At 44.7% G+C, this 288,358-nt stretch overlaps 1 protein-coding gene and 5 long non-coding RNA genes across 12 annotated transcripts; 4 read left to right on the plus strand and 2 right to left on the minus strand.

Annotated features, from left to right (window-relative positions):
- Nucleotides 1-2,193: 2,193 nt before the first annotated feature.
- Nucleotides 2,194-167,691, plus strand: MEIS1 (Meis homeobox 1). 7 transcript variants are annotated; one of them, XM_038551464.1, is made up of 13 exons: nucleotides 2,195-3,133; nucleotides 5,030-5,256; nucleotides 7,137-7,278; nucleotides 7,917-7,967; nucleotides 8,848-8,898; nucleotides 10,349-10,495; nucleotides 32,442-32,553; nucleotides 76,176-76,321; nucleotides 113,521-113,597; nucleotides 132,914-132,972; nucleotides 134,203-134,292; nucleotides 134,616-134,711; nucleotides 167,537-167,691. In XM_038551464.1, the coding sequence occupies exons 1-12, from the start codon at nucleotides 3,122-3,124 to the stop codon at nucleotides 134,672-134,674; spliced, it is 1,173 nt and encodes a 390-aa protein (XP_038407392.1). In that variant the 5' UTR covers nucleotides 2,195-3,121; the 3' UTR covers nucleotides 134,675-134,711; nucleotides 167,537-167,691. The 7 variants fall into 7 exon arrangements, with proteins under 7 accessions (XP_038407387.1, XP_038407392.1, XP_038407391.1 ...); XM_038551463.1 differs by lacking the exon at nucleotides 167,537-167,691 and adding an exon at nucleotides 141,013-141,058; XM_038551462.1 differs by lacking the exon at nucleotides 167,537-167,691 and adding an exon at nucleotides 135,245-136,323.
- On the minus strand, nucleotides 76,116-81,758 carry LOC111097795. The gene is made up of 4 exons (XR_005366188.1): nucleotides 80,387-81,758; nucleotides 77,831-78,063; nucleotides 77,465-77,615; nucleotides 76,116-76,860 (listed from the first exon to the last, which is right to left on the minus strand). It is a non-coding gene; the product is annotated as an uncharacterized LOC111097795 (long non-coding RNA).
- LOC111097796 lies at nucleotides 80,765-85,726 on the plus strand. The gene is made up of 3 exons (XR_005366189.1): nucleotides 80,765-81,019; nucleotides 84,411-84,701; nucleotides 85,548-85,726. It is a non-coding gene; the product is annotated as an uncharacterized LOC111097796 (long non-coding RNA).
- A 42,822-nt stretch (nucleotides 167,692-210,513) lies between the features above and the next one.
- LOC119876740 lies at nucleotides 210,514-221,227 on the plus strand. Its single transcript, XR_005366192.1, has 3 exons — nucleotides 210,514-210,727; nucleotides 212,336-212,413; nucleotides 221,021-221,227. It is a non-coding gene; the product is annotated as an uncharacterized LOC119876740 (long non-coding RNA).
- Nucleotides 221,228-222,429: 1,202 nt separating this feature from the next.
- Nucleotides 222,430-234,364, plus strand: LOC119876739. The gene is made up of 5 exons (XR_005366190.1): nucleotides 222,430-222,655; nucleotides 223,832-224,143; nucleotides 225,960-226,234; nucleotides 227,155-227,209; nucleotides 233,330-234,364. It is a non-coding gene; the product is annotated as an uncharacterized LOC119876739 (long non-coding RNA).
- LOC111097797 lies at nucleotides 231,771-238,435 on the minus strand. Its single transcript, XR_005366191.1, has 3 exons — nucleotides 238,328-238,435; nucleotides 235,774-235,971; nucleotides 231,771-232,986 (listed from the first exon to the last, which is right to left on the minus strand). It is a non-coding gene; the product is annotated as an uncharacterized LOC111097797 (long non-coding RNA).
- Between the last annotated feature and the right edge of the window lie 49,923 nt (nucleotides 238,436-288,358).

Here is a 288,358-nt window from a genome sequence, read left to right on the forward strand (position 1 = left end):
CTTGAGCCCTACCTCTCGGACGGATGCGATCTGCCCTTTAGTTTGCACGTTAAGGAGTTAGCCTCCGCACCTTTGGGAGCTCCTGATCTTTTCCAAACAACCCCTGCGGAGGACAGGAGCACCCCTCACCTCTCTCAAAACTCTTCCTCCCAGCTACCCGCCCCCCTCCTTTTAGGATGAGGGCTCTCGGTCCGCGGCCGGGCGGAGTGGGATGGGGGTGGGGGCGACGGGAGCGAGGGGCCGGCTGCTTTGGGGTGGGGTGGTGGGGGGGGGGGGGGTGGGGGGGGAGTCAGCCTTTTGGCCACCACCAGGGCGGGAATCGGGACCGGCAGTTTTGCATTCCCGGCAGATCGAAGCTCCCTGCTGATCGATTATTTGATAATTGATTTTCCCCGCAGCCAATGCGCGGCCGCCCTGGCGGGGGCGCCTCCTGATTGGCCGGGCCCTCCTCCGCGGCTGCCTACCGAGATTTGGGTGAGCTCATTTTCCAGTCGACCGCAGGGGGAGTTTTCTGCGAGGCTTCAGCTGGAGGCAGGGAAAAAAAAAAAAAAAAAAAAAAAGATCCTGCTGGGAGCAGAGCTAGCTGCGAGCCTGGCTGGAGGATGTGAGGTTTCCAGCCCCGCGGGTCGGGCCGCTGCGGCCGAGCCCTCGCGGCGTCTCGGAGCCCGGCGGGCAGACGAGCAAAAACGAAAATAACACCAGTAAATGTGATAATAAAGGGCAAGCCAAGAGGGGGAGTCGTCGGGAAGCCAGAGGGCAGGCGTTTAAGGGGAGAAAGTTGAAAAATCAGGGGGCCGGTCGGAGCCTCCGAGGCGTGGGTAGGGACAGGTTTTTGTCTGCAATCTCAGCTCCCGAAGTGAATTTCTCTCTCTCGGTCCTTTTTTTTTTTTTTTTTTTTTTTGTCTGTCGTTGGCACCGAGAGTTTTCCCGGAGCCGGGACGGTGCAGGGAGGCGGAGGGGTGTAGGGGTGCGGGGAGGGGAGCGCAGGGCGTCGCGGCGCACAGGGCCCGGGGCGCGGGGTCCCTCCAGGCCCGAGAAGACAAAGGCGACGCGGCCGAACCCGACCCCGCCGCGCCCCGGGCGCACGGCGGCCTCGCCCGCAGCGGGTCGGGGAGCCCCGTCCCGGGGTGGGGGTGCGGGCGGGGGGGTCCCCGGCCCGGGGCCGCACCCGCCAGGTCGGGGGGCTGCCCCGAGCCCCGCGGCGGGCTTCGCTCTCCGGCGAGACGCCCAATAGCTCGGTGTTTGTAAACAGGCGCTGGGGGCACCGTCCCCGCGCTCGGCTCATTGTTTCCCTCCCTTCCTCTCCCACTTCGCGCAGGACGCCGGGGGCCCGGGGGGCCGGAGGCCGGGGAGCGGGAGGAGGAGGAGGAGGAGGAGGAGGAGGTCCAGACCCCAAAGTGAGAAAACGCAAGCATTTCCTTTCCCGGGGGCCTGGGGTGGGGTGGGGGGGTGCACCCCTGACAGCGGCAGCTCTAGGCTGGGATCCGCAGGAAGCCCCAGCCTCCCCCCTCCGCCCCGCGATCTCGGGACTCCTGCTCTCATCCTTCCCTCCCTCCCTCTCTGTTTCCCCGTTTGCCTCCTTCTACGTGGGGTGGTCAGTTCCGAGAACGCACCCTTGCGTTGAGCTCACACATTCCCCCCCCCCCACCACCACCTCCAAAAACAAAAACAACAACAAACAAAAACAAAAAACAAAAAGCAACACCCCACCAGCAGCGGACCCCCAGTAATTTGCAGGAAAGTCATGAAGTCCGCGCGCCGAGAGCTCTGTTGCAAAAAAACTCCCGCGGCTGCCCACCCCCCCCCCCTGCGCGCTCCACCCCCCCCCCTGCGCGGATCCCCAATTTATTTCGAGAGAGTGGGGTGGGGGGTAGTGGAGGAGAGTCCCGAGTAGGGGTGGAGGGGAGAGAGGAGGGAGGGAGGGAGAGAGGGAGGGGGAGATTGCAAGGAACGTGGGGAATAAAGCCCGCGCCCCGGGGGCGGGGGGGGGCGGCCCTGCCCGCGCGTGTGCGCGTGTGCGCGTGTGCGCGTGTGCCCGGGGCGCGTGGGGGTTCGCGCCCGGGGCGCGCGGCTGCAGGGAGCGCCCGTGCGCCTGGGCGGCGCGGCCGGAGCCCGCCCGGCGCTCCCACCCCTGCCGAGCCGCCGACTTGCTGCAGCCCAATGCATTGTGTAAGACGCGACCTGTTATGGCCACCACTACTTCCGGGTTCTAGCATTCGGGTCGGAATCCACCTCTCCGCCTGTGCAACACACACTTTACACACGCACGGGGACTGCAAGCGGGCAGCATCGATCGTGGCTCCTTTAAGACAAACTCAGACAGACAATTTTTTTTTTTTTTTAACCCTCCTCCTCTAATCTCCCTCCAGTGCAGCAGTTGCAAAGAGGGAGAGAGAGAGAGGGGAAAGAGAAAGAGCGAGCGAGAGAAGAGAGAAACTGATTAGGAATTAGGACCGATCCGAGGGAAGCGAGCGCTAGGGCTTTGTGCATTTGAATATTCACATTTGAGGTGTTCCGACCAGAAGAAGACAGAGCGGATGATCATTCATTCACCACGTTGACAACCTCGCCTGTGATTGACAGCCGGAGTGGCAGAAAGCCATGAGATTTGGTAGTTGGGTCTAAGGGGCGCTCTCTTTTTTTTTTTTTTTTTTAAACTGATTTTTTTTGGGGGGGGGGTGGAAGAGAAGATCTGCCTTTTTTTTTTTTCTTTTTTTTTTCTTCTTTTTTTTTTTTTTTTTTTTTTTTTTTGCCCCCGCTGCTGCTGCTGCTGCTGCTGCTGCTGCTGCTGTCTTGGAAACGGAGCGCTTTTATGCACAGTGACTCGGGCGCTTTGCTTCAGGTCCCGTAGACCGAAGATCGGGGACCAAGTAGCTCTCACGTTGCTGGAGACGTGAAGGGATTTTTTTTTTTCCGTCGTGCTTTTTTAAAAAAAAAAAAAAAAAAAGATTTTTTTTTTTTGTCCTCTCTCTCTCTCTTTTTTGTTTTTTGTTTTTTGTTTTTGTTTTTTGTTTTTTGTTTTTTGTTTTTTTCCGGGGGAGTTTGCTTATTTGTTTCTTTTCACACTGGCCTTAAAGAGGATATATTAGAAGTTGAAGTAGGAAGGGAGCCAGGGAGGCCGATGGCGCAAAGGGTACGTATTAAACAACAATTGTGGAACTCAAATGTGAGATTAAATTGAAACGTGGCTGAAAGACACTGCTAAAAAGTTTCTTTTTATTCTCTCTCTCTCTCTCTCTCTCTCTCTGTCTTTTTGAATGAGGCTCCTAAAGCCGTGGCCTAAAGCGAGAGAATTTATTCAGTGCGTTTGTAGACTTATGTATGTTACATGTAATTAATTCAAGTAATCAAGTTTTCTATAGATTCCTAACCAGCAGCTATATAAATAGAAATGCAAGCTCGGGCAGTCATTCTGTTTAAAAAGCAAAAACAAAACGCACTAGATACCTAGTGCTGTAACGTGAATGTTCAGGGAGCAGAAGTTTAAGGCTATTTTTAAAGTAAATTAAGCAGCTAGAAACTTCTGATTTGTTATTGATTGTGCTCATCTCTTAATATGACTAGAAGCATTTAGCTTTTTTAAGCAAATGACTTTGCCATAGTACGATGGCTTTTGGGGTCGGAAAACATTCATCTCTGAAAAATGATTTTAATGTGCATGGATTTTTATAGAAGGTAATACTTTGAAAGTTTTTGTTACAAAAGCCCTGCACTAATTGGATACTAAGCACAGAGCTACTCACTTTAAAAATGCAATACTAATTTCCCCAATATTCCTATTTGAATGGAAATGTAGTGAGAGTAAAGTGAGACAATGACAACCCAACCGAGGTAGTCTCTTAAAAGAAAGGGGGGTCTACAAAAAGCCTTCCCTGCATAATTTGTGTCCTGGCCCTCAAAGCCCTGTTTGCAAAAGAAAGTTACTAGGCTGACACATTTTTCTTTACTGCTTTGGTTCAGGCAAATGTCAGCGTTCTTCCAAACTATTTTCACACCTCTGGCTTTAAGGAGATGAAAGTGGCAATTCCTCTTTTCTTTGAAAATCATTTCACTCTCGGCGCCTCCAAATCTTGGGAAAAGAACTTGCCCGGAATTGGAGCAATGAGAAGATTCTAAGTAGCTGAATTTTGCACACAAAAATAATGACAGTCAATATGAAAGTAGTTTTTCCGGGGGGGGGGAAAGAAGATGGGGGTTGTGTGTGCGTTTGCTTTTGAATTTACTTTACACCTGATGAGTTACATTTGCCTCATTGACTTCTAGTCTGGGGGAAAAGTTCATAGGAGTAGAGAAAAATAGGACAACTAACTGTTCCAGCTATATAGATTTTCTTTCACATTGAGGGGGAATTGCCCAATTCTAAATTCAGCTCTAATGAACGTGAAAGAGCTACCTTTCTCTGAGTTTCACTTATAAAGGGGGCCAGTTAGTTTTGTATAATTTAGCAGAGTTTGTCTTGGAAAGCAAAGGAAATGCAGTGTCTTGCAGGACTGCCTAACCCCACGCTGGCAGAGAAATAAAATGAGAAGCCTGTCTGAATTCATGTGCTTAGCTTAGCTGTTCCCATCGTAACTTTTTTTTTTTTTTTTTAAATTCCCCCTGATGGGAAGGGGCTGTGAAACTAGGCGGGTTTGCTGCACTGTCCTGGCACGTTTTATTATTGTGATTTTGAATTTCCTCCTCTAGAGACATGCACGTTTTACCTTCCGCCCTCCGGGAGAATGCCTCCCTTTCTTTCCTTCTTTCTTCCTTCCTTCCTTGCCAGAGGATCCTGAATTTCTGAACTGGTTGATAGGGACACAAGTTAGGGCAAGACCGTTCATCCCGGCCGAGTCTCAGAGGGAATCCTAGAATTTTTACTTTAGAAATCATTTTTCCAGACAAGAAATCTCAACTTTAGAGATGCAAGGCCACTGAATTCCGGGTTGAAGGATCCAGCTGGACTGACATTATATAAGCTCGGTGCCCTGCCGTCTCCCCAGTTGCCCGCCTGGCCTTCAAACCTTGTTTTCTCCTGTTTGTCATGCAGTACGACGATCTGCCCCATTACGGGGGCATGGATGGAGTGGGCATCCCCTCCACGATGTATGGGGACCCGCATGCGGCCAGGTCCATGCAGCCGGTCCACCACCTGAACCACGGGCCTCCTCTGCACTCGCATCAGTACCCGCACACAGCTCACACCAACGCCATGGCCCCCAGCATGGGTTCCTCCGTCAATGACGCTTTAAAGAGAGATAAAGATGCCATTTATGGGTAGGTACACCGGGCATCAGGTTAAGTAGTAGAGACGCGATGTTTCCTCTCTCTCTCTCTCTCTCTCTCTCTCTCTCTCTCTCTCCCCCTGTGCCTTTGGTAGGAGGGAAGCCGGGGCTCCGTGGGCTGGAGGCACACCATTTGGTAACTTTTCATTTGCATTGCATGGAGAATTTGGGGAGGCGGCCTGCCACCCGGGATGTCCCCCATCTCCACACACGCTCGGCGCCCGCCCAGCCCCCGGCGGAGCCCAGGCCGGGCCGGCCGAGGGGTCGCCCCTGCAGGAGAAGTTGCCAGAGGTCCCTCGTCCCCTCTCAGACCCGGGCTCTGCAGCTCAGCGGGCTGGCGCCCTCGCTTGCTCGACTTCGCTGGGAGAGCGTTGGGGATTTCTAAATGTAGGCGCCTTTGTGTTGGAACGAAACTTTTAGTTTAAGGGAAAATCTTTTAAGCCACTGATTGTTCTGACTTGCTAAGTTTACTCAGCAACCGTATGCTGGCTCTGCCGCCGCACAATAAAATCAGGGGAGGACAGTTGCAGGTCAGGCAAGGGGGAACAGGCTTTGCATTTAGGGAGTTTGACCACCGCGGGCGAGGAGAGAGCTCGCTCTGAATCGTTTGAGACGTGAAGAAACTTCTGGCCGGGTTTTTAGCACTTTGTGTTCAAAGGCGAAACCTGCAGGATTTGGGAGTAGGTGCGGGGCTATCCGGGGCCAGTGTTGTTTTCAGACTGTGCTTCCCCCCGTGCTCTCCCAGGCCAGTCGGTTAGACCCAGGGCTGGTAAAATCCGCGGAAAGTCGCTTGTGCCTGCCGTGTGCTCGTGAATTTGGGGACCTCGTTTTACTTTGCAGCCACTTTTATTTCTATTTATTTCTTCTTCTGAAAAAAAAAAAAAAATCAGGCAACACTGACCCTCCCCGGCCGAAAAACCTTCCTGCTTTATCTCCCGGTCGGTCCCTTCCTTGTGCGATGGGCTTGTTTAAATCCCAGCGTTCTCTCCGCAGCAGCAGCAGCAGCAGCAGCGTTGACTGCAAATGGTTTAGGCTCCGGGACAGAACATTTGGGGACGCTTTGAAAAGGACCCCAAACCGTTAAATTCCCGGCTGGGCTGTGAGAGCTAATAAAAGACTTGAGACACCTCCTTGAGCATTAGAAGCAGCATTTTTTTTTCTTTTCTTTCTTTCTTTCTTCTTCTTTTTTTTTTTAATGGGTTGAGATAAGCGACATCTAGGCCCCTCGCAAGGCTAGCTGCTTTGCCATCCCGCAGACAGGAATGAAAGGCTTTACCGTGGGGACATTCGGAGGAACTTTGTTTGGGGCGGAGGGGGGTGGTCGTGGGGGCCCCTGGCCCAGGGAGGGGAGCGTGCAGGGAGCTGAGGAGGAGCCCTCCTGGCCTCCCGGGGCCCAGGGGTCTGATCGGTCAGTGCAGCCCCCTGACAGTGGCTGCTGGCGCCCTCGAGGTCCTCTCCCCAAGTCAGCTGAGCGCCCGCCACCGAGCTGCCCGAGCCCGGGCTGGGCCAGGCCCCTCGGAGCCAGGCGCCCTGCTGCCCCCCAGGGCCCGGCCGGTCCGGGTGGGAAACTTCCCTCAAAATGGCTGCTGGAGCCGCTGGGGTTTTATCCTCAGCAAATGTTACCAATTTCTCCGGCCAGAGCTGCTGCACCGCCCCTCGGATACTGTCCGTGGCTCAGGGCCTGCGACTGGGGCGCCCCAGGAGGAAGGGGAGGTGAGCAGCCACCTGCGGGCGCTGGGGCAGGCCGAGCGCAGGGGACAGGGCGGGGGGGTCCCCGGCCTCCTGCCCCTCCGGCCGCCGCCCTGGGGCGCCCGTCTCCCCCACCCGGGGACTAACCATTGTGTTGTTTGCGACTGTTGTCTTCTCTTGCAGACACCCCCTCTTCCCTCTCTTAGCACTGATTTTCGAGAAATGTGAATTAGCTACTTGTACCCCCCGCGAGCCGGGGGTGGCGGGCGGGGACGTCTGCTCGTCCGAGTCGTTCAATGAAGACATAGCCGTGTTCGCCAAACAGGTCAGCAAGACGCTCGCTCAGGAAGTAGGGAGCCAAGGGACCCGGGGGCAACTCCCTCCCTCCCCTCCCTCCACCCCCCCAACCCCTGCTGCACCTCTTCCAAAGTGGCCAGCACGCAGGCCACCCCAAGCACCCCCACCCCAAGCCCTGCCCTGGGGCATCCCCCCAGGTGGGAGCGCACGGCCCGGTCCAGGCCTCCCCCGCCACACCAGCCTCCCCAGCTCAGCTGCCCACCCTCTTGCAGGAAGCTCGCCCCCCTCCCCAAAATTAAATCACGGACCCCGCGCCCCCAGGGTGGAGATGGGGGTGGAGGGCGCAGCCAGGGGCCTGGGCGAGCAGGGCAGCGGCCTCCGGAGCCGAGCTGCTGGGAGAGGCGACCCGGGGCTCTGGGCTCGGTTTGGGCCTCTTTGATTCACGCTGGCCGCCTGTGGACTCGGTGTCACCCGGTCCCCGTCCTCCCTCCCCGGAGGTGACATCTTGCCCCCCTCCACCCCCACCCCTGCGCCGCCCGACAGTGTAATGAGGCAAGAAACTAGGAAGGCGACCAGATTTCAAATGTTCTTTCTTTTACCCCCCCCCACCCTGCCCTCCCCTGCCCTCTCCTCCCCTCTCCTCTACTCCTTCTCCCTTGCATTTAGATTCGCGCAGAAAAACCTCTATTTTCTTCTAATCCAGAACTGGATAACTTGGTAAGAGCGGACCCCTCAGTCCCCAGCTCCCCCATCCCTGCTCCCCCCTCCCCCAAGCACCCCAGCTTTGCTGCAAGAGCACCCCCCCCTCCACCCAGGTCTCTAGACGGGTCTTCCCGTAGCTGTGAGGTGGCTGCACACGTTTCGGGCCTGGACAAGTGGCCCCGGGACAGGATCCCCGGGAAATAAATAAATTCATCCCGAGAGGGGCCGGGCGAGCCGGCGCTGGGGGGAAACGCGAGCTTTTGTTTTTTATGACAGCCGGGCAGCGCGGCTCTAATCAGCGCGGGGATTTATCTCCGGGCCTGTCAGCGTGTGTGCTTAAACTTTGCGGACTTCCCAGCCCTCAGAGTCGTGCCCCAAGGGCGGCCACCGGCCAAGAGCCCCCCAAAACCACCCGTGCACCCTAAAGGTGTGCAGAACCGCAGCAGAAAGTTTGCAGCCGCGTGAAAAGCCACACTTAGGGGCGGGGAGGGCAGGGGGGCAGTATTTGGAATATTTTCCGTGCACTGCTTACCTGGAAACCCCCAGGCCAGGGATGTGGTCCTTTCAGGTGGGGTGGGGGGCAGTGGGGCTGAGAAGGGGGGAAGAGCCATGGGGGAGGAGAGTGTTTATGATCCCCACTTAGATGCTCTGTTGTTGTTTTAGCTATTTTTTTCTCCTAAAGAAATATAAACCTCTAGATGGTACCCAGTCGCTGCTATTAAGTTTTAGTGTTATTGCCATAAATCAAAATAACTCTATTTAACTGGTGTGTGTGTGTGTGCGTGTGTGTGTGTGTGTGTGTGTGTGTGCAGTGTAGGCTGGAGATGCTAGAGCTGTGACAGCCAATTTTCTGCAAACTAGGAATAGGGTGCTCATTCTTTTTGTATCTTTGCAGATGATTCAAGCCATACAAGTATTAAGGTTTCATCTGTTGGAATTAGAGAAGGTAATTCCTCTAGCCTCTTTTCCTGTGGCTTTCTCCTCACCCCCCAAACTTGAGGGGGGTGGGGTAGGGTGGGGTGGGGGGGGCAGGGTTCTGAATGGCTGAAGTTCAGGCTTCTGAGACATTTGCATAAATGTCTTTCTTTCTGGTAATTAGTGTCAAGGCCAATCTTAGCGTCCATTTCTCTTTGCAGTTTAATTACAATTTCAGCCACTAAAACCGGCATCTCAAATGCCCTAGCCTTGCATTCATTCTTAATACTTTGCTGGCTTTGTATAAATAGTTACAATTCTAGGCATCTCTCTTGATGTTTAGAATGCTGTTGTGAGTCTGCTTCACAGGTTATACCTTTGTGATCTCTTCTCTTCCTCTTCCCCCTTTTCTTTGCTACCTCTGGGTGGGTGGGTGGGTGGGTGGGGGAGTTTTGTTTAGTTTTAGTGAGTTTCTGGAAGACAGTCTGAGAGCAGCGGCAGGTCAGACACAGAGGAGAGGCGGAGGGAGGAGGAGTGGGCAGGGAGTCTGGAGGAGGTGGTGGGGGAGGCACATTAAACCTTTTGCAGAGACAAAGCAGAGTTGATAGTTGTGTCAATTTCTCGAATCTGTGAATCCTGCACACACCCCACCTTCACACTCAAGAAAGGGTGTGGGCTAACATGATTTTGCTAGCTGTTCTATAAATCTCAGCAATAAAAACTTAATGCATTGTAATTCAAACTAACATTAAATTGCAAGCACACTGGGGTTTCTTGTGAGTTTTTGCATGTCAGGGATGCCCTAGGCCTGTAAGAGACCGCTCCACTTACACCTAAATATTTTGAAGCATTCTTTTTTCCTTTTATTTTTTTTTAATACAGTTTGATCCTTTTTTTTTTTCTTTTGTGGCTGTAGGTGTTTTTCATATCATGAGTACCGGCAAGTTGATTTTCTCCTATTTTTTTTAAAACTATCCTAAAATATGCTTCTTGTGTGTAGAATCCCTAATTACAAATATTATAGGGACCTGGGCTGTCAGACAGATATTCTGTGCCACCACAGTACTGGGAAAACGTGAATTATAGGCATACATCTATATTCACATTTTCCCTTAGACTCATTGGAAAAGAACTTATGATAAAGTAAGTGGATGAAATTAAATAGTTTACCTTAAATGTCACCCACGCGGGTCACCTCTCTAATGGCCACAGCCCTGGGAGCAGATGAATTTAACACGGGTGTTGAATATGTTGTAGCCTGTGAATCATCTTGTCACTGTCAATTTTCTGGGATATCTCTATTTTGCAAGAAAAGAAAGTTATTCCTAATTCTGGATGCGTCTGGGGGTCTCTGGAGGACAATTGCTCTGTGTTTCCCTATTTGGAAGTTTGGATCTCACAAGGGGGGTGGTTTGCACTTGTCAATGTCATTTATGCACTCCTGATTATATTTCCATTTTTTTATTTCTGTCATAATGTAGGTACACGAATTATGTGACAATTTCTGCCACCGGTATATTAGCTGTTTGAAAGGGAAAATGCCTATCGATTTGGTGATAGACGATAGAGAAGGAGGATCAAAATCAGACAGTGAAGATATAACAAGATCAGCAAATCTAACCGACCAGGTATGCGCTTTTCAATTTCAACGTCCCTAGGAAAAAAAAAAAAATCTGTATGCATATTGCTTGCTGGGTCACTACCACCTCCTTTTATTATTTGCATATGATTAAGTCCCTTTTAGATACATTTCCATCGAAATGAAAATTTTTGAATAATGTGGCTATTATTGCTTCATTAAGGCTGGCTCTGGGATTCGACCTGGAGAGATGAGCTTGTAAAAGCTTTGCCTGCAAACTTGACCTGTTTCTTGTCGCTTTTAATTTTTGTCTTTATTTTATTTACCCTCTATAATAATGGGAGTGTTAACTGCCAGTGACCGCCTCTGATTGTAGGGCTTTGTTCTGGAGCATTTTTTCCCCCTTCTATTTCGAAGAAAAGAAAAGTGTAGGGTCTGCTTATTTCTTATTTTATTAGGAATAAACCCAAGATAGGTGGTCTAAGAGAGACAGCGAGGGTTTGAAATCTAGCAAATGCTGGCTATTTTCTCCCTGTCTATACGGTTCATTAGCCTGTCTTGTCAGTTTTCCTCGGCCGAACGCTTCTAGACCTCACTGAACATTGCTTTGTGCAGTGCTCGCTGCAAGCTCGCCCATTTTATTGTACTTAATAGAAAAAATAAGACCAGGCCGAGGTTATAAAAACAGACAAATATGGACGTTTCTCCTCCTCCTTGCCACTCATCCTCCAGCTGGTACGTGCACTGGGCCCTCTGGGTTGGCAGCTTTTGGAAGTGTCAGCGTCAGGGGCACCCCGGCGACTCCCTTGGTGTGGCGGTGGGGGACCTCGCGCCGCCTTGGCTCTCAACTGCCTTTGCTCGCTTCGCCCCCTCCTCTCTGGTCCTCCCTCCAGGCCCTTCTTCCGCTGCGTTGCTAAGTGGGGACGACTTTTATTTGGAGTTGCTGGGGGGATTTCTCTCCCTCTCTCACCCTGACACCGCTGTTTGCTCCCAGTCTCTCTCTCTCCCTCCCTCCCTCCCTCCCTTTCTCTCTCTCTCTCTCTCTCTCTCTCTCTCTCTCTCTCTCTCCCTTTCTGTCTCTCTCTCTCTCTCTCCCTCCCCTGTCGCTGCGTCTCTGGATTGGCCCAGAGAAGTTGCAAAAATGCAATGAAAGTGAAAACCTGAGGAGCGGGTGAGATGAACCGGGCTCAGGACAGCTCTCCGCAGCGAATTGCTGCAAGGCGAATAGAGACTTGGGTTGCGGGTCTCTCTGGCCTCTCCCTACACTAGCGAAGGCCTAGGGTTGTTTCTCTTTCTGACTCGGCACGTGAGTTCCGTCTTGGGGGGAGAGATCAGCCTGCCTTTGTTAAGCCAGAAGACAGCCAGGCCGGCAGAGTTTTCCTTTGCAAGCCCTGCCCTGATCACTGTTGGCTGGCGGCTGTCTTGTGGAGGGCTCGCAGGAGGGCCCGGCTCCTGGGTCTTGGTGTCATCCTAAAGTTTTCTTGTCTCAACATCACCCTCTTAAAATAAATTCCCAGCTTGGATTTCTCTCGGTAATCCCGCGACAGAGGCCGAATCCTTCCTTTCCCCCAGAGCGGTGGGAGGCAGGCAGAGCTGAGCTTTAAAAACACCAGCGCGCTGGTTCTTTGCTATGATTTGGCAAGTTGCAAACTTTCGGCAGTGTAGACGGGTGCACGGGCCGGGCGGTCGGCGCAGCCCCTGTGCGGCCCGGCTGAGGTGGGAAAGCTGCGGGCGGCCCGGCCCGGCCCGGCCCCGGCCCCGCGGGCTGCCGGCCTCCCTCCCGCCCGGCTCACCCGCCAGCCCTCGCCCCGGAGCTGTTCAATGCAGATTCCGCCGAGGAACCCTCGGGTAGCTGCTGTTGAATAAAAATTGTAATCCAACAAGCCTAACTAGAAAATGGGATTCTAAGAGCTCCGGAGTGCTGGGTACATAAAGCTATTTGAGCAAATTACAAGAATCGCTTAGGGGCACGAATGAAATCAACACTTTAATTGCCTCCAAAATGAAGATTTATACCCCATTTTCTCAACGAATCATTATTTTATTAAAGTCAAAGATAAAGGACCAAAGCTATGGGTTTTATTTGGGGAGGGGGGCGGGCGACACACACACATACACACAAAACTGATATCACGCCCGTTGAGTTTTCCCTCTGCTCCTGCGGGGAAACTTTGGTCGCTCGGCCACCTTATTCTGAGCTGGGCAGGCTGGTAGGCAGCTGCGTGGATGGAAATTCGCATCCGGCCCTCCTCCGCCCCCAACAAGGGAGAGGTGCCCGGCCCGCCCCCACGGCCAGCTGGTGGGCTTCGCAGCTCCGGCCGAGCTCGTGGCGCTGTAGGCCCAGGCTCGTGGGCGCCTCGCGTGACCCCTGCAGCCCCGCTGGGGCTCGGTCGGGAGGGCCCCAACCCCAAGGTCGTCCTTCCCGATGGCGCGATTCCTGGGAGCCAGGAGCCCGCGGACCTGGCCTCTCTCTGTACCTGGGAGCGCAGAGCGCAGAGTGCGGGGAACCCAGCCCCACACCCAGAGAGGGGTCCCCTGCTCTGGGAGAGGCGTGGGGGAGCACAGAGAGGCCGGGCAACCAGGGCCTCCCGCTGGGCACCAGTTTGCAGGTCCCTGGGGGGGCGCTGGACCCCCCCCCCCCCAAAGCTCGGCCTGGCCACCTGTCTGCGAATGCGGCCCGGCCAGCTTGCACCCCTGCAGAGGGTGCGCTCCGGGACTGGATGCTTCAGGTGTGGTGCGAGCGCTGGTCCTCGTTAGCTCATTAACCCCGCTGTCTCTAGGGCCTGCTGGCGGCACGGTGTATTTTATTTTACTTTTATCCTGGGAGGGCGCGAAGGCTGCCACCGGCGCTGGGACCTAGGATCCACGACTTTGATACCCGCCGGTTTCCCGGAGGGCTAAGTCGGCGGATACCCATGTGGCCTTGTAGTGATGCTTGCTTTTCTTTTTTTTTTTCTTTTTCTTTTTTTTTTAATTTTTATCAGATTAAGACACCAGTAGAAGGCGTAATCTCGTTTATCCCCCTACCTCGGTGTCCCCCTCCACTCCCAGACCCCGAGGAGCCAGGCCTGAGTCCCCTCCCGGGCGCCCTCTCCCGACCGCCTGGCTCCCAGCTCAGCCCGCACGCTTGTGATGCCCCGGACAGCGGGGGACAGCGAGGGCCTGGGGTGGGGGGGACCCGGGCCTGGGCTGGGGCTGGGGCTGGGTGCACCCCGGGAGCCGAGCGGAGAGGAGCAGGGGTGCCAGGCGTCGAGGCAAGGGTTGGGCTGACTGTCAGTGCGGGAGGGAAGCGGGGACGCCTGTTGGGGGGGCTCAGGATGGTACTGGGGGCATCAGGAGGGGTTAGGAGGCCAAGGACCTGGCCGCCCAGGCGTTAGACTTTAGGACGCGCTCCCAGGAGGAGCGGGGAATGGAGTCTTCCTCCCCAGGGCCCTATGCTGCTCGCCACTCCTTGAATCTAAGCATTTTCCACCCCAAGAACCAGGTCCGGAGAGTGGGGAGACAGGGGTGAAGAGTCTTGGGGCCCCTAGGCTGCCAAGGAGGTGGGCACGCCTGCTGGGGGGAGCGCACGGACTAGCTGGGCCTGTGCTCGGGCTTCCCACAAGCAGCGGAGGCAAAAGAAATGGTCCCCTTGGATTACAATTTTTATTCAACAGCAGCTCTCCGGGGGGTCCTCAGCTGAATCTGCATTTAACAGCTCTTGGGCGAGGGCTGACGGGCTGCACAGGGCGCCCTGTTGCATGTTAATCCAGATTTGTGCCTGACATCTGGGGAGAGTAATGTGGCTCAAGGAGATGGAACCAGAAAGCCACGCACGCCAGGCAGGTTAAATGCCAAGTGCTGCTAAACTCCCAGGGGAGGAGGATCGGCCTCCGGGGCTGCGCGGCCCAGGCTGGAGAGCGCCAGGCCCGGGGCCTCGGGGATCCGGGGCAGCCTTGGGCCAGTGAGCTTCGGTTCCCAAGTGGGCTACGAAAACCCTGGTGGCGATTGTTTTATCTTAGATGTTGTTTCTAAAGCATCTTTTGAGTTAAAAATTCTGAAAACTGAACTTGGACTTGACTGAAAACGCCCCCTCCCTGCAAAGTGGGGTAGGGATGCATGCAAGGGAGATTTAAGCTTTCTCTTTTGGGGAGGTGTCATGGTAAGGAACGGGGATGAGAGAGAGGGCAAGGGACAGCCTAGCGTCCTTGATGAATTGAATCTGCTGCTTCAGAAAAAAAATAGATGAGGCCATTGGATATTTACTAATACTAGAAATGCAGGCAATTTGTTTTCATCCAATAAGAAAACTGGCCACAAACAGCAAGAGACAGGAAGAGGGTCCCTTTGTCAGGTAGTTTGTTTCTAAATGCTTACACATGGACACATCTTATTTAAATTGTAAATACTTCACAGGGTCCCAATTAATGCCTTTGTCTTGGAAACTCTCAGTCCACCTCCTGACATCGATGGGGGTCTTAGATTCATCTGACTTTACTTTTTGATTGTTGTAATGGGTCATGTGTTGTACTCTTAATTCCTTTTCTTTTTTTTTTTTTTAAATATGTGAAGGGAAATTATGGCAAGATTCTCTTTAATGATTAAATAATAAGGTGTTGACTGCTTGTCACTACATTGGCTAATTGGGACGTTCATTCTAGGCCCTTATGGCTTAGTATCCTTGGAATTAAAACTTAGTTGTTTACCAGGTGTGTTTTTATTGTTGCTTTCTGATTGGCTTTGGAAATTTTTAATTCCAGGATAGTTAACATACAGTGTTATATTAGTTTCAGGTGTATGATACAGTGGTTCAACGGTTCCGTACATTACTCAGTGTGCATCAAGGTAAATGTGCGCTTAATCTGATTGGCTTTTAGCGTGTTATCTGTGTGTGAATTTCAGAGTAGGGATGTATTTATTCCTAATAGGGGCACTTAAAGAACATGTTAGGAAAAGCAAGAGAGGGGTATATGCAGATGGGGCGTGATCAATTACGTTGTTAAATGTCTGTAAATCTAAATGCTAATAGTAGAAAAGTTATTCCCTTTTGGTGGCGCGTCTCTGTCTGTCTGTCTGTCTGTCTCTCAAGTGGAAGTCACTAGTGCAAGTTCCATGGTTAATGGGAAGGGATGATGCTAATGCTGCTTTGTAGAAGTAAAGCCGTAACAGTAACTATTGTTCAGTGATTTAACTAGCTCTGCAGCAATAGGTCACTCAAATAGCAATCTCTCTCCCACCAGAATGACTCCATTGCTCATGATTTGGAAATATATGGAGTGGTTGTGTGCACTGTTGCTATCGGTCCTAACTTAGAGACTTTTATTAGGAAACATGGAGAAGCTTACATAGTAGAGGAAGAAGAGTAGGAGAAGGAAGAAAAAATGGATTAACATATGGGCACTGCTTTCCAAAAAGTAACAGATATCATGCTGTAATTGCCCAACTTTGAAAATAAACACATTTTAAATCATTATATTTTCAAACCCTTGCATGTTTAAATGTTAAAATGTTTGTCATGGTCCGAAAGATTTAAAACACAGCTGTTGCTGGGTGAGGGAAGGAAAATTATGCGGAAAAAAAAAAAAAACAACCCTCCGTATTCTTAAAAACAAAGACTATTTGTGGCCCCACAGTAGAAACAGGCTTATTAAGGTCAAGCAGATGGGCTAAAATATTGCCACGAGACCTACTGCAGTAAAACTAGCTTACCTTCCCTCGCAGGTAGACGGGGAGAAACTGTGAAGAACGCATAACAAGTTTTATTAAGACACTTGTCATAAATGAAAATATTGTCAACAAGACTTCAAATGAAGTATTTTTGTATTGGCGATGTTATGCCTTCCATTGCAATAACAATATTTTCTTATGAAACGTAAATATGTCAAACAAATGTGAAATGCTTAAGTTTTAATAAATGATCATTTAATCATCAAACGCAACCCAAGTATGTATACAGAAACTTTTAAAGGAAAGTCGGCGTGCTGCCAAATTCCTATAGAGACTAGCAGGGAAATGATCAAAAAATGAACAGAAAATAAGACTTCCTGTAAGAAGGTCTATAATTCAACATTATTTGACTCCACTGTCAGGGAAATAGTTGAAGGATAGTAAACTGATACCATTCTCATTCATTTTTGTTACACAGTCTTAAATGTTTGCAGTTGTAGCATTTTACATGGCCTTTTTCAGATTATGATATCTGTCATATTTGTATCAAAGTATTACTTGCATTTATATTATAATCGAAACAATTTTTTTGGTCATTTCTCCTGAGTGCAAAAATTTAATTCGGTATTTAAAAATTACATCAAGACTAGAAAGTATTCTTTTACAGATAAAGAAATAAAAATAAAATACACGTGACTCTGTATTTGATAGTTGTACAGATGTCAGACTCACAGGTTTTCAAAATCCCAAGTAAAACAACACTGCTGTAAATCACGTAGGGCTTGGTGTTCTTACTCAGCAGGACCCATCAGGATATAATAAAGTTAGAGTCTGGAACACAAAATACAGTCTTCCAAATTTGAATTTTAATACTAATTCCAAAATTAGACTTTTGGAATCCAGTAAGAATTTGAATATTTTGTTATCCTTAATATTTGTGAATAAACCTTGCATGTGTAAAATCAGTTTGGGAAAATTCAAGCAGATAAGTGTGTGTGTACGTAGTGTAAAAATATCCTTCATTGAAAATGCCATGATTTCAGGGGTATAGGAATTTGCCACAGCTTTTTCGAGTCTTAAACAACCTCTTCAGGAAGTATACCTATGTTGGGCAAATTGCTGTATTTCCCACACTTGCAAATTTGACATTTTAATAAATGGTGCAAAGAATGCCGTGTGAAATAAGCAAGAATATAGTCATTTAAAAATTTGTCACTAGAATCCAATTTCAATCAATTTAATGCATTCATGTGTGCAGAATTAAAGCAATTGGCAACACTTTACTAGACTCTCTCTGAACACTCCCCCCCACCCAAAATAGCATTTCTTAATCTAAGAAATATATTCTTATTAAGGGAGAACACAAGAGTGCAAATCTTCTGAGCTTGTTTTATATTCCTGGACTTCTTGGTTAAGAATTCCTAAAATTGTCTACAGCATACATTAAAAGTTTATTCTCTGATGGAAAAAAGCTTAATTCTACATTTATTGAATTATATACCTATTGTTCCTTGGCATCATGAGTATATACAGTTAAATGCAAGTTATAGCCTGAACTAAGTGATTAACTCTCTTCAAGATATGAAATAATCCTGCTATGACTTTTCCATGGCATATGCACCACTGTGTATGCCATAAACCAATGGAGGATAAATAAATTGTGAAAATAAATTCTATATTATTTATAATCCTCAAAAACACATTTCTATAATTGATTCTCCCGTTGGTACTTTTCGTGACTCTATTTACAAGCAACAGGATTTATAATCATGAGATAAAGAACCTTTATCTCATGTGGGAAACGTCACGGTTCTTTAAAAAACCTAAATGAAATCATAGTTTACCTCAGAAAGGAAGGGCTGTTACTATTAATAAGTCTACTAAGTAGTACTCTGAAAATCGCCATGACTTTTTATGAGTTTACCAAGCTTAAGCAACAGTTTTAGTCTCGCTACTTTTTTTTTTTTTCGTTTTGACACGATACAGAGTCCTACATTTTACAATGGATTTCAACATACGTTATTTTGACTCATTTAGAAGATTGTGGTAGGTAGGTAATTAACATTTTGAGCGATGTTAGAATGATTCCCGGACAACACATGACTTGGGATTAATCGTCACTGATGAATTCTCATTTCTCTAGCTTTTTCCCTTATACTTTACCAACACCACGTGGTTGCCTGTTTATTATTAGTTTTTAAAAATCTTGGTTGGTGGATATTATTTAGCAAAGGAGGGCTCTGGTTCTTTCTTCCTAATCACTTGTTTCCCACTGTTTGGTAAGATCGCCTAGGCCTGAGATTTGAACTTGAACTAGCTTGCTGGGTCTCATTTCCCTATTTGAGCACCTTGTGGGCTATTACCCACACGTGGGTTTATTTTCCTGCAAAGATGAAAAATGTTACTCACTTTAGAACAGGAACGAGTAGAGAACCAAAGTCATCAAATACTCCCAGCCTGTGCTTTACAATTAGGAGAAAAACTGAAAACTGTTGTTCTTGTTTGCCTTCCCTAGGGCTCTGAATACTTGATATAAAGATTCATATCAGCCCTTTTGTGTTCTTCCTCTTAAGGCCTAAATGTTTATTTTCAGTGACTGTATTCTTAACGGATAGTCCATATTTGTTCCCAGACCTCCACGATTTGCATTTTATTCTGCATTTGCATTCACATTATGTCCCATAGAAACTCTTTCAAGTGAAGTGAGTTTATGACTATTATGAAACTGTGGAAAATGAAGTTTATAATGAAATCGACACAGTCATCAAAAGGGACAATGAAGGGAGCAATTTGATGCAAACCCAGAGTTTTCTTATGCCATCCCAACTTGTGAAAGGCTTATCTCTCTTTCTTAAAAAAATATTAGAAGCTGAATGAATAAGAATTTCTCCGACAATAAAACTCCTCCTAATGTCTCCATAACTATTTGGATGTGTTCTCGAACATTAACTTAATTTGATAGACAAGCTATAATTAACTGTGACCTATAGTGTTTTCTGTTATTCAGAGACTATTCCTTAGCGATTTGAAAACTTAATTTCCAACTAAATGGTGTACAATGTCTGACGTTCTAAAGGCCTACTTATACCATTTACAAGAAGTGGAAATAGTTCGTGTGTCTCTGGGGCTTCAAAGGGAGACTCTTTGAGGGTGGGGACTCACAATTTTTACAATGTAAAATCCTAGCAAACTAGTGCAGGTGGGCTTTGGGGGTGGGGAGATTTTTTTTTTTTTTTTTTTTTTTTTTAAGCAGCCTTCCTTTCTATTCATTGCAATGTTACAAGTTATTTACAGGGAAGAAAAAAACAAAAAACAAAAAACAAAACAAAACTACTGTGTTTCATGAGACAAAAACTCATACATGACATTTTAAGTCTAGTTATTTTATTGACCATGAAAACCAGTCGTGTAGGGAGAGAATTAAAAATTGCGGCAAATAGGTAGGATGCCGCGATCAGGATAGAAACGTTAGTGGTAAAATTAAATTGGGTATTTTGGGCTTAGTTGAAACATTGACTTGAAATTTCCCGCCAGATCTGAAATTGTTTTAAAACCCCTGCTTCAGAATATGTTAGTGTAAGAACTTTGTGATAATTCCCCCACTGAACATTACTTTCATTTGAAATTGCTCATTCATAAGAGACTCAGTCTCATGAGTAGCCACCCTGCCCTTCACTCTTGAACAGTTCAGATAAGCATATTATTTATTTACAGTCTATCGTATCCATTATTTATGGGAAATATGCTATAAGTGTACAGAGCATATGGAATTTATCTTTGAGAGATATAGGTGGTATCTCCACCCAAAGTGGCATAACCCTAAGTAGATAATAGGGTTGCTTGCCCTCGGTGTGCAGAGAAGGATCATCTCTTAGAGCATCATTACGTGTTTGCATGTCATAATTCCAGATGCAAATGCATTTTTCCATTTTCATTTTAATTGTCAGAGTTTCCTTGGCTCTAGCTTCTGCTGAAGAGAATCAGGAGTTTTACATTCTGAATTGGTCTTGGTGATAAATTCATATGTTTGAGGACAAAAAAAAAAGATACTGAGCAGCAGATACATTAACCCCTTCATTTCTTTCAGTGTGCTTCTTTGTCCCTTGACGTGTTTACAATTTTTTTGAAGAATTTTGTCCATGAAATTTTAACACTACTTGTGGACTTGGTGGCTTGGCCTATTGTTTCGCCACATTTGGGGATTTTGTAAGCTGTGTGCAATAACAGAATCAACAAGAAAAATCTCAGACTCATTGTGTCCTGCACTTCCTTGCGGAGAATAATAGAGACATCTAGACTGCGCTTGTTCTATGCATATCAAGTGTATTGTTGGTGTTCAAGTATTTTTTATTCTGATAATTATTCAAAGCCAGTAACAATCTGCATTTGAGCGAGTATAAACATTTTTATTCTGGAATTTGGAATTTGCAGCAACTCAATTTTATTTTCCAAATTACCCTGCCATTTCAATTAGGTGCATTGTTCTTCACTCTTCTGTTTCGACATTCTGAAGGTTTGCTTGCCACCCTAATAGTGAGTTGTTTGAGTGTTTAATATTTATTGAGGGCATGTAAAGAACGTGCCAATAGAAAAAGAGGAGAATAAAACATTAAGAAATCAATTATGAGGCTTTTCTTCACTTGTAGTATACTTCTAATACTCTACATACTCGATAACTGCTAAAATAGTATGAACAACCTCAGAATAATAGCCTTGGATATGGCTGAAGAATGGCATTCTGATGAACTGGAATCCCTTAAAAAGTGAACCAACAGCAAAACGTGGGCTCCTGCTTCTTGAATCCACAACCACCTTGGTTGATCTCTCAGTTAAGAGACTCGAAAGAGAGAGAACTTGGCCATTCTAAGAATCAGAATTGTAAATGAAATATCAAAATGCCTTGAGAAAGGCCTTTCTGGGGATTTTACCAAAGATAAATACTGCAGGAAGGGGAGAGAGAGAGAGCGAGAGCTCAAGGATTCAAAAATCCTTGAAGAATGACAGATACTTTGAAAACACAATTTGGTTGAAAATATAAAAAGCTGGAAGTGCTTCTGAAAAAAAAAAAAGAAAACACAGGGAAATCAGAGAATACCCTCTAGCTAATAGTGGAGATCAGCGGTAAATATAAATTTCCGTGATTCTTTTGTTCAACGTATAACGCTATGAGGTAGTAGGAAGAAAACAAGAGTACACCTTGGCTGAGTGTTTGTTTTTTGTTTTTTTTTTTCCTTCTCACATCAAAACTGTGGATTCTCTGATTTGAGAGTTTAGAAGTAGAAGAGATTTCCGGAACACTTGAGAAAGAGCAATTAAGCGTGCTGATTGTAACTTTTAGCCACACCGCGTTCCCAGGCAGGGAGTGTTTCAATAAAATATATGTAACTTAGAGCCAGCTCTCTGGTGTTTGAATCTAGGCTTAGCTGGGAGGATAAGGCCCTGCTGCTGCTGCTCCTTGAGCCTCAGTGGCATCGTCTGTAACTCGGGGATGGAGAACCCATCCTATGGAGTGACTGTGACAGCTAATGTGAATGAATGTAGAGCATTCCAAATGGGAAACCTTAGGGACGCCTGAGGGGCTCAGCAGTTGAGCATCTGCCTTTGGCTCAGGTTGTGACCCCGGGGTCCCGGGATCGAGTTCCCGCATCAGGCTCCCTGCATGGAGCCTGCTTCTCCCTCTGCCTGTCTCTCTCTCTCTCTCTCTGTGTGTGTGTGTGTGTTTCTCATGGATAAATAAATAAAGTCTTAAAAAATAAAATAAAATAAAATAGGAAACCTTAAATAAAAGGCGCATTAAATGATACCATATTCCCTGGTACTCTGCGCAACCTTCAACAACATGAGTTTGACTTGGGGAGGGGAGATGGGGCGGCTGCTAAGGAGGTGTTATTGTAGAGACCGTCTTACAATCGTGCAGATTCAGGGAAATGTCTTTTTAATTCTTATTAGGAGGGGGTCACGATTATTCTCATCTCCTCCATGTAGGAGGAGAGCGGACACTCGGTTGTGTGGCTGAGATAGCCCAGGGAGCCACCACACATTCTCTTTCAGATTCAACCTCCAGTGACAGTGTTTGTGCGGATCCTCTGCTAAGTACTTTTCTCCATTTCTGAGTGCAAATGCTTGGTGGCTAGGGGCCAGTTGCTTGCAAGGTCTTAACTCGTGCTCAGGATACAATGTTTTGTGCATTAACAGGGGCTGTTCTTTTTGCCTAGAAAATTTGCGGTTTGAGGTTGTTTTATATAAGACACATTTGCGTTTATTTTATCCTAATTTGTTTGCGGAATGAGGAGCACTGAACACAAAGTTACAGATGTATGGTAGAAACATCGGGAAGCCGGCCGGCCGTCTTACAAAAAGGGGGTTTTATAACCTCAGGTATATTGGCATATAATTTACAGATTCTTCTGCCATTTCTCAGTAGAAACGATAGAAAAGAATCTGAATTTCAGCAGAAAGCTCTCAGAGAATAAATAAGGAGTATGGTTGGAAATATTTACATACAAATATTTGGAAATACGGTGGTGCCAGTTGGATGAGAGTGTTTGTTTGTTTAAACATTTTAATTCTGAATTACAGCTCACAGGTATTTCGGGAGTAGAAGTATATACAGTCATTAAAGTCATTTAATATAAGGGTTTACTTTTATTAATTGTATGCCAGCGGAACACAATGGCAGAGGGAAAGGAGAGATTATTGAAACATAAATAAGTATTCTTTTTTTTTTTTTTTTTTTTTACTAAGATTCCTAGTGTAATAAAGCTTTATTGTCTCTTCCGTTCATGGGATTTTTCTCCACAACAAACTGCTTAGTAGAATTTGAACATTCAGTGCAGCCGACTAATTTCTAAATGACTCCTCTGCTCTCCAGCCACGAGGTTTCGGTAAGGCTGCTTGTGATCCCTTGGTAGTAGTTTCCCTCTGGTGGTCATTAGTCTCTCCCTGTGCACTTGTTGGGAGTGTACCCGCCCCACGTAAGAATCTTCCAAGATCACGGTGGGGTCCCCACGAGACGGTGCGGGCCTTGGTTCTTGACGCAGAAAAGCTGGGCAACAGGTCTCAGTGCTGGGTGGATTTCGCGAGGAAAGCTTTGGAATCCTTGGGGGGCATTGTACGCCCATAGGCCCTCTCCCTCGGCCTTGTCGGTTGGTTGTTCGTGGCGTGGATGAATTAATTCCACTCTGCAGGTTGGTAACGAGCGACCTGAGAGTGTCGGAGTTGAGCCCTAAAAGATGGCAGGCTGCAAAATAAGATCCTAAGGGGCACGAGGAAGGTGGCCCATCGCGCCGGGTCCGGCCTCCTAAGGCCGCTGCCCTCACACCTGCCGCGGCCACCAGGCCCGGAGCCCGGGGAGGGGGCAGCTGGGCACCGACGCCCCCTGGCAGGACAGCAGACAAAGCGTTCAAGGGCTGGTACACTTTAAAGATGCCTCTGACTGCCAGACTGCTTTAGATCTCATTACAGCATAATTAGGGACATTAAAGTTAGTTCCTTTCCACGTCCTTTGGCCTTCTTTCCTCATGGGCACGAGGATGAGGAAGTGGGTGCAGGTTGCCGTGTGCAGGGCAGTAGTGAGTGTGCACTTGTGCATCTCCCCACGTCTGACCCTGAGGCTTCGGGGATTCCTGGAGCTCATGCAATCACCTGATACAAAACTTTTCATTTAAAGGTGAAATTACTCCTCGGAGAGTTTTCACCAAAGGCAAAAAAGCACAAAAATTCTTCTCCTCCTCTCTCCATGCCTCATTACACAGAAATAGAGGATTCAGTGTTTGAAAAATTATCATTTTTGTCGGTTTTATTTGTGGTACGTGAGAAGTGGGAAATCTGGGACCCAGTTTAACAGACGCTGTCTTTTGTACCATATACCTAGACACCCAGGTGTATATGCACGTGTCTGTGTATTTCGGGCAATGCATCACAGTTGCTAAGTTTTAGGGTTTTAGAAATCGACCTTATTTGATGCCGAATCAGACACCCTTCTGCTATGAGGGAAGACGCCGGCTGGCCCCAGCGTGGTGAGCACCATAACTAAGGGATAATTGGGTAATCGCCGAGATGCGTTCCTAGATTAAAAGTTCACAATGGAAATACGGTAGGGCTGGGAGGGGCAGTGTGGTGTCTTGGTGAGAGCCGCGGATTCTGAGTGGGGATGCTGGATTTCCATTGTTTCACCCCTAATTTGCCATCTGCCCTGAGTCACCAAAATCAGCCATCGGGCCTCCGTTAAGTGGGTTAGCAATAAGCACCTCTTATCGCGGCGTTCAACAGGGGCTCAAGCAGAACCTGGCAGGCCTGCAGCTTGGCAGAGGAGAAGGCAAGGCGTGGCGGGCGGGGAGAGGGAAGGAAATGCGAAGGAGGAGGAGAGTCCAGGGAGAAAGTCGGAAGAAGTGTGCGAGGGAGATAACCTCGTGAGGAGTGGGCCACCCTGGGGGACACCTCAGGCCACCGCCAGGCTTCACCCGGCACAGCACCCGCCTCCCCGACTTTATCATCTTTCAGCAGGCTGGAGCGTGGACTTAGGAGAGGCTTCGCTTCCAGAACCACTCTCAAGCACATCTTCACGCGGCCCCTGAATCCACGGCCTGTGTGCACACTCAAGTATTAATCTGTGAGCTTCTGGTATTTAAACATATCTAAAAGCTTAAAGGGTAAGAGGACAGTTTCACTGTGTTAAAACACGCTGCCCAAACTTGTCATGCTTAAATGAATTTGCTTAATGATTTCCAGGGATTTTTTTTTTTTTTTAGAAATATGTGTAAAGAATTTTATACTTTTATTCCGAATGACCTGAATTGAAAGTTGGATAGACGCAGCCTCAGAGGAGTAGGTCTTGAGAAGGAACAGGTTTTACCCAGGGCTCTAGCAAGGCGTAGGTGCTTCTTGGTGGTTGAATGAGCCCAGTGCTTATCCTGTAGGCTGGGGTTGTCAGGCAGATGCAAGTGGGGGCCACCACGATTTTTAAATAGGGCTTTTAGCCTGTCAGACTCTGAGCAACTCATAAATAAAGCGATCCCAGGACTGCCAACTTCTCAGCTCCAGGGACACGCTGGTAAACCTGTATCCCCTTCTGCAGCAGTCCCCGAACCCCTTCCCTCCTCCTCTCTCCGTGTATGGATCCCTCTGGTTCCTTTTTCTCCCAGATGGCATCGTTGAGTGGGGGACATATAAGGCCTGGTTTCTGCTGAAGTTCTGCACCTCTCAGGGTCCTGAGAGACACTGCTGAGAGAGACAGACGTGCGGAGTCGAGGGGAGGGGGCGCATCCTGCATGGCCACCAGGGAGCCCCCCCTGCCGTGGCTCCCGGACAGGCACAGGCCTGTGAGTGCAGGTGCCAGCGTGGACCGTGCAGGCGTGGGAACGTGAGCCGTGCGGGTGCGCAGGAGCGCGGGGCACACGGGTGCACTCCGCCCATGGACTGGCGACTCCCCTGGTCTGGAGGGACTGGCATTGTTCACTTTGGGAGCCAAGCCAGCTCTTGCAGGCCACTAGAGATCATTTTCTAAAGAGACCCTGGTGGTTTGGAAAAAAAAAAGGTGAATGCACTTCCCAGAGAGAAAGCACCTGCAGATAGGTGCAGACCAACTTCACCTTTGGAGCCCCGTGATTTACTTCATCAGTTTCTGCATAGCTGCTAGCTGACCTCTTCAGAGTCGAGATCACCGGGCTCTCATTTATCTATACCTTTTTGACTGGGACTGGTAGGGTAGAAATTTTGAAGAACGAAACCCCACTATTTTTGGTCCGGGGGAAAAAAATGATTCTGATATCATACTGATGTGATAAACGACCAACTGAGAAGATATGTCAAAGTACTTTGTATACTGTAGAGTGATTTATAAATATTAGGCATCAAATTAAACTTGATGGGGTGGGGAGGAGCAAACCACCTGTAAAATCATGTTATTTGAAGGTGAAAATAAGATCAGTGTGCATTCCCTGAGCACACAGCAGCTGGGAGATAGCCCAAGGCATACTCAGGTGAGCTGTTCTTTCCAGGGGGTCTATAAACTGAATACACCTGTATGTAGATATTTCAGGTTTGACCAGGTCAACCTATGTCATTGCATTAAAAGCGTTAGTAGCTGTCATTTATTGAGTGCTTGCTGCATGCCTGGAAATATACATGTTGTGCCTACAGAGGGTCATTATTATTATTTTTTTAAATTGAGATGTGATTGATAAAGGAGCCTTTTTTGGTCCCCATTTATGGATTAGGATATCAAGAGTTAGGGAGGATGTGACTTGCCTAAAGCCGTGTAAGTGGTGCAACCAGATTTCAGCTGGGATATGGCTACCTTCAAATTTCCTTTCTTTTTTGACTGTGTTATACTGCAACTGAGTATGTGTGTGTGTGTATATATATATATATATATGATTTTATAGATATATAAATGTGAATATATGTATAAATATCAATTGTATATGAACATATACTTATATATAAATATATATGATATATATAAATATATATGTGTATGTATATATATGTACACACACACACACACACACACATATATATATAAAAGATTTTAGTTCATTGAGAGAAAGAGCGGAAGGGAGGGGCAGAGGGAGAGGGAGAGAGAGAATCCCAAGCAGACTCCACACCAAGCAGGGAGCCCAACTCAGAGATTGATCCCACAACCCTGGAATCATGACCTGAGCCAAAATTGAGTTGAACACTTAACCAACTGAGCCACCCAGGCACCCCTAACCCCAAGTATATTTGTATATATGTATATACATATATATACACACATATATATACATACACACATCACTATATATATGTATATATACGTATGTGTGTGTGTGAATGCAGGTGTATGAAATGTTTTTAAATTGTGCAAATCATTTTTCAGATTTTTTTTGTGATATTTAATATAGGAGATCACAGTATCACATGACAATTTAACACAAGTCATTCATTTGTTCATTCAGAAATATATCTGCATTTAATGTGTTATAGACACTTTCCTGGGACGGAGGGTGTAAGGATGAATGAGATAAAGTTCAGGACTTCAAAACATTCATAGTGTAGAATTCTACAGGACACCACAAAACAAGATGGGGGTGAAATGATAGAAGTGCGCATGAGGTGCTGTTCGTGCTCAGGGGAGAGGAACCGCACTCATCCTGGGGGAAGTGTGTGTGTGTATCAGGGAAGGCTTTCTGAAGGAGGTGTTAGCTGAGCTGAAACTTAATTAGCAAGTATGGAGTAATTAGGGGCTGGGGCCAGGCGGAGTGATGGTGGTGGTGGGGGGGGGGGCGAGGATGATTGGCCTGGAGGGACAAGCAGAACGTATCTGCCAGAAACCACGTCCTGGAGTACAAGGAGCAGTTGAGGAACGGTCCTCAGGAGGTGGACCATGAGGGCTCGCTATATGAGGGCCAAGGGCCCCAGACTGTAGTATTCTGTAGGCAGTAGGGAGCCGTTCATTCATTTAACAAACATTTCCTGAGTGCCAGCCACGTGCCGGGCACTGAGCTTGATAGGCAAGATGCAATGACAAGCAACAATGACCAGTTCCTGTCCTCATTTCTAGTGGAATTGAACTGAGAAGTGATTTGACTGAACTCTTTAGAGCTGGGAAGGACTGAACAAGACCAGCAATCAAAAAGGTGAAAAATGAGATATTTGTGAACTATCTGGGGGTAAAAGTGAATGAGACTTGATGACTGATTGAATGTGGCAGCGGGGAAGTAGATAGGTGTCATGGATGATCCTCAGGCTTATGCCATGGATGGATGGTGTTATGCCAGCTAGGATCAATAACAAAGAAGAACGGGTAGGATGTTGGTCAAGAGATGAAGAATTTAGCTTTGGACTTGTTGAGTGAGATGAACATATTCGCATGGAGGTGGTTTAGCAGGTGGTTGGGCATGCAAGTCTAAAGACCAAAGAAGAGATCCAGAGACACAAATTTAGAGGCATGTGGGTGAGAACTCAAATCACAGTAGTGAAAGGAATTGTCTAAAGAAAACATGAAAGGTGATATGAGGACCAGAAGTTATGCCTCAAATTAAGGCCTAGATAGAAAAAGAATGGGAAAGCTCTAGGGAGGAAAAGTTACCAATGGATAGCTTTATTCGTGGGGAAGGATAGTTTGGGAAGTTGCAGTTCATCTGTTGGAATATTGGTGGAATGGTAAATGATGAGCGGTTCAGCTTAGCTCCCTAAGCCATGACCGAGTGCTTAGCGTGCACCATACATTGTGCCGAGCCAGGAAAGAACAAGACAGAGAAGATCCAGGTATTATCCCTGCCCTGGAGGAGCCTGTGGTCAAGGAGGTCACTGCCTCTATTTGACTACCAGATACCAGTATAATTGCCTTATAAATAAAAAATACCACTCAATGAATCTTAGCATAGCATCATTTGAAAAACTCCTTATTTTCAAGCATTCTTAAGAAATGATAGAAGGCATGAGAGTGTTCAGCCATGGAAGAGAGAAAACATGGGGGAGAATCATTGACTTGCTCCACATATTTATTTATTTTAAAGATTTTTTTTTTTTTTAATTCACGGGAGACATAGAGAAGCAGAGACACAGGCAGAGGGAGAAGCAGGCTCTCTCTCCGCAGGGAGCCTGATGTGGGACTTGATTCCACGACCCCAGGATCACGACCTGAGCCGAAGGCAGATGCTCAACCACTGAGCCACCCAGGCGTCCCCCACATATTTAAAATGGCTATCTTTGGGGGCTCCTCAACTAGACAAAGTGTGAATGGAAATTAGATGGAAATGAAACTGGTTTGTATGCTATATGTTTATATATTGACCAGGAACTTTCTGATGACGCGAAGCCTCTAACTGGCCACCTCCATTTATTCAAAAGAAATAAGATGTGGAGGACCACTGGCTCTCGATGTCAGGTGGAAGTGTTGGCCCCACGATCATGAAGGTCGCCCTAGCCCTAGCTCTTCCACCTGGCCCTGTGAGTGTCTGCTACAGCAGTGATCCTCAGACTTTTAAAGAATCACGTGCCCCTTTGACAATCTGATGAAAAGTCGTGGACACTCTCCCCGGGGGAGAAGAATGCAAGTGTGTCCATAAACACAATTATTGCTAAGACAAGACCCTCCCTCCCCACAACCCCCCACCCCCACCTCAACACACACTGAAGTCTTTAGGAGTCTCCGGACTTTGGGTTAGGACCTCTTGTCCTAATGGATCTCCAGTAGATGAGAACATAGGCGTCACTTTCTCTCAAATTATGTACGTTGAAGAAAAAAGCCTCTCGGGGCCCTAATTTAGAACCGTGACTACGGTTTGCCATACATCTAATGCAATGCATCATTGATTTTATTCTGTCAACCTTACTTTACAAGTGGCCCCAAGCAACTCACAACTTCACAGATATATGTACATAATCGTATGCACATATTTTATTTTAAAAATAATGATGACGCTGTTTGGTGTAACCACTGAGAGTCACAGAGATCTACGTTACTGTAGCTGAGATTCTCGAGTAGATGGATTTTGGGGGAGCTCTTTCTGATTAGGGCTGCCTTACATATTTATGCCAGAAGGGTTCACGAGCTATTTCTGAGACTTAGACTTTAATCATGCTTAATGAACTGAACTAAACATAATTCTTGTTCTGTTTTGGTAACCTTGTGGATTTCTCCTGATGCTCAGTTTTGTATGACTCTACCGTTCTTGAAATGCTAATACCCGAAATGCTAATTCAAGAGAGGACCACAAAAGTTAGCTCTCATGCCTGAGGAGGGCATTCAGGAACCACAGGCCCCTCTGGACTGAGCGAGGCCGCGAGACGAGTGAGATTAGGTGGGAAAATACTGGCTCCCACCTTCGGTGAACACACAAATTTAAACATATAGGTTGCACAAAATTTGGATAAACTGAGGTGGAATCCAACATTTCTTGCATGAATGCCTGTATAATGTGGCGATAGCTGTGAGAAAAGAGGAGCCCGGCATCTAAGACCCAACACAATGAAAATGCAATGAATCGGAATGCCTCACAGATCATAGCGGAATCAGAATTTCCAGCAAGGAAAATCTTTTCATGGTGAATTAAGTGGTGGATGAAGAAAAATGGTGATGAAAAAAGGTAGGCACAGATCACAAACACTGGGCTCAAGGCTCACTGCTGAAGATTTAAGAACCTTAGCTAAAGCTATGCAGAATAGAATGTGGAAAATTGAATTTACTAAACAATTAAGCATTGAATTAATCTACATCCTGCACAGTAGAAAAGTGGGGGAGGGAGCAGAGCGGAGCTGAATAAATCAGTGGAGCTCATTAAAAGATAGTGAATATATCAGGTCTGTTGTAGCATAAAGGAGGACAGTTTCCTGTATAACACGGAATGATTCTTGGGTTCTAAGTCACCTTTCTGGAGTCCCCAGTCTTAATCAGATTAACCAACATGCCTCTGATGAGGTTCTTCTGTCGCCCTGTATTTTAGCTTGTTATCGGTAGCTTTTCTATTAATTACGAGTCAGATCGCCAGTCAACACTGGTAGTGAGGGACCACATAAATAAAATGAGAGAGCCCAGGAGATGTCACTCGCAGGATCTCATGCATCGTGAAACTCCCGCGGGTTCCTGCAGCCTCCCACATGCCTTGCCGGTCTTTTGTTCAATTACAGTTAATGCAATACTTTGCCATTTTCTCCTTCTAATTATATTTTCAAGTGGGATTTGTAGCACAGAGAAAAACATCCTTTTACATGTCGAGGCACCGGGGTTTTGTGCCTGGCATTGTCTGTCCCCTGGGTGCTGTACCATTCTTTCTGCAGAGCTCTGAATAAACAAGTCCCCCTTTTAGAGCTGCAGTTGGACAAACTGAAAATTTATGCGTTAACTGTTTGCATTCTGAGCAGGTGTTCCAGATTACGTCCCCCAGCGTTCTCCTGACAGGCCGCCGAATGTGTGTCTGTCTGTCGGAAAGCCCTTGTCTCCCAGCTCTCGGGTCTTTCAGGCGCAGCCTCCGTGGGTCCATCAGCACCGTTTCTGAGACCGTGCGTGGAACGGTTGAGTCCAACCTGTGACTGGTGGATCTTTCTGCAACTTTATTTGATTTGGGGGCCGGGGATCGGTGGGGGGGGCACGTTAATCTTCTGGCCCAGTTGGGTGGCAGGCAAGCATCCTTTTCGGGGACAGGGAGTCTTCCCTGGATCCCTCGACAGCAGGCCTCTTCGGTGGGATCTTCCCTCTTCTCTCCCCCTGGGTGTCAGGAACATTCTATCTCAGCCTCTCTTATCTTCTCTGGGACGTGAAGACACCTCTCAAGGCATAAGCAAAGCTCACTTTGATTTTGCGCGGCACATTTAAAACGACGCGGGCCGGGGGGGTGGGGGGTGGCCCGTAAACTTTCCTAGGACAACAGTCCCGAACCGTGACGCCCTAGGCTGAAACGACGCAGACGTATTTTACAGGCAAGCTCACCCTGCCTTTGCCCCCTGATAATCTTGAAGACAAATCCCGCTTCCCAGCCAAGAACCAGCTTTCTCTTCTGCATCGTTCCTACTGTGCAGGATGACCAGTGACTCATCAGGCTGTTTCTGAAAGCTAGCACTAAAAGCTAATTAAAATCTTTTCTGGTGATAAAGGGAGATTTGGGAGAAGTGTTGCCATGATTGTTTTCCCCAAGAATTTAATTTACTGCCAATTTTTTCCTATCTGAATGTTACTTTCAAATGCACCCAGTGATAAGAAGCAACATCTGTTTTCCGTTCAATAGTACAAGGAGGCTCGGCATGGGGCTGAGTGTACACAGTCCATGTGAATCTATTGTTATTCTCATTCCTTTTTTGTCCCCGTGCCCGGTCCATTTGCCATGTACCATCCGGCAAACAGCTGACACATACTAGCTATTATGGACCTCGGCCTAATTGTGAGGTCTTCAAAGCTTTGCCATGTTTGTCTTCCAGGATGAATCAGAGGCCTCTAGAAACCACAGTGCGATAGACCACTGCTCTCCGTTTGCATTTTCAGAGTAGTAGCAGACTGTCGTGCCAGAGGGTTGGTTGGTGTTAAAAATACAGTCAGAATCCAGTGGCAGCAGCCCCCGCCCCCGTCCCCGGCCCCGGCCCCGGCCCCGGCCCCCTTCTCTGCCTGGAATGTTTCTGTTTTCCTTGGTAAGAAAGCGATTGCTTACGGAGTAACTACTCGTCGATGCTATTTTAGCCCAGAAGCAGAAATCGGCCCGTGTTACAGGTGCCAGCGTAGCTCCGAGCTGGCACCGTTCGTGAAGGGGGACGGGGGAGACGGCCCGGCCGTCCCTGGCAGCCTCCCGGGGCTTTGTCACTGCCTGACGGGATCCCACCGGACCACTGTTAACCGACCACTCCGTTTGGATTTCTGATTTGTGCCCCCGCAGCCCTCTTGGAACAGAGATCACGATGACACGGCATCCACTCGTTCCGGAGGAACCCCGGGCCCTTCCAGCGGTGGCCACACATCACACAGTGGAGATAACAGCAGTGAGCAAGGTAGGAGAGGAGTTCTCACTCTCTTTTGCTACTCGTTTCATTTTTAAGGGTTGAAAAGTCCGAAATGTCCAGTTAGCTACCATTTGTACACGTTTTCCTAGAACACCGACCCCTCCCAGTACGGGAATCAGCTTATCTTATTTTGTTCTCTGGGCCCTTTCTTCTTCTCTGCCATTCCAGCTGCCCAACTGCCTGTCACCCGGCCACCTCCCTAAAAACAGGGTGGGTGAGTTGGCTGAGGACAAGACTAGGGTAGATGGGAAGTTCAAACGTGCGGAAATAGTCTGCCACCAATGGCCTGCGATACAAATAAAGAGTATTGTTATTACTCGCCCTTAGAGCCTCTCAAGAGATGGTGAAGAAACCTCTTCCAAGATTCCAAGTCAATGGCGTCTTCAGACGCTTCGAAGGCAGTGGGCCTTTTAGGGGCACACATCGGGCTCCCCGTCCATTGGGTTGAAGCCATTTTTCCGGGTTTACTTACCCGAATCTCTTAAGCATTCGACTTTACTGCAAAGTCAGACTCTAGGCAATTAGAACAAAACGAGAAGAAGCCAGATCAGTGTAGCCCATCTCGTTCCTTGAATGCACACGCCTGTGCGTGTAGTTGAGTGTCCGTGGGTGTGCATGCCTGACCGTGACTAGTAAGAAATAAAGTTTTAACGTAAAGTTAATCTTCTGCAAAAAAAAAAAAAAAAAAAAAAAGGTGAATGAGTATTCAGATGCCTTGTACTGGCTTCCGTGAGACCTGCTGCAGTGGAATTTTGTGTTCAGTCAGTGCAAGCTAAAGCTTAAGAGAGAATTCTCTATCTGAAGATAAAAAGACGGCTTTATTGAGGTTGACTCTGAGCCCACAGTAGGTGCCTACTTTAAAATCTGGTTTGATGATTATGTTTCATCGGAGTGCCGTTAGCAAAAGAATTTTGTTTTCTCACAGACATTGGGCTGTACCCATTAGAACTGCAAAGTCTAAAATGAATCTGACATAATTCATTTGAAAACAAAACCAGGAAGGTTCCTTTCTTTTTTTTTTTTTTTTCTTTCTTTTCTTTTCTTTTATGGCACATGTATGCTCTCTGGACTGGGAATTACTTCTCCACATATAATTTTAAGCATTTGAGATATAGTATTGTTCAAAGAAAAGTTGCTGACTTCACCACAATTGTAAGTGTAGTAAAAATGGAGCCCAGGATAGTAAACCAGTTCAGAGCTGAGGCAGAAACATGTAACCTCTGACCTCTGACTTTTACTGGAAAATGATATGCAGCATAAGAATCCATGGGGCCTTTTCTCTTTCAAGTGTGTGTGTGCGTGTGTGTGTGTGTGTGTGATGGTGTTGCTGCTCACGGGGCTGTCGTGAAGATGAGGTCGGCACTTTCAATATGAAGCCCTATTCTCAGCTCATTCCATGAGTTTTCAGAAAGGCGTAAATGGAGTCTGAATTCTTCTTCGGGCACTTCAGAATTGGCACATGAGGTCGTAGCCTCTTGTTTTGTTTGTTTTTCATTTTTTGCTCTACAAGATAGACACCCACACCCACACCCATATACATCTCATCTAGGAACAGGTGGGTGGTTTAGCTGCTGCTGCGAAGGCTTGCAAACCTGCTGAAGTGTCCTCGAATTTAAAATTGTAGCGTATAGGGACGCCCGGGTGGCTCGGTGATTGGGCGTCTGCCTTCAGCCCAGGGCGTGACCCCGGGGTCCTGGGATCGAATCCCAAGTTGGGCTCCTTGCATGGAGCCTGCTTCTCCCTCTGCCTGTGTCTCTCATGAATAAATAAATACATCTTAAAAAAAATCGTAGCATATATGCTTTCTCAAAGATAATCTGATAAAAAGGATTTTGAGGAGGCAAAGGCCCTGTCCCAGCTCTTCCCCAGTGACATGTCACAACAAGGAATTAGGAATTTTGCATGTTTCCTTTTCCTTCAACAAGTGTTCTCCAAAGGCCAATGTAATAATGAATTTCATTGTAAGACAGAGACGTCTCTCTCTCACACTACCTGAGCTTTCAACTTACCTCGTTTCTCTTTATATTTTTTCACATAAGACCACCCCCTATTCTGCATCTTAAGAGTTTTCACGTAAGCGGTATCATTTGATGGGGCTCCGGTGGGCCTTTCTACAACGACCCTCATGGGCCCTGCGCTTCATCCCTTGCTAACTGCAGGATGATGCGTCCCAGTGTCACCGCCACTCCTTCTCTGCATTTCCATGCCGCCCACGACCCCTCTAAACCTCTTCTCATCCCTGAGACCTGTGGGGCTGGGTCTTTGTGCAGCCTTCGGATTAGCTGCGCACGGTAGCTTTTCCATGTTTGCCCTGGCAGCCGTAGACGCGTGAGCTGTGCCAGCATTTGGCCCGTAGTGCATGTCCTAAATAGTTATTTACACAGTTTGAGTCCATTTTAGTCAACTGGGTAAATAACAGCCCTCTTCAAAAGATTTATAAATCCATAAATATGTCTTTATACATACCCAATAGACAGAAATAACTCAATCTGTCAAGAATATATCCAAAGAGGTGTTTCCCCCACAGACTGGAGTAATACATATTTTAAAACTTTCTCTACTGTATTATTTGTACTTGTGTTTCTTTTTCCTCATTCCTTTTCATTTTTCACCACTTCATTATGGCACCTGTGGCACCAAAAAAAAAAAAAAAAAAAAAAGGAAAGAAAGAAAGAAAAAAAAAGAAAGAAAGAAAGAGAGAAACCTGTAGGCTCTAGTCTTCAGTTAAATAACCTTATCTGGACAAGACGTAGGCATACGACAGGCTGTATCTCAACTGAGTCCTGTCCTTTTGGACTTCCAAAGTAAAAATAAATAAACACATACATTAAATAAGTCATTCAGGAAATTTGTAATGTTCTGACAGATTTCAAAATACAGTGACAATTCCTAGTTAGCCTTCCAGCAATTTGGGGGATTTTGAGTGCCTGATGACTTGCCAAGTTAGCAGCCCTTGCGACTGATGGAATAGTTTTAGTCCAAACTTTTACCTAAGCATAAGAAAATAAAACAGAAAGTCCAATGCTGGGCATTTTAAAAGAGCATATGTAAGATATATAATCAAGAAGACCCTAAAGATGATTACTCTTCAGAGATTTAATGTTTATTCCCGGTGTACATCACACATCTTTCCCCCAACTCAAATTGTTTATCACGGGAACTCTTCCTGTGGCATCTACCTTTCATTTGATATTAACACTTGTGGCCATTTGCCGGAAATTGAATCTTTCATAGTGAGGCTCCTTTATAAAGCTGGCATTTAGAAGGAAGGCCAGACATCTGTATTTGGTGGTGGTGGTGGGGGTTCTGCTGCTGTTGCTATGACATCGGTTTTTGTGTACACCTTAACTGCCTCAAAGCACTCTCAAAGATAGGAGGTTGAATTTTGATTTTTATCCCTATCATTTGGCCCCTTTCCCATTTCAGAAGGGAAAAAAGTAAAGCTCAGAAATGTGGAAGTAACTGTCAGACTCAGCCTTAGGATCTTGTCTCTTGGCCTTGCTTTGTAAGTCCTGTAGGATGGGGACCCCAGGCCGCGTCTTGTAAATAAGATGAGGTGCACATCGGCAGATACGCGACTCTCTCATGTCTTTTCTGTCCCACCGTGGGCAGCTGCCCTGCTGACCACAGTCAGGGCCTCCTCTAGGAAGCGCGTGGTCTGGAGCAGGAGAACACCACGCCCACCTGGTGCCTTTGCCCCACCGAATTTGAACTCTTTCCCGGGAGGCCTGTTGCAGTCACTCTACAACTTGCAAGCAGCTTTAGCCGTGACTGACCACATTTTGCATTTCCTTTTTTTTTTTTTTTGGTTCAAAGTCAAGAGAGATGAGTATATGACAGTAATAAAAGAATCCAGTAACATATTAAGGGGTGTCAGCGTAGGCATTTCCATCTCTCACTTTGTAAAGGAGATCACAGAGGTTCAGAGAGGCTGGGAGACTTGCCCAAAGTCATCTACCAGGTGGTGGTAGAGTCGGGACCTGAACCCACACAGTGTGACTCCAGAGCCCAAGCTCCCCATGCCTGTGTCTCCCAGTGATTTAGTGTGGCTGGGAATGGAAAACAGACCATCGGTGGATACTCTTCCTGTTAAACCCAAGTTGAGATCTCTTTCCCCAGTGTGGGCACTGGGCCCGCCCGTCTCTGTAGTGGTGATGACGGAGCTGTGAATATGCCAGAACCGGCGTTAGCCTCAGGGGGCTTATACTCTGCTGGGGAGTGAGAATCTAGTTTTGTGTGTGTGTGTGTGTGTGTTAAGTGGAATGATTGAGGTATTTCCAGCGGACCGTGATGATTGATATGATTAATTTGTATTATGCATTAAGAGCCTATACCATTTCACTCATTCAGAGATTTACTGAGTGGAGAATAGGAGCATACAAAACAAATAAGGGCATCTCTCTTGCAGAGCATTTCCCATTTACAGCTCATCTCATTTTCCTCTTTTGTGAGGAAAAAGAAAAAGTATTATTTCTACGTCGAAATTTGATGTAAAACATCTCAAGTCTAAAGGGCCTTAATGATCGCTGAAACCTCTAAGACCCACTTCTGAACTTCTCCTTTTTGGGGGCAGGACTCAGTTCCACAATAGTATCTTGGCTCCCACTTAAAAAAAAAAAAAATAAAAAGAAGAAGAAGAAGGCCAAACCAGCATGTTTCTTTAAAGAGGAATAATTGAAAAGCACTGCTATTTCTTTCTAATAATGTGTCAATAGTTGTAATGCCTCACAGTGTCCCTCCCCGCCCTCCCACCCCCGCTCCAGCTTTTGTATGAGTTCAGGGAACCTATAGGCGGAAGGCAATCCCATTTATTATTGAAGGGAATCTGAAGGCAGTTGTTCCAGGCTTGGGAGGCCAGCAGGCACAGCCGGGCCTGGAGGAGGCGGGGAGCGGAGGGGGCGGCGGGAAGGGCCACGTTATGTTCCAGATGACTAAGCAAGGATTTATATACCAGCTCGCCTTTTTACATGAAGAAGAAAAGTAATAACAGCCCAAACCCGGGCATTGGAAACAGTCAGCTGTCCGATGAATAATGGGATAGGTGGCAAGGCGCGCTCTGATTGGGTGTCTTAATGAGCACATTTCTCCCAGAGTTTGGGCTGCAGTTCCCCTTGACCTTTGCCCTTTATTGACCAAACTGACACTTCATTTTTCACATACTTCCAATTATGGCTCGGCTTAAGTGTCGCCCTCCCTCCTTTATTTCTTTCCTATGGACGACTCGAGAGCGGTGCAGGCCACAGAAGATATTTTAATTTGACAAACTACCCGCAAGCAAGTCAGGTTTGGGATGTGATCTCTAATCTGCAGGTTTTCAGATGAAAACACAAAGTGGACGCTGCTTGTTTAGGAACGGTTTTCTTTCTTTTGTTTTGTTTTGTTTTGTTTTTGTTTTTAAATCCCGACAGATTTTTAAAACAGTGTTTATAATAACCCAAGAACCCTGTGAATCAAACAAATGTTTGTTTGGTTTTTTTTTTTTTTTTCATTCCGTCTGTCTGTCGGTCAGGGTAGCTTGAACGATCTCTGTTTGCTCACACTTACTTCTTAAGTCTTACACTTCTGCGGGGACTTCTTGGATTTCAATGGTGCCCTCAGGTTTTTTTTTTGACTAACACGCTTCGGAGAGGAAAGTAAAATATCATTGTGACCGCAGGCCTCGGCCCTCAGACCACGGCAGCCCCGCGTGTTACTTTGGTTACATTTCATGTGGGTCTGCAGATGAAAGGGTGGCCTTTGCATGCAGTGGCAGGCGGAAGGGGAAAACGATTTCCTGATGGGAAGAAAAGTCAGGTGTAAAAAAGAAAGGGGAAGTGGTTACATTCAGCAGATCCCTGTTATCAAAAGGTCCTTATCATTAACTTATCAAACACGTTGGACGAGATGCAGAGACAGAGAACTGTGTTCCCCAGAACACCTCGTGCCGTAGTCACCTTTCCTTCTCTGTTGACTCATCCAGTGCAAGTAACTGTTTGCTGTTCTCCATTCTCTTGACTTCTGGCATCACCAAAGCAGGTCATCTTAAAAACAAAGGAAAATGACTTCATCACCTAAAAAGTGGTAACTGTCTATTTAGGGGGGCACGCACTTGGCTGCGAGTGTTTGCGCGGAGAGTGCATCTTCCCTGACTAGTAGGGCGATATTGCTGGTAAGCTCCAGGTCAGTGTTTTTCATCTCGAGCCACTAAAAGACGCATTCGAAATTATTATTTACTCCCAAATATATTTCCCTCCGACACAGAAGTATTTGTTGCAGGGAGTGCATGAAGTGTTACCTACTTTATTATGTAGCCCTCTGGCATATCCATGGCATAATTTTACTATAATATGGTAATAAAAGAATATGTAAAAGGCAGACAAAGGTTCTGTCTTTTCAGTAAGGTGACCTCTGTTACCAAGTAACTGCTTTACTTATGAGCTTATTAAAAACTCAAAAAAATGAGCTTTTCATACTTCACAGGCATTGATGTGAAAATGAGCTGTCCTGTGAGTAGTTTTCTTGATCATTTTTAGAACAATTGATTAGCCAAAGAGCTCCTGTCATTAGTTGACATTGACTGATACCAATTTGTCACAAGCTCTGAAGGTCAGCTAGACAGTTGGAGTTTCAGCCTGCCTTTGATTGACCTTTACTGATTCCATCCTCCTGTGATTGGCTTTGAATAGGTCTGACCCTCGATTGGAAGAGACGGGGCATTAGCCGACAGGGTCGTTTCTTATATTTTCTGTTGATGGCTCATTTTTATTTATGTGTGGACTCACGGTCCGGATATCTTATCAAATTCCTACTCTAATTTTTGAATTTAAAATTTTAAAATAATGACACTTGTTAGGTACGGCCTTAAAACCGCAATTCTGTTTTTCCCCTTGGGTTGCGATGTGGTGGCGGGCTCCCTAAGTGATGCGGAGCTTGCTCCCGACGCTTGCCACCGTCACCTGTGCCGACAGCGGAGTTTTGTTGCAGGTGATGGATGCGAGCGAGTTGCATGGGTTTTCGTTGTTGTTGCTGCTGCGGTTGCCTCTTAAGAAACACCAGCTCCAGCGTGACTTGTAGAACTTCTGAGGTTATACCCCAATTCTCTCTGACTTTCCTAGAATTAATTACACTGGTCTCGCAAGAGTCATGTGATAGTTTTAAATAAAAAATGAGTGGTGAAGAATCATATGAATAATGATGTTATGTCAATTCATCATTTGGCTCTGCAGCCAGGAAGTGTGAAAACTTAAAAAAAAAAATATATATATATATATATCTTCTTCTCAGTTGCCCTCAGCCTGCTGTAAATCAGAGAAGGCCTCTCTGGCTGCAACAGCATTAGCTTTTCGGTGAGAGTGGAATATATTTTCTATTGTAGTGGACTCAGAGTTAGTTGTTTGTAATGCTCAGTCCTTTCTTTCCAGAGCTGTGAGGCATTTTTCCCCCAAGTGCATCACATATAAAAGAACATAGTCCACACTCACATTAATAACATAGGTTTTATTGCCTCGTGTTAATGATAAAAATGGCAACCCGAGCTTTAAAAACCCAGATCTTAAGGTGTCATTATTTGATTCTTTAACGCAGTTTGTAACTAAGGCCTTTCTTTTCTCTTATTCTCTCCCACTTTCTTTCCCTTCTTGATTCTGCATGGGGTTTTAAGCCATAAAGCAGTAACTTGTTTTTCAGGTCAGCCTTCCTTAGGCATTCCAGGGCTACCACACACAGCCTGCCTGGCACAGCTTAAACACGTGTTTCAGTTTCTACCCAAGAAAATAAACCAGGAGAGAACCCATTGTCCCAGTGGTGGATTCTTCGCACCGTGTCATTCTTGGCAAGGTAGAAGCAAGGAAGTTAATTTTAGGGAAGTATCCATTTAATGTAGCCCAAGGAGATAAAAAAAAAAGAGTTGCGAATTGTAATTGCTCCTGCGGATGAGCCAAAATATTATCAAGAATTGTATTTAAGGTGAGGGGTGGGGAGGTAAATGTATACATTCGAGTCAAGGCGTCAAAAATGGATTAAAAGCACTTATTACATGGCAGGTGCTCCGTATGAGGCTCTAAGAATGAGTAGGTCGTATTATTTGCCCTCAGAAAGTTTGTGTGTGCCACCAAGAGCATCAAGCTTGTGTAAGCGGAATATTCTCTAAATAACGAGTATTCTTGGGGAGCTCTGAGTGTGTTTATTTCACAATATGCCAACGACCCAGACGCGGTGAACGCTGTGGTCGGGGCTGTTGACCAAAAGCCAAGGTGTGAGATATTTGGCCTAGCTTGCAGACGGACACCTCTCCCTTGGTTCAGCCTCTGGTGGGCCCCGTGAGATCAACTTGGATCCACGGTCTACTCTTGCGAACTTGGTTCGGCCCTCCTGCGTAGCCACGTGGCCACTGGGGGCCTCTGCTGCCTTGACCACTGGGGTCACCATTGCTTTCTCCACCGTTAGTCACGTGGCTGCTGACTCGTTCTCATCCTTCGCAGGGAACTCTGCCATTTTGGGGGAAAGGGGATGCCTTTGGATATCTGGCAAGGTCAATGGATGCCTTGTCAGTGTAATATTTTTATAAATGTATAAAATAAAATACATAGGACTACAAGGGAAGCTAATTAAATTGAAATCCAATTATCAAAATATTTTAAAAAACAAACTGTAATAAAATGATATAAGAGCTTTGTTAAATATGCATTAAATAACGAGGTCTGGCAGTGATTCTATCGTCTACCACATTTTTGAAATAGTGATGAATGTAAATGATGTTTTTACGATGTTTGTAACAACCGTATTGTTGTATGTAAATATGATTTCCTTTGGTGACAAAGCTACAGGTCCTGCTAATGGTGCTGTGGTTTGTTACTTACCTAGATACGCACTTGGAAGAAATATAATTCCAGTTAGAGGTTAGTGAGAATAAGAGGTAAATCTTTCTTTCCCCTCCCAAGTACAGGGGTCTTCTGAGTTCTAACCCTGGGCCCCCCAAGGAGGGAGGTTCTGTAGTAGCCCTGAGTTAAAAACTTCTGAACTTAATTCAAGTGTCATCTTCAGCAAGTAGTCTGTGAACTCCCAGATCGGAGGGAGTCACCCTCTTCTGTGTGGTCATGGTATCCCATGTCTTAACCTTTCTCATATATTGAAGTGAGCCACCCGTGCATCAGCCTCCCCGGGATGCTTCCTGCGAAGGGACTGTGTCTTCTTCATCTTTACATCTCCTGCGCCCGGAATAGTTACGGGCACATGGCCATGGGTGGATAATTATTTATTCAAGAGGACTGGGAACCCTCTCGTGCTTTCAAACTGTGATTACACCACGTTCTCTGAGCACTGATCTCTTCTGGGTGCCAGATGGCTAATCACGTGGCAGTCTCAGTCAAAATGTAAATAGATATTGAGGTCTCACCTGTCCTGACTCCCTGAGATACATTTTAACAGAAGCACTCAAGAAAAGACTCAACGGGTAGTCTTTTCAGAATTGGTGGTAGATGGGCTTAGGGGATGCACCTTAAATCGTGCCGCCCACATAATCACCTACTCCTACTCTTGGGCACCATCCTGTGGCCCCACACGGGCTTCTAGGAGAGGGTGGGTGGGGGCTGGCAGCAACATTTTAGGGTCTTTTAAGGAACCTTTGGGCAGGGTGAACAACGAATGCTGAGACAGGACCCAGCCCATGTCACCCTGGGCTTTTATGTCTCTTCTGTTCCCAGCAGCAGACATGATTCCATCCCGTGGGATTGTGATAGTCAGCTCTGCTCCTGAATTTATCTCTTTCCTCCACGAATGCGAGCACTAATTAAGGATAGTGGTAGAGGTTTTGGCTGTTGGCCTAGCAAAAACTAACCCAAACAGTAAATTTATGCCAAGCATTTTCCTTAAAAAGAGGTAGGCGTTGTCTACCTCTTACATTGATTGGTCCCAGAAGTGTAGTTGGTAAGTTGGGTTTTGCTCAAGTGTCTGGCTTTGTGGATTAGTTCAGTCTTGCAGATAATTTTCCATAATTACTTAACCTAAAAGCATTCTGTTTGATTAGTACAATTAGCTTTGGCTTTCCCCCATTTACCAATATCAACCCATATGCATTCCCTCCTAGACATAGCTCACCTCGTTTCCTAACAAAGGATGAAAGACATAGAACTTTCTTCTGCTTCTTTCCATATCAGGAGAAAAAGAGGGTATGAACGTACCTAGAAAATCGCCAGCTTTCTTCAAATTGGTATCTTTGTCAGGAAGGGGGAATTGGGGGTGAGGGTAGAAAATCCTGACGTGCGTGTTGCTAGATTATGAGCGTTTGATCAACGCTGTCCCTTTAAACATTTCCTTTGTCTTGGTTTGAATCTTCCCTTGAGGGCCCCTCTCACGGCGGGACACACAGCACCTGAGTGCCCTTGTATTTGGACACTTCGGGAGAGGAGGGTCTCTCTTAATTTTAAAATGTACTTCTAAATTCTCTCCGTTCTAAGGAAGGGTTAAGGAGGTTAACAAAAGCACATAGCGTACGATAGGAGAAAGTCGGGATGTGAAGAAAGGAGAGTGAAAGGAAAACAAGCAAGAGGCCAGCCAGAAGGGCAGCACGGGGCCGTGCGGACTGTCAAGGGCCACGTGCAGTTGCTGGAAGTAGTCAGCGTGGCTCTCAGCTACCCAGCAGCCAAAATGAAGAGTGAAATAGAATCAGTTACAAGATTTACAGCGTCCGTCCGTGAACGTTGTTTGGAAGAATCCCGTTGAATGGGGTGAAGCCTGGAGAGAGATCCTCGCGTGTGTCCTCACCCGGGGAATCCAGTGGGTGACATGGCCCCCCTTGCACTTGCCCAGCTCCTAGCGCAGTGCTGCAGACGCAACCCGTGCCAGGTAAATATTTGATTCACCCGTTTGACGAGACAGATAGATGCCTGGATTCAGGGTCAGCCCAGTCTTCCTTAGGCTCTTTGGCACCTAAGCAAGTCTCGACCTCCCTGGTTGAAAGAGATGGAGGCCTCTCTCAACCCGAGTCCAGGGTGCCAGTTGTCTCACGACGACGCCTTTCCCCCTTCTGCGTCTCCTTCCCCTGCCCATTGCATGATGTGCCAGCTCCATTTCCCAGTCTTTTCTCCCTGTCCCTGGGACCAGTGACGATGGTGAGAATGCTCCTGTCATGTTGGTCATTGTCCCCTGAAACAGGATTGGTGGCACCTGAGACATTCATCAGGCCGTGAGGAAGTAGGGTGCTGGCTTGCGAAGATTCAGGTACCACACTCTTTAAATATGGACGTTCGAGGGACTGTGACTTCAGCCCATTTAAAATCAGAGGGGGGCTGTGCGTTACGAATATCGGGTTCACCATCTCCCAGCACCAACATACCCCCTTATGTGAAGGGAATACATTCAGTGCAAAAAAAAAAAAAAAAATCTTGCTTGATGTTGTATACTTAAAGCTTTGGGGAGGAGTATTCTCAAAGATAATAGAGGGAAAGCAGAAATCACACCGTTCCCTAACTTTTAATAAGTATTAGGTGAACGTCTGCTATGTGCCAGTCCTGTGACCAATGTGAGAACTCGGGGCGAAGAGGGCTTTCCTGGCCCCCGGAAGCTGACCGTCCAGTGGCGGGGTGGGCCCCTAACACGCAGTAGGTTAAGGCTCGTGACTGAGTAGGCCCAGTGGCACGTGGAAGTGGAAGAGGGGCGCCTGCCAACCTGGCAGAGATGGAGCAAGTACCTGGCACAGGCGTGGCCTCCCCGTGTCGTTCCGTGGGCGCATCCTTACTCCGCCACAGCGCCCTTTCTCACGGAGCCCGAAGGGGACCCGGATGGGGGTCCTTCTCCCCATGGCACTCCCATCCCCGGAGTTGGCCCTCGCCCCGGTCAGCTTTCCGTTCGCAGTCTTAGTCTTCCAGCCTCAGCCTTCCACGGGGCCGAGTGTGTGATGGGGACTCGGCGCAGGTGGAGACGTAGAAGGACGCGTGAGGCAAAGAAGTGAGTTGGTGCGAAGGCGAGGAGGAAGGTGGGAGCACGAGCCCTGGAGGCGCTGAGGGTGGCTTCGGGGGGAGGGGGTCTGCGGGGAGGCCAGAGGCCGCGGGGGCCGACCGTGGGGATCCTATCTGTCGTCTTCAGGAGTGGGGAGTCCGCTTGGGAGGCCGGGGGGCGTCGCGGACAATGTTAGGGTGGCGTCGTGCGGAGCTGAGTGCGGGAGGAACAGATGCAGGGCAGCGGGAGTCAGGCTGCAGTCGCCCCAAAACATGGAGGCCCTGACTTAAGGCAGGGCAGTTGGGGAGGCCTGGGGAGCCCGGCCGGGCCGAGGGGACGCCCGGGGAGTGGACTGGGGACAGCCTGGCAGGTGGCAGCGCTCAGGACGCCGCTGCCCGCGCACAGGCCCCTCGCGGCCGCGGCCCGGTCTCCTGCGCGTAGCTTCCCCTCCACGCACGGGGACAACACGGGGGCCGCGGGCCCTGCGTGGGCTCTCCTCCCGGCCCGGCTGGCCAGAAGCAGCGCTTCTCCTCCCCCTTCCCGAGGGGCACCCACGGAAGTCGCCGCCCCGCTTTCCCGGGGCAGGGCCCGGCCCGTGGGGACCGTGGCCTGGGTAGAAAGGAAGAGGCCAGCCACGCTGTCATGGGAATTCCGTGACTCATTTCATCAGTTTACTGCTCTGAAAAGGAGGTGACTTCCCCCTCGGCTTGACAGCTGATTGATGAACATTTCCTGAGTATTTGCAGAGTCGATGTTTTGTCACACGGGCCTCGGTGCTCGGGGCTCCCACTGGACGCTCAGGCCCGTGCGCTCCGGCCCCTTCCCCTTCCCGGCCGGTTAGGGTTTCTGCCTCTGGAGAGTCTTCAGATCACCTGCCCAGGACTGCGGAGGCTCCGGGACCGGGAATAGTGTACGCCCGGGCTGCTGATGCAGTTCTGGTCGCGTTTACCAGAATGCTAAAGCATGAAAAATAGTTTTTTTTGTATATTGAAACTACACATTTTATTAGACTAACGTCACTATCACCTGGTACTTTGTGTGCCTACGTTGAAAGTCGGCCTGAAAACCCTGAAAACCCGTGTACTTCATTTTGTGTATCCAGAATTTTTCCATTTGCTCCTTTTTGGTTTTCACTTTCTTTCCCAGGATGTGGGTTTGGGTATTTTTAGGAGGATTGTCCTTCTCTTCGATTCCAGATGTCCCGATGCTCTTGATAGGAAAGGGGTCGGCTTTGGAAAACGTTAATTGCTCCGCTCAATGATAGAATGTTAATAAAAGCTACATCGCAAGAAGCATAATCATTACTCTTAGGCTCGTTTTTCATAACTGAAGTGGAGACAATAGGTTTGCATTATGTGGCCCAGAGTCCTCGCCTTAGATAGTGGCCATGGTCCTTAGATTCAATTTTCATATTTCAGATTGGAAGGCGGTAGGTTTAACGTGTCTTACTTTGCAGCTGGAACAGATTCTATTTTTAATCTGTAAGTCGAAAATGGCGTGGAGCCAGGTGCTGCCCGGATCCAAATGCATAGTTCCTGTTGATAACAGTGAGTTTCACGATGGACTGGAAAGAAGTATGTGGCCTTTATTCCAAATATCTATCTGACTCCTTAGAATTAAACATGCTGAACAAATCCCAGCACTCTTCAAGCTAAAATGAAGTGTCTTCTAATGTAGCAACCATGCCGGCTTAAAGGGATAATGCAACGATTCCAAATAGACACACACACAGAACCGTAGAATTGGTTTTCAGGCAGAGAGAGGCAGCTGGGCTCAGGAACCCGGGCGGCATAGCACAGAGGACAAGGCCGCATCGAGCTGCACGAAATTGCCTTTCCACCCAGGAGGGACGGGGAGAAAGCCTCTCCTTTGGGTGGTTCTCCGCCCGTGGGAGCGCACACATTACTGTCATTCCAGCCAGGGCCCTCCTGGACTTCCTCAATTCCATTCCCCAGTGGTGTGGTGGGAATGGTAGGGCAATATCCCTTCAGGACTGACTGATGTTTGCCCCTCTAAATAAATGGACTCAAATCATAATTGTAATAACAGGACTGTTTGATTACCTGGCAGTGGCCTTGTTCTGAGATAGCTTTTGGATCACCTGTTCATTGGGAACATTTGACAGACCTCGTGTTTATTACCCAATTGAATGTCAGTAGCAATTGCAGCTAAAGATAAACAAAAATGCAAGTACTTGTTGACCTTGACTTTTTTCCACAAGAGATTGGACTTGATGGCTCTATTGCTGTTGAGCTGATAAGGGTTATAAACAGTAGTTTAAAGAAAATGTTTTATTCCCAGAGGAAAATACCCCATTTGCTGTGGGAAATGGCAATAGCCCGGCATGCCCTTTGCCAGATTTTCTTAATTCACCTTCATTTGGCCTGTGGGAAAAGGATATGGGGCTGGGAGACGGGGGTTGCTGGGTTGGGGGGGGGGCGTGGGGGGGACGTTCTTATAGTTTTAACGGACATTTGCATAGATTGTTGTAACTTGTGAATGGTGTGGTTAGCAGACTGAATACGGTTTTAGAAGAGGCCGATGACGTTCCTGTGATTTACGATGTTTAGCAACAGGACTTCTTTTGAAACTGTCCCGTTAATATAATACTGTGTTTCGGAGATGCAGATCTCGTAGAAAAGCACCATGGTGCAAAAAATGCTCTTTCAGATTCTAATCAAAAACATGAAAGTACCACTGTTTCGTGATTTGACCAGGGGCAAGGAGAGAGAAAATTTGACCCGGTGAATGTATTTACCGCAAAAGTACCCTGGGGGTTGTGACCATCAGCACTTGTCTTTGGGCACCCAGCCTTAAGTTCCAGATTTGAATCCAGAAACTCGGGGCCATTATGGATTCCCCGCGTCTTGGCAAGGCATAGAGCCTGGGGGTGACCTGTCCTTCTGGCTCTTAAAGATCCCACTGCATTTTCCTTGCGAGGAGAGGTGCTTTGGCTTGACGCCACCGGCTTCAACTTTTGCTCTTAAAATGTTGTTTTGATGCATAGTGTAGTGATGGATGAATTGATTTCTGTGCATAAACGGTGGCCTAGATTCTTGCCCTGTGGAAATCCATGGAATTAAAAACTGTGGGTTCCCGGAGTGATAAGAGGTAAGCAAATGATTAGATATGCGTGCAGGGGAAAAAAAAAATCGAGATGCTCATAGAATGGAAATAAGGGTCTATATGATTTGCAAGTTTAATGTAAACCTAAGCCACTAATACAACTAATAATTTAATGCTAATATGTGAGAGTAAGTAAATGTGATTCCTATCATTTCCTATCTGCTGTGTTCTCAGAGAGTTCTGAGTAACGGTGTACTGTCTTGGAATATTTTCCCGGCTACCTAGGATGAAAATCTGGTCTGCTGACGAGTGTGGCCCTTATGAGAGCTCTGGGATACTAGCGACCCAGGGCTGGAGGTTTCTCTCTAGACAGAAGTCGGGGGGCAGCTTGAGATTCCAGAATCTAAGAATTTCCTGCAGAGAGCTTTAGAACCCTGGCTGTGGGATTTATGAACTGGGTATCCTTTCAGGTAGTCACTGGTATGATTTAATAATACAGGCTCAATCTTTTTTTTTTCTAAAAAAATGTTTGACCATTTGCTCTGTTTTTCAAAGTACAGGTTCTCTCGGGAGGGTTATCTCAGGCGAAGCTTTGGATGACACTTTTTTTTTTTTTTTTTTTTTTGTGAGAACAGGTCCATTGAATGAAATTTTCAAATATAAGTAAAGAAAGCCGTGGCATCTGTAACCACCCGGGAATGTCACGCTGTCTTTCAGAAGACGGTGACAGAACAGAGGACTTCCACCCTCCCCGGGCTCCTTCCAAGGCCCCTTTGCTTTTACTTGTGGATTTCTTCGGAGAATAACTGCTTGCTGACTTCCACTTTTCTGTGAAACTTTTCTGTGAAGAACAGTGGAAATGTCTGCAGTGACAGATGCCACAGCAGATTATTATGATGTCCATTACTTGGTGAATGAAATTAGGAAGAGTTTATTTCTGCCGTGGCACCTACCCTTCCCTGTGGCAGAGAGGCTGTAACCTAGAATCTCTGTTCCAAATCACATCCTCGGGATGGCCGGGGCTCCTGTGATGACTACATTAGATGGAGGTGGGCAGAGGGGACAGTGCTGCCCCCGTGTCCCGCTCCCCTGCAGCAGGAGGTGTGGGGGGGGGAGGCCTGGGACTCTCAGCTCAGGCTCCTCACCCTGGGCTGCTCCGAGGAGGAGAGTGTGGGCGGGGAGTGCTCCCTTTCCTCCTCGCAGTCACTGAAGGATGTGGCAAGGACATGAATTGTTTGTGGCTGGCCCTCTATCCTGCTGCTAGAGAGACTTCTGCGTTTATCTGCATTTTTCTGAGCACCAGTCGCTGCGAAGCCACCTCCCAGGCCACTTTGTGGGAAAGCTTTCTTTATGGCGGATGACGTGGCATTTCTTGTCACTTCCTCAAATTCCTTCCCGCTGCCTATCAGCGTTGCCCTGGACTTATCTGGGTTGAGCTTCAGCCAGCCAGAGCTAATCCAGGTTCCTATTTCAGAGGAGTAGAGTGACAGCGATGACGCTGCCATTTCTCTGCTTGTGACCCGGGGGGTGCTGGGGGAAGGGGCAGAGGGAAGAGGGGCGCGAGCCTTGAGGGCCATCGGCTGGGTTCTCAAGACTTCAGTCCCTTTAGTCTCTTCTTTGCTTCCCCTCCCCCCGCCCCGCCCGGGAGTCCTGCTTCTCCGTGAGGCTGACAGTGGTGTCTGTTTTGATGTGCCGTTGGGTGTAACTTTCCCAATTCCAACCCCAAGAAATAAAGGCCCCTTTACCTGACTCAACCTCTTTCTCCAGAGGGCAGCCCTGACCACTGTGAACCTGTTGGAGGAAGTCTTATGAGTTGGGATTTAAAGTATCAGGACCCATGTGCTCTTTTGTTCGTATCTTCCATTACTTAACAGATATTTATTGAACACCCACGATAAGCCGTATACAGTGCTGGGCAATGGGAAGGAAGTATCTACTAAAAATAACAATTTTTCATGACTTCAGTCTATGAAATGTGTCCATCTAACCTAATTTGTGGGCCTTCCACCACCAATCTCCTAGCACGGCAGCTCCCCGCATCTCCGTTTCATAGGTGAGAATTACCCAAGGTTGGACGGGGTCTACTGGGACCTGAATCAGCCAGGTCTTTCAACTCTGACACCTTCCTTGTCAGGTTTGCAGGGAGAGTCAGGGTGGTGTGTTGAATGGCCTTCCCCTTGCCGATGATCAGATTGGGTTGAGTTCTGTGTTCTCAGAGGATGTCCTTGTGTACGAGGTTGAGAAGAAACCTAGCAACTGTTATCTCCTTGGTTTGCTTACTTTTGAAGTGCATTCACCAGTTCTCTATCGTTAGGAAGAAAGAAGAGAGAATAAAGTAGAAGGATCTTTAGAAGGAAGTGATGAAGTGTTGCTAAGCCTTATATTTTGTTCATTCATCCATTCATTCACAGACTACCTCCTGCATACCAGGCTCTGTGCTAAATCCTGAGACAACAAGGACAAATAAGACCAATTCCTGTCCCTCAAGGAACTTCCAGTCCAGTGTTTGATCCTCCCCCTCAATCCTGAATTAGGAAATGTCTGGAACAAGCCTCTTTGTGATGCTGTTCTCTTTAAGAGTTACCTTCTCTTTCATCCAATTCAGTTGACGCGTTTCATTAATCTTCAGGCATAAGGGGGTTTCAGTAGATGAGTAGAATAGAACTGAAGCAGTCTTCCATTCAGTGGTCTTTCCTCATGGAAAAACGGTGTGGATTTAACTTCCTTGTGCAGGAAAACAGCTAAACTTACCTAAAAATAAAATAGGGTGGTATTAGTACCTATGTACAGGGTTGTTGAGAAGACCAAACAAGTTGATGTATAGAACTTAGAACAATGCCTGGCACATAGTATGTGTCTATGTATCAGCTGCCATCATCATCATCATCATCGTCATCATCATCATCATCATTATCATTTGGTTTGTTCTTCTCTCTTCAGAAAAGAAACTCTGTCTAGGACTGGTGCTCGTTTCTGAGTGTGAGTGACGGTGTAACAAGGAATCGAGAATCTAGTGCTACTCACTGCACAGTAGAGAGTGTTTGCCCTTTTGTGTCAGGACAGGGTCATTCTAAACTTGGTGGGCCCCTGAGATTTCTACTCATACAAGACTCCCTTCTATCATCCACCACTCTCAAATGTCCCAAGTCATGTCTGTCACTTTTACATTAGGAGGCAATGATGAGGAAGTAAATAATTAAGAAGAGAAATGGGTAAAAACGGCCCACCTTTCTTACCACAAGGCCACTGGTCTGCTGGGTTCTTTTAAAGCAAAGATCCTTCTAGAGTTCTCTACACCATGTCTTAAGGTGTTTATGAGAAGACGAGGTTTGCAGGGAGAGTCAGGGTGGTGTGTTGAATGGCGTTCCCCTTGCCGGTGATCAGATTGGGTTGAGTTCTGTGTTCTCAGAGGATGCAGGTGGAATTCCCTCCCGAGAGCCCAGCTTAGGTGGGGAACATAACAAAGTTTCTTCTTGCGTCTCCGGTCTTATCTTGTCACAGTAATCTTTGGCTTTTGAAGAAGCTGTTGGACAGTATCAGGCCTTTCCATTTCAGGATGCCATGTCACCAGCAAATTTTATGATCTAGGAAGATAATCCTTAGTATCATAGATGAGTTTTGCCAAATATATATTTTTTTTAATCTTAAGGACTAGATTTATAGTAATTGCAATTGGTTAAAAAAATCTCATGCCTATCCATAGTGAATAGGAAAAGTTGATCATGGGTGGTTGTGAAGAGGTGAAACTAAACATATGGGCAGGTCTTTGTTTATAGCAAATTAGCTCTACGACTTCTTTCACCTGCAGAATTACTGGTGGTGCTGACTGCCCGCCCTTCCTCTCCCCCACCTCATTGTTCATGCCTCTTCATGCCCTTCTTTATATTGACAGTATTGTGGCCCCATTATGATGGCAGCAGAGAGTCTAATTCCCATTTTGACTATTTTAATTTCTTTCTGTGACCACTCACTCATGGCACAGGAATGGGTTTGAATTTTTGGTATTAGTTGCAAAGCCATCCCTCTTTGAGGGAATAGGGGTGGTTTCCTAACAACCGAACACGATCCGGTTCCTTTTAAAGAGAGGCATTTCTGATACGTGCAGTGATGACTCTGTTCCATCGTGGCACAATGCAGTGGCCCACTGCAAGGCCGAGGATGATACCCAGAGGATGGAAAAACACAGAGCTGCACTTGTGCAGCCTTGCATTGAGATTCTTTTTCCACGTGTTATTCGGTAGCATCTTCTCAACCTTTTATTATGAATATTTTCGTACATGCAGAAAAACCCCAAATAAATAGTTTAAGAAGTACCCATAACTCACCAGTCCGTTTCAACCATTGTTAACATTTTGCCATATTTGCTTTGTCTAAATACACGATGCACACACATATGTGTTTATATTACTAAATATTCCCCTTCGGTAAAAAAGAATATTTAAGAATCCACGCAGTTCTGAGAATATAGATGAATCAACGGCACCTACTCCTCCCATCACAGTGCTGAACCACTTATTTTGGCATCTCAGAAACAAATGCTAAAACATCAGGAGAATAGAGCTGTGCTTGATTTTATGTGAGCATCAGCTCATAGTGATCAATTCCTATTTTAGATACTTGCTGATGTGTGCTTCACGCTGGGAACTTTTAAGGGTCTTTCTCAGAGGCTGTGTGGCGGGCGCAGACTGCTATCATTGAGGACAACTGTTCAGGTTCTGTCCCCACTGGTCAACACCCAAGCCCTGTGCTCGGGCTTGGACCACCCCCAGAACCTCACAGGGTTGAAATTTCTTCTGGAAATGAAAGAGCCTGGGCTAGGCCATTGAAACATTTTCCTTAACTTCTGAAATACTGAAATTCAAAGAACCAAGTTGAGCGAACCTGGATAGAATGAAGAGCTTTCAATAAACGTAGAGATTGGAATTTGCCGAAGGTCGGTAAATTCCACATAATTTCATGGTCAGTGAGGAGAAATTCTGAATCTGGGACTCGGCATTGGTAACAGCAATCAAAAAGTACAGATATGTGAGTTTGATGAATAGCTAGGTGCAAAGTAGTGTTATGGATGTGATTCTTGTACACACAGAGCGGAAAAGGTCCAGATGCACACTGGCTTTTTGAATAGAATAGGAATATATAACTTTTATTTGGTTATTACTGAAATTTCCAAGTGACTTACATATTTAAATATTTGTATCCTGAGTTTTTCCTGTGTACTCTATCTATGCTGGAGGGGTGAGGGGAGGCGGGGAGTGTGTGGGTCAGGAGTGACTGGGAGAGATGGAGTCACATGTTACACCAAGTGAAATCATCACTTTAGTAAAATCATATATGAAGTTGCCTTACAATATTTGGGGGGGGGTTTACATTTTTCCCCCTTTATCAAATGGAGTCTTCTGAGGGTAACATGACTAGGTCCGGTATACAGTGAGGTTTTGAGAAATTATCTTTTTTTCCTCCTCCTTTCGAGAGGTGATGAAGACTTTTTTTTTTTAATCTTTTGATATAAATCAATGGACAACATGAAGGTTTATTTGTCATCTTGGACTTAATCTGTTGGTGACAAACTGAATACATATGTCCTGGCACACAGAGGTAATAGAAACTTCAGCCTGATAGCGGCTGGTGAGATTCCCGGCAAAATCGTGTTCCTGCGCATCTGTTTTAGTAAATGGCATTAAGCGACGGAGGCGCTCTCTGTTCCTAAGAGGTAAATATCCTTCTACTGCTCACCTGCGGAATCTGGGTGCCAGTCAGCTTAATTCTTCCTCAAGTTTGGTTTTTTTTTTTTTTTTTTTTTTTTTTTGGTTTTGTTTTTAACTATTTGAGGAGATCACACTGCTACAGGCCAGCTAAAAGGGATGTATTATTTGAACCACTTCCATTGTTTTTAAAATCATTGTTTGTGTTGTAATCCTTTCAAAGAGCCAGCCAGTAGCTGCTTTCCTGTTTAAAGAGTAAGCTCTTTCCATTGGCAGATCACCTTCATTTAATCCTGTGAAAGCGCAAACGAAATTCTCAGCAACGGCGCATTTTTAGCATCAAGAACGTTCTACCAAGAAAAACTGAGTATGGCAAACAAGTAGAAAAACATGCCTCAGTTGTCTAAGAGGGTAATTGTTTCTTGGTTTTGGCGGCCCGTGTATGTATATCCCACTCGGTACGATTAGCCTCTGCAAACATTCGAGCTCCTCTGTAGTCGAAACGCTACGTATTTTAGGAATCAGATGAAGGAAGGTTTCTCGGGTCGATTCCTAATACGGCAGCTAGTTCGCTCTTCATCGTTGGTGCTATTTTGAGGTTTTATTGCATTAAAATGTATCTGTGTTGTTAATAGAAACCTTCAACCGGTTTGCTTAAATACTGGAAGCTGGCAGGGTACGGAACAAGCGTGGCATTGTGGACACTACCACCCTGGCCCGAGTCAAGGGTAGGATGCTGCAAACACCGTGTGCTAATTTTAGCTTACAAAGAGGGTGAAGATAAACTGCCTCCCGCCAGTTTGCCATATGCCATCCTGGTGATAATATTCAAGTGCAAAATATTCCATAGAGAGTCTTACTGTTTCAGTAAGAGAAGCATGGGCAAGAGTTAAGCAAATTTCTGCTCAGTAGGTTTATAAGAAATAATGAAGTAAAACAATTCTCAAATGCAGGTAGATGAAATCTGCTAAATTTATTTTGGCTTTATTGACTTTCATGGGAGTTGACGGAATTAGTTTTGGTTTATATTTGATCCAATTTTATCTATTTTTCACATGTAAATCTTAAAAATCAATCTGAATAAATATTGATCTCTTTCAGAAAGGCAAAAATGCAGTTTGGATTGCATAAAACTGCTTAAAAGACAGCATCCCTTGAAGTTCAATAAAGGAATAAAGCAATCTGTTCAACTGGTTTTAAAATAACACTTTAAAAAGCCTTTTTAAAAATGAAAAAAGTCAAAATCCATTACATTTCCATATTTGGCAAATTCAGCGCCTGCAGTTTCACCAAAGAGTGTCTGACCTATTTATTTGTCACTGAGACCACTTCACAGTGAAGGGATTGTTAGTTCCTGCAAAACTGAGAAAAATCCAATGTGCATAGTGCATTTGCAGATGGAAACAGACTGTGTAGCCGGATTTGGAGGGTGGGTTGGCTGGAAGCTTTGTGTTAACAACTGGTGAAAAGCTTGACCTTTGTGTGACCTAGGTCAAACAAACCCCCAACTCAAGAGTTCTCCTTTGACATGGATACCTGTTTGGGGAAGGAGGCCCAAAAGGGGAATGGAGATAAAATTATGTTATGGAATTGCAAGCTGACTTCTTTAAAAGTTCTAGTTGCTTGGCCGTCTGGGGCAAAGTGTCCACCGTAGGGCACTGACAAAGGGCCACAAATCTGTTTGCAAGTATCAAAGGGAAAAGATGATAGGGAAACATTTCTTTCTTTCTTTCTTTCGCTGATACAGGCGATGCATTGGTTTTTTTTTTTTTTTTTCTTCCCCCAATGCAATATGATCTGGGTTGTGATTCACAGGGTTGAATGAATGGGCTGAGCTCCACTGATGAAAACATTTGATAATGTGGAAAATAAAAGCCCTGGCAAGGAGGAGATGGCAAGGCTTCCATTGTGTGTCCCCACACTTTGTTTTTATAGGGGTTCTCACAGGAACAAATAAATTGGAGTAAATAAAAGCAAACTAGCACTGTTAGCCCGTATCGTGGCCTCACACATGCTCACAAGACGACTCCGGCAGGAAACTAGCAAAGGTCTGTTCCCGCCCGTTCACGTTGCATCTTTATCTCCCTGGTTCATTGTTTGCCACGGAGTGCTTCAACCTCAACTTCCCAAGTGAAAACTTCCTGTTGCTTGCTTTTAAATATAGTTTTGTTAAAGCAACAACAACAATTAAAAAAGAAAGAAAGAACGGGAGAAAGGAATTAAGGAAGCCAACTGATGTGAAAGGGAGAAAGGCAGGTCTCTACCAGTGTGGCTCTCCAACTTTAGGGCTCAGGTCACATGGCTGGTTACCCTCCATGCAATGAAAATCTCCTTTTAGGTACTCAGCTGCAGGAACCTGTCTCTCTGCCTCCCCAGGAGGTCGGGAGTGAAGGAGAACAATGGAAAATGGTCAGTGTTTCTCCACATCTGCCCTTTTCACTGTGTTTGGTTTCATGGAGTTTGAACTTTTCAGCCTGGTTTGTGGTGGGGATTTTCTGCCCTTGCAGTTAGTTGCAGGCTGGAGGGAAACCCATCCTTTATTAATTGTGCCCCTGCTCCAAGATCCTTTAATGTCAGTCTATCTGAAAAATTGTCTCCATTCCTGTGGAAAATATGGTTCTTATTCCACCTTAATGGGTGGGGGTTACTCTGATACTTCCTGCAATTTTGGAGGAAAGGGCAGCAGTTTTCTCAGGCCTCGGATATAAACAACATTGTTTATGCTGTTTCCACTCTTCTAGTCCTCTGTTTGTGCAGGCCCTAACACAAGTGGGTCTGTTTCACATTTAAAAAATTAGTGTATGTTTTCAGAATCAATCTATCAAGTTAGGCCCAAGAAGTGCGGTGAGAAGGCATGGTTGGGGGTTACCAAACTCTGGCTTTCAAAACTTGCTTGACGGCCATTTGTAGCTCTGAGTCCACGCTCACGTGATGGTGATGTGTGGGGCTTGGTAGAGTCCTTTAATTCCACGATGGAAGCCATCGATTTGGGTTCCTCTCCCTTGCTCGTTGCCTAACACTCCAGAAGCTGCCCCAGAAAATTCGCAAGGCCACCCAAATGGCCCCTTTTGAAGAAAACACACCTAATGTGCTGGAAAGTCATTGTGAACATACAGTATACTGTAGATATTTAATAGTGGATATGTTGAAATCACTGATAGTACAGCGAATTAAAATCTAAAGGCAAAGAGCTCATTAAGTCATGAAGAGTGAGCGTCCACTCACTTCTTTGCGTGTGTGTGTGTGTGTGTGTAATGGAGGTCGGCCAGGTGGAGGGTGGTTGGGGGGGCACTGTAGCCTGCAGACTGGGGGATCCCCACCCATACCCTTCCAGTCCTGCAAGGACAGGAAGTGCAGGTCACTTACCAGGCAGCCCTAAACCTTTCAGCCCGTGTGAACCATCACTGCCCCTGTGGATGCAACCCCACGTGTTCTGTAAGAAGGACTCAGAAAATAGGATATGCCTGCACAGGTGGTTTTGACCCACCAGTGCAGATGCACACTTGCCTAGCTGTTTTCTGAAGGAGGAGGGGTGTCTCTGGAGCACTGAGGTCTTACCTTCCAACCCAGCTCTATTTGCTACATCCCATACTGCACACACACATGGTCGATACCTCTTTCACTTGGTTGCCTTCTCTACTTCTCTACCCTCCTGGGCACCAAGCTAAGAAAATTGCTGCTCTCATCTGGTGAGGTCCAACAGGAGAAGACTGTCAGGAGAATGCAAATACTCATTCCTGTATGCAGTTCTCCAGTGGACTCCAGGCTGAGCATTCCCAGCATCCATCTGCTTGTTCCCAGAGATCCCCAGAGCAGAGGCCCCAAGCACCTTGTGGTTGTTTGAGCAGATCTGGCTGTCCTAAGTGATGGCCAGGCATCCCGCATGGATGCTAGTGAAAACTGCAGTTAATCTGGTGACTATCAGCTGGAAAACTCTTCTTTTTTTTTTTTCCTATTCAGGAGATTTGAAGTTTGTCTCATTGCTTGAAGGAGAGTTGCACCTTCTTGGTTTTACTGTTAAATACATTTTGGGGCCTGTTACCACACCCTTGCTTTTGGAAAAGTCATGTTACTCATTCCTGTGCAGGTATACCCACCCCATCTTCATAAAGAGGAATCAGAGGAAGTTGATGCTCCACCAAATCGCCTTTAAACTTTGGGGGTGGGCTTTGGGATGTTGTTGCGTGGCGGAGAGGCCTGGATAGCACAAGCACATAAGCATTTGACCTATTGGTATTAAAAATCTAAACCCCATAAGACGAGTTTGTCTGAGAGATCACCAGCTATCTCTTAACACCATAAGACAGCTGGTATTAGCAGAAATGCTTATACTTAGCGTTTGATCTTGAAGGCATAAATTGGGGTTGAGTCTGGGGCTCAAGTCTTTCCTCGTCTCCCCGACACTCTCCCAACCATATGACTGTTAGGTTTGAGCACAAAATGCATTCTCTGATTCGTCCTCTCCCAGTTTAACGTGGGGCCTTGCTGTCTTCCTAACTGGAATATTTGTACCTTACTTTACAGTTATGTGTCAGACCCTGGTGATTCAAGTCTTGTTACTACCATCATTACTGCGGTAGCTCTTTCCTTACAAATGAATTCCCCCTTTCAACTTTCAACTATATCTTTAGAAAATGGTCTTGGTTTTCTTCCACCATCATACCAATAATAATAAATTAATCCAAGAAGTTGGAATTCCTCTCCCCATAGCCTCTGTGGAGTGGTTAGAAAAACACATCCACCGTGATGTTGATTTCCATTCATTACAAATGAACAGGGACAAAATATTCCTGACTGTTTGATGCTTCTTTCCACCACACATTATGACTCCCCTACCAGTAACCCACAGGGTCCACTGTCCTGCCCTCCCTAATGTACTTTTTAATAAATAGGGCCTGCTGAAAATAGGTATGTACTGCATTAAGTGTAAAATGATCATTTTAACTGCTTGCTTCTACTCTCACTGACCCATATGTCACTTAATCACACCCATTTCAGCAGAGAGAAGGAGAGAGAGAGAGAATGAAGATATGAGTGGATCATCTGTCTGTATATTGTCTGGTGGCAATATGAGTAGAGTGTAGGCCGAGGATGATTTTTGGGTCATCCCATTGTTTCCTGTGGTGCATATATAGGTGGTGGTCTGATGGGCTGTATAGAAATACAGGTTTTACTGGACTTCATGAAGTGTGATCTTCATTAGTCCAGTTCACTTGTGACAGAGTGAGTAACATTATGCAAGAGGTGTCCTCAGCCTCTCCTCTCCTTTCAATCAGTTGAATTAACCAATGCATCAGGTGTTCCAAAGGTAATAGCTCTCCTTGTAGGGAAAGGAGGCTTTAGCAAACCCTGGAATGCATGACCACATTCTTTTTTTTTTTTTTTTTTAAAGATTTTATTTATTCATTCATGAGAGACACAGAGAGAGAGAGAGGCAGAGACACAGGCAGAGGGAGAAGCAGGCTCCACTCAGGGAACCCAACGTGGAACCCAATCCCAGGACTCCAAGATCACGCCCTGGGCCGAAGGCAGGCGCTAAACCGCTGAGCCACCCCAGGATCCCCCATGACCACATTCTTTGTTAAATTTTCCTAATCATGAATTCTGTATATTCCACACATGTGGAGAGAGTAAAACTAACTCAGGGCAAGAAATTCTACGCTTTTTTTTTTCTGTAGAGAAACAAAAGCTAGAAAGATAAAGTTGATTTTCTACTGTCTCACTCCTCCATTAACTACTATCTCACTCCTCCATTAACCCTGAATAAATCTAAATAAATTAATGATTTCGGTCGGCCATCCACTCAGCAAACATTGGCGGCCTGCTAGTGGTAGACTCGGAGGATGTCCAGTGCTGAACAAGACCCGTTTACTGTGCTCCCAGAGCTAAGGGATCAGTGGGAATGACAGGTGTAGACACAGGCCATGGAAATAACTGCAATACCAGCACGTGGAAACCGCACCTACTCTTGTCATGGCAAATTCTGGAAGTTCTCCTAGACAAGGGACAATTTTTACAATATTTCACACTTTCCAGGAGTTTTCCCATATATAATTCTACTCACTATTTGCAACATCCCTCTGAATTAGCTAGTTCCTCATTCCCACTAGCCCTCTGTGGATGGAGGCAGGGAGGCTCAGCAAGATTGAGTTGCTTCACAAAAGCCACGCAGACAGTCGTGATTGGCCTGGAGCTTCAGTCCGGGGCTGTGACCATAGGTCAGTCGTGATTACATGTGTTCGGGAAAGCATGGAACTTGGAAAGATAAGAAATCGTGGCCTTGAGGTTGTGAAATCACTGTTTGACCATCTGGGATTTTACCCTCGGTTTCGTGTTAAGTGTAGGAAGGCCTGGAACAATCATTCCACTTTCAAATAGCCCAGGCTCCAAACACCCACTTTCCCATTAAAAACAAAACACAGGGATCCCTGGGTGGCGCAGCGGTTTAGCGCCTGCCTTTGGCCCGGGGCGCGATCCTGGAGACCCGGGATCGAATCCCACGTCGGGCTCCCGGGATGGAGCCTGCTTCTCCCTCTGCCTGTGTCTCTGCTTCTCTCTCTCTCTCTCTGTCTATCATAAATAAATAAATAAATCTTAAAAAAAAAAAAACACAACGAAACAAGGCAAACAGTATAGAAGAGAGGCGATTATAACATGATCGCTCAGCTCTGCTTTCATAATTCTGGTTTTCATCCTTTCTTTCATGATAACATGGCTCCAAATAGTCTCATTCCGTGCCTTGGGCTTCTCTGATGGAGATTATATTCCCCTACTGTGATTATGCATTTTTTAAAACCTGATCAGACTCATATTTTTTGACCAGAGAGTTTGGGGCCTGTGGCGACCCGCCATACAACTGGCCGCCAGTCTTTTTGCTCAGCCTGGACTGTGCCGGCAGTGGGTCTTTCCTTCGGTTGTCTCTACTACAACCCGAGGGGACTTGTTGCGCCAAATAATTGTGTAGATGCCTGGCTTGGGGAGAGTTACTTCAGAGGTTTCTGGAAAGAAGAACGAAATACAGAAAGGATGGCCATGTTTCCCGCATCCCTCTCAGTATCAGATGTGGAAACTGAACCACCCAGCCTTGAACGGATCCGACCTGGGGGCCGTGTCCCAGTTTGGCACGCCAGATGGGGAGAAGGCGGGACTCGCCGAGGCTCAGGAGCCCCGAGAATCGCAGTGACACAGAGCCCCTGGGCAGCAAGACGAGGCTGGGACGGGGCTGAGGCATCCTCGTTATTAAAAGGAACGAGGGCCTGGAGCACCTAACCTGGATATAAAACCTGGCCTCTGTGCAGGCAGCTGGGTGGTCCAAGACGTAGCGTCCGAAGGGTGTAGCAAGTTCAGGCCTGGCATTTCGGATACCCCGTCTGAGAGGTGGGACCAGCCGCAAGGAATTCTAGGCCGCAGGCCAACTCCGAAGTCAGGCAGGGCTGGGATTGGCGTGCTGAGGTCTGTTTTCACGGGAGAGAATCCCCTCCAGCTGGCCCTTCGTGGGAGCAGCATTTAGCCCTGGGAAAGAACGCTGGCAGGGCTGGAGGAGGGGAGAATGGAGATCCCCAGTCGGCCTGCCGTCGGGGTCAAGACTAGGCCCAGAAGAGGACGAGCGAGGAGCAGGAGATGGAGGGGCGGCCCCCTGCGTGTGGGGGCGCGGGTGGGGTGGCCTGGGCTGCAGGGCGGCCGTTGCCCCTGTGGAGCTGCGTCTCTGGGAGCATCTTGGGCCCAGGCCTGACCCTGGGGGTCTTTGTGGGGGGTGAGTGTTGGGGACCAAGGGGTCCTGCATGCAGGGAGGCCTCCGGAGGGAGCCCCAGGGGTGCGGAGAGCTGCTCCCCACCTGCGGGGACGGGGACACTTGGCTGCCCCTCCCGCTCCCACTCGAGGGCCCCGGGCCCCCCACGCGGACACAGGCCTGGAAGCCCCCCGCGTGATGCTGCTGCGAAGTGTGTGCCCCGTGGTGCCTCGGGCGGTGCCCCGGGTGGGCCCAGCTGCCGGCCGGGTGGTGCTCCCTCCGGCTTCGGGGGCTCCTGCAGACCCGGGGCTGTTGGTGGCATCGTCCCCTCCGGGTGTGCCTTCCCGGGCCGCGGTCACTCGGTGCTGGTGTCCTCGGTTATCCTGCCGTCGGGGCCCGGCAGGCTGCTCAGGGCCGGGCCTCCCCGCCTGCGACTTGAGCAGCAGGAGCGTGGCCAGGAGGTGCCCGGGGAGCAGCCCTGGGAGGAGGCCCCGCTGCCCCGGGAGGTCGCTCCGCAGGTTGGGGCGACAGGTGCGTCTTGACTGGTACCGAACCTCCTAGGTTAAGGGGGGGAGAGTATTCTGGAACGGTCAGCAGCCCCATGCGGGCCTGAGTTCACAGCAAGCCCTGTTCCCTGGTCTGTGCGCCGAGGCCAGGGCAAGGGTGACGGGAGGCGGTTCCGAAAAGCTCTCAGTCAGGGGTGTGCTCCCCAGGACGTGGGGGTCGTCTCTGTTGGCTACCGAAACAGTTTGAGAAAAACAAAACAAAAAACGTAACAAGTGAAGGTTATTATTATTATTTTTTAAGTACGGAGAAATGGACTGTGGTTTAATTCGTTTGTTTTCACCATGATAACAAATTTAAATTTACCTTCTAAGGTTTTTGTGAGGATGAATTGATCAAAAACTAAGGCTCACCAATGGTTTCAAGTGTCTAGTAAGTGCTCAATAAATATTAGTCTCTATCATTACTCTTATTCTTGCTGTCTAGACAAGAGGTGGACTGTAAACTTGAAAATGAGCCCCTTTTTTTTTTCTATAGGGCATCCCACTTGTCCTAGACCTTAAAGGTACTTTCTTAAATGATATAGCTGTTTTTCCCTATTTGTGAATCAAAACCAAAAGCCTTTGCTATTAATGACCACGGAAATATCATTAGGAGAGGCGAGGACAAGGTATTATGAAGTGACCTATTTTGCGTGGGGAGTGAGAGCTTGTATTAATAAAACGTGCTTCTGTGTATCACGGTCCGGCCCTAGGCCGCCAGCACTCTGTGGTGGGCCTCTTAGGTGGCACCGCCCACCCATTTTTCCTCTGGAGCACACGTACAGAGGTCCAAGTCATTCCAGGGCTCTTTGGGGGTGGGGGGGGTGAAAAAAGAAAAGACAAAATAAAAATGTTATGCGGTGCTGGGAGAATGGGTGCACATGTTTTGGAAAAGTGGCTGCTAGGAGTGAGAACGGGATGGGACCAGTGAGGAGACATAGCTGGAGTGGCCGTGGTTGTTTTCCTGCTTTGCGTGCAGGGCTCAGGGGGAAACGTCCCCTTGCTCGAAGAAAATCCTCAGTAGCAAAACAGCCACAGGACCTGGCATTCACTGGGCTAAGCTGGCTCTGCTGGGTCGTGTGGTAGATGTTCTGTGTGGCTTATTTTATGTGATCTGTTCAGTAACTCTAAGGTGTACTATTACTGTGCTTTCTTTCTTCCGGGGGTGGGGTGGGGGTGAGGTGCAAAACAGAGGTTTGGAGAGGCTAAGTGACTTGTCCAGGGTCATGCAGCTCTCAAGTAGTGAGGATGGGATTTACACCAACCTAGACCATCTGCCTCCAGGGGCTACACTGTGCTCTGGTTAGACCTCCCAGACAAGAGGTGAGGTGTCCCATGTGCTGGGGAGACGAAGGCCGAGAGAGGATCTGTGGCGCCATCAGAAAAGAGAGTCGAGGGGCCCCTGGGTGGCTCAGTCAGTTGAGCATCCGACTCTTGATTTTGGCTCAGGTCATGATCTCAGGGCCCTGGAATTGAGCCCCTCACTTGGCGGGTGTGGGGGGTTCTGCTTGAGAGTCTCTGTCCCTGCTCTGCCCCTCCCCACTGCGCACGCACATGCTCTCTCACTGTCTCTCTCAAATAAATCTTAAAAAAAAAAAAAAAAAAGCAAATCACAACAAAAAGAGAGTGACCCATTGGAGATAACCTGGCTTGGTCTGATCCTCCAGTTAGTCCTAGAGACCATGCCCACCATAGTGAGTCGCCACTTCACGAAATGTGCTTATTTCGAGTGGCAGGCACCCGTCCCTAATTAACTGGGTGACAGCTACGTGTGCTGCAAAAACTCGACAAAAGAACCAGAGTCTTGGAAAATCAGAGGAGAGAAGGTTAGATGTAATCTCAGATACATGCCGGTAATTCTCAGACCTTATCTTTCGGAAACTGTTGGATCTTCAGATGGCTTTGCGATTGGAGAATAACAATCTCCTATTTCTTTTTTTTTATCCCAACGTCCTCCTTGCCTGTTTTCCTTCTAACTAAACTTCGCCTCACCTCACTGGCCCCAAAGACTTCCTAATCTACATTTTACAACCTAGTTCTATTTTTCTTTGAATGCAAAGAAATCTACCCGCATGGAATGCCATCTGGTTTCTCTCTCCCCGCCCCCATCCGTGGCATTCCGGCTTTTACCTTACTGCAGGAGGAGGCTCCCACTCTCTAGCTGCGCTCCCCTTCCACTGACCCTTCATCTTTCCTGCACACACCATGCCCTTCCCCCCTGCATCCTTTCCGTACTGAGAGCAGAAGAGGAGGGATGAAGAACCTGTGAGCACCTTGAGAGGAGATTCCCTGGAAGCCAGGGAGGGTCAGAAGACAGAGGTGGTGCCCCAGGTTAGCCCACGCATGATGCTCGCAGTGAGGGCCGGGTTCCATCTCACTATACAGTCCAGGGAAGGGACGACAAATATGTGAAAAGTTTCTACAGAACATAGACACGTTATCCTGATTTATCTGCTGCCATTCAAGAATGATGTGGTCCAGATGACCAGAATCCTACTTTTTTAAATATTAAGAAATTTAAGGGTATTTTTAGGAAAATGTCTCCGACTACACACACACTGTATCATACCTAATTTTAACAAACTTAAAAAAAATTTAAATCCAGCCGATACATGATTTATGGCCCTGTGCTGCATATCGTTTTGTCTACACAGCCTCTTTAGCATTTACAGAGCTGTTTCCCCCTATGCTAATGGGCCCTAGTGTGCCAGGTTCTTATTTTTTGCCTTTTTTTTTTTTTATCATCTTACATTGTTACAAAGCTCTCAGTCTGCAAACCATGAGATAGGAAACCAGATGAGTAAACCTTTTTGAAAATTGCATCTAAAATACACACAACAGTTCTCTGATTAAGGGTCTTACGGTCATTTCTCTGTAAAAAAAAAAAAAAAATACTTGAGCCTTGCCACATGTAATCTGTGATTCTAATCCACTGGTTCTCAAACTTGGCTGTACATTTTAATCATCTTGAAGTTTTAAAAATCATTAATGCTGGGATCTCACCCTCCAAAATACTAATCTAATTGGTCTTGGGTACAGTGTAAGGCATCGGGATTTGTAAAAACTACCACATGATTCTATGTGTAGCCAAAGCTGAGAACCACTTCAAATGCTTCCAAAACCTGCATGTCAGTAACTTTTTAAAAAAATTAAATCCTCCTTTTCAAGTGTATTCTATATAATTTACTTTGCTGAAGGAGTGACCTCTTTGATTAAAAAAAAATAATACTGTCTTTTCTGTGTTAGTGGACATAGGTACACACATATGTATATACACACACACGTGCAGAGTATATAAAAGTTTAAAAATAAATTATATAGCATGCATATGAGGATCTCACAAAAATAAATGGGTGTGTGTGTGTGTGTGTGTGTGTGTGTGTGCCTGTCTATAAGATCCCATGTGTGGCATTTGTTTTTGTGCTTTTGTTTTTGTTTTGACTAAGAGATTCATGTTCACGGTTAAATAGAATTCTCTGACCATTCATTAATATATGATTTATATATTTTGGGAAGAATATCTCGAGGAATTTGTCATCCATTACTATAATAACATTAAAAAGGTAAAGTACCAGTTCCTAAAATGCTGCCAAGATATTGATTCGAAACAAAAGTTTATGACTTTTGCACTGTTTTACCTTTGCAATTATAAGCATATCTTTTTTTTTTTTTCTTTTTTCTTTTTCCCTTAGAAAAAGATTGGGGGATTTCCATTTTGTTTTACTGTTAGTATAAATACAAAGATTTCAGTAATATCTTGCAGTGCACTCACATCCTGAAGTTTCTAAGACTTCATTAAGAAGTTATGCTGTTTTTGCAGGGATTTTCCATGGTGTTTAGTCGTAAAAAAAAAAAAAAATGCTGAATGGATGAAAAATGAGTAAAATCTGTGTTTTTTTTCCTTTCCTATTCATCATTGCTGTTTGTCCTCTGTATGTAGGTAACTAATTTGCTGTTGTTCCCCTGAGGGGAATTCAAGTCAAAAAGTCATATTGAATTACTAGAAAAAGGTATTCCTATCTCAAAAGAACAAAGTACAATGATTAAAAAAAAAAAAAACTTGGAAAATTTAGCTGATTTCTTGGTGCATGCTGTATCTATCCACAGTCCTCTACGCATAGGAATACTTACATAAAATAAATCTTAGGTCAACTGCAAATATGAATATAACCAACTCCAACCGACAATCCTTACTTTCCATGAATTTAGAAAGTCCCATTTCTTCTCCCAAATCTATCGAAATTAAAATAATTCAACAGATTTTCTTCGTGTCCCATAAAAATCCAGTGGGCATTTCCATTCTGGGTCTCCGTTACTTGGTTGTATCCTTTTCGTACTTCTTACCCTGCTGCGTTCTCTGCATTATTTGTGGTCTCCATGAAGAATCATGAATTGATAGATGCTTACCAGAAGGCATTTGCTGGTAGTAAAGGAGTTATTCCAAATTTATTCCGACGGGTGGGCCATCTCTGAGTTATAGACACCCAGGTGAGAGGAGCATCCTCCAGACACACACGTCCCGCCCAGATCTCTTACTGCCCTTCTCCCCGCTGTGCACCCTCAGGACCCATTCTCTGTCTCCGCAGTTTCCGTGAAAAAGAAAGCAAAACTGAGCAAGGTGAGGCACCTGCGTGGCTTCCCAAATGCAGGGAGGGATGAGCAAGGGCCGAGTGGTTGAGGGTGGAGGGACGGAATGGCACGTCTGGGAACCGATCCTGGGCTCTTCTGAAAGGCTGCCACCGGCTGATTAAAACCACAACAACAAGACTTTCCCAGAGCCAGCTGCCCCTTTTTTATTTTTCTTTCTGACTTTACTTACTACTCTACCTGAAATCCTGCCAGTCAAAGATCTGTTTGCAGTAACGAATTTTCTTTCAGAGACGCCCACGTTTCTGGGAAGGTGAGGGGGCATCGGTGTCTCTGATCTCGCGGATCACTTTCTACCTCAGTGGGTCTGGCTTAGATGAACCAGACTGAAAGGCTGGGAATTGTGGTTGTTGGGAGATGGCAAGCGTGAACTCAGGGCAGGAAAAGGATGGAGCTGGGTGGGGTGTCCCAGGTGGGAGGCCAAGGCGCTGGGATGCTCTGAAAGCCCAGGAGATGGAGGCTGCGCTGTGGAAGGGACTATAGAAAAGGAGGTCCTGGGGCACCTGGGGGGCTCAGGGGTTGAGCGTCTGCCTTCGGTCCAGGGCGTGACCCCGGGGTCCTGGGATCGAGTACCCCCACAGGGAGCCTGCGTCTCCCTCTGCCTGTGTATCTCCTTCTCTCTCTATGTCTCTCATGAATAAATAAATAGAATCTTAAAAGAAAAAAAAAAGGAAAGAAAGAAAAGGAGGCACTAAAGGCACTTATGCATATTTTAATATTTTCCTAGGCCGATTCTATGTATAGAAATATGAGGAAAAAACCTTCATCTTCCTCCTTCTTCTTATACTTCCTGACTCCCCGCACCCAGGCTTCAGGTGTCAGAACTTTATTCACTTAATGAATTACTTTGGCTTCGATGAGCAGGCCTAGGGACCGGACACCTTTCATAACTTGCTTCTATGTCAACGTATGTTCTCATGTCCAAGAGACCTGCTTGCGAATTAACCAGCGTGTGATCTGTGCCTACACTGGGGTCGACCTGAATGGACTCATCGCTTTTTCATTGTCCCTCATTCCCCGATCTTAATTTGGAATCAAGTGATTTGCTAGGTTGAATTAGAAAGAGGGGTGCCTGGGTGCCTGGGTGGCTCAGCGGTTGAGCGTCTGTCTTAGGCGTGATCCCGTCTGTCTTAGGCGTGATCCCGTCTGTCTTAGGCGTGATCCCGGGATCCGGGGTTGAGTCCCTTGTCGGGCTCCCTGCATGGAGACTGCTTCTCTCTCTGCCTCTCTCTCTGTGTCTCTCATAAATAAATAAAATATTTTTTTTAAATGTCAAAAAAAAAAAAAAAAACAGAAGGAAAGAGATGTCAGGGCGTGAGGCTTTATTCGGTGAGATTTATGTGATATCGGGGCATGCGGGTCACTAGCAGCCCCTTAGGGACAAACACCCAACCTCTGACCATGGCCTACAAGGCCCTGAGTGGTCTGGCCCCCCTCACCTCGCCAGCGTCACCTGGTCCTGCTTTCCCGGTTCTGGTTCTGTGCTTGTGTCACGCTTCCAGACACAGGGCCTTGGTCCGTGCCGTCCCCGTGGCTTGCGGCTCCTTCTCTGCTCTCTGGCCCTTTGCGGCGGCTGGCCATTCGGGCCCGACTTCCTCCACACTCCGGAATCTGCCCCAGATTCCTCCCCCGTCAGTATCCTCTGTTTCCACACCCACAGATTTAGATTTCTTTCTGATCGAGTGCAGTCGCACCTTTATTGCTGTGATTGTCTTCTCTAACATCTGTGCCCTCTCTCTGGAAAACTCCGAAGACTCAGGGACCCTCTCTGATTTTGTTCACCATCCGTGTCTCTAACGGTTGATGTCGTGTTTGGGACACAGTCGGAATTCAATACTTTCTTTGTTAAAAGAATAAACGAATGGTAAGGGGTGACTGCTTAGGCAAAAGATGGTTGCCTGCAAAAAAAAAATCTGATTTATTTATTGGAGAGAGAAAGAGAGCAGGGGGAGAGGCAGAGGGAGAGGGAGCCTGATGCAGGGATCATGGCCTGGGCCAAAGGCAGACGCTCAACCGCTGAGCCACCCGGTGCCCCTTGTGGGGCTCATTTTTAAAGTCTGTGCTTTGCTTTTTTTTTTTTTTTTTTTTTTTTTTTTGCGCTTTGCTTTTTTAGAAGAGGGGGGCAGTACATTCAGAGAGGGCGTTGCCTTCTCCATTTCTTCCGTTAGGTTCCTGTGATGTCAGGATGTCAGTCCGCTAAAGGGCAAAATAAGCTGCGAGCTCGCTCCGCGGTGGCTAACTAACAAGTGGGTGTCACCGCTTAACAGACCTACGCCAAGGAGAGAGGACAAGCTTCATGGCAGGCCTCTGGAAAGCCAACCCTGGGAAGCATACACCTTACACATTCCTTTTTACAAGTACCAATAACGTGTTTATTTAAGGTTTGCTTCTCCTCGATCTTCTCCCCGACTCTCCCTTCACCTCTGTCTCTCAGCCACGGCCTTCAGCGTTTATCCGTAACGCAGGCCATGTCCTAGGCCCCTTCTAGAACCTCACGCCGCCGTTGGCTCCTTATCCTGGTTTCCAAAGGAACCAACACCTCAAGATTTTCAGGGAGGTCGCGGTGGTACCATAACACATGTGAGAACGTGCTTCTCCTCTGTTACTTTTCTTCAATCAACTGAGCATCGCTCTGAACCGGGAACAAGGAGACATCAAACACCTAAGGATGAGCAGACATACAAAAGGGAGGCCGAGGTGACCGAAACCTAACTCAAGTCGAACCCCAAAGTGAACCACTGGATGCAGGCAATGGTGTATTTGTCTATTGGCCGCCCTCTTGAAGACGTACAGAGTCTGCTGTGTTTCTCTTGAAAGCGTGTACTTAGACTTACGGGGTCGTATTAGGTTTTCATTGATCTTGGAGAAGCCTTTCTAATGTCCCCGAGGACCCTACGGCGCGTCAGTCTGTATATGAGATGCCAAGGTCCTCCGATAACCTGTTGCTGAGAACTTGCCGAGGCAGGTGGAGGAGTGCGGTGGGGAAGGCCCATCCGTGACTCGGCAAAGCCAAGGGAAAGCCAGGGTCCTGGAGTTCTGTGTTTGGCAGCGGGTCTCTACAGCGTGCGCCCGGAGCCTGAGCTCGGGGTGACATGGTCTGCTGCGAGGCAGCCGGGCTCCTTTGCTAGGGTCGAACTGGGAGGCGTGGAAGTAACGTGTGTCATTCGCTGGGGGAAAGGGCAGAGGGGAGCAAACACATCGGCGTCATCTTTTAGAGTCGAACTCAGGAAAACTTGTGCAACCAGCAAGACCTTTTAGTTAGGCCAAGTGCTTTAAATTGTCATCAAAAGAGGTAGGAGTGTGTTCCCGAGAGACAATGGCAAACACTGAGAAGAACTCTGATTCCTCAAGTCAGTCCGCCTTTTGTCCACGGCGAGCTGCAAGATTCCAAGGGAACGTCCCAGCTTTGGAGAATGCGTTTCCTTCACGTCTTCGTAGGGTTTACCGATTTTCCTTGGTGACTGTGCTTCAAGAGTTTAAGCAGCTGGCAGAGAGGATGAGCACAGGTGGAAATGGAAACCCGTTTTCTCCATGCAGTGCAAAAAAAAAAAAGGAAACGCATGTGCCCGTTCCTTTCATAGCCAGGGACAAGTTTGAAGCCAGGGCCTGGAGACTCTTGGAGGGGACCAGGACCCTGTCCCTGTTTTCATAGTTCCTGTGACCGAGTCGAGGGGATATAACACTACAGGACACCAACAGTCCCGCGAGAGTGCGACGTGTGCTTGGATGGAGGAAAAATTGGGGGTCAGGGAGGGGTGGCACCAAGCCGCTAGAGTCCGGCACATGCTTCCTGCTCCTGAGAGGCGATGGCAGTTGGGCGAAACCTAGAGACGGTCACCAAAGGGCTTGCCGGGAAGGACCCTGCAAAGAGGCCTAGCACAGGGGACCGCACGGGGCGTGGGAGCTGTGCCTGCGGGGAGGGGGTGAGAAGCCCGGGAGCCTCAGGACCGGGGTGCGACTCCCGCAGGAGGCAGGCCCGAGGCCCCCGGAGGGGACACAGAGATGGTGCAAGGCCTTCCTCGGAGGCCTAAAACAGGCGCCCTTTTTCCTGAAGGCAAATGATAGCCGCAGCAGGATCTTGAGAGCCGGGGTTATAAGATCATATACGTATCTTAGAAAAATCACTCTGGCAGCTATTACACATTCTCCCGCGAAGACAAAACACTTCTTTATAACCTCTGAAGCATTCTAGCTGGTTCCTGAGAAAGGGTTGTCTATAATTCTCACCATTTATCCTCTTAACATAACACAGAAACATTATCCCATCTGACTTCTGGCTAAGCAGACGCAGCCCTGATCTGGAGCAGTGGGCTTGGGGTAGTTTTACATCCTTCCTAACAACCTGGCACACTCGGGTAGCTCCGCTCCAGAGGAAACCCGACCTCCTCATGCTCATGGGATGTTTGCACCAGCAGCAGCCCCTGGAAGGGCAGGGAATGTTCTACACGCCGTGTAAGGGGTGAAATGCCATATTCATCCTCGTAGATGTGCTCTGTGAGAAAACAGACTGGAGGAAAGAAAAAAAAAAAAAAGAAACAACAGCAAGCCTTCATATTGGAGGAGAAGGGAGCCACCTTACAACATGAGCTGTAGGGTCTTCGTGCTTTTGGGTTGACCGCGTAGACACCTCCCAAGTCATGGCAGAGTTTACTCCGCGTCGAGAGGTGCGATTACGAACGGCCTTGGTTCGGAGTCTGCAGGCCTCTCTGGGACAAACATTCTGCTTCCAAGCACTTGAAGGTGAGCAAAGCAAAAGTTCAGGAGCGACCCCGGCCAGAGACTACGGGTCCTCAGGACAGGTCTGTAAATGAATTGTCTCCAAGCTGGGAGGCCTCGCAGCCCGGCTTCTAGCAAAACAAGAAGGGCCACAACCCGACACCTTCCTCTGCCCCGGTGGTTGAAAGTTCATATCCCTAATTAGGAGTCTTGCCTCAACGACGGAAAGAGCCCTCTGACAGCCAACCCAACCCGTTTTATGTACACCTGCTGGCCGGCCGACGCTGGAGGGCCCTCTGGGTTGTGATGGTGAATCTTGGGCACTTCGGGGGGTTTTGTTCTGGCCTGGCTCAGAATAGGTTTAGGGGATGGGCAATCCTGGAGGTTGGGGGGGTGGTGCGCGGAGAGAGGGAGTTAGGAGGAAGAGAAAAATGGGAGCAGCGCTTTGACCTGCCAGAGAGGAGCCCCTGCTGACACGGTCAGTCTGACCCATTGAATGGCCTGAATGCGGTAAATGCCGCTTTATCCTGCCTTGAAAGGCACGAGATAGCACAGTCTAAATGCCTGGGCATGCTTAAATAGGCGACTCGGGATGTTTGAGTTGAGCGTGTTTGAAATCTGAGCTCTCTGACAGCCTGGGAGCTGCCACAGGTCACCTGCCTTGCTCCGCAGGGACAGACCAGGTCTCGCAAGAAATTGTCCGTAGACGAATTGTAGTACAAATTCCTTTCTTTGTTGCTTGGCCTCTTTCACTAGACCATGGCCTATAAAATTTTGTAAAAACAATTCTTAAATATTATTTGAAAGGGCAAATGGCCCACGCTGAAAGGTTTGACAGTTTGACATATAGTGCATGGTTTTGATAGCTCGGAAACTGGAAAGTGTGGCCAGGATCCCCCCCCCCCCCACCTCGTTAGAAGCCTGGTGTTTTTCACGTAGTGTCTTGTTGCCACCGAGTCCCTCTGCTCCCTGCAACCTGACAGGCAATGAGTCTGCTTCAGTGATCTTCAATCCTTTTAGACTAATTCGTGAGAGAGCAGAAAAATGGCTGGCACCTTACAATCCAGCGTCCAGAGAGCCCAGAACCAGGTATTGCCAATTAAGGAGCCATCGGGATAATCATATCAAAGCATTGGAGGCTTTGGAGGCTTCTCATAAGGCCAGAGCCAGTGGCGAGAGAGAGAGAGAGAGAGAGAGAGAGAGAGAGAGAGAGAGAGAGGTTGAGAGAGAGAGAGAGAGAGAGGAGAGAGGAGAGCCCAGAGTTTCACTTGAGTGAGAAGAAAAAAGGGACTGGAGTGGCCGGGCCTCATCAGAGCCGGGGAGTCACAAGGAAGGGGGTGCTGCATTAGAATGTTGCATATGTGCAGCAGCGGGTGCTCTGCTCCCCTCGGCTGCCTCTGCATAGCCAAAGGCCATTTTCGGGAGCCTCTGGCCCCTCAGTCACTGGCCTGCTAGTTAATTGCCACACGGACTTCATGACACATGGGCAGATAATATGACATTTTCGGTTTCTGTCACTAGCAAACGCCACAACGTTGCTTGCACTAGTTGCTAAGAAGCTGTCAGAAACCATTAGCAATTGGCTAAAGTCGCCCTATGGCATTTCCTCATAGCATCAGCAAAACGAGCATAAATCACCCACTGGAGCCTACTGCTATCCTAATGAGGCTGTAAGCTTGTTTATGGACTAGCATCATTTTTATGATTATTTCCACCTTTTCAGTTTGCCTTCATTTGGCGGCAGGAGAAGTCAGCTCCAGGAATGAAGTCACTGCTGACATTTTACAAATGTGGTTCAGAGCTGCTGCCTGCTGCCATGTGGTCGGCCGGCGGTTCTCCAAGTTTGTTTAGTGATCTTAAAAATAAAAAAAAATAAAAAATAAAAAAAATAAAAAGGAAATAAATCCTCCAGAGACCGCATCGAGGTGACTGTATCAAATTGCAGAGTGAATGGAAATGCTAGAGGTACAATTGACCATTTAGACTGTTCCTCGGAGGTGGAGACGTTTCGAGATCAATTTTCAGTTCTAGAAAGTGGAAGAGGTTAAACAATTTATGAAAATCTATGAAAGTGTTTGCTTTTAGAATAGTCTGTTGTATTATGCTCTTCTCCTTCCCCATCTTCTCCATTTCCCTAACTTGTGTCGGGAAGGAGCAGGGTTTATTGTTTTAGGCTTTTCTGAACATGCACCAGTATTTACACTGGATTGAAAGCATTTGCTTCCAATGAAAATCTTGTCTTAGATTACAACCCAGCAGTGTAATTTCCCTCCCAGATGGGAGTAAAGTAGCTGTATTTGCCTAAAAACAGTAGGAAGAACAAACTGTGCATTAAGCCAAGGCTGTTTTTGGCTTGAGCTAATGATGTAATAGAAACCTTTTATTCGGGAGAGGTCACTGCCAGGGACTGAAGGGGGTGATCTGGCTCCTGCTTGAAAGGTTTCTCCATTGTGTCTACATAAGTCTTCACTTAAAAAATTCTGTTCCTAATGCTGCTGCTTTCATACAGCAGAAATAAACAGGAAAGGTTCTGGTGAGTGTTACACATGGAATGCAGAAAGCCTTCCTCTCCTAATGGAGTATATAATTCAGGTGCCCTCAAGGCACGCTTTCAGGAATTCTTTTGCCTGAGGTAATGGGAAGCTAAGGCTGCTTTAAGGCCTTGATTATCTATTGATGCACAAAGCTGGAAAAAAGTCATCTCCGCTGGATTATAGTAGATATTTCCATAAATTATCAATGAATTCTCTTCGAGGCAGGCACTAGGCATCGCCTGCTAAATTAATCTGAAGGGGTTTTGAGATGGATGGAAAGGCTATTTTTTTTTTTTTTAAAGGTGGAAAACAATCATGGAGAGGTGGTGAAAAACTGTCATTAGGTTAGAAGCTTTTCATTTTTAATCAATGATCAAGTAATATGTTTCTTTTCCTCGGTTACCTTTTGCATATTGAAAGTGGATTAGCCCATTGAAATTTTAAATGCTGTTGAGTTGGTTTCTTTTCTCATGTTTCTTTAATGAATTGTTATTTTATATGGTGAATTGCTTCTCTGAATAAAAAGCCTCTTTAAATACTGGACTTTCAAGGAATTTATTAGGCAAATCCAAGGGGACTCCTTCTAAAACACTTGGTTATGCAAATAATGGGTTTGGTGGGGTGGGAGGAGCACCGGTTTAGGGGATGCGGTGTGTCTGGGCCGGCCCAGGCCTGCCAGCCCCAGACCTGCCGTGTGACCTTGGGCAAGTCACCTAAGCACTTTCTTGGCTCGCTGCCCATACAAGTGAGGGCTCCGGAGTCCGGGGGATGGAGGGTTGGGGCGGGGGGGTCTCTAGGATCTATTCCACCGAGAACACAGCTATGATTCTGTGGAACTTGAACAAAACAGAGGGATTTTTAGATACAATAAAATTACGGATTTTTTAAAATTAAAATCACAGAAAAGTTCTGCCAAAGTTTCGTGTCTGTGGCATAGGCGGCAGTCATCGCAGAAACGTCGAAATTAGTCTGTTCCTCGCCCACCAGTCTCTAAACTTTACCATACAAGTTAAGGCCGTTTGGGGGCAATTTCCTTTTTTGGGGGGTGAGGTGGGGGGCTCCGCAGGGGACTCCTGAGAGAGCTGGTAAGAACAATTGATTAATGGCGACCTAATTACCGTAGATTAGACCAGAATCACGAAGATCAAAGTAGTACACTTGTACCTAGTGTCTTTGGGTGACAGAAATAAGGAACAGGGAATAAGGGATCCGAGGAAGCCAGGTAACCGAACCTGAGGCCAGTGCCAACGCGCGGTGGCCGGGAGACGGGTCTCATCCGAGTACCCGACTCCTCGGCCGCGTAGACGGCCCTCCAGTAGCATACTCAGGCCGGCCGCGTGCCCCCAGGTGTGTGTGCAGGCCACGTGCCCCCAGGTGTGCATGCAGGCCTCATGCCCATGTGCCCTCAGGTGTGCATGCAGGCCGCATGCCCCCAGGTGTGTGTGCAGGCCACGTGCCCCCAGGTGTGCATGCAGGCCGCGTGCCCACATGCCCTCAGGTGTGTGTGCAGGCTGCGTGCCCCCAGGTGTGTGTGCAGGCCATGTGCCCCCAGGTGTGCGTGCAGCCACGTGCCCACGTGCCCCCAGGTGTGCCGGCTGCCTCACTGCCAAGCCTTCTTCCTGGGCCGCGGGGCCCTGTCCTGCCCTGGAAGTCGGTGGCTTCCCCCGAGAGCCGGGGTGGCCCGCAGGTGGCGGGTCGGGAGGCCCCCTTGGCAGGAACCAAGCTGCCCAGCCCCAGCCTCGTCTTCCTTTTGAACTTTTGTGCCAAAACACGAGGTATCAGTTCCCATTTGTACCTCGCGACTTGCGCGAGGCAGTGTGTGCTTCCATGGGCTGAAACGTCATTTTTCTGTCTTACCACGCACGGCGCTGTGAAAGGCATGCTGCATTTTTGTGTTTTATCGTGTCACAGCGCCAGAGTATTTTCTAGAGGACACAACATAAACGTTAGAACAGAGAGCAATGGAAGAATGGGATCCACGATATTCAGGGGTTTGTAAACAGGTGACTTTTCAATGAGCAAAATTTGAATCTGGAAGAAATCTTAGAAATTGCCTGGATTTGTAGGGTAATCCAATTCAACGGACTATTAATTTAACATCACTTTAGTGACTTACATAGTAATTGTTTCCTAATTTAAAAAAAAAAAAAACTATTTCAGGGAGTTTTGCCCTTACTAAACTTGATGCTCTCTTTCTATGACAAGAAAAATTATGTTCTATTTGAAGCATCCCTATGTCAAAGCGCTTCGATGATGGATTACTTACATTTCCATGGCCTACTTTATAGTCTTAGATAGATCACTTGTGGAAATAGTTGCTGTCTTAAATGCATCTTCTCACAAGTTGACATCAATGACTGTATGTGGGGTTTGAATACCCAGGCAGGGACGGCACGTCTGCCCACGGCCACCACCATATCGAACTCCCCAGTTACACTTAACTCGTCTCAGCTGTACCCCTCTGAATAATTACCATGGCAACGAAGCTACTAAAGAGATTGGCCATTTCCCCTCATTCCCTTTGACCTTTCCCACTGTCCTTTGGAAGAAGTTCCTCAGACCTGACTACTTTTGAGCCTAGGCCTTGTTCTTTCTCTTTGTCATGGAAAAAAAAGAAAAAAAAATAATAAAAACAGTACCAAATAAACTATTAATCATTTATATTGCTCTTTTGGTTTTGTTTATATCCAAAGGCATTCTATTTGCATAAAGCATGTCAAGGTAGCATCAGTCAAAATTTGATTCACTATGTTTGCAGGTGATGGCTTGGACAACAGTGTAGCTTCCCCCAGCACAGGTGACGATGATGATCCAGATAAGGACAAAAAGCGTCACAAAAAGCGTGGCATCTTTCCCAAAGTAGCCACAAATATCATGAGGGCGTGGCTGTTCCAGCATCTAACAGTAAGTGGATTCTAAATGACATATGTAAACTAAATATGGACGATGAACCCGTTGTGATAGAAAAAAAAAAAAAAAAGATGGGGGAACATGATCCCTCTGCACTTGGAATATTTCATAAATCACTGTGTCCCCCTAGTTTTTACAGAAGTGTTAGCCCTTATTTCCTAGATACTTACCCCAAACGAGAAGTGTTATTTGAAGTTCACTATTGCAATTTTGTTAACTGTAAGTTATAAGGTGTAGGAGTTGTGATTTTAAGTATGTATGTTAATGATGTTGCTTTTCTCAGTGTGACTCTTGGGTCCCTAGAACCAAGTCCTACTAAGAAGAAAGTAAGATAGACCCCGGAGAGAAGGACTTCCTTTCTCCTAACGCTGTAGCGGACCTTCCTAGCGCACGGTCCCAAAAAGCTTAAATCTTGTTGCAATGGCAAGATGCTCACATAAATTGCTCTGAAGTGGTTTGCATGCACTGGTTGCCATTACGAGACATTCATCCGAGCCCGAGCTGCACAGTGAAAGTTGTCCCTGTGCTTAGAACTGTAAAGGGAAACAGCAATATAGAGTCAACTCTTCCTGTGTAGTCCCTTGTGACTTTTCAAGCAGAGTAACAGTTTATATTGTCTGTGTGAGTATTGCTGTTTTCACTGCAGGAATTCTCCTGGAGATGTGAGAAACTGGAGATTTGGGGCTTTATGCCACCAAGGGATTTGTTTTGTTTGGTTATTGTTCTGAATGAATTTCATGTTCAAAATATTTATAATCATAATATTTTGGTGGATATTTTTGTAAGTGCATACCGACTTAATGACATCCGAGGAAGAAGACGGAATGAAAATTTATGGATAAAATAATATTTTAAAAATCAGCAACGTTGTCGCCACGGGGGACTTCTCACTATATTAGGGACAGAGGTTGAGTTTAAAATAGGTCATCGCCTAGCCCCCGCCTGGTAGCCTCAAGTGAGCGAATGCTAAAAGTCTTGGCTTTTTGAGAAACGTCAGAAGCAAACTCTTTATGTTACTTTTTTTTTTTTTTAAGCATAGTTTGCTTTCCTTAACGTCATTTATGTTTAAATATCAAGGTTAATTCTGCTTTGTCACCCATGTGGCCAGGTCAGTTGACCCTCCCCACCTTTGCCCACCTTCAGAGCGCTGGCCTTTAGCTTGCACTGTGTCAGGGAGACAGGAGGGGCTGTCAAAGGCCACCACGCTGGTTCTGCTCCTCTGGATGGAGGCTCTGCCTCCAGGAACACTCGAGGGTGTAAATTAATCCAGACTTTCCGGCAAGGATAACTAAAAAAAAATATAAAAAATAAATAAGTAAAATACTTTCCTCCCTCTGCCCCAGTCACCATGATTCCAAACAGCAACTAGACTACCCTGACCATTTGGGAAGCAGCTTTGGAGGTTGGCCTAGGGCTGGTAGTTAGTTGGAGCTTTAGATCGTGTGGCTGATTTTAGCAGCATATGCGGTTTACCCCAAACCCCACCCGGGTGCCGTTACTTACCTGATGTCTGTTACCTGTACGCGGATAGTCCGAGATGTGCCTGGTGCAAGTTTGCCCCTGAGGGTTATGGACCACGACTGAGGGGGATGGGAAGGGCCAGGGTCTGGAGGGCACGGAGGGCACGGCAGGAGGAAAACGTAGCGGGAGATAGGCAGAGACAGTTGGTGAACGGTGCTGATGCAGCCGTGCTGATGTTTCGTCACTGGGGCCAACCAGCCAACCAGATCTGGAGCCTGGGGGCGGAAGGGGACAAAATCAGGTGGCCCCTGAGGTTACGACCAAAATCTCTTGCCTGTACTAACGGAAAAAAAAAAAAAAAAAAAAAAAAAAAGAATGGATTTCATCAGCCTCCATCTCAATCTGCAAAGGAGCTTGAGGCTGAGATGCCCCTGAATAAAATATAATCAAATATTAGTTCAGACAGAATCAGGAGAGAGAGAAGCAAGTTCTTTTATTCATCCACCAGGTTTCCTGGTTTTCTAGGTCATACCCTTGGGAAGAACCTTGTAGAGAGAGCTATATTATCTTCTTAAAACAAAACGAAACAACACAAAAAAACTTCTGTAGCCACCAGCAAGATCTTACCTGCATTGCGATGCTTTTTGTGGTCCATCTGTTATTCGGGCAATTCGATTGGAAATTATTCATAAACTGCCTGATTTCTTGAGGTCTGGCTAACGTCTTTCAGTTTTGGGGTCTGTGCTGGCCTTTGCCCCTGCCCTGGAAGGGGAAACCCATTTGTCCACACCTCCCTGGCTTTCTGTGCATGTTTGCAGAAATCGCCTAGTGGCCTGCATCGGACATGCCCACCCGCTTCCCCACTCCGCTGCCATGTGCTCGTACAAAAATATCGGTAACGGTAACCACCTCTAAAAAAACCGAATATCTCACAGTATCATCTAAAAAGCAAAGGAGATACATTTAAATTTCCTCCCTCTTTCCTTCCCCCAATGAAAACGATGCCCTACCCTCTTCTCTAATTGCAAGACCAGCTAGACGTCCAGTTGTCAGTTGTCTTGTTACACCTCTTGAAGGAATGCACAAACCGCTTAGGTAATCGTTCATAGTCAGGAGCCGGTCATAATGAATTCTATGGGAAAGGCCTCTAGAGTTTAAGGAGAGTTTTGTTATTTGTTCAAATATGATTAAGTAGTGATATCTCCGCACTAATCTTTTAGCAACTTTATGTCAAGTTCTGAGGGTTCTGGGGGAATTGCATGATTCATTTGGAAGATGCTACAAATTTTAAATGATCACATTCTTGCTTATGTGATTAATGTAACTTAATCTGGAGAAATCCTGTCTGAAATCTTGCAGGATACGAAAGAGCATTCGAAACTCTGACTAATTAACGTAATAGCAATAACAATTTATTAGCAAGCTGTAAAAACTAATCTTTTAACTGCCAAAAAGCGTATTATAAAACCTCACATACCTTTTTTTTTTTTTTGAAAGCAAATTCCTACTTTCTTTTATTTTTTCAAATAAATGGGTCAATCTTTACATTGGGTTTATTCAGTTAAAAACAGCAACAACAACAAAAACCTGTCTTTGAAAGGGCTTTCAAGCATTTGTGTGTCAGGGGAGTAGAATGGGCCCTGAAAACAAAACAAAACAAAACAAAACAAAACACACACACACACACAAAAAAAAACCTTCCTGGATTTGCACCCCAGCTGCATAAGAAAAATGTGCTGTTTCTGTAGCTGTCCACAGGTAGATTTAATCGGTAGCACATTTTACTACTCCAAGGAGAGAACTAAACCTTCATTCTGTGACTCACAGTGAGCTAAACTGGAAATACTTGTATACGATGAAAATAATAAAAGAAAAAGGAAACAGATTTTAAACTTTGGTGATTTTGGGGTAAAAGGAAATTTCAGTGATGTAAATCTCCACCTCAGTCTTAGTTGAGCATTTGCCAGTTTTGATAACTAGGAGCAGGTCTCTTAAAAGAAACTCTTCCCTGGAATCGCAAAGGATGACAGACATTATTTAGATAATAAGAGAGAATTCGAAAGAAAACAAAAGCATTTATTAATAGAAATGCTTGCATTTGCCTGAAGACAAATTATTGCAAACAATTAAGAAATACTTAATATCTGAGTATGAGTCACTGTATAGTCAGTCAGTTCGGGGGCATATGCTCCATGAAGGTTTCTTTTTCCTTCTTAAAGGTGTTATTCCAACTATAACTACAACCTACTATGTCATAGTGTTTAAACTGGATGTGTTTTACATATTGCCAGTTATTTTGCTATATGGTGTTACAGCGATATGTGCCTAAGGGCCTAGCGAAAATGAGAAAAAGGGAGAAATACAACGTTTCAGGTAAAAAAAAAAAAAAATCAAGGGTTTTCTGTTTTGTTTCTTTCCCCCCTACCCTATTGGATTTATACCCTCTTGCATATTGCGGATTTAAATATAATCTAAATAGAAAAGCGGTTAATATGGTTCTTATTTAAAATATGCAGTGACATGTTTTCCGGCATGGAGCTGCTGTGTGTCCCAGGAATCTTGAAAGTTAGGAAGAATGCAGGCTGTTCAAATACACACCTGCGGGGTCAGGTGAAGAAACCATGCGAGGGGCGACGCATCTGGTATTTGACCAGTAAGGGGAGGTGACCCTCAAGGTGAATTGGTTTTTCATTCACATTCTCTTGTTGGATTCCTTTCACTGATCTTTCGGATCTCATTGGATGCTTAATAGAGACACTTTGTTTCTGTGTCTGGATACACATTTTTTTGACTCTTTGGTTTTGTTTTGTTTGTTTCTTATTTGTGAACTTGTAGCCTTGAAAAATCCTTGTTTGTCTGTGGCGAAATTTATGGCTCAATTTCTGATTTATAAGACCTTCCTCTCAATGTGGATAAAGCCAAAGTGAGGGGTTGTAGAATCTTCCAGGTTGAGAATGGCGTTTCCATAGAAACACTATTAGATGAAAAGTGCCCTGCGGGTCCGCCACTCTAAGGATGGAGTAAATGGAATTGAATTGGGAATTGAATGCTCTAGAAGAGACAGATGTTGTTTCATTGGTTTTGCTTTTGGTAACAAGATCTGTTGGCGACATCTTAGTGTCATATCTCTGCTTGCAGTTTTGGAAGAATTGTTCTCTCAACATTAGGAATTATTATTACACTGAAAAAGTCCTTCTCATTGGTATCCAGACAACCGTTCTGTTGGTCGAGGTGAGTGAAAGGTCAAAAGGCAGACAGAAGGACCTGTAGGTGGGCATGTAGGTAGGTAACAGATGGGATTTGGTCCCCTCCTTCCGTCCTCTGTTTTTCTGTCCCTCACCTCTAAAATTTGATGGTTTCAACAGCAAATATTTCCATTGTGCCTAACGAGCTGGTATGAGTCGGCTAAAATCAGTCCTAAGAAGATAGTGGGGTCAGGAAGGCAGTGTTCTTGAACTCTTGCCCAGAATGGGAAGGAGTATTTGAGAAGGACAGTCCTTCCTTCAGACTAGTCCTAACATATCTTCATATGCGCGTGCCTGACCCCAGGAAGGTGGTTTGTGGAGACAGCAACTTTGAGTCCTTCTTCGCTGCGTGTTATCCGCAGATACATGATTAAATTGAGATTCTTGAAAACCAGGATGTAGGGGTGACAAGAATTTTTCCCTTCCAGATGTCCATGTGCCTTATCAAAAATGAGCTCTCGTAAACCTATGAGAATATCTTTGTAGCTACTACTTTTTCTCCTACATGTAGTTGCCATTCACCTTCACGGGCTTTCATGATGATGATGGGTCAGAGCAAGGCTGTGCCAAAACTAGCGCAAGTTTGAGTGACAGATCCCTCTACTTTAATTTTAAAAGGTCTCTGCTAGTTTGGAGATAGCATATTTCCACTGTGATTACATTGGACCCTGACGATTTTTTCACCCAATTGGGAATCCTCCCTCTTAGGAGGCAAATGGAATAGATTGTTTAATTACTTGGAGGTACTGTTGGAATGCCCTAATTCTTCTGTGATGTATGCCATATAAACTCCGTTTTAATAATGAAGCGGGTGGTTTCTAGATTCTGGGGCAACTGCCTTTTTTTTTTTTCTCTCTCTCTCTCTCTCTCTCTTTCTTAGCTGGTTATTGAAATCCTAATGGGATGGGTGATGAATTTTCTTAGGTCAGGTAAACTGAAAAGGCTACAGCTGGAATTCTTCACCCAGAAGAATCGGAGTTAATACTAATGATCATTGTGAATTAGAAGATCAAAGGCAAAGCATCAGCCGGTTCTCCAAGTCGTTGCCCCAGAGGCCATTAGTGACCTGGAGAGCTCTCTCGCAGCCTTCCACACACCTCCTTCCCCTCGTCCCAGCCTTTCCTCCCCATCATGGTTGTGCACCTCTGACCTGGGGTAATTACAGTCGGTTGATGAGGGGACATGGGGGAAAAAAAAAACAATCAAAAGTAAAACAAAAGTCCAACTTTAAATAATTGCCCATTTACCCAGGTACCTAGGACTCATAAGCCAATGAGCTCTGACTGGGGAATGTGACAGAGATTTTTGTGCTCAAATGATTTGCTCATGTCTCTGAGGATTGGTGCCATATACAAGGGGCTTGTGTAGAGTCTGGCTGGCAATTTATAATTTAGATTATGCTAAAATTTTCCTTTGTTTCCAAGGATAGGTTGAAAATACACAGTAGTTCGGTTCTCTGATATGCTCTGAATCGGCCTAATTAAATAAAAGATGAGGTTCAAAACAAAAGTGCCCATATAAGCACAATTTATTAAGTTGATGGTTGCTGATGCACATAACTGCTTGAACACTAGCCAGCCATTTATACTTCAAAGCATACATCAATATCATGTCTTCTTCTGATTCCTCCGATATATTTTGGAAGATAAAGTATCAAGTTCGGTCAGTGAGTATGCAACTGCTCCTCCTCAGTTAATCATTCAGATTAAAACTGGAGCATTGCTTATATGTGTGTGTGAGTGTGTCTCTCAGACTGACTCAGCCCAACCCTTAGGAGTCTCCCATAATGCAAGCTTGACTTTTTACCTTCTCAGTGTTTAAGATTCCTAGGGAAGGTACTTTGCTTTAAAATATGAAGGTTTGATGGAGAGAAGATCGGTTGGTTTTGTTTTAGAAAGGATTCTAGTGTTTGGGTTGGGTTTGGTTGGTTGGCTGTTTGTCCAGGAGAGGTAAATCGATTTGTCATGGAATTTAGGATACTTTATCTGATCTGACTGGAAACATCCCAATCACATCTCAGTCTTCCTTATGGAAACGTGTAGATACATAAATACGTCCCTACATACGTGGACATTATTCTGTAGGACCGATCTCTCTGAACCCCTGTTCCCTGGACCAATCCTAGTGGGGAAAACGGACCCATTTTACTTCTTTTTATCTCCTAAATATTTATGTTCAGGGCTCTAATTTTTCTGATTTTGACTGTTGTGAGTGTATGCCAGGAGATAACCAATAGTGGAGAGCACCTTGCAGTCGATGGTCTGTTGCTCAGGTCACTAAACCCTGCTGGTCACGGTCCAAGTTCACCTGTAATAACAGAATGCCACGAGGTAGCAAAAATTATTGTAGTAAGGCTCCAAGCAGAGATAGTGACTGTGCAGATTCCCATCCAAATGGCTGAGACGGACAAGGCTGTTTCAATCTTGCTTGTCCCTCAGTTGGCAGAGTCCTGAGCCCGGGAAGGCTGGCTCACCTCGATGGACTTGTTGCTCCTCCTAGTGTGTCAAGAGTAGGAGAGAGCCCTCGGGGATGCAGATAGGCACCCATTTCTTGATAGGCCCGTGGAAAGCCTCCAAGAACAAAGAAGTACCTGAGAGAGTTATGACAGGCAATTTTCTAACATCTTAAGAACCTTTAGCCCTGGTTTTTTTCTTGCGGTTGCATAATGCCTTCACTCAGCAAGTTACAGCCCAGTGAGTGTGGGTCCTGATGCAAGACCTGTGGCTTTGTCTTTGAACACTATAAAGAAGAGATAGGCCCCAAATAACTTGAAGTTATAAACGTGAACATCCCAACTTAGTCGATATGAGATACAAATTACCTGATTTTATAATGTATTATTCAAATTCTTCTGACCTAGAGACCTTTGGTTTGGTGGAAATGACTCCTTGTCCTCCTGGTATTATCTCTTCAGGCAAAATGGGACTATATATATATGAATGCAACCTGTCATGTGTCTTTGCTCTTCAGTTCTTAATATTCTGCAGTTTTCATCTGTTCCCACATTAATTTTGGCATCCCTGTAGAGCCCATGCTCTCTCCCATGACACGAGTGACCTTTGAGAGTTCAGTGTCCTAGGAAGTTCTCGGGATACCAGGGGGCCAGGAGGCAGAGTCAGCGAACAGGAACACCCATCCTAAGAAAGATCAATGAGTAGAGGTAACTTCTATTGCAGGTGATAGAAGTTTAGGGCTAATTCCTATTATGTAAAGAGAAGCCAGTTTCCAAACATCTTGGGGGAGAAGCTAAAAAAAAAAACAAAAAAAAAACTTGATTTCACATTACATGACATTACTTTTATCATTTGCTTAAAAAAAAAAAAGATCTCTTAACGGCTTGGCTATTTTGACACTGGATCTTTCTGTCCTGTTAACAGCTGAAGAAAAAAATTGATCCAAAGGTTAAATGAAATCACAACGTGTGTCTTGGCGGTGCCTTGTAGTTTAATATTTCCACGTGCTCTGGATTCTTAAGACAAGCCTATGAGGTAGCAGGATGAGCAAAACGAAGTTTCGAGAAGTGAAGTGAATGATTTTTTTTCTCAAGGGTGAAAGCTAGGAACTGGCTGAGCTGGAAGCAGATTCTCCTGACTTGAATTTCCCAGTGCTTTCCACCACGTTGCCTCTCAAATACAGAGCAAATCAAATCGCATTGTGGAAGTTCAAAGGTATAATCATAATCTCATTCCATGAACTAGCTAATTAGTATTTTTTTTTTAAATAAAAATAAGAGCCAGAGGGTTTGGCATAAAACTTCATCATGCAACCTGATGGTTACTGGAAACGAAGGATCAAGGATGATCCTTTCTCCCCTAGATCTTTTTTTTCTGGATGTCTCTGCCCATTAAAAAAAGGCATAGCTAGAGCTATTGATATTTTGTGCAACTGGAATAATTTATGCATTGTTAGAATTTCAGATTTTAAACATTAGCTGCTCCTCCTTCCTTATGGAAATATGTAAATCTCTCGCCCTGTCTACTACTAACAATGTCTGATAGCAGTTTGGGGGTGAGGGCTCTTTCCTCATGCAAATCCTAAGTGAACCTTCTCACACAGAATTTAGCTCCTTGCAGACTTTTTTTTTTTTTTTTTTTTTTTGCCCGTCACGTGTCCAGGACGCCAAAGAGCTATGTCTTTAATTTGCTTTATGGAGACCGAGGAACCTGCCGCTGCCGTCTCGATTACTCTTGAAACTACCATCCAACTGTCGTTTCTCAGCAAAGAAGGCTGCTAAAGCCTGGAGAATTAGGCCGCTGCTCTGGGCTCTGACACTGCGGTCTGATCATTTTAAAGCTAGTAATAACCAGAATCCTAAAATTCTTATGAATAAAATGTAATTTTAGTAATGTTTCCATAAACAGTGGTAATGGTGGCATTTTAGTAGGCAGTGACATTAGTCACATCGAAATTGCACCACATTGGCTTTTAAATTACTCCACCTGTCTGTGTGAATAGAATTTTCAGTGTAAAAGCAGAGAGACAGCTGCTGCTAATGTCTTCTTCTCCCTGTGCAGATAATGCTGGCAAATCGACATGCATAAAGGACTGGTTTGTGATGTAAAACGGTACCTGACCCTGCCGGCTCCTGAGCCACAAAGAAATACCTTTAATTACCGGTGGCCGTGTTTCGTTGTGGATGTACCAGTGTCAGCTTCCAGGGACGTGACCTCAGGTCCACCCCCTTCCCCCCCCCCCACCCCATGGGCACGTCACCCACCGTATACTCTTTCTTCCACCCACATCCGTAGTGAGATGGGTGAGCGTTTATCTTGATGTGTTTCAGAAACGTGTAAGGCATTAATACTTAAAAGGGAAACGTCTAATACTGTGTGAACTTGATTGATGATCCTGCCGTGTGAGAACTTTCAAAGATTAGTGGAATCTGGTTCCTTCTTCCTAGGCAGGGTGGAGCTCTGTAGGATGCTGTGGATGCTCTCAGAGGGCTTAGCATCATTCATCTGGCGCAGATACGTGTTCTTGCGTGTGGATCACGGCCGGGCAGAAAGGGCAAAGAGTAGAGGGGCCAGAGAATATCATTTATTTTATTTTATTTTATTTTATTTTATTTTATTTTATTTTATTTTATTTTATTTTATTATTTTATTTTATTTTATTATTTTATTTATTTATTAATTTAATTTAATTTAATTTTATTATTTTATTTTATTTTATTTTATTTTATTTTATTTTATTTTATTTGTTGGACCACGTGCCCATGCTTCCCGTTGACATGTGATGAAGCTGTCTCTCTCGAAGCAGCCTTTTTGTTTTTGGCCTCCTGGTTCTGGTCGACCGCAGCAGCTGCCTCAAAGTAAGAATGGGCCGGCCAACGGGATCCTCCTGTGGAGGCTCCTGTCGCCAGCAATGCATTTGGTGAAATGGCAGGTAGGAGATACACTCGTCTGGCTCACTCGTAGGCATTCTTTTTGACTTCTTTCACACAACTGGTGTTTTCGTGTTTAATTTAACAAGGAATGAGTAGTAAATGAAAGCTGCTGCCTGAAATCCCACTGTGAGCGTGTTTTGCACTTGGCTCCCCAGTGACAAGGCAATTTGTGAAATTATGTGATGGAGTAATTAGATGAAGCCAGGGCTCCTGATTGTTGCCATGCATATGTGGCGAGGGTTTGCTGGGAAGAGGGAGGGGGAGAAAGAAATAGATTATTACCCTGGCAAGTTGGCTCAAAGCTTCTTCATTTATTTGTAAACAGAATATTTAGTGACCGCATAGGAAGTAGCTGTAATCACCAGCTCATAAAGAAACCACAGCAGAGCTTTTGAATTTTTGCAGAGTGCTCATGTAAAATTTAAGCTGGGAGGCAGAGTCCCTGTTAATGTAATTAGGATCTAATTTACCACCCTTTGCACACAGATGTAATAATGTCTAGATATTTATTCTATCTTTAAGCACGTTACATATACCTCAGTGCAGCAGTTACTGAACAGAAACAGGTGTGAGCACTTTCCTAATTCGTTTTTACACTGTAAACACGTAGCAATTTAAGGGAAATATTTACCAAAAACGAGGGGAAGGAATGTCTGCAAATGAGGCAGTAATGGACAGTTGCCCTTTATGTACTGATGGATTTCTCAATGGTTAAGTAAATTAAAGCAAATGCTAGAAAAATCAATAGGCCAGCATAGTCTCGGTTTTGCCTCATAGACTTCAGGACAGAATGACAGATGTGGTGTCTATGACCCATTTAAGTATTAATGCTTGAAAAACTGCTTCTGCATGCGAGGTTATAGGCTTAGAAACATTCTGCTGTATTAAATTACAGACAATAATATTTTTAAGTATATGTGGAATTTATATGTTTCGGTGAGGCTGTCCTTATGTGTCGCATTTATACTGGAAGATTAGTTGCCTAGTTGTTGCAGTCGCGCCATAAATCAGTTTGGGATGTTCCCACGCGGAAACATCTTCATAAGGCTGTAGTTGGAAGGTGAGGATGATGTGTCTCGAGCTTGCCTGTATGGGGAAGCGAAGATGCTCGGTAACACTCCGGGTGGAAAGCAAATTGGATTTAATTAAGAGGTAGATGCTCAGAGCCTTTGGAAGAACCCGTAAGATACCATTCCAGTGGGGCCTATGATTCAGTCGTTCTCCAGGGCCACGGGTGCCATAGCTTGCATTTGAACTGACACGGCTAGTTGACCGTCGCCGGGTGTGGAATTTTCGGGCTGTTCTAATGTTCTGAGGAGTGGACGTTAACCTCTGAGGGACAAGGCCGGCCTTTGGGTAGCACCACACAGGGTCCATTTTCCCCTCCGGTGTTGTTCCCGTTACCACCCTCAAGAGAAACGGTGTAGACGTGGGCACCTGCTGGTTGGTTGACCGCCGGTGGCAGGAAGATGACGAGAAGAGAAACGAGGCGCCGTGTACCGGAGTCCTGGCTTTCGGGAGCAAGGCTGGTTTTCGTAACCAGAATAGACGGGAGGGTTGAAGTCATCATCCTGGTAAGTTGGGGAGAAGGTGCCATTCGTCTGCCGGGAAGGGGTTGGGCTGGCGTGGACGTGACCTCCCTGCCTTACGCTGAGTGAGCCCAGACGGTGACTTGCTTCCTTCTCTGCCCGGGACACCGCGCACACCGTCCGGCCTGCCTCTCTGGGTTTTGGACATCAGTGTGTGCGGGTGCTAGGTAGGGTGATGACAGGTAGGGTGACGACAGGTAAGGTGACAATAGGTAGGGTGATGAATGCAGTCATTGGCGCTCTTGCTGGGTTGATACGGGGAGAAGTAGAATGATGAGTTAGATTCTTAGTTGAAGATGTCTTCTCCGTTTTAATTTTCATGCAATCTAGCGTCAATATTGTCCACGCTCCCTTGAGTCTGGGTCAGGGGATTTAGCAGTGGACACACCTGGAGGTTTAACGGACGTGTACATAGTAATTTTTTGAAAGTGGAAGTCTACCATCTGAAAAACCAGAAAGTAGAACTCTACAGAATTAAATTTTGTCTTGCTTCTTTTAAAGCAGTACTTCTTCTTTTTTTTTTTTTTTTTTTTAAAGCAGTACTTCTTATCTCGTGTGCACTCAGATGATATGGGGAGCGGTCTTTCAAGGCAGATTCTGGTTCAGTGGGATGGGGCCTGAGACTTCTGCATTTCCAGTAAGCTCCCAGCAGATACCGATGCTTCTGGGGCACAGACCGCGCGTAGCTCAGCAAGGATCTAAGGAACAGAAACGAGAGGATGGACTTTAAATGGAGAGATGCTGATTCTTTTTCTCCATCTTTGATTTTTATACTTTGATTCCCTCCCCCCCCCCACCCCGCTTTGATGTTGAAACTTAACCCGTTATTTTATCATGTAAGTTGGAACCGAAGTGTTTCTGTTTTTCCTCTGCAAACCTGCAGTTCTTTCTCGGTGTACGAGAACTCTCTTTTGACTACCGAGGAGTTTTTATAAGGCGGGCTTTGTGTTTTAGAGCAGCTTTAGGTTCGCAGCCAAACTGAGGAACAGGTACGCAGATTTCCCCTGTATCTCCACCCGCCCCCCCGCCCCGGCCACCACCCCACGTGCATAGCCTCCCCACTCTCAGTGCCCCCCGCCGGACACGTGATGCGCCTGTGGTTGACACACTATTACCACCCAGAGTCCAAAGGCAGGGTTCGCTTTTGGTGTTGCATTTTCTACGGGCTTCGGATAAACGCACGTCGTGTGTCCATCATTATAGGATCACGCAGGCCGCTTTCGCCGCCCTAGATGAACAGCAGAGAGTCTTCGTCGAGCCTCTCTCGAATGCCCGGAAAGCTTCTGATCGACCAAGGACTCTGCCAACATCCGGACTTTGTCTTTTGGGCTCGTTGATAGTGCGCTTGTGTGTCCCGGAGGGTGGAGAGGTAGCTCGGAGCGTGGAGCGGTACCGAACCTTGTGCTTCCCCTCCCTCTGGCCTTGGGGTCCTGGCGACGATGCGCCCTGATGGGTGTCATCACGGGCCATGGGTGCACGCGGCCGTCGTGTCCGCTCCCCGGCTCCCTATTCTGGTCCCCCCCACCCCGACGGCCTTACTGAGCGAGCAACTGCGGAAACCATACGTACGTTTGAGGGAGCGATGCTTTTGTTTCTAGCAGTACCCGCCAACTTTATGTCTGCCCCAGGAAAGCCTTTCGTATTTCCACTACCTCGTGTACGTCGTCTGCCGTGGGCACTTGTCAAATCGCACAGCATCCCGGAAGATGGATTCGTTTGGGGGAAAGAAAAAAAAAAATCAGCTTCTGGAAAGTATGTCCTCTCCAGTTGGGCTAAGATCTAAGGAATTATTATAAGGACCACATACCTATTAATCATCGCTTAGCAGGTAAACTCTGTCACTCGTTAGAGTTCACATGCTGGATGTAGTTTCTTGAAATTAGGTCATTTATTTTGGTCTAAGTCATCGAGGATCAAAGGTCATAAGGAATCCAAAAGCCATTAGTCAGGGTTCTTTTCTGGACTCCTTAGATGTCATTGTGCGAGTCACCCATGGCAGCCCGGGCCTGGCCTGCTGTCAGGGAGCTGGCAGGGTGCCTACTTTATTTCCAGTTTGCATAGATAAAAAGCCAGAGCAAGCTACTCTCAGAATCACTATAAAAATAAGCTTACATAAAATCTCCATTTGAAATACAGTATGTGTGTGCCCCTGCATGCTCTCTCTTATGGAAGCCATGGGACCTAGAAATCAAAATTAGGAAGAGAGGCATACATTTGATGGCTCTGTGGCTTATTCTTTGTTTTGGCGAAGGCATTTATAATTCATTGCGAATTTAGCGAAGACCGGATTCTCACAAAGAATTGTGACGGCGACCCAAGTGTTTTTAATGCGCCAACGTAAAATAAAAACGGAAGCGCCGTTTCAGCCGTTGTCGAAAACACACGTCGCCAAGCCCCTCTTGATGACATCGAGGCGCGTCTGGCAGTCATGAGTTTACGCGTGTCAGGAGCGGTGGGAAGGAGATGTAGTCAAGTCAATTCATTTCCCCTCCCCGTTGAGCCCTGTGGGTCTCGGGCCCACACCTCGAAGTGAAAACATTATCAATTACCCAGGCGACAGGCGCCCAGGACCTAGTCCCCGAAAGCGTTCACGCCGGACCCGAGACCACGAGCGCTCAGCAGCATTCATCACCTCGGTGTTGGAGAGAGCCATTGAGTAAATGGTGGGGTGAATTTCTAGGGGGGGGACTAGAAAGGCCAGATACACATGCATGAAATAGTGTAGAGTCGACGTTTTAGAAATCAAGCGATGAAAGCAAGTATCCCGTTTGATTGTAAACGGTTGTTAAGTACAAAGTAGTTAGTCTGCACGTGATCGTCCGTTAGTGATCGCGCCGCTGCAATATATCGATTACAGGTGGAACATTTTACACGAGAAAGCGGGATAGAGGGGAGATGTTAGCGTACCTTAGAGACCAGAAGGTTCAGGGCCCTACATCGAGCCTGCTGGGCTCTCTGCTTCCACACCCCCACCCCACACCTCAGTGTGCGACTGCTTTTGCTCTTGACATGGTCTTGCGTTCACAGTTGGCCAGATCCAGGGAGAGCTGAGGTCGAGGTCTGCGCGACCTCACCAGAGACGCTCCTGGGCACGGGGACAGAGCTCCTGGGCACGGGGTGCCACGCGGGGCCTCTGTCCTGGCACGGCGGCGACAGCGAGCGTGGGGCGGGGATGCACGTCGGGCTGGTGGGGTGGTGGCCGTGGGGCCTCCCGTCGGGTGCCTTCGGGTGTCCGGAGGGTGCGCAGACTCCTGGGGGGCCTTCCGTGCTGGGAAGACGGGCTCGTTATTTTTCCACACCAGAAACGGAGGCCAAACTGCAGGCCACAGCTCCCTGAGCTCCGGGTGCCAATATACCCCGGGCCGTTGAAGGTTTCTTTTATTTTCCAAGTAGGTTCAAACGCTCTCTGCGCACCGAGCGCGGCCCCGGGCTCTCTAAGCTCCCTGAGACGGGCTCAGAGGGAGGTGGTGGTTGCAGTTTGTAGAAAGAACCAGAATGAGAATGTGAGACGGCTGCCAGAGCTCAGGGAAGAAGGCTGGGGTTGTGGGACTGCAAAGAAATGGGGTGGGGTGGGAGGTACTTTGGATTTTTGGAGGGAAACGCTGGTAGCTGACATGTGCCGTCCCCTGTGAGCGCCAGCGATGTGCCCGGGCGGGTCCTAGCAGCTGCCCACCTGCAGCGCAGTGTGTGCACAGAAATCACGAGTAAAACCGAAATGACCAAAAGTCAATGTGCCCGTCATCTTCGTGCACCAGCTGTCCCAAATGATGTCAGTGAGTAAACGACCCCTCCTTGCTGGTGCACACGGCTCCCGCCCCACCTTCCCCTTGGTAGGCCACCGCTCGGCACCCTCATGCTTGGCACCCATTGAATTCCCACAGTGAGCCCCCAAAGGTGGTCCTGCTGGTCTCCTTATCCTACTGATAAGAAAACCAAGGTTCAGGGAGGTGACAACTGTTGCCCGAGGTAGCGCGATGAGAAGCAGGGCTTGGACTTGAATCAAGCGGGTCTGACCGTGGAGCACTCGCGAGTGGACATTTGATAACGAAGAGCATCAGAGGTGACTTCCCTGTTCACGTGGGGCACGTAGGGAGCAGGCACCTCCGCTGTCTAGTTGATGATAGAAAGGAAGTCAGAAGGAGGAACTGGTTTTAGGGGAAAGGTGAGAAGTTCAGTGTGGGATACCCTGTGGCCTTGGCGCCGGTGGGACAGCCACATGAGTCATTGGCCGATGGCTGGAAATGAGATTACTGGGTCTTTGTGAGCGCACACGTCTTTGGTGTTGCCGCCACTGAAGCCGAAGATGTGTTTGGAGTCATGGATCCAGGGAGTGCTAAAGGAGAGAAGGAGGTCAAGGGTGGAATTTGGTCAGTGCCTCGTCTGAAAGGCCATCTGGAGGGGAAAAGCTAGAGGAAGAGACAGGAGCACACAGAGAGGTCTTCTGTCGAATGTGGAGGTGGGCTGAGCCCATGTCTGAGGGGCCTTCCAGCTCTAACACTTGAATAGTCTCAGAGAAGGGAGGAAGCCACAATGATAAGGATCCAAAGAGTCCATCCCCCAAGCGAGTCCTTGGTGGCCCTCAGACTGGCTCCCCTCCCGGTCATCCTCATCTCAGTTGATAGCACGGCCGTGGACCCAGAAACTCCAACCAGGAACCTAAGAGTCATCCTTGAAATTTCGGTCTTCTTTTCCCATCACGGAGAGTTGCTCACTCCCTGAGTCCCACCAATTCTCCCTTCTAAATATTCCTCCATTCTCTTATCCCTGTCTTGTCCCGTTGTCACCGCCTTGCCGTCTCCTGCTTACCTGTTTCCCTAATCAGCCTCCCTGCCAGGCGGCCTTTCTTACGAATAATCTCCTTTTGGCACCACAGTGATTTTTCTAAAATAACACTTGGCCAAGTCTCCCTCTACGTAAAATCCTGTGGTATTTCCTTCTCGGCCTTAGGATGCAACACCCTGGGCATACCGTTCAAGGACCCTTTGAGGTCTGACTCTGGCCCACTAAGCACCCGGGGTCCTCTCGTCCTTCCCACGCAGGCTTCTCACACCTTTGCTGCAGCCAAGCCTGAAGGCTTCCATCCCCCAGAGGTGCTAAATGGTCCTGGTCTCTGTGCACCTGCATGTGCTATTCCCTCACCCGGAATGCGTCCCCCCCCCCCCCCCCCGTGACCTTGTCCCCACTTCACATGCTTTCTTCTGCATCCTTCATGTTTTATTTCAACCATCCCTGCTTGGAGAAACCATTCCTGTCCCCTCCAGGAGAGAGAAAATGACCCCTGCTGCCAGACCCGCATAATACCTTGATGGTCATCTGATAGAGAGCACTTATCGTGGTGACTGTTTTATTTACGAGCAGCCTCCCTACCTGGAGGTCAGGATTGACCCTCTCATGTCTCTATCTTCAGAGACATATTGTAGGTGTCTGATAATATTTATTGACTAAATGAATGAGTGAGGTTTCAAAACAGAGGTGACCAAACCTGAGAATTTTTTGAAGTAGAAGGACTGGGAAGAGTCCTGGCGTGAGGCTTAGGACACCCTCAGTGACCTTCAAAAAGGCCATTCCAGCCCTTTGGAGGTGCAAGAAGTCCTATTACGAGGCAGGCGGGTGAGACCCCAGCAGAGGCAGCAAGGCGAGGTCCTTTCACGTTTGCTTGAGGAGCACACTAAAGGATACCATTTTGGCAGTTTGAGGAACTGGGAACAAGAAGGGAAGGCTTTTCTTTGCTTTTCCTACAATTTAGGGGGAGGGAGATGCGGCTGTGTCTGCAGCTAGCATCGAATGGGGCTGCCTCTCATGGAGTTGCTCTTTTGTTCCGTGCAGCTTGTAAATGCACAGCCTAGTTACCCACCTGGAGAACAGAGAAGGAACCTTTGAAGACAAAAGCAGAAAGGTGCCGACTGATGGCATGAGGACGGAGACCTGGGTGGCGGTGGAGGGGTGGAGTGGAGAGAGCGATGGGCTGGCATCTGAGGCAGGGCTCAGCGGCCAGTGCGCGCCAGGCCAGGGGAAGGAGGGCGTCTTAGCAGAGACCAGGAACCAGAGTCGGCAGCTGGATGTCCAGCAAGTAGGACTGGGGGCCGGAGAGGAGTGGAAGTCACTGGGGAAAAGTAACTCTTGGGGCTGGGGGGGAGACAAAGAAAGAAGGTACTAGAACTCTCGTGGTGCCATTGAGAACACATGCAGAAACAGCACCGGATGCCGCGTGGTGACGCGGAGGGGTGAGACTTTCAGCAGGCCCGTTTCATAAGCAACCTGTCCTTCACACATTAAGGCAAAATTGTGAACTCTTTGTGGTTTTTCCGCAAGAAACATGATTGCGTTGCCCCCCTCCCTTAAAAATTGTCATCATGGGAGAAAATCCATGGCGCCCAGCCCGAGGGTCCAGGTGGGCCCGGCGGCTGCACGCAGGTGGGGAGCGCAGGATGGTGAAGGCCTCATCCCGGCTTGGAGGAGGTCATCGTGTGTTCGCCGCACATTGTCATTCAGTGGCAGTTGTGTGAGTTTGCAGACTTGTTGATACGCTGGGAGCGGGCGCTCGGGGAAACCAGGCAGACGCGGCCGCCGCTGAGGGCAGACTTTGCTTCTTGCGGTGACGGACGAGAGGAAAGGGGGAACTGCCGGGTGGCCCCAACGCATCAGCGCACTGTTTAAACATATTTGAGCAACTGCAAAGGTTAAGCAGCAGGAAGGCCTCGGGTGCGCTTGGCGAGCCACGCGAGGCCGGGCCCGGGTGGGAAGGCGGCCGGCGCGGCTCCAGAAGAGCCCACCACTGTCACTTTGGTTTGTCGGTAAATGACACACACCTGGCTCGTGGGGCCATAAGAAGCCGCCGCGCACACAGTGACAGCTCCTCGTGGTACCTAAGGCCCAGCTGGCTCAGGGTGAGCGCCAGGCCCCGAGATGGCCATTCGACGTTGTGCTGTTGGAGCCGCCGGCCGCTGGCACGCTAAGGGGCTGAAGGGGAGATGGAGAGAAAGAGGTGGAGAGAGACATGGCCCGCGTCGGTCTCCCCCCTGTGTTTCAGGAAAAGAACGAAGCTGAGCCTCCCGCCCGGCACCGCCAGGCTATGTCGTGGCCGTGGCGGGAAGCCCGTGCCCAGCGGCTGGCCGGTTGCAGGCACCTCTCCCCTGACTTTGGGGTCAGCAGAGCGCCGTGCGCGCAGCTCCACGACGCATAAAGGCGAGGGTCGTTTCTAGGACAGATAATTGAACATTAATACTCGCTGACACTGTCGAAGGAATGATATGTCAACCTGACAGGGCCTGTGTGCTTACATCTGCTGATTGGCTGCAGACGAAGGCTCTGTGTGGCAGGATCAGACCCCAGGCCTGACTGCAGCAGGGCCAGGATGACGCGGCCATTAATCTCCAGCTGCCATCTTGGGCCAAGGTAGCGCCCGCGCCATCACACCACACCCTGTGCGGGGCTGGCAATGTCACCTGCCGTGTTTCAGAGCTTCGAGGTATGGCTCTCGGTCAAAAAACACCACTGCTGGCTCTTGGTTTGTGTCATCTCACCAGAATTTTTGGTGGGCAGATGTCTCCTTTCTTTGCCCCTCCCTCCCTCCCTCTCTCCCTCCCTGCTTGCTTCCTTCCTTCCTTCCTTCCTTCCTTCCTTCCTTCCTTCCCTCCTTCCTTCCTTCTGAAATTAGCTATACATCCTCAATAAATGGGGAAGTTTGGGTGGCCAGCAGGAAGGTTCTGAGGTGCTGTGTCTTTTGTCCCTATGGGAGTTGGTTTTGATGAGTTTCTGGTTTCCTGATCCACCATAGATATGCAGTGTAATGAAGAAATCAAACAAGAATTAAACTGAAGTTACTTGCTGTGATTTATTTTTTCGATTCTCGACAAAATATTAAACCCTGTAGGCAGATTTCTGAACGGAGGGAAAAAGGTCTATGCAATTATTTTCTTATCCCTGAAATCACATGAACAGCACTTTCCTGCCTCATTTATAATAAATCTTTAGTGAGTTAATCCCATTGCTCCAGTAATTCCACAGCCAACACTCTTCAGAACATGTAGCCATTCGAAGAAGAAAAACATGGAACGGTCAAGAGGCCTCTGACGCTTACCCCAATTGTGCCTTCTTGAGATGGGGCACTCTGGTGGTAGTTACTCAGTGGAGGTTTCCACTGTGTAAAATGTCATAAAATAGGGCTCCTGAGAGCAGCCATTATCACTTATTGGTTAACATCACAGATTTTTTAAATCCCAGTTGCATTGGAGCCATGAAAAAAAAGCTTTCATCTGTAAAATCTAGTTTCCCTTTGTTATTAAAATAAATGAAGCCATTAAACAAAATATGTGCATGTAATAGTCAAGTCCATCATTTGGCATCATCAAAATGATGGAATTTTGCATTTTTATCCATCAGTGCTGCCATCTTAGATGTGAGGTGCAGATCCAAACGTGCGGGGGGTTTCTGAAACTTCATGTCCTACTACATGTATTTCTCTCCTTAGTTGGCTTATTTATATATTTATATGGACCTCCTTAAGTAAAAACTAGAATTCTGTTTAAAAAAGGCTAAAAGAATGACAGCACTTCCCACCCACTGTCCCCCTCTCCCTCCCCTCCAGCACATCCTGTGACCAAATTAATTAATCGTAACTATTGATGAGCTCATATTGTGAGCGAGCTGGAATTGAAATAATTTCCAAATACTTTATTTCCAAAGGTTTGTTTTTAATTACAGCGGCATTTGGTTGGCATGCAAGGGCGAGTTCTCACTCTTGATCTATCCTAGCTATAGCCCAGGCCAAAAGATTCTCCACTCCCTTTTCTCGAGAGCACACTTTTCTGCCAAATGTGGCGCTCATCCCCTGCCAAGGAAGGTGGGCAAATTGCCACTTCTGACTTCCAGCCACCAAAAGACAAAGGCTCTCAACATCCCTAAGTCCAGTGAGCCAGAATGGGCCTCACACCTTGAAGGTTCCGGATTATTGATTTTTTTTTTCCTCCAAAGACTTTATAATATGGAATATTTTCTCAGTGCCTCCGTCAGCCCCCAAGGGTGATTTAGGCACTTACAGGAGTGTGTGAACCCTCGAAGGCCACTGGAGGGTCATTTAAGTGTCCTCACTCATCTGTCTGAGGCCTGAGCACATCTCCACACTGTCAATCTGGCATCCTGTATCTTGCTTTTTCAGCCTTCTCTTTTTTACACTCTTCAAGGAAGAACGGAGTAATTATTTATTTACCTCAGTGAAGCTCAGATAAACCCAAGAGGGGTAATAGCTGAGTGTCAACCATCTGATAGGGAAAACATAACCTCTTTTCCTTTTAGCAGGACCAGCCCTATGAATCGTGGAGAATGTACATATCCTCCACGTAAACTGTGCAAATTGAAAATGCAGAGCTTCTTTAAAAACTATGAAGAATTTTAAAGAGAAGGAAGGAAGGAAGGAAGGAAGGAAGGAAGGAAGGAAGGAAGGAAGGAAGGAGGAAGGAAGGAAGAAAGAAAGAAAGAAAGAAAGAAAGAAAGAAAGAAAGAAAGAAAGAAGAAGGAAAGAAAGAAAGAAAGAAGGAAAGAAAGAAAGAAAGAAAGAAGAAAGAAAAAGAAAGGGAAAGAAAGAAAATGGGGGCACCTGGGTGGCACAGTCAGTTGAGCATCTGATTCTTGATTTCTGCTCAGGTTGTGATCTCAGGGTCGTGACTCAAGCCCCAAGAAGGGCTCTGTGCTGGGCAGGGAGTCTTCTTAGGATTCTCTCTCTCCCTCTCCCTCTGCCCCTCTTGCTTGTGCACATGCGTGCACTCTCTCTCTCTTTCTAAAATAGATAAATAAATCTTTTTAAAAAAATTAAAATAAATTAAAATTTAAAAATCACAATTATGAAGAATTTTGAGATGGTAACAGCCACACATTAAACCAGGAGTGGGACCCTTCTATGTGGGGGCCCTGTGTGATTGCCTTTGAAGGTGGCCCTGCCTTTAGATATTTTGGAAGTGAGTTTGTCCAAATAAAGATAATTGCAGGAAAACATTAAAACCTAATTTAAATTCTAAGGGGGGGGAGGAGACTGATTAACTCCAGGGGAGAAAACTACTAGAATTATCTAATCTGATCTTTTTCACGACAAATTGCAAATTATATATGTTTTATGTGTATTTCCATGGATTAGCCCAACCTTTAGGGTCATCACCAACTCAGTTACTGTCTACTAAGCACTAGATATACGCTACGCACTCTGCTGAGCAATTTGACGTATGTTGTCTCATCCGATGGCTGCCAGTTTTGTCATGCTCGTTTGGCCAACAGGGAAGCTGAGGCTCCTAGGACTGGAATGCTTTGATCAAGCTCACACAGTTTGTGGTTGGGTCCCAGGACTTAACTTCCAGCTATTTAACTAAATCAGTACACCTAACTGCCCCTCTGGAAACCAGTAACTCTTAAAATGTTTTCCTTTTGTCAATGTGTAACTATGTCATCGAAGCAGAAATGGGCCTAATGATCACTCTCCTATGCTCCATGGGTTACACATGGGTCTAAGTTCTCTTAGAAAGTGATTTAGGAAGGGGCAGTTAGGCCTCTTGTGTATGTAATTAGCATCCTGTGTCACACGTGAAATGGCAAAGACAGACACAATCAATAAAACAAAACCTTCTAGCTGTTCCAAAGAGAAGCACACTTCCTACCCCTTGAGTAAGGCTATTTCTTTCCCAGAAAAGCCTGCTCTGGAAGGGCCAAATCCCAGTTGGATCACTTACATAAGTTTTATTCGAAATGATGACACCCAATTTGAAAGGTATTCTCCTTTGTCTGGTGTTAGCCTGTGCTCTTGGTTCCATCCTGCATAGAGAACGATGCCCATTTACCCATTAAAACAGAGGCCGGGGCCACTGACTCACAGTAGATTTCTGACAGATGTGGTTGTAGCTATTTTATCATCAACAAGGTACACTTTGAGCTTTGGTAGAGTGTAAGTGTAAGGGCGACGAAATGGAATTCCAGGAGGCTGGGCTCCAGGTCCAAGAGCTACAACTTCCTGGCCATGTCACCTGCCAGGTGTACGCTGGGAATCTTGTGTTTTTCTCGTATACAATGGAGGCAATGACGCTTATCTGTCCTTCCAGACTTGCCCGATAATTGTAAAGCTCAAATGTGGTAAAATATAATGAAAAGCCTTTGAAGATGTAAAGTGTTATAAAGGGATCCCCCCAAACTCAAAGTCTTAAACCAAAGTTTGAGCCTTTGCATTGCTCAAGTCATTGTGTTTTATGTGTATTTCCATGGATTAGCCCAACCTTTAGGGTCATCACCAACTCAGTTACTGTCTACTAAGCACTAGATATACGCTACACACTCTGCTGAGCAATTTGACGTATGTTGTCTCATCCGACGGCTGCCAGTTTTGTCATGCTCGTTTGACCAACAGGGAAGCTAAGGCTCCTAGGACTGGAATGCTTTGATCAAGTCAGCTTTCATTGAATACCTTTATTTCTGCCAACTTTGTCTTATAATGTTGTTGATGGCAGGTCCGGCTCTTTCTCCCACCCACCTAAGATGTTCCATGAACATCTGTGAGATCTGTGAGAACCGCCCCCACCCCCCAAAATACACCCGCAGCATGCTAGCATGTCCCTGTCCCGTTAGATTGGACAACTGAGAAAATATAATTCGTGCAACAAATACGGGGGATCTGCCCCAATTTTGACTAAGACTCTTCCCTGTTGTATAATCTACTCTGGAGACAGGCAGGGACTTCACATCAGTCAATGCTTTGGGAAGTTAAAAAGGGTTTGCTTAAGAAGGTTCATAAAGATAAAGGTAATCTTATTACTAAAACAATTTGAAGTTTTTAGGGTGGGTTTTTTTTTTCCTTAAGGGGAAATTCTCTTTAGTTTGATTGTAAGATAAGAGTTTTGTTGTTAACCAAGATAAAGTATAGTGCTGAATAATCTCTTAAATTAAAAATTGAAGTGTATGTTACAGAGAATAGACATAATTAAATAGCTCAGACTACAATGGGTGAAGAGAAAAGAGTTTTCATGAAAATTAGCTTAGTAAAGGTAAATTGCATTTGAATCTTAACTTCAGATCTGGGTGCGCTGCTATTTGGCATATGTTGAATTGATAATGCCTGTGTGTTAAAGAATTCTGATTGTTTCTTTTGCCTCTCTCACAGCTTATAAAAATGCAAGCAGACCCACCTAATGAATATTAATAGGAATGATGTCTAGATAACACATAAACCCCCTGGATCTGTGGACTTTGGATGGAGTAGTCAGAGAGGATTTCTGTGGTTTTATTTAATACCAAATTTACATACTTTTAAAGAATAAACATCATCTTAATATTTTAATATCAATATTCCAAAGTGGAGATTTTGGTGAAATAAAAAGCTTAATTTTCCTTCCCTGAACATATTCACCAAGGTCTACATTTTAAGAGACAGGAAACTGTTAGCTAAAAAAGAAATTAACTTAATCCCCCTTCATTAAGTTCCAGTCTTTTTTTGTTACTTAGAGACAAGTAATAATTATACCCGCAGCAATGCAAAGCATGTTTTACACTTTTGTTATACAAAAGAACTGCAGTTGTTAAGGTGACAGCAAAAGAAAATGAGAACATTGATAAATACTGATATATATATATATATATTTTTTTTTTTCCCCCCCTAAATCTTCCCTGACTCTTGAAAGTAAATCTCACTCAGGTGTCTGAGCGGCATTTTAATTCATTAACAGCAAAAATTACACATGTGATTTTAGAAGATGTCAATCAAGTAGCTAAACAATATTTTCCCGGCTAAGGTTATAAACACAGCAGCTAAGTGGGTGGAAGAGATCGAAAATGACTATACGTCTCGGTTCTTTTAGCAAGCATAAAAGGTGGGTATTTTGTTTTCAAGCTGGTATTTTTTTGGGGGATGGAACTTTTAGCACATACACAGTAAATCTCAGCAGTGTATATTATTTGAAGCACATGTGCTCTCTCTCTCCCTCTCTCTCTTGCTCTCCCCCCACCCCCCCTGCTTCTCTTTGACATTTGAAAAGACTTTTAAAATTTTAGCTTTACAAAAGGAGGGGGGAATCATTAAAATGTAGTTTGTACCATTAGATTCCATTATTTGTCATCTTTATGGCTGTTCTATAGTTTTCCCCGCACCTTTAATGGTAAGCTTGGTCAGGAGAGGTGAGCGGGAATGTGCACATCCTTGGCTGCGGAGCTGCTGACAGTGTCTGCTAGCTGGGCTTCCATCCACGTCCCTGTAGATTTTAATGTCCCCACAGACTGCTGGCAGCCTGCTTCCAGCTGTGGCAGGCATGATGCAGTGAATTGCTTTTGAATGTTCTTTACTCAAATAGGCAGTAATTACAAGCTTAAAGAGGTTTAGTGGTCCAGTAAACTACATAATCACCCCTGAATTAGCCCGGGCTCATCAGTCGCAGTCCAGCAAGCTCGAGGCTGCTGTTTGTATGCAGCCTTGATCACATAGCAACCTGATCAGCAGGTGTGGAACAGCCAGCGTCCCCCATAAACACAACTGTCTACTGGGGACAATGATCTCTAATGAGATGAGGCTACACCATCACTGTAATTTAAGTGGGAAAATTAGCACGAAGAATGAGAACCGGTTCCAGGGGTCTTTAGTCATATTGGGAGCGGCACGAAACCTTCCTCTCGCTCTCCCTCTCTCTCCCCGTCTCTATACTCCGACTCTCAAAAATCTCCTCAGCAGATACACCATTTGTGCTTCTACCTTATGGACGCTTTCTCCTTTATGCACGGATTTTTCCTGGACGTTTAATGCCGGACGGGGCGTCCGTAAGAGCAACAATGATCACTGATTACCGTCAACAGACTCATTCCGAATATGGTGTCATTGTGTCTCATCCTCCTTGTCTTTTCCCTTAATGGTTTTGAAACCTCTTTACTTTTATCTTATTTATTTATTTATTTATTTATTTATTTATTTATTTATTTATTTATTGTGTTTTTAAAGTGGAAAAGTGTTCTTCAGGTTGGGGATAGGTCTGCCCTTAGCTGGCATGCTCTCTGAAAGAGTAGAGATGAGCTGCATGTGGATTGGAAAAGATCCTCACTTCCTTGGAGTTTATTACAATAATAATAAAAAAAATCAGTCGTGAACTTCTTTCCCTCCCCCGACTCCACCCATTAGAAAAAAGGCCCAGGATGGTGTGCCATTGTTTTGTTTTATCTTTATGTCAGGGTGACATTCTTGGGAAAGTGGTCTCCTTTATCCTTCCTTCAGTCCTGTGCTGAGCTCCAGAAGATGGAGAACTTGAATTTCATCACCTCCCAGTGGGAGTGGGAAGGGAACTTTTGCGACAAATAAGCCCGATGAGAACAGCATTGGGTGGATTCTGGAGAAACTTTGGGGGGGAAATTATAGTTAAGAAAGACTTACTAGGATAACCCAATAATTAGGAGCGTGGGCTGCAGAACTAGACTGCCTAGGGCTCCATCCACATTGCAAGTAGGATACGCCGTGCCTCAGCTTCCTCATCCCTTACATAAAGGAAAAAACACCTCGTAGGCTTGTTATACGGATTAAATGAGTGAATACTTGCAAACCATTGAGAACATTGCCTAGCACGGAGTAAGCACTATGTAGACAGCACTTAAATAAAGTAAATAAAAGCAGCAATGGTTTGGGGTTTCTAGGACTGAGTGAGAAGGATGCGTACTTATTGAGAGAAGGCTGCTGGTTTTCTGGTGTTTACCTGAAGCCATCTACTTATAAATGCTGGTTGAGGCATTGGGGGTGTCTCTGACTTCAATCGCACTCGTTCATTCATACAACGAATATTTATTGGGCACACAGAATTGTGAGCTACCCGCACCGTGAATGAGAATAGCATTTGTATGTTTTTATTAGTAACCTCCTAAAATGTAATGATTTCCACATGTAATTTGACTCACCTTTGATTAAGAATCACATAAGGAATGAAAGCAATTAGGAAAAAAGACCTCACAAACCCCCAAACAGACACAACAACTTATTTCAAAGGAGACAATTAAAAAATATATATTTTATTTATTTATTTGAGAGAGAGAAAGAGAGAGAGGGAGCAGGGGAGAGCGGCAGAGGGAGAAGCAGACTCTCCGCGGAGCAGGGACCGCGGGATCGTGACCTGAGAGCCCAAGGCTGACGCTTCACCCACTGAGCCGCCCAGGCGCCCCCAAAGCAGACAATTTAAGGTATATTGTCATGGGGTTGTATGGAATAGCAGGCATTCCTTGTGCACAGGGCACCCCCGGCCCTGTATCCATAAGCCATGTTACAGACACGAATAAAGTGAGAGATGTATTCATTCCACTGAGTTTTGTATCTTGTAGCCAAATCTATGATCGCTTCCATTAACAGGACCGAGTTGTAGAAAGAAAAGACATAGACACACCTGAGTATAGTAGCTTGGTCATAACGTAGTGATCATCCTGTACATTCACGATTAACTCATCGTGGAGGAGTGGGACTGCTGCACCGTCACTTAAAATACAGAATAGTGGGGCGCCCGGGGGGCTCAGCGGTTGAGCACCTGCCTTCGGCTCAGGGTGTGAACCTGGGGTCCCGGGATCGAGTCCCATGTCGGGCTTCCTGCATGGAGCCTGCTTCTCCCTCTGCCTGTGTCTCTGCCTCTCTCTCTGGGTCTCTCATGAATAAATAAATAAAATCTTTAAAGATAGGTAGATAGATAGATAGGTAGGTAGGTAGGTAGGTAGATAGATAGATAGGTGATAGATAAAATACAGGGTAGTTTGGGAGTGAGTCTTCCCAGCTTGTACATCCCACCACATTGGTGGCGACCAAGTTTCAGATCCCAGCTCTACTTCCGACCAGCTGTGTGCACTTGAGAACGTCATCCGTGCGTTCTGTGCCCGAGTCTCCCCATCTGTGAAATGGGCATAATAGTTGTGCCTGCCTCCTGAGGTTAGGAAGGATCACGTGTAAAACATTTGGAACAGTGCCTGGCACATCCTCAGTCCCTAATTCCTGTTATCATTACGGCTTCTCTTACGAATACTGCTGAGCTATTCAACAAAATCCCTTCGTATGGATGCTGGAAGGAACACGTGGGATAAGGTTGTGGGGAGTCCCCTTTCACCCCAGGGCTCCAGCTCCGCCCCTCAGTGTTTGCCTCCGGGGCAGAGGCAGTGGGCGCACGGGCGGGGGTGGTGAGTGGCCGAAAAGCAGCTCTGTCCTGGTTCACAGCTGTTGGAATGCAGAGAAGCCTTCGGTCACTGTTGGCCACAGTTAAGAACTTAGGTCATCCCAGGGCGTGACCCCGGGGTCCTGGGATCGAGTCCCACATCGGGCTCCCCGCCGGGAGCCTGCTTCTCCCTCTGCCTGTGTCTCTGCCTCTGGGTGTCTCTCATGAATAAATAAAGAAAATCTAAAAAAAAAAAAAAGAAAGAAAGAAAGAAAGAAAGAAAGAAAGAAAGAAAGAAAGAAAGAAAGAAAAAGAAAGAAAACAGAACTTAGTTCATGCTCCATTATGTATTTGGTTTTAAGATATAGCTTAAAATAGGGGATGGAGACTGGGACGGGACATCCGTGGGAGTACAGCCAGGTGGAAAAACTCAGGGGAGGGCAGACCTGGCCCGAGAACTAAGTTGCTAAGAGCGATCGTGCATGTGTGTGGGTGCGTGTGTGTGTGTGTGTGGGTGTTTGACCCAGCCAAACCTCAGCTTCCGCACCTGTGAAATGGAGCCAAGCGTAGTCCCCACTCATCGGGGTTGCCAAGAGCGCAGACATGACCCACGTAACGTGTCTGTCCTTCCTACAAACAGTAAGGGCTCAAATGAGCTGTGATTTAAAATGATTTGAAGGGGGCCCCAAAGTGAAGCATGACTTTTCTCCCCATCCCCCGCAAAACCCCTGCTCCTCCCACTATGTTTCTCTTTTTTTAAAAAAAAAAAATTGTATTTGAGAGAAAGAGAGAGTGAGCACAGCAGGGGGAGGGGCAGAGGGAGAAGCAGACTCCCCGCCGAGTAGGGTGCGGCTTATGGGGCTGGATCCCAGGACCTGGGATCATGACCGGAGCCAAAGGCAGATGCTTACCAAGACTGAGCCACCCAGGCGCCCCCCCACCCTGTTTTTCTTATTGGCCTTTTTGTGTTTCCTTTTATAGCCATGGTCTTCTACCAAGAGAATCAATATTCAGGGAGTTCATTAATAATCATAACTATTCAAAATAATTTTAGCACTCTTCATGAATTTTAATACTTTTAGGAGGAGGGTATAAGTAATTGCTAATTTACAGTCTAAATTTTATGCTTTAATGCATATCCTTAAAAATCCTCCCGAAACATATATAGAGAGACATATAGCTACTAGGGAATAGATCTAAAACATTGTCACTGTTGTAGAATTGCAAACAACTTTTAAAAAAAATCCTCCGTGCGAAGGACTGTGAAATCCCAAATATATAAGCATTTGGGGTTTTTGTTGTTGTTAGTGTTTTGATTTTATAGTTATTTGATATTTACAAGAAAGTAAAAGGTCAGCGAGATGAGACAGGCAAGGTAGTGGCCTCTGGGCCTCTTACAGTGGACTGGAAAGCAACGTTTTCAATGCCGTGTGTCATCCAGGTAGCCTCATCAGTGCAAAAGTAAAGATCGCTGTGAAATATCTTCCAACTTTTCCTTCCACGCTTCTGTCATTTCCACGAGATGATAAGATGGAGTTTGGAGATTCCCACCTGACTTCCCCACTTGCCTCGCCCCACCAGCAACTTCCTACAGCTGCTCCTGGAGAGACCAGAAATCAGAGGGGCTGTCTGGAAAATGGCTTGACGAGGCTTCGAGAGAAAGCCAGGGCGAGCAATCAGTGGCGCACATTTCATCGGAGCAGCGAGGCAATCGAGGCGCGTTGGTGGAGAATTAAAAAAGCAGGTCGAAGTCCTGTGACTTCACTGATGATGCTCCAAACACTCTTGGCTTCTTAGCCAGTCCCGGGCAGCAGCACCGGTTCTTCTTTTGATTCCAGCAAGAGTGAGGATGCAGGACTCCACTACTATGCATTCAGGCTATGTTCTTCCCACTGCACGATGCCCTGCTTTTGTAATGCAAATGGGAGGCACAAAGTGTCTCTTTGATAATGTGCAGTCAAAAGACAAAAAAGCATTCACTGAAACAGTAAAACTAATTCATAAAGCTGAAAGACAATAGGGAAGCATTATGGATTTTTTTTTTTTTTAAGGAAAAAAGTATCCTGGATCAACGTAATTGTCACAGTGTAAAGCTATTCATAGTCAATGCAGAAGGGGAACAGGGCTGCAAGTTTACTTAAACTGGGAGAAGTTTCTGGAGGCCAACAGAAATTCTATCAAGCAAATACAAATATATTTGGTTAGCAAGTCTCCTCCGCTGCTCTTCGGAGAGGTCAGATCTATAGCTATATAGCTAGTTGTTTTGATTTAGACCCACCGTGTTCCCTTAGTGTCAAAAACCCCATAGAAGTTTTAAAAGAACACAGAGATCTAATGGTTAAAAGCCATATGGTAGCTTTTTTTTTTTTTTTTTTTTTTTTACTTTCAAGGGAGTATCTCTCCATCACATACCAGAGTTTAGCTCAAGGTCAACTTATATTAATGCATTAAACCTAGCTGTGGGGGAGGCAAAAGGGCTAGAGGAAGAAGAATAAAAGAAGTCCCAAAATTGTTCTTCCGACATTATTCAGCCAAGCAACAGAGAGCATCGCCTGGATAAGGGATACATTGCACAGTCGCCGTCATTCGTCCTCTTAGACGGGCTCCCACGGTACCCAGGCCCATACCTTTTAAAGTATAGCATGTAACATTTTGCTTGGAAAATTGCTTCCACCTCTATTGCTTTGTTATAGCTGTTTCTGCAGTTTCGGTACAGAGGCAGTTGTGTGTCACAAGAAATTACTAATCTGAGGCTTGAGCAGGGGCAGCGTAGCCTTCCATTATCTCACCAGCGAGCTCTGTACAGGATTATTTTCAAATTTTCTGCGGCCATTACAATGTGCTGTTGGAGTGGGCGAGGCAGGGAGGGAGGGGAGGTTATTGAAACTCGGTTACCAGGGCAGATAAGATAAAGTTCATCACCGTCTTGGCATCCACCTTTGCAGTCAGGGGTGGAAAATTTGATGAAAGGCGTACATTTGGTCAAGGATATCGTTAAGATAGAAGACTGGACATTTTCCATCTGTGTGTGTCCCGAAGAGTTGGGTTTTTTTTTTCTTTCTTTTCTTTCTTTTCTTTCTTTTGTTTTTTTTTTTTAATTTTTTTTTATTATTTATTTATGATAGTCACAGAGAGAGAGAGAGGCAGAGACACAGGCAGAGGGAGAAACAGGCTCCATGTACCAGGAGCCCGACGTGGGACTCGATCCCGGTCTCCAGGATCACGCCCTGGGCCAAAGGCAGGCACTAAACCGCTGAGCCACCCAGGGATCCCTCTTTTCTTTCTTTTGCCGCAGATGCTCATCTGCAACTGTCTGCTCGATTGTTTAAGTAAATAAGTGTCCTTCCAAGGTGCTGTAAACGTGCAAACACCAGCTAGCCGGCCTCCCAACCCCTCGTCCCATCCCAACCTCAAGAAATAAAAATTGGAATTGCGCACAGGGATAACTTTCTTCAGCACATTGCCATTTTCTTTCTGTCGCTTCTATTCTTTGGGGCCGATCCAGTGACAGTTCCGACTTCACTTTCACGTGAGCTATCTTTAGGTCTCCTTGGGCCGGTCTTTAACCACTTGGGCTACCCAGACCCCACCCTCCAGGGAGCGGGCGATTCCTCGAAGGCGCTAGGCTGCAATCCCTGCTCCACTGGGCCATTATTCCGAGTTGCCCCGGAGAGCCAGCCTCGCAGGAAGGGGGGGCACACTGTTTGTATTTCCGCAGGACAGGGGAGTCTTACTCCCCGGGGAGAAGTCGGGGCGGCGATTCTCAAAATCAGGATGCTGGTGTCGGGAGTTCCTCCTGCGGCTGGGGTTGCGCTGCCCCCAGGCCGCTTCTTTTCCCACGGAGCCCAGCGTTGCCCCTCTCCCCAGCGAGGCCAGCCTAGGACACGTGTGCAGGTTTAGGGCTGGAAAGGAGGGTCAGCTTTACCCTGACATAATCACTCTTTTATGGCTTTCACTCATTCCCGAGGTGTTAATGCAGATCAAATGGGAAACACTCGGGAAAGAACCCTTGCAGCTACTGCCCTGCCTCGCTGTCCCGTCTCAATCGTTAATTCCGATTGTAAGATCTAAAGGTAATTTTGTTTGCTCTCTTAATGCGTTGCAGTTCTCCCAGTGGCCCCTGCATATCCTTTCTCAAATTCCCATCTTGATCAATTGTTTGCAAATAATTAAGCTTTTAAGAGATAATGGCATGAGGCTAATGTACACAACAAAGGCGAGGTCTCCTGTCACTACCTATTGGACTGTGGTCAAATTTGCTTTGATATCCCAAAGTGATTAGGTTGATTGGTGTATCTGGCAAGTGCAAGCCCTCTTCCCTTCCTGAGCACCTACCGAGCTTTCTTAAACTAGTGTCCTTGCCGTTAACAGCAAAGGTGTTCAGGAGAACGGCCCGCGGTGACCTAGGCTCTCCGTTGCAATGGTTTGGAATGAATTTCCCATTTTTCTTCCTAAAAAATGGCACTTCTCTTCATCTCTTTTGTAAAATGATGTCTACCTTTGCCCCTCTTACAGCCTCACGCGCCCTGTGGGCATAACGCAACAGGATTTTGAATGTTGTTACAGCAGCCTTGCTCGTGGCATGTTGGGTTTTTGTCAAGTCATTTTTTCTCTCAGTCTACAAAGGAATTACTCATACTGTCCACAAAAAGCTTATTTAGGGAAAGATGCATAGGATTTGAGATACTTAAAGATACGGGATTTCAGTTAAAAGCTTGCTTCTTTGTGAATTTTTGGCTGACTGTGGATTAGCTACCTGAAGTCATGGCTTTCATGTGATTCTAGCAATTATGGATTTTTTTTTTTCAGGGAATTAAAAGTTTGTGGGACACCCAGGCCAAGAACTATGAGAAAAAGAAAGAATTCAATCTCTGTACCATAGACGAGGGTTTAGGGAATTTTGTTGACACCTTCTTCCCCACCCCACCCCCTTACCAACGACCAGATTATTGTGACATTTAATTTCATCTCAGGCTCATTCATTTTTATTAAAAAAAAATATATCCTGAATGACTAAGAATTGTTTAATGGAGACAGAGTGCTGGGTCTCCATAGCTTGAGGCTGCCTAGCAATTATGCTGCATGAAATTAGACACAGTTTGTTCCAATTACTTAAAATCAGATCACATGAAAAGTGACAGAGGGAAAAAAAAAAGGCTAGAACTTTCTCATTTTATGATATTTAAATTATGAAACCAGAAACTGCATGATGTGAGGAAACAACCTAAACTTGCGCTGAAATTTTGAGGGCCATCGATTGCTCTTTGAAGCTGTAATGATTCAGGTAATTTTAATGACCCAGAGAGAATTTCCCTGACACCACCTGCATAAATAAAACGTGAGTTCCATTTGCTTTGTAAGAATGGTTGTAAAACTTACTCACAAACAGGCATGCAGAAATACTCTTGAAAACACAGCACAAATAAGCGACTGTGACAATTCTCAATTTTCAAAGCAACTAAAGGTAAATGGCATAAATATTAATTTTTATCCAGTTGTGGTCATAAGATTAAGACACAACTAACAAGACAGGGCAAAAGGTATTGCCATCCCGCCACGGTGAAGAGAGACTGTTGACGTATTTATTAATTCTGTTGAAAATCACGGAGCTTTCCACAGGACCTGAGACACTGTAAGCAAATTACAGAAGACGTTAGAGACTGGAAACGACTTGCATACGTGTCTACGACTCTATATGGCAAGGAGGGCCCACAGCTGGGTGCTGAGGTTGGCATATCTCAAAATCAGGCTCTTAATGGGTAACCTTTAACTTTGATGGATCTTAAGCTCCAGATGACCAAGTTGAGAATTAGAAAAGTTGTCCCGTGTTTGAAATCTCAGAGCAAGTGAAGAGCAGGCACCGTGTATATCATCCGATAGGGTCGTGTAGACCATCTATGGCGTTCTCTGACTAGTGTAGACGTAGAACCTCTACATATCAAGCCTTACCTGTTCGTAGGCTGAGAGCTGCATGTGGTTCGCCTTGTGCGGCAAACCTTTGTGCAGCAGGAGCTTGTGTTTTAAACCCCAGGGCAGAGAATTGCTCTCAGCTCAGCATCCAGTCATGAGATGTTGCCTGTGATGAGTGGCTTTATGTCGAGCAGAGTGATTGTCACCTGTGGTCTTAGCCTATTATGAAGCTTATCTAGCGTCATTTGAGGAGTGGGTTGACATCACCATAAGGAATGGAGTCGGGAAAGTAGCACCGTGGATCTCAAATTGGATTGTGCGCACTTCCTGTGGGCTATCAATGTTGCATCCGAGTGGGGGGCGTCTGCGCGTCGTGGCCGGACGTCCTGCAGCCTCCTTCTCAGCTTCACGAATATTCCCTGGTTTCCTGCCACGCGCCGGGCTGGCCCTGAGCGTAATGAATGAGAAAGTCACGGACTTGGGAGCCACTCCACGGGCAAGAAGAGCCCCAAGGGGCCCAACTCAGAAGAGCAGGTGCTTTCAGAGAGCGATGCTCAGGCCTTGGGGAAAACGGCAAAGACCCACGTGAGAGCCGTCAGGTGGGCCGGTGGGCGCCGCCTGGGTGAGGCTTGGCCTTCTGTGTGGGGATGAGAACGGGACGCAGGAGTGGGGACCAGGGTGGTGTGTGGGGAGAACAGGACGCAGCAGCGTGGGGCGGGGGTGCACGGGAAGCGTGGGGCTGGGGTGCACAGGAGGCCACGGAGCCCCAGGCGTGCCAGGCTGATGTGTGGGAGAACAGGACATGTTCTGTCCAGCAGTGTGGGGCTGGGGTGCACAGGAGGCCATGGAGCCCAAGGGGGTGCCGGGCTGGTGTATGGAGAGAACAGGACGGAGCAACGTGGGGCCGGGGTGCATGGGAGGCCGCAGAGCCCCAGGGGTGCCGGGCTGGTGTGTGGGGAGAACAGGACACAGCAGTGTGGGGCGGGGGTACACGGGAGGCCACGGAGCCCCGAGGGGGACCAGGATGGTGTGTGGGGAGAACAGGACGCAGCAGCATGGGGTGGGGCTGCACAAGAGGCATGGAGCCCCGGGGCGGGGGGCCAGGCTGGTGTGTTTGGAAAACAGGATGCAGCAGCGTGGGGCCGGGGTGCACAGGAGGCTGCGGAGCCCCAGGGGTGCCGGGCTGGTGTGTGGAGAGAACAGGATGCAGCAGCATGGGGCCGGGATGCACAGGAGGTGTGGGGCCAGGGTGCACAGGAGGCTGCGGAGCCCCGAGAGGGGGACGAGGGTGGTGTGTGGGGAGAACAGGACGCAGCAGCGTGGGGCAAGGGCACATGGGAAGCGTGGGGCTGGGGTGCACAGGAGGCATGGGGCCGGGGTGCACAGGAGGCTGTGGAGCCCCAGGAGTGCCAGGCTGATGTGTGGGAGAACAGGATGCAGCAGTGTGGGGCGGGGGTGCACGGGAAGCTGCAGAGCCGGGGGGGGGGGACCAGGGTGGTGTGTGGGGAGAACAGGACGCAGCAGCGTGGGGTGGGGGTGCACGGGAGGCATGGAGCCGGGGTGCACAGGAGGCTGTGGAGCCCCGGGGAAGGACCAGGGTGGTGTGTGGGGAGAACAGGACGCAGCAGCGTGGGGCGGGGGTGCACAGGATGCCACGGAGCCCCGGGGAGTGGGGGGTGGCCTGTCTGGACAGCGGCCTGGACGGGCTGAGCAGGCAGGAGAAGGAAGGCCAGGAAAGGCGCTGGCTACGTCTGTGGGTCGGGGTGAGGCTTCGACCCCGAAGGGAAGGGGAAACACCACCGAGACGTGGGCTGCCCCCCATGTCTTTCCCTGGCCAGTTTCCTCACCTGTGAGACGGGAGGGACAATAGATTCCATTTATGTCCCTCGAAGGGATATAATGGGGATTAATTACCATCCTGTCTGTAATATACTTGGAGCTCTTTAGAGAAAGGCACTATATTCCATGAAAGCAAAGCCTTATTCTAATTGTGTATTTATTGATTAAGTGACAATCAAAGTCAATACTTATGGGAAAAATTGCTACCTCTCTGCTCTCCACAAACGAATCCCACGTGCACGGATACAGAACATATTTAAACTTACATATAAGAGCATTAAAGTGGTCATTAACGAGACTTCTTAGCATCTAATCAGACATTATTAATGAGATTAAAAGCCATGTTAATTAACATTCAATAGACCAGAATTTAGTTTCCAACGGCACAGATAGTTCAGTTGAGAGTTGAGGGTGCCCTCTCGCATTCACACGGGAATAGAGCGTTGACTATCGGAACGATTTTTGTCTTGGGAGAATTTATTGGGATGCAGCGTTTGAAGCAAGTCAACGTGTCCATCGATGGGTACCATGTCCCAGGCTCCAGAAATGTGTGTTTCAGATTCAGATATAGTTCATTACGGAACAAAAAGTTTTTGTGCCAAAACCAATTTCTGTAGAATTCCAAACATTCTTTCAAGAGGGTATGAATTTCATTCTATTATCTAATCCTGTAATACTTTTTTATCCACTCTAACTCATGAGGAACATGGCCGGACTTGTTCCTAGCATGCAAAATATGCTGGTCTTTGACCTTGTACTGGCCTGTGTTCAGAATCCCAGCATGTGTTGACATTCAGATATGGAAACCAACTTTGGTTGAATGTCATTTGTTTGCGTTTCAGAAGAGCTACAATGATCAGTGGTTAAAAAAAAAAATACACCCACTTTAATTTTGATGTTTGCATCTGGCAATATGGTGTTTTGGAAGGGAAATGGCATGCTCAGCAAAGTGCTTCATACTGGGGACCTCAGCTAAGGTGGTTGGTCCACATGGTTCAGCTTTCGGAGTCCGTGGCTCGACGAAAATAGTACACCAAGGTGATAATACTTCCATGTCATGGAAAAGGGCTTGTCCTTATTTTAATCCTATACAATACAGTGAAGATCATACCAAACTTCCTGTGTTTGCAACAAATAAACCTTTAAAGGATAAACTCAGTATCAAGGTTCTGCAAGTATCCTAAGTAGCTATTTATACACTTCACTAATCTTTGTAATTGGCTTGTCTTTTACTGCCATTAATTAGATGATGTAGTATTCCATTAATAAGAGGGACACACCTCAGCATTTTTACCTTTAATTATAGACTTCACTAGACACTTAGGCTATTGACAAAATAGCCTATATGTTGCCTGAAATATATATATATATATTTATATATAAATATTTTTATTTATATATAAAATAAACATATTTTTATTTATATGTAAAAATATATATTTATTTATAAAAGTATTTTATAATGGGGAAGTATACTTTTATATATAAATATATATATATATATATTTTTTTTTTTACAGAGCATATGTGTTTATTATTGAATCCCTAGCCCCTAGCATTGCACCTGACATGTGATGTGCACTATACTATCTGCCCAAAGTATATGCGCACACACTTACCTTTTTTGGTTCTCTTTCAGCATCCTTACCCTTCTGAAGAACAGAAAAAGCAGTTGGCACAAGACACGGGACTCACCATCCTTCAAGTGAACAATTGGTAAGTAATTTGGCTTTGCGTTTACACACAATCTGCTTCCCCCTCTGGCAACCTGCAGCTAATGTTTTGCATTGAGAAGACACACCCAGTTGTTGCTGTTTTCCCTGGTGGCTTGCGATCCAGAGGTGAAAATAAACGGTTGACTGATAGGTGAGAGCACTTGCCGGCCTGGGAGAAACCCGACACACACACACACACACACACACACACACACACACCAACACTGCATTGCTTTCCATCCGAATCTTAGGCATAGTGTAAATAAGTCTTTAATTCACGTTCACCGTGGCTCCAGAAATGGCTTTTTACCCCCCCCCCCCACCTTTAGGATAATCGATAGAAAGAATGGTATCATCCTATTTTCTGTGGAACAAGAAAATCCACCATCACATATCAGCCAGGTCTTAAATTCAGTGAATAACTAACTGCCGTTATTTTGTTGGGGCTGAGCACTCGAGGATAGTCTCCCGTTGCCTCCTATCTTCCGTTCCATGGAAAAAGAGATATTATTTATGTCTCCACTTTGAAGCTATTCAAAACCCGATGTATCTCCGGGCTGTGCAAAACTGTTTCTAAATAAATGTGTAAATTCCTGATTTGGGGGAAGCTGAGATTCCGTACCAAGTACCAGCCAACAGTCTTCTGACAACGTGCGGCGGTATGGCAATGAGGCTTTGGGGAAGTATGATTTATTACCCTTTGTGAGTGTGCTGAAAGCCAGGTTCATATAATCACCCGGAGCTAGTGTCATATTTGAAGGGTATCGAAATCCAATATCCTCTCAAACTGAGTGTATCTAATTAATTGTCCTAATATTTTTAGATTAGTGTTTATGATGGGGAAACCCTATCCTCTTTGAAGTAAAACCCAGAAAGGGCCCACAGCCTGGTTGGGGAAAGGGGAGAGCGGGGAATGCCAGTTGGCAGACAGAAGTATTTCTTTCTGTTCAATAAGTGTCAAAGATTAATATTACCGAATCTCTGATTACATGGCCTAATCCATTTTGGTGAATAAATTTGTTCTCGATGTCCATTGCACCTACATTAACAGACCCTTCTCTGTTAGAGAGCCTGGGAGCCTTTGGGAGAGATTCCAGATATATTAAACCCCATTACAGAAAATGTAATTTCTGTCAATATAATCCCATGTATTCTTCAATTTAGTATTTTAGAGATAACAAGCTACTTACAATATATTTGCCTTTGGAGGATTAATTCACAAAGTGCACTATCTGCAAGACACAGACAGACTCACATAAGCATAGCTTGTAAGGGTTATCAATTTCGACGACCTGACCGCAGCCTCGGGAGATCAATTTTTGCAGGCCTTTTTAGTCGAGTGGCTGGGGAGCCAAGGGAGCCATACCGTCCCTCCGTGTGCCGCTGGGAGCGTGTCACTGCCGAGGATTTGTGTCGGCCTGTGTACCTGCTGTTGTATCTTAATTCTCGAGACTGTTGATGCTGTATATTTGCACTTAGGCTTCAGGTCCTCCTGGACGAAGTTTATAGGGTAGAACATCAATTTTGCGTGCACGTCTGAATTCAGGTGTCTTTTCAAGGTTAAACCGATGGTGTGATTTTATTTTTATTTTACTTATTTATTTTTTTAAAATGTGGGGGGGGGGGGGTTGGTGCGATTTTAATACAACGGAGGCGACGCTAATGTTATTTCCCTGGGAAATGTTCCCATCGGAGGGCCACGGAGCGACAGGGCCAGCCCTGCTTAAGGAAGGCCCGAGCGCTGCCGCCAGGTGATGTGTCTCGCACTCGCCATCGCCCTTCCCCTCGCCCTTCAGGGTGGCTAGCAAACTCCCTCCTACACGTTGTTGCCAGAGCACAGATCCCCGTGCAACTTGCCTTCCCGAGGCGGACACACTTGAGGGATCTTGCCTGTGGACGCCTGGGCAGGCAGGCACTCCTGGGACTCCAAACTGTATGCGGTTGTCACTCTCCTGGCTTCTGTGCGGTGGTCAGAAAGCAACTTCCTCTGTTTTGCAAGTAGAAGAGGAAAAAGGGACCTTAAAAGAGTCCTAACACTTTCCAAAGTTTTATATGCAGGCGTACCACAAACTTCCCGCTGACACTCAGTCCTGCGCAGGTGCGTGAACACAAACCACGTTGACATGATTCTGTGCTCACCTGGCGCTGTGTCCTGTCCCAGTGTCCTTCTGCACGCAGTAGGAAGTGGCTTTGGCTGGCACTTCATCGTTTCGTATTCGGCCACTGTTTCAGCTCTAACAGCTACGTGGTAGAGAATTTCCCCGTAACTAAATAAAAGTTGTCAGAGAGATTGTTTCTCCCACATTTGGTGAATGATGATGTTCCTGTGTCTGATTTAAGTTTCTAATGGTTTATTAATTTTCATCCAAACCGTCAACTTTTAAGGAGCTGATAATAAGGGCACCCGGGTGGCTCAGCGGTTGAGTGTCTGCCTTTGGCCCAGGGCGTGACCCCGGGGTCCCGGGATCGAGTCCCGCGTCGGGCTCCCCTCAAGGAGCCTGCTTCCCCCTTTGCCTGTGTCTTTGCCTCTCTCTCCCTCTCTCCCTGTGTCTCTCATAAATAAGTAAATAAAATCTTAAAAAAAAAAAAAAAGAGCTGATAATAGATTTTTTTTTTTTTTTTGGCTTTGGGTAGGAAATAGGTTGCAAACATGGGGAAACCCAGATGGTACTGTATGAAAACCGGAGGTGTCAGAGCATCTTAAATTGTGGCATGCTTGAAGACTAATGGCAGCATAACCACTAAAGGCTTTTCATTTCACTTTACCAGGATAAAAAATTACACAAAGCTTTGTTGGGAGCTTGTAAAACATTCTTCCCGTATTGAGCGTCAAGCCCAAGTTACTTCCTTCTGGAAAGCATAATTAAAAGAAAGTCCTCATTACTATTTTGACATGTCCCCTTCACTCCATTTAGCCACAGCATTAAAAAATGTGTGTCTTCCTTCTTGGATTTCTCAAAACTTGTTAACACACATGTACATTTTGTAGGAACTGTGAGTCACTGTTGAAGATATTTAATGAAATGCTGAAGGGCAGGTTGGGTGTAGATCAGTCATAATTATTGGCAGCGACATAACGTATCGACGTACGCAAAGTGAAAGTGAAAAACATAGACTCGTGTCTAGCTGTTTGCTTGTCACAGAAAACCCAGGCCGCTGCAGCTCCAAGTGAGGTTTTGGCTGAAAACTAGAGGAGCAAAGTTTGATGTGTTGCAAAGGCTGGTTCATTCCACCCCCGAGTGGATCCTCCACTTCCCTAATTGCCCTGAAGGGTACGAACTACAGGCTGTGGCCAGCGAAGGCCAAGGCAGATGGGATCCAGGGGGAGAAGAGACAATGGGGAGAATTTAAGTGGAACATAACAAGACAGGCTTGATTAATTAAAAGAAAATCTGCATTAAAAGAAATAGCTCTTGTAGCTCAGATGTTAGATCTGCTCGTCAGAATGAAACACAGAGAGGAGGAACCCTCGCACGGTGGCTAACGGTGCGTATAGGGCCCGGGCCCAGGGATGGAAGGTGAACTGTATTAGATGAGACATCGGAGGATGAGTCTATGCCGACGCCTTTTTGAGAATCGAGGCAATTGTGCAAATAATTTGGGTGAAAACATTTTTACCTTAATTGTTTAAGTATCTGAGGCCACTGCCTGTTTTGCAAAAAGCGACTTCCATAACTCACTGCCTTAATAAACATTTTGATCTAGCGGTCAACTTAGACGTAAGAGCGCAGTAATGTCTGAACTACAGTACGTGCCCTGCATTCGTGTGTTCTTCTTCCTTTGCTTTCTCACCCCCAATTATGGTCCGATATCCCAAAATGAGAAATAATGGCCTTTGGGACTTTTGCCTTTTGGTCTTTCCATTGTTGTGGCCGTGAAAATTATTTCCCTTATGTCAGCTGTGCCAACATATTACTGATAGGTTGAACGTTTCAGGCATTTGGGCAGAAACATCTTAAATTCTGAGACGGTTATTTAGATCTTTAACGACGTAGGTAGGACTTTACAGAAAACACATAAACCCAAAGCCAGTACTCGGTTCTTTTTTTCTCCCGAATGCACCGACTTTATTTTTAGGCTTGGAGACGTGAGCGTGGAATGGCCCGCCTTCTATGTTTTCACCGCCACGTTACAGACCTGGGCCTTCCACATGATGCAGACTTGGGCCTGCGCTTGTGTCTTCCTTGCCGGGTGCCTCAGACACATTCTTCCTCTGCAGAGTTCTAGCCTAGGGTGTATTGAATGAATTTTTACAGTTTCCTTGTTTACTACTACTCATCCAGACAGTTAACATTAAGGCCTAATGTTAAATGATTATTTCTTTATGCTCTGAGAAGGCGATACGGATCTTAGGTGCAAAACCCATAGTGTATGTGAAATTCAGTACGTATGCAGAAAGAAAAAAAAAATCACTCTCTATCAGTTGGGTGCATGAAATTCCAGGGAGCATCCTGACATCCGAGGTGACACTTTGCAGAACTATCACAGCTCTACCGTCCTCGGATTTAGTACATATACCAGATTTTCCTAGTTACTTCATTTACTACCTTCAAAACTGCGAAGCATTCAGGCATCACTTCCCATTTATTACCAGTGGGGGCAGCGGGGGCGGGGGGGTGGCGGGGAGTATGTTATCCTTAGAGATTTATGCCGGTGGCAGGTAAAAAAATGTAAACTTATTTAGAAAAAAATAGGATCTCCCTTATAATAAACAGATTCAACTGTTAAAGGTCAGGTTTCTTTCTGAGTTATGGTAATAATGTAGCAAATACTTTTATGAGTAATCAAAGATTCTCTAAATACAGGTACCTGTGTCGATGTAAATGTTAAAACATTCACAAATTATCCTTTCAACTTCTGTGATCTAAAAATCAATAGGGGGTCACCGGGTTTCATAGAATTGCTCTGCTTTTTCTTCCAACATAATTTAATAATACATTTTACAGATGTTGTTTAAACATTAGGCACAGATTGTTTTGTCAATAAAGCTAAACAGAGGCATGACACAAAAGCAAGGAAAACAGATGTAAAAAACAGTGCACCATGCAAGAAGCACTGGGTCATTTGTTTGCTATTCAACTGCAAAATGAAAGTGCAGGGTGTATAGTGATTTTCCTGGCCCAGAAACCACCTAGGGATGAAACAACTTCACACACAAAAGGTAATTTTATTAAGCAGGTGGTTTAACTTTTTCCCTCGAGAATTTCCGTGTAACCTACATTTAAGGTAGACTTCCTAATTGATCAAGGGAGTAACAGGTGCAGTATTTTTGAAAGGAGAAGGAGAAGTAGACTAACTCTCCAGCATGTTTCGGAGTGGCTTGTTGTTCTCCGAGTCCCAGTTAATTGCTACGCTTTTCACCTGGAGCGTCAATTCTAATAATATTAGCTTTACGGGCACTGACTGTGGGCTTTAGATTACAGCAATCGGTAACACTCACGAGATAAAATACCGTCTAGTTGCTCATAAGAAAAAATATCGAAATCAGTCAAAAAAAAAATGTCTAGCTTGCATATTGCCTGAGACAAGGCTGGCGGGGTGCCAGCCGGGCAGGGTGTTGTTGGGAAAGCCCAGCAAACAGCTCGCAAGGAAGGGAGCTGGGAATCTAGAAACCTTCAGGTATTGTCATGTCAGGGAGTCTTAGGAGTTCAACAGAGACGCCGCTTCTGGCTGCAGAGTCTAAAAGTTTCCAGCCAACAGCCCCCTTTGAAAATATGACTCCACAGTCGGCTAAGCGTCCTTTGTTGTGTGTGCATTTACAGCAGAAATTTTTTTTTAATTTTTATTTTTTTAATTTTTAAAATATTTTATTTATTTATTTATTCATGAGAATCAGAAAGAGAGAGAGAGAGGCAGAGACACGGGCAGAGGGAGAAGCAGGCTCCATGCACTGGGAGCCTGACGTGGGATTCGATCCCGGGACTCCAGGGTCACGCCCTGAGCCGAAGGCAGGTGCTAAACCGCTGAGCCACCGGGCGTCCCCAAAGTGGGCTTTAAAATGAAGTCTGTATGAGGCAAAGAAAGTACACTATATAACCATAAAGTAGAAAATCCAACAAGGAGATATCCCAATTGTAAGTTTTATGTACATAAACATGGAAGCAGCCAAATGCATGAAATAGTAGTAACAGACATAAAGGAACTAATCTATGGGGGACAAGGATATGTTAATAGATGATCTAAACAGAAAAGCAAGGAGACAATGTGTTTGGATGAATGGCACAGTGGAACGCGTGGATTTAACAGCCTATCCAAGGGCAGAGGAGGAGGGAGGTGCGGGCTGCGGGCCGTGGCTCTGGAAGGCTGCAGGGTGGGGGCAAGCGCTGTGTGTCCCCGGGCAGCGTTCAGAGCAGTTCTGAGTCTTCGGGACCACACCAAGGTGTGAGGCCTACGGGCCACCTGCCACCTGCTCGAGTACCTGAGGACCACGCCCAGGCGGGGGGGGGGGCTGTGGCTCAGGGAGGGGGCGAGTTTATCCCCCACGAGCCTCCTGGTGATGCCTTTCTGGGCCGCGACACCGGGCGGTGGGGGTGGTGGTGATCCACCTTGAACCAGGGCAGCAGGACTCGCCGCCGGGCCTGACGAAGCCAGACTAGCTGTTTTCGGGGTCGCGGTGCAATTACCTGGTCTGAGAAATGGGAAGAACCTGGCCGCGTGTGGTGCAAGCTGTTAGAGCAGGACCCGGGGACGAGCGGGCACCCAGGGTCCCAGGCTGAGCCACCAGCACCCCCGGAGCCTCATGACCGCATGCAACTCACACGGGGCTAGGAAGGGACGCGCTGAGCCGCAGCATCTCGGGTGTCTTCCCCACGCCTCGTCCGCTGACACGCGTGTCCTTGACCCGGTCGCTGTGTGTCCGCGGGCCACAGCTTCCTCTGCTGCGGTGCACGGGAGGGACCCACCGGTGGGACCGCGTCCCCCCACCCCGCCGGCCTATGCTGGCCTGCCCGAGCCTGCGATCCACCCAGAAGCACCGAGAAGCACCGAGAAGCGAGGCGATCGCTGCAAAACTGCCTCCGCCTGGGCCTAGGGCCGGGCGTCGGGGAGACAACCCCGGGTCCTCCGCATACAGAGAAATACAGGGAAATTCATTTAAAAAGTCGCTCTTTTTCCTTCATCTTAAATAAGCAGATCAAGCAACCGTAAAATAAAAACTGGGTTGAAATTAAACATTATCACAAGACACGAACAACATGTGTGCTGTCATTGTCGGATTCATAATAAAGATAAATCAGTCGTCTTGAGCAGTGCGCTCGGAGCCTGTGAAGGGCATGACAGATAAGAGGCTTGAAATTTCTGAAGTTGCTGTGCAGCAAAGTTTGGCTTTTCCCCAGGCATCCCATCTTTTTCCCCCGTAATTTCGTAGGTGACGAACTTTTCCAGCGGGTGCATTAATAACCTAGAAGTAATGGGTTGTCAGGTGTCAGTTAGATAAGATTAAGCCTCATCCGTGCGCCTCCTCGCGGGGGGCTTGCAGGTCAGGAGAAGGTTCTGGGCGGCGTGGCTGCCTCGCGCCCCGCCCGCGCCCCGTGGCGCTGCTCCCCGAGGCCTGGCACCTGCTCCGGACTCGCACCCGGCGCGGCCGCGGGCCTGGGGCCCCGACTGTGCGCGACAAGGGCTCACATGTCCCAGCCGCCTCCTTCCTGTAGACTGATTGATTCCAGGGTTTCAGACGTTCCTGTCTTGTCCTGGGAGGGAGCCCCGCAAGGGGCCAGGGCCTCGGCTGAGAGGGCCGGCGAGGCCCTAGGCGTTCCGAGGTTCCTAGCGAGTCCGGTGTAGGTCTCTTCTTGTCAAATGGGTCTTAAGTGTGTTTACATAAGTTTGCCTTTCTGGTATTTTCTGCTTGCACAGACCTGATCGCCACCGATCCTGTGTCCCCGTTGCTGAGGCTGGGCCCGGGGGGTGGCCGCTGAGCCCCGAAGGGCCACCGAGCTGTGCGCACAGACCGCTCCGCCCTCTCTTACCTCCTCAGCACCTCCCTTCAGGCTGCACCCGCCTAAAGCAAACGGCAGTCCTGAGTGGTTAAAAAAAAAAATCAGCCCAAAATATATTTTAAAAAGGAAGGGGGGTGCAAATGTTGCCTCCTGGTTGCATAAAACCAATTCTCTCAAAGGGCGGGGAGGAAATGTTTCTGGGGGAAACGTCCTCTGGGATGTGTGGGCCCCGTGGCTCCCGTGTGTGAATGCCCAGAGTTTTGGGTAGACGCTTAGATTTTTGCTTTGCTTCCTTCTTGATTTTTAGGGGGAAAGGGAACATTAACAGCCGACCAGCCAACCAGACGGTAACCTCCAACAGCGCGATGCCTGTACCTCTGGCAGGACAGGGCTCTCCCTCTCACCATGGATGCTTCCCTTTTTACTTCTATTCTTACGAGGCTTTTAAGCCTGACCCAGGAGTATGGGAAATAATGAATTACTATCCCGGGCTCTTGACACTTGAACAATAACAAATAAACAACAACAACAACAAAAAAACCCTTAATCTGTCACCATCCTTGAGAGCTCTTCTTTCCCTCTTTACCCTCTTAACCAATGTGACTAAAGGACCTCATGCCTCCCGAGATGCTATTTGATGGCTGGAGAAGGGAAAAGACCTTTGGTTTCCCAAACACCACTTTTTCAAGGCCGGTGGGGAATTAGTGGTCTTGGGTTCTAAATGTAATTCAGCTTTAAAAAAAGAAAAAGAAAAAAGAAAAAGAAAGGATTTCCTGTCATTGGAGAGACCTGGCTTAATGTTGATAAAATCACTATATTTTAAGATTCGTAGATTGCCTAAGGATGGAAGTCAAACGCACTGTGATTGAAAAATACGTGTATTTAAGTTTCCAGTGCTTTCTACCCTAGGATGCTGGTTTGAGTGTAAATCAGTCGTTTTGAGAGTTGTCGTCCACTTGCGGGGTTTGTTGGCCTCTATCCCTTGAACATCTGCTATGGTTGACTTTATTTGATTCCTACTTTGGGTCAGAGTTCATATGTGCTTGGAAAGGGCAGGGAGTAGGGGATGTTGAAAAAGCACATGGAAAGAACTGGACATGTCCAAAGACGTCAGATCTCAGCTCCCAAGGCTGGTCACCTGGCAGTCCTGTTTACAAAAAGGAGAGTACAAGAGGTTATGGCAGAGATTCCCACCCTTAGGGCCAAGTAGTGGGGGCTGAGCAGGACTAGGGGCCAGAAGAGGCATATCGAAATCCTTTTGAGTGAACGTAGTATAAAAGAGCCTATCGGGAATTAACTTTTTATTTCGGTCGTGCTGTTTAAGATTCCAAATAACAAAGGGATATGAGATTTTGAAGTTTATGAAAAGGGAGCCTGGATTAAAATTTTAGGAACACTATGTTGCAGAAAGTCAGAGCCCAAGTCCTGGATGGGATTTTTTTTTTTTTAAGATTTTATTTATTTATTCATGAGAGACACAGAGAGAGAGGCAGAGACACAGGCAGAGGGAGAGGGAGAAACAGGCTCCATGCAGGGAGCCTGATGTGGGACTCGATCCCGGGACCCCGGGATCACACCCTGAGCTGAAAGCAGACGCTCCACCACTGAGCCACCCGGGCATCCTGACCTGGATGGGATTTTATGCATCATTTGACAGATGGGGCTCAGGGCTTTACAATGTGAAGCTGCTAATTAGAGGCAAGGATGGGGCCGATTTCCTTGTTCAGCACCTCTTCCTTTCTACCATTACGGATTTATTATTAACAGATTTATTAAGATACAACTCACATACCATGAAGTTCACCCATCTAAATTGTACAACTCAAAAAAAAAAAAAAAAGCGAACAACTCAATGGTTTTTAGTATATTCCACAGATACTGTGTAACTGTCGCCATAATCAATTCTAGAACATTTTTACTACCTGGGAAAGAAGCCCTGTAGGGGCCCCTGTGTGGCTCAGTCCATTGAGCATCCAACTCTTGATTTTGGCTCTGGTCATGATCTCAGGGTCTTGAGATTGAGCTCCCACATTCGGCTCCACGTTCAGCGGGGTGTCAGCTCAAGATTCTCTCTCTCTCCCACTGCCCTTTCACTCCCGCTCACTCTATCTCTCAAAAACATCCTTAAATATATATATATATAATATATTTATATATAAATGTATTATATATATAAGTAATAAATTTATATATTTTATATATAAATAAAATAAATATATTTATATATTTTATAAATAAATATAAATATATAAATATTTATAATATTATTATATATTTATATATAAAACATATATATTATATATATATATAAACCCTGTTCCCTTTAGCTATTGCTCCTCCCACACTTCCACCCCTCATGCTCCGTCTTTAATGATCTACCTACTATCCTGGACATTTCCCATCGATGTGATCATGTAAACATGTAGCCTTTAGGGACTGGCTCCTTTCACTCCGCGTATTATTTTCAAGGTTCATGAATGTAGCAGGTAGCGGTGCTAGGCTCCCCTTTGTGGCTGAGGAAGGTTCCCTTGTCGAGACAGACGCCGTTTTGTTTATCCATTCATCAGTTGCTGCGCATTTGGGTTGTGTCCACCTTTTGTGGTCAGTAGCGTTCAGGTTCAGGTTTCGGGACCATTAGGTATTTTTGAGAATCATAACGACAGCGTCTCAACAAACCCTTGCCTTTGGTCTTAAATTTGCAAAGCTCTTTTCATAGACATCCACGCACGTGGTCATCGCAGTTGTCGCACCTGAATGCTCCTGCGAGCTCAGAGCCGTGAGGGTGGCAGTTTTCCCACTCGATTCTCACACCTTTCTCCCTAGACGCTGCTCTGACCCCCCCGTCCTTGGCCAGTGTTTTGACCGTAATAGCGCTGAGTGATATCGTGCAAAGGAAAGGAGAGCCGCTCAAGTGAAACACACAGTCTCCCTATTTCCTCAGTGTGACTTAGATGACCATTAGCGTTTTCCAAAGCCTTGCTAAGTTCCAAGAGGAGGTCATCCTATTAGTTTACTGCCTTCCTTTGAAAAATTTTGTCATATACTCCAAAGGAGAGATTTTTTTTTTTTTTTTTTTTTTTTGCCTTTTAGTATAATTGGCTCCATTTGCATTTAAGGCCTCCGAGTTACATTGTGATACGCTTTACAGAGAACTCAGGTTTCAAGCTTTACTGATGGAAGCAGAAGTTCGGTGAACCTTCTAAGGGGTAGACGTGGACCTCCATTCGGGCCAGGCTTCATTATGCCATCCTGTAGTCTCACTTGTGACTGGGTGAAAGCAGAAATCAAGCTAAATTTCGAGATATCCTTCCTTGGAGTGGAGATTCCAGGCCTGGGAAGTTTTGGGCCAGTGAAGCCTTGGGTTGCTAAAGCAACTAAAGGAAAGATCCTTCAGAAGGGAAGTTACTCAGAGACCCTCCATCAGGGGGACCAGGAGTCTACTCTGTACCCCTTATGTATGCCAGGGCCGGTTACCATTCTCACACAAGTGGGTTGCAATTCCAATCATGCAGAGGAAGTTTTACTTGGGGGAAAAAAGTGTGTATTTGATCATTTGGGTGGCTGTACAGCCCAATTGCCTGGAATATTCATGGTTTACGCCTATTGCCCAACATAATTATTTATAGTGCCCATTTACTCTCCAAAGTATCTGACCTTCAGTGATAAATTATGCAGCCCTCCTACTTATAATGGAAATTGGCAGAACATTAAGATTTGTTTGAAATAAACGTACTTATTCTGCATGATGTTTAAGGGATGCCTAGTTAGATGCAATTGTGTTTACTTCTTGTGAAAATGGGAAAATTAGAATTTATACGAAAAATGGTTCAGCTTAAACCAAAGAGAGATACATCAGTCCTTTGAAGATATTATTATACCTACTTGAGCTTTTTCAATACCATAGGAGGTTCTGTTATCCTAGATTGCCCTGTCACCTGTTCATTGTGCCAATAACCTTTTACATTCCGTATCCCTTAAGCAAACCACTATTTGTTTTACATTTGTGCAGTTATACAAACTCAAATTTGGCAAATTGTCATATTTCAGTAAATATTGCACAAATACTATTTTATTACATATGCTTTATGTCATATCATGGATACCTAAGATATTTTTAACTGTTGAGCATTTCTCATGCTAGTTCTGGCAAGATATCCCCACAATTTGTTCCATTGAGTTTGGAGCCTGGTGCTTTAGTGATCTAGAAAGTCATGGGTAGTAGCAGAAGAAATAGAGACGGGCCACTAAAGGAGCACCCCTTGCTTTGAATTCAAGTAGATTAAAGGTTTTAGCAAGCTTTTATCTATATATATATAGATGCTTTTATTATATATAAAATAATATATATATAAATATATATATTTATATATATATTTATATAGAATAAAAAATCAGGTTATGATTTGCTTTCAAGGAAAACTTACCATAATATATAATGAGGTGATGAAATATTTGAAAGTTTATTTCAACATTTAATACATGGGTTTGTTATTACTTTGCATTATAGTTTTCAAATAATTAGTAATTTTTTTCACTAGTTGCTTTAAAGAAAATTTTATATGTAATTCACTTCCTCAGTGGTCTTAGACAACTACCGCTCTTTCTAGAGTAATTTGACAAATACACTCATCAATGCTAGAGAAGGGGAATCTTCTCAGACTGCTGATTGATGGGCTTATTGTGATCTGAGGAAATTTCAATATTCTGTTTCTAGAATGGATGGAGAGCAGAGCATGTGCTCCCTTCTCCCCTCCTGTCCACTCCCCTCTCCCACCCTCAGACACACAGATGATGTATTGCAGTCCTGGAACTGTTGGATCCGGAGGAGGTTGAGAAACTGGAAAAAGGTGCCAAAAACATGATTTCATAAGGTTTGACTTGAGATTGAGTCAACTTTCTTGAGTGTCTTAAAATCGTGTTTTATGAAATTTTATTCCACAAAGAAAGGGAGTGTGGAAGGCTTGGACCCTAAAGACTGCCAGTTATGGATCATTAAATTCAATAAGTAAATGTAAATCTGAAATGAAGAAATCCAACAAAAGATTTTGAGGTGGATTTTTGTTTAAAAGAACAGAGAGTTATTTGATAGATGATAGCTAGAATGCATTCCCTGCAGGGTCTGTTTATAAAACAGGCCTTCAAGTTATTAGGAAATGCTGACTTTCAAAATTTAAGACACATAGTGTATATAGTTTTATTTAAATGATGGTGATAAAGTTGAAAGAAATACTAGGAAGGAAATTCACGGAATAGGATAGGAAGAAAAAGGACGGAATTCTGGAGTTCAGCAGCTAGCTTCCGATGTGAAATTTAATATTTGAGCAATTTTCACAAGTCTTAATTCCATAAAAATATTTATAGAGATCTACCTAAATGAATTATATAGAGATTAAATATTATATTTACTTGCTGCTTATTTTAATTGATGAAGAATAGTATGTGTATTAATCACCAGCACTTATTCTTAAGAACGCATGGTTTTAATTTTTACCAAGTATGTACGTAGGTATTCCTAACTAACACCTAAATATTAATCAAGGATGACTGTAACTAATACTTCATTTAATGGATAGTCTAGGTATAGAAGGCATCTCTACTAACGTATCTTGCTATTTAATGAAATCATCTGCTTCATATCCAATTGATGTAATTTTAGCTCCTTGGGCATAGGAGGGTACTGTATGATGACACTTCTCCATTCTTAAATGGGTAGCTCCCTTTGTGTTGACTATTCACTAAACCTCGTTGGCAAGAGACACTATGGGGATGACTGTCATTGTGTAGAAACAATAGCATTTTGGTTTCACGTGGCCAGCTGGGTTGGCCGTGGCATGCTGAAGGAACGCCGTGGGCTCCCCTCAGTCCTCAGTAAACAAGTAGGTGGCAAACACTGAGGAACAGGACCGAATAAAGGAGAAAATGCTCCTTCGGAAGGTGAACAAGTCTCCTCCCCCTAGTTTTGTTAGTATTACAGAGAGCTCGTACCGTGGAAGACAAAGGGCGGAAGAGGAAAGGGCAAAGCCATGTGGAAAATGTCTGTGGAACCAGGAAAATGCACCCTGTGATTGGTTCTACTGGATGCCCACTGTGATCCTGCCACCCTTCCTGGTTCTCACGAAGAGGAAATTAAACTTGGCCGTCTGGTTTTGTAGGAAGTAACCAGGGCAAGGAGTAGAGGATAAACTAAAGGGCAAAGGTCAGCTTCAGAAAGCTGCATTACCAGATCTTGGTCAGAAAACCGTTCAGATATCCAAAAATGGGGAATGAGAAGAGACAGGTAGGATTAGCAGAATGGGGGAAAAAACAACAACAACAACAACAAACTGCCCAACTTTAAAGTCTGATGATCGCTAAGCATGTAGGGGGCAGGGGCAAAAAAAAGAAAGACTAAAGGAAAGCTTCCTGTATCTCTTTTTAGCATAACTCGGGATTCATCTCCCATTTTCCTATTTTAAAAATGCAAAGAATTAAATTCAATTTTGAGATGACCCCACATCTCAGATTTTTGAAGCTTTTGCTCCCCTTGCAACCCCTCATTCCCCCTTAGTAGAACTCTAGGCCTAAACAGGTAACTTAGAGTGAACAGAAATACACCTCTGTTTACGTTGACATGGAATGAAGCTGTAAGGCCAATCCATTTTCTTCCCGTCCTTGGTGAAACGTCTTGTTTCAAAAGGGGGTAACTTGGTCACAGGAAGGAATTCTAATCCATGATGCTATGAAAAAAGGAAATTTAAGGATTCTCTTCCTAACTCAGTCTTCTACCACCTAAGGGGTGTCTGGTTCTTAAAAAAAAAAAGTAGTTCACACAAAAATACTGTCTTTTCAAAGCAAAATGGGATTTATTAAAAAAATGTATACTTTGATTTTTGGGATGTGACATGGAAAGGCCACAGGGTGTTCCCCAACCATAACACTTAGAACTCAGAGGTTTACCTTTCTAAATGCCCAATTTATGGCAAATTTGAGCCACATTCTATTAAACCAAGGCGTGAGGCTATTTTAATGAGTAAGAAGAACTGTCCTGTTGTCATGTATTCCTCACAGTGTACATCTAAGTTTTAAGGGCTGTGATGTTTGGACATCACTTGTAAAAGTCTCCTGTTACATCTCTAAACTAACACACTTTTAAAAGAGACCTTATGAATATGGAAAATGCTAAAGATTATGTCTATTTCATGGGTATATTTTGTCTTAAGCTGTTTTGTGGTTATTGGAGAGTAGATTTTTTTTTATTGGACACTCGAATTGGAATTTTATCATCCTCTTTTTCTTTTCTCTTCAAAAACATTGTTTCTTCTTATGTTGAAGTTCTAATATATATTTATGTACTCACACATAGCCACAGATATATCTTTGAACGCACACACCACAGACGAGCTTAAAATATCTGTTTTACTGATGCTTCTCGAAATGAGTGTTCTAAGAAGGAAATACGTTCATGTAAGTTTACATAAAACCTAAGGGTCTTTTTTTGGTTCAGTGTTTAGAAAATTCTTGATAATTTAGAATCTTCCACAATGGAAAGTAAAGCATTCAGTCACAAAAGCGGGGAGGATGAGACGCAAGGTCAAAGGGCATTTTAGAAACAAACAGCTGGACCAGTTTATTTAAACAGATACAGGGATGGGGGAACTGACCTCTGTTTGACTTATAGTGGGAGGAGCAAGAATGTCATTTTATTACTTTGCCCAGAAGGAAAATGTTTTTGTATCTGAATTCACCCTGAAGCCATCTAAACACATGGCTTTACTGTATATAGCATAATTCCAGAGAGAGTATATAGAAGACAGTCTAGGATAAAATACACTAAATAGAACCAAATGTTGAGATGGTCTTAAAATCGAAAAGATGATGTTGTTTAAAAAAAAAATAAAATCTTTTGCTATTTACTTAAGTTATTTTCAGATAAAGATGCCCACCATGAGACCAGATAATATTATCAGTGTTTCATGTAAGTATAGGAAGCATAATCCAATAAGATTCTGAGAGTTTACGTATTGATAATGTTCATTATATTCAAAAATCGTTCTAAATTTGTTTTCAAAAGTGTGATGTTCTAAGCGTACCTACTAATGTCGTCAAACAGTTTGGACAAAGTGATTAAGGGTTCTGAGGTTTTCAGTTTCTAAAAATTTTTATTTTATTAAATGCATGGATTCTCACCTTTGTATCTACATATCCTATAGGTAGCCTACCATCTGTGTTGTCAGTAACAGCAAATGGCTCTTGCCACCGAGACAGAAGAAAATAGCACCTGGTACCTGTGGCCTCTTAGCTAAAAGGCTGTGATGAGGTACTTGCTCTCTACACGGGGGCCAGAGCAGGTGTGGAGTAACTGCATGTAATGATGGCCCCCGGAGACCTTTAGGGACACACAGACAAACCTCAGCATACTGAGCAGAGAGTGTGGACCAGATGATGAGTGGACGCAACACCCAAGAGGAACTTTCATTCTAGAAGGAATTCATTAAGATTTCATGGATGTTTGGGGTACCTGGGTGGCTTAGTTGGTTAAACATCTGACTCTTGATTTCGGCTCAGGTCATGATCTCAGGGAGGTGAGGTCGAGCCCACTTTGGGCTCCGCGCTGGGCATGGAACCTGTTTAAGATTCTCCCTCTTTGCCCCTCCCCTCTGTGTTCATTTCCCCCAGCACCACCCCCCCGCCACCCCCCGGTCTCAAATACAAAAAGGAATCAGGGATGTCCAACCTAGGGAAGAGAGGGGAGAAACCTGTGGGACATGATGCGTGGTGGGTATAGTTTTCAGTTCCCCGAAGAAGTTGTCCTGTGAAATTACCTGATTCTAGATTGAATAACGCAAAACCTTCTCATAGTCACCTTGTCCATAGATGGAGAGCACTTTCAGGTAAGGCTGCAAGGGCTTTATCAGAAACAATCCAGCAGAGGCTACCTGTCTACTTGGTGGGGAAATCATAGAGGGGATTCGTGTCAGTGACCAACCTAGGTGACAGGGAAAGCCCTTTTCAAACCTGAGGTTTAATTTTCCTATGATTCCTTGGGTGTGATGGCCATGGCTTCAAACCTGAGTCGGTTCTTATGAACTGGTCTTTGGAAATCTGAACATATGAGTGTGAAGGAAGCGATCTTTAGGATCCAGATAAGTCACTGGATCTTCTGATGCGTAGCCTTATCTTTGTCCATATGCACAAACAGTACAGTCATCAAAATTCCCAGTCTACAAATGTTCAATCATGCTTATTCCCAGACTCAACAGTAGGGTTGTTGCCAGTGGTGACTGGCTCAAAACCAGCTCCTTTTTAGATATCTGGTTAGTCCGGAATATTCTAGATGGGTGGCATGGCACAGGAGTGGCCATGCTCTTGTCAGGATGTTGGGGGAGGAGGTGTTCACTACCATTTGCCAGCTGTATGTCATTCAGCAAGTCATGAACATCTCTTGGGTAACATGTGACCTCCAATAAGTCACTTAATTTCTCTGAGCCTTGGCTTCTCTTCTGTTTAAAAAAGTGCTCTTCCTATTTTTAGATGAATAGTAAAACTCCTATCCACAAAATAAGATGTTTGTAAAAGGACTTTTAAAAAATGTTATCAGAGTTCCCTTCCTCTAAAAGCCTGCAGGTTATGAACAGAACCATAGATAAAGAGCTGGGTTTTCGGTTTTTTTTTTTTTTTTCTCTTTTACCTATATTAGTTACTCTGAAAATTACTTTTGGTATATGTGGAATATTAATATTAAATAATTTTCTAATTGGTCATGCAGTGAAGGCAGCTAATGAAAAAGCAGATTTTTTTTTTCATTTTAATTGGTTATTTCACATGGTGTTTGTGCTACACCTGTGCTTATAATGAGAATGGAGAATTAATCTAACCTTCTGCTCACATGATTCCAATTTTCATGGTTTATACAAGATAATGATAACCTGATTTGCAACACAATTTGTTGTAGATCTGTGTTTTAAATATTTTTATTAGCCAGTTCGGGAACTTCATATACAAGACTTGATAAAATACCTATTGCCAGTAAGAGTTAACACTAATGGTGGCCTTTTAGTTAGATTCCAGTTTCATTATTGACTTTAATTACTTTTCCGATAATAAAAGAACATAAGGATATAGGATACTGAGAATCTTAAAATGTCATGACGTGTGTATTTTTATTTTAAGAACCTGTCCCTCTCTGTGTAGTGGTTTGTTTTTTTAGGAACGATTTTCCTTCCTGAGTGGGCAGATTTACAAACTGGACTTCATACTGGCCTGTGGATCCTTGGATCATTATTAAACTTTCCATTGTATTTTTTTTATGTGCTGCTCGTGTCCAATATATTCAAATCGGAGTTGATAACTACAAGCGCTTTACGTTTTCAGAATTTTGTACGTCCCACTCGTTTTCTGTATCTGATACATAATTCTTAGCATTACGCCATACGGGTGGATCTTCCGAGACAGAAATTCAGACATCTCACAAGCTTGACTTTGTAAAGGCTTGTAACTCACCACTTAAAAGAAATTTCAGTGGCTGGCCACCTTTTGAGAGGCTGCAAAAATTGTAAAACAAAACAAAACAAAACAAAAACAACCAAAATAAGCCTTATTAAGACACTTAAGTGACTTAATAAGATGTTTTGTTATACATTTCCAGGACTAGCTGGAGAAAGCAATAATATAAGTTCAATTACTGTATAGCTGTGACCTCGCCTTGACCTTAGACTTTGCATAAAGAGCCAAAAAAAAAAAAAAAAAAAGCCACCCCAAGAAATCTCCACAAGGAATGCGTTTCTCTGAAGTCCCCAGCAGTGTGAGTTAGTGGTGATAAACTCCAGACATTCCCTCATTTGATGGTGTGCTCCCATCCCAGTTCATTATCTTAATAGTGGGCATTAAAATAGAATTAGGTTTGCAAGAGGTAGGGAAGGTTTTGATAAAAACTGTAAAAAAGAAGTCAGAGAACATAAGATTGAAATGTCACTAATTAGGAGAGGTAACAGATGCCCTTATGAACATCTTGCTCCCTCCACCAAATCCCCCCACCCCCCCCCACACACACACTTGCCATTGAAAAAGAGTGGTGGCTCGTATTGTTTCCTGAAAACTCTGCTAATTCCCCCATGAAAAGATGAAATGGAAGTGTCCAACTGTGGTAAAACAGGCAAACATGAATCAACTCAGAAACCCCAAGCCTGTGCGCTCAGAGGTCACCGGGGGTTGCAGGTTGTGGGGCATGTGAAGCGGCGCCCAGGGCAGCGCAGGGGACCGTTTTTTGCCCAGAATCTGGCCTCGCTCTCCCTGTGATCCGCTTGTCCTCTTCCCCCACCTCCTCCCCCCAAACCCCAACCCCCCCACCCCACCCCTGATGGTTTTGCTTAAGGAATAACGATTCGCTCTACTTTCTTGGTTACAGGTTTATTAATGCCCGGAGAAGAATAGTGCAGCCCATGATAGACCAGTCCAACCGAGCAGGCAAGTCCCCCATAGTGACTGTATTCAAGTCACGCAAGCGAAAAGCATCCTCAAGCCATTCACCGGGAGGTCCGATACCTGGTAAATAAACTGGGAGTGAGTACTAGGAGCGCCTGGCAATTAAAATCAAACCAGTTTAGTTCCATAACAACACTAATCAATTTAACATCATGATACAACATTTGGAGAAGGTCGGGCCTGGGGGGATGGGGAACCTAAAAAAAAAAAAAAAAAAAAAAAAGGGCCAACGGAGAAAAGTAACTTAAGTCAGATGCTCCGTTTACGATATTCTCTGTACACATTCAATATATTAATGTTATTTTTTTTTCTGAGTTTGCCTTCCCAGCTCTTTCTGCTACTATGACCACTCCCTGGTGCATGGCTTGGTGTGGAATTGCTGTAAACTTTATTACCTGTCAAAAGGGCAAAGGGGTCAGGATCGCTTGTGGGACTCAGTAAAGTTCAAAGACATTCAATGAGGTAGAGCTTTTGTGTGCTTTAATAACCCAAGGCAGCTCACTTCTGAAGCAGCTTTTCATGTACAGTTAAAACATGGGATTCAGGTAGTGGTATAAATACACAGTTTTGTTTTTTTTTTTTTCTTCTCAGGACTTGTTGTTAATAATCCATCTTCTGGCATTCAACTTTAAAAACCAAAAACCAAAAAAAAAAAAAAAAAACCCAAAAAAACAAACAAAAAAAAAAACGTCCTTTTGGTTTTTTAATTGTGTGCTTAAGACGGCACTACTTCTATGGGACCCCGGCTAGAAATCCGACGGGCATCTTTGTAGGATTTGTTCTTGTATTGCAGGATGCCAGGCGGACCAACAACAGTGTTCCTTGGGTGGGGGGGAGGGTTGTAGGTCTGTCCTGGTTTTAAGGAACACTCTCATGTCCTAGGGAGCATTCTGAAAAAAAAAAAACGATGTTGAGCCCCACAGCTAGACTGAGTCCTGTGATATTTTTTTTCCCTCCAGCACCCCATTATGTGACCAGTAGACCAAAAAACCCAAACATAAGGTTCCTATATCTTAGCTGTTCACTGAGCAGTGTTTGAAAACTCAGTCACAGGGGTGTCTGAGAGCTGATCTGAGAGAAACTCAACCAAGAATGTTTGAAAATTCTCCCCGCCTGGTATGTCCTCTGTCTCCTCGTGTCTCTCTCTCTGGCTCTCCCTCTCCTGGCCTCTCGGAGCCCGTTGTTAAGAAGCTGTGTTCTGCACTCTTGTAGTAAGTCAAGGAACGCCCTATAACCCCGACGGACAGCCGATGGGAGGCTTCGTAATGGACGGTCAGCAACACATGGGGATCAGGGCACCAGGTAAGACTCCGTTTTTGCGATTGCTTCTCATTTTTGACTCCAGGAGGGTCACCCCCTCACCGGCACAGGTAAATTCACCTCATCCTCCGCTGTAATCTCAAGCTGCCTGCCTTTGCCTGCCACATCTGTGCATCTCAGATACCGCAGAGGGGAAGCCAGGATCTTTACGCGCTGAAGATCTCACTATTTTTCAACCCTCTGGAACCTGTTTTTTTTTTTTGTTTGTTTGTTTTGTTTTGTTTTGTTTTTTAAGGGTCTTTTGGCACTATCTGTTGACTTTGCTCATTTTCTGGCCTCTTCTTGGATTTTTATCTCCCTTCTAGGACCTATGAGTGGAATGGGCATGAATATGGGCATGGAGGGGCAGTGGCACTACATGTAACCTTCATCTAGTTAACCAATCGCAAAGCAAGGGGGAAGTAAGTACAAATGGGGTCTTTGTTTTCACTTTGTCCTAGGAATATTTTTTTCCTCTTGCATTTTCTTATGTTCTCCTTGCCCATAGCTTCATGCTTGTTCATCCCTTTCCATTAAACTCCTGGTTTTCTCTCGCTTCCTTCGTTTCCTCCTTGGTTGTGATCAAGCTTTTAAGCTTATAAATACTGTGTATGATGTACATTTATCCCGTGTGTTGCTATTATACAGTACTGACCACATGACAAAACAAGAAACAGTCAGGAGGTGGGGGAGTGGGTTGTCATAGCAACAGACTGATTTGCAAAATGTAAGCAGTCTGCAGCAGTGCAAGGAGAGGAAAGAGCATGTCCCCAAAGTGTCATAAATCTGTCTAACCGCAGTTGATGCATGAGTTACATTTCTACACTAACCTGCAAGACACCGAAAAGCCAAACAGAGACTTCTTTTAGGTAAAATAAACACTGGCTTTACTTAGGGTAAGTAAAGGCATATTTTGAGCGTCAGTCAACTAAACTTTGATTTTTTTTTTTCGTAGTTTATTCCTTTGTCTGTCCATCATAATGGGATTACGTGTGGCGATGGAAAAAGGGAGAATACAAAATAGAGGTGTGCGCAGCAGGCTGCAGGGCTTAGCCCAGGCTAATTGACTATATCCAAATTAAGTATGCCATCACTTGCAGTGTGACAAATGGATTTGACTTATTCAGTATACAAAAATAGAGATCATTAATGCAATCTTCAGTGGCAGGCCCAGGGAAGTGGGCCTAGGAAAACTGTCCCAGATTCTTGCTCTTGCATTTTGTCTCCTAAAAAGACGCTCCAGCAATTCGTGTTCAAACAAGTAAAACTGTTTTGAACACCAAAGCTCTTGTTCACTTCCTAAATTACCCCTAATAGCATTGCCCGGGCTTTGTTTCCGAAATTAAAAGCAGTTATGTCGGAGTCTTGGTCGTGTCTCTGATTATATTAACACACTCTTTAAAATCGCTTCGGAGGCCAAGGGTAATTCGTACTGGTCGTCTTCTCTGGGCGTGAGTCAAATATAAGTTTAACAATTAGCTCTTGAAAACATTCCATTGAGCTTGGGAATGCAACAGTCTTATTACCTCATCGTGGAATTCTCTAGCTTAGTTAATTTAAATATTGTTTCTTAGTTTCTGGGTCAATTAAATTTAAATGATGTATTTTATGCTTCGTGACCAATTAAATTAATAGGTTATTACAAAAAATATTATCATCTTTTTTGATTAAAGAGCTGTGGGTACAGTATATTTTATAAGCAATTTTCATTAGTTCAAAAATGTTCCTTTAGGCTAGATTAAGCAGCCATTCATTGCTAGAGCCTGGAGACCTTATTCGAAGGTGTTCGTCGTATTCACAGTGCACTATTACTTAGAACTAAAGCCAATTGAACCTACTTAGCAATAGCGTTATGCCTTTCACCCTTGATGATTATGGAGCTTATAGCTCTCAGAAACAATACACCTGTCAGTTTCCATCAACTATAGCAATCCATGCAGAAGACAAGAGGCCCCTCCAAGCAGGAGGGGTATTGTTTTAGGTCCAATTTTTCTTATTGTTCTCACAATCATTGTAAGGTGGACGGGGTTTTGTGAAGGCTTTCTCCGCCCGCCCCCCCCCCCCCCGCGCCAACCCCCCCCCCCCCGCCATCTCTAAGAACCCACAAGGAAGGAATTCATTGATGACTGTTATCGTTTATTATTATTATCATCATCATCGTTCAAAGTACGGGTTTCGCTACGTAATCAGCCTTCGAATGCCTCTCCACTTGCGATTCGTGGGCCATGTTTCCTGACCAGCGCAGTGTACTCCTGCCCTCTTGGTAGAGAACCTTTCCGGGGGACAAAAGTGCTTCTTCAGATCAGACCTCAAATAACAGTCTTATTTTTTTCAAATAAATAAGAGCTCAGTAGGCGGACCTGGTAACAGTGGCAATGAAAGGAAAATAGTCGCAAAATGTGAGTTTCCGGCATGACGTTTCTCATCTTATTTCCTTCTGTATGAATCCAAAGCATTCAGAGCTATGTTCCCTTATTCACAATGTTCCCTGGCTTTCATAGGATTGCCACAGCCAGAGCCACACTACTGCTTTTTCATAATATTTTCTTTTTGTTTCTTTCTTTTGAATTTCTACAGGGCTGCAAAGTATGCCAGGGGAGTATGTAGCTCGGGGTGGTCCAATGGGTGTGAGTATGGGACAGCCAAGTTATACCCAACCCCAGATGCCCCCCCATCCTGCTCAGCTGCGTCATGGGCCCCCCATGCATACGTACATTCCTGGACACCCTCACCACCCAACAGTGATGATGCATGGAGGACCGCCCCACCCTGGAATGCCAATGTCAGCATCAAGCCCCACGGTTCTTAATACAGGAGACCCAACAATGAGTGGACAAGTCATGGACATTCATGCTCAGTAGCTTAAGGGAATATGCATTGTCTGCAATGGTGACTGATTTCCAATCATGTTTTTTCTGCAATGACTGTGGAGTTCCATTCTTGGCATCTACTTTGGACCAAGGAGCATCCCTAATTCTTCATAGGGACTCTTAAAAAAGCAGGAAATACCAACCGAAGTCAATTTGGGGGACATGCTAAATAACTATATAAGACATTAAGAGAACAAAGAGTGAAATATTGTAAATGCTATTATACTGTTATCCATATTACGTTGTTTCTTATAGATTTTTTAAAAAAAATGTGAAATTTTTCCACACTATGTGTGTTGTTTCCATAGCTCTTCACTTCCTCCAGAAGCCTCCTTACATTAAAAAGCCTTACAGTTATCCTGCAAGGGACAGGAAGGTCTGATTTGCAGGATTTTTAGAGCATTAAAATAACTATCAGGAGAAGAATCTTTCTTCTCGCCTAGGATTTCAGCCATGCGCGCTCTCTCTCTCTCTCTCCTTCTCTCTCTCTCTCTCTCTCTCTCTTTCTCTCTTTCCCTCTCTCTCTCCCTCTCTCTAGCCTGGGGCTTGAATTTGCATGTCTAATTCATTTACTCACCATATTTGAATTGGCCTGAACAGATGTAAATCGGGAAGGATGGGAAAAACTGCAGTCATCAACAATGATTAATCAGCTGTTGCAGGCAGTGTCTTAAGGAGACTGGTAGGAGGAGGCATGGAAACCGAAAGGCCGTGTGTTTAGAAGCCTAATTGTCACATCAAGCATCATTGTCCCCATGCAACAACCACCACCTTATACATCACTTCCTGTTTTATGCAGCTCAAAAACATAGACTGAAGATTTATTTTTAATATGTTGACTTTATTTCTGAGCAAAGCATCGGTCATGTGTGTATTTTTCCATAGTCCCACCTTGGAGCATTTATGTAGACATTGTAAATAAATTTTGTGCAAAAAGGACTGGAAAAATGAACTGTATTATTGCAATTTTTTTTTTTTGTAAAAGTAGCAGTTTGGTATGAGTTGGCATGCATACAAGATTTACTAAGTGGGATAAGCTAATTATACTTTTTGTTGTGGATAAACAAATGCTTGTTGATAGCCTTTTTCTATCAAGAAACCAAGGAGCTAATTATTAATAACAATCATTGCACACTGAGTCTTAGCGTTTCTGACGAAAACAGTTTGGATTGTATAATAACGCCAAGCCCAGTTGTAGTAACGTTTGAGTGCAGTAATGAAATCTGAATCTAAAATAAAAACAAGATTATTTTTGTCATGCTGACTCCACTGCTTGAAAAATTTGTTTACTGCCCCCCCAAATTTTTAATGATTAATGCAGTAAATAGGAAAATTAATTTTAGCTCCCTAAGACATATTTGTACTTGAACATTTTAACCACAAAGTAAATTATTTGATAATAGTCACTGATTTCTTTAAGCTGACTTAATGAACTCCTAATATCAGCAAATTTAAGGCCTGAGGGTACTAAACTAACTGTAGACTCAGATTGCATCCAACAGAATTACTCACCTAATATCAGTGTAATTATTCTTGCACGTAATGGCAAACCTAAGTACAGAGGTAAGTCTTTTACTGAGAACGTTACCTAGGATGAGCAGTAGATGTTTATTAGGGAATTAACTCTGTGAATTGAAGAGACCAGACTTCAAAATCTAATTTTTATAAATATGCTCTATGTTCTCATTGGATAAAACTGGTTATTAACCAATTTTCCAGAACAGCTGTACAGAATTTCTGCATGGCAGCCAGCTAAATGGTACAAAATAACATGTTTAAGCTGGACTAGCTTATAATTTTATTTAAATAAAATTGCTGCTATAAAACGTGCTTCCCAAAGCTAAAGGGAAATATACAAATATTTTAATTAAGGCAAATCCTCGGTTTAAAAAAAAAAAAAATTCATCCTTTTAGGAGTGATTGCTTTGTAAACAAAGGATGGGTCAGAGGAGAGCGCCTTCAACTCCAGTCTGACTTTTCCGGCCCATGTCACCCTATAAACCCGCCCTGAACAATTCTATTTTCTATTTGAAAAGAGAAACCAGCTGTGGGTTGGGTTTACTAGGTGACGTGTGATTGACTGACTCACCTGCTGGAGCGCGGCGCGCATTCTCACCTTTTGTTTATTGGGCCTTGTCCCTAAACACGTGGGTGCGCGGCCCGGGACGGAGCTGGACCCTCGGCCGCCCCCGCCCCGCCCCCACCCCCACCCCCACCCCCACCCCCACCCCCACCCCCTAGGCCGGATTGTTTAAATTTCTCCTGCGGACCCGCTGGCAGTTCCTCGGCGACGTAAATAGTCCGTCTTAAGTGAGATAATTCTCTCTTGGGGGGGCTGGTTGCTAGCAGTGAACCACCATTTATTTACTTTAAAAATTCATAATAAACTTTATAAACTAACCCGTCCCTTTGCCCCTCCTCCCCAGTCCAGGCCTGGGTGAGTAGGGTATTTTCAGCCTTTATTCTTGACGGATGCTCCGGCCCGGGTGGGGGAGGGAAAGAAAGGGGAGGAGAGAGCAGGAGGAGGAGGAGGAGGAGGAGGAGGAGGAGGAGCAGGAGAGAGATATGGGAAGCGGCGGGGGCTGGGGGGCTGGGGGCGGAGAGGCGGGCGCCGGGGGAGACCTAGGGCGCCAGTGAGGGAGAATCGGGGAATATGGAGACTATGAAGATTCGAGATCCTTAGTGTCCAATGAACTAGAAAAAAAAAAAAAAAAAAAAAAGTAGGATGCCCTGCGTCCTTCCCCTGCGTTCCCCGCTCCGCGTGGCGGCCTGGTGAGGGCCTGACTATGCTCCCGGCCTTTCTCCCCCGGCCTGGGCGTCCCCGCTCCCTTCTTAGCTTTTCCTCCTGCAAATTTCGGAGCCAGCTCCGACGTTATTGAGGACACTTACGGAAAGAAAGAAAGAACAGAGGTGCTGAGGGTGTTGCTGATGTTTCTTAAAAGGCAAAAACAAAACGCCCTCCTCTAAACAAGGGCACGCAATTGTACCTGCTTTTTAAAAAAAAATTATTATTTTATGGGGGGGGGGGGAAGCCCGCTGGTTGAGTGAGACTTTTTTTTTTAAGGCAGGATTTAAATATTTTTTTAAAAAATCAAAAATATTTTACCCTATCATATTTAATCAGCTGTAATTATAACACATTCGAAATGAATAATATGTCTTGACAGTATTTTTATTGTTATTGTTCATTGCATGATGTTCGACTGCTTTAGAAGCACAGGAAAGAGAAGTAAACGCGCTACAAATGGGGAATTACCCTCGTTTAGCATTAAAATTCATTTAGATAAAATTGCCACAAACATTTAAATGGGAAGATTAGTTCCCCCTCACGCCTTATTGCACTCGCTCAATGGTTCCGTTAAGAACATTTTACACGTTGGAAATTCCGTCTTCTCAGACGGCTTGCTGTTTCCTAGTTACCCACATTCAAAGCAAAGGCAGCAGCAAAGGCAGCCGCAGCAGCAGCAGCAGGAAAAAAAAAAAAAAAGTTTTGGCAACTGGTCTGCAATTCATCCGCCGCTGGCCCCAGCCTCCCCCCTCCCCGGCAGCCCGCCCCCCACCCATCACCTTTCCCCACCCCACCTCTTCTCTCCCCATTAAGCAATTTGCTGAGCCCTGTCCTCCAGAAAACAAGTTGCTTGGTTGCACAGTATTTGAATATAATGTTAAAATACAAAGAAGCCAGTTCGTCCCTCTCGGGGTCTCCCCTCTGGGGCTGCGGCTGGGGGTGGAGGGCTGGGGTGGGGTGGGGTGGGGAGGGGAGGGGGGGAGGGCGCTGACTTTCCTCCATCCCCTGCTCGGAGGCCACAAGGCACTTTTTTTTTTTTTTTTTTTTGGCTTTCTTTTCTGCCAGGACATTTCCAGGAAATCCACCACTGTTTTCTGCCCGCATTAGAAACGCGTGAAAGAATTAGTTTGGAAAAGTCGGTGCAACGTCTAGCTTCTCCCTCGCCTTCTCCCCGGCGCTCTCCCTTCTTCCCCCTCCGCCCCCGCCCTCCCGCCCCCTCCTCCCCGCGCAGGGCCGCAGGAGCCCGGGAACGTCGGCTTCGACTGCCATCTTTTGGGGATTTGGAAAAACGACTCGGTAGGAAACGGAGGGAGGCGGAGGCGGAGGCGCGGGGGGTGGGGGGAAACCCCCTTATTATCCTGTGTCGGAACTGGCTCCCTTAATCTCATGCTTAAATATTTGATGTGGAAAAATTACCCATAAAATTAGTTACTAACAATTTCAAATTGAAATCACTTATCGAATTATAAACGCATTAAAGCTGTATGGATGGTATTAGGGTTTCCTCGGGAGGCAGCGGGTGTCTTCCCACCGGGCGCCCGGCCGCCGAGTTCCGCCCCGGGGAGGGCGGCGGGAGGCGCGCGCGGCGCTCGGGCGCGGGGTCCGGGCCGCGGGGACCGAGCGCGCGCCAGGCCCGGGCCGAACCCCCCCTCCCCGCCCCTCCGGCCCCGCCGCCCCCGGAAACCTCCTAGGCGGGTCCGACGCTCCCGAGAAGGGAGAGCTCGCTCGCCCCGGGCCGGCGGGGCACCGACCCCCGCGGGCCGCCCCGTGCGCGCCCCTCCCCGGGCGCGGGGACCCCGGCCCGGACCCTGTGCCCCTGACCACGGCTCTCCCATTGGAGCGCGGGCCCCTGGGGGCGCCCCCACCCCCTCCCCGGGAGCGCGCTGTCTCCTCCCCGGCGCGACAGCAAAGTCAAGTGTCCTGGGGCCGCCGGGGCTCCGCGGGCGCTGTCGTGGGCAACCCGGGCCCCCTTCGTGCGGGACCCGGGGCTGCCCGCTGCCATCGCTCCCGGAGCGCCCCCGGGGCGCGGAGGGCGCGGGGACCCGGGCACGGGCTGCTGGGGACGCCCCGGAGCCCTTGTGGATGCCGGCAGGCCCTCCCTCGGCCCGCGGGAACGCGGTGAACACCTGGGTCGGCTCAAGCCCGCGGGTGGGCGCCGGGACGCGGGGGAGGGCCGTGGCACCGCGTGGCACCGCGTGGCCCGCACCCGCGCGCTCCCCTGCCCCCTCCCGCGCCCCCCCTGCGCGCCCGACTGTCAGGCGGTCCGCAGCTCTCGGGGTGGCCAGGTGCGCTGTGCACGGGGCTGGGGAGCCCCTCCCAGGTGAGGGAGCCGCCGGAAGGCGGAGGGGGTGCAAGGGGGGTGCAGGGGGGGTGCGGGGGGGGGCGGGGGGATCCCTTTCTGGCCGGATCCGCCCGCCAGCGTGTCCGTAACATTCTCTCCCAAGGCGGAGCTGAAAAAGGAAAAACAAACAACACATTGAGCAATCAGTTCGCCACCGTTTGAATCTGGAAGAGTTTTGGCCCTAAAAACGGGCGCCCCGGGGGTCCCTGGCGGGGCGGGGGGGCTGGAGGACACTTGGGGCGGCGCCCCAGGGTCGCGCCTCCGCCCGCAGCCCCGGCGGGAGAGCGGGGCGCTGAAGCCCTGGAGACGGGGGTGCGCGCGCCGCCCGCCCGCCTTGGATGGGGCCCCGGGAGCCCCGACCCGGCCCGCCCGCGGGCGCGCTCACCTCTCCCCGTGAGGCGGTACGTGCACCACCCGAGCGACCATCTCCATCTCCAGGCGGAAAACGAGTCCCGGGACCGGGACGATTCGGGCAGCGGCGAATCGAGTCACCTGCTCGGCGGCCGCGCAGCCGGCTCTGCGCGCGGGGGCCCGGGGGGAGGCGCGCGGCGCTGGGGTCCCCCGCTCGGCGCCCCGCCTGCCCCGCGGGTCAGGAGCCCCGCGCCTGCTTCCCGCGGCCCCGAGGCTGGGCTCGCCCCGCTCGCCACCCCCACGTCCTGCGCGCCCCGGGCACCCCCCCCCCCCTACTCACACCTCTGCGCTCCCAGCCCCCTCCCTCCTCCCAAAGCGGCTCGCTCCCCTTCTCCACCGAGGGGCCCCGGGCTCTCACCCCCCACGCACCCCTACGCCCCGCGGCCTCAGGTCTTGCAACTCCAGCCTGGGTAACCTTTCGCCTTCTCGCGCTCGCCTGCTTCACCCAGAGACCTGCACACGGGTGGGTGGGGGCGCTCGGCGAGGCCCCCCCGGAAGCGCCCTGCTGGAGGGGGGGCCCCCTGGGGCCTCAAACAACCAGATGCCTCCGTCTGGGGGGAGAGCCCTGCGCCCCTGGGCGGTGCCACCTCCGGGAGACCCAGCAAAGCTGCAAGCGCCCCTGCAGACGCCCCCCCTGCCCCCCAACTCTGGCTCCGAGCGGCGTCTGGCACCGCGGGGAGATGCAGGCGGGCCACGCGCCGCGTCCCCGCTGGCCGACCCACGAGGCGCCAGCTCGTCCTGGAGACTCAGTTTCCCCCGGACGGTCGTGGAAGCGGGGGAAACACAAGGCCAGGGCTGTGCGGACCCACGTACCCCACCCGACCGCGTTCTCCAGAGGTGCCTTTTCAGGTGGTCCCTAAACTGTGAAGGGCCCGCTTTGTGTGTTATCTACTGGGGGTGGGGATGGGGGAGAAGGAGACTCCCACCGCCCGCTCCCGTCTTTAATGTCTGAAATAACGAAATGCCTGTGTGGCAGCTGCTGCTTGAGCCAAAACTAACTCTTTGGAAGACGGAAAAGAGTGAAAGGCAAAGAAAGACTGTTCATTTTTTTTCCTTTGGTGCCGTTTGGGATGTCATCTGTTTCCTTGGCGACTGTGTTCAGCCCCCGGAGCCCCTGGGCTCCTGGATTGTTAGGGGGGAAAAAGCATGCTATTTCTGCACCGTCATTTATCACTGTCACCGCATAATGATTCCCCTTGCAGCCCCTTATTGATGTTTGTAATTGCATTATCTCATAAAGGAGGATGATCAATGAAACCGAGCCGTGCATTCTGGGGTCAGAGGAAGCCAAAGTACTGTTTGTCCCCTTTAATACAACAAGTACTCATTATCTTTAGGTCTGCATTCAAAAAATGATCTGATCTGGGGCTGACCCTGTCGGACATCCCAACACTTTTTAAAACGCGGTTTGTGTAACCTTTTGCTTAAATGCTAAATCAAGTACCTGTCTTGCATTTCAACGAAACAAGATGCTGAAACTGAATGGGAGAAGGTTGCTTCCCTTTTCTTACTTTCTTTCTTTCCTTTTTTTTTTTTTTTTTTTTCCTGAGAGGGGTGCGGTCGTCTGTAGCCTCCCGCGATTTTACACTGCAACTGCTTAGTGCTATAGTGTAGAAAAAAGCAGCGCCCAACAACAAGGGACCCAAGTTCTCTAAGGAATGAAAAAAAAATGGGGGTGAGTGGGTAAAAGGTATCTGGGAGCATTTAACAAGGTCGCTACTAAAAGATCAGAATAAAACCACATCCGGTTTAATTAATAAGAGCTATAAACTGAGATAATTCCCCACGATTCTGCCCTCGCTGCTCGCTTTTACAGACTCATATCTCTTCGGTTTAGATAAATGACTTTTGTGCCTGTTCGATTCTCACAACAACAATAACTAAATCAGTTGCACGTTCTGTATCTAAAACCCTCTACAAACTCCAGCAAATAAAAAGAAGTTCATTTGTCTATTAAGGGAAGTATTTAGTTGAGCAGAAATGTCCCAGCAACGCTGAATGGAGTTCATGTAATCCCATGAAAATCAAGTCATCTTGTTGCACTGAAGTAAATGAAAAAATACAAAGGAGGAAAGGTCCAAGTGTAATTTTAAACTAAATGCATTATTGCACCGTCACAGTGGAAACGTGATTGTGTGGCTGGGAGGGAGTGGACAGCAACTCAGCTCACAGTTAACTTAAAGGTTTTAGAAAGGAAACAAGTATCCCAGGTTTGGTTATCATTTTAATTTGTGGAAAGAGGAGAAATGGAGATCATTCTAGTTCATCACGTCCATAAATTAGGGTGAAAAACCCCTCCAAAGACAAAGTAAAGCAAAGAGCTTATTTTAAGCATTGCAAGGCGGTATTACCAGAAAGACTGAGAAGTTCCCAGTCTTCTGAAGATGAATTTTCCTTATGTTAATGACTACCCACCCCCCTCCCCCCCAAAAAATAAATGACAGAAAGAAAAGAAAAAGGAGAGAAGGAAGGGAAGAAAAGACCGACCGAGTCTGTGGGCTTATTTTTCAAGTTTTAGAAATAATTTTAAATCCACAATATACATCAACATTTTAAAATAAAAAGATCTAAATGAAAAGCTCTCACCGAATGAGAAAATGAGTAGTTAAATAAAACAGAGTGTGTTCCTATAATTTGACACCTTGACCCGAAACCTTAAATCGAATGCTAACGATAACAAAGGGCTGAAATATTCCCATTTGGAAAAATAACTTTACTGATAAAACTAAGAGAAGTTTCGACTGTGTCGAAGTATCACTTCATTTTTCCCTAGGAGGCGGGTTCTTCTAAAAAGTATTATTTTCCAGCAATTCTATCAAATCACTTTGAAATAATATATGTTTTGTATTATTTAAATATTCTGGCACTTTCGTTCTTTGAAAGTGCTCAAAGTGAAATGGATATGCAGCAGCGCATATATTTAATATAAATGGTATCTTGTCGTTAACATAAAATATTAAAGGGAAAATAAACTTTGGGCTTTGTCAGTCGAGATAGAATTTTTTAGCATAATACCCTTTTTCAGAACACACAAATGGAACCCTTTGATTTTAACCAATCAACACAAGTCTTTCTCTTATTTGGTTGGGGATCTGGCTCCGTGTACGTTTTCTATTTTTAATATTTAGTGTTATAGCCCACGGTTAAAATAATGAAAAATTAGTCTCGTTTCAGAAATTATTTATTTATGGAACGAACATGATTAAAACATAAACACACACACAAACTGCAGCTGCAACAGAAAAAAAAAAAACAACCTGATTTACGGTTATTAAATCTTTGATCGCCATGTTAATGTTTCTTTTTCTACCTTTCATTTGCATTTTAATCTATCGAATCTTTACAATTTTGCTGCCTCCTATTTCCATGATTGATTACAGATCTGAAATAAGAAAAACCAAGCCTAGCTTTTCTTTCTTTCTTTCTTTCTTTCTTTCTTTCTTTCTTTCTTTCTTTCTTTCTTTCTTTCTTTCTTTCTTTCTTCTTTCTTTCTTCTTTCTTTCTTTCTTTCTTTCTTTCTTTCTTTCTTTCTTTCTTTCTTTCTTTCTTTTCTTTCTTTTTCTTTTTCTTTCTTTCTTCTTTTTTTTTTCCTCTCCTTTTTTCTCTCCCCCTTCCTCCCCCCCCCACCCCCCCGCTCCCCGGGTGGATTTCTGAAACTTTCTCTCAATGCTAATGTAGACAGGACAAATTAATTCTGCTCTTTTAAATGTCAAAGGTATAAATAAAAAATGTTTTCTGTCCCAAACGTGAATATTTTCCCAGCCGCCGGTTTCCGAGTCGTAAAAGCCCTTATCCCAGCCCAGCGCAGTGCACGGCGAGCTGCAGACGCGCGCTCGGCGGCGCGGATGCTCTAAGGGGCGCGTGGAGCAGGAAAGGTGAGGAGTTCATCGTCCCTGCAGCATCCGCCGCCGGCCTCGGGCCCCCCGTCCCTCTGCACCCCCCCCCCCCATTGGGGCCCGAGGGTGGCCGCGTCCCAGTCCCACCGTCGCCCCCGAGCCCGGCGGGGGCTCGCTGTGGCTCCAGGAGGTTTCTTGGCACAAGCAGTAGAAAGACAAAAGGGAGGCGACGCGGGGCTGTTTGTTTTCTCTCCCGGCCTACCCTGCCCCTTGGCCCCGGCCCCCGCCCCCGGCCCCCCCCCCACGCCCCGGCCCCGGCCCCGGCCCCGGCCCCGGCCCCGACGCGGCGCTCCGGGAGCCAGGCGCGGCTCGGGCTCCGCGGGGCTGCACGCAGGCTGCCCCCCTCCCCTCCCCTCCCCTCCCCTCCCCGCGGGGCCGCCTCCCCGAGCGCCCCCCGCCCGCCGGGAGCCGGTCCCAGGTGCGCGGGGGAGGCCGGCGGGGCGCGCGGGCAGGGACCCCCACGCCCCCGGGGCGCCTCCGCGGGGTCTCAGCGGCCGAGCGCGGCCCGACCTCGCGGGCGGCTCCAAGGGCCGCGCGGTGCCCCGGCGGGGATGGGGGCGCCGGGAGGAGCCGAGGGGCGGCCCCGCGCCCCCAGACCCCCGCGGGGCGCACGGGCGGTGGGGCGACGGCGCCCGGAGGCCGCGGAGCCGGACAGTGCGCGCAGCGGCGCCCTGGGGGCTGGGGAGCACCCGGGGGCTGGCCGGGGCGCGGGGGCGCGGGGGCACCTTCCCGGGACCCGAGGGGGAGTCGGCGCCCCCATCCCCCGAGACCCCAGGGGACCTGCGGCCTGGAGATGGGGGGGCCTTCGTTCCCGGGGATGCGCGGGGGCACCGGGGACACCTTCCCCGGACCCCAGGGGGACCTGCGGCCTGGGGGGAGCCGTCGTTACCGGGGATGCGCGGGGGCGCGGGGGGCACCTTCCCCGAACCCCGTGGGGGAGTCAGTGCCCCCCACCCTGAGACTCCACGGGGACCTGCGGCCTGGAGCTGGGGGGCCTTCGTACCCGGGGATGCCCAGGGGGGCACCGGGGTCACCTTCCCCGGACCCCGTGGGGGAGTCAGCGCCCCCCACCCTGAGACCCCACGGGGACCTGCGGCCTGGAGCTGGGGGGCCTTCGTACCCGGGGATGCCCAGGGGGGCACCGGGGTCACCTTCCCCGGACCCCATGCGGGAGTCAGCGCCCCCCATCCCCAAGGCCCCACGGGGACCTACGGCCTGGGGAGGAGGGGCCTTCGTTACCGCGGATGCGCGGGGGCACCGGGGTCACCTTCCCTGGACCCCGTGGGGGACTCGGTGCCCCCATCCCCGGAGACCCCACGGGGACCTGCGGCCTGGGGGGGGGGCTTCGTTACCGGGGATGCGCGGGGGCGCGGGGTTACCTTCCCTGGACCCCGTGGGGGAGTCGGCGCCCCCCACCCCGAGACCCTACAGAGACGTGCGGCCTGGGCGGGGGGGCTTCGTCCCCGGGCCCGCGGGGCGCCTAACGGATCGCAGAGGGGCGCGGGGAAGACGTTTGATCCGGGCCCGACCCTTTGTCTTGAAGCGGATTAGGCAGCCGGAGAAATAGGAGGAAAAACAGAAAGTCTAGACAGGAAAACTTATTGTGTTCACAAAATATAAAAATGAACCGAGCCGGTCTGGTACCTGGAGGGTGAAGATAGATCCTTGTAGACAAGTGCGAAGACAAGACGGGGAAGATTTAAAGTGAAAGAAACGGCAGATTATTAAGAAAGTAATAGTAAGGTGTCCCATACACTACAGTTTTATTGTTGGGTAGTAACTACCCGATTTATTTATTGCCGGGGCTATATAATAGAGATAATGACCACAAACTCAAGATAAATTCTCAGGCGCCCAGCTGGACAATTCTTTTTTATTTAAGAGAGCGCGCCTGAAAGGTGAGCCTCATCTCCTCCCCTCCTGGAGGATCCGTCTTGCTTTCCAGCGCATTATGAGCCTGACATGCAAATAAATAAGTGCTGCGGGCTCTGTGGGTAGGCCCCGCGGGATTTATCTCAGGTGTGAGGGGAACATACACGGAATATGAATTTCCCCAGGAGCAGCGGGGATTCCTCCCTCGGCCTCCCCTTCCCACCCAGCTGTCCTGCCGGTGGCCCTCCCTGTCCCCTGATGACAGCAGTGACCGCCCTGTCTCGGCTCCCGGTTCCCGGACACACGGGTCTGGGGAGGGCGGGAGGCCGGGGGAAACCCGCAGACACCTCCCCAAAGCAGGTTGACCCCCTGGGACTGCGGCCAGGGGCGCGGCGACAAAGGGGAGGTGGGTTTGTAGGTAGGACTCCCAGGAGGGGCCGCCCTGGGAAGCCTGCTGACGTCGTTTGGAAACCTGCGAAATGGTGCCCAAGTTGGCTGTCCTGGTCCGTCGGGTTGACAGGCCCCAAGGGGAGCCAGAAGGAGCCCGGACTCCCCTGGGGACCTGTCCGCCTTTCTTGGCCTCAGTTTCTCTCCCTCCCTCGAGCCAGGCAGACGGAGCCACAGTCAGGGATGGAGTGACCCCGGGCCTGGCTCGCCCGCCGCCAAGGTCAGGAGGGGGCGGGCGGAGGCCTCAGGTGTTGGCTCTGGTGACCCGCTGCTGGTGGCTGCAGTAACAGTCACCCCGCCTCTGAGAAGCCGACCTCCTCCTCCTCCCCCTCCTCCTCCTCCCCCCCGGGGACTTCTCTCCCCCCACCTGCGCCCTGCACCTCACAATTCAGCCCGGCCAACCCCCCCCCCCAACGTGAAGTCAGCATCCTCTTCTGGGTGTCTTGCCTTCTAGCTCATTTTTGGGGTGACCTTCAGACATAGAGTGTCGCAGCCCCACAATCACCACTTCTGTTCAGAACTTCCCTTCCTCTGGGTTTGCCGGGGAGAGAGCACACCTTACACCTTACACCTTACACCTTACACCTTACACCTTACACTTTACACCTTACGGGGACTGGGCGGGAGGAGAGCAGCCAGCAAGCGGGAGGGGGCGGGTGGGGCGAGAGGGAAAGGGGTGAGGGGCTGGGGACCCGGAGCCAGCAGCGGGGTGCGGGTGCTGGGGCGGGAGCCAGGAGGGAAGGGGGATCTGAGAGAAGGGAGAGAAGAGGCTGCTTCTGTAATTCGGCGGTTTGTAGGAGGGATGATATGATGAGGCTGAGAAGGAGGACAGTCCTCGTCAATCTTTTACAATATTGGTGTCATTCGAGCACAACTTTATCTTTGAACCAGAATATCTGTTTCAATGATTTCCATAAGCACATAAATTATAATCTTCAGAGCCTTCAATATTTCTTTCTGTACTTTATTAAGTGTTATTGCAGAGGCCATTTATGAAGTGAATGATTCAACTTTTAATCTTTTGAACATTAAAGTGTATTCCACTGAGTTTCCTTTTCCAAATAATCTAAAATAACAAAAAGAAACTAAGCTCATTACATGAACAAGTGACAAGCGTTTTGCTCTCAGCCTGGCAAGTTGCCTCACTCACTTCAAAGGATGATAAACTAATTGTTTCCAGAGTTTATAAGTAATTAAGCTATTATTTGGGGAATTTATGTAGCAGTTTTATTCACCATAGAACTTTCCAGTGAGAATAGCCAAAGACAAGTCTTCAAAAATACCAAAATTTTAACAATTAAAAAGTCTGTCCTTTTTGATAATAATGAAAGCTATTTTTATTTTTAAAAGCAGTGGAAAATGTAAGCAAATGTAGTTTTCTTCCAAAGTATATGATAGGTAGAGGTCATTATGTGTAATTAATGCTGAAAGGAAAATGAACATGTAATGGCTTCCAAAGATTAAAACATCTGTAACTATCAAGTTTTAAAAAGTTAATTTTTAAAATCATTCAGCTTGATTCATCTCAATATGTCTGGCAGGAAAAAAAAATACGCCCTTTTAGGATTCCATATGGAAAGTTTAAAAACTTAAATAATTTTAGTATTTTAATCAACTTTTGATGCCTGGACAATAAGAATTAATGCCAAGGAATGTTAAGTGCTTGCATTTCCCTGATTTTGCAACAGAGAGATGTACTTACTTATTCACCCTTAGATTAAAATGAAGAGACTACTTCAAAAAAATCTTTTCAAATGCATTAAATTCAAACAAACATTATTTCTCTAGTTCAACCCATGTTTGTCATTTTTAAATAACACGGTCTGCCCAAAATAAAACAGTGTTCATTAAGGGAAAAAGTAAGGCTTTATAAGGAAGTGATGAATTATTCTGTAAATTTCAGCAAACTATATGACACTTTAGTTTAATAGACATATTGTTTATACACGCAGCAATGTGCTATTTTAACATATTGTTTTCCATCCAGATTTTTTTTTTCCTTTGGAAATGAGCATGTTTGGTTGTCACATGAAGGAGTTAGAAATTAATAGAATTTTCGTGTTAGAAGGAAATATCTTTGGAGAATCGCATCGAGATAGAAATGTGAGGATCCGAGTAAAGGGCTGTAGGAGCTTGTTTGAAGTAAGAGACGTGTTCTGGAAGTTACCTACAAAAACTGGGAACATAAAAAAAAACAAAAACAAAAACAAAAAACCTGGGAACATGAGCTGGTTCAAGATCCATTCCCCTCACCACAAAAAAAAAAAAAAAAAAAGTGGGAATTGGCTCTAAGGGTCTTACAAAGAAAATACCGAAGTCCTAGCTACTTGTTTTAAGGAAAACGTCTCCAAAGCAAGCCCGGGGTGGAGTTGGCCGGGAATGGCATTCGACTCAAGGTCGGCGTCGAATTTGTGGCATTTGTGTAAGCCGGGGCAGTTTAGATGTGTCGTCGTGTCACCGTGTCTGACTCAATGTCCACTGCCCTTATTCCACTGGACTCACATTGTTAAAGACCCAGAGCCCCGCAGCAACCCGTGAGGAGTAACCCAACGCCACTAACGCCGCAGTGACTGACCTTCCGGAGGCCGGGCGCCCTTGGACTCCCTTCAGGACACTCAGCTATTGAAAATGAGCTCGTTCCGGGAAGACAGTGGTGACTCTGTTGCAGTGGCACCTGTGGCATCTCACACCACACCTGGGCCGGACCTCGCCGAGACGGCCACCACCCGTGATTCGCACCCAGAGCCCGAAGGCGGCTCCAGGCACATTCTGTAACATGAAACACGCTATTCTGATCAAGGGCGAATGACATCTCTTTGCACATCCCTCCACAGGCTTCAGGAGGTGACTAGAGGCCTCTTTGAGGGTTTCTTTGCAGTAAAAATATTTCCCTGTTAAGGGGTGCTGCCCTGACTCTATGTTAAAGCTTAATGGTCAGAGATTTCACGGTGTGTTGAGTTCAAGATGTCCATGCCGATACCACCCAGAGAGAGAAATGCTGTCGTCCCCGACCTATGCGCACGTTGGAAAGGGGTGTTGGGGTGCAGGTGGCGGGTGGTGCTGACGCAGTGGCCGGACTTCTCGGCACTCCGTGTAGTTGTCCTGACTCCATAACTCGAGCATGATGCGCTTTATCTTCGTCGGATCTTTTTCCCAATCACTAAGTGACATTAATATATTTCTGCCTTACGGAATCCCTGGGTGGCTCAGCAGTTTAGCACCTGCCTTTGGCCCAGGGCGTGATCCTGGAGTCCCGGGATTGAGTCCCATGTCGGGGTCCCTGCATGGAGCCTGCTTCTCCCTCCTCCTGTGTCTCTGCCTCTCTCTCTCTATGTCTATCATGAATAAATTAAAAAATATATATATATATATTTCTGCCTCGTGAATCACTCCGCAGAGCACAGCACGCCAAGGCACTGCAGTACATTCTATGGGCTGTTGGGATAAAGTCCACCTCTCCAAGAGCTCCAGAGTTCTTTCCAGAGGAGTCCTGACTCCTAAGAGATATTTTTCTGTCCTCAAGTCTCTACGGGCCTCTAAGAATTCTGAGATGTTTTGCTTTGATTTTCCCCATCTGGCCACCAGGAGTAAAATGACGGTCCCTCGTCGTTCCAAAGAATTAGCCGAGAGCAATTAATACATCTTTCGATTAAGTGGCTTCACAGAAATGAAAGGTGACTTGTCCCCTAATCATGGACAGCGATCCAGGAGGCTGGAAACAGCGCGAAGAGAAGAGCGGAGCCCAACGGCTGGAACCTTCCCCTTTAGTGGAAGAAAACGAATCCACAGATACGCTAGTTTTCGTTTAAATTCCGTATTATTCTGCTCAGGCTCTTGCCTTACTTCTTTATAGATTCCTAGCATATTACGCTGAATCCTTTTTAAGAATGAAAAAAAGATTGTGTGTGTGTGTGTGTGTGTGTTATAAACTCTTGAGCACCTAATGTGCCCTGAGCAGTGAGCGGGACACGGGGGTCACCGGGATTAACAGGACATTGTCTCTGCCCTCAAAGGCTCATTGAAGGGTGGGGCGGATAAGAAAGTCACAATCCCAACCCCTGGCAGTATGCACGGGTGCTGTGGGAGCAAAGTCACACCCACAACCTGGGGAGAGGGAGCCCCCAGAAGCCTTTGTGACAGGCCAGGGTGAGGCGAGGTAGAGATCAGGACGTGTTTTCACATCTGAGTTAGGCCAAGGAACGGAAGCCACTGTGAGCGCACACGAGGGAGAGTCTAGTGCAGGGGGATTGGCTACACGGGACACAGAGGCTGCGAAGGTAGCCAGGTGGCAATAAGGGACCAAACACTGAGCCGTCACAAGGAGCTTTGGTCCCATGTTAACTGGAAGGACGAGGGCGCAGCTGCCAGAGGCCAGGGGTTACTAGGTAGAAGGAATAACCAGGCCGGGCGAGCCCAGCGGGGCTGCGGCTACGAAGGAGCTACAGGAGAGAGAACTCGGGGGTCCTGTCTCTCTACTGTCAGCAGTACCGCTTGTGGCCGAAGCCAGCAAGGGACCAGCCGACAGGGACCCAGGGAACACAAGATCGGGGTCCCCATCCTGCAGCGCAGAGCAGGCGCCAGCTTCGAAGCTCCCAGTTCCAGGGGCGCCATAGTTTCCAGGCCCACGTGATGTGCACGTGCTCTTATTCTCTTCTTCCAAATGAAGAGTGTTATTGTTCATTTGGGGGTTGGTTGGTTGGTTTGGGGCTGTGGAAGGAGGGGAGGGATGCCCCAGGCACGGGCCTGAGCTTGGGGACCAAGGGGCTCATGTAGGGAATGCCGAGCTGGCCAGTGCGGCCGCAGCAGAGGGCCAGGAGGAGGTGTAGGCGGCCGCGAGTTGGAAACTGTCACGTTGAGGACGTGAAATAACTGGTGGCACCTGTAGCAGCTCCACTTGTGGGCGAGCGTCATGGCCCCGAGGCCAGGGGAGTTCAGATTAGGGGGCTGGCGAGGAAGCCCCCTTGGCCACCTTGGGTTCGCTTAGACCAGGATCTCATTCAGCCACAGAACTAGTGAGGACACCGATGCAGTCATCTTCGGGAACGTGCTAGAAATTGTTCACCAACTCCACGGAGACATTCCGGGGGCCACTTCCACGCTTGGAGGGCTAACTCTGAGACTTTTCCCCACTCCCACAAAATAGGAATAGCTTGGTCCATGATCTCATGGATGTTAACCTCGTCAGTGACAGTTTGAGGCAGGTAGGAGAAGCAGGTGGGAGACAGGAACCAGCCAGGAGGCTGTCGTGAGCATGGCGGGGACCAGGGGCGAGAGTGGAGTGTATGGAGAGGCACCCATGAGACGGGAGGCTAGTGTGAATGCTGGGGTGGGGGGGTGGGGCGAGGCATAAAGAGAAGATGGAAATAATGACAAGATTGTGGTCTGGAAAGCTAGGCAGGTTGTGCTTCCATTGGTTGGACGGTCCCTTTACAAGAAGGGACATACTAGAAAGAAAGACGAAAACTTTGCTTTAGGCACGTTAGTGTTAAGATGCTTATGGGCTATCAATAAGATAAGATTTAGAGGCGCTCATTAGGAGGATGAAGACTTGGGTCTGTATTTTGTAGAGAAGTCTGGAAGATGCCAGTTTGGGAGGAGCTGCTGGAGTAGATAAGGTCATTCGGGATCAGGTTCAAAAAGTTTATGGTCACCATGAGATGTCAACTCACGCCTGTTACCACGTGGTCACCATGAGATGACCACGCCAACTCACGCCCGTTAGACCGGCCAGTCTCAACAAGACAAGAAGTATCAAGTGCTGGCGAGGATGTGGCGCAACGAGAACCCTCCTGCACGGTTTACAGGAGAGTGAGTGGGTGCGGCCAGTATGGTGGCTCCTCAAGAAGCTAAGAATGGACTTCCCACAGGATCCAGGAATTTTATTTCTGGGTATTTATCAGAAAAACACAAAAACACTGACTCAAAAAGATCTCTGCGACCCCCTGTTGACTGCAGCCTTATTTACAAATAGCCAAGACCTAGCTGCTCCCTGCAGGTCTGTGGATGGGGATGGATGGATGGATAGATGGATGGATGGGTGGATGGATGGATGGATGGATGGGTGGATGGATGGATGGGTGGATGGATGGATGGATGGATGGAGGGATGGGTGGATGGGTGGATGGGTGGATGGATGGATGGATGGATGGGTGGATGGATAGATGGATGGATGGATGGATGGATGGATGGATGGATGGATGGATGGATGGGTGGGTGGATGGATGGATGGATGGATGGATGGATGGAGGGATGGGTGGATGGAGGGATGGATGGATGGATGTGTGGATGGAGGGATGGGTGGATGGGTGGGTGCATGGGTGGATGGGTGGGTGGCTGGATGGATGGGTGGATAGGTGGGTGGAGATACACACAGTGGAGTATGACTCAGCCATAACGAAGAACAGAATCTCACCATTTGCACCACCGCGGATGGACCTGCGAGGATTGTGCCAAGGGAACTAGGTGAGGCCGAGGAGGGCACGGACGGTCAGATCTCACTTATAGGTGGAATCTAAAACCAAAACCAAAACCCCAAAACCATGCTCACAGCTACAGAGAACCGACTGTGGATGCAGGGGGCAGGGGCTTGAGGGTTGGCAAACTGGGTGAAGGGGGTTGGAAGGAGCAGACCTCCAGTTATACGTAGGTCACAGTTGCGTAATGAGTAGCACAGTGACCCTGGGCGATCCTGTTGTGTTCTGTAACTACATGTGGTGATGACCGTCGACTGGCCCTGTTGTGTGGTCACCTCCCAGCACACACGGGGGTCGCATATGCCGGACACCTCACCCCGACGGGATAGTGCACGTCAGTGATGCAAGTTTACGGAGAGAGAAGGGTAAGGAGCAGGGCTGTGGATAAAGGGAACATGGAGGGGGAAGGAAGTGCGAGTTCAAAGACGGGAAGGATGTGCCCACACTTGTCTAGGGAGCGGCAAGATGAGGAAGTGTCGAAGTTGCCAGAAGGAGGTGGTCAGTAACAGGGAACTGAGCTGTGACTGGGCGGAGGGGTGTCCTGGCTCCAGGCCCGGGATGGCCGAGGACACAGTGGAGGTGGCCCACGCCCGGCGGCCTTCACATTCTGGTTAGAGATGCGGGGAGTGCTGCCCCTCGCTGAGATATGAAGATGGAGGGGAGTGGCCGGGCTTCAGCTCGGAGCGCCCCCCATCTATCCTGCCCAGGGCCCCCCGTTCTGGACAGACCAGTGAGGAACCAGAACTGAAACTCAGCCGCAGGGTTGCCAGAAACAGGGTCACCTGCTGGGTGGAGGACTTTGCTGCCCATGAACAAAGTCACTCTTTCTTCCTCCCTGCCTGCCTTCCTTCCTTCCTGCCTTCCTTCTTTCTTTTTTTTTTAAGATTTTATTTATTTATTCATGAGAGAGACAGAGAGAGAGAGAGGCAGAGACCCAGGCAGAGGGAGAAGCCGGCTCCCCGCAGGGAGCCCGATGCGGGACTCGATCCCAGGACCTCGGGGTCACGCCCTGAGCCCAAGGCAGACACCTCATGGACCCAGGCGCCCTCTCTCCTCTTACAAAATTGACAAATGGCAGAGTCACCCATTTCCCTGGTGGGTCCGTAACCCGTCATCATGCGGAACAGGGACTCCAGGCTGCAGTCCCTCCAGGTGCCTGGAGATGAGGAGCGGAGCCCTGGAGGTCCCCACACAGCACCAGCCCACTGGCAGGTGGTGGGCCCTACCCACACGCTCTGCGCAGGGCACGCCCCTGGAACACGTTGTCTTTGTCATTGACTGAGTCGTGTACTTTTATACCCGGGAGCTTTTTGATTTGTTGGTCATAGAAACAAAGAGAAATGATGATCTGGTTGGTAACAGGGCCAGCTGGGCCATGGGCTCCAGTGAGCAGATGCAAGTAAATATCTGGCGTCTTGCCCTTGTCTTTTTGAACCAAATGAAATTAGAAAGCTCCCAAATAGGTAAATGTTGCAATCGGAGCAAACCGCTACCTCTAAACTTACAGTGTGGGACAGAAACAGGGTCCAAGGGGAACTCAAATGACACCGGTTTGGGGAAAATCTGAAACCCAGCTTGGTTTGGGAAGCCACTCAAATCTTTTTTTTTTTTTTTTAATATATACATTTTTATTTATTTATTTATTTATTTATTTATTTATTTATTTATTTATTTATTTTAAATTTTTATTTATTTACGATAGTCACACACACACACACACACACACAGAGAGAGAGAGAGAGAGAGGCACAGACATAGGCAGAGGGAGAAGCAGGCTCCATGCACCGGGAGCCCGACTTGGGATTTGATCCCGGGTCTCTAGGATTGTGCCCTGAGCCAAAGGCAGGCGCTAAACCGCTGCGCCACCCAGGGATCCCTATACATTTTTTATTTAAATTCAATTTGCCAACATATAGTACAACACCTGAAGCTTGCTGCAGCTTGGATCCAAACCTCCCATGAACAGGCTGAGGCTTCAGGCCGCAGGAGTGTTGATGAGCTTACTCGTGTCCCCCCCCACCTCAGGACTCCCCCGCCAACAATCCATACGTCAAAGCCCGTAACTCCCAATATCTCAGAATGTGACTGAATTCGGGGTTGGGGCCTTTAACCAGGTAATTAAGATTTATTAAATGAGGTCACATGGGTGGGCCCTAACCCCACAGAACTGATGTCCTTAAAAGAAGAGGACATTTGGACGCAGAAGAGACATCAGAGAAGAGGACCGTGTGAAGATCCAGGAAGAAGGGAGCCATCGACAAGCCAAGGAGAGCGGGCTTGGAAGAAATCAAATCCACCGATGGCTTGACTTTGGATTCCACGCCACCAGACCTGCGAGAGAATAAATTTCTGTTGTCTACCTCCGCTGTGTTGTCTCCCCTTGCCCCTGTCGGTGGTATTTTGTTAGGGCAGCACTAGCAAACCAGGACAGGGACAGTTAGTTCAGATCTCTCAACTGTTGGAGAAATAGTAGACGCATCAGTTTTGTTTTTTTTTTTAACATAAAAACAAACGTGCGAGAGGTCTGCTAAGAAAATCCTGCATTTACCTCCATTTTGTTTATTTACCAAATTTATCAAACCCTTTAGCAGTTCTGATCGTAGGAGGTGATTTCATCCCTCGTCTCTGCCCCTGGCTTTTCTGAAACTCGTCCACCGCCTCGTGCATCCGCACCCACCTGAACGCTACTGGAGTCGTTTGTAACATCCAGTAGGTTTCAAAGGACAGTGCTGCCTTTTTTTTTTTTCTTTTTTTTTTTTTTTTTAAATGCAGTTTTGGTTATGGAGTCTGTAGGCCGCGTTTTCTTCACGTTTCATTGGGATTAAACCTGCATCTGAACACAAAGGTTAAGTTAATGGTTTCACTCCCTTCATCCCTGTGAAATTTAGGCCAGTCATCCTGGCTGGTTAATTCTCTTTAGTATTTAAAACAGCTCGGATTGATTCTAACGTTTGGCACTTTCAATTAAAAATGATTTTCAAAAATTCTCTTAGGCACATGATGTTGACAAGAGACTCTCCATGGCATCAGGTTGTATGTCTCTGTGAATAATGTGTTGGTATCAGAGTCTCCCAGAAATGATGCAGAAGGACCCAAAACAGCCCCGACTTTGTTTTGTGACTCTGTTAGTCACTGTTGACTTAGAACGATCTGTTGTGAATTGTAGAGTCTGCCTTAGAAACAATGGCAGGTGCTGTACTGAACCTGATGGATGGGGGTGAGAGGTGGATGTTTATTAAGTGTTTATGTCCCGTGAAGCTTTCTGTCATTGCTCTTGGGAATAACACTGGGGACTGGGAGTTGGGAGGCTCTAGGAATGAATCCTGGCATTCTCACTTACTACACGGCTTGGGTGAAGTCAGTCATGGTGAGCATCGGTTTATTCACTTGTGAAATAGGGATGAATGCTGTGTGTCAAGCCTGCCTTACGGGTGTTTTTGAGAATAAAATTAAAGAATGTCTTTGTGGTGCTTTTTATTTTTTATTTATTTAAATTCATGCAGCCAACACACAGCGCAGGGTTGGTCCCGGGTGTGGAATTCAACAGTGCACGGGTCGCTCATCACATCACGTGCCCTCCTTGATGCCGTCACCCAGTTACCCCGTCCTCCCACCACCTCCTTGCCAGTGACCCTCGGATTGTCCCCAGAGTTAAGAGTCTCTCATGGATTCTCTCCCTCTCTGATGACGTCCTGTTCAGTTTCCCCTCCATCCCCTATGATCCTCTGCACTGTGTCTTGTATTCCACGTATGAGTGAAACCGTATGATAATTGTCTTTCTCTAATTGGCTTATTTCGCTCAGCATAACACCCTCCAGTTCCATCCAGGTCAATACAAATGGTGGGTATCCATCCTTCCTGATGGCCGAGCAGTATTCCACTGTGTATGTCTCACATCTTCGTCATCCAATCACCTGTGGTGCTTTGTAAAACCTGCCATACAATAAATTTAAATCTTTTCATTACTGCAGTTGCCACCAAATGGTTTAACTTGATGGCTCTTTTACGTTGCCCTCTCCCATCATAAATGAAGTAGCCCCTGGGCTGCCCTCGGGAGGGAGATCACAGTGAAGGCGAGGAGCTCTCCTTTGATTAGGGCCTGTAGCTGGACTCTGTGCTTTGCCGTGTTTCAGGGTCTATTGAAGTTTGAGGTTGACTTTTGCTTTCAATCTTATATCAGGCAGTGGTTTTTTTTCCTACTAATTACCCCAAGGTTTAATTTCTTAATATAAATGTTACCTCCCGTAGGTATCTTCTAGAACCTAATGTCAAGTTACATGCAATGTACGGGACTGTGTCATCTCAAAGTGTGCTGAGAAGGGCTCCCTCCCCATGGCTGCCTTTCTGAAAGCTTGTCGAGTTCCTAGGGTCTCTGATTCCAGCTGTGCTGTGGAACATTTTTTTCTTCCTTGCAAAACGTAACAATTACTAAAATCGGGAAATTTAACATGGATGCAATACTGTTCTCTATCCACTCAATTTTCATCCATTCAAATTTCATCAATTGCCACAATGACATCCTTTGTATCATTTTTTTTTCCTGACCTAGAATCGAATCATCGAATCCAGGGTCCTCCATTACATCTTACTTGTTGTCTCTCTTTTCGTCTCCTTAAATCTAGAACCAACGGTACCGAGGTCTTTCCTGACCCTGACATTTTTGAGGTGTCCAGACCGGTTTATTTTGTGGAATGTCCCTTCATTGAGGTCTGTCTGATGTTTCCTTATGATTGGATTCAGGTGATGCATTTTTGGCAGGATCACCACACAGGAGAGGCTGTGCCCTGTGGCCGTCATGTCAGCTGGCCCGTGATGCCTGTCCCTGCCGTGGTGACGTTAACTTTGTTCCCTTGATTAAGGTGTTCTCTGCCAAGTGGGAGATAGTTTGAGATTATTATGTAGTATCCTGTTCCTTATCAAACCTTTATTCACTGGTCTTCACATTCATTGATGATCTTCTAACTCCATCATTTTAATATATTAGTTGACATTTTTTCTTTTTTTTTTTTTTTGAGAGAGAGTGAGCTCACGTGACCTGTGGTGGGAGGGACAGAGGGAGAGGGAGAGAATCTTGTGCAGACTGACTCGATCTCACAACCCTGAGATCATGACCTGAGCTGAAATCAAGAGTGAGAGGCTTAACCGATTAAGCCTCATGGGTGCCCCAATATATCAGTTGGCATTCTACTAAAACAAAGAGCTTTTTCTTTTCCCTCTTTTATTCATTTATTCACTTATTTCTATCAGCATGGACTTATGGATTCTTATTTAGTGGGTGCTGCTTCATTACTGTCTTACTTCTTTTGGTGTTCAAATTTCTCAGGTGTGGCCTGCAGGAAGCCCTCCTACTATCTCCTGCATCTTTCTTGGGTGTCCTAGAGGAGGCTTAACTCGGTACTTTCCATGGTGGAATGGAAGCTGAGCAGGGCAATCCTCTTCACTCGCCAAGCTCAGGAACAACAGACTTTCCTACCAAATCCTCCCTGGTTCTAGCATATCCCTGGAGCGAGTCCCTGTAGTCCATTGAGAAGACTGAAAGCTCACTCAAAGGAAGAGCCTGCTGAGGGTCTTTCATTTTGGGTCCCCGAAGGTGGCTTTTCCAGAAGTGCTCCCCACTGGAAAGTGAAGCAATGGGTTTCCTAATTTCTGGCTTCTGTCTAAAACAGGCTTCTTGAGCCAGTTAATTGAACATAAATTACAATTGACCTTGGAGGGATTAACTTGCATCTTGGGGTCACTCAGCTGGATAGCTATGTGGGTGCTTCCTGACTGCCTGTGCTTTTATATACTTTCCAGCTAAGGTAGAGATGAAAATGTACCACTCAGGGACATTACAAGAATTGTTGACCTTCTCTGGTTCCTTTGAGGTCAAGGAATTAATGTAGAGAATTACCAGAAGATCTATAAATACACATATTTCTTACATGAGAGGCTTCATTAAAAAAATAATGTCCATCTTACTTAACTATTTCAGGACCAAGTGTAATATTTGAATGATAGTCGTATAAAGGAGATTTTAATTGGAGGCACAATAAAAGTAGCATTTAAATTAAAATGTAAAATAACTACACCGGCGATAGGTTTCCTAAAATTCCATTGCGATTGAACTCTCTTGACGTTAAAAATAAATTAGATGATAAAATAAGTTGGATGATAAACTGCATTTTTAAAAGAAGACTTATTTATGTCAAGAGTTGAAAACATTCTCTTGAGGTCAATATAGGACTGAAAGTAATTGTGATAGCCTGTGCCCAAAATCTTGCTCTGCCTCTTTGGGGTACAGAGAGGTTGAATTAGAAATTGGTATGCCAGCTTCCTTCCAGTGAATGACTAGAAAGAGCATGACCTCTGGAAACACAGACCTGGGTCCATATAGTGCTGCTGTGATTGATTTGTTCTCTCTCTTTGGCAAGTGCTTTTGTGATTCCAAAATCATAACTTGGGGCACCTGGGTGGCTTAGTCGGTGAAGCATCTGCCTTCAGCTCAGGTTATGATCTCATGGTCCTGGAATTGAGCCCAAATCCCTCTTCCTACTTGGAGAGGAGTCTGCTTCTCCCTCTGCAACCCCTCTCCTCATGCTTTGTCTCTCTCTATCTCTCTCAATCTCAAATAAATAAAATATTTTAAAAATTATTTTTATTTCTATTTTTTTGGCATTCCCCCCCTTTTTAAAGATTTTAGTTATTTATTAATAAGACACACAGAGAGAGAGAGGCAGACACAGGCAGAGAGAGAAGCAGGCCCCATGCAGGGAGCCTGATGTGGGACTCGATTCCAGGACTCCTGAATCATGCCCTGGCCCAAAGCTTCAACCGCTGAGCCACCCAGGCATCCTAAAATCTTTTTTTTAAAACTTTTTAAAAAATTTATTTATTTATGATAGTCACACACAGAGAGAGAGAGAGAGAGAAAGAGGCAGAGACATAGGCAGAGGGAGAAGCAGGCTCCATGCACTGGGAGCCCGACGTGGGACTTGATCCCGGGTCTCCAGGATCGCGCCCTGGGCCAAAGACGGGCGCTAAACTGCTGCGCCACCCAGGGATCCCCCAAAATCTTTTTTAAAGAAAGGTTCATAACTTGTAGGATCAGTGGAAGGAGTAAAAGCAATATAAAACTTCAATATAAAGCATAATGCCTGGCGTAGAGGAGGCCCCAATTACTGTGACGTCTCCCTCCCTCGCTTCCTCCCCACAGCATAACAATCACCACCATTCAGTGCACACCATGTGCCTGACTTTGACCTCAGTGCTTGACACATGCTACTTATGAGAGAGGAATTATTTCCAATATACAGATGAGATAACTGAGCCCCGTAGAAGGTAAGGAAGGACTTTTGACTAAATATTGATGCTGGGGTTTCGCGTTTGATGCCAGGGTCCAAGATCTTAATCATTATGCTCTCCTTCTTCTTGTAACTATGACTCTTAGAACATACACTTTTAGTAAATTAGGAGTCTACGTAATATTATCAAGTAGATGCAAGTGAAAGCCTTAATTTGTGGCAAGGGGGAATTAAAAACCTGAGCTAGAAGCAGAAAGTAAGAGTGCGGGAGAAAAGACAGGGAAAAGTTGAGACATGTACTTAGTAGGCAAACAAAGTGAACACCCCCCTCCGTATCTCTGGGGCGTTTGGTCGCTTATCTGGTTCTAAAGCAGGTTCAACACATGCATAATGTTAGTCCTAATAGCTACTATTTACTGAGCGTGTGTGCTCTGTGTAGTGTCTACGTTAGTATTATAAGTAGTCTTATGAGGCCAACTTCTCCCTTGTTTTGGAGGCAAAGAAACCCAGGATAAGAGGGTTAGGGAGTAAGACTGACTTCCCAGTGCAAACCAGGTCTGTGCAATGTCCAAGGCCCCAGCCCTATTGCTCTTCTGTGCTGTGCCCTGTGTTTAACATATGTGTCAAAGAACCTTCTGGGTGTTTGGTGCCGCCACACCTCAATTTTCACCCCTGTGATATCTCCAGTGAGTTGGAAGAATGGGCAACAGATGCACACTTGATTTTACTGCATGGAAGTTGGTTTCTACCAGACTCCAGTGAGGTCCAGCCCCTACGACTTTTAGCATCCTACCCATTGCTACCCATACTCCACAGGGTTGGCATTAGGGGTAGCCTTCAACGGCAAACCTCATCCAACCTTTCTGAGGAAAAGAAAATTGTGTTCTTGGAATGGTCCTTGAAAAATAGTTCACACCCTAGTGGTTTGAGTGTTCCTGTAGCAGAGGCCGCTTCTTGTCCATTCCAGTACCTACTTCCCTCTCCTGACAAAGAGGACTTGAGTCAGGTGTCTTGCCCCCCAGAGTTAGAGACAGTTCCTAGCTTCTCAAGGAGCTCAGTGTGATCATGCGACCCAGTCTGGCCAACAAGCAGAAGGGCTTTGTGGGATTCTAGGAAAGCTGCTTAAAAGGAGTTGACTCAGTTAGGAGGAAACCCTTTTGTCCTCTTATTCTGACTTTGTTAGCTCAGCGACTGAGAAATAATAGCTCAAGTCCTAGCAGCGGTCTTGAACCATGAGTTGACCTTGATGATGAAAACCAAGTCAAGGATGGTAGACAGAAAGACAGGAGACTGATGGCAGCTTGGAATTGCTTGACCGATCCTGGGCCACCTACCTTCATTTTTACATGAGAAGGAAATGAACTTCCTCCCACCCTCTCTCTCCCCCTCTCTTCCTTCTTTTCTCCCCCTGGCCCCGTCCTTCCCTCCTCTCCTTCCTTCCCTCCTCTCCTCTTCCTTTCCTTGTTTTCTTCTTCCTGTCTTTCCTCCTTTCTATTCCTTCCTTCTGTCCTTCCTTCCTTCCTTCTTTCCTTGTCACCATTATTTTGTGTTTTTCTATTATACGCAACAAGGCAATTCTAATTACAGTTTCCAAAAATATGCTTAGCTTCCTTTGGGCAAATCTTGATGTCCTGGGAAAGCCTGCAAAGCTCTGAGCCTACTGGCTCAGCGTTTAGTTGAATGTGCTTACCTTACAAATTATTAGGTATCATGGAAATATGCACAGTTGAATATTTTGGACCTTTATATCCTTTAGCATCTTTTTGAGCTAAAGCACTTTGAGCAGTTAAAACACATTGGCACATACTCATGGCTGCCCCCTTCCCCTTCTTACTCTTTCATTCAGAGAAGGATGCATTTGGAAGAAATTAGGGTCTTTCTCCTCTAAAGCTGTTCCTATCAAGTTCACCAGAGACTGCACACCCTTCAAGGTCATGCTACCAATGGATTTGGAAGGAGTATAATGTTTTTGTCATAAAAATTATTGCATCAAACAAAAGTCAAGATTTACTCCAGGGACTTCCCCTCCCCATTCTTATTTGAATATCAAGCTCAAAACTGACACAAGACAGTCCTGTCCTTCTGATGTACTGAACTTTGGGCATAAGTGGAAAGTGTATTAGGAAGACATAGTTTTGTACTTAAGAACAAGAGTTGATAGAAATGAGCTTTCCACTCAACTGTGATTAAAGATAGCCAAAGGTCATGGTCCCTGGTTACTATGTTTATAGTTACTAAATACCTTAGGAAAAGATAATGTTTTGCTGAAAATATTTTATGTGTCTCGTTTGTTGACTTCAGGAGTTAAAATAGACAAAAAACAAAACAAACAAACAAACAAACAAAAAAAACCACCACCCAAACTTCATCCCCAAAGTCTTATATAGAGACAAATATGGAGAGAATATTTAGAGATCTTGGCAAAAGGAAGTGAAAATTTCAGCAATCATCTGAATAATTCAGGCAAAAATGGGTGAGAATATTAATTCTGCTCTTAAACCTTGATTGTCTTTTCCAATCGTAAATTAGATTGAACTGTACTTTCTAGACAAAAGCCATAAAGCTTCCCTTAACTTTGTCTGAGGGAACAGGATCTGTAAGTACCGAGTAATCACTTCTGGTTACTAGTGTTGATAATACACCATTGGCATGGGGTTGCATCAGCTTTGGAGGTGAAAATGTCTCCTCCACTGAATTGAGTGAGGACTGTTAATGGATTCATAAGATCATACAATTTCAGTATTTGCCAGGAATTTGGAAGCGATCAACTTCAATCCTTCCTCTGTCCCTAGTACCATTTTAAAAATGAGGAGACTGAGACAGAGCTTTTTCAGTCTCACAGCTTGCACATAAATTCCACTGTTAGAGGCACCATGTTTCCTACTTTTGCTTATTTTCCAAAATGATCTAGTGGAGTAAAAAAGGGGGCTTTTGCCCAGCAGTGTGAATTTAGCCCTAGTTACATTTGGCACCGGGATTTTCTTCCATAAAATACCCAATAAGAAGATGGTAACATCCAAACCTTCCAAGAGTGAGTTCGCTTAACCTCGTTGGAAGTTACCGATATCCTAAGCCTACAAGAGACCCGGGCTAAGTGAAAGACTTCCTCTATTGTAAGTGATGGCGCACTAAGCAGTGGAGGAAAACAGAAATAGCAAACTGCATATTGATTCCAAAGCAAATCAAGTTAAGTATCTTCTATGGACATCTAGTCAGATAATAAAGCTCAGGAAAATAACGTATGGTTTTCTTGATTTTCAACAGAACTAGGGAATTTCCTTTCAACTTTGCACGCAGGATGGAAATCAGGTTTCCAAAGTCACCATTACAGCATGTTTTCATGAGTGTTTATTAAGAAGCCCCAAACCTTTGTTCGTAATAAATTGGGTGACATATCTATCGGCTTAAATCTTTTATTGGGTACTGATTAACTTAACTGCTCTGCCTGACAAACCTTCATAATAAATAAGCCAACCAGCGAGCACTTCGCAATCAAACCAACTTTGTTTAAAGGACGATCACTAAAACATGATTTACGTGGTAATGAATTTTGCAATCAGCATGTGGAGGTGTACAAGTTTCAACATGAATCTAAAATGTAGAAATCTGAAGACATTGAAGTTATTAAAAATCACACCACAGTACAACTACTTTTAATTAAAAAGAAATATATCACATTCATATTTAGCAGCGGCATTATGGCATATGAAGAGGATAACTCAGGGCTACTTTTTAAACACTTCCTCACAAAACATGGCTCTGGTTGCTTTGAAGGTTAATGATTCCTTTTTAAGATCAAGTTACTTGCCATAATCAAATCAAGGGAAAAAAAATCAAAATAAGAAACTGTTTTACATATGCATGTATAAACCATGTGAAAAGACAAGGAGATTGATGATGGTGTGTCAGTAAGAAAAGTTAATTGTAGATTTTTTTTCCCCCTTTTGATCAAATTCTTTTTAGAGGGCCTATATAAATCACTGGCTTTTCTGTCTCCGTTTCAATTAATTGAATTGTTGACAGTGAAATTGTAACACAAAAGTAGGTTTGGTATAAAAAATGATTCCCAGATCTTTTTCTACGAAACTTAAAAAAAAAAAAATCTTGAAGAACTTAAGTTTTAAACATCTGTCTGGACAGATGTCAAAATGCAGAGTGTTACACCATGATGCTGTGTAAGTATCTGACACTATGTTATTACTCTTCAGTTAAATATTCACAGTGAGGTTTTATGATCTTTTTAAAAGAAAACCTGCATGAGAGAACAACCTCATCTCGTACACCATAATAAGCACTTTAAATGAAGGAATTCTGGAGCAAACAATGAAAAATAACTTACTGTGCTAGTTTTTCCATCTTATTTCAGTCACCTGGGATTTTTTATGACGAGATTTTACAGATCATTCAATAGCACATAATGGTTGTGATCCTATTAAAAATTATATTATTAATTTCGAATATTTGCCTAGAAAGAGAGTTTTAGTTAAAGTCCTATATATAAATAGGGAAGAGAAATTACATCTGGAAAAAATTATGGCACTGCTGAATCCTACGTGTTGCGGAGTACATGTTATATAGCACAATAAACCATATTTTTCCAGAAATGAAAGTGAAGACTATCATGATATTATAAAGGCAACAGAAATTTAATAAGTAGGGCTTCACTGAAAGAAATATTTAGACCCAGACACTGAGATGCTGAGATGGTGTTTCATTCCGTGTTCTCCTCTACCTCGAATCCTCCAGATTAGATACAGTTACTTTGTTTGCTGACCATTTCCTCATTAGGATCATAATTGCCTGGAAAAAAAGTTTTTGATGGTTTTAAAGGGACTCAGAAAGCAAAACTTCTCTTTTTCTCCCCAGAATTTACTAGCCCTCGTTGGGCCGAACACATCACACCAACAACCACCATTTCCTGGTCTTGCCAGGAAGACTTCTTCAACCAAACAGTAAATTCTATGTCAGAGAGACCAACAGCAGCACGAGCATCTCTCTGTTTACTTAATGAGAAGTGAATGGGAGTGTGAAGGGGCAAAGGCCGATTCCAGTTTAGAGGATGGGATGGTGAGAGGAGAGAGGAGAGAGGAGAGAGGAGAGAGGAGAGAGGAGAGAGGAGAGAGGAGAGAGGAGAGAGGAGACCGCTTCCTGAGCCAAGGAGAAACCCTGGAAATGTCGTGTCTGAAACAGAGTATTCTCCTTCCGTCCCTCCCCCTCCTGCTTCTCCTACCCTCCTCCCCGAAGGAACTTAGCAAGACGAAGGGAGAAGGAAGGTGAGCGGCGGCGGAGAAGGGCGGGAGGGAGAAGGAGCAGGGTAGAAGGAGAAGGAGAAGGGAGAGAAGGAGGGAAGGCAGACGGCGAAGAACAGGACCGGCAGGGAAAGAAGGAAGGGAAGGAGAAGAAAGAAAGGCGGAAAGGAAATGGACAGCGGAAGGTCAGGCACAGGAAAGGAACCTTCACGAAAGGAAAGAAGGCACGGAAAGGAAGTATAAGCATGGAAAGGAACTGAAAGAATGCATAAGCGGAACGGACAACAGTCCCTAACGGACTTCCCTTACCTGTCACTGTCCCTTCCCTTCCCTTCCCTTCCCTTCCCCTCCCTTCCTTCTCCTTCCTCCCTTCTCCTTCCTTCCTCCCTCCCTTCTCCTCCCATCCTCCCTTCCTTCTCCTCCCATCCTCCCTTCCTTCCTTCCCTTGGGGAATCCTCCTTTTTGCCATAAAAACTCTGAGACGTATTAATTTGCTCTTGAAACTGTCAGATTTAATGTTGATAAATCTTAAGTGGTTTAGCTTTGGAAAACATCAGCTTCTGTTTTAATTTCCTTTGTGCAAATGCTTAGTGATACCCTGGTCTCCAGGTCACGCTGCAGGGTTAGCTCCTATCGATATCACCAGCATTGTTTTCATCATTAAATGAAACTGAATGAAGTTGGTGATGACTTGTCAAGAAGTCTCAGGGACGACGACATGTCAGTGCCCCGTTTCTCCCAAATCCTTTGGACCTATTCATAAAGATCAAATGAGATTATGGATAGGAACCGGCGGGAAACTGTAAAGCAGAAAGGTAAGCAGGTGATGCCGATGGTGATCAGGATGCTGTTGGACAATGTTACTCACTTTTAGGCTAGAAATGTGGTCACAGCCTTACATTCTCTGATGATTTTATGGTCTTGAGTACAAACTTTGTACTGATAGAGATCAGATTTAGCCATTCCCTGGAATTCTAACGCATTGTCCTGTGATTCCTCTTCCACTATTATCTAGAATTATTTAGCTAGCACACACACACAAAAGATTTTTTTAACCTTCTGAGTTTTCCAATCCACGCTTCCCAGATTAATTAGAAAATTGCCCCCATATCTCTTTTCTCTTTTCTAGAATGTAGCATTTGCAGAAAGAAAACGCTCATTTGATGCAGAAAGCGGCTTAGAATCAGTCAAAATAAACCCTTGTTCCAGTCTTGTACGCACTAAATAATTTTCTCTGATCAAAATGGGAGTGGGTCTGGGAAGGAGGGAAAAGAGGAAGTTTGCAGATGGACTTTCTCCCCCCGTCTCATTTTCAACCAGGTAAAACAGAGTTCGAAAGGCCCAAATTCTCAGCAGATCTGCACGGCACAGTAATAGCCTTTATGCTTGGAAATTTATGGGCCATGGACAGTTTATAAGAAACGATGTAGTTCATCAGAGAGCCAGACTGATGGAGCACATGGGAGCATTCTGCACAGGAAGTTGGGTTTTGGAATAATACTTACTTTGATAGAGTTGTTTTGTTAGCTAAGTAAAACAGTAGGGAAGCCAATGGCCACTTAGGCTTCAAACATAAATATATATTTATAAGTCACCCAGCTGCCTAATTGAGAGCTGTTGTGTTTTCACTAAGTACGTTTTCACCAGGAAGCGGTCACAACAACAATATTATCAACAAAACCCCCATCTAGGCATAGATTCATTTAATCAGCCTTTGATCGTGTGGAGATAATTAAATGCAGTCTAAATGCTTCTGTCTTGCAGTCAGAGGGTGAGAAGATGGTTCGAAAGATGCTTTGGGTGGGTGAGTGGGGTTCTTTTGTATTTAAGGCGCAAAGACAGAAGTTAAAGGCTTACGTTGCCCTCCAGGTAGTGGAGGGCGATTATCAGAGATTTGAAATTGTGCTTCTGTGGACTCCTGATGGGGGAGAGATGGAGAGCTCCGAGGAGCCAGGGTTTGGGCGTACAATTGTCTGATGCTTTCAGGTTTCACAGAAGAAGGTTAAGCAGGAGGTGGCTTGTTAAATTTGAGCAGAGAACTGGAAAATAAGATTTCACACTCCTGAGATGGGGAAAGCTGGTGAGTTTGGAGTTTGTCTGGGAGATTTGAAAAAGGTCGGGTGTGCTATAGTGTTTCTCAAATTGTATTTCAGTGCCTAGGAGCGAAAAAAAAAATAAAGTAGGTGTTATTAAAAAAGCAAAGGGTCCATAGACACAGGCACTCGAGTCCAGCATCCTAGGTAAATGGGTATTTTGAAACTCACATAATTATTTGGCAGGTGGAAGTCAACTGCACAGCCCCTTCTGCTTGGCTGGACCTCCTAGAATTCCGTCTGCACGGGTGACGTTTTGCTACTGTGTCCTCCACTCAGGTCCCTCCCTGCTGTCCCCAAACCTCTTTCCTTCCTTTATGGCCAAAGCTTTAAGGATTCCTCTCTTTTGCTTTGAGACCTTGAGCTAGAATTGGATTGCAAGTGGCGGCATGGGAGTCCGAGGCTCGGGTTCTAGTCTGAGGGCTGCTTCTCTGTGTGACTTGAAGGCAGGACGATTGTCTTTCTTCCTGGAGGGGGCAGTAGGTCAGACCCCAAGGCCTCCCCTTGTTCAGACATTATATCATCTCAGATGAAGTCTCGTTATTTCAATTCTCCCTTCCTCCTCTCGGCCAGGTGCAGCCCTTCTTCGCAATTGCTTTCTATAAAAATTATGCATTGCTGCTTTTTGACCAGTTCGTTATACCTCATTTTCTTTTTTTAGTGGTTTCTCTAGTTTGTGCTTCTAGTTTTACTTGTATCCTCTTTGCTTTTTGGTTCTCTCTTTTGAGACAAAATTTCTTTTACTGTAGCAAGAATGTTCTTCCTCTCCAAGTATTTTCCCCTTATCCTCAATGTTTGATCTTTTCCTGTGTAACATAACACTAAACACATTTAGGCACTTTATAAATATTTCTTGACTGATTGGTTTAATAAGATTCCCCATGTTTCAGACCTCCCACCTCTTTCTTTTGACATTGGACTGTGGTTAAAAGCCATTCTTCACCTACTATAATATGAGCACTGGGTCAAGCAAGTTGCACCTGTGCAATTGCTAGTCTTAAATCCTCTATTCTTAAGGGGGCGACTTAAGGGATGGCTCAGTGTCATTTCCCCAGCTCCTATCCAAAATGAACAGGAAACATAAAGGACGTTCAGTATATTGGATAACAGTCAAACTCCTAAGAGTTGGGTTGTGCTAGGAAAATGAAGACTTTCGGTGTCACAAACTCCCACTTTCCTTTGGTTCCAACTTGCAGGAATATAAAATGGGAGATTTCTCTACCAAGAGTTACAAAATGTTCTATAATAATCAGTCGCTGGAGAGATCAAGATAAGAATCCTTAAAAGTATAACTTCACATTGGACCCACTGTCCCTTGTGCCATAAAACACTAAAAGAATTTAATAGCTTGGAGAAAATGTTACTCATTGCCTATTATCTTGCTACTAATATATGTATTTCTGTGAAGATGTGATAAATTTTGCACTATGTTAAACACACTTTCACATCTACTTAAATGGACTATGCTTTAAATCCAGGAAGGCAAATAATTGGTCTTTGTTAATTAACTTTTTTAGAAAATGGAACTCACGATAGAGTAAAACAGAAAGAAAATTGTTTTCCCCTAACTAGTACTATTGAATTTATTCAAAAATTCCCTAAGAGGCTTCATGTGTCTTGTGGTCCACCATGCTTTGGTTCTCAATTCTGCCATTTTGAATTTCTCTCAAAGAGTTGGTTGTTACTTGAGGCCAATACCCTTGTCTTATGAGACCTTATAAACTTTCTGATAAATTAGGGGTTTCTAACTTATTAATAAAAGTTCATCTTGGCATTTCCATAAAGTAATTTTCTGTAACATTAGCAATAGGGTTTATTTGGCTTGCATGAAACTTCAGGAATGCTTATGTTTATTGGAAATGCCATGGGGACATTAGGGCATCTGCAACATTCGTTTTTTGTTATTTATTCAATACTCATGATACTAGGTTAAACCCTCCTCAAAATAAATAGACTATTATGATCCAAAAAGGTACAGATATTTAAAAACTTATGAATGATGAAGAGCAGTGAATGGAATTGCTTTAAAAACCCAACTATATAGTATTACTCGTTTAGAGATATAGAATTAGAGAAAAGGAAATTTTCCTTACAGTTTGCTGATGTAAGTAGATGTCAATTTCACAAAGTACAAAACAGAATATTCCACACGCCTCCGAATCAGCAAACTGTTGTCCAGTTTTAAACAGTTTGATGCCCATGATTTACGCATTCATTCATGAGGCGCTATCACGTGGAACAGTGAACCTCAAGTGGTGTGAAATATTTTTTAGAGACAGGAGGCAGAATGAAAGTTACTTTTGCTGTAGGTAAAAGGAGATTATATCGTGCTTCAACCGTTTTGTGATGAAGGCCGACATTTTGGCTATTTCCCCCTTCTAACCAAATTTGAAAGTACAATGACATTGTAAGGCTTTATCATAAATAAGTGTATTGTTTTAATGTAGTAGTCTGTTTAGCCTTGATACCTACAAACATTCATTATGTTGCGGTGTTTTAAAGGTAATTTAAAATATTTTGTTAATATGTATTCCAAAAAAACAGTATTTTTTTTTTAAAGAGAGAGTGAGCATGAGTGGGAGGAGGGGTAGACAGAGTAGGAGGCTCCCCTCTGAGAGAGGAGCCTGTCGTGGGGCTTGATCCCAGGACCCTGAGATCATGATCTGAGCCAAAGTCAGATGCTTAACAGACTAAGCCACGCTGCTGCCTCTCTGTACCTTGCCTGGCAAAGCAGAATGAATGCTAACCCTGGATAAAGCCAGAAGACTTAAAAAGGTGCCTTGTCCATCAAAAGGGGATGAGAAAAGGTCCACTGGTCCAGGGAAGTGAATATAATCTTGTCATAAGCTGGGGCTCCATGTGAAAATATAGTGCAGAGTCATCCAGTGGAAATCAAAACACCATGCCCAGGAGAGGGGGTCTGAAAGTTTCCTGTTCACGTGGTTTGGGGATTTCAGGTCAATAAATTATCCTAAAATAAGTCACAAAGTAGGCAATACTTTTAGAATCCTAGCAGAAGCAAATGAAAACTGCTCTGTTAATATACTTCCTTCTTGCTAGGCTCCCAGTAAAGCAACTCCCATAAAGGATAACCTCACAAAGGAAGATAGGAGCCTCCCTGGGGAAGAATCAACAGCTATAACAAATAGGAGATTAGCAGTCTTAAAATTGGAAATTATAGTATAATCTAAATAAGTCAATATTTTCAATATGTTAATTGACTACAGATAAAAGAAGCCAAAATCACAAAGAAACATTCGAAAATCATGGAAGAGAAAGAGCCATATTTGTAAAAAAAAAAAAAAAAAAAAAAAGCCAAATAGAAGTTATAGAAATGAAAAGCAAAATATAGAAAATTAGAAAAATCCAATGACTTACTAGAAAGCCATGTTAATTTAAATGTTCAATAAATAGAACAGTAGGATGGACTAGAGAACCCAGAAACCTACCTGAGCATGGATGGACACTTGCCATTTGAAGGAGGAAGCATTACAGGGGAAAGGATAGAGTACATGGCAAATGCCATTATGTCAAACAATAACCATAGAGAAGAAAGAAAATTGGATCGTTGCGTTATACCAACCACAAAATCAAATTTATCTGGATTAGGGACCTAAAAGTATAAATAAAAGATTCAACCTTTCAGGGAAAATGAGCGGTAAATATTTTGTCAGGGTCTAGACAAATTTCTTAAAGTAGTCACAAAATAAAACCACTAAGGATTAGGGGAGCCTGGGTGGCTCAGGGGTTGAGCATCTATCTGCCTTCGGCTCAGGGTGTGGTCCCGGGGTCCTGGGATCGAGTCCCACGTTGGGCTCCCACGTTGCTTCTCCCTCTGCCTGTGTCTCTGCCTCTCTCTGTGTGCCTCTCATGAATAAATAAATAAAATCTTAAAAAGCAACAACAGCAATAACAACCACAGCAGTAAGGCTAGGACAGCTACATACCCACATGCAAACGAATGAGGCTGGACCTGTACCTCACGCCATGTGCAAAAACTAACTAAAAAATGAATCGGGGGGTCTAAATAGAAGAGCTAAAACTACAAAACTCTTAGAAGAAAAAATAAGGATGCATTTTATTTTAAACTTGGAGTTTGACATTGGAGTTGGCAATGATTTCTTAGATATGACATCAAAAGCACAAGTAATAAAAGAAACAGATAAATTGGACTTCGTCAAAATTAAAAACATCTGTGCTTTTATCAAAGGGCACTCTCAAGAGAGCAAACAGAAAATTTGCAGAATGGGAGAGAATATTTGCAAACATGTATCTAATAAAGTGCTGGTATCCAGGATATATAACGAACAGTAACATGACGGATAACCCAATTTTTAAGATGGGCAAAAGATTTGAACAGACGTTTACTCAAAAAAGACACACGGATGTCTAATAAGCATCTGAAAAGATGCTCAACATCACTGGCCATCAGGGAAATGCAAATCAGAGCCATAGTAAAATACCATGCCATCTCACACCCACTGGCATGGCTACAATAAAAAAGATGGGCATTGGGAGTGTTGAGGAGTTTGAGGAAAAATTGGAGCATTCAGACCTGGCTGGTAGGAATACAAAATGGTACAAACACTTTGGAAAACACTCTGGCAGCTCCTGAAAACGGACTTTCCAGAAGATTCAATAATTCCACACCTACACACGTGCCCAGGACAAATGAAAACATATGTCCACTGAGAACTTTTACTTCAATGTTCATAGTTGCATTATTCATAAGTAGGAAATGAACTGAATTTCGTCAATTGAGGAATGGCAAACCAAAATGTGGTACATCTATGCAATTGAATATTATTCAGCCATAAAAATAAATGAAGTACTGATACATGCTACAAGATGCATGAACCTTGAAACCAATAATAATCTTAGGAAAAGAAGCCCAGGCACAAAAAGGCACATATTATATGGTTCCACTTATATGTGAAACATCCAGAATAGGTAAATCCAAAGAGACAGGAGTAGATTAGTGGTTGCCGAGGCCTGGAGGGTGAGCTCGTGGGGAGTGATTGCTGATGGGTATGGGATTTCTTTTTGAGGTGATGAAAACATTCTGGAATTAAATAGTGGCGATGGTTGCATAACTTCGAATATACTAAAAACCACTGAATTCTATACTTTAAAAGGATGAATTTTATGTTATGTGACATGTATTGCGATTAAAAAAGAAGAAAAATTAAGGGAAAGATTGATGAATTTTATGTTAAACTTTAAAGCAGTGCCACGTAAGAGCGTAGATAACTAGCTAAGAAAGAAAATGTCTGGACACCTGGGTGGCTCAGCGGTTGAGCATCTGCCTTCGGCCCAGGGCGTGACCCCGGGGTCCCAGGATCGAGTCCCGCATTGGACTCCCCGCATGGAGCCTGCTTCTCCCTCTGCCTGTGTCTCTGCCTCTCTCTCTGGGTCTCTCATGAATAAATAAATAACATCTTAAAAAAAATAAAGAAAATGTCCACCAAGTAATATGCAAAGTCAAGTACAAGAAATTCATAGAAGAGGAAAGCCAAATAACCAATAAACATAGTCTGATCGATGATATGCAAGTTATGAGGGACTTTCCGATGTGTACTCAAGCATGTGTCAGTAGCAGAAGTTCGAAAAACATGTACGTGTAACAAAGAAAGAATTGGTAAATAAATTACTCTGTGCAAAGGAAGAAGGTGGAATTATTAAAATGAATGAACTCGACACATATGTATACATCTGGGTAAACCTCCAAATTATACTACTGAGTTAAAGAAGCAGTTCATAAAAAGACATGGATGGAATGACAACACTTAAGTGAATTTTAAAAATACGCTAATATGTAACTTGTATCACAGTGTGTGTGTGTGTGTGTTGTTTTTTTTTTTTTTTTGCAAATACATACTTATGTACTAAAAGTATAAAAATCTAGACAAGGCGACTACACGGCATCTTCAGGATATTGGCCACAGGTGCGGCGGAAGGGAACGGCTGAGGAAGAAGGGAGAGGGGAGCTTCCAGTTCATCTGTTACATTTTATTTCTCTCAAAAAAAGTCAGAAGAATACATAGCATAATTAAAAGAATTGTTGTGTTTTGTTGGTCGTTCAATACGGGGTTTAAAATATCACTCTCTGTACTTTACTGTCCCAATGACAGTTCAACATGACTCATGCTTCAGTTGATGTAATAATGATGCCCTAAGACTTGCATGATGTTGGCTTTTTTGTTCGTTTGCTTGTCAACTGCCCGTTTGCTTCCTTTGCCTGTATTTCCCTCCGCACGTGCCGAATGTTGGCTGGAAATTCAGTTTGGCTGCGAATAACCGAGACCTGGAAATAGCAACTTTAAGCAAATTGGAAGTTTTATTTTTTTTCTCATGTCATGAAAAGTCCAAAAAGTCAGAAATCTGAGCTGAGTGCAGTGGCCCCATGATGCCAGTGGGGGGCGGGGGAGGAGAGGCAGGTGGACTCCTTTTGTCTCCAACCAGCCGTGCTCAGCACGTTCTTGCCACCCTTGGCTTCACAGGACAGCTGCTTTGCTTCCAGGTAGGAGACAGCGGCAGTGCTACCTGTGTCCAGGTAGGAAGGAGTGGAGGAAGGAAGGACAAAACGTAGCTCTATTCCAATGTCCTCCCCCCAACCCCCACCTGCTCACCCCACACATTCATGAGTTTTAAGAAGCCTTCTTGAGAGTCCCAACCCAAATCCTCTTTTTTTCTCCATGGCCAGAACTAGGTCCGATGACGACCTCTACCGAGAAATCCAGCAGTGCTTGTCTAACTCTTCCCCCAAACTGCGGTTCTCCAGACAGATACCGAGAGGCCTTCAGGGCTGACAGTGATGTTCATGAGGGTGAGGATTATAACAGGTGCCATTTATTGAGCATGTGCTGTATGCCAGGTGTGCGAGCTCTGGGCATATAATCTGTGTAGTCTTCACCGCAATCATGAGAATTAAGTACCAGTGTTAACACCCTTTCAAAGATGAAGAAATTGAGACTCATGAGTTACACGGTGGTGTAACATGTTGAAGGTCAACTGGTGATGAAACGAGAACTTGAGTCCAGGTCGCTGACTTCTGGGTTGCCTGGGGCTGTCCCAGTTTTAGCACTTGAAGGTCTCGTGTCCCAGGACCCACATTCAATGGGGTGACCCATGGAAGCTCAAATAGCAGTAGGCTGGGAGTTCAATCAAAGTTTGTTGAATGGTTAATCTAATAAATATTATTTTACCTTTTTTCCACAAATGTTAAAGCCTTGTAATACATCAAGAACATAACCTCCCATATTATATATGTTATTTTTCTGTTTTGCCTGGTAGTTTGTAGGACTCTCTTTGATATATAATATTTTAAAGTTTTAGGGTATATATTTTCCTTTATAGTTTCTTCCTTCGCTTTTCTGTCAAGATATCCTTCCCCGCTCCACCCAAAAGTTGTATTTTCTTCTGGTTCCTTGAGAGTTTACTCTGTAATTCAAAGTAAAATGGGGAAAAAAAACAAAACGAAACAAAACAAAAACAAAGTAAAATGGGGATGTGCGGGACTGGGAAAGAGTTTCACGCACATGTTCCATTTCCCAGGTTTGGGTGAGTGTTTTAGAACTTTAAATGTTTGAAACGTTCATCTCAGGAACTGATTTAAAATCCATAACTTAAAGGAATGAAAGCTCTTTCCAGTGCATTCTCAATGTGCAGTGCACATGTATCTGATCTGCAGTCGGCAATCATGTCAAAATGTGTCAGCTCATTTCATATTCTTTTTAACTATCCTTTGATTAAGGGAGCGCTGTATCAACTTATTTAAGCCTGCAGTCAAATATACCTTCAAATTATTAGCACCTGGCGAGAAATGTCCTTCCCATTCTAAACACCAGTTCATCATGTCTTATTTGTAATTCACTTGATGATTTTGATATATCATTATAAATACTGTATGTGACTAAGTCTTTATCCTGAAGCTTTGTTCTTGTAAAAATGGCAGAAAATGGGAATTGCATACTGTGTCCCGGGTACAGATGTATGGATCTAGACCAAACAGGTGTGGTGCTAGGCTGAGAGATGATAGATCACCAGCCCCCAAAGTCTTTATGTTGGGAAACATGATGTCATTAAGGTTCATCTTGCACCATTGGGTCTTAGTGTTCTAGCCAATGGAATGGGAAAATATTTGTGAATTCACTGTTACTGACAAATAATCATTAGAAGTTATTTTATTATAAAACAAAATTAATGCTCTAGCCCAGACATTAGCAAACTTTTCACAAAGAGCCAGATGGTAAATGTTTTAGGTTTTGCTGGCCGTAGATCTCTAGAGCGACTACTCAACTCTGCCTTTGTGTGGCCATAGACGGAACATAAACAAGTGGGCGTGGCTGTGTCCCAATCAAGTCTTATTTACAAGAGCAGTTGGTCTGTATGATTTGGCCGGTGGACTGTAGTTTTCCAACTGCTTTGTGGTCAATGAATTCGTTCCTTCATAACTGAATTTTATTTGAAAGGTGAGAATCAGTTGCTCTTCTGGAAAATATTAACCAAGTGTTCCTATCATTGGTACTTGAAGACTTCGACTTCAGCGTCATGAGGTTAAATTGCAAAGCCCTTTGAACAGTGTTTTGAAGAGAAGAATCATGATGTAAATAAGAAATTGTTTGTTAGGAGTGGTTATATCAGGTCTCGAGCAAAGAGTCAGTGTCTCAGAGTTTCTTTGATTTAACTGGCCTGTACTTTTCTTCTTAAACAAATCTATCTTCTGCCAGAAAGCTGGACATAGTTCTTAATTTCAGTGGGGTCCGAGCTTCGAGGTGGGGAAGCATATGGGTACCATACATTTGTTAGTGTTTGTCTCCATGTAATCACAAAAATCGAATACTCCAGAACTCTGTATAACAAATTTGGATGGTCTACTTTAATGCACGGAGTCTCTATATCATAAAGGCAGCAAATGCAAAGAGTATTCCTTAGTATCATTACTTCATGCTTTAATAAATCAGGATGATTGACAGAAACTTTTGCTACTTTTGTTTTCATGGATTCCCTCGTAGTACAGACTGTAATCTGTGCATTAGTCTCTGACTGGAAGTCATTAATCATATTTCAAAGCTAAGTACAACTATGTGGAAATACATATAACTCTTTATGGACTATTGACAACTCTCTCATCTCTCTCTCGCTCTCTCTCCATTCAGAGCAGTCCCTATGGACTCCCAAATATCCACGAATATTTATTTTTGCAAAATTTTAATGTTATCAATGCTTAAAGGAAGTTTCATACTTTGAAAAACTTCCCAGTCTGTGATATGGCTTTTGTGGTTGTTGTTCTTGTATTTTGTTTGTTTTTATACTTTCAGCAAGCATGTTGTTATTCTTTGGTGTTTGGCTTATTTTTGGAGATACTCCCAAAGCAACTGGAGAGGATATATATAAAATAAATAAGGTAGATGTTCAAGTTGGGGATAATATTTTTGTTCAAAAATACGATGTAATATTAAAGAAACAGGACTGATTTTCTGTTCTGTCTTACAATGTAACTTTAAAGGATTTTCAAATGTCTTAAGTGGTGGAAGCATCACTGAAATACGTATTGCCCCCTTACATAAATTTCTGAAGCACAATTCTCATTTGGTCATGGGAGCTAAGATGTGTTTCAAAAGTCTCATTACTCTATATCCGAATCTTGTGAAAATAGTCCTCTTATTCTCCTTTAGAAAGATAATTTAGACAAATATAAGAAGATGTCAGCACGTTTATAATTTGTATCTTCAAGAAATCTATGGATGCTTTGTGACTAATTCCCTTCACCTGCCTGACATGATGAACTTTCATGATGGGGATTTTCTCTTGAGTAACTGAAACCTATGTTGTCCTCTGTGGGTGGTATTCTTGGGGTAACCAGTGAGGGGGCAGGAAAAATAGTTCTTAATTTTTCTCATCACGGAGTCGAGTGTTGTAAGAGAGCAGGCTGGTGCCCATGGTGGTGGCAGAGGGGTGGTGAGGATAGAAGCATAGTCAGGAGAGAGGGTAACTGTTCAAAGAGACAGCACATGGGATCATTTTTATTTCAAATAAATTTAACTTGAAGATAAAGCTTTCAGGAATAGAAGCAACAGTGAATAAATTTGAACTGAGGCTATAGAACATGTCTCCCTTTGGCATTTTCTCCTTCTCTCTGTTAAAGTACGTATGTGCCGCCTTCCTCCCACATAAATTCAAAAAATTATTGTTAGTTTTCTAATCACAAAATAAATACATAATGAAGAACACTTTTATTTAATTTTCATGTTTTAAAGCTTTTATTTATGAGAGAGAGAGAAGAGAGAGAGTGCATTGGGAAAGGGGTAGAGGAAGAAACAGACCCCCCAATGCTGAGCAGGGAGCTTGATGCGGGGCTCGATCCCAGGACCCTGGGATCATGATCTGAGTCAAAGGCAGACTCTTAATCGACTGAACTACCCAGGGCACCTCGTGAAGAACACTTTTAAAACAAAGACGCAAAGTGATAAAATTGCCCATCATTGACCAAGGGACACATGAAAAGATGCTAAACATCACTCATCATCAGGGAATTGCGAATCAAAACCACCAAAGGATATCACCTCGCACTTGTCAGGATCGCTAATATTAAAAAGACAAGAAATAACAAGTGTCAGAATGTGGAGAAAAGGGAACCATCAAGCACTATTGGTAGGAGTGTAAGTTGGTGCAATATGGGAAATCGTATGGAAGTTCCTCCAAAAAATAAAATTGGAAATGCCATATGATCCAGAATTCCTACTACTGGTTATTTGCCCAAAGAAACTGAAAACACTAATTTGAAAAGATAGATGTACCCCTATGTTTATTGCAGCAGTATTTATAATAAATATGGAAGCAGCCCAAGTGTCCATCGATAGATAAACGGATAAAGAAGAGGTGGTGTGTGTATGTATAGGATGGACTGTTACTCAGCCCAAGAAAGAATGAGATCTGACCATTTGTGACAACATGAATGGACCTAGAGTGTGTTATGCTAAGTAAAACAAGTCAGAGAAAGACAAATACTGTATGATTTCACTTATATGTGAAATCTAAAAAACAAAAGAAAGGAACAGACAAAAAACAAAAAAATACGGACTCTTAAACACAGAGAACAAACTGGTGGTTGCCAGAGGGGTGGTGGATGGCAGGTGAAATAGGTGAAGGGGATTAAATGGTACGAACTTCCAAATTTAAATAAGGAAGTCACAGAGAAGAAGAGTGCAGTACAAGGAATATAGTCAAAATATTATAATTATATCATGCAGTGACAGATGGTGACTGGTCATTTTGGTGGCCACCGTGTAATGTATGAAATGGTCAGATCAGTGTTGTCCACCTCAAATTAATATAACACAGTGTGTCGATTTTATTTCAATAATAAATTTTTAAAAACCACAATGAGATGTCACCTCACATCAGTCAGAATGGCTAGTATCAAAAAGACAAGAAATAACAAGTACTGTCGAGACAGTGGCTAAGAGGGAATGGAACATTCAGGCACTTTGATGGGAATGTAAATTGGTGTAGCCACTGCAAAAAATTACTTATCATTGGTCACTCGGAAATATTCATGGTAAAATTGGAATGTTTGTTGTCCTCTCAATTATTTCCTTTCTCTCCTTCCTCCCTCCTCTTTTCTTTTTTTCCCCCATTTTACTTAATTCTATTAATTTCTTGTTTTTATAAAAAGGAGGACCTACCGCATTAAATATGTTTCACAAAATGCCATGTCACATAGCAGTGTATCTATCTCTTGCTACATCTCTTTGTCATTTTCCCCAACATAACTGAAAATGTAATTTTAAATAGCTCTATTTTTTTTAATTATAAAGCAATGCCTATTTACTGCAAGATAATTTAGAAAAATATACAAAAGCAAAGGTAAAAATCATCTTCAATGCTACTGCCAAGAAGCTGCAGACATTTGTTCTGGAAGGTGCTTGAAAGAAGGTATTTAGGGGCATCTGGGTGGCTCAGTTGGTTCAGCCACTGCCTTCGGTTTGGGTTCTGATCCCAAAGTCCTGGGCTACAGCCCCGCATCGGGCTCCCTCCTCAGTGGGGAGCCTGCTTCTCCCTCTCCCTCTGCCCCTCCATCTGCTACTCGTGTTCTTGCTCACTCTACTCTCTCTCTCAAATAAAAACAAAATGGAAGAAAGTATTTATGCTAAAATAAGCTCGGGCAATTTTGGATTCAATGCATTTAAACAGGATGTCTTTTGCTGCGGGACTTCTCAAAGCATTTAAAATGCTGACGTGTATTATGGTCCTCATAAAAAGACGATGAAATGTAGAACTTCTTAAACTTATTTGACCCAAGAATGCTTTATTCCAAAAGATTTTTTTCTTTGGAATGTACTTTGGCCAAGTGTTCTTTACACACACACACACATATACCCAGAAGCATACTGAAAAAGTCTTTATTTATTTACTTATTTCTTGGTGATTATTTTAACAATTAGATAATGAACTGAATTCTAGGTGATTTTTAAAAATAGATAATGAACTAAATATATCATGGACTTCTATTTACGCCAATAAATGGGGATTTTTAGTGTTGTAAAGTACACCACTGGTTTTACTCTAATGTTTTTATTTAACATTTTTTTAAGTTTTATTTATTTATTTATTTGAGAGAGAGAGAGAGAGTGAGCATGAACAGGTGGGAAGGGCAGAGGGAGAGGGAGAAGTAGACTCTCCGTTGAGCGGGGAGCCGGATGTGGGGCTCGATCCCAGGACCCTGAGACCAGGACCCTGAGACGAGGACCTGAACCGAAGGCAGGCACTTAACCAGCCGAGCCATCCAGGCGTCCCTACCCTCATGTTTTTAAACAGCTCCTTACTGATGGACATTTCGTTGTTTTCTTTTTTTTTCTTTTTTGCATTTGTTAAATTATGTGGAAAGCAACACCCTTGTACGTCTCTTTCTGTAAGCGTGCCCAATTATTTTCTCAGGATAAACTCCTACAAAAGAGCTGGCACAGGCCTTTTACTTTATCTCTATTCCAAGATTAGTTTCTTTGCTCAGGAATGTAAGTTTTTCGTAAAAAAATAGTTGGGCTGAGGATTTAGTTCAAGTGTGTCTACGCCTGAAGTAAGAGCTAGTAGCAGCAGAGTAGACCATCGGAGATGTAGTTTGCTAAATACTGGAAATTATTATTCGTAAGATTAATGTGCATTTACAAAAGAGTAGTTATCGAGATGTTTTTTTCAGTAGGGAAACTGTGAGCCACCCTCATTAAAAAAATAAGGTAAAAAGGCAAATTTGAAATGCATTATTTCGTGCACCCCCTTGCAGAGAATCCAAAAGCTTAGGAGGAACACTATCTGCTGGCTTTAAATGAAAACGAAACACATTTTAAAATCAAGACGTAGAAGTAGATCCCTATTATTTCTGTAAGTGATGTGCTTCTTCTCACCAATTAAAGTCTGGAATAACTCTATCTAGCATTTTAACAGAATTATGACTCCATTCCACCAGAGGTCCTAGAAGATACTTCACTGGACTTTACATAGGCCGGGAGCTCTTCCTGCTTAGAATAAAAAATAAAAAAAGCACATCTGTTTGATAAGATCCTTCTCTGTCTAAAACTGGAGCCTGCATTGAAGCTTTTGAACAATTATATACAGGACCGAGCAAAGCTATTGTTTGCTTATGTGGTAGACTGAGATCAAGAATGTTAATGTTATCTCCGAGAACACTTTTTAATTCATATCAAAATCGTATAAACAGGGTCACCGGGGCTAAATGGGGTGTCAGTGACCTATGAAGATCAGAAAGTAAACCAGAGATCTTAAAATAAGCATGTAACCTGACCACCTCCAGGGTTGTTGTATATCGGAGGGTAATTGTTTACAGAAAGAAAGGGAAGATTACTTAGTGCGAATTCTGTTTGTGACCAGCCCCTTCTTCCTCAGTCCATCAGCAGAACAGTGGTGGGTCGGAGTTCACGCTGCCTGTTTGGAAGGGCCGTGAGGGAAACCAACGTGCACTGTCCTTTGCCATCACGATGGTTCCAGAAGCCTACCCATTTCTTCTGTGGGCTTGGCTAGCTTCAGGCTTAGTTGTCTCTGCAGGATAGGTGCTGTCGAGGTAGGGGAGAGCCAGGGGATCTGCGGAAGATGAAAGGATTAAAATATGGCTGGCAGGAAGAGATGGGTAGATGCACTAAGGTACACATTCAAGGATCTCTTTGAAGCCCAAGCCTCCATCTTCAAAAGGAATTCCAGCCAGATGGGGAACAAATGGCAACATGTCTTTGGACCGGTCACCCACAGAGTTTGGGCTCAAGGGTGGAGGAGTGAGTGCTGAATCTGGAAAAATTTCATGAGAAAGAGACAGCGAATTAAGAAAAAGAAAGCAGATTTCCATCACGGGTTAATAGGCACATAATTTTGGATCTGAAACTGAGGCCAATTAAAAACTCACTGGAATAAATAGCTTTCCCTTAAGAAACAAAAGATATATCAGCCCTCCAAGCCGGCAAGGACATGATTCAAGGGGCAGTAAAGTCTAGTGATGGTGTACATAACTCTGAGGTCGCACGGCCTAGAATTGGATCCAGACTCCCCGTTGCACCGTGTCATCCAAGGGAAGGAATCTGATCTCTCTGTGCCTGAAACTGGGAGTAATAATAGTCCTTACCTGCTAGGTTACTTGTGAAGATTAAATAAGTTACCACATGCAAAGTGTTCAGAACAGTGCTTGATGTGTAGTAAGCACTCAGTAAATGGTAACCATTAATTTCAACATTTGAAGATGCACTAAGATAAAAGATAACGATTCCACTCCCTGCCATGTTACCTGAGAGCTTAATTTATTTGGTTCTTCATGACCTTTTGAACTTCTTTTTTATTTTATTTTATTTATTTATTCACGAGAGACACACACACACACACACAGAGAGAGAGAGAGGCAGAGACACAGGCAGAGGGAGAAGCAGGCTCCATGCAGGGAGCCCGACATGGGACTCGATCCCAGGTCTCCAGATCAGGCCCTGGGCTGAAGGTGGCGCTAAACCGCTGGGCCACCCCGGCTGCCCTGAACTTCTTTTTTTAAGGGAGGGAGGAAGAGAGGAAGAAGGAGAGAGAGAATCTTAAACAGGCTTCATGCCCAGTGTGGAGTCCGAGGTGGGGCTTGATGCAGGGCTTGGTCCCATGACCCTGAGATCATGACCTGACCCAAAATCAAGGGTCAGATGCTTAATTGACTGAGCCACCCATGTGCCCCGACTTTTTGATCTTAAGAGTCACCTTTCAAAGTGTAAATCATCCATAGGGTCCTACCCAAAGCTGCTATCACTTAATAAGGAATAAAGATGTGGCATATATATACGATGGAATATGACTGACCCACCAAAAAGAATGAAATCTTGCCATCCATAACTACATGGAAGGAGCTAGAGAGTATTATGCTAAGTGAAGTAAGTTAGCCAGAGCAAGACAAATACCACATGATTTCACTAAACGTGGAATCTAAGAAACAAAGCAAACGAGCAAAGGGGAAAGAAAAAAGAGAGAGAGGCAAAGCAAGAAACAGATTCTGAACAAAGAGATGGCTACCAGGGTCGGGGGGAGGGATGGATGAAATAGGTGCTCGTGATGAGCACTGTGTAACCTATGGAAGTGCTGAATTACTATTTGTGCACCTGGAATTTAAACAAAAACTTAAAAAATAAATACAGCTGTGGGGGCTAATTGGCCCTCCATATTACCTGGATGGGATAACACTTCAGGAAGAGGAAGAGGGCTGGGGCAGTGGGTAGCTCCTCGGACAACCTAAACTCACCCATACTTTGTACCAAACTCAAGACCCCAAGGATAACTTTGCTAATTGCAGTGGACTTCTCAAGCCTACGGTGTTTCCGTGCGAAGCAGCAGAGAAAGAATGCGCCCCAGTTGTTCTGTGAGGCACGAAGAGATGGCTGGGATACCTTTTCTGGTTCCTTGCCTGAACCATGGGAAAAGAAAGCGTCCCACTCGAAGGAAGTCATGAGAGGGGCAGGACCCGTGAAAGAGTTGTGCAGGTTGGTTGTGCAGAAGACCGCGTGACGGAGTTCAGGGACCTTTGCTTCGGATGCAGGTGGTGGAAAGCCAAGTCGGCACATGCTGCAGGCATCAGAAGACCCGAAGGGCAGGGAAGAGACGGACACGCACACGTAATCAAAGAAGCTACCTTACGAACATGCCTTATTGAAATACCAGATCATGGTTTATTATTTAGTACTTTTGCTTTTGGCTTATATACGACAGAGTAGGACATTATAATCTCCTCAGGGTTTGATCCAATCTTACAGTGTGGATCGAATCTCAAGTGTGAGATTTGTTTAGTGGACCGAGACATGATGCATCTTTAAAGTCAAAGGCAGTGGAATCATGTTTTACTAGAATTAGTGATTTTTGAACTTTTGATCTCAGTAGCTTTGTACATTCTTCCAAGTCGCTGAGGACTTTTTTTGTCATGAAATCCATCCATACTTACTGTATTAGAAACTAACGCTGAAGAAAAAATTAACTATTTGTTTTAACTATTAATTTATCCGAATAACAATAATAAAACCGCTTCAAATATCCATAAATAATATCATTTTTAATGAAAATACATTTTCAAGACAAATAAATTAGTAAAAAAAGAGTGGCAAGGTGTTGGGCTTAATAGACCATGGGTCCTCATATCTGATTTTGTGTTCAACTTGTGCTATTTCATGACACGTAGTCTCTGGAAAGCTCCATCATACTCTAATGACAGAAGAGTGACCACGCAAAAAAATTTTTAGTTATTATCGTGGAAATAGGTTTGAATTCACAGACTTCCTGAATAGGTCTCAGGTCTCCAGATCACACTTAGAGAATATTCTAGAGCAAAGGCTTAGGCTTGGTCAGGGCTGCTTGACCTGATCCTATTGTTTCATTACTCTAGTTTATTGATTCTACGAGGCCCATTTCTTCACACTCTGAATTTGGGACATGGCTTACATCAATAGTGTCTTACAATAGCTGTTGTGACATAGTTGTCATTGCCCGTGCAGGCTTGAACTTGATCATGGTTATTCATGTTGTCACATTTTTTTTTGAATTATGTGCCTTGTTGCTATCATGTGTTGAGTTTAATTGCTTCTTAAAATTTTTCTTTTCAGACCCTACAGTATAATTTGGTGTTGAAATGAAGAGTTACTGTAGAAAGTTCCTGTAGAAAGGCAAAGATACAGAACAGTGGGGCATAAATTTGATATTAGTGAAACAATTTTGGAAGGATGAATAGAATCATGTATTTTCTTGCATGAGACCAGGAGGGCTTTATGGTACCTAACACGGGAGTAAACCCACAAATAGCTGTCGTTGTGTTGTATGTTGTCCCTGCGAGATGTGGGATCCCACGCCAAGCAGTACACCTGGAGGCACGAGGCATTGCCAGATCTCTTGGTCCGAAGGGAAGATGTTGCACCACATGGAGAGGAAGCGACCGATTTACGCATCATGCGGCATCTTCGTTAAGGAGAGGGTGGCGTCGTTGAACCCACAGTATGTTTTTCTTTCTCAGACGGCCATGAAATAATTCCTGTCTTACCGCAGATGTAATCTTAGATTCAGTAAAAATTCCATGACAGTGTTTCTTAGGTCTATAGGAACGAGGTAACACAAATTAGGTGGCTTAAAACAACAGCATTGTTTTCTATCATAATTCTGGAGGCGAGGAGCCTGAAATCAAAGGTGTCAGCCAGAGTATGTGCCCTCAGACACTTTGGGAGACGCCCCCCGCCCCCCCTTGTCTCTTCCTGGTTCCTGGTGGTGGCCGTCAATCCTTGGCATTTCTTGGCCCATCGCTAGCTGCGTCGTTCCAACCTCTGCCTCTGTGATCCCGGAGTATCTTGTGTGTCTCTCCACACATGACACCAGTCATAGTGAATTAGGGTGCCATCATCTAGTATGGCATATCCGTGTGCCGTCGTCCTCACTAATCCATCTACGGTGATCCTATTTCCAAACAGACTCACGTTTTGAGGTACCGGGGGTATGTGCGATGTGTCTTCCAGAGGGGCACAGTTCCACCCACAGCAAGGGAGAAGGAAGGCCAAAGTCTATGGCAGAGAACATTCTATGTGTTCACAGATTCTGTTTCATATTCTTCCCTCCTGGACACAATACAGTCTGTACTTTCTAGTCCCCTGGTGGTGGCCCAAGACCATGTCATGAATTGTGGACAATGAAATCTGCAAATGGGAGCCATGTGTGACTTCTGGGAACTCTGTGTGACTCGCAGTATGTGCGTCTCCCTCAGGTAGGCGAGTGTGAGAGCAGAGCACTGGGATCAGAACAGCCAGGATCTGGGCCCACCATATGCGTGGGAGGGCCCTCCGTGACGAGGGTTGTCTCACCGACGGCGATCTTCCTATCAGTGAGAAACACATGTGTCCGAAATCAAACCACTGAGATTTTGCAGTCACTTGGGCACGACAGCATCATCTAGCTTCCTGTCCTGATTGATACAAGAGGATGGCGCAAGGGGTGGGGATGAAACCAAACTGCGAATTTCCGAATCACTTTCTATAAATACCTCCCAATTCTTTCAAAGGATGACACACTCCTTTCAATATTTAAAAATCGACTAGCATGACACACCCTATCAGTTTGGTTGGCTGTGACTGTAACATACGCATAATCATTTTGACAGGTGCAGAGCACGCATTTGAGAAAAATCCAACACCCTTCTATGGTAAAAACACTCGACAGACTAGGAGAAGTGAACTTCAATCTAATGAAGGGCATTTATGAAAAACTCATAATACAATAAAAATATGATTCACCTTGAGGTCCTAACGGGCAAGGTATTTCTTTTTCTTTTTATGGTTTGATCTCCATGGCCCAGGACAGTGACAGGCTCACACACACTGCTGCTTTCCAGAAGAGCAACATCTCTATTTTAAAGATTTATGTATTTCCCACTCATTTTTTCTCCTTTCCCCTTTATTCCCTTTCACTATTTTTTATATTCCCCAAATCAATGGAGAAAAAAATGAGTGGGAAATATTAGAAAGGGAGACAGAACATGAGAGACTCCTAACTCTGGGAAACGAACTAGGGGTGGTGGAAGGGGAGGTGGGCGGGGGATGGGGTGACTGGGTGACGGGCACTGAGGGGGGCACTTGATGGGATGAGCACTGGGTGTTATTCTATATGTTGGCAAATTGAACACCAATAAAAAATTTACAAAAAAAAAGATTTATATATTTATTTGAGAGAGTGAGAGAGAGAGAGAAAGAGAGAGAGAGAGCATCTCCAGCAGACAATCAGCTGAGTGTGGGGCCATGTGCTGGGCTCTATCCCACGACCCTGGGATGATGACCAGAGCCAAAATCAAGAGTCAGTCGCTTAACCAATGGCCCCTCAACATCTCTATGTTAAAGATAAAATTAAAAATGCTTGCTTGTATCGGTCAGGATAGACACAGTCATTCTTCATGAACGATTCCTGGAGGTTTATCAATAACAAGAGTTTATGTTTTGCTCTTATGCCATGCCGGGTGGGTTGGTTGGGGGCTTCACTCCACCCGGAGCTTCTCATCTAGGACCGGTGCTGCAGCCACTCTCTCAAATATTGCTGGGTTTTATGACGGAAGAGAAGAGCTCTGGAGCAACTGAGTTGTCCGGCCTGGAAGTGACACATGTCACTTTGCTTACAATTCATTAGACAGAACCAATCATATGGCGCTACCCAACCGCAAAGCGTCCCAGCATGTGCAATGCTTCAATGGGCTCCCAAGACAATGAACTTCAACTGTGTGATGAAGAGATTAGTGGATTAGCTTCTCGTAAAAAAACAATTCAAGGAGTAGAAAAGTAATACCACAGAGACAGCTACTGGTAACCAGTTAAGCTGATGTATATTTTCTAGATTCTTATCGACGTACACGTATGTGCCCACACGGACATACAATTTAATTTAAAAGCGTTCCACTGGACAGGCTATTCTATAATCTGCTTCCCCCTGCCCTTAGCTGTATAGCGGGATTGTATTTCTCCATGTCCAGACTTTAGGCCTCACATCTTTTAACTGATGCATTCTATTCCACTTTATGGATGGACCATGGTCTGTTTCATTAACTCCCAAGAGAAGACCATTCAAGTTTTCAAAGTTTTTGATATGAGTGAACATTCTGTAATTGATATTAGAGTTTTTTTTTTTTTTTGCAGTCAATATTTTGGAATATACATCTTAGCCAGCAATGAATATTTGCAACAACTGAATGAACAGGACAAAAAAAAATGTGAATGAATGAGGATAACCAATCAACAGTGATTTAAGTTACTTACGTCCAAACTCATGGTGACGTAAGAAAAAAAATCTATTATTCAAACCCTTTCACATGGTTGAGCGTATTTCAGAATGGCCACAAAGGCGTAGGAATTCCCAACTAGGTTAATGTTGCAGGTCATGCACATTAGCATTCCTGGAGTTCCTTTAAGCTCCTGGATTCCTGTTCAAGTAAAACATCTTCCTGATTACGAGATGTAACATCTCCTTTCTGGGTCTGTGGAAATCAGGTACATGGCGGTACTCTTGCCCGCCTGGAGAAGTCTGAAGCTCCGGAGAAATGAACCTGATGGGACTGCGACTCCTCATTTATTTTTTTCTTCAGTTCCAGTTCTCTCACCACGTATAGAGAATGACTGGTGATTTAAGAGAGAAATCTGGGTCCAAATGTAGGGGTTTAGCGATCTCAACCAATCAAGAGCATGCTAGCTTGCAAAGCTTTGTGATTAGGGAGGTGTTTACAGTCCCAGGAGGAGGGTGGCTTTGGCCAGCTCTCTGTTTTGATGGGTTACATAGTTTGTAGTTGGTGGAGGGGGCGTGGGCGGAGGGTCCTGTGGAAGATAAATGAGTTCCTCCTTGTATGAACTCGCTCCTCAGGCCACTCAGCTCCACTCGGCTCTCTGGCAGCTCCCTGCTGGGGTCCTCATGGTGAGACACTCAGCACCTCACTTGGAGCCCTGCAGGAAAAATAAACCCCATGGATCAAGCCAACATACTGGGGAGGGCTTGAGTAGCTTTGGGAAATGCTGAATCAGGGGGGAAAAAAAAAACAGAGTTGGGGGGTGGTGAGTGTTAAAGATAGGCCGGTGCCCAGTGTACATCGTTACCCACATGAGCTTGTAAGGACTCTTCATGAAAGACAATGGAAAGCCACCGGGGGTGGGGTGGGGGGGATTCTTATTCAGGCTAATCTTTCCTTTTTGATTCGTGTTGCATAGGGTATGCTTAGCTTATTTGTGAAACCTGTTCCAGTTTTAGTAATCTTAATTATGGAGTTGTTTTCTGAGCTTCTGTGTGGGTATGTGAGGAGGGGGGGTGCGGAAGGAAAGAATAAGGGGGGGTTTGTTTTTTTTTAAAGGATTTATTTATTTATTTGAGAGAGAGAGAGCATGAGTCAGGGAAGGACAGACGGAGAGGGAGAGAGGATCTCCAGCAGACTCCCCGCTGAGCACGGAGCCAGACGGGGAGCTCGATCCTATGACCCCAAGCTTCAAATTGAGCCGAAATCAAGAGTCGGATGCTCAATGGACAGAGCCACTCAGGCGCCCCGAGCAGAGAGCTGAGATACTCAGGAATTATAGCAAATTATTACTTCTGATTTAGAAATACAGAGTAGGGACGTGTTTGCTCCGCAACACAATAGCATAGACTGGGCGGCTCAAACAATGGCAATTGATTTCTCAGCGTCCTGGAGCCCAGGAGGTGCACTGTCACAGTGCACGCCGAGTGGGGTTCACTCCAAGTCTCCCTGTCTTGGTTGCCATCTGGTCGTGTGCTCACGGGACCTTTGCTTGGTGTGTGCGGGGGCAGCGAGAGCACCAGCCTCGGGGCCACTCCTCTCCACGAAGGCACCTCCCATAGGTGCCATCCCTAAATGCTGTTGCGTCGGGGGTTAGGGTGCCCGCATAGGAATCCGGAGGGACACAAACCTTCAGTCCCTAAGGAGGTATTTAGTCCCCAAGAAATTCCTGCAAGGTTGGACTCAAAACTCGTTAGATATTCTCTAACCTACGGACCTCCCCTCTCGAAGTGATGGGCGTGCGCACGTTTCTCCTTTGCCCCCTTCATCTTGCACTGAGCAGAACTTCTTTCCCTTCATCACACCCTCATCCCTCATATAAAGTCCTTGCATCTGCTTTTTTTTTAAGTGATAGATTCAGAGGAGGGTGAAGGGAAGAAGCAAGGACGGAGCAGGGAAATCCACGTTAGCAATGCTGATCCCTGGGGCCAACCCTTAGATACCCTCCTGTCTGCCAATTATCCTCCTTCCTCTACTTGCCAAATCTTTCATGTGACTCCGTTTTGTTGCCTACCTGAAATCCCACAATTAAAGGTCCATTTGGGCTCAGGAGCACTAGCTTTTACAATGTAAATGTGTGTGTGTGTGTCTAGGAGGAGAATGCCGTGTGACCAGACTATTAATTTTTCTGACAATAGAGGAATATTGGTCAATCCACGCCCCTCCCTTCCCGGCGGGTGCTGAGCTGGTTCCACTGAAGCCACAGGAGTTGTTTGGAGCGGGAAGAGCTGGAGGGGGAGCAGCGGGCGAGGGGAGGGATCAAATGGGCCCCTAGGGTGATCACCCGAGCACCCTGGCACCTCGCAGAGGGCTTGTCCCCAGTGGGCATTCGAAATAATTGTTGGATGAGTGAAAGGAAGAAAGCCTCTCTTAGTATCTCTGTAGAGGATACCAGAGGGTGTCTTGAGTCTTGTAAAAAGGGGCTGACCTAGCATCACAACTTCCTTACACCTTTGCGAAGATTCCCGAGTGCGACTCCGTGGGTTTCTTGTCTTTGTGCGTGTGCGTGTGTGTGTGTGTGCACACCAGTGCTTGCTGGCCTCGCTCTTGGAGGCTGCCTAACCTGTTGCAATCGCTGTAGATAAACTGTCTCACTCTGCAACGTGCACTTAAAAACAAACGAGGGGGACACCTGGGTGGCTCAGCGGTGGAGCATCTGCCTTCAGCTCAGGGCATGACCCCGGGGTCCCGGGATCGAGGCCCACATTGGGCTCCCTCATGGAGCCTGCTTGTCCCTCTGCCTGTGTCTCTGCCTCTCTCTCTCTCTCTGTCTCATAAATAAATAAAATAAAATCTAAAAAAATAAAAAAAAAAACGAACAAGGGAAACCTCTTGAAGAAAAAAAAAATGTGATTTTTAGGAATACAGTGAAGGCAACCACGAACTGATGCCTGGAATCTTCCACAGGTGTGCGTTCCTTAGCTCAAGGTTCATCCTATTTGGAAATATGGCAAAAGAGCCCCGGACGCTTGGGTTCGAGCATCTGCTTTGCCCTAAATTACTGAGGGTTGTGACGCCACGTACTGTTTGTACCTTGCTTTTCTTAGAATATTCCGTGTGTCCCCTTTGAGCCCAGCAACAGTACTTTCAGTGCAGAGCAGATCTTTAGGACCTTGAATTGTCTTTATGTAGAAAGGTTTCCAGGGACGTCATTCCAGACCAGATTTACTATAAACATTAGTAACAGAGTCGTGTTGTTTATTTTGGAAGTAAAAGGCACATGTGAGTAGCCTGGTTTGGCTTTTTTTTTTTTTTTCCGTGTCTTTTTCTTTAAGCTCGGTGATCCATTAAATTAGAATAATTATAAGTATGCTTGGAGAGGAAGTTAAGAAGAACTAATAATTTTGATCAAACAAAGAGTCACTTATGACCTTACTCAACAGAGAGAAGAAGGATTTGAGGAGCAGCCCGTTCTCACCCTTAGTGTTGCCACATTCTGATTTTGCGGTGGAGAAAGCCCTTCAACCTCTCGGGGTTTCCGCATCCTCGTCTGTTAAATAATGGGTTTGGACCGAATGATCTCTGAAGTCGATTTGTCTTTCTTCCCTTTTCCTCTGACGCATTCACTTATTCCAAAAAAATGTTTCGAGATGCACCCCCTGCGCCCCATTTGCAGCAGTGAGCGAGGCTGACAAAAAGGCCTGCCCTTGTGGAGTTGACCTTCCGGATGGAGAAAGCCATAGTCAGGAACCGTGATGGAAATGCTCACGCGGGCGTGCACACTTCAGAGGGCGCATCCCTGTGACCATGCGGAGGCTTGTCCACGGTGCCTAGTGTAGCAGTATTTCGTTCCTCTTTATTTATTTATTTTTTAAGATTTTATTTATTTATTCATGAGAGACACAGAGAGAGGCAGAGACACAGGCAGAGGGAGAAGCAGGCTCCATGCAGGGAGCCCGACATGGGACTCGAGCCCAGAACCCAGGATCACACCCTGGGATGAGGGCAGGGCAGATGCTCAATCACTGAGCCACCCAGGCATCCCATTGTTCCTCTTTATTTCTCACCAGCATTCCACGTGTGCATTTACTTGGTTTTCATTTATTTATTTATTTTCGTTTACTTGGTTTCTATTTTATTTATTTATTTTTAAAGATTTTATTTATTTATGCATGAGAGACACACACACACAGAGGCAGAGACACAGGCAGAGGGAGAAGCAGGCTCCATGCAGGGATCCCAGTGCGGGACTCAATCCCAGGACCCCAGGATCAGAAGGCAGATGCTCAACCCCTGAACCCTCCAGGGATCCCTCATTTACTTGGTTTTTAAATAGGGGCCTTGCATAAATCAGACGGATCAGAGTCCTGCTACTGAAAACAACGTGTGGAAGTAGAGGAGTGCATGACCCGCACCTCTCGGTGGTATCAGTGGGTTCCTTCCTCCCTCTTGGCATTGCCTGGGCCAGGTCCTCCAGGCACCATCGGCCCCAGGCTCCACTCATGTGGGCCAGACCGGCTGGCCCTTCCTCTCACCACCGGTCACACAGGCTGTCTGTCACCCGATCCCCTGAGCTCCGTCACATGGAGCAGCAGGCCACGTCCTTGGTGCAGGTATCCCTTCTCAGGCCTCACAGGTGGGCAGGACTCCCCCGCGGGCGAGAGGTCCCCCGGCCCCTCCGCTGGCTACCCGCTCTTTCCCCAACCTTCCCACCTGCTGCTCTGAGGGTCCAGAAGGGCAGGGCTGGATATGGGCGACCTGGGGGCCAGGGAGCTGCTCCTGGGGGGCTCATTTTGGAGAATCAGCCGATTGTGCTTTCCCTCAACTGCTGCAAAAATCAAGCCTGGAAAATCCAGGGAAGTGGTTAGGATATGAAAAGAGCAGAGCCCCCAGGTGTTTGGGGAACACGCAGCTGCAGGCACACAGGTGTGACCAAGTGATAGAGTAGGTGATGTTCCTGGAGGAAGGAAGGCGCCTCCCGGAGGGGCTCTGGCACCGCGTGTCCCGTGCTCGGGCTTGGCCTCTGTCCGGCCTGGCGCTGCATCCCTGGCCGAGGTGCTCGACGGCCGCCGCCCGCTCCTGCCTCCTTACCTGTTCGCCTTCCGGAGCTGCGGGCGGGGGAGGCGACTCACTACCGAGCCCTGCTCCGGAACACGGCGTGTACACCTGAGGGCTGGGTTTACCCGAGTTTACCTGATTGCTCCTTGCTCCCGCCCTGTACAAAGACTTCTCCTCTTTCAGAAAAAAATCAGGCTTTCGATGGATGACCGTATTGTGGTGAGATTCAGGGGTGGGAAAATAGGTGGCGATGAAAAATGGATAAATTAGAACGACACGTTATCAGAGCAGATATATTTTTCAGTCTAGATTAAAAAGAAAAAAACACAACCCCGAATCACGTAGGTACAATAGGGTACCATTTACGGGAAGTTTAAAAATATGCAAAAGTGCTTCTGCGTGTTGGTGAGAGAAACCTCCATATGAAGAAAGTATAAAGACAGGCTTTAGGACGACGGCCACGGCTGTGCTCATAATATTTAACTTTTTTAACCCACGCGGCAGCCCGAAGGGCATCGTGTGCTGTTACCGTACCGACCTCTGTTTTCAAGAACACTCTACAATAAGTGAATCAAAAGGGTGAGCTTATGACTGACTTTTTATTCCCTGACTCATTATACTTCTAAAGGTTTAGTCTTCATTCATCTTCACCAGTTGCCAAATTTCATAACTTGGCGAAGAAGAAGAAGAAGAAGAAGAAGAAGAAGAAGAAGAAGAAGAAAAGAAGAAGGAAGAAGAAGAAGAAGAAGAAAGCAAGAGAGGAAGAAGAAGAAAAGAAGAAGACGAAGAAAGAGAAGAGAAAGAAGAAGAAAAACAAAAAGACGCAAAACTAAGAAGAAGAGAGACTCAAAGACATAAAAGAATAAAGAAAAGAAGAAAAGAATAATGAAGAAAAGAAAAAAAAAGAAGAAAGAATCCTAAAGAAGAAAAAGAGAAAAAAGAACCTAGGAAGAAAGAAACAACAAAAAAATAAAAACGAAGAACAAAGGAACAGAAAAGAAAACTAATACAACCCTAGAAAAAGAAGGAGAAAAAAAGAAGAAAAGAGAAAAAAGAAAGAAAAGAAGAGAAAGAAAGCTAGCAATGAGAGAAAAGAAGAATACAAGAGAAGAAAGTCCCAAACCTTCAGAAAATCCCATCCTCACACCCAGACCTGAAACTCCTCCTCAATCCCCAATCCGCACCCGAGCCAGTCCTCCGCCCCAAGAGCCCAAAGCGGACTGAGAAAGAAAAGAAGGAGAAGAAGAAGATGAGGGCGGAGGGGGGAGGAGGAGGGGGAGGAGGAAGGGGTTTAGGAGGAACGTTCTCGGATTCCAAAATGCCAGCGCAGTTTCCTTAGAAGGCAGTTCGCCCCCGGCCGGATACTTGCCTGCATCCCGGGACTAAGGACTGGGATCGCGCATTTTAAGTCAGGGTCGTGGCAACCCCCTGCCCGGCCCGCAGCCCAGGTGTTGGTGGAGGGCGCGGGCGGCCCGGGCTGCTGTGTCTGGGGCGCGGCCATATGGTTGGTGACTCGGGTTTGGGGGCAGAAGCGCCTGCCCAACGGGGGGGGGGGGGCAAGACGAAAACCTGCCCGCGAGCTGCAGCTGTAGTGGAGGGGAGATGCCCCAGGTGGCCCCCAGCGTGGGCCCCACGGGCAGCACCTGCCTCGATGGGCGGGTGGGCTCCGCAGAGTCGCTTCGGCCTCCTGCCCGCGGGTGGCGGGGTGGTGGCGCTGGGCTCGGGCCAGGGGCCGCTGCAGCTGCGGTGGGGCCTCCCAGACTGGGGACCGGCTGCATCCCCTGCCCTCATCCCCCGGGTCCGTGGCTGCTGCATCCTGTGGGAAGAGCCATCTGTCGCATGGAAGTCTGTGCAAGCCACCCGGAAACTCAGAGCCAGGGACACGGCGGGCCGATGCCCAGCACCCTGGAGGATGCACCCTGCGGGGCGGGGGAGGTGCCCAATGCCCAGCACCCTTGAGGATGCACCCTGCGTGGGGGAGGCGCCTGATGCCCAGCACCCTCCAGGATGCACCCTGTGGCTGGGGGGGGGGGTGCCCAATGCCCAGCACCCTTGAGGATGCACCCTGCGTGGGGGAGGCGCCCGATGCCCAGCACCCTCCAGGATGCACCCTGCGGGGGGGAGGCGTGGAGGCAGAGGAAGAGGGCAAGATCCAAGTCTCCCGTGCGGGCCACGGACATGCCCACGCGGGCCGCTCAGCTGAGGCCTGGCCTTCCCGCCAACTTCAGGGTCCTCCACGCCTGGCCGGGTGGCTCTCCCAGAGGGTGCTCTTCGGACGCCCCTCGTCCTGACGCCGGGCAGCTCCCCCCACTTGGAGAGGAAGGGGAGCGCGCGCACACCTTCATTCCCGGCCCCGATGGCGCCCCGAGCTGGGCCCTTGCGACCCACGGAGCAGGGATCGCACTTCAGAAATGTCACCCCTGCCTCCCTACAGGTGGAGGAGCCCCGGGGGACCATCCCACGCCACACACAGCGACTCGGGGCCTGACCGTTTAGGAGACCCACCGTGTTTTACTTCTGCCGATGTCGTCCTCCGGGAGCCGTAGCCCCACAGCCAGTGCCGGGGACAGGGGCCGGGCTCGGCCCGCAGGACGTCAGGCCCGCAGATTAAAAAGAACCAAAAGCCTTCCCTGGGCGTCCTCGGCCATCTCTAGGTCAGTCCGTCTAGAAGCATCCGAAGTGTGGGGGGGATGGCTGTGCTCCGTGGAGCTTCTCCCCACCGCCCCCTGCCTCCGTCCCTAACCCCCTAACCCCCTGCCCGACTGACCCCCCCCAGGCCACTGCCCAGGTCCCTTCCCCACGCTTAGCTGTCCCCCTTAGCCCAGGGTTGGGGGGGCCCACTGAGAAGTAGGGACGAAGAGCAACATGAAGTAGGTATGTAGGTATTTGGTCATCACCCACCGTTCTTTTTGTATTATTATTAATTTTCCAACTGGAGGGTAGTTGACACACAATGTCACATTCATCTCAAGGTTTTGTTTTTTAGTTCTTAGGGTCAAAGAGGGAAAAGGCTCCTTTTGGCCAGAGAAAGGGGGAGGGTAAATAAGAGATTTTTAATGCATGTGCATAGGGGAAGGGAAGGGGGTGGTGGGTTGTGCACTTTTCTCCTACCCCGTAGCCTCAACCTATAAGGGGAGGGGGAGAGAGAAGGATGAAGATCTCCAGTTGCCTCGGACAGAGCTTTTAGATTAAGGGGAGGAGTAAAAGGCAAATAAGGAAGAGGGTCTAAGAAAAAAACCCCAAACAAACCAACCAGCATAGCCGCTGATTCCTCTGGCCCAACCCACTAATAAACACTGAACTGAAAGGAGGAGGTCCTGGGGCGCGGGGGCGGGGGTCTGGGAGGAGGGCAGCCCCTCAGAGATGACGGTGGTAAAGTGGGCGCCCCTCGGTCCCCCCACACGTTGAGATTCATCAGAGCAGGATCTAGCGACTGGCCGCGGTGCTCACCCCACGTGCAGCTACCATCTACGGGGCCTGTGCCTGTCTGTCCCCCTCACCCCTTGGCCTGCCCCCCAACACTCCCCCCACTCCCGTCCCCTCTGGCCTCCATCAGTTTGCTCTCTGTGTCTGCAGGGCTGATTCTTCTGCTTTTTGTCTGCTGGCTTTTCCGATGCCCCACGTGAGCGAAACCATGTAGCTGTTGTCTTCTCTCCTGCCATCCTTCCCGGGTGCAAAATGCACCTCTTCCTCGGGTGGTGATGAGACGCCCGCGGCCGTGAGCCGGGTTTCGGGCTCACTTGGCGCTGTGCACGAGCGCTGGCCGCGTGTTGCAGGATCACCGACGTGCGCACCGACTCGCCACCCGAAGCACGTGAGGTGCCCACTGAGACCAAGACCTGAGGGACCTGCTCCATCGAAAACCATTCGTGTCTTTGAAAAACACTTGACTGCTTTCAACACTTGATAGTAATCCCCTCCCTTTTTTGGGGGGCAGCTGGTATGCGTCGGGCCCTGACGTCCGTTCTTCACATTGCTGACCCCGACGACCTGGACAGGTGGGCGTCAGCTGCCTCGTCCCCGGGTGGAGGAGCACCTCACCTGCCCTGCTCGGCGGACACGGGCCGCTGAAGCAGCCCGGCGGTGGAAATCCATCTCTTCTCTGATGCTGGACTCGGCTCTCTGTCCACGTCGCGAGCCCTGTCCCACGTTCAAAACCATCAGCATGGTCAGTGGGCGCCTGGCGAGGCAGACGGGGACTGCTGTGACGCGGTCCATCACCGTGGCCCCTAACGAGCCGCCTCTTAGGAAGCCTGGGCCTTGTCTCCGGAGAGCCGCCTTTCAAGGAACTTTGCCTTTTCTGCAAAGCGTGGGCTTGGAGAAGGAGTCTGCAAAAGAATATTCTTCCCAATAGTGACCCTTTTGCGGGGAGCTTTTGTTGGTTTCTCTTATCATCACCTGGGCCAGCACCTGGAGAATTTGCTCTTTTAGCTGGTGAACGTTGGGACGCAGGGGCGTTTTGGTTTGGGTGTCGCCGGAGAAGGAGCCACGACGAGACACCTGAACCTGACAGCTGACCCCTGAAGTCCTTCCCGAGGCACGGGAGCCCTTCTATCTGCCCCTCGGAGAACGCGTATGCGACGAGCCCCCGATTTGGGGTTGTTTTCGCAGGGCAAAGGGTGATGCCGCCTATCTGATTGCACTTAGTGATACATTTTAATCTGTGATTTATGCCACCTGACATTGACATTCATTTAGCTCAGATTACAAGCAAAGTAATTCACTCCTTAATGAAGTGCACCCTGCATGACATATTGACCATGTGAGCTGACAATCATTGCTTTAAAGCAGACCCAGGTTACATTTTCTTTTGCATTGAAAGTAGGTTGTCAGTTAATAAACTTAAAACAAGGCCTCCTGACCTGCTCTTCTTCCACAAGTATTTTATTGGAGCGTCAGGGGAGCGCAAATTAAAATCAACTATTGTTAATGTGGGGAAAGAGCGAAGAACGCCTGTACCCAGTGTCGTTCAGACCAAGAGCTTTTCCAGGCCTCGATACATGGTCCCCTGAACTTCTTTATTTATTTATTTTTTAAGATTTTATTTATTCATGAGAGACGCAGAGAGAGGCAGAGAGATAGACTCCCTTGTGGGGAGACTGTGGTGGGACTCGATCCCAGGACCCGGGATCACGACCTGAGCCGAAGGCAGATGCTCAACCGCTCAGCCATCCAGGGGCACAGCGTTTTTACTTCGAAGACATTTCAAACTTACAGCAAAGTAGAACACATCCTATCACAAATACCTGATTGCCTTTCACCTGGATTGGCAAATTGTTCACATTTTGTCACATTTGTGTGTCTTCTCTCTCTTTCGTGGGTGTGCGTGTATGGGTTTGTACCATTTTATTTTATTTATTTTTTTAAAAAAAGATTTTATTTATTTATGAGAGAGAGAGAGAGAGAGAGAGAGAGAGAGGCAGAGACACAGGCAGAGGGAGAAGCAGGCCCCATGCAGGGAGCCCGACGTGGGACTAGATCCCGGGTCTCCAGGATCGCGCCCTGGGCTGAAGGCGGCACCAAACCGCTAAGCCACCCAGGCTGTCCCGGTTTGTACCATTTTAAAGTGAAGAACAGGCATCATGACTCTTCATTCCTAAAACTTCAGCACGTGTCCTCTAAGAATTAGGACATTTTCCCCATGGTCAACATACCCTCAGGCACCAGACAGACCGGGCAATCCACATGCTTCTAGTGCTCTCAGTCTGACTCTCCTCACCATCCCGTGCACATATCATAAAAGATTACCCAATTTTCCCATTGACTCCCCCCCAAGAAATGCACATCATTAGATATCTTGCACCTCTTTATTTCCATGTCCCGAATTGCAACCAAATTGACTAAAATCCAGAATTAAATAAAAATAAATAAATAAATCCAGAATTAGGGACGCCCGGGTGGCTCAGTGGTTGAGTGTCTGCTTTCGGCTCAGGGAGTGACCCCGGGGTCCTGGAATCAAGTCTTGCATCGGGCTCCCTGCATGGAGCCTGCTTCTCCCTCTGCCTGTGTCTCTGCCTCTCTCTGTGTGTCTCTCACGAATAAATAAATAAAATCTTTAAAATAAATAAGTAAATAAGTAAATAAAATCCAGAATTCAATCCAAATTTACATCTTGCATTTGGCTGTTAATCATTTACATAGAGTTCAATGAGTAAAAATGCAAGCACGGGAGATTTGATCCACAATCCTCGGAAAAGGCTAGCGATAAAGTGCTCGTAACGTTTTGTACCAAAGTATTCCTAACTGATCCCACTGGAAAGCATATCGTGCGCATTAGTGGTCTTTTCCTAAAATATTTCACACTTTTCCTCATTTCACTATATTTAAGTTGGTGGGCGTTTGTATTAATCTGTATGCATCATCTTAAAAACTCCAATTTCATAGACCTGTGTTTATTCTAAGGTTTCAAAAACAGTTGGAGGATTCATGCCCCAAATCTAGAGGATTCATTGCAGCTCCACTCCGAAAGGGACAAGAACCATGACCTTTCCTGCTTCGAGCCCAGTTTTCCAGCGATATGTTGTTTCAGATAATTGAGTTTTCTTCTCATTTAGACTTCTACTTATTCTCTTGAAGGCAAACTGTGTTATAATTAAAAATGGGGAGAAAAATTAATTTCAAAGCATATTCACTGGGGCAAATGGTAGTTTTATTACTGCCACGGACATTCAGGAGATCAAGTTGTGGAGACTGCGGTTGCATTCCGTGTTGCAAATGCGCTTCTCGTCTGTGATCACACGTGCCTAAGGGCTGTAAAGTGGCTGTATCGCTGCTTCAGAGCTTAAAGGAAATATTGAGACTCTGCATTTTTTTTAAATTTTTTAATTTATTTATGATAGTCACACAGAGAGAGAGAGAGAGAGAGAGAGGCAGAGACACAGGCAGAGGGAGAAGCAGGCTCCATGCACCGGGAACCCGACGTGGGATTCGATCCCTGGTCTCCAGGATCCCGCCCTGGGCCAAAGGCAGGTGCTAAACCGCTGCGCCACCCAGGGATCCCGAGACTCTGCATTTTGTGAATCAGAGTTTGTGTGGCTCTTGGTACTTCATTTGATGTCATATTTTCATCAGCAGTGCAAAAACTATTGCAGAAAATGGAAGAGGGGGGCAGTCTGGGTGGCTCAGCGGTTTAAGCACCTGCCTTCGGCCCAGGGTGTGATCCTGGAGTCCCAGGATCGAGTCCCACGTCAGACTCCCTGCATGGAGCCTGCTCTTCCCTCTGCCTGTGTCTCTGTCTCTCTCTCTCTGTCAAGAATAAATAAATAAAATCTTAAAAAAAAAAAAAGAAAATGGAAGAGGGAGACTGTGACCTCTTATGTTCACTTTGCGGAAGACAAAAACTTTTTTTCTTTTTTTTAAAGATCTTATTTATTTATTTGACAGAAAGAGCAGGGGGGGCGGGGCAGATTGAAAGGGAGAAGCAGGCTCTCCGCTGAGCAGGCAGCCAGACCCCGGGCCGACCGTGACCTCAGCTGAAGGCAGACTCTTAACCCCCTGAGCCAGCCAGGTGCCCCAACAGCAACCTTGTTTTTATTTTTTATTTTTTAAAAACATTTTTATTTATTTATTTATTCATGAGAGACACACACACACACACACACACAGAGAGAGAGAGAGAGAGAGAGAGAGAGAGGCAGAGACACAGGCAGAGGGAGAAGCAGGCTCCATGCAGGGAGCCCGACATGGAACTCGATCCCGGGACCCCAGGATCGCGCCCTGGGCTGAAGACGGTGCTAAACCCCTGAGCCACCCAGGGATCCCCCAGTGACCTTGTTTTTAAAGAAGTGGAACAATATTCTCCTCTTTCAGATTAAATCATAAAAAGGTAATCAATGCAATGTATTTAAAAACAGCATCAACCTTCCCCTTCCCCCAAGAAATCCTTGTCAATTGGTGATTTCTGTTGAATTTTAAAGTTAGCTAGAAGTTTCTCCTACATTTTTTTTGATAGTAGGAAAAATACATATTTCAGCACAGCTGAGATATGTTTTTCACCTTTTTATATCTGAAATAAGGCTGCTTCTTAAAAGAAGTGTCATGAAATTTTTTAAATGAGTTTTTTCCCCCTTTCTTAGTGATATTACATGTAATCCTTGTGCTTCTCCTTATGCTAAGCAAAATAAGTCAGAGAGAGAAAGGCACTGTGTGGTCACACGTATAGGTGGAATATAAAAAAGGCAAGTCCATAAAAAAAAAAAAACAAAAAAATAAACAAACAAAAAAAACAGAGTAAAAAGGTGGTTACCAGGGGATGAGGATGGACAAGATTGATGGTGTTTAAGGGTTCAACCTTTGTGACCAGTAGTAAATGAGTCCTAGCGATCAGTATCGTGAATCTAGCCATAATATTATAATTATGCAATTGTTAATTAGTTGTGATATATAATAAATATCACTGCAATGCAATCGTATTATACAAAGTATGAATGCATTAAAGTAACAACTTGTACACTTTAATCGTGCACAGCGTTAGATGTCAAATTTTTCAAAAAAGCATGAAAAAATAGTAATTGTGCTTCTCTGAGTTGATGCTTCCTTAGTTTCGAGGACATATGATACCGGACAATACAACACTGTGCTATACTACAATCTGCCCACCGAGGTGTAATCCATATAGAAGGGACGTAGGTTTTTTTTTTTTTTTTTTAATGAGGGTATTAGAGCCAAGTATTTGTATGATTGAGAAATTAGAAGGTGGTCTTAAAGAATTGATATTACAAAGCATGGGATATCTTCGGATAAATCAACGCACATTCAACTAGATTCACTCAAAAATATCAGTGGCTGATTCATCAAGTGCCTTTTTTTCGGAGAAATGTAATTTAATGGTTTTAATCTAGTCGGCTTCCACCTTGCTATTTCAGGCCTTATTGAATTTATTAGAGATACCCACTTGCCACTCGGAGCGTCAGCCGGTTCCACTACCAGAAATAATGATCTGAGGATCCGAGCAATGGGGGGTGTCAGCCTGGTATTTACTCAGTTTCAGAGGATTATTTCTGTAGACAAACCGTGTTGCTACTGAGAGCGACCTTAATACTTGAAGGACTAATTCATAGATTATTCTGAAGACAGTGAATTTGTCACCATCGCATTTCTTTGTTTCGAAGAATGTTAAGACGAGCTGAATTCTTCTGTTGGAAAATATGTGGTAGCCCAGGGAAAGCAATTGTTTCAATACTATGGCTGATTCTGGACACCCAGGGTGACTTAGTGTTGCTACCGGCAGCCGATGGGTGGTGTCCTGAGGGCTCCCCACCCGTCCTGGCTCATGGGGCCTTCCAGATGCACACATGAGTCCTGGCAACTATGCACACTGTTCAAGGGGTTTAGGGTTATTCTGACCTCTCAGATGAGGATTCTGTGTTTAGGATACAGCCTCAAAGTGCTGCATTGCTGCTGTCCCTGGCAGGCAAAAATTCTCCAACGGCCCCGCTCAGCCCGGCCAGACCAGGCCTCAGCTCAGGAATATTCAGCTTGCACGAAGAACCTTCATCATTTCACGAAACACCAGATTTGGTCCGTGTAATTTTTTCTATGATGAATCCAAGATCCTCCCAGAGAAACATTTGCCCCAGACTCCTGGACACTAAGGCTCATGGGGTCAGGGGCTTCCCTTGGGAAGAGAAGAGGATCTTTTTTTTTTTTTTTTTTTTAATTTTCAAGGCTCTTTTCTTGATGTATAACTATATTCAGAAAAATATATCAATTATAAACCTAGTGAATTTGCACAAACTGAATATATCTGCCTAACCAGCATCCAGCTCCAAACCCAGAACCTTTCCAGCACCTGGGCAGCCTCTGTCGTGTCCCTTCAATTCAGTTTCTCCCCCAGGAACCTTAGGAACTTACTGATTTTAATCTCCTCGGAGAAGCTTGCTCTACCTTTTGCCGAGTCCCATGAATTAAATGGCCACACACTCTTCATTCTTAGTAACATCCTAAATACGGAGGGCGCTTTCTCTTCACGCTTGCATTTCTCAAGGTTGCCTTCAAGGAGTTGCTAGATGCAGTGAGAAAATGATGCCTCAGTTTTTTTTGTTTTTTGTTTTTTTTTTTTTTTTCACATAAAATTCTCAAGTGGTACAGCTATGGTTTTTCACCTTCGTGCTTTCAGGGTGACTGCTACTTCAGACTCCTTTCTGGAAAGGAACCACTGAGAAAAAATGAACTAGGATGTTGGGGGGGGGGGCATCTCCTCAAAGAATGTAATAGAGGAGTTTGTGAAATTATGTTTTTCTAATTCTTTTATTTTTTTTTTTACATTGTTTAGCATTCTGTGAACGTTCTCTTTATTATCTAGAACTACTCAGTTATCCTAAAATAAATTTTTACTGGAAAAAGCAAAATAAATGCTTAATATTGTCCCTTTAATGATACCAATTTTCAAAGTAAATCGTTGTTTTCACAGTTGCCTTGAGAGGATTGGTCCTGGGGTAAGTACACTGTTGTTTCGCGTTGAGTATCTTAGTGATGGCAGAGGGAAAGCTAGGGTTTCCTGAGTTGAATAAGCAGAGTATGTAAACACATAAAATGCTGGGGGAAATGCAGAGTCAGGAGGAGATCTTGGAAAATTAAGTCTTTAAATGCGCAAAGCTGATGGGGACCACCGTTCCCATCCGCTAGCTTGTTGTCTTCGTGAGCTCCCCAATATGACCGGCGCTAGGATCAGAAGACTCGCTCTGTGGAATAGTCGGGGTTCTCTTTCTTGTTATTAATGGGACAGCAAGGTGGGTGGGGAGGCAGAGGGAATGGAGAGGTCAGTTAGTCTCAGCCCCACATGCTGAAGGGGCGGTGCGGAGGGAAATGGACTGGAACCATCAACTCCTTTCCATGGGGCTGTCAATACAAACTCTAGAAAAATAGTTCTGGGGATGTTAATATTTGACTCTGGGGCTTTTGTGTATGGCCTGGGACTGGGGGCAGGTTGGGCATGTCACTGAAATTTGGAGTGGGCGCATGTCCACCGTTCTGAGAACCGTATCCCCTGCCTATATGATTTAGCATGACAACCAGATTACATTTATACAATTAATTAATGTTTGCTTGACCACTTTTATCCAATTTCTTTCCATAGCACATAAAAGAGAGCCTGACATAAATTTCTCTTTCAAAACAATTGACTTAGCAACTGCTGACCTTCTGTTCTGTCATTCTAAGGATTGATTGGATATTGTTGAATTGTTTCATTCTACAGTAATTAAACATAAAATTAATTATGCTAGTAACCCATTATTTCTCTGAACCAAGGACTAAGTCATTTGTTTTCGCTTGGTTACTCTGAGAATCTGCCATCAGATGAACAGAAGGAAAAATCATACTGTTGCAAACAGAAACTAAATATTTTAAGGCACATTTTAATGGCTAAAATATAATCTGAAAGCTTCTAATTTCCATATGCACAGCATATTGAATTTGTTTAATGTAATTTAGGCCATAAATCTTTTACCTTATGATATGCTCATTTAAATATTTTCTCAGGTGGCTAATCATTTAGAAAACATGTCAAAGAGGAATATATGTTAAGAAAGAGAGACGGATGGATAAAACCACCAGCGTCAGGAAAGTCATCATGAATATACAATCCTTGATTTGGTTTACTGCTCAACCGAGGTGAGATTTAGTTCACAAGTCATTTTCTTTGTTAGTTTTTGTACAGGAAACACTTAAAATTACCCTGATATTATGAGCATTGGATCTGGTACCAAGAGGCATGCAAGCCTGACAGGACTAAATTATCAAAATGTATGTGCTGATAGAAACCAAAATAGGTTTTTGCGATTTTCATTAGTGCAAGCCATATTAATTTAATTAACATGATTGAAGATAATATCACTGGATGAAGCAGCAGATACCTAGCCTTGACCTATTACTCACCCGTAGGCCATAAAATGATGCACCTGAAAAATGGGTATGCGATCTCATATATTTCATATTTGGAATCGGCCTTTTGCTACGGGTTTCCCTGTGGCTGTGGGGTACATTTTGAACGTCATCAGAGGAAATTCTTGGTGCTTTTCAAAATTCAGGATTATAGCGGTATTTTAACAGATTCTTGGACAGAGTCTTGGATATAGCTGGGGGACAATTCGGACTGTCATGATTTCTATGGTTGCCCCTGCTGAGCACCCTGTCCTCTTACTTGGCCATTGTACCTCCTCCTTATGTCGAGAATCCTCTCCCAACCTGCCTGTGGCTCTAGCTGGGGCTGTGAATCATGATATCCCACCAGTCTGGCCACAAGGGTGGCTATGGGGCCCAAGAGGCCAATTAATGGCCCTTTTCAGGATTTGTCTGGTTGGAAATAAGAGGGATGTCCTGTGGCAAACAAGTTGCCTACTCTATATTTCACTTCTTCTTTTTTTCTTATGAGCCCACCATTATTAATTGATTGGTTTCTTTGAGTGGGAACATTCCCAGTTGAAAATATCCTTCTCCTTACACTCTCTTGAAGCCAAAGGTGACCTTATCTCCCGTTTGCCAGCCAATGTGATATAAATGAAAGTCTACTGTGTGGGGCTTCTGGAAAGCTATTGTCTCAATCAAAAGGGTCACACTCAGCTGACAGGTGACTTTTGCTCTCACTCCTCTTCCTTCTTCTACTAAAACATGGCACGTCCAAAGCCTCAGAACTACGGAGTAGACACGGGGAGAGCATTGAATCGCTGAGACCATCTCGAGTAGTTGCTCCAGCCTTAGTCGTTGCTCACCTTTCTAATTCTTGCTATGTGAGAAAAGTAACACCTGTATTCAGGCATGGTCCTGTGTGTGGGTTGCTGTTATGTTCAGAATCATGTGGTCCGGTTTGCGTACTCCTGTCCCTATTTCAGGGCAGCTTTATTGAGAAGGTCAGTCTGAGAAAATGCAGTCAAGCCCCCCCAAAAGAATGAAGAGACCAAGTCTCTTGTGTCTAGCATTTCTGTGCAGCCTGGGGCTGTATTATATGAGCCAGTGGAACCTTGTTCTGCTAAAGTCTCCTAAAGTTTGGTTTCTGACATTTGGAGGTAAAAGAATTCCTGGAGATAGGAAAATAAAAGCAAACATACTGTTCATGCAACAAATATCCACAACTTCTTACTGCTTCCCTTAACTCTCTATCTGCTGGGATAGGAAGGAAGAAAGTAGGGCTCCAGGTGTGACAGAGCCAGGTGAAGGGCTTTGAGACGCCACCTTATATTCTGAGTCTTAGTTTCTTCATCTTCAAAATAATAAGAGTGAATCAGATGATCCCTAGGGTCCCTGAAGTTCCAAATGACTATGATTCGATGCTCATTTTTCTGAAGTGTGGGCTGGGAAGGCAAGGATGGGCGGCATAAGTATGAAAGAAACGTATTTAGAGATTTTCCAGAAATGCCCACTCCTACAAATTAATGAAAAAGAACGAAGTTATGGCCACATAGGAATTTGCTGTGGATATGGTCCCAAGGGCCCTAAGTGTTATCTGTCTAGGAAGGTGGTATGTAGAGAGTGAAGGAATGAGACAGGCTTTCCTGAGGATTAAATTACTTCTAAGCACCTAATTTTAGATCTGAAGAGGACTTTCATCATCACGTACTCAATAACAATAACAATAATTACCTATAACTATGGCCTATGAACTCTGCAAGGTATTTTTGCATGCATTATCCCATTTCATCCTCATAATAATGCTTTGAGATATATAATCATATTATTCCCTTTTTGTAGCTATTGTTTTTTGTGTGTGTGTGTGTGTGTGTTGGGTTTTTTTGTTATGATCTGAATAAGTCCCCATTTGAAAATAGTTGGAGTTTAGTATTTGCCTTTTTTAATAAAGCAGAGAAATCTGAATACCAATGTTGTTGACGCCAAAGCTATTTCTCCATTTTCTCACTGCATATTAAGGGAAATAATGGGTTCCAAAGGAAATGTTGATTGGGAGTTAATTACATAATTGCATCCAAAACAATTTAGTTTATTAATGTACCAGTGCAAGAGAGGCTTTTCTACCACACAGGCTGGTGAAAATTCAGAGGCATTCATTGAAGCAAAGTTGCATTGACCTGGGAGAAGACAGGAAGTGGATAAAGATTTATACGCAAGATTGTCTTCGTAACATTGTTGAATCAGACTTAAGAGCCATCAAGTGGCTCCTGTTCAGGAGCCCATTTTCCCCTCATGGACTGGGGTTTGAAGGGAGACACAACTGACATTTGTTGACCTCCTCCTGGGAGGCAGGCCCTGGGCTTGGTCCTCTCCACACTGCATCTCATTTAATCTCCAAGGGAAATAGGTAGGATTGATTCCATGTTACAGAGGAGGAACAGAGAGGTCCACTTGCTCAAGGCCACACAGGCAGGAAAGGTGGATGGAGCTGTGAATCCAGGTTTGTCACCCACCAGAGCCCAAGGTCGTGAAATGCGGCGGGAGAGTGGTATGTCTGTTTTCCCAGTTGCGTGATGGGAACCATGTTTTATTCTGTGAGCCGGCAAACAGCTGAGAACAGAGTTTAACCCCAAGAAAATTAGTTGAGTAGGCCCTATAATAACTAAACCTATTTTCATTCTCCAAAGGTTTCCTCTGGAAGCTCCAGACCCGTGTTGAAAGCAACCTTCTTGTAAGCTTTACTGAGCTGATATCTGGGCTCTGGGCTTTTTGCCTCAAAGGATATAGATGGAAACCTCTTGATTTCCTAGCATGAGGAAGAGAAAATCAGACAAGGAAGATGCCCTGGTTGATCTGCTTTTGTTTTTCTGTTTTTTGTTTTTGTCTCAAGGAAAGCTTATGAATTAGGTCATTTTATTTATTTATTTATTTATTTATTTATTTATTTAGGCCATTTCAATATGATGTTGAATCAGAAACACTCTCCTTGAAGTGAGAGGAAGCGGAGAGAACAGTTGCAGATCACTCTGATTGGGGAACAGAGGAAGAGAAAACGTTTAGTTATCCCTGTTCAGCAGAAGGTAGTGGAGTGGGCTTGGTTCACCTGAAAGCAACTAGTGCTTCTTAGGTCAATTCTCTTCCTTCCCTTCCATTCAAGTTCGGTTTGTAAATTCCAAAAAATCTCCAGGGAGGCAGATAGCAAAAACTTCCTCTTAGTAACCCTCTAAGCCCATCTCAGCACTTAATAACCCTTCTGTAAGGACGTTTTCCCTCTAGAGCGAACCTAAATCATTATGCTGCACGTTAATTCCATTTCCTCTCTTTTCTCCAGTGAGGAGAAGGAACAGCTGTTTACCATCTTCCTGAGAGTAGAATTGAACACACCGAACCAAGAGGCACCAAATCACCCTCAGGCGTCCCTCACTGAGGCAAAGGGGCCCTGATAGGTCCGTGGTCCTCGCAGGGGTCCTCTGACCACCGGCACCAGCGTCTCCTGGAACCTGACAGAAGTGCAGATTCTCGGCCCCACCCCACACCTGCCTACTCAGAACCTCGGGGGGTGAGTCCACCAGCAATTGGTGTTTTAACAAAACTTCCAGGGGATTGTCACGCTCCCTGGTGTCTGAGAACTGCTGATAGGGTAGCCGTTTTGATGGATGGGGTGATTATTACTATTAATAATCTTAATAATTCATGATGTTTTTGTAAGGTTTGTGTGCATGTCTACATGGCAAAGCGTATATCTGATGTATTTATTTAGGTAAGACTTACCTGCTGGCCATAGGACCCAGGTTTTTGTATACTTGAAATCAAGTAGATGTGAAGGAAGGCCCACTCCCTCTCCAACAAACGTTTAGAATCGAATCGACAGCCTGGCTGCACCTCTCAAGGTTTATGTAACGAAGCTCCTACCTGGGTTTCAAATTCCAAAAATAGGAGGAAGTATAGGTGGGAAAATAGAAAATAATGAGAATGTAAAACCCTCCAAACAGATACCCATTATTCACTTTTCTGTGTTCTTAGATTTTTTATTTTTTAGGCAAAACAGATGTGTTTTCTCAAATGGGGTCATACTATGCATAAGGTCTTCTCACCTGCATTTTTAAGTTAAGAATATGGCATGAATGCCAGTAGGACCACACACACACACACACACACACACACAGAATCATTTTTAATAATCAAATGGCTGGTTGCCTGTTGATGGACAATTAGGTTATTTTCAGTTTTTTTCCCTTTCTTTTTAACCGTTGTAGAAAACCAAAGTTCTGGAAAGCAGTGAATAAAGTGAAGATAAACATCAACATCCTTAGACTTGTGAGGTCAGGCCCTCAATGTTCTCTACCAGCTTCGTGGACGTTAGGAAACCAGGTGTTAGCTGGGCTTCCATTTCCTTAGAAGGCCCTCCATTTCCTGGGGAGTTTCTTTCAGGTTTTCTTTGGACTTTAAATCTGATTGGAAAGGCTTTTCTTAGAGAATACTAATATGTGGTACATCCTACACGCAGGCAGTTCCGTTTGTCTTAAGGAATGTATTTTGAAAGTTTTTTTCAATTTATGTGTAAGTGGATTTATTGCTATCTTTCCCTTGATTGGTTGTGACCACAAATATGTAATTTTAGATTATGTACATTTAAGTTGAATTAATAGCTGTGAGATATGGAGACACTAACTAGACCAGTTTACACTTGTGAGATACGGCAAAACCAACTAGACCAGTTTATAGCTGTGAGATATGGCAAAGCCAACTGGAGAGCGTGAGAATTGCGTCATTGGCTTTGGCTTCAAGAGTACGTGATTGGAGCCATCTTTAATGGCTTTAGTTGCAGTACAACCTGTGAAGAAGAGTTATGGCCTGAGGGAAGTTTGGAGACTCTCCCACGCATCCTAAATTCTGTTGCTGCAGTACATGGGCAGCTGGTCGCACTCCCATCTTGAACCTTCTCCTTTACAGAAACTTTCTTGATACCACGATCAGCAAAATGTAAAGCTGCTCTTGGGCCACAGGAACACTTAATCTTTCTAACTCTCCTTAGAACTGAGCTGTATTAAAGGACTCTCCTTGCTTTTCACTCGAGCTTAGCCTTGGGAACTTGGTAATACTGAAGGAAATTCAATGTCTTGAAATGTTACCCAAATCTCTTAACTAGAGTCTTGAATATTCACAGATTGTGTTGGCCCAGTCACGGTAACCACTGGAAGAGGCTGAGGAAACACGTCCAGGTTGGAAGACTAGAGACAAAAAGGTATTCCAGCATTCTCATATGGGTATATGTTAGTTGTCAGGGAATCTGTGCCAGTCGTGTGCTTTCGGGCATGGGTAGTGTCTGTGTAGTTCACTGTTGCATAACAACACCTAGTGCAGGGCCTAGCCCAGGTGGAGATTCAATGAATACTGGCTGAAAGAGTGAATGAAAGAAAATATTTTCAGGACACCTGGGTGGTTCAGTGGTTGAGTGTCTGCCTCCAGCTCAGGGGTCCTGGGATGGAGTCCTGAATTGGGCTCACTGCGGGGAACCTGCTTCTCCCTCTGCCTGTGTCTCTGCCTCACTCTCTCTGTGTCTCTCATGAATAAAATAAATAAAATCTTTTAGAAAGAAAGAGAAAGAAAGAGAGAGGGAAAAAAAGAGAAAGGAAAGAAAGAAAGAAGAAGGAAAGAAAAGAAAGAAAGAAAGAAAGAAAGAAAGAAAGAAAGAAAGAAAGAAAGAAAGAAAGAAAAATATTTTCATGACTATTTCAATGGGCAGCCAGGAGTGCTGGTTTAAATGGTAGCTGGAAGGCTATGTGAGAAAGCGTGTGAAAATTTATAGAAACTTCTACCCAGGTGCCATTTTATGTAATGCTTAAAATGAACATGTCTATTGGGAGTGGAGGGAGACTCAACTACTAAAAATATTTGTTTTGGGATCTCAGCTCAGGTTGTTAAGATGTCCCAAAATATGGCATTTATTTGCTCAAGTCCAACTTCTAGAAATAAATATTTGCCAAGGTAGATATAGCCTAAATGTCCAACGGCTTATTTAGCAAAATAACTTGCCTAGAATAATCAAGAGTTCCCAAAGAACTATTGGTTATGACTAAGGTAGGCTGCTAGGACATGAAACACATCATATCCTTTTCCAAATCCTTTGAACCCGTACAGATATATTTTTCATGTGTTTCACATATTTGTAATTTTTTTAACCTTGCATATTCTTCCCTATTTGGGACAGAAAAAAAACCTTCTCCCACTATTTTATTTCTTTTCTTCCCATGCTGTCATCTTAGGATGTAAAGTGCTTTTCTTTGAATAGAGTAGGGAAAGAGAGATTGTATTTTCAAACTATCTTGGTAAGGTATAGTTTTTTAAAAAAGAAACATTCTAATAGCAGACAGTGCTATATTTAAGAAATATTAATGCATTTAGTATTTACGTGAGTTGGGCATGACCATTATTCTCATTTTGCGGGGGAAATTGAGGCACAGAAAGGTTAGGTAACTTTTCTAAGCTCACACAACTAGGAAATGAAGGAACCAGGATTCAGTCTGGCTATAGTTCCTGCTCTTACACTTGTGCTGTGTACTGTATTACCAAGTTTTTCTGGGATTATTGCTCTTATTTAGGTCATCTGAAGTCATTGCCTTCAACCTTGGGCTTGAGGCAGAAAGTTTCATGTTTGAGGATTTATGGATTAGGAGGCTGCAACAACTGCCTAGATTTTCTATTTTTTTTTTTACATTAAAAGTGATTATAATCACATAATAATTCCTGAATTGGGAAGGGAGCTTTTTTCTATTATTTAAGTGGAAATTTTATGAGAATGAATGAATTCACTGAGAGAAACATGATGTTTTGTAGCTGGATTCCAATTATGTTGTTGTTTTTCTAATAAAGGTCAACATTTCAAAGAGATAGTTGGTGATGAAGGCTTGACCTAGAATGGCAATGTCTGCAGGTATCTCCCTCTTCTTTTGCTCTTTCTCTTCATACATCCCTTTAGAAAGTGAAAATGTCAGGAAGAAAAATGAGGAAATTTAGTACAGGTGCTATTTTCATAGGTGCTGGGAAGTTTTAGGTCTCCTATTTTTTACATTCTCCATAAAGCTTTATTACCATTTTTCAGAAATACACATATTGCAACAGAGCCCCAGACTACTAGGGAAAGGGGTTTTATTAAGCTTACTTGTTTTAAGGAGGAGCCCATTATGAAAGAGGAGGAAAACTGAGCAAGAACCTACTAGATCAGGATCTATCCTAACTTGGCATTCAACTGAATGAAATTTTTGGAGTGAGGTAGAGCTTTTAAATTTAATTTAATTTTTTAAATATTTTTTGAAAGATTTATTTATTTATTTGAGAGAAAGAGAGAGAGCATGAGCAGGGTGGGGGACAGAGGGAGAGAGAGAAAGAATCTCAAGCAGACTCTGCTGAGCAAGGAGCCCAACTCTGACTCAATCCCACAACCAGAGCTGAAACCAAGAGTAAGAAACTAAACCGATGGCACTACCCACCATCCCTTATTTTATTTTATTTTTTAAATGGTGAATCTTGTTCAACTTTCTTATAGAAAAAAAAAAAAAAAAGAAAAGATAATCGCCCTGAGTTAGTTTCAGCTTCCCTAAGACCAGAACTTAATTTGACAGCTCTCCAAAATATCCTCCTAAGAAAAATCTACCAATTCTATTTTCTTTTTTTTTTTTTCAATTCTATTTTCAACTAAAGTTAGGAAGGAAAGATATCATGAGGTGTTGAAATAGGGTTTTATGTAACTCAACATACAGATTTGAATGCTCTGCAAATTAAGGAAGCAAAAGGTTGAAGCCTTTCAACTCCAGTCAATGGATAAAGTCTCCATCCTTAATAAGTAATGAACAAATGCAAATTACGGGAAATATTTTCTGAATGCTGATTTTTTTTTTTTTTTTTTTTTTTTGCCACGTGTTAACCAAGACTGTTTCACCGTTTCAAACCAGTCATTGAAGTTAGTTAGTTTTGCTTCCTTCTCTTACCTTAGTGGAAATATCCTACATTTGTATGCAAAATCCCCAGATCCTTCTGACTTCTGACCGAGAGTTGACAAATATTGCAAACAAGCAGTAAAGGCCTGTCCATTAAAACTTTTGACAATGCTATTTGTGTACGTATAAACTTCCAGGGTATATGAAGGCAGTTAATTAATCCCTCTGTTAGGATCTTTCTTTTTTTTTTTTTTCCCTTTCGTTTTTCAAAAGGAAATTGATAAGGAATAAAAATGACTAGAACCAGCATGATCTCAGACCAAGTTAGCTGGATTTCCAATTGGGTAATATTCTACTGAAGGGTCGCTTACAAGGGGGCGTCAGATGCACATGTTAACGGTAGTGTTGAGGAGGAGGTGGTCAGGAATGGGGGAGTTGGGGGGGGTGAAGTAGAGAAACAAGACAAAAAGAGACCACAGCATTCTACTCTGCGCTGCTGGTGTTTTCAGATTAAGATGGGGGATTAAGGAATTTTACTCAGCAATTTGAGATGCTTTGTTAGGGACTGAGGAGATTTGAGCTGCTTTGTTCTCAAACCACATGTTAGTGAAAAAGCAAACAGGCACTTAATCCTGACAGACAGGAGAACTTGACATCAATTTGCCCCTTGGGAGGTGACCAGGAGTTCTAGTTGACGGGCTAAAATGGCCAGCCCTTGTTTTCTTGGAGCCTAATGCCAACATTCCATCCTAACCTGTGTTTCTCAGCAGAGCGGCCATAACACAGACGGTTGGGCCGACCAAGAGTTTCTAGATGTTAGAGACCCTTACATGTTTTCTAAAAAACAAAGCAACCGTTGAAATGCAAATAATCTACAAGGTGCCAACATTTAAATAGTTTTTAAACAGGTCTCCTCTTTTGGTGACTCAGCTTTGAAAATGAAATATGGAGAAGCTGAGCTTCTGAGCTTCTTTCCTTTGGAAAATAATGGGTGGTTTCTTCTAACAATAAAATCACAAGGCAACATATCAATTTTGAGCCTATATGTGATTGTGAAATAAACATCAATTCTTATGTAGATCTTTGAGGGAGTTTTACTGAATAACCAATTATATTTTAAGGTCATGTCCTTCAAAGTCACTGAAGTAGGACAAAAGCAAACAAAATAAAAAGAAAAGAAATTAATGGCTTCTTGAATTGGATTTGATACATTAGTAAACTTAAGTGGTACACAGTCATACAGTCTGGCACATAATCTGAAATTGCGGTAAAAAGGCTAATTTTGCCATCTTGAGTTTGTGCCACCCTCAATCCACTGACCTAAAATGCACTGTTAGTAGCCTCTTGATTTACTAGACTTTGGCATATGTAGGGAAACCATCTGAAAATCAGAATTGAAGCAGAAAATTTATAAAGCATATTTCAAAACAAATTTTATTACATTATAAAGATCTTTTGGTTGAATATTCAGCTGGTCAGTGGCTCTTATACTCTGGTGCGGTATAAAAATCTGTTACGTCTTAACGATCAGAAAACAGGTTTTGTCATCAATGCAAGGTCGTTATAGTTTTGCACTATTTACACACACCGCTTTGAGCCAGACCATCCCTCTGCTCCCACAGCTCTTGCCGACTGCTCACTCACTCAGGGAAACCTACCTCTTCATTAACCAACTATGAACTACTAAACCTACCTCTACACTAACATTATAGCTGATTTTTCTCCATTCTGGTATGAATTCAAAAAGTTCTTAAGTAACCATCGAATTATATTCAGATAATCTTTCTTCTAGGATTGGTGAGGCCCTCTTTACGTTTAAATAGCACCAAACTCATGTTCAAATGACCATGAACACATGATGATGGTACTTTTTGAAGAAGAACATTGACATTACTTCAGATTACCAAATCTGGTTGTTTTGGATTTGAAAACTTTAATTTGAAGGAAAAATGTCTTCGTGTTGGCCAGTGGCATAAACCCCTATAGGTGTTTGTATGCTTACTTGTCAGATCTGAAGAAGAGAGACCATTTCAATGACTTTGTACGTCCTTATTTATTTATTATTACAAGCACCAGCAGGAGAGAAATCCCAAAACTTAAAATACTTCACAAGGGCACACATTGATTCGCTTCATTTAAAACATCTTTAGATGGCCTTTGAGTTGTGTTGTGGTTCTTTGTTTTTAGGGAAGTTTACTGGGCATATTATAAGGATCAAATGCATGGTGAGCTAAAATCAGAATGGTATTCGTTCATTTAACTCTGGTACAGTAGAGCAAATTCAGGGTGACTCAAGGGACACAATGTCTTGTAAAACATATGTACTTAATATAAGGGTCATAAAACTTATTAAATTAAAAGCTAGGTTAAAAATAGGAAGAAAATTTATGCTGCTGTCTAAAATAGCAATAATTTCCCTTTGGCTTTTCTCTTTCCAAGTAATATGGATTCTGGTCAGGAGGAAAAAAAAAATAAAAAGCTAACTTACAAAATCTTCATTTTGAAGGACCAAATGCAAATCTCTTTTAACCTCAGCGGGTGTTGTAAGGGACAGGTGATAAGGCTGAAAGTGAAGGGGTGGGAAGATAAGATGGTAAACCTTGAGGGGTGCACTTGTGCCTGGGTCTCCAGGTGACCTCGTCCGTGGCCTGAAATAACAGACTCTTAGCAGGTGTCCAGGAAGAAGAGTTTTAAGGGTTAGGAGGAAAATAGGAACAGTTTTTTTTTCAGTAGTAGATCGGGCCACCGGGCAGCAGTACAGTAAAGGGACGTGACTTGACTTGACTTCGAAGCACCCGTGTCCCCTGAGTCCACACGGCTCATGTGGGTTTGCTCAAATGTTTGCTCAAATTTTTATCCTCAGCATGATAGCCACTTTCCCAGTTGGTGCTCCCAGAGAGCGCACCTCAGGAATTCGAAACCAAAATAAATACCAATTTCCTTCTACTGTACTCACCCAGGGATTCATTTGGGATTTTATCTTCACGCAAAAGTCTGAAGGCTGTCGAGAAGGAGCCTTGTCTGGTCTGTTTGTTCTTAGACCCATTCCTGCTCTTTCCTTGCTCTTTCCTAGTCCAGGGGGCTTAGCCCTGCAAGGACGTTGCCATCTGCCTTCTGCAAAGGTTCTGCCAAGGAAGCCTCTGAGTAGAGAGGACGGGAGAAGCTGGGATAGTCCACCCCCCGGCCCCATTTGCTTTCAAAGAGGTTCTCTGGCCACAGCGGCATTTCCTCTGAGGTTCCCCAATCTGTCCCCTTGCCTTGGTCCCTTCAATCTAAGGACAGCAGTGACTTCCTGCTATTGCCAAACTCTTGGCGGGTTTCCCTTTGACCTTTCAGTTCTTTCAATACCTTTGTACCCTAGTTTAAGTTCCCCTGATGAGCTCTCTGGTGGTGATTCTAGTTTTCTGACTAGATCCTGACTCCTACAACAACCAACTGCTTTTTCATTTAGAGGTCATGGGTTCAAAAGGCAAGTGATTCCGTTTGAAATCTTCGGGGGTGTCTCTTTGTCTGTTGGTCAGCGAGTAGGCTGCTGGGTCCCAGTGGTCACCTTGGCAGTCGGCACTCTAGTTGGCACAAGTGGAACAAACATGTTGGAAGGCACAATGAGTAAGAACCTCCAAGGTCCTTATAAGGTGGGTGTGGTAGGGGTCCGGGAGAAGGCACATTGAAGGGGACACGTGCACCCAGTGTTGACCTGGGCTAACTCCCCTGAGCTAGACAGCCCTGAACACGGAGGCTTCCTACACCCCTTAGAAAAACCTCTCCCAAACCCCCATAATATGTTTTCCTTTTGTCCGTGAAGTCTTTTTCATTTTGTTTTATTTTTTAAATTCTGCAAGTAAGTATCCTGTGAAAGCAGCCACATTTGAGCCAATGTGGACAATTCACACACACACTCGGAGGGTCCGTTAACTTCCTTCGGTCAATGAAGGAACACTCAAAATCCTAAACCAGTTTCTCTCTCTCTTTTTCTTCTCCCTCTTTCTCTACTTTTGGTCACATTCCTAACAGACCTACAAGTTGGTTTCCCTCAATAAACTTCGTAGACTGGTATCTGACATGAATTTGCCCCAAAGAATTCTAAATGCCAGGGGAGAAAATACCCAAACCCCAAACCAGAGCGATTTGCCATTCAAAATACACCTTCTTGAAGACGAACGTGGACAGGGAATAGAGTACGCGGGGATTTTAATCCTGTTTCTCTAGTGACAGCTGGGCCTGGAGCAAGCAGTTCTGCCACTAACATCGTCATAGGGCGGGGGGGGGGGGGTATGAGTGGAGCTGGGGGAGACCATTGTTTTTGCTTTGAACTTCAGAGCCTTTGGGCATCCGTTCCCCATTCACCGGACTCCCACTGGCCTGAGCCGGATTTCCATCGGGCTCTCAGTAAGGCTTGGGAAAGCTCAAGAATGGAATGCTCATTTTTTTTTTTTTGAAGTCTTTCTTTTGAACCCACTAATTTTATGAAATTTAAGCACATTGTTCATTGTGTAATTATAGATGAAATATTAGAGAAGTGGACTAATTATACACAATGCACTCAAGCCCAATTAAACTAGCATCTGTGGTGAATGTAAGGGTATTCTCTTTCACTAATAAGAAGTACTTTCTGAACAACAGAGAATAAAATCGTTAAATTGGATATGCTGTGGAGATTATAAATATCCTATTAGCATAGAAAATGAGGGTTAACCTTACTTAATCACCGAATGCCAGATCATGAGAAGTCATATTGAACCCCTGTAATGTCACTGTATCTGTTCTGGAGAATAATAATAAAAACCCCACTATTAATAAACATAGCTCACGAGCTGCCCTTCCCGCGTACTAAATTAAACTGTTGGAGAAACTCAAGTATTCCCTTAATTGCTTAACAAAATGGCAAAAATGCTTTTTGTCCCTTCACCGCCATACGAGGGCTGATTGAGGTCTATGTCATCTTAGTAGCCGGAAAGGTGTGTCTCCCGAGCTGGGCAAATTAGCCCGCTTCAAAATAAGTCAAATATATAATCCCTTCTAGCGAGCACCACGACCTTTGGAAAATGTAAATTAAGTGATTGCACACACCGGGGGTGTGTTCAAAATGAAAATGTGTGTGCTTGAGACGTGCAGCCGCCGTGGCCTCGGGTGTTAGCGGGCAGCCCGTGAACCCAGGGACATCTGTGTCCCGATCTGGGTCCCAGGATGTCGTGTGACTCTTGCTTCTGTGCTATGTCATTGGGTCTGGGCACAGCAACCACTGTAGTTCAGCAAGAACGAGGAATGACCCCAATTCAAGTTCTACCTTGTTAAAAGTGTTGGTTATGGGCATAACAGGAGATCCGTGACCGTAGACTCGAGGGCAGCGTGGCCTGTGACCCTCCCAGCTCAGGGATAGAGACCTGCGAGCTGGAATGGAGCCTCACCAGAAGGCCTTGGCTGGGACAGACTCCAGGAGCTGAGAGCAGTCTTCCTTTCTCCTCCTCACCCTCCCTGCTGGTCTCTCTTTTTTTTTTTTTTCCCTCCCTCCTTTCCAAAGAGTTCTTAATTATATCCCTTCCAAGATTTGAAGGCTGTTTGCCTTATATGCTGGTGAAGATCTTAGGGAGCTTGGAAGATGAACAGATTTATAAATATTGAGAATGACTGTGGCCATTACAACGTCATGTTGCAAATCAGGTGCATTTATTATTATTATTTTTTTTTAAATTTATATTGTTAAGTAGGCTCCACGCTGGGGCCTGAACTCACCACCCTGAGATCAAGACCTGAGCCGAGATCAAGAGTTGGACCCTTAACTGACTGAGTCACCCGGGGCAGGGCCCCAGGCACATTTATTTTTTTAAAAAATCAACATGTACACTTCTTTAAATTATTATTTTATTTTTTTAGCGGGGTCCCTCCTCTTACTTTGCTTACATCTTCTCCCCAAGGAAACAAATTCAGGCCAAGCCTCTGTGGAAGCTCAGATGAAATCTCAGAAACGGAGAAGAAACTGGCGGAAAGGGGTCCGCGGGGGGCTGGGCAGCACAGCCTGTCCACACCTGACCTGCAGGGATGGAATCCAGGAGCACAGAAACGTCTGCACGGGAAGTTGACATCTGAAAAGGCAAAAAAGCACAGCAAAGACACAAATACAGGCTGATGTGATCACCTATGTTTCGAGATGCCAGTGCCAAGAAGGCCAGGTGCGTGTGCAAGAGAAACTAGAGGGAACTCCTTTTGTGTCCTCAGGACCGAAGCCTGCTCAGCCAAGGGCGGAGCTTTTTTAAAAATTTTTATTCTTTATTTTTTTTTATTTCAGTGCCAGATGCCATTCCAGTTTCTCTCTAGGTTCCTTGGCTTTTAAGGCCACTTGTAAAAGCAGTGTAAAGGCAGCCTGCATTTCATATATATTCATACATAGACGCACACACACACACATAATCTTCTATGGCTTCTTTCTGCTACAGATATGGAATGAATAAGGAATTAATAATAACAGCTGTCTTTGCCCCTTTGGAGCAAACCAACATGTAAGAGTCTCAGCTTTGATTTTCGTTCTCCTAAACCCAGTGAAAAGGTGCTCTGCGTACAGGGGTGATTTCTACAATTCATTGGGAGTGCTGGGTGAATTAAAGACCGTGCTGTGCCCACACGTTTCAGTCGACGTTGTGGGTCTCTCACGACAATATTCACTTTAAGTGGACCTTTCTCCTTTTCTTTCTTTATTCTCTTCAGGTCCAGCTTGCTTAGCAATTTAGCCAGACCTCAGCATCATCACATTATGGGTAAATGGTTTGGTGGTGACATGGGATCATTTGGACTTCAGAAAAGGCAGTAGTCAGTGTCTAGAAGGGGGTGAAAATAAAGCAAAAAAAAAAAGCTCTTTTTTTGAGATGATCAAAAGGGACATAAAGGCAAAAACTGACTTTCACTGCAACAGGACTGAGGACCAGGCCTCCAGTGTCCTTATTGTAATTCATTGCTTGTTTCGAGGCCCCATGATAAAATTCTTCCATAACAGACAGAGGACTTTGTGAAATTGTAAATGAGTATGACTTCAAGCACTCTGTGGAAATATATTCTCCCCTATAGCCCATACATTATTTCTGCTTAGTTATGGTGGCTCACATTTCCCGTAACTATCAGAGAGAACTTAATTCAACTCACACCACATCACTTTAAAATTGTGCAGCTCTCTTAATCAACCTTTGTATCAGCCACAAATGTGCAGTATGACCTAATTTGAAAATGTCTCAAAGTGCTGACTCAAACTGTTAGTGAATAAAGGCTAGTCATTACCATTATGACACTAATGTGATGCAAAATAAAATTGAGTTGCATCAGCTGAACGTTAGTTTGCAAAAATATTAGTGATGGAAGCCATTTTGTGTTCATATTTTATTTATACTTACAGATATGTATCTATACGGACATATGCATATAGTTATTTATTTTTTTGTTTTCCTGAGACAGGCTCGCAACAAAATTTTCAAGTGCAGAGGGAGGAAGTCACGTTTCTAACGCTGACAGAGCCACCGGATTAAAAGTGGATCGTGCCTACACCGTGATCTCCCCTCTACGAGGTGAAGCATGTGCTTGCTGAGTTCTTGCTAGAATATTTATATGCACATGGGCACTAATGTATGAAAATTAGCTTTTCCTCTGTACTTTTGGTGCTCGATTCTAAGATTTTCAACAGCCCCGGAACTATTTATTGCTTACTGCTTTGCATCACTCACAAATTCTCTGACTTGTGTGTTTTGGGATGGCAAGGGTTTGAATTTATTTCTTGTGTGGACTCTCCCGATTCTTTATTGATCCCCAATTTTTTTTTTGTTGAGATAAATACTCTGAGTAAATATTGTCGTTGATGACTTTTGAACAAAAGAAAGCAGGGCATGGGACTGGAAATTATCCAGCCTCACCGCTTCTGATAATACTTTAAGGAATGCATCATTAATTATTTTTTCCTTATACAGTTTAGATGTTTTTCAAGAAACGTACGTGTGCTTACTTAATACTTATGCCTTCCCCGAGCTAGTATTGGTTTCGGTCTGTAAGCGGATCATTAATAGTTGAGAATAAGTCGGCGTGAGTCTTTCCTAAATTACAGAAATTGTCCCGGGGGTCAGTCAGAAATTCTGCTCTGCATCCCAGTTTGGGGCTCCTGAATTCTGAAAATTCTGAACATAAAAGCTACGCATGAGTGATTGGATACCTTCAGATTTTATGTATTTAACAGTGAGAACAGGCCAAGCACAGAACTAGAAGGGAGATGGGTTATTCTCTAAAATTTCCAAGGACCAGAGGTTTTGGCTATCAAGAAATTATTTAATGTGATAGAGTGTCGAGATATGTCCACTCTTCATAATATATCACTGCAAGCGATCGCTGGAAAATACGGCTAAATTAAAATGCTGACAAGCTTCGTTCATCCACTTCTTAGAAAAACAAGTAAAACCTTAAAGCAAGATGTGTAGAAATTTGCTACCATGTGATGACTTTAGCGTTTTAGTCCGTTTTACATTATGTCACGTGTGGTTTGGGCTGTTTTTATGACCTACGTTTTATTTCCACATTAAGATAATCCAGATACTGAAAAAGTAAGTTTGAGAAATTTCAGAGTGGACTTGCCAAGAAAACCAGCGTTCAGAAGCACGGGTGCTTTCGAGCACACGCACAGGCGCACACTTTCAATTTACCTAAAAGAGGGGAAGGATCGCCTTTTTCAGCTAAAATACCATTGTTCTTACTTTCAGGTTCCAGGGGAAAAAGGTGTGTGGGTGTGATCGCTGTAAATGGATTGCCAGTCTCTTAACAGTCCATCATTCTTAAATGATAGAAGTGTAGCAGCACCCTCTGAGAAAAATCTTTCCTGTGGATTTGACTTTGTCCATGCCACGACAAATTGCGTGCAAAGTTGGAACAATTCTGAGGTGTAAGACACCTCCATGACTGTCCTTGGAATACTGAGGAGCTGACATTCCTATTTGGAAGATGAGGGGAGCATGGCCCCTGCCCTCTTAATTGATGATTTACCGTGCTCTCCCTAGGGCCACAACCGATGATCGGTAAGCTTGTTGAATTTTGAAGCAAATACTAAATATAATCAATATACAAAAATTAAAAAAGAGAGAGAGGAAAAAAAATGCAATGAAAATTTATGACCTTAACATTCCTTCAGGGTCAAGCAATTTATCAAATTCTCTCACTTTCTGGTTTCAATTACACAGCCATTGTGGAAGGAACTTATTTTAGCAGGTTCATTTGCCTCAGTGGGGAATACAGGACTTTGGCCTAATGCTTCACCTTTAGTGCAGGCCATTTGAGCCTTAGAACAAATACCAATCATCACTCTTTGGGAAAAAAGAATCTGCATCGGCGTGGCCTATTGGAATGGGGTTTCTGTCAAGGTAAACGGTTGTCGGCAATGACTGTGGTAGAGTGGCGATAAATCCCATTTTATTGCTGAAAAATTCCAGCTTCTCTCCATGCCTGACAGCTCCCCACATTCTCATACCCATTTGGGCAATTTCTGCGCTATGTCCATCTGGTTCTCATTACCTCTCAACCTGCCTGCGTCTGATCCAGAAAAAGTGCAGGTCAGAAACAGGGGGAAAGAACCGAGGTGATGGACAAAACAGAAAGCAGGGGGGTGGCCCTTGGGGGTCGGGGTGGAGGTGAGCAACAACAGGGAAGGGGGGGATCCCAGCTCAGGGTTGGGCCAGTGGCTGGAAGGGGCCGTTCAGACATTCTTCAGAATGATAACGACAGAGGCCCAGCCAGGAGGCCGGAGGAACCTGAACCTTTCGATTCAGGCCTTTAAAAGGCACCTGCTTTAAGGTGGAGGAGGGAGGGACAATGGGGTGGGCGGAGGGCGGAGGGCGCAGATTGAGAGAAGCAGAGAAGGGACGTCCAGCCCCTTCCCTCTATGAAGGGCTCTATATCCTGGAGCAGAGGCCCTAGTCCAGAAGAGACCCGAGCATCAGGCATCTAAGGAGCTTGGAGTGCCACGTACACAGTTGCCATGCCTCTAAATATGGGGATAAAGCTCTGCTGGGGATTCTGTTTTGGTTCAGGAATATGATTTTTTAGAAGAAGAAAACTCTAGGGCCTTCTACAGAGTTGTCTTCATGCGTTTTCCCGAGAAAATTAATATTTAAAATGAACGCATCCTCATCGGTGCCTTCAGGATGGGTTCCTTCATGGAATGACGGGACCAGCACCGAGTCCCCTGGGTATTCGTGACCCCACTCGCGATCGCTTTCAGAACTGCTGTGCATTCGTGCCTGCAGAAAGTCAGCCCCGGTCTCTGAAGCTGAAATCCTTTGGATCATAATCGCTCCTTCCTTAAAATGACCTATAGTCACCGTAAGCTGCCTCCTGGGGCCAAAAAAAGGAATAGAAACAGTAAATATCTGACAAGAGGTATTAGGAAAAAGCCCCCTTAAAGATCACCCGACGGTAGACTGGGATGAAACTATGTATGTCTCTACGTTTAATATAAAATTTACTTATTATTACTGTGCTGGGGTAATCGCAATTAATAGTAAAACAAAGTTTATGGTAAGTGTATTGAAGTACAAATGATGGAGATCTGAGAACTTTTAAGAAAGAAAAAAAAAATAGAACTAGCTGAATGGTGAGTTGGATGGTAGTTGTTTTACCACCTGTTCCAAAGGCAAATAATTCTACAGGCAAGTGTCTTAAAACCAGGTTGGGGGGGGGGGGTGTTCTGAAATATCCTGGAAAGCTCTGGCACTGCTCTGATTTGCAAACCGTGTGCGAGGCTAGGTGTGTTTGGACAGACCCCATCTCTTGGCCCCTTCTGCATCTCGGGGTGCACGCCGCATCTCAGGTCCTCAAAATTCACTTTTTTTTGGACAGTGAGACCCCTCGGGGCTGCCATGAATATCCCGGTTCTACTCCCTCCTGAACTCTAATATCAAGATTATGATACATTTTGGTTGCTGAGCTGGACCTTGTGGACGAGAAACACTGGCTTCCCAAATCCGAGATTTAGTTTCTAAAACTTTAAGCCACGGAGGCTCGGAAGAGGTTCCAGAACGTGTGTCCGAAGGCCGCGTGGGACGTTGAAGTGGAGAAAGAGATTGTTTGAGATTTTCAAGTAACCGGATAATCTGGACGGGAGGACATTGCAGGTGATCAGAAGTAGAAGTTAGTTATTTGGCAGCTTTAACGTGAATACCTTCAGTCAACGAATACGGTTGTAAAACAGACGTTTCTCCCACGTGCATATCGAAAGGCATAAACTCCTGGCCGGGCCCTCGCATCCGCCGTCGAAGGGGCCTAAGGGACGCATCCCTAACTGGGAAAGGGATTTCAGATGCTCAGCCAGAGAGCATCTCTCGGGCCTGAACTTTGCTTCTCTGGGCTGTACCTAGATCAGAGACGTGGTCCTTTAAAGGGTATTTGTTTCTTTTAGTAGCAAAGCAGAAAAATTAATGGCCTGGGGGTGGTGGGGGGAGTGACAACTTAACTTGATGCTTGATAGCTGTTTACTTATAAATGTGTGTCCAGATTTCAGCGTCCTGTGAAGGAAAGGGAAAAATAAAGACACCAAAGCCTTCGTCTGGTCTTTACGCAACACATGGAAGAAAGTGCTTAGAAGGCTAGTGAAATATTTACTAAACAAATCATTCACGTTAAACTTTTATATACGCGAAACCCAGAGCACCTACAAAAAGAGAACCACAGTGAGCTATAGGAAATATTTCGGCATCAAAATGGTTAATGGTATTATAGCTTCAAAAGAGCCTATTGGCTCACCCTCAAGGATGCCCTGCAGTTGTTGTGAAAGTCATCAGATGAAGCTAGCCTTCTCAGCTAGCCTTCAGATTTGTCTGCTAACAGTAAAAATACTATAATAAATCGGTAACATATGTTGCCAGGCAAGGAAAAGTGATATAAATAAAGAGACCAGGAGACCCAAACCAAGTACAATGTGAAAAGAATTTAACTTTCAATCTCTTCGCTGGCTAATTATCATTTGAAAAGTAATTTGAAAGTGTTACAGTTATTTGCTGATATGCTTCCTCATTTTTTCTTTTTTTCTCTTCAGATTGCATTCTTACCCAAATACTCTTCGTGATTGTTGCCTGCTTTGCGGCTTTGGGGTAAGTCCCAGTTTTCCACAACCTTAAGGAAAAAAAAAAAAAAAAAGATGCATAACATAAAAGATGCCAAAAAGACTTATGTGTCCTGATGTGGTGGTGGGGGCGGTGGTTGTGAGATATACGTGGGTTGGCTTGGAGCGGGGGTGCGGGGAGCGACGTTGGTAATGAAATAAAGAGAAGGGGTTTGTTTCTGCAAAGGATCAAGAGTGTGCGAAAGTGTGCATTGCAAACGAGGCTCCCTTCAGGAAAGCCACCTCTGGCATGGAAATGACAAAGCTTGGAACACACACAATCAATTATTTTCACTAGCATTTAAAATACAGAAAACAAAATCTGCTTTGGGAATTGACTGAATATTTTATTTAGCTTTTTTATTGAGACATCCTTTGAAAAATGGCATAATATAAATAGTTTTGCAAAGCAACAATATAATCAATCTCTAAACTAGAATATAAATCAAGGATTTCATTAACTGCTAGTAGCCAGTTTAAATTGTAGTCTTGTCCATAATGTCTATCTATCTATGTATGTCCAAGTTATATTAAAAACCTTTAAATGGCTTTGTAATATCAGCTACATCTAGCTATTATAATAATTAATGGTACTGTTTTATAAATCAATACATGTATTCTTGATAAATTCATATCCAGTTAATGGTGTAATTTAAATAAAAAATTAATGTAATAAAGGACGTACAGAAACAGGCAGGAAATCTTTAAAGGTTAAGAGACAAATTTGTCTAAATTCATTTTTAAGCTGTTTTGAAAAAGTTTATACTTAAAATCAGCTGAGGTTTACCTTGTTTCTGTAAAACTAATCTTGCCATGTCTATTGGTAGCCAGTAATGAATCTGCGAGTTATTTTCTTTTTTTTAACTGTGAAGTTTTAATTACATACGTAGGATGCTCTGAGATAGTTTACTACCATGATACTCCTGTGCAATTACTGAGCATTCTTTAGAAAAAGAGAACAAAACTAAAAATCTCAAGCCGGTAATTTATTTTTAATACATGTATTAAGCGTAAATGCCTTATATGTGTATGTATATATTTTTGTATCTGTAAAAGAACTGCTCTGAGAATCCCCAAGGCCATATACAAATTTTATTTAAAGTGAAAAAGGACTGATTAGTTCAATAAATTTGCATGCGCAAGAGGAGAGCCCCGCGTTTTTTTTTACTGCTTTCACCGAATGAACATCCTAGGAATTTTAGAAAGAAGAGAAAAAGGCACTGAAGGGTCTGAAATGCGTCTTGACGCTGCACCCGGGTGCAGAAGCACACCACAAAGAGAAGCGTGTATCATTGCCCCGATTGAAAAATAAAATAAAAAAATAACATACCAAAGGCGGATGAGGGGGTAACGAGATTTAGAACAACAACTGGATGTTGTGTAGTATCAAGTGCAATCTCAAATCTCTCCAGATACAATTTCATCTGGTCCATAAAGTAAGCCTTTCGCGCAAAATATCTTTCAGAATTACGCAGACCAGCCCACCCTGCCCTGCTCCGTGACATGGTGCAGAAATGTTACTTTAATCCACTGAGCTTTTTCTGACATTTTTCTTAACATTGCTGAGCCTTATTTGGAGCAGCAAAGGAGACGTGTGCAGTTTCCCCTGACACTGATGGGTGTTGCAAAATGTTACATGAGAGAGAGAGAGAGAGAGAGAGAGAGAGAGAGAGAGAGAGAGAAAAGATTTGCTGCCACTTTATCAATAGAGCTCCAGGAGCAATTGCTATTTGTTAAAAGTTTCCATTTCAAATGAAGCTAAATCTTAAAGAAGGCTCATCCTTTTAAAAGCCCGCTGCTTGCAAGGGGGAAACTGTGCGATCACACGTTAAAGTGCACCCGGCCCCTGGAACCGTCTAGCATGTATTGTGTTTTTCGGTGAAACCTGCAGCAAAACCACTCCTAAGAGGCTTAATTTAGGTTTTATAGGAGGGACATAAAAAAGACCGGGTTACAGCAACACGCTGAAATATGGGGTACATTTTAAATATCTTCATTTAAAAACGTATGTTTATTTTCCCTCCTGGGATCACTAACGTGGGTCTCGACAGAGGAAGCAAGGACATGCTACATTCTTAAAAATTATCTGCTGAAGGGATCACATTCCGAGACAGGTCTGAGCATTTTTATTACTACCGATAACCTCTTAATTATGTCACTGCCTTCCACTTGTTAATCAAGGGACATTCAACATGGTTAACCTGTGACTGGTTGCCTTCAGACGACTACATGGTTATTATTAAGAATTAAAAACTCATTTTACTCCCACCCTCATGTTGTTGCCTGTGTGATCTTAGCACTGCGAAAAACTGCTTTTACCTGCTTTAAACACAGAACGCCTAAGAATGGGCTTAGATGCCCCAAAACGATGCTGCTAATTACTTCTAGGTGCGGCTCACGGAAAGCTTCAAGGGGTAGATAATTTTCCGCTTCCTGTCTCAGCAACACCCCCCCCCCCACCCAGCACCCCCCCTCACCCCTGCTGCCTCCCCCACCTCTCCCACAATTCCTAGTTGAACCAATTTTAGGTTTCTTCTGCAGCCACCAGCATCTGAGATACTCAGAGACGTTTTCAGCGAGCGAGGCATAAGTGGAGTAAATAAAATCATGTTTCACTGTGGCTTTATCAACCCTCCTAGGTAGTTTTCCTGCCAGCGAACCTGCACTGTTAAGACCCAGAAAATTATGCAATAGTGACTTCTTGGAGGTTCTCTAATCAGATGATGGCCGGTGTTAGGAGGGAAGGGCCCAAGGCAATGTGGCTGGCACTTAACGCGGGCCTTGGTCATTACTTGTCTGGTAGAGACCAATAAACAGATGATTACTATCCTGTAAGGAGCCAATATTTTACATTTATCCTAGTTATTTCTTTTCTTTTCTTTTCAACGTCTTATAACAGCAAGTGTTTGTCAAGAAGATCTATGACGAATAACCTCACAGGCCCCTTAAAAATAAGAATTTTCCTAGCGTGAAATGATGCCCTTTGTGGAATGGGGAGAGTGATTTTGGCTTTCATGAGAGCAAAGGTTGGATTGCTTTAAAGTCGTTTTCTTTCAGGTGTGGACAGTCCCAGACACCTCCCCTGACTCTCCTGTCCCCCCCTCTTCTCTCTCTATGACAGGTTCACAGGCTGCAACCAAGGGGTTTTAAAATGCAAATATTTATATTGGAGCTCTGGCAATAACCGAGTCATTTTGCTTCCTCTGTTAGCCTGTGATAATTGATGCTTCATACCTGGAACTACGTTTCATTTATCTCCTTACACATAGAAGATATTACATAAATAAGAGGTAATTTATGGAAAGGAAGCAGCCATTTGAAACAATAATAATCCCAAATTTGACTATATAATCTTGAAAGACTCTAAGAGTCAAAGATGCAGATTTCTACGGTCTTAGAGAAAACTTGATTGCAACTGGGAAATATGTGCATTTTTGAACATTTATTGAATTTGAATGCCTGCATGGATTTAAAAAAAAAAAAAAAAGAGGAGGAGGAGGAGGAAGAGGAATAAAAAGGAAGGTAGGAGAAGAAAGGTGTGAATTTTGCCTGTGCTTAAACGCACGCGTTCAGCCACACGTTCAGACTTCTCGTTACAATTTTACGGACTTTCCCTTCAGATCTGAAAATCACTTTAAAAATAGCCAGCGCAGATTGCAAAACAGCGAGGCTCCTAAAGTGCCTTTTCTTCCCTGGGATCCTCATCTTAGAATGAACAGAGAGGGGTGTGCCTAGACCTGGACCCTGATTTCACCACCTCATACAAAGCCAGGCAGATTCTTGAGCCAAACAAACAAAGGGGGTGTAAGCGATTTCATTTATTTTGATAATCCTCCTCCTGCACAGGGGCATCGTGCCGTCTTTGTCAAAGTGAATGACAACAATTTGGCTAACTCTCTCTGAGCTGCACTCAACAGTGACAGGCAAATTATCAGAGGCCCTGCACTTCTTATTATCAGAGGAGAAGCCATCAGGGGGACGCACGGAGGATACCTCTCCCTTGTCACTATTTGTCAGTGGGACAAGGGCCACTGCTATGGGTAGCTGACAGGTAATTTCAACAATAACAATTACTCCTATTACTGGTGTCATAAACAATTCGCCCAAGGCATGACAATAGCAAAGCTTTATAATTCAATGCCATATAAATAAATGCCAGCAGGTAACAAGTAATTTAGCTCCAATCAAGCTTTCACCCCGGCATTAATATTGTTATTGCAAGAAAATGGAAAATTGAAAAAAAATTCAATATGTTAATGAATTAAGAGAGGTTCCGGGGCCGGACAGAGGGGTTGAAAAAGGGAAACCAAAATTATGATGGTGTCATATTTGGTGCCATCCTGAGGGCCAGGGAGCAGCATAATTACTTCGAGGTAAGAAGGGGAACCAGGAATGCTGCTGCCTTTGACTTCAGACCTGGGAAAAATATGACATGGCCTTTCAAATCCCCCTCTCTCCAATTTCAGAAGAGTAGAAGTAGAAATATGAGAATGTGTATATAATGTAGCATTTCACTGGCTTTTTTTTCCCTCCCCCCCTCCCCACCTGAAATATTTCATATGAAACAGAGGCACGAGTATCAAAGGAACATTTCCGTCCGTTTAAGAAAATCGCATCAGCACCTGCTTCCTTTACATTAAGTCTTGTAATGAAACTATTTTAGTAAAGCCTGTTTTTCTCTGCGGCGAAGGTGATGCTGAAAACCCCCCTTTGCTCCCCAGCTGTCCACCTCCTGGACGTGGACTGCCCGGAGGACACAGTCCAATCTCCCTCCATAAAACTTCCCGATCAAACGCATTTGCCATTCCAGGGTTTGTCCGGCAAGACAATGTGCCATCATGGTGACAGCAGTAAAAGAATTTGAAAATCTCTAATTAGGAGAGCTGCAGAGCAATTAACGCATGTCAAATTTTACTTCATCAAGTGCCACTCTAATTTTCCTCTAAAAATTAATGGATTTTTCCCCCCTTTCCTTTTGGTATGTGTGTGTGTCCCCTTAAGGCAATGTTGATTCAAATCTGCTCAAGATGCAGTGTTGCACAGCTAAGCATCTTCTTGATTACAATCCGCCACACTTCTAACTGCGCTCATTCTCACTGCCACGGATACTTTGTCAACAGTCAAATTACACCACGCTGATAACAATGCATAATGGTGTTCCTCCTCCGAGGCCCCTGGCAGGAGACGGGGTTCATAAAAATGGGATGTTTTCCTCTCAACTGTTTCTAGAGGAAGTTTGTATGACCAGGTCACTCGTCAGGCGTTAATTTTTTGCAATTAATTTGCTGATTTCCAGAAAAGGAATGCAAAGACGGAATATGAAAGCATCTCCTTGAAAAAGGAAATCAGAAGGCGAATGAGCAATCGAGACTCTCTGTGGCCAAAGTTTTTTGCTTAAACACTTTGTTCGGAGACATTTTCAAGAGCGCCCGTGTTGGTAAAATACCAGGGTTTTCTTTTTTTTTTCTTTCTTTCTTTCTTTTTTTTTTTTCTTTACTTATGAGCTATAAACATTGGAAGCCTCTCTTGAACAGACAGTATTTAGATTGTGAAAGAAGTTTGTTTAACTGCCATATTTGCCAGAATCCTCAAAACATCACAGGACACAGAAGATAAATGGCCTTTTTTTTTTTTTTTTTTTTTTCTTTTAAGGTCAGGACTGTATCTTCCAGATAAATGTTGATTCATTTTAACTATTTTTTATCCCACTTGCTTGTTGCAGATTCATGAGCCTGAGTCATCAGCACAGGGGAGGATTATTTCTCACTGAAAAAAAAAAGAAAGAAAACACAGTGATTAGATGATTTTACAGTCAGTCTTTTTAGAGATTAGTCAGATTTTCGATTTCTGCCACAGGATCGGATCCAAAACAAAAATGGGGGAAATCAAACAAGATGCTGAAGGTATCTCTTTTTGCAGATTCTCCAGGGAGTGGACAACATTCACGTGGACCGACATTCCAGTTCTCTCATCCTGTGAATATATTTTTGATTCTATGTTTTCTTTGATCATGTTTATTCAGTAAAAAAAAAAAAAAAAAAAAAAAAAAAAAGAAATCTAAGTTCATGGAGTATACACTTCATTTTTTTTTTTTTTTTTCAATTCACAGTTATAACCCGGCCTTTTCATTGACGGACAACTGAGATCAAAAATCTTAAATTTGGTATTTCGAGGTTTGTATTTCCAGATATCCCCAAACTCTTCCTTTTCTGGTGGCCCCTCCCCAGCGTGTTCTGACGTGGTCTATTTCAAACAAAAGAAAATGACATCCCTCTTTCAACTAGTAAACGTTGGCTTCTCCAAACCGACCAGGGGCAAACTGGAAGTTTTGCCATTAGGTTCACACAAACTGAACTGCGTTCAACATTCCCAAACATTCTCCTCTGAACTTCACAAATGTGACGATACTGAGTTTAGAGTTTCCTGTGGCTTGTTGACAAATAAAGGTACCTCGGTAGAAACCAAGCTCTGTGCATTTTTGGGAAACGAGAACGTGGAACGATCCCATATTAAAACATTACAAAAGGACTGTAAAGGGAAATTTAAAAGGGGGAAAACTTGATTATATAATGCAATCCAGCAGTAATCAATTTTACCTTCAATATCTTGCTTTTGTTTTCAAAATGCTAAATAAACAATACATAATGCATCCCTCATCAGCCAAACCATGGAGGCTCTGTGCTCAAATAACAGGAAACATATTCAATTTTCCTAACAGAAGACAGTTCATTAAGCTGTGCCACATCAAATAAAACTTTAATTTCTCCAGCATCAGAGTCGCAATGAAAGCAATTGAAGAAGATGAGCCATATGGTACTTCTATCAGCAAACACATATTGCTCATTCCCCCAAAGTTTTCTAATTCTGCTCCCCAGACCTGTGTAATATAGATAATGTGCTCCGAGAGCAGCAACCATGAGCTATCTAGTGTACACTTCTAATACTGTATTTAATGGGAAATAATGAATCATAAAAGCCTGGAGAAGACGGCTTTTGCTAACCTAAATCTCAGCTGTAATTTCATTGTTCTGTGCCTAAGATGCTGTTCGCCCTTTCCAAACAACAGCAGTTGAACATAATTATGCTGCTTCAAACCTGGGCTTGAAAAAGCATCCCTAATAGAACCAAGTTTCTATTAACTCCTGAAATCCTGAATTTAATGATGCACCGACGCAGCCACTGAGCTAACTGGGCGGATGTCATTTTAAAACCCAAATAAGCATTTTCGCCTTCTTCCCTTTGGCCAGACCGCTCCATGCATTTATGTTCCCTCCTCCACCCCCCCTTCCCCACCCCCCACCCCCATGCAACAGGAGTGGCGTGATTAAAAATGAGGAGATTTTCTTGTTATTAGCAAATTTGACATTTGCCTGATGAAATGCACATAAAATGTGAAAGCTACACAGTCCTCAGAAGAAACGTCTCCACTCCAGCGCAAGCAACCGGGATGAAATAATTTAGGCGAAGAGAATGTAAAGATCCTTGTACATCCCTACTGCAGAAAGCTGGGATTGTGTTAAAAATGAAAGGACCAAACCTCGCTGAGCTTCTAGAGCAAGGGTACTTGGACACACGTGAAGTGTCTGGTGTTTCTGCTCTCACCTCAACTGCTTTGATTATTAACCTAAACGTCAGACGTGCGCTCAGATGCAGCAATTTCCGTGTCATGGGTCCAGCCTCTCTCTGGCAAGACCTTGGGGCCGGGGCCTAATTCCTTTTTCAAGAGAAATGTTCCCCCTCCCCACCCACCCCCACCCCCTGCCCCCAAATAGGTTGATGATTTTAGCTCTTCCATTTTTTAAAGCTCATCAAATCAATATTTTACCAACACGCTGCTAATTTAAAACACTATCAAATAACACCGCAGATACATATTGAAAACATATTTTAATGGTTTTGTTTGTTTTGGCAGCATAGGAACCAAGGACGATTAAATTAAAAAGAGACTTTTAAAAGTTAGAGATTGCCTTTTTAAAGCTTATTACAATCAGCATGTTACATGCCTGTCTCCGAATTAGCTCTACACACTTGATTGCCATCATTAAAAGTAGTTGTTTGGGTGCTGCTCTGTGATGGTTCCAACCCTTCCTCGAAGCCGATCTGGGCTAGTTACTAACTTGGAATCTCTTTCCGTTGAAATTTAAAAAAAAAAACAACAAAAAAACAAAAACCAAAAAAAAAAAACAACCAAAAAAAAAAAAAAAAAACAACAAAAAACAAAAAACACAAACCCATTCTCGCCAGTGGCAGAAACAGTCCCCAGAAAGTGAAATAGCACAGCGAGGCAGTAACATTAAACCCCCGAAAAGACCAACAGGTAAAATAACTACAGCGACATCTGAAACACACTCAGGAAAAAAAAAAAAAAAAAAAAAATCACAACAACAACACAGAAGCAGTCCATTGATTATATTTCATGAATGCCTTAAAACAAATGTTTAAACAGTTTTCTGAAACAGTGCAGAGAACCTCTGCATGCTCCACTGGGTTGCAATGACAATGGTCTATTGCAATGTAAAACACGCTGGAGGATAAAAAGGTGCTTTTTGTTACCATTTTATCAAAGCTGTTCATCTTCGAGCTGCAGGCAGAATTTTGCTGGAATTGCAGATATTTCTCTGTCCAGGCTCCTTTGTTTGTGCATCTCATTTGCATATATTTATCTCCAGCTGAGGGTGCTTTCTGCTCATTAAGGCCTCCCTTCACATTATTTCATAAGCCAGCTGCTAAGAGGGATTTCACCTGTGGTGACTGAGAAAAGAGGGGTGAAAAACTAAATTCTTCATAAAAAAGGAAATCTTCTGAGTCTCTTCCCCTATAAATGGGCACCATTTGTGTTAAACAGCCTCTTGTCATGATAGATGCCTCCAGAGGTCAGGGGTTAAAGTTGATTTGAAGGTCAGCAGTAAAACAACAGACAAACCAGACGCCAAACTGGTTCCTTAGCTGTCGGTGGGAGCTGTGGTACAAACAGGTCTTGAACCTTTTTCAACCTCTAATAAAACAGGGGATGAATCTGAAGTGGATCAACCAGGCCCCTGAGGCAGCGGCACAGAAAAACACAAATAATATCAATATCAGGCAGCCACAGGAAACAATGGGGCATTTCTCCGTGCGACATGCATGCTGCTATTGTTTCAAGGGCTGGGGAATTAATTCCACTTATTTATTTAAGGCGTGTCAACTCACTGCCTAAACCTGTTTCAGTGTCAAGATGAATAAAACTTTTATGGCTCATAAAATAGAGCCATTCATCTCAATGTTCTTTGTGGTGCGTGGTGTGTTTTTTGTTGTTGTTTGTGTGTGTGTGTGTGTGTGCGTGCGTGTGTTTTCCTGGCACACCGAGCTAGGCCTCTGCTCCTACATGGTTACATCTGAACCCACGTTGCTGTGATCCGCACCATATTAGAGAGAGAAAAAAAAAAAATGATTTCACCGGCAAACGGACCTCAACAGAAACGACAAGGGAAGCATTTTAGCTGTGATGTAATTGTCCCAAAATTCCTCCTAAACACTCCTCATGCGGTTGCATCTGTTTGGAGCGTGGATTATTTACCAAGCGGAAGTCTCGGGTTTTAGAGGAGAGAGAAGCTCAGACATGATAGCAATAAAAAAAAAAAAAAAAAAAAAATTAGTTTCCTGGACTATTCTAGATCTGCATTTTATTCCAGAAATGCAACCTTGTTGGAGCAGCTCTTCCCATTCTTTTTTTTTTTTTTTTTTTGGCCCAACTCTTCACTGTCACATAGTCAGCTAGCACCCAGCTAATAAACCAATGCCTTTTTTTTAGCTCCGAAGGTTTGACTTTTATGTGCAATTTTCAACCTAAAATGCCAAACATAAATGGAAAGGAACGTGCATCGAAGTGCATTTTGTATCATAAGTTTTTTCAAAGTTCAGTCGTAGAATTAACTTTACTTTTGATATCTAACGATCTGAGTAATCACAGCACACGTTAGCATCACGCAAGTTAACAAACAAGTTAACATTTATGAAATGCCACACACAGTGCTAAGCATACGCATTTTCTCCTGCAATTATTAGTGATAATTCAATCCCAGTCACAGGAACCCACATAGAATGGGCTGTAATAACAAGCCTCTTCATTACCCAGGCTATATCTTAGTCAAAACAAAACAAAAAAAATTCCAATCAAACAGTTCCATCATTCCTGCAGATGCCTTAATAGGTAACATCATGGGGCTATGATTGCTTTATATGAAAAGGAGCAAAAAGACACAATTTGATGATGTTTCACTCATGTATGTGACAGCCCTTTGCTCTATTGCAATATAAATTGATTTGTGGATGAATCACCGTGTCATCCCAGGCGCTTTGCTCTCGGGGCCTCCCGTGAATATTGTACTTGACTTCTGATGCCACGTTACTTCGAATTTGGTCAGTTTTTCCACACAGACTCAAGTGTTTCCAGCAAGTAGCTTATTTGTGCTTTCACCTTTTGCCCGTGCACAGAGGTGCAGGAAGCCCTGGGGAAGGGGGGGTTTGCTCAGTTTCTTGGGGTGCTGATCACAATCACTGCTCAAGACTCGACGACTCTGTGCTTCCCATTCGACCGGGCGCGCGTGCCAGCGGCCTTGTTGACGAGGCTGCCCCGTTTGAAAATGGAACTGCTTTCAAGTGGCCAGAAAAAAACATTTCAACTCAAAATTGATTGGGTAATCTATGTCAATGTGTTCTCATTTAAGCATGGAGCGGGAGATTGTTCTATAACCAATTACAGTTTAAAACAAAAAAAACGCAAGGGGTCTTGCTTCACACGAGGAGCACGACTCGTGGTCAGAGAAAATTTCCAACTTATTAAATATTGTTTGTATCCTCATCTTCGTAGACTCTCTGCCTTCCCAAAGCATTTTGTAGATCCGTCTGTCTGCCTTCGGACCTTCCACGTTAAATCCGACCCCACTCAATCTGCCCCCCCCCAAACCTAGAACCTCCGAGTAACTGGACTAAAGTAAAAATGCACAGCTGACCCCCCCCCCCCAAGTCTGCACCCATATCTCTCGTTTTTCTTTCCCTCTAATCTAATCGCTAATTCTTAAGCTTGGCCAAATAGTTAAAAATGTTAAGTGCTAGCAGAGCCTCTTACCTCCCCCTCCTATCTGTGTCTGTTTATGGAATGGGCCCGGTTTCCTCCTCTTCTCCTTCAGCCCGGGGTCCTCAGGTCAGAACACTGTAAATACTCACGGCCCTGGCCCGACCCATAAATCTGAGCAAAGGGCAGGCTTATATATTCAGATAAGCGTGGGTGAGGGTGAGGGTGAGGGTGAGGGTGCGGGCGTGGAAGGCGCGAGACCCAGCGGAATCTGATGCTTCACAGCCACGTTCAGAGATGAGAACTGGAAAGGCCAAGAATCTTTAGTGGGGGAGGAAACAACAGTTTTGTCTCAAAACATCTCTCCTTATTCCTAACGGATGAGGTTGGCACTGCTTCCTCTTTTTTTTTAATTTTGTCCACATTGCTTATATTCATATCCTTACCAAACATATGATCCGAGAGGCAATCAAATGAAACAACACATTCCATTCATTTCCAATGTCCTGTTTCCCCCTTATTTGTGTTTTGAACTTGGTGCGGTGTGCAGGGTGCGTGCGTGCGTGTGTGTGTGTGTGTGTGTGTGTGATGTGAATCGGAGTCACTTTACCAGAAACTCTTCTCCACTGTGATTTCTCAAACCCAAGGTCTTTGACTTAAATAACCATGTTGTTAGTCACCACATTGAATTGCAAAGAAAAACATGACTGAAGAAGTTGGAAATGACAAAGTGGATCCACAAATGGGCTGCGTTTCCTTCAGTCTTCAAGGCTTCAACTTCATGCCCCAGCCCGGATCTTTTGGGTTGGAGGGTTAGAGCTCACGATGGTCTGGGACTCCTGAAAGTCCACACCCCCCGCGGGAGACGTGGCCCTTGTGAACATGGATATTGTCATAGCAGAAAACCCTGAGCAAGGTGACCTTGCCTGATGACGCACTTTCTATCACTCCTCTGCCCTGATCCTCCTTTACACGCAAGGAGCTGCGCGCCACACGTTTGCCTTTGTCACGTAAGACACTGGGGAAAATGTGGCACTTGATGTGTTTTCATCACGGTTTTTAGATTTTTATCACACGTATATGTCCTCTTTATCTGATTTCTCCAGGCTCTGATTTCTATGAGCTCTTGGCTCATAGAGAACTGATGGTTCCAAAAAAGGGCTAATTCACGTTCCTCAAAAGAGCTGCTTTTCCTGGGTGGCAAAATGAGCAAAAATTCCACGTAGGTAAGAGAATCTTGTGGGAAAAATTGTCAAGAGAGTGATTGGGCTGGCAGCCCAGAGCATTTTCTGCACTTGAGCCTCATCATCAACAAATCCTTGAAATAATAATGACGACAACCATAATATTACCATTTACGGAGCACTTACTTCTGGAAGGCAACGTGCGCTAGGTGCTTTGGGTATGTGCTCGTTTTAGTCCTGTGACAACGCAGCAGACGAAGCACTGGCAGTCTCTATTTATAAACGAAAAACTCTGAAAAGTGAAGAAACTACTCCTAGAACACACGTCGAAGCCCGGAACGTGGACGTGAGGCTGGCCCTACAGCTGTTTCTTCTGAGCTGCCTCTCAGGGCCGCAGGTTTGACGTCTTCAAGATGAGGGTCTTGGGTGGAATGGGGTGGGGTGTCTCTTGAGTGGTGATATTCTGTGTCCTGGTTGGTTTTCTCCAGCCCATGGCTCTCCTGATGCCTGGTCCTGGTGCTTCTGACGGTCCCCGCGTCTTGGCCGCCTCTCCGAGTCCTTCTGGGCCACATGACAGAGACCAGACTCGTCGATCCCTCCCCTGACCTGCTTCCCCTCCTAGATCCATCTGCTGTTGACTGGGAGCACCCTCCGGCCCACTCAGCAGTCCAAGGGGGCTCTCTGCCTGCCTCACCTTAACCTCGACGGCCACCCAACTGGGCCGAGCAGACATGAGTGCGGGGCGTGCTGGGCCCATTCTCTGGGTGTGAATCCTGGCTCCCGCTTGCCTGCTGTGCAGCATTGGATCAGTTACTTGACCCCTTTGTGCCTTGATGTTCTCGTCTATAAAATGGGGCCAGAGATACCACTTAGTTTTATAAGGTAGCCTAGGTGAGACTCTTGGATTTGCTTGAATGAACTTGTTAAAATAGGCTTCAGGCTGTTTTCTCTGTAGCCAGGCTCTCCCTTCTGTAATCCAGCCTCCTTGCTTCGCCAGAGTTATCCTCATAAAATAATAAACATGATACTCTTCTGCTTAGAAATCTTTAAGACTCCAGGTTGCCCTCAAGTCCAACCACTGTTGCCCTCAAGTCCAACCACTGAGTTGGGCAAAGGCCCTCAGGATCTCCTGCCAGTTGGCCTTTCCAGGGCCATTTTCCACCATAGCCTCCTAAGCAATTTGCACTCTGGCAGCAAAAGATGATACCCCTGACGTTCTTTGATGCCTCCAGACTTCCGACCGTGCTATGCCCTCTACCAGGAGTGCTCTCCCTCTCCGCTTCCATCTAGTGACGTGCGCCCATCTTGCATGGCTCGGTTCAAAAGTCACCTATTTTTCAGGACAGCATAGATTGAGCTGGTCACTTCTAGAAGTGTGTCCCTCTGTTTAAGAAACTAATCGTTAAAAAAAAAAAAAAAAACCTAATCTGTTGAGTGGTGGTTATCTGCACTGTAATTATTTGTCTACTACTAGGCTGTGGATTCCTGTGGGCAGAGACAGTGTCTTTTTCAACTTGATACCTTTTGTTCTGGAGCTTCACATAGAGATTAAGTTCAGATTAATATATAAAATATCATTCTTCACTCCTAAAAAAAAAATAACTTAAAGTAAATGAGGATGAAGTGCCTATAACGCTAACCAGTTGAATTAACTCTTGTTAGCTTAAGATGATAAAGACAGTGAACTCGTAACAAAATTAAATTAAAAATTCAAGCGAAAAAAAAAAAATTCAAGCGGAATTACATTGTTCTTATGGTCCCTGAGATGAAACCGTCATGGTTTCTTTTTTTTTTCCCTGATACACTATTACATGTCACAATTTTCTGACACCTTAAGAAAATCTGATAATGGAAATTCTCTAGGACGCCACTGAGGTCTCTCTATTTGATACAACGTTTCATTAGAAAAGAGCCGATTTTTTTCCTTATTTGCCCTTATTCCAAGCATAGTATTTCATGGGAGGCAGCATATTTGTGATTATGATCATAGGCTCTGGTTGAATCCTGTCACTGTCACTTATAAGCTACGTTAACTGTGGGGAGTGATTTTCTCATTTTCTCGGGGCCCGTTCTGTCATCTGTAAAATGGGCCTGGTAGTAACAGCTACTGCAGAGAGGGGTTGTGAGGGTCCAATGATGAAATGTATCTAGGAACTTGGATCAGTACCTTGCAGGTGACTTGCAGTAGATGCTCAATAAACACGCCCTATTATGTGGTTGGTGTTTACAAGAGAGGCGCCTGGAATCCTGTTAGGAAGGTAAATGAAAACAAAATCCCTGGACGTGCTCATCACAGCACCTGGCACATAGGAAGTGCTTAGTACGTGCTAATGACTACTGTCTTGTTGAAAGTAGTATTGAAATATTTTTACTCTAGAATGCGCTTTAAAAATTTACTTTATTGTGAAATATATCATACCTATGGAAGACTGTAAAAGCACTTCAGTAGGTAAAAAACAATAGGGCGAACACCTATATCCTCCCTGCCCCAGACTAAAAGATAAAACACTGCCAGTTCCTGAGAGTTCCCTGCAAGCCTTCTGGACACATTCCCATCCCTCCTCTCAGGAGGCTCCTGCTCTCCTGACCCTTGGATCTCCACAGATTTGCTCTACTTCATCATTTCAGCTCTTATAAACGTACCTCTGACCAACAAGCTCCTTGTTTCTATCTTTCAGGAACCTTATATTAATGGATTGTAGATTAAGATGTTCTGTGTCTTGCTTTTTGCATTCAACAGATGCAACTGGGTTGACGTGGACAGCTCTAGTTCATTTGGTTTCACTGCTGCAGAGCATTTTATTGTATCAATACCCCACAGTTTATTTTATTTATTTATTTTCTATTATGGGCATCTGGGCGGTTATTGATTGATTGCTATCACAGGCACTGCTGCCCAGAGCATTCTTATACGTGAGCCCTGGTGGACACACGAAAGGCTGAAAGGCTCTAGGAAGTTAATCAAGGCGTGGAGTTGCTCAGGTGTAGGGTATGTGAATATTCAAATTTACCAGGTAGTGGTCAGCTCTTTTCTAAGTAGAGGCACCTGCAAAAATTTTTTTGACAGAAGATTATTACAGACACGTTTTGGGTCCTCACAAAGATCACTCTATGTGGTAGTCAGACTCTGAGATTTCTCTGGTTTCAACAGAAAGTCCAAACGCCCCACCCCTCTTGATATTCACACCTTTGTGTGGTCCTCTCCCACACCATACTGAGGTTGGTCTGCATGACCAAGAGGATAGAGTAAAAGTGTTGATGTGATTAAGTTACACAAGACTGTAGCTCTGTTTAGGGCATCCTCTAGCTTCCTGTCTCCTTTGGATCTCTCCCTTTGGGAGAAGCAGCTGTCATGTTGTGAGTGCCTCTATGGAGGGGCCCACGAGGTGAGGAGTGGAGGCCTCCACCCAACAGCCAGTGAGGAATTATGGCCTACTGACTACCATGTTCATGAGCTTAGACGTGAATCTGAGAGGAATGCTCTTTGATAGTCCGGCTCAAACCTCATGGGACACCTTGACCAGAATTGCTCAGCTAGGCTGCACCTGACACACACAGGCTGTGTGACACTATCCGTGTTTGTCTAAGCTAAGTTTGGGGGTAACCTGTGATGCAGCAAATATAACTTATACATATTCTACTAAAGAGGCGGAACCTTTAAGTTTCCTCAAGGAATTTGGGAAATAAAGCAGGATGATAAAACAAACAGGTTGAAACACTTACAAATCTAGGTGTTATTAAATTAGTTGGTCGTGTGAAAAACACCAGAAACTGGGAAGCCGAGGCGAATTTGTCATTCATAACCTATAACAACATGGATCAGGTGTCATGAAACTTTTTCCTTGATTTATAATTATTAAGTCCTTTAGATGTTTGTGTAAGTTGCTCTCAATGCAAAACATTCATTATAACATAATAGTAAAATAATAGAAGGCATCTAAATATACAGAAATAAGCATAGTTAAGTAAATATCCACTCGATAGACTATTATAGTCACGAAAAAATTTTGCAAAAAAAACCCCAAAAAACAAAAAACAACTAATGATGTGCTCCCAACATAACGTGAAGTGAATACAGCAGGATATAAAACCAGGATAAAACCCACCTTACGAGGACTTAACAGCAAAAGTGGGCATGTCTCAGCTGGATTACGTGGGATTCTGTTTTCCTCTCTAAACTTTTTCTGGACTTTGTAAGTTGTCTCTAACAAGCGTGTGTTATTATTTTATTACTAGGAATTGTATTTAGCACCTGGAAAAATTACCTTTCAGCACTGAAAAAAACAAAGGCTATAATTTCTACCTTCAAGTTGGAAAAAAATATTCTTTTTTTTTTTTTTTTTTGGAAAAAAATATTCTATTTAACAGATTCCGACAACAGAGCATCTGCGAAGGTTCTGGTTGCTACTTCAGGTTGGCTCCCATCTATATCATCTTGGTCTTTGGACATAAGCATGGTTCGCTCTCTTGTTATAATTGCTGATGCGTTTTATTTTTCTCACACAAATGAACGTAACCTATCTGTGGTTTTGTTGACATCAGAGGTTCTGGTGAGGGAGGCGGAGGATACATTTATGGAATCTCTAAAATTTCATGTGATTATAGTTTATATTCTTCTACTGTGGCTCATGAAGTTGAGAGGAAGAAGAAGGAGGTAGATGAGACATCATGAAGGGGCCACGTGTTGGTGAGGGGCTGCCTGCGACCTTCTTAAGTTCAGAAGCGTGTTTATCCAACAACGGCTGCTTCAGTAGGTCGAGTGGGGTCTGTGGTCAAATCCTGAAAAATGATGCCTCGTGACAATAACTATGAAAAAAAAAACTTATTTTGATATTAAAAATATTTTGATACATCTCAAAACAGTATCTGAATAGACTGAAAATATTTTTACTTTTTAGAATTCTGATTATAAATATATTTTTGCCCATTAAAAGAAACTTGGAAGAGTCTTTGAAATATAGGATCTGATTTGAAAGAATTAACCAAAGCCCTGACACTTAGGGAGAACTGCTCCAACATTTGGGGTGTGTCTCTTCTCATATTTATATTTTCTTTATGCATTTCCATTGTATCCTGGGCTTCTAGCCCTTATGCTTTGTCGTTACTGTATCTTCCCATGACGACAGTAGCTATGTCTTTCTGACTAACCATCCTTTTCTCAGTCCTTAGAGTATAGTAGGTACTTACCAAATCGTTGTTGAATGACTAAATTGTTTGGACAATACAAGGAAAAGAGAAGATCCATAAGCAGTAAGAGAAGCTTCAGGATTAGGAAGAAAGCTTCATGGCTTCTAGATTCATCTGAGCCATAGTACTGAATCGCCTTTGCTTCCCAAAAGAGGGAATCATTTTTGTTTTATCATGCGCAAAACCGATGACAAATATTTCAGGCAATAAGAAAAAAAATATTGCCAGTTACGGCAAGCACTGGAAATTTATAATTTGGTGACTTCATAAAGATCTAATCAATCCAACATCACGTTTCCAAGCATTCTTTTATTAAGTGCTCCATTTATAGGGAATCTCGTAGCCAGAATTTATTGTTTGTTTAGATTTTTCCAATGCCCTCATCACTGAGGTCCTTGGTTGCATGTGTGGAAGATTAAGAGATACAATAAACTCAGAAGAAAGGACCAAGCAGCACATACGAAATGTAGGCCAAAGTAAATAAATATGTCACTTTCTAAGTCCTGGAGTTCAGCAAGAATAAAAACAAAGTCTTACATGTAAAAGAAGTAAAATTTTCATAAGGAAGATACTTCGGCCTTAAATTGATCTGACTTTCCCAAGTGAAGCAGTTGTTTGATCTCTAAGCCAGGACTCAGAATTATTTTATATCTTACAATTATGCATGGAAAGTAAAACTCCCCAAGGTGTGGATGAAGGACAAGGCATTTGTTTCCAACTCGGGACGAATGACCTTAAAGGTCCTATTGAATCGGCTCTTAGTAGCTGGACGAGAACAACGTACAGCTAAATGCAATTCCTCCGAGTGTCAGGTTAAAAGCCAAATTCCCCAGGTTCAAGTCCTAGTTGTGTGACAGGTGACTTGCTCAATCTCCTTGTGCCTCGGTTCTCTCATCTATGGCGTGGGGACAATGACAGTATCCATCTCGTTGTGCTGTGGTGAGGATCTCGAGTTAACTCGCCAAGATCGGCGAAGAGTGACTGGCAATAAGGGGCGTGTAAATATGAGCTGCCATTACCATTAGACCGTGTAACAAAACACTTACCTATTGTTACGTTTGGTGTCACCTTTTTACTTGACAGGAGGACACCGTGGTCCAGTTCTACGGCTTAAGTTTTTTTGCTCATTCTTTACTTAGGCTCCTCCTTTCCGCCTTTACAGGAACGCTTCCCTCGCTCCCCTGTTGGCCAAATCTGGTCTCTTGACTCCCCACCCTTGAGGTAGGAGGCTACAGTGGTGCTAGGGGCGGAAATGGCTGAAGGCTCCTTTGGAAATTCGTGTCTTTGCCTTTCCGGACATTCTAGAATTAGTCATAGCGCTTGAGAAGACCTGCTCCATGCTTTAGAAATCTCTAAGGAAATATGAGCAATCTCTTAACATGCTTTTCTTCGTAAAATGAACCTCTTCAAAAATGTTGTTGGTTTGTTTTCAGAGTAAGGGGGATTGAGGCCCTCATATTGCTATTATTTCAAAATGGAGAATAAAAGAACAATTCTGTGTGGGAAGATCCTTGTTGACATGTCTGTGCACGAAGTAACCGAATATAATCTTTCCTCTCCTGGGAGATCTGACATGAGAAGCTAGGTGTCCATCCGACTGCGTCTTCGCTTGCCACCTCCTCCGTGGCCACAGCGCGCAGTAGACGAGGGTGGCGCGTAGAGCAGGAGCTGACGTCCTGGCATTCCCCCCGAGACCGCAGACTGGGTGACGTGGGCCGATGGCTTCAGTTCCCAAGACTCAGCTGCTGTAGCTACATTATGCCAGCTGTGTAAGCATGCTGGCATCAAAGCGGGACCTGGTCCGGGTGGCCTTGTGAGGTCCCGCCCAATTCTTAAGTGCTTGCTTCAGTTTACTTACTTTCCTGGGAGGGCATCGTAACCTCTGCTACCAGTCAGAAAATCTCTAACATCCGGCACTCCAACAAAGAAATCTCCCACTGTGGACTCTCTTCTAGACTATTTACCTTCATCCATGGGATTGGAAAGCCTCTTAAAGAGGAACATTTCTCTCCTCCCACCAAGGCCCTACGTATCTTTCTAAATGCCTCTGGGATCACGGTAACTTCCCTGCATAAAATCTTGCAATTGCTCTTCCTTGCATATGGGGTAATAGAACAGTATTTGCGTGGCACCCCACAACCCTTCGTGGTGGGCCCCGGGGGTCCATTGCCCCATGGGTACCCTGGGCTGTGGCCCTAAGAAAAGCTCAGTGTTCCCCTTGTTGGTCCTCTTCTCTCTTCCCCATTCTTTGCCTTTGAATGGATCATTTCCGCTGAAGTTAATGTGCTTCTTTGCTTTCTCTGCTTCCTACACAATAAGCGAGCATCTTGTCCTCTCAGAAGCCTGTCATGAACCTCCAAGATGGACTGGAGAGACCTCTCCTCTACCCATCTGACCCTCACTCTTCCCATTGCAGTGTTAGCTGTGCTGTGTTGTGTCTTTTTTTTTTTTTTAAGATTTTATTTATTTATTCATGTGAGACAGAGAGAGAGAGAGAGAGAGAGAGAGAGAGAGAGAGAGGCAGAGACACAGGCAGAGGGAGAAGCAGGTTCCATGCAGGGAGCCCGACGTTGGACACGATACTGGGTCTCCAGGATCACGCCCTGGGCTGAAGGCAGTGCTAATCCGCTGAGCCACCCAGGCTGCCCTTTGTGTGTGTGTGTATGTGTGTGTGTGTGTGTGTGTGTGTCTTTTGACGTGTGTGTTGCTCAGAAGCTTTTGAGGACAGGGACTGGATCTTTCATTTTGGCAATTCCAGCATGCAATCCAGAGCCTGGTATATGGTAACAGGGTCAATACGTGCTTACCAAACAAGTAAATGGATAAAGCCTAAATTTCACAAGATCTCCTGTGTATACTTAGGGATGCCATAAACTTAGACACTATAATTAGGTTGGCATGTGGCTGGTAGAAAACTATTCCCGAAGAACTTAGAGAGGGCAGGCCTCAATCAGACAACAGGCCTGTGACGGTTTATAAGAATTAGGAAGTATTTGAGCTAAGATGCAGAGGCTACTGAACCCCGGGCAGGACTTCTTCAACAGGTCCTACACCCAAATGACTCAGTTTTGAAACCAATGAGGTGTAACATTCGATTTTTTGGGCTAAGAAGTTCGTTAAACTACTGCAAGTTGTGGGAGACGAGCTTGTCCGAAAGTGACCCCCAAATGAGCCGCTATTTATTGAGCACCTACTATCTGTTGGGCTTTCTCATTGGATGCTTTAATCACAGCCTCATTTAATTCAACCCTCACAACATCTCTGAAGTAGGTAATCATGGCCTTATTTTGTGAACGAAGAGACTGAGGCTAAGGCGGATTGATCAATGTGCCAAAGGCCACGCTGCTTCCAAGAGACAGCACTGACCGGGCTACTCCAAAGGCTGGATCAAAGTGGGGACACCTCATTTTTTCTGTACTGAGTGCTGATTTTAAGAAGGTCACAGACAAACGAGACTGCATCCTGAGAGGGGAAGCTGTTGAGGATTCAGAGGTGACAATTAATCACATCTTCATCTTCTCAGATTTCTAAATCAAGCGAGGAATACGAGAAGTCAGACAGAAATCCAGATGTCAGCTTATCCGGGGAAACGTGAGCTGTGGTTAAACAGACATGTGAATCCTGTACCCCCAAACCAAGTGCCACATGCAGCTTCCAGAACCATGAGCCAGCAAGGGGCCTGCCCCCTATGCTCACCACATGTGGGGGGAAAATCGGGCTCTGAAGTCAGGTGGTTTTAAAATAGAAGGTCCTGTGTGGACTTAGCCTTGAAGGCTCAGTGAAGCCTCCTGGATTCATCGGTCGGGCCAACCAGGGTGACTCTGCATCTCCTCAGAGAAACATAAAGCCAGAGAATCAAGTCCTTGCCCCCTCCCCTGGCCAGAGTGCTAAGCGACTTATCAATGTGACGAAAGTGGGGAAAGGACTGGTGAGATGGTTGGTTTTTTGCATCCACTTGGCCAGGCAGTGGTGTCCAGTTGTTTGGTCAAACACCAGTCTAGACGTCGCTGTGAGGGTATTTTTTAGATGTAATGAACATTTCAATCAATAGACCCGGAGTAAAGCAGATTACCCTCCCTAATGTTGGTGAGCCTTATCTAATCAGTCGAATGCCTTGAGAGCAAAGATGGGTTCCCTGAAAATCAAATTCTCCTCCCGACAGCAACATCAAATCTTACCTGAATTTCCAGCCTGCCAGTCTGCCTTAGACTTCAGACTTGCCAGTCTCCATAACTGTGTGAACCGATTCCTTAAAATTAACCTTTCTCTCAATCTCTCCCTTTGAACATTGAAATATATATATATATATATATATATATATATATAAAATCTATATATATATAGATCCTAATTCTGTATTATATATAATGATATATATATATATATCATATATAATCTCCCACTGGTTCTGCTTCTCGGGGATTCTGCTAATCTAATACAACTGGAATTGTTGAATCTACATCTGAGTAGTTAGGACGGAGGCCATGAAAGCTGTGTGCATGTTTCTTTGGGTCTCCAATGGACAAGCTATTTGGCTTAGTCAACATATCCCATGAGTGTGGACTCTCTGGAGATCTTTTGAGCATTTGAGATGGTGTAAATAGAATCTAATGACCTTTGTCAGTGGTGGGGTGGAAAAGATGCTCTTGTTATAAGGAGGCTGACACAGGTGGCTGGCTGCTGGGGGCTCTTGAACTATTTTGAGAGCAGCAACATTATCTTATACTCCTATTAAATAATTCTGATGCAATTTTCCCCCATGTTTTAACAGTCATGAGGTTCTTTCATGCCTGTTAATTTGTTGGTTTTCCTGTAGGGAAAACAAACACACAACTAGGCATTCTGGAATTGGGTCTAGAGGGTAATAATGGCAAATCAAGAACAACATTACAACCTTATTTTTAAAAATTTATTATTATATTCAAAATTTTTATTTATTTGAGAAAGAAAGAGAGAGCTCGCATGCCAGAGAGCATAAGCAGGGGTGGGGGGCAGAGGGAGAAGTGGACTCCTCACTGAGCAGGGAGCCCGACTCAGGGCTCGATCCCAGGACCCTGGATGGCGGATGCCCAACCGACTGGGCCACGTGGATGCCCCTCAAATTTCAACTTTAACCCGTATTTCTGTTTTCTTCACAACGAATCGTCCCTATGCATTTTCTTTTTTACGATAGTCATTTTTTATGACTAGCATATTAGTAATGTCATATTATTACTTGGTTATTTAATTATACATTAAAATGCATAGCTCATAGCATTTTTGACCAGAACTAAGCAAGAAATTAAAATACAAATGAGAAAATAACCTAATTTGTAAATAACATTTCTCTGAAATCAATTATCTTATTTTCATAGGACACAGAATTGGAAGGAGAAATCTGTCTGTTAAATTCATCCCAAAGAATAAAAGGATTATTGGAATAAAAAAAAAGTACCGCCTCTTGAAATGTTAATGAACACCAGCTTTATCATTTCTAAAGAAGATTTGGGTTTTGCTTCCCTCTTCCAGCGAAGAATTTTCCTGCTTCCCTGGAACATGGGAGGGACATGGGCTTGAACCTGAGATTTGAGACCATCTAGGTAGCCGCCCTGGAAATTTCAAGATGATGCCATTCCCTCCCCCTCTGGGGCCGTTGCATTTCTGTCAACGTTCTTGATTTTGTCACTGTCCACACAGCCACCCCCCGTGCCCAGCACCTCCACTTCTGCTCTAGAAGGACCAGAGGAGGCTTCTTGGGGCCCCTCTCAGGGCGGAGGTCTCATCGGATGGCTGGGGGGTGGGCACAAGCCTCGTTCTGGATCTTTCCTGTGGATGCCAACCCAGCAGAGTGGAGACAGGCGTCCTGTCTCTGGAAGGGGCCTCCTGCCTTGCAGCCCCTCCCCGCCTGCTGCCCGGAGCCAGGATTTCTCCCACAAGGCGATGGCAGGGACTGAGCGGGGCTCCTGGGCCACAGCAGCAGCAGCACTTGAAACCTGGTGGAAATGCAAATTCTTAGCGCCCCCCCACCCATGAAGCAGAACCTCTGGGAGCCACCCAGTGATCTGTCCCTCGGGCCTGTCCCCATGCTGGGCCCCCACGTTTGAGCTCTGCTGGGGTGTGGCGCTCGGGCTCCTCACAAAGCCAATATGTGGACATTTGAGGTTTTCAAAATAAGATGGAAATCGCCTTTTTAACAGAATAGTTACTTAGTAAAGGTGGCCCTGGTCACGTAAAAAAAACAGTGAGAGAGGGGCGCCTGGGTGGCTGCATCTGTTAAGGGTCATGCTCTCTGGGTCCTGGGATTGAGCCCCATGCGGGGCTCCCCGCTGCCCCTCACCTGCTTGTGCTCCTCTCTTTCTCTCTCTCATTGTCTCTCTCTTAAATAAAGAAATAAAATCTAAAAAACCCAAAAAGACAGTGAGAGAGAGAGAGAGACTCTGTGTGTGTGTGTGTGTGTGTGTGTGTTGTTTGGAGACAGAAGTGACAACCAGGAAGGCCCAGTTCAGAGATGTTGGAGGCCCCGACTGCAGCGACCCAGGCAGTAGGGCCGGGGCAACGTCTAAGAAGGGTCCTCATCAGTCTGTGGGCCATAGCTGCCCGGACTGCCTTCATTTGGGATCCCTACGGTTTCATTGAGCAAGGATGGCTCAGCCCGGGCCTTGGCAGAGGTTGGCCTCAGGATGCCAGGCCATGGGGGCCCGGGGTGACCGTTCCTGCTTGGCTGGAACTGGGACACTGGTATACTCCTGCCCCCACCCCATCAGGAAGGGGCTGGTCTGGGGCTAGAGGCCCGAGTGGGACTCCCACAGCCAATTCCACGGAGCTGTGTATCTTGGGCAAGTCCCGTCCTCCGTGCGCCATCTTGGGTAGGTTGGCCAGATGGGCGCCCGTGCCGGGGAAGGGTCGCGATGGTGCCAAGGGCACTGCTCTCGTGCTGCCTTCGCCTCCTGTATGCCCTGCGGACTTCAGCAGAGGAGGTCGTTGTACGTAGGCCCTCTCCTCTCCTACCACGGAAGAGGTTCTCGAGGTGACTGACTTCTAGGTTCGCTTCCGGCTCCGACAGGCCGGCCTTGGCTCACTGTCCTGGCTTTGAAGCCCCGTGGTGATAGGTTTTATGCATCGTTTCAAAGGGCTGGAGCCTCCTCTGAAGATTTGTTTTCTGGTGGTGGGCTTAGCAACTCGAATCCTTTTTTCTTAATCTATTTTCTTTTACAAAGAACAAATGCCCCCAAGTACAATTTGCACCCAGATTACTAGACTCTCAACTTAAACGTTACCAAAAGCTATAATTTAGAAATTCTTTTATCTCTCCCAAGCTAATAGCAGTTTTGCATGTCTTTATATTGTTTTCATCTGTTTCCTCAGACTCCCTCCCCTTCGGTTATTGTCTCTGGAATATGTGCGGGCTTGTTGAATTTTAGTGCTGAATTTGGGATATGGAAAAGATTACTCTTAATTATATTACTTATTTATTGAAACGTAATAATGTTTATACGGACCTTCTGTGCTACAGAAGCAGTGTGCTCTTTTTCTGAGGATGTTGCCGGAAGGTTGCCGAGGCGAGGACGCGAATTCAGTAGGGTCTGAATCTAAAGCAATCCCGGAATGAACTCCCCTTCGGTACCTGCAGACCTGCTAACTTCCTTCTGCGGGAGGCGTGCACCTGGCCTGGTAGCCAGTCAGTCGGGTTCTGCGTTCCCCTGACTCCGTGAGCTGGCGTGTGCCCCTTCTCAAGCAGTCACCACGGGGCCTAACCAGGACCTCTCTCCCGGAGAGGTTAATGCACGTCGGACTGGGGTGAGTGGACAGGGCCTTCTCCCTCTTGTTGGCCTAGTGCTTACCAGCCTGACTCTCGGACTGCAGCAGGTCAAACCACAACCCCGGCGGCTCTGAGCAGAAGAGAGAAGGCCAGTAAAGACTAGAAAATAAATCCTTATTGGGGAAGAAGAAGAAGAAGAAGAAGAAGAAGAAAAGAAGAATAAGTAGGAGGAGTGGTGAGGAGGCGTACGTGAGGAGAAGCAGACAAGAAAAAGAGACGAAATCCCAGCCGTCCCATCCGCCTCCTTCTCCTTCTTCCCTTCTTAGGAGGTATTCTTGAGGAGGAGGAGGAGGAAATTCTATGTCATCGAATGTTCCACTTTGCCAATAGAGTCATCGAGCTTGACTTCTCCCTGTTTGTCTGGGCTGGCTGGCAAGGCGGGGGCCGACTCCCACCGAGGCTGCCCCGCGTCCCTGAGGCGAGAGCTTCGCGGGTCCTCAGCTACATCTCCAGCCATGGAGTCCCCTCTCCCTTTTGAGTCTGACAACATCCTTTGCAGTTCCAGGGCTTTTTCGCTTTTTCGCATAATTGTCGTCTGTGCCTGCCAAATGCCCGAGATCGTCCCCTCCCTGGCTTTCCTGTAAATACTTCCCTCACCCCGGGCAGCGACCTTGTGGCTCCATAGGAGCACCCTCTCTGCGGCTCTCCGCTCTGCTCTATCCTTCCGTTCTCAAAGACTTCCATGTCCTGCTCCCTCGGTGCTTACGTGATTGTTCTAAGACGAATCCTCTCTAAGGGGAGCCCGATGCGTGCCCGTAATCTCTCCTATAAATCTCTGCCATTTGCACTCCTAATTGGATTTCTGGTTTCTGCTCTTCCAACCACCCCCCCCCCAAAAAAAAACCAACAACAAAAAAACAAAACCACGATATACTGTGATGTTCTAGAACTGTGACGGGTGGTTGGCCTGGTGCGACTTTGCCGAAAACGGAGAGTGGTTGGCAATTGTCGCCTCCCAACCAAAATGCTGCTGCGGATCCTGCACACTGGAGGTTGCTGAGCAGAGGGGTGAGAGGCACATTTATAGAATATTCCCGCCAGTGGTCGTGGCCACGAGGCAATGCAGTTCACGGGCTTTAGCAAATGGGTCATCTAATGAAAATAAAGTGGATTAAAATAACTCGTAAATAAGGGTCAGGACGTCTGAATGACCTCACCAAGGACAGGATGACAGACACATTGAAAATGAAAATGCCAAAAAAAAAAAAAAAAAGAAAGAAAAAAGAAAAAAAAGAAAATGCCAGGGCTGTGTGGACCACCTGCCGTGTTCTGTTGAGTGCCACCACCTGTCCCCACTAGAAGCCTGCCCTTCTGCAGCGGGGTCCACCTCCCTGGGCCTGCCTCCGTCTGGCTGGCCTACGGAGCCTGCTGGCAGCTGCAGCCCCAGGCGGGAGCGGCAGGACACTTGGGGCCACCTCTCGAATCCTTTCCTGGCTCTGTCCTCCCTCTGGGACTTTGGCCGGGTCATCGCAGCCCCTGATTTCCACGTGGGAACCACGGTCATGGTAGCGGCGGGCCATCTTTTTTCTGGTCCACACTTGACAGAAGGTGTTGCTCCTCCCAATCTGACGTTCCCCCTCTGGACCTTCTTGCTGGGTTTCCCACGGAGCTCTTCGTTCCTTGAAATACAAGGCAGTGAGTATTTTCCCAACGTGTGAGCAAACTTGGACGTGGACTTGGGATCCGCGGCCTGTTGCTGCAGGAGGCCTGTTCTGGAAGCCTCGGGAGGGTGAGTGCTTAGTCTGAGGAGCCCATTCTCTTGTGTTGCAATTCTAGCATAAGGACGTCTAGCTACCACCTTGGATCGTTCCTGCAGGGTGGGCCTCGTTTTCTTTCTTAGGGTGCCCAGGCTTGGGCCTGTGTGCTCGCCTATGGAAGGTAAGCGGGCGGCATTGAGGCCTCTGGACTTTTATACGGATTTTTGTCTCGTGCCGCCTGGTTGTCACGCAGCTTCCGCTCTGCTAACCCAGCTGTGGGGCTAGCTCTTCCTGAGGTGGTGTCGGAGGGAAGGCGCCGTCGGGGGGGCTGCAAGGCCGCAGCCTCCAGGCCCGCCCAGGATGCCCCAGCCTCCGCAGCGGGCCTCCCTCGGCTGCACCTGCCTCCGGGCCCTCAGCGCCCAAGTACACTTGGCGAAGGCAGCGCAGTGCGAGTCTGTTTCACCAGAAAATGAACTTTGTTTCAAAGCATGGTGTTCCATGCTTTCTGTGTTACTCTAAACGCATGCTCGCTGGGCTTCCATGGGCCCTACAAATAATTCCTTCCAGACCCTTCCTTTCCACTTGCTAAGAAGGCTCCTTCCTGTCTCCCTTGACATCTCTTTCCTAAGCTCTTTTCACACTTACAGGAAACCCTCCCTTCCCGCGGGGGGCGGCGGGGGGGAAGGCTCGGATAGGACAAAGGGCAGGCAAGGGACTGGGAATTTTCGGGTTCCAGGGATAACCACTCGCTCCCTGTGGAAACCCTTCCCTGGGCCTTTCACGGAAGACGGGAGGCACGGAAGTCACGTTCCCCACAGAGGCCCTGGGAGGGTGACTTGGAATAAGACACACGGCAAAGTTGTTTTTGAATATTTTGAATATTTTCACGTGTGCGTTTGCTACCACTTTTGCTTGTTGATTTTAATTTTAATTTTGATAGGTTATCCCAATTCAAGCAAAGAATACGTAACTCATTTGCCGCTTAAATTTAAATGATTGATTCCCCAAACATGTATTTACTTTCTTCCGACACTGATCATTGTTATTGGGCCAGATTTTGACCTTTTTTCACCCAAGGAATTTAGAGTCGGAAATAAAAGGAAAAATGATAAGGAAGAGACTCAAGTGTAGTTCAAGCCCCAAAGTATGCTAATTAACACATCTGTTTGCCTTTGGAACATCTGGGACAACAACTATGTACTAATTCTCCTAAAAATGATTTATTTAAACATTTGTGGAAGATTCAGGTGTGTGGTTTTAATTGCACAATTAATTAATTATTGGTGAGGTCCTTTTATTCCTTCCTAGTAATCAACATAATAAAACACTGCAGTGTAAATCATGGCAGAAAGGAATTAATAAATATAACTACCGTTTTCATTTTTATTCTGAAAGTCTGTTTAAACAATTTATTTTTGATGTTTTTCTTCCTTTTTTTCCTCCCTCCCTCCCAATTTTTCTTCTTTTCTTCCTTGCTTTGGTTTCTATAAACAAAAGACAATAGTGAGAACAATATTATATAGAAGAATTTAATCCAAAAGTATTTAAGCTATGAAAAGAAGAAGACAAAGGGATGGGTGCCAGTGGTGAATCTGAGCCCTGTCTATGACTGAATCAGTTAAACAGGAAAAAAAAAAAGGATGCTTATGTATTGTACATATGTGATATATAGGCGTATATGCATATATTTGGTTGTTTATAAATCACCCGGCATAGTCACAGCCAAAGAAGGCTTCATTCCTTTCTGACATTTTGCTGTTAAAAATGTGATTCTGTTACTAATTATTTCTTATCTTTTAGATCAGGTGTTTTCTTCTCGATTTTTTGCCACACTTTGAATGAACTGATCAGTTTTCAATAAAATGTGAGCTTGATGCTCATATAACCTGGCCGGTAGTAAATACTGTCACCCAAAAAGAACTATTTGAAAATCACATCTACCCATCTTCCAATGTACCTGGCACTTCAGTGTCCTCCATTAGTCTCTCACTTGGGGAAAAACTTCAAAGGTTTCTGGTAGGATGCAAATCTGTTGGAAAAAGCATATCATGAAAACATGGTTACCCATTATTAGTTTAACTTGAGTGAGCATCTAGCAGCAAAAGAGTGGGATGCAGATCCAGTGAGTATGAGACTACAGGAAGCTCGGCGGTAGAGACCTGGCTGCCAGTTGGACCCAGTTCCTTTACCTTGGGTGAGGACGGGGTTTCAGTCCAGGGCCCTGTGTATCTTTGTGAGAGGAGGATTCTGGTAGGATAAGACACGAGAGAAAAGCTTCCCCTTCACAATGCTGCTTAGAGTGAGGGTACACCGAATAAACACGTTTATTCGAGTTGAGGCTAGAGGAGGTATGTACTTGTAAGCAAGAGCTTTTTGGAGCTTCCCAATTGTACCTCCCTTGCCGATTAAGTGCATAACCTGGACTGTTACTTAACATTCCCGAGGCTGTTTTCCCATCTGCCAGGTGAGCATGGCAGTGTCCATTTTTATGGGTTGCCATGAGGACTAAAGGGGGGGTAATGCTTGTACAGTACTTAGCACAGTACCTGGCCCATATTCAAGAAACATCAATAAACTGTGTATTTACATGAGTATCTATATTGATATCTAAGCTCCTGCCTCTTAAGAGGCCCTAAATTGCATGTAACAGAAAATTATGATTCAAACTTAACCATAAAGACTTAGACCATAAAGGGAGTTATTGGCTGACATAAATAGAAAGCAAAGTTGGGCAAGCCTTCAGGTTGGATTGTTTCAGTAGTTTAGTAATATCACCGAGGTCTCCCGAACTGTCCTCCTCTCCATCCTTCCTTTCTGGTGTTAGTGTTATCCTAAGGCTGGCATTTCTTTTAGGTTGGCAGATGGCCACAAACACTTTCTGGGTTTACATGTTTCCCCTTCTAGGAAGGCCTATCAAAAGAGTGAGGAATCTCTTCCCCAGAGCTTTCTGTGTCTCCATGATCCAACTCGGTCTATACCCATCCCAGACCTGAAAACTATAACTGGGGGAAGGGATTATATCGACGAGATTGGGCCTGAGTCACATTTAGGCCTTGATGTCAGCTTCCCCCCAAACATAGAAGGTGTATAAGGGGTGATGTGGATATCCATGTAAGGGGGCATGGATGGGGAGCAACAACGGTGTTCACCAGTGTTGACTACTTTGAAAATGCTACCAGTAAAGCTAACGACTGGAGAACGTGTCCTCCCCTGTAGACCATTTTGGAGAAGGTAGGAGGTCTCCGAGGTTATTTAGACTTTGAGAAGCCTCATTATCACAGATCTTGTTAAGAGCAGAACCCAAGTGTCCTAATGTTACATTGGATCTCTTCCCAGCACACAATCCTACCTCATTAGGACTTCCTGCAGTGTCATCTTCTAATTTTACATTCATTTCAGCATTGTTTACAATGTCAAATCTCTAGAGGCAACTTAAATGCCCATTAAAGAGGAAATGGAAAAATACATTATATTCGTAAAATTTAATACAATGATGTAGACCTACATGTGATGGGAAGTTTTATAGAAATACTCCCCCAGCTACCATTTCAAGGAAAGCTTTGATCAGAGGAACATGGTATCACGCCCCTACTTGTGTGTGTGGGTGTGTGTGTGCTCATGTGTGAGTGTGCTTATATATATGTTTAAACATTTCTTTAAGAATACTAAAATACTAGACAATGGTTGCCATGGGTGGGAATGGAAACTGGGGATCTGATTGAAATAAAAATGTTTTCATTAATTGACTTTTCACTAATCGATTATTAAAAAAAATACAACTCGAGAAGGACTCAGTCTCCTTGGTTTCAGAATTTAGATATCACTTTAGGGTCTATTTTTTTTTTATCATTGTGATTTTAGGTACACCACTTCATTTCTCTGAACCCTAGTTTCCTCTTCTGCCAAATGAAGATAATGGGCTTATCACACAAGATTTTCATGCAGATTAACTGAAAAAAGTTATTTGAAATTGATTTTTAAACTCTCATGGGCCATCCAAGGGCTAGTGATTACCATGTTGCATTTTTCTTGATGATCATTTCCTTCTGCTCTCCATCCCACTGCTTCGAGGATGATGCCTATGGCAGCCGAGGGTAATTTCTGGCCAGCCAGGAGCACTGGCTGAGAAGAGAGATTGGGGAATTCAGGGAAAGTCTATTTGGAGTCTATCAAACTCCCCCTCACCAGCCCCTGACTTGATAAGCATTTTAATGACACATAACTGGACCCAGTTTTCCTGGCTCCCTGCTTGTTCTTCATCTGTCCAGAAAAGATGGAGGAGTTTAACTCCACTTCAATTCATTTATTTGTTCAACCAGTAGTTATCGAGCGCTGATTGTGTGCGAAGCACTAGGTTGGGTACTTAAGGCAATTCGCCTATCCCCTGGACTTTACAGTAGAGCAGACTTGACAAATATTTATTAATGAACTATTGTGCATAGTAATAAGCACTTATTTTGAATAAAAGATGACCAGAAACTCTTACTTCCAGTGACTTCTAGGGTTGCAGTTAGAAGAATATCCATGAATGCCAGTTTCTAGGTCTTCATTGCTAATGTGAAAACAAGCGCCTTCTAGCTCAGGGTTTGTATACGCCACACACTCATCCTGCACGTATTCTGAGATGCGTCCACGGTTAAGGGGCGAGTAGGAGAACAGACATGGGGGTTTTTCAAGGATCGCCTCACGCCTTCGAATCTGCGTCTGTAAGTTTGATCTGATCATTGCCTCTCCAGGCGGAGAGCTGTGAACGTTCCTAAGAGAAGCAGAACAAGCAGAGACCACGCAGAGACAAGAAAAACATCTCTTCAGGACTCAGCATCGCTGATGAGAATCTGGGAGGAGCCACAGGCCATGAATCCCCTTGGGATCTTCTTTCCTAAGAAGATGTGACTCTTGTGCAGCAACTGCCTTCCCTGCCCAACTGTCCCCCACGCGGCCTCCCCCATGCGCTTTCCTACCCACCATGGAACGTCCCTATCAGAGAGCTTGAATTCAAATAATTTAGGTCTGAAAAAGAAACCCCGTGTTAGAACACAGGCATCGCTGACAATTAGCCAGAATTCCGAGGAGAAAAAAAGGGAGGCCCCGGCAAGGTAAACGCGTGTGTGTTTATATAGCGTGTGATGGGTTTTGAAGTTTTCCCCAAGGAGAAAGGCCTTCTCTCCTACTTCAAAAGCCATTTTCATGTTTTTGAAATTACTAGAAATTATGGGCTAAACCCCCTTCACACGTAATTTATTTCACCCCGTATCTCATATTTTGTGATAACATGCAAATACCATATGTCGCACTTTCCCTTTATGGGTGGAGGAGGGAAGGAGGGACGATTGGCTGAATTATCACTAGGCCCTGCAAAACCTTCCAGTGAAATCCGCATCCACCACAGTGACGTTTACCGGTTATGGCAGGGTTGATCAAGTGCAGATTTTCCTGCTGCTGGAGCTAAATTGCAAGCTGCTCATAATGCCATCAGATGCTGCTGGGGTTTCAGCCCGTGAGGACTTTGAGGGCGCTGCTCCCTCTCCCTGTTTTCTGTCGCAGCAGAGCCCCCCACGTCTGGGCCACGCTCCGCCCTGTTGGAACCAGGCGCCTGCAATATGCACGGCTCCCCCTCACTTTATGGGATCCCAGTATCCAAATCAGCACCCCTAATGCGTTCCCAGAGCCTTCCTTTTTGTTTTCCCTAACAGGTACTTATTTCCTTAAATGAAACAGGTCCAATATATTTCCTTAGGAGTATATGTTATTCATAAGACTGACGGAGGGAAAGAAAAAACAAAAGACAAAAAACCACCCATCTTGTATTCTCCTCTTCTATCTCCTCGGAGGCGAAATGCTTTATGCTGGGCCGACTGAGTCAAAAAACACAAAGCTATGACTCAACGCGTAGCTGCTTCAACCATTTCTTTACCAACAATGGTGAAAAGATGTGATTTTACAAGCAAACAGGAAGAAAAAGCTTGAACACACCCTGGGAGCGTGTTTAAGAAGTTGATTTATGTTTCATGCTGAGTCTTACACCTGCAGTTCAAGTAAAATCCAACTTGGCTGCCCCAAAGAGTCTGGTTTATTAGGTATCAAGGAGTCGCAAGAAGCCATGTAATTAAAACCGTAATTAACTGGAAAAGGAAAGTGCCACCTGAGTTTTGAGAGGCTGTCAATTTTATTTCCATTACAGCTCTCCTGGCTCTCCTCTCGGACTCCCCCAAACCCACCTCTTTTGCTTGATAAGAAAACAATATGTAAACATGCCCACTACCTACCTCTATGTGTTTTTAAATATATTAAAACATGTACGTATGGCTCCTTCTTCTGGAAAAAGTCACAAGAACTTCAGATTTCCTAGATCAACTTCTCCATCAGAGAAATGTTCCAGAAGTGTGTTACCCAATACTGTAGGCCCTAGGTAGCTCCTGAGCACTCGGACTGTGCCTAGGCTGAAGTAAGGAGTGCCATAAATGTCAAGTGCCCATCAGAGCTTGAAGACAAAGTGCGAGGGGAGAACATAGGATCTCAATGCTGTTTTTAATATCGATCACTTGTTGAACCACTTTCTTTCAGATATACTCAGTTGTGCAAAACATGATGGCGTTAATGTCACCTATTGCTTTTTTCTTTTTTTTTTCTTTTTTTTTTTGAGAGTGGCCACGTAAGAAATTCAGTCATGGACATGGCTCAGGCTATTTCCATCAGACCGCGCCATCCTGGAGGTTGGGTCCTGTGTTTCTCGCTCAAGTGTGAAAGAATGCCCTGGAAACATGTCTTCTTGCCCTTCCTGCCATCCCTATGGCTGCACAGGGCTGGGTGAGGAGGACAAAGGGGTGTGCGTGGTGGCAGCGTTCAATGGTGCCAGAACACGTGTTTGTGATTGCCAGATTGTTCGACTCAATTTCTCAATAAAGAGCTCGAAGGGAGATGTCTGAGCAGCACGAACGGAACATCAAAGGTCCTCCCTTCTCTGGCCGCCCCTTGGCCTACAGAGGTCTGAACGCGCTATGAAGTATGTTAGCACCACAGCAAGAAGTGCTGGGGACCCCCGATGAAGGTAGTGAAAGCGAGTTCAAAACCAACACGTGTGCCTTAATTTGTGAATTAAAGTGCTGATAAAACAATCTTTTGAAAAAGGTCAATCCACTTACATTAGACTCTGTAAACATCCGTCTCACGTTATTACACCGTCTTTCGGAACCGGATCCTTGGAGGGTAGTAAAGAGGATTTGTAACAAAGACACAATTATATCATCGTTTTGAAGGTGGCTGGGGACAGATGCTTTTTGGCAGTCTGTAGCAGAACCAGGCACAAAATTTTAAGTGTCTTAGCCTTCCTTTTTTCCCTGTTTAATCATCTTTGGAGTGGAGGGGGGGTGGTCAGCAGAGAGGGATGGCGTGGACACGTTCAGGAAGGAAAACGGCATCTCATTTCCCCGTTAACAGTTTAGTAGTGACAAAGCTCTTGATGAAAATTTGCCCAAGGAAGGGAAGAGGCAGACGCTGCCTTTCTTGGGGTCACAGGGGAGCAAACGTGTCCTCGCAGCCTGCCTCTTCCCAGTTGCGTATTTTTAAGTTGCATTTGTTGCAAGGTAAGGGTCTCCGTAATCTTCCAGTTCAGCACAGAAATGTGTTGGCACGTAATTTTGGGAAGTGAGCCTGAGGTACCCAGAGCAGATGACACACGGGGCTTAGGTCCTGATTCAGCTACAAGTCAGCGGGGCACCCCAGGACCATCTGCGTTCTATAAATTACAGTAATGCCGGCACATGCAGCCTGTAAATCACTGGCGAACAGGCGTCACCTTGTGACACACGACATGAACCCTGTTGTATATTCCAATAAACTCCCATAAACCATCTGATCTAAACTCCGGCTTGTATTTCTTCAAGGGTTGGAATACTCAGACTTTTCCTTGCCGCCTGATTCCCCTTCAACATGAGAGGTGAGTCCACCCAGCACGTTCCCTTCTCTTTCCCCGAAACTAGGCATTTTGCTTTTCTTTTTTTTTTTTTCCAAGTCCAGAATCTTACTTAGTGGCTGACATGTGCAATTTGGTGAACTTTAAAGGACCGATCTTTTCTCCCCCCTGCTTCACCTTCTTTAATAAACTTGTTTCTTTCAACACGACTGTGAATGTCAAAGTCTTGTGGTTACGACACAAGGAAAATACGATTTATAAACAGCAAATTAATGGCCAAATTGTCAGTAACCTACTTCACTGAATATAAATAAACGTGTATCCTAAAGGGTCATGTTGTTAATGTGGCTTTGCCGGGTTTCTGGCAACCTACACAGCTGCCTTCTACAATAGTTTTTTTGTGTGCAGAAGTATGAGGAGGAGGAAGGAAAATCAGAGTGGAGATAGCATTCAATTACATTTATGGCTCATCCATTGATGTCTCCAAGCAATAGTGTTTGCTTGGAACACAGTGTTACCCTGGTCGTGGAGCTCTTCCTTCATCTTTGAAAATCTATGAAAAAAATCTATTTTCATCTATGAATATCCCTTCTGAGGAGTCTCTTCTTATGGCCCCTCACACCTGTCATGCTGGCCTACAGTTGCAGAGGTGACGGAGAAAACCCAACACTGAGTCCTTCTCAAGATGCTCAGCTTTGCCTCTATTAGGAAAGATGGTATTTTTTTTTAAAGCAGTAATGACAAGAAAATCTAAATTTTCAGTTTTCCATATAAGCGTATGTTGTCTCTTAAAAAAGTTCTTCCAGTTCAGGATCTTTGTTTTTTGTTTGTTTGTTTTTTAAGATTTTATTTATTTATTCATGAGAGACACAGAGAGAGAGAGAGAGAGAGAATGAGGTAGAGACACAGACAGAGGGAGAAGCAGGCTCCCTGCGGGGAGCCTGACATGGGACTCGATCCCAGGACCCTGGAATCATGACCTGAGCCAAAGGCAGACACTTAATCGCTGAGCCACCCAGGCGTCCCCAGTTCAGGATCTTTGATGCAACATTCAAGTATTTACTGAATATCACTTTTCATAGAAGTACAGGTATAAACAAAAGGGATAGATCATTACTATTCTGTGTAGGATTTAAACAAAACATACAATAATTAAAAAATTTCAGTAGCTTCTTAAGGACCTAAAGGGTGAGATAATCAAGACTTAATTTTACTGGTCTGACATATCCTACTCGAATTGAGCTGTAAGTTAGGTTAAATTTCCGTGTCCATTATCTGAAAAATGCTTTAACCATTATTTTATATACCTTCAAGGCTACACAAAGAAAGTGCAGTGCTATTTTTATTTATGGTTGATTCAAGGTTTGTAAAGGATTCACGTACTCAATGAAAATTAGATGAATTGCTCTAAAGTTATGGGGAGTTCTTTGGGATATAAACATACTGAATGTGCATAAAGTTTAAATGTTCAGGTTCTGCTGAGAAAGTGCCCCTGAAGCCGAACATAATTGCCCTGGTGGAAAAGAGGTAAAACTAAATTTTGCTAAGACACACAGCGCCACTACTGTGAATTCAAAAGTACCACTTTAAGGAACTTCTAAATACATAGAAACATGCTTTAATTAATGCAGTTTATCCTGTAATCTTGGGGATTTATTGATATTGGCAGAAACATTTGCAAATAACTTAGAAAATTTCATGACATATTATGCATCTCAAAGGATTTCATTCAGTTTTTTTTTAAATTTTTTTCCTTGCAATCAATAATTTCTTTCAAAACTTTTAATATGCTAAGACAGAGTATGGTTAAAAGATTGTTGGAAATTCGCAAAAGAAGGATTTATGAAAATAAATATGAACAAAGATGAACTTTGTAGCGTTATGTTATTTTCTTTCATTGACATAATTTTTGAACAAGTTCTGCCTCTGTTTTCCATTACACCTACATAGCTCTCATTTTTATTCAACATCAAGATATTACTGTGGGTGCATCAAATCAGAGTTTGGGTTCTTTGAACCTATCACACTATTTTATTTCCAAATATCTGGGGTTTGATAAAACCCCAAATGCATACTAGAAGCACTTTTTCCATTAATTATTAAACCCATGTGCATTTTGAGGAAAATTTGATCCATATGGGTTCTGGTTCATTTATGCTTTACTCATCAAAATACTTTTTCTTAAAGTCCATGTCCAAGAAATCTTTTGAGCCCCGTTAAGTTTTTTGAGGTTTGCCAAGAACAAACAAAGTTGAACACCAAAAGATTCAAGTCGGTTTGTAACCCTATACCTATGGAGCATTAGCGGGTTCTAAACTTGGAGTGAACACATGCTCTCATCCCTAATAGGTAGTTGGATGTACCTCCAGAGGGAAGCTGGAGGACTGGTACAGAAAGCAAAAGTTAGACGTACGTCAACACAGGCACCAGATAATCCCAGAACGCATCCTAATTCATTAAAAATTTACTTTGCGTAATTTTTGGTTCACATATGCACAGATGTTCCATGGAATTTGAGCTGGGAAGGGTAAGAGGCATCATCCCAAGAAGGTAACAGAAAAATGTGTTATTATCTAAAATGTGAAACCTGAGTATGTGGATAATAATTCCTAAATCATGAGACTTGCTTAAAAACAAGTAATTATGGAGAACACACAATCACCTTTTCGTAGGGAAAATGGGAATGTGGCCCACGATGCTTTTTTTTTTTTAATATTTTTCTTCCTTTTCAAGTGTCTAATTTGGAGGTGAGTTTTTTGTTGGTTTGTTCGTTCATTTTGTCATCATTTGTATATTTTGTCTTTTGCCCTTTTTCTCTCCCGCAACCAACAGGCCAAGTTAAACTGAAGCCATGAGTAAAGGTAAATTGCATTTCAAGGCACCAGTCTTTGATTAAACTGAATTGTTAAACTCAAAAATCCAAAAATCCAGAAATCCAGAAAACTACGGTCAAAAGAGGAATATAAGTAAAATAATATACTATTTCAAGATGTCAGGGAAAAGAAAATCTAAGGCTTGGAGTTATGTTTTAAAACGTTTTTATCTTCTAGGCCTGGGTTGCTCAGTGGTTAAGCGTCTGCTTTGGCTCTGGTCATGATCTCAGGGTCCTGGGGCTCTCAGGGTCCTGGGATCCAGCCCTGTGTCGGGCTCTCTGCTCAGTGAGGAGTCCCCTTCTCCCTCTCCCTCTGTCCCTATGCCCCCGCCTGTGCCCTCTCTATCTCAAATAAATAAATAAAATCTTTTTTTAAAAAAGTCCTTATCTTCTAGAGATTCCTACCGAAATATGTGTAGATGACATGACATGATTTTCTTCAGAATTCTGTGAGAGATAAAGATAGATGGAGATATAAATAGAGCAAGATAATTGTCGGTGCTGGGTGCTGGGCAGATTGATGTTCCTTACCGCATTCTGTTGCCGGTATTCACGCACTGGGCATCCCCATGCCTACCGTACCTGCTTTGGGTCCCCCTTAGCTATTGCAGTAGTAATCCTGGGAGCAGTACCTGGCCTTAGTGCACCATGCATCCCTCCCGCCACAGACAGCATCTGCAGAAACCTGGCATGCCATTCGGGTGCATGAACAACTTTGAAATAAGTGTGAGAAAGTGAACACTCCTTGGGACAATTCTGTATTACTGGGGGACAGAACTGCCCAACGATTCTGAGGTGCATCTTACATGGAGACTCAGAGGGTTCCGGGTGGAACCCCCAGTGTGATCAGTTTGATAATATACCCTTGACGGGTCTTTCCTTCTTCTTTGTTATACTTTTTTTGGGACTCTTTCTCTTGTTCCTTAAGATTACTTCCTTAAGGAAACAACCCGCATCAAATCCTTACAGTAATTTCTAAACATACGTGGTCTTATAGCCTGAGTCCTTATCTCTCAGGCTAAAGCTACCGATGTTTGAAATTTTCAATAGCCAAACTGTGGAAGCAGCCTCGGTGTCCACCGAAAGATGAATGGATAAAGAGGATGTGGTCTATGTATACAATGGAATATTCCTCAGCCATTAGAAACGACAAATACCCACCATTTGCTTCAACGTGGATGGAAGTGGAGGGTGTTATGCTGAGGGAAATAAGTCAATCAGAGAAGGACAAACATTATATGGTCTCATTCGTTTGGGGAATATAAATAATAGTGAAAGGGAATATAAGGGAAGGGAGAAGAAATGTGTGGGAAATATCAGAAAGGGAGACAGACTCCTAACTCTGGGAAATGAACAAGGGGTGGTGGAAGGGGAGGTGGGTCGGGGGTGGGGGTGACTGGGTGACGGGCACTGAGGGGGGCACTTGATGGGATGAGCACTGGGTGTTATTCTGTATGTTGGCAAATTGAACACCAATAAAAAATAAATTTATTATTTAAAAAAATAAATTTTCCATAATAAAAAAAGTTTTGAAAAAGTCTTTACACTCCTTCTCTCTATATAATAAAATCTAAAGTTTATTTTAAAAAGGCATAAATAGGCTCTTCTTTAACAGTTGGAATTTTGTATCATTACTGTTTTGAGATTTAAAGGTTTTTATTGATTATTCAGTCATAATTCTGTTACAGAAATATACATATAAATTGAAGTTCTATTATTGTCTTTTCAAATGTCCTATAACCACGGGGTTTGAAGCATTAAAATATTCTGCATTGAGTTAATGTTACAAATACCTATAGCACTCAATTGATCAAAAATAATTAAAATATATTTCCAAGTTTAAAATATTATTAAAGGGTAAAATTTCTTGGAAACATATCTCTGAAAGAAATAGCTTTTTCCTAATTAGTTCGCATAGTATAGAATATTATTTTAGAACGAGGAAGATTTCGGCATCAATTTTATTCCTACTTTCCATGGTTATGGATGTAAATTCTGACAAAACGTATTCACTTAAATAAGTGGGCGCATATAGAAAGAATTCTTGTAATCGTGTCCACTCAGTTCCTTGAAATTATCCTGAATTATGTTAAAAATCATATTGTAATTTACCTTCAAAATCATTTTTATCCAACAACTTGATTAGTTGTCCCTGCAATTTCCTTGATAGCAAAAAAATTGGAGATAACTTTTTCACAAAAGGACTTGTGAGGGCCGTTCACCAATATCTCGAATCATTCATCTGTTTGGCCATGTACCCCAGGGAATATACCATAAAAGAATAGAATAAGTGGGAGAGATGACATTCTTTTATAAAGTTAAGAGAGAAGCAGTTTTGAAAGGGATGCTTGTTTATTTTTTGTCATACCCATTTTTATTTAAGTTGAGATATAATTCATATACCATAAAATTCACCCTTTTAAAGTGGGTGGGTTCAGTGGGTTTTAGTCAATTCACAGTTTCACAGCCATTATCACTCTATAATTTCATAATATTTTCATCACTCCCAGAAGAAACTCTGTAACCATTAGCAGCCACACCCATTCCCCCTCTACCAAAACCCCCAAAAGCCATTAATCTACTTTCTGCCTGGATGAGCTGCTTATTTTAGCCATTTCATGTAAGTGGACTCATACAATATGTGGTTTCTTGCATCTGGCTTCTTAAACTTAGTGCAAAATGTTCAAGGTTCACCCACCCTGTGGCATGTGTCACTATTTCATTCACTTTTATGGCAAATTATATTCCACGGCGTATATAAGACATTTTCTTTCTTCATGCATTAGTTGATGGGCATTTGCATTGTTTCCACTTTCTGGCTATTATTAACAATGCTACATTCGCGTACAAGCTTTGTGTAGACACGTTTCAGTTCTCTTGGGTATATGGCAGGGAGTGGAATTGCTGGGTCATATGGCAATAGCATGCTTACCGTTTTGCAGAACCGACCAACTGTTTCCACAGCGGCAGTAGCATTTTACATTCCTCCAGCCACGTCTGAGGGGGCCAGGTCTCTACATCCTTGCCAACACTTGGTTATTTTCTGTTTTTTGATTGTAGCCTTTGGAGCAGGTGAGAAGTAGTGTCTCATTGTGGTTTTGATTTGCCTTTCCCTAACAGTTGGTGATGCTAAACATCTTTTCATGTGCCTATTGACCATTTACAAATCATCTTTGGAGAATCGCCTATTTAAATCCTTTGCCCATTTTTAATTGGATTGTTTATGGTTTTTATTGTCATGTTGTTGTTCTTTATGTATTCTGGATGATAGTCATTTATCAGATTTATAATTTGCAAATAGTTTCTCCCCTTCTGTGAATCCTTTTTTTTTTTTCTTTTTCATTTACTTCAGGGTCTTTTGATGTGTAAACATTTTTAACCAACTGAACAACCAGTTCTTGGTTCTGGCTCAGGTCATGATCTTAGGGGACATGAGATTAAGCCCTGCATTGGGCTTTGTGCTCAGCAGGGAGTCTGCTTGAAGAGTCTCTCCCTCTGTCCCTCTCCTGACTTGCATTCTCTCTCTCTCTTTCTCTCTCAAATAAATAAATAGACCTCAAAAAAAGTTTTTAATTTTGATGAAGTCTACTTTATTATTTTTTGTTCTTATTGCTCTGTTTTTGGTGTCATGTGTAAGAAACCATTTTCTACTCCAAGGTCATAAAGATTTACACCTATACTTTCTTCTAAGAGTTAAATAGTTTTAACTCTCATATTTGGGTCTTTGATCCATTTTGGTATATATGGTGTGAAGTAGGAGTCCAAATTCATTCTTTTGCATGTGGATATACAGTTGTACCAGAGCTATTTATTGAAAAGGCTATTTTTTCCCATCGAATTGTCTTGTCAATGATTTGCCATGTGCAAGGGTGTATTTTTAGATGCTAAATTCTAATCCATTGATCTACATGTCTAAACTTATTCCAGTACCACATAATTTTGATTACCGTGGCATTACAGGACATTTTGAAATTGAGAAGAAACCCAACTTTTTCCTACCTTTTCAAGATTATTTTGGTTATCCTGGGTTGCTTACATTTCTATATAAATTTTTGGCTCAGTTTGTCAGTTTCTGCAAAACGGTAGCTGGGATTTCACAGGGATTGCATAAAATCTGCAGATGAATTTGGAAAACATTGCTGTCTTTTTTTTTTAAACATTGCTGTCTTAACAATATTAAGTCTTCCAGTCCATGAACACAGAATGTATTTTCACTTTTTTAGTCTTGTCTAATTTCTTTCAACATGTTTGTAGTTTCATTTTATAGGTATTGCATTTTTTGTTGAATTTATCTTTAAGGGTGTTATTCTTTTTGATACTATTTTTAAGAAGATTTATTTATTTTAGAAAGAAATAGGGTGGGGGCAGGGAGGGACAGTGGAAGAGTGACAGAGAGAGAGAAGCAGACACCCTACTGCATGGGGCTTGACCCGGGTCTCTATCCCACAATTCTGAGATCATGACTTGAGCTGAAATCAAGAGTTGAGTGCTTAACCGACTGAGCCACGCAGGTACCCTACTGAGGTTACTTTAAAAGGAATTGTTTTTTAATTTCATTTTCATATTGTTCACTTCTTGTGTATAGATACACAGCTTACTTTGGTGTATTTTTCTTGTACTTTTTGGGCTTGCTGAACTCATTTATTAGTTCTACTAGTTGTCTTGTGAATTCCTTAGGATTTTTAATAAATAAGATATGTCATTTGTAAATAGAGGTCTATTGTATTCTGTCTTTCCAAACTGAATAACTGAATTTTTCTTTTCTTTTCTTTTCTTCTTTCTTTCTGGGGGGAGGAGGGGAGGGAAGGGAGGAGGGGGGGAAGGACGGACAGGAAGGAAGGAAGGGGAGGAAGGGGAAGGGGGGGGAGGGAGGGATGGGAGGTCGGGTAGGGATGGGGAGGGAGGGAGGATGGGAGGAGGGATGGAGGAGCTTCTTCCTCCTCCTTCCTACGTCACTTCTTCCCTTCTCCCCCTCCCTCCTCTCTCTCTCTCTCTCATTTCTTCTTCTTTCTTATTTCTTTCTTTCTTCTTTCTTTCTTCTTTCTTTCTTTCTTTCTTTCTTTCTTTCTTTCTTTTCTTATTGCCCTGGGTTGACTCTCCAGTGTAATGATAAATAGAAGTGGTGAGAGTAGATATCCTTATCTTATTCTCAATCTGAAGAGGGAAAGCTTTCACTCTTTTACAATTAAGTGTGGTGTGAACTGTAGGTTTTTTTGCAGGTGCCCTTTATCAGGTTGAGGAAATTCTTTTTTATTTTTGTTGATTTTTTTTTTATCACAAAAGGATTTTTGTCAAATGCTTTTTCTGCATTGAGATGATGATGTGGTTTGGGCCCTTTATTTTATTAAGATTACATTGAGTGATTTTCATATGTTGAACCAACCTTGTATTTTCGGAATAAATCCCATTTGGTCACACTGTATAATTCTCCCTACATGCTAATGGATTTGGTTTGGTTGCATTGCTTTGAGGATTCCTGTGCCTGTATTATGTTATCTTGGTCCTTAGCTTTTTTTTTTTTTTTTCTCTTGGTTTTGGTATCAGGGGAGCACTTATCTCACAGAATGAGTTAAAAAGTGTTCCTTCCTCCCTCTTTTTTTTTTTTTTTGGAGGAATTTGTGAAGGATTGTTTCAGTAATTTCTTTCTCTTTTAAATATTCTCCCAATTTTATTTTTTATTATTTTTGTTTTTATTAAGTAAACTCTACATGCAATGTGGGGCTTGAACTCACAACCTTGAGATCAAGAGTCACATGCTTTACTGACTGAGCCAGCCGGGTGCCCCAGGTTCAGTTCTTTCTTAGGCATATCGGTTTTATAGAAGACATGTGAACAACGTGGTAGTGTGGCACTTATTACTTCTGCCAGGCACTTAGATATTTGTATATGCATCCTCTTTTTCTTACCATATTATAAAGTCATTCATCTCTGAAATACATATTTACTGAGCATCTACTCTGTGCTAGGCATTGTGGAAAAAGCTGCAGGTCCAACAGTGAACAACACGATCCCTGCTTTGTTGAGAGTTTCTAGTCCTGGGATGATAAAGGACAAGCAACAAACAACAAACAAACAAATACTTAACTGTTGGTGGGGATTATATCTGCTGCATCTGTGATAGCACATCTAATATCTGGTATAGCATTTTAAGTGTATTTAATACACAATAAAGGTGGAATGATTTATTTTTATATGGTTGCTGTCCTCTAACTTGGTTGGGAAGATTAGGTTAGGCACATAGAGTAATGTGAGAATTATACAAGACAGAAAATGATTTTAGAGTTCACCTACTATAGTAGGGGAAGGGGCTACATGAGAGTTTGAAGACCTAGCTCTCAAAGCCTGATGTTAAAAGAGAGAGAGAAAAAAAAAAAACCCTCCAACACTACACCTTTTCTACAAAGCTGCCCATTGTACATACCTATATCTCTTACACCAGCATTCCTTAAACTGCCATATGTAGAAAAATCACCTGGGGGTCTTTTTTAAATGCAGATTTTGATTCCATAGGTCTGAGGGACCATAAGGTCCTCCGTTTCTAGTAAACGTCCAGGTGATGTCTATGCTGCAACAGACAGTAATTCACGCGGCAGTGCTCTACGCCCCTCCTTTTCCAAAAGCAAAGAACCAAGAGATATCTGATGAATTAGGGAGAATTTCCTCCAGATTTTCAGAGGTAACTGAGTTGCTGTAGAACTGTTTGTTGATGAGAAGACCTAGAAAAATCATCAGAGTCTTCATACAACCCGCAGTATCCTATGAGAAAACCAGCAGAGGGGGAATAAGGGAACTCTTATCTTCCTGAATGATGTCATTTTTGCTGAAACTTAATTATAAGTGAACATCCATCTTTCCTGTCAAACAACACAGTGTACATAGGCCAAATCATTTTTAATGTAAATATAAATGGTTCTTGTGTGTAGCCACTGGGGAAATGGTTAATGCGGGGAAGGAGGAGGAAGACGGAAAGCTAATTCTACTTTGTGAGGGAAAAATTGCCTCAGTGTCTTGATATTCCGTAACTGTTAGGAAAAAAATCCCCATAAATGTTGGCGACAGGGAATTGGCTTGCTAGTGTCCAAAACGCAGAAATTTACCTTGAACATTTTTATTTTATTTCTGCTTTCCAGTCAGATAGTCAACCTATAAATATGTGCTTTCTCTATCAGTATGATGGTTTGTTTCTTTTTTCATTTATATGGTTGAGTTTTCTGGCACACTCCTGTTCCCACAAACAGTTCTCTAGAGTTTCATATATAAAGAAGCTTTAAGTAAAAGACAAATTTGGTAAAAACCAAAAATTACTCTTTGAAACTAGTATACTATGTTGGGAAACCAGAAAATATAGAAACCATAAGCTCCTCTTATTGGTACATAAACTCATGTATTTGGGGCTGTTGCACAACTGAAATTGTCCAATTTCAAATGCTCGTAAAGTACAAGATAACTCTGTGAATCTTGATGGGAAAAATAGACAACCAGAGTCACACAGCCTATTGGGCATTATTCTAGCAGGAAGGCAATTCCAGGGAAATAAGAGTATACATACTAACCAAGCAGTGCAGGTAGGATGAAAAATATCTGTAGTCATCTGCACATGCATGTGTGTGGTACAATTTCACACATTATAGGGAAATGTGTGTATATCTATATATACGCACACATATATGTATATATATGTGTGTGTGTATGTGTGTGTGTGTATATATATATACACACACACATATAGGCAATTTTGGAATAGAGTTCTAAAATTAATATATATTCACATGTATTTTTGGGCCTTCTAATGTGCTTAGGGCTGTACCAGATGATGTGAAGAGGTGGAGGGCATTGTGCCTGCATTCAGGAAACTACAAACAATCCCTGCAATTATTCATACACTTAACCCTAAAATATCACTAACATTGTAAGGTAATGTCCATCTCAAAGGAAGATGGAAAAAAAGAGAGAGAGAACTCCCTTCTGTCAGCGATGTGCCTAGGAGACTTCAAGACCATGATCTGGTACTTGGGGGTCTGGAATTGCCCATCCCAATGACCCTGAGCTGGCTCCAGGGCTGTGCAGCTGGGGACACCTTGTCCCTGCAGTGCACACATAGGCTACCTCCCTGTCCTTCATTTGTAGGGCCAACTCCAATGAGTCCATGGGCCACCTTAGACTTGGTGATCCCAAGATGATTCCTGACGAGCACTACGAGGCCATGTGGAGGGAGCTGTGTGCTCAGGACCAAAGGGGATATTTTGTTGGGCATACTTAGGCTTTTTTTTTTTTTTTTTTTTACCTCGACATGCTTCTAAGTTGTAACACAAAATTAGAATTGGAGCTCAAGTTTGGGACCCTCACTCCAGTATCTTATCCCTGTTTCACATTTTCTTTAGCATATATTTTCATTTTTTCCCCCAAAATAAGTTTTTAGGGTTTTCACTTGTTTCTTTGTTTTTTTGAACAATCACTAAAGTAGAAAAAAAAGAACTGGAATAATTGTCCTTCTACCAACTCTGAACATGTGTCTCAAACCCTTAATGCCATTTTTGGCCCTCTTTTTTATTTGGAAGAGAATCAGAGAGGGGAGGGAGAGAGGGAACGAGAGAGGGAAAAGGAGGGACAAAGAGAAAACTTTCCTCCAGAGTTGTTTTATCTGCCAAGGAGGAGGTAGAGCTGCTTGATGGAGCAGGAATTAGAGAAGGATACACTTATACCTTTTGTATAGATATAGGCACAGCAATTATCCATCAGCGTATCTACCCGTCTATGTATCGATCTATCTATCTATCATGTATGTGTGTATGTATGTGTTTACCTACTTACCTACCTACCTATCTACCTACTTATCTATGTATCCATCCATCCATCCATCCATCCATCCATCCCTCTGTCCATCCATCCATCCATGTATATGGCTTCCTCTAACTTTCAGAACTGACTTAGAATTATGATAATTTCCTTCTTAATCCAGTGCCTGAAGCAGAAACTGGTGGCAGTAGTCCATCCTTCATGCTGGGTATGTGTTGTCTGACTCAGTTTTGTGGTTTGGAAAAAAGTCCTTCTTCTTCAATGACTTTCTTGATGTGACTTCCCGAAAGAAAAAGCGTCAATTGTTTCCACAGTGGCCTTGTTGCTGGCACCCATGCCCACACAGCTGCCAGCAGCTAAAGAGCTTGGTGAATAGGAGAGGAGGTGGGGGAGGTCAGCTTCCTTTGTGATCTCTGTTATGTTTCTACAATTATGGGCTGTGTGTCAGAGGCTACCGTTTTGGTTTTTATTACCCTATTTTTGTATCTGTTGGGTTTCTACGTGAAAATTTCTTTCTTATCCTTTTGTTATGAATCCACTAAATCTGAATGTAATGGCCTCTCCATAAGGATAGGCATTCTCCAGCATTGTCAAGGTGGCCTTATGAGAGGAGACCTATTTTGGATCAAATAACCCAGGTTATCATTCAAGAATGCATTACTCCAGTTCTCTTAGATCCTAGAGTAGCATAATAGTAATAGAAATTTTTAAAAGAAAGAAGATGAAACCTACACTTTCATTGTATCCCTTTTAAGGGATATCTCAACAGCAGATTAATTATGCCAGTTAGTCAGTAGAAAATAATTATCTTTAAAAGGCTGCTTAAGCTTGGGATGAGCTAGGAAAGATACATAGGATGAGGTCATTGCCCACAATAGGGCAGATGTGCTGCGAGTTGTGATAGATAAGCTACCAGAAGTGAAAGTGTTTTTCCATGTGGAGGAATAAAATGTCTGTATGTCAGAGGAGTTCTGGGAGATTTTGAGGGCAGATATGTGGTCTGTACCTTTATTCAAATATAACATTTCTTGAGCATAGAACCATTAATATGTGTACTTGGAAAAAGCACTGGTGGTAGGATGAATGGAAAGGGCAGCACACCATTGTATTTCACAGATCTAAGAAAACTTTGATTGTAAGATGCACCATTATTTTATGTACTACTAAGAAAGAAAAAACACTGTTAATTAAATTATGTCATGCCATTGATTGGAAGATGCAGCCCAATTTCACAGATGTTAAAGTGTAAAAAACAAATGTGAGTTTTAGACTTGATGACATTCAGTGTATCTCCTCTTAAAGATTTACAACACATTTTAATAGCTCTGAGAAGTCCCACAGGAAAAAAAATCTATTTAACTCAGCTTTCCCCCAATTTTCTAACTTAAAATGCTCTTATTGGGCAAATATCTTTATGAGCTCATGAGTTAAAACACAGTCGATGAATTTTAATTAATTGCAATTCTAATACTATTGAAGTTCACTTGTTGAATCTTTGACCATAAGACTCTCCTCCAGTTGTGTCTTGAGTTCTTTATGACGTGGCCTGCTAATTGTTGAGAATTGTCTTACTTTCCGGCATATCAAGAATTTTTTATCTAATCTTCTGTATTTCCTTCCCTGTTTCTGGAATCAGTCATCTTAACTAGATTAATCTTAATGCTTTAAAAAAAATCTAAGTTTTTTTTTGAGTTTATCATCTCATTTCTGAGTTTTTATTTTGGTTTATGTTTTTTATTCATGCCTTGTATCATTTCCTTAATGTCTTTTAGCTCATTTCAGAATAGGATGTTACAGTTGTGATCTATATTTTGAATGTGTCTTTCTGGCATGCTTTTATTTTCTGCAATAGTAATATTCTGCTCATTATTCTTTTTCTGATATTAACTTTGTATAGAGTATTTTTCTTTACCACGCACTTTTTAACGTGAAATGAGTTTTCATGAACTTTTATAAGGAGGCTTGATTCAGCTAGCTTTTCAAACTCCACAGACTTATCCTTTCTGTTGCTTTTATGTAGTATTAAAAAAAATGGTGGCTGTTTTCAAAGACTCCTGACTTTACTTCCCTCTCCCATTTTTATCTACACCATCTTTTCTTCATCTCTTTCATTCCTGACATGCTCAGATTTGAATCCACTCCTAGCCCCTTCAGTATGGGGCTCTGTCTGGGAAGGAAGTCATGAAAAGTCAGTTTCAAGAGTCTGTGGTGGCCCAATTGTGTAAGTAGGCGAGATCCTTCCCAGATTCGGTTGCTGTTTTTACATTAGCCCTGCAAGCTTTCCTGTGAACACCTAGTCACTATTTTGGCTCTCTTCTTACCTCATTGCTTCCTTCTGCTTTTACCTGCACAGATGGGATAGCATGCTGTTCTTGAGGCTACTGGTGGTTTACCTCTACCTGCTTATATTTTTAGCTTTATGAGAACACTTTGCTATCTAGTTTTGTTCTAAAATTGTTCATGAGTTTTGGTTTTGCTATTTAATTGGTCTGCCAATTTTTATGTAGGGAGTCTGGAAGATCTAGCAGCTATGCTGCTACTACCACTGCCATGTTTCCAGAATCCCTTGGAATACCTGGGATTATAATGACATCACTATTTAAATCTAACAGAGTAGTAATCTGCAGAGCCTTGGTTTTGATAAATCCTATCTTGATCTATTAAGAGTATTAATATTGGCTTAGGGGTATCCTACTCAGTGATTGAGAAAAAAAACATTATCTTCTAGTTTGATTGATTAAAATCTCTAATGTCAAACATAATAGTAATTATAACCTCTTCATATTGTTTTTTAAAAGATTTTATTTATTTATTCATGAGACACACACACACACACACACACACACAGAGAGAGAGAGAGAGAGAGAGAGAGAGAGAGAGGCAGACACAGGCAGAGGGAGAAGCAGGCCCCATGCGGGGAGCCCGACGTGGGACTCGATCCCAGGACTCCAGGATCACACCCTGGGCCAAAGGCAGGTGCTAAACCACTGAGCCACCCAGGGATCCCACCTCTTCATATTGTTAATAGCTTTTCCATGTATAGAATGCTTGTACAACCATTATTTTTGTTAATCCTACTACAGTCCTGTAAAGTGGATAGAACAAGTAATAAAGCTTATTTTGGAGATGAGAATTCGGAAACTCAGAAAAGTTAATTACCTTCTCTAAGGTTGCACAACTGGAAGGTGGTGTGGCTGAGAATTCTCCCTACCAGTGTCATAACCACACTGCATGTCATTAACCTGATCAAGCAAACATGCTGAGGTCTTCTTCCTTGTGTATGAACACACTTGTGTGAAACAGAGATCTTTGATCTTTGCCTTGTTTTTGAGAGAAAAGGATAGAAACTTCTGCTCAAGAGTGATGCTCTAGGGGATAATCTAGACAAAAAGTAATCAATGAAATGCTATGTTAGTCTGTTTGGGCTGCTATAAGAAAAATATCATACACTGGTGACTTAACGCACATTTCTCATAGTTCTGGAGACTGGGAACTCCAAGTCCAAGGTGCCTGCAGATTCAGTGTCTGGTGAGAGCCTGCTTCCTGATTCATAGATGGCTGTCTTCTTTCTGTGTCCTTAGGTGGCAGAAAGGGAGCAAGACAACTATCTGAGGTCTCTTTTACAAAGGCACTAATCACTTCCCAAAGGTCCTACTTCCAAACACCATCACATTGAGGATTAGGCTTCAACATATGAATTTTGGAGGAGACACAAAAATTCAGTCCATAGCACATATGTAAGTTTTTGCCTCATACCAACCACTGCATAGAACCTCTCATGTTGGTGCATTGGGCTGTCTCACGTGAGTTTCAGACGCTCCTTTGATAAACAGTGAGACAGACTTAATGGTCTGACCAGTGCCTCTATTTTATAGGATCCTAATCCAAATAGAGGTTAGAGCTGCCTTCTTAAATATGGAAGAAATTCCATGCCCTTCTTACCACATTACCTTCACGAGAGAAGAGGGGGGGCCAAAGAATAATAACCAAATGTGGGATTTTAATGAGAGTGTGCCACAGGTACTCTTGAGATGTAAACATCCTTTCCAGTCACAATGGAAGACTTTCCACCCCGACTCTATCTTCCTTTCCCACTCCTTGCTTGGTGCTGGGGCATAGTAGTGCTATTGGTCTAGATCCACATCAGGGATTTTCTTCTTTGGAGGTGGGCTGGAGAGTGGTGAGGAGATGGAGGGAAATCTAAGCTTTGACCTTTGTCTCTTATCAAAAGGAAGTCAGACTAATCAGGAAATAATTAAAAGTGGGAAGAAGCCATGTCTTCCTCCTTTTCAGGTGTTTGTGCTTCCCTCTCCACATGAATCTTTCTTCCCCAGGCTTTCCAGTGACTTTCCAGCCTTTGGATTTTCCTAATGCTCTGAGTTCTAAGCATCATGAACACCTTTCTAACTCCAGACACCTGTTTGCCATTTGTCCTCTTTCATCTGTTCTTATACACACATTCATGTTTCTGTTAAAGAAATACAAAGTTGCCTTTTCTCATGACACTTCCAATGAAAGTATTAGCTGCTTGAGGCAAAGGCCGATTGGCTGCTTCCATTTTCATTGGCTCAAGACTTAGTAAAAAGCTTTTCACACATTACTAGCTAAAAAGTGATATGGGTTGATGAGATTTATAGGTAAATATACATCGATTTCTAGATAATAAGGGAAACAACTTTTATTTCCTGAAATTTCACCTATAGGACTCAACAATTATCATTGGTTCTGAAATGAAAGAAATTTGAAGGGAGAAACAAGGTACAGGTTTGATTTTTTTTTTCAAGGTAGTAGGTTCTCATAAAAGAACATGAGAAGCTGGACAGACCCATGACCATATCTAAGATTCAAATACTAGGCTCCTTCTCACAAAGAGCAGAGATCAACAAACTATAGCCAATGGGCCATATATAACCAGTCTCCAGTTTTTTTGTTTTGTTTTGCTTTGTTTTGTTTTTAAGTAGGCTCCAAACCCAGCGTGGAGCCGAATGAGGGGCTTGAACTCACAACCCTGAGATCAAGACCTGGGCTGAGATCAAGAGTTGGATGCTTAACTGAACCACTTAGGAGCCTTGAGTGTCCAGTTTTTATAAATAAAGTTTAATTGAAACAGGGACATACTCATTTGTTTATGTATAATTTATGGCTGCTTTCATACCAAAATGGTTGAATTGAATATTTGTAGCGGAGACCTTGTGGCCTGCACAGCCAAATAAATTAACCATCTAGCTCTTTACAGAGGAAATTTGCTGATCCCTGCCCTAGATTGAGGGCACTTGTATCTACTAAGGCTGGAGGGAGTCTTTACTGTTTGGAATTACCTTCTTTTCTTTCCCTGCTGCCTGCTTTCAATGCCAAGGAGAGGTTAAAATGGTACTTCATGGGCCCTAGAGCTCTCCTCTCTCTTCTGGAAAATCAAGAAAAAAAGAAAATAAAAGAAAGAAAAAAGAAGGGGAAGAAGTTCATAGCAGAACCTTCCGACTCCTTGGAAACTCACATAGGCTATTGCCCCTAATTCCCTAGCAAGTGGAATGTGAAGGTGATGCTAGAATAATATATTAAATATCTCTTCTTTTTCTGGAGAAACAGCTTTTTAGGTATATCACTGCTCATACCCATTGTACATATATTTCATTAAAGGTTATATTGCTTTAAAATGAGCTTCTGGTTGAGATAATAGTATTGGATCAAGATTTAGTTTATATTGAAACAGTTTGATTGGAATATCATAGTATGAGGAAGCAAGGAAAAGGCCAAATGTGCTTACATTAGATGTAATTTAGTAAAAATGGAAAGTTCAGGCGTTTCTGGCATATAGAGAACATTTATAGCATTTTGGCTTTTCACATTCATCTTTTAAAGTTCCAAGTTACAACATTTTCTTTTCTTGGCTCCTTAAAAATAATGAATAATTTTTCTCTGTACCCGTCGGTTGAAATATTTTCGTATATGTTAATTCAGAAGATGAAATTTCTTTTGGAAATGTTCACGTTAGCCTGCATATTAAAAATGGAAAGTCTACTAGCTACAATTCCAAAATTACCAGTACCATTGGGTTCATATCATTAAATTGTTTTGAGAAACTTATTCAGGGGTCTGGAAGTAGCAATCATCCACTCAGAGTATCAGCTCCAGAGTTGGGTTCGGACTTAATGAGTCTCTCCATCTGCCCATACTTTTTCATCATCATTAGCCCTTGTGCTTTTAGTAAGTATCAAAATTAACCTGTTTGTAAAGCCATGCCTACCCTACTGCTATTCCCTACCCAGGAATAGATTTCTGGGGCTGTTAAGAAGATCTATTTCATTATCTACTGTCTGCAAAATATCTTTTTCTACTTGTAGGTGGTTGATAGAATACTTCCTTGCCTCTTTTATGTTAGGAATGGCCTTTGCTTGAACCATCGAAGTGTGAGAAGAAGTTCTGAATGTCACTTCTGGTTTTAAGCTGTAAGAGCCTGCATACGAATCACCATTCTCACTTCCTCTTTCCCTGAGCCTTAGCAATCGGCAACATTTAATTTCATGTGGGCTTTGCACATCTGGGTTCCAAAGGCGGAGGATATGGAGACAAGCGCTCAGCCAGCCTGTGCAAGATATGCAGTCAGTGCAAGAATGACACCTTTGTGTTTTAAGCCATTGGGCTATGTGGTCTCTTTTGTTACTGCAGCATAACCTGGACTTTCCTGATTGATTCAGTATGCCTGGGATAGCTTTAAAAATGAGTGGAACTAAAAAAAAAAAAATGAGTGGAACTTTCCATGGTGAGGGTTCATTCTTTGGTGAAATAATCATTTATTTTCCAAAAAATAACTTATGTGAATGTTTGGCGTAACGTCGTAGTCAGTGGTGTCATATTAGCATATCTCTGTGATACCATATCCACTTCATATTGTCCGCTCATTTTTGCTGTTGGTGTTGATCCCTATTTATGTTGTTCCCAAAGAAGAAGAGATTTGAAGTCTAGCTCTCAATCAGCTTCCCCTGAAGAAAGCAACCCTAAGGTGGGATTAAATGGTATTAGGCCTGGGGGAAATGCAGCTAGAGAGCAACAAGCAATTAGCAAATTGGGTTGCTTTCAGCATAACATGACATAACATAATGTGGTAATATAAATATGGATTAATGTTCCAGTCCAAGTTTTTACTGCAAAGGTAAAGATGATATGAGCGAAGGAGTAGCTGAGACAAAGATTTAGTGAGAAAAAAACACATTTTTTTTGTGTATGCCAGGCCACTTAATCCATTTCTTCACTAATTTTTAAGCCCAGGCATTATAATTGTTAACAATTTGTCACTATTTTAAACTCACAGTGATGAAAGCTTTCCTGTTACTCTTGCAAATCATGTACTTGAACCATTTTAGTTGTAGTAGCCTTAGACCTGCTCTTCTCTTTAGTGAGCGAAAATCCCCTCCAAAGACCTTCTCTTAGACCTCGGCATATCCAGACCTTTGAGAAGGCAGCTGTCAAAGGAAAGAGGCCCCTTAAACTGGCCAACGTAGGTTTATGACTCTATAGAACGAAGCAACTTTCTTTGCTTATTGTTCCATCTATAGCCACATGCACATATTAGCAGCAATAATAAAATATTGCTGCATTATCCCCAAAGCATCGGCCTCTGATAAGATAAAAGCTTTTTTCCCAGAGGAGTTGGTTAGTGTACAGGGGGTTGGAGATTGGAAAGGAAAGAATACATTAACCTCATGGTTCTGATAGAAATGGGCTCTTCTGTTACGAAGAAAATGTACACGTTAAACATGTGTGACTAGCAAAATTATAAGAGATCGGTTACCTTCTCACTCTACTTATCTCGGTTTATAGGACTAGTAAGTGGTTAGAATGCAGCAGACTGCTCACTGGGAAGTGGTCTATGAAAAACAGACGAGTCAGATACAAAAAAAAAAAAAAAGTCAGAGCAAGAGAGGTTATTGAGGTATTGAGTGAGTGGAAACTCAGAACGTATCCCAGATATCTACAGCATTGCTCTAGGCTCCCATAACGCCCTTGGATGAAGCTATTATTTCTGCTTATTTTTCTTTATTACATCCTTCAATGTGAGGGTCTACGTAATATAACATACATGTAAGTAATGAAGCTGGATAGTGAAATGAATGGGTAGGACTTCACCCCTCAATTTTAGATCCCAAACATTGTAATTGCTTATATGCTCCTCCCACATCAAGTCCTTCTGCCTCCCCCAAGCCTGGGGAAGAACTTTGTGTTGTTTGTTTTAATTAAAAAACATTTCCCCTACCTTCTCTCTCTCTCTCTCTCTCTCTCTCTCTCTCTCTCTCTCACACACACACACCCCATATAGAATGTTGCTTGATTTTGATGGTTTTTTTGAACTTTATAAAAATGATACACCTCGCATGGTCTGCTGGGACTTGTTATTTTTATTCACTATCTAAGATGCACCCATGTTGTTTGTGAAGTTCTAGTCTATTTATTTTTCTTGCTCTGTAGTTTCCTAGTATGGGACAATACTACAATTTGTTCATCCATTTTTCTGCTGGTGGGCATTTAAGTTGTTTCCCAGATTCTTTTTTTTTTTTTTTCGGCTGCTGTGAGCAGAACTGCTATGAATATTTTTATTCACATCTCCTGGGACACATGGGCAAAAGTGTCTTTGATTACTTGCCCTGGGTTGTAGTGCATGTGAATATTCCACTTTATAACACACTGCCACATTTCTTCCCAGTGGTTCTACCAATTTGCTTTCCTTTCAGCAGCATATATGAATAAAAGTTCCCATAAATCCACATTTTTACTCTTTAATATTATAAGATGTCTTAATTTATGCCAATCTAGTGTATAAACGGTATCTCATTGTGGTCCTAATTTGCATCTCCATGATTGCTAATGAGTTTGAGCATCTTTGCAAATATTTATTAGCAATTTGTGTCACCCCTGGCTTTTTTTTTTTTTAACTAGCAAGGTAACTACCTATTCAGTTCTCATTAAGAAAGAAAGAGAAGTCAGTTGATTAAAGTCTTTTATAATTAAATCCACAATCGGTAGATGACAGATGACCAGAAACTAAAGTGAGTGCACTAGTGTCTCTTTGGGAAAACAGAACAGTGTGCCACCGTGCCCTTGGGAATTCCTTAAATCCTATATTTGTAACATAATTTGTTCCTGCTAAGGAACAATGAATTACATCTATAAATAATGATACATGATAATTGGGGATTTTCTGTATTCCCATAGTTAAGTTTATGTTTTGTGATTGCAAGCAACAGAAACCCCCTTTGGCTAATTTAAGCCCCAAAAGATTATTCATCACCATTCTGCCTACAATAACAAAAAACTAGAATAACTGAAATGTCCATCAAGAGGAGAACGGATGAGGGAACGAATTGTGGGCAGTCACGGCATCTTGTGTCATGGCCCCACTGAGATTGCACATGATCCCAAAAGGAAATCTGGGTGTTGTTACCAAGAGGAAGGGCAACACGGATGCTGGGAGGAAAGCAGCAGCTCCCCAAACCCTCGACTCCCTGGACTTTTTCTCAAGTAGGAAGTCTAAAAGTGGTTGCTAACTTCCAAAGAAGAGAAATGGAATTTGAATAGGGGAACATGAGTGTTTTTAACATCATCCATCATGAAAAAATATTGTCAGATTATTTTTCTAACTACAGTGGCATTCCCTCTGGCTGAGGTTTTCTAGGCTATGCTAATAGCCAGTAAGATAAGAATTTGTGCCAAGATGTGACAATGGTAATGACTCGACTCAGAGAATGGGTATGCCCCAAATTCAGTGCCAGCTAGGACCCATTCATAAGCATGTTCATGTCCCATCTTGATATCTGTGAACCACTGGGAGAGGAACCATGTCCCTGCTCACTAAGGGAATGGCTGACTGCTAGGATTTCTTGGGATCCTGTCACTGATAGGGACTGTCTCTAAATCCCATCTCTCCATCAAAGTTTGGGGTTGACACTAATTTATTTATTTATTTATTTATTTATTTATTTATTTAAAATTTAAATTCAATTTGCCAACATACAGTATAACACGCAGTACTCATCACTAATTTTAAACAAACATTAAATCATAAATCTAAACTTTGGTTTTAGCAAGGTCCCGAGAAGCCTGGGAGGCAGGAGGGGCTAAGGTAGTGAACTCCAGCTACGTCTACACAGAGCAGTGAGACAAGAGCAGCGCCCCTTTGAAAATCCAAGGGAGTCGTGACCCACAACAAGATAATAGGTAGTTAGGGCCAATTTGCTTTGACTTTTCTGTTCAGAAGCACACTTCTCAAAGCATAAGATGAAATAATTAGGATATATGAGCGATAACAGAATTTTAAATATGAACAATGTCAATAATAATGACACAAGTATTCCTTGTCTTTCTGGTTTGGATTCTTTATGAAAGACCTACATTAGTACTTGTTTTTGCTAACTGAAAGGAATCCCAAGAGGATCTTTGCTTTTATGAAAAAAATAGCACTCAGCATTTGTTTTGCAGCAAACCTACAGAGGCAGCGTACACCCTGCACAGCGGGAGTGGCCCCGCCAAGCTCCTTCCCCGGAACGACACTCAGCATCTCAGCATCCAGCCGCTCTAGCTTTCAGCTGTGTCTGTGAGCATCTGGGCTTTATCTCGATTTATTTTATATTTCCATTAGCAATATGTGTCCTAAGGTATCAGAAAAGCCTAAGAGAATAGCCAATAACCCAACAATATCTTTGGGGGTCTGATTACTCTCAAAAGTCTGTCCATATAAATTAGTGGTAATTGGTTCTTCATTTCGTGCCATTCTGCTTGTGAAAGTTTTCATAGGAATGCTCTACCTTCAGACAGTGGGGAAACCTGTAACAGTTACCATTTCTTGATTTTTCTGCTCTGCATCTTGCAAAGTGCTCCGAGTGTCTTTTTTCTGACCCTCATAACAACCCTTTCAGTAGGTTTCTCATTCCTGTTTTACAGGTCAGGAAACTGAAGTTCAGATCAGCTAAGTAACATAGGGGTAAAGTAGCAAGCAGCATTGCTGCGATGATGCCACATTTGGAATTAGAATCATGGAGAGAAGTGAATTTTTGACTTTCTTATGCAAAGAGAGATATACGGTATTTGATAGTATACATTATTTGATGACTATGCTTGATATTTCTGTGCTGGATGACATCAATACACCCTGATGGTAATTGTTTACCAAACAGTTCAGATTGGAATTATTTATTTATTTATTTATTTATTTATTTATTTACAATTTATTTTAAATTGGTGAAGGAAAGTTATGGAACATGGGATGCTTTCTCTCCATGATAAATATTTTCGACATTTAGCATCCCACTTGTGAAATGGCTTTAGCAAACTCCCTCATTCCTCCTCTTTAAATGGTTCAGAGAGGTAGGGGGAAGCTCTTATGAGGTCTACCTTTTTGCTGGATAGAATAAAAGGTGCCAGAAAACATCACCTTGTTTGGGGAAACAGAGTCCACGTTTGGATCCGTTGTCATCTTTAGTCTTAGGCCAGTAGAAAATTTGATCCATTTGGATAGTAGCACCACAACACTGTGTTATAACTTCCATGTAAGCAAAGCATCTCTATTTAATAAACTTTTAATCCTTTTATGTAGGAGACGGCCTTAGAATGCTCTATGGAGCCCATCCTTTTGCCTCTTAATTTCCTTACTTTATTGTCAGTTGGCCAGCACCATTCCTATCGGAGTCACCAGGCCTGGGTGTGCTGCTCCTCTGGTTCACCCACGATGGACTAGAACTCAGTGTCTCGTGCAGCCGTTATCTTTCTGCTCTCACTATAGTCAGCAGTCTTGCACAGCTTGATCTCCCCTTTAATTTAGAATTTGTCTTCTTTCTTGGCTGCTGGCTGCCTTCAGAAAGGAATGAGCATTCTCAGTGAGTAAATGTAACTAACTCCCCAACCCTCACCCTCTTCCCACCCCAGCAATCATTAGTTGGAACATCTGTTCACCCTGCGTTTAGAACATGATAGAGCTCACACTGGGATTTTTGGTTAGGATCATTTCAGCATCAATTATTTACTAGACTGAAAGCTTCTAAAAAGAAAGAACTGTGTCCTATACTCAACTGTCATTCTGAGCCCAAGCATAAAGCCTGGTACCTATTAGGGCCAAAGAAATATTTGTTTGACTGCATTGAATATTTACATCTGAAACATTAGCTCAAGATGGTCGGTAGAAGAGGGGAACCAGAAAGCCTCATTTTGTCATAGAGATTTATGTTATGACTTATCCTTGATTGGAAAAGAACCATATTAATGATCTTATTCATATTGCATCATTCTGCTTACACATTTGTCTTTTTAACTCTAGAGGCAGTAGTGAGAGTTAGGCTCTTGAGCCAGACCGACTTGGGACAGACCCCCGTGTTGCTGCTTCTAAGCTTGGTGCCCTTGTGCAAGTTACTTAACCATTTCCAGCCCCAATGTTCTCATCTATAAAATGGGTATAAATAACCACAACTACCTTGGTGCAGTATTTTGAGATAATATTAGTAAATTACTGTAGTAAGTGTACAATGAATGACAACTGTAATGATTAGTATTCTATAGCTAACAGCAAAATTGTTATTTTGTCACTGTGGACGGTCACTGTGGACTATGGCCAACTTTTCTTTTTTATTATTTTATTTTATTTTATTTTATTTTATTTTATTTTATTTATTTATTTATTTTTTTGTGGCCAACTTTTCCATTCAGCCTCAAAGATATTGAATTTTGCACCATCTAAAATAGTCATTCAGAGAAGTAATTAAGTGCTTTACTTACATATGCCAATAATAAACATTCATTTATGATCACAATAGAATGATTATTTTATAGCATGAAATGAATCTTTCACCATAGCAACTCATTTCAAAAAAAGTTTTTTTTTTTCTTTTTTTAGTGAGGAAGGTGCAGAAAGAGAGGGAGAGAGGAAGTCTTAAGCAGGCTCCACGCTCAGCACAGAGTCCGATGTGGGGCTCAATCTCACAACCCTGAGATCATGACCTGAGCCGAAATCAAGAGTCAGACTCTAAACCAACTGAGCCACCCAGGCGCCCCTTAAAAAATATTTTAAGCCATAAGTAGTGCATTTCAAAACCATTATTCCCCCTGCAGTTTCTTGTCTATTTGATATCAGGTCTTGTGGTGCATATCAGTCAGCTATTGCTGTATAACAAACCACCCGAAACACATAGTGGCTTAAAAGAGTGAACATTTATTCTGACTCATGCAATTGTGGCTTGTGTGGAAATTGGCTAATCTCGGCTGGGCTTGGCTAGGTGATTCCGATTCATGGCTGTAGGTCTGACTAAGTCCAGTTCCTTATTGCAGACTGGGTTCAAGTCTGATCTGTATGCATTCACTCATCCTGGGCCCAGGACCTTCCATATCAGTGCTAGAGGCACGAAAGGCCAGGCTCATTTGTACAAGCACATTTTAAGCCATCATTTGCCTCATATCTGCTAATATCTCACTGGCAAAGAAAGTCAATGGCTGGGTCCAAACTCAGGGAAATATATTTCTCCTATAGAAATAGGCAGTCAGGGGTAAATATTTTTAAGCAATAATCAATCTACCACTAAGTATAACAACAGGAGAAATTCTAAATTGAGGCCAGCAGATCTGTGAATAATTTCTCCCCCAGGGACTCACATAGCAATAGTGATTGATAAAGGGACTCATTTTTCTAAGAGTACATCTTCAACCAACCTTGCATCACTAAGTGCTCAGAATTTAGAATGTTCAGTTCAGTATGTCTAAGAGGGAGGTATGCAACAGAGCTTTAAAAATACAGCACTTAAGAAAATAGACTGAAGTGAGTCCTAGGGGATATAGCTAAAGAGATTGCTATTACTTCTAGCAATACAATTTATGCTTCCTGCAAGAATACTATTTTGGGCCTTTTTTTTTTTTTTTTGAGAAAGAAAAACTAAATTGTGCTTGTGCTGAGTTTGATCCTTTGGCTTCTGCAATATCAGGTAAGGCTTTGTGTATTTGGCTTAGTAGAAACTTTTATTTTGGGGGTATTGCAGTCTCAAGGTTATAGGGGAAACGGGAACATTCACACATCCTACACTAACACACCCTGGATTTCCGAGTGTGATGGGCGTGGGCTGGGCAGGGGCACACGATGCTCTTACTTGCACTCTTGCTGGCACTCAGTGAAGTCTCATAATGAAGTACCGTCTTGACATCCGCTGTTGGCAGTAGTGGGGTAGCTTTCTTTCACAAAATATGGTGACCGAAAACAGGTCATTTAGATGTTTACCACCTGCATGGAAAGGAATATATTTGGACAAGAAATTTGTATTTTTTGACGGTACAGTTGCATTAAACTGGATATTTCTGGGGCCGGTTTTCCTCTTCATCCTCCTCCCTTCACCCTCAAGGTTCACAAGCGGAGGTCTCCTCATCTCATTTGTACTTTGCAAAAGCAAACACCACGATCTGAAGCAGGGCCTCCCAACTTGAGCTGTGCTATGAGATCATCTGGGGAACTTTCAAGATACCAATGTCCAGATCCTGGGTCAGAGAAGCTGATTTAACTGGCCTGGGAATCAAGACATTTAAAGCTCCCCAGTGAATGAATTGTGCAGCCAGGGTTATGAATCCCTAATCTAAAGGCTTGCTAGCTTCATCCGTATCATTAGAATAGCTCCCTGCTC

Source organism: Canis lupus, chromosome 10 (assembly GCF_011100685.1).
Source record: "Canis lupus familiaris isolate Mischka breed German Shepherd chromosome 10, alternate assembly UU_Cfam_GSD_1.0, whole genome shotgun sequence".
NCBI classification, from domain to species: domain Eukaryota; kingdom Metazoa; phylum Chordata; class Mammalia; order Carnivora; family Canidae; genus Canis; species Canis lupus.

Excerpts from the sequence above, each read along its gene's own strand:
- MEIS1 (XM_038551459.1), top strand. Across the intron at positions 7,968-8,847 it reads ATCCAGAACTGGATAACTTG|ATGATTCAAGCCATACAAGT; the intron begins GTAAGAGCGGAC and ends GTATCTTTGCAG. Across the intron at positions 113,598-132,913 it reads ATCCTTCAAGTGAACAATTG|GTTTATTAATGCCCGGAGAA; the intron begins GTAAGTAATTTG and ends TCTTGGTTACAG.